This window comes from Gymnoscopelus microlampas (genome assembly GCF_963454915.1).
Source record: "Gymnoscopelus microlampas genome assembly, chromosome: 15".
NCBI classification, from domain to species: domain Eukaryota; kingdom Metazoa; phylum Chordata; class Actinopteri; order Myctophiformes; family Myctophidae; genus Gymnoscopelus; species Gymnoscopelus microlampas.
Genome location: NC_139952.1, coordinates 33,526,366 through 33,814,723, shown reverse-complemented (window position 1 = coordinate 33,814,723; position 288,358 = coordinate 33,526,366). Strand labels below are relative to the sequence as shown.

Below are 288,358 nucleotides of genomic sequence, written 5' to 3'. Positions count from 1 at the left end.
CAAAAGTCTGTCCAACAGTAATCAACATCCTGAAGGGGAAACCTCTGGGGTCTCAGGTGTGACTGGCATAAGTTTAAATCGAAGGGGTGTCAACATAACTATGTGTGTGGCAAACTCTAGTGAGGGTCTTCTTACCCACATTTCCACAATTTGTAAAGAACAAAATACAATAAACTAAAGCCATTTGTTGCAGTTCTGTTTTGACTGTCTTTACATAGGGCATTCTGCAAATGAAACAAACAATTCATTTTTGGGGGCAGTGACAGTGTTACTGTTTTGTGAAAGTGATTTCTGGGTGCAGACTTGAAAAAAAATCTTATTAAGCAATTATTAGTTCAAACAACAAGAAAAAAAGTGTATATATATATATATATATATATATATATATATATATATATATACATATATATATATATATATATATATATATATATATATATATTCTCTTGTACACCCTAGCTAATACAATAGCTCACACACCATAACAAATAAAAACAATAGACACTTTATTTCACAAGTTATTGGTTTTCTTGTTCAAAACACACAAGACAAAAACGTGTTCACTAGAAATGATTGATAGGCTGTAACCTTAAAAGTACAGCATATCAAGCATCTCATTCTGACCCCTATCTTTTTACAGTCTTATACAAATAATATTGTCTCATTAATTGGACACAGAATATACTATTTTCATGTTTACTCAACCAAAAACTCTCTCAGTGAAGAGTATTAGAATCTAAAGAGGAAGTAAGAAGGTGAAAAAACTTCATAGCTACACATCAAACTTATGAGAAGAGTCAAGAGTGAAGTTGAAATTACTACTGCAACTTTGTGAACTGACAAAATGGACAAAAAATAAATCTCTGCGGTCTCAGGCAAAACTGTCATAGTTTAAGGACACCACAATGACTTAAAAATAAGATACAGTAAAAAATAGCATACAGTAACATAAGGCACAAGTCCAATCTACAGTTTGCATGGCATCCGGTCAATAAAAGGAATGATGGCAGTACATTCAAAGCTTTGGCAATTAATGTAAAACAAACCATGACCACATTTAACTGTAAAATGGCTTTGGGAGAGAGAAAGTAGAAATCAAGCATGACATCATACAAATCTGATGACAAAAACCCAGTACATAACCCACCCCAGGTTCAAACTCAACCCCACCTACTGACGACTATATTACAATTAAACTGGGTGCTTAAACAAAAGGCAAACAGCATGCTTGTTTTGCTTTACTTATTAAAATGACTAAACATCAGCATAACAAACAGCAATGTCATTTTCAATGAAAGCATCTTTTAAGCACATTAACAGTATAAAAAGAAAACAAGTTAAACAGAGGTGTTTAACTGATTAAAAAAAATGGATTTTCAGGAATTTTGTATTGGTTGAACCCAGATTAACAGCCCCAATGTGTGGTACCAGTCACCTTGCCAAATGATGTATTTGAATTAGCTTAACTTGCTGACAAGTCACTAGGGCTACAACTATCAATTATCTATTTGTTTTCTTAGCGATTGTTTCATCAATTACTTTTTCGATTAATCTAGAAACATTGTATACATCAATGAATCGACATGAAAAAAACACTAATTCTAAAATGATCCATTCTGTAGATATACAGATATACAGTATATCAAAAGTACTCAAGCCTAGAAAAATAATAATAATAATAATAATAATGGACTGTCCCCCTTGCACGTGAAGGTGATGTGACAACTGAAACGTTTTATTTATCCTAACTAAACAATGATTGTGTTCATATGATAAGCTTACCTTGCATATCACACACACATCATATGCACTCATGTAACTTTAACCAACAAAAATAAAAGAAAGAAAAAAACAACTTCCAAAACCTTTTTTTGTTCAAAATCGATTTCAATTATCTTCTTCAGAACTTTCTACTTCTTCGTGTGGCACAGTTTCCAGTTCCACCTCCTCATCTACTACTTCTTCGTGTACCTCGACCTGCTCAGCAGTCTCAGGCTCCATTTCATCTGCAACTATACTTTTCTTAGGACGCCCCCGCTTTCTTGGGGGCCCAACATCGGTGGTGGTTTGTTTTAGGTGAGCACCCCGTTTTGGTTTTGAATCCACCTTGAGAGGGCGCCCTCTGCCTCGTTGCGGGGATTCGGTGGAGCCCTCCGGAGGATCAACACGGGGGTATTTGCGTGGTCTTCCAAGTGGCTTCCACACTTTTGGTTTCTTCAGCTCCTCAGCTGAAGGCAAAGGATGCTTCCTTGGCCTTCCCCTTTTTTTAAGTGACCCTTTTGAGCCTTTGGGCCTACCTCTGCCTCTGTTAGGTGTCTGAGAAGCTCTTCCTGACGTGCTCTTCCGCATGCTCACTTTGTTGGGAGAGCCCTTTGGCCGACCCCTCTTCCTAGGTGTGCTAGTTCCATTCTCCAGCTCCTTGGGCTTACTCGGCCTACCCCTGCCCCTTTTTGGTGTATCAGAAACTTCTTGACTGGCAGCTGCTTTCCTAGGTGTTCTTTTGTTGGGGGAGCCTTTGGGTCGACCTCTCTTCCTAGGAGGCCCAGCTTCTGACTCCTCTTGACTATGGGCCCGTTTTTCTGATCCTGGTCCTTTTGGACGCCCGCGTCCCCTCCGAGGTGTTAGAGGGTCTTCAACAGGTTTGGGGTTTTTGTTTTTTCTTGGCCTCCCTCTTCTCTTCAGGGGTACTTGGGCTCCACCATTGGACATCTCCACCGCTGACTCCCCCTCACTGCTTCCAGCATCTACTTGTCCTTCCTCTGCCATTGTTATTTCCTCTTCTACACTGTCACCTTCACACAGGCACAGTTTGGCGTCGAAATGTTATGGTTGCACCTGTAAAACCATAGATTGACACAACATGCTAAATGCCTAAAATCATGAACGCTGCATCCGATCTTGAATTGCACATCGAAGAGCCTCCACACAACATAAAAGCCTAAATCAATTTCACTAACACCCATATAGGGTGACGCAAATGGGCTGTTCCCCAGCAAATTAGGCACAAATGGTCTTGTGAGTCATGTGATTGACTGTACTACATACAGTTTGCCTGTAATTGCCATCACAAATTTGTGAAACAGGCCTATTTCTTACAAAAAAAGCCATATCGTGAAATCAACATCCAACAATCATACTCAAATTGGAATTGCATGTTGAGGGGCATCTATAGACAGCACCTCTAAAACCACTTTTGCCAATAGGAGGTGCCACAAAACTCACAGCTGCAATGTCAAACAAACTATTTTGACAACACGTAGGCAACACGAACACGGCCTGGCGAAGATATAATGCATGCCGTTGTGTCACGAGTACATCCACATACGTGAATATAATGAGCTAAATGAGGCAATAAAGTAATGTTATTATTCGAAACAAGGTCACTTTTATATACAGTCAGTCAATAAGAGCATCAACCTGTATGAATGAGGCACCATTAAATAAAGTTTGATATGAAATATTTTCTCATCCTTAATTCTGATATGTAAAGGACCACAGCTTGCTAGTTTGCCAAGTTAGTTGATTAGAACCATGTGGAAAAGTAGGAATATCAATAGTTGTGTGGTGGAAAGTAATTAAGTACATTTACTCAAGTACTGTACTTGAGTACAATTTTAAGGATTTTTTACTTTACTTGAGTATTTCCAATTGTCTGTACTTTTACTCCACTACAAATATTATATTTTTACACCACTACAATTATTTGAAAACTCTAGTTACTAGTAGATTTTTATTATTATTTCAAATGGCTGGGGTTACTGATTAATTTCGATTAATGAATTAAAAAAAAAATTGCTGCACTTTATGGTAAAACTTGCACTGATCTATTGGTCTGTTTAGCATCACCTTGATAAAAAAAACACTATATTCTGTTGCGTAAACTTATGTATTCACCCATTGATTCACACATATATCAAAATCTGTGAAGAAATGACTTCTCAGGTGAAATATTGATGCATGCGATTAATTTCAATTAATTAATTACAAAGCCTCTAATTAATTAGATTGTTTCTTTTAATCGAGTCCCAGCCCTACACTTCAGCCCTATACATTTCGGCCACTTGAAAATAGCCCATCTACAAGCTCACAGTGTAAAATGTCAATTGATTTTTATACATTTGAAAACTTGGAATGGGACATACTGCACAAAATGAGTACTTTTACTTTTGGTACTTTAAGTACATTTTGATGCCAATACCTTTTTACTTTCACTCAAGTACATTTTGAATTCCGGACTTTTACTTGTAATACAGTATTTCTACATTGCAGTATTGATACTTTAGTAAAACATTTGAGTACCTTTTCCACCACTGTATAAAAACAAAAATATCAAAAATGTGCAATAATGTCAAGACTATTTAGGGTGGGCCTGACCGAGAGCCCAGAATGTTGGAGATGTCAGGATAGAGATGGAACCTTAATGCATATACTATGGAGCTGTCCAAAAATACAGGACTATTGGGCTGCTATTGAAGCTAGAGAGGATGACGGGGCTGATTATCCCCTTCTCTCCCAGGCTCTTTGTTCTGGGTGACCCCTCTATTTTACGAACTGTATCTCCCCCCTTAGCTGAGTGGGTTCAAACTGCCCTTATGTTAGGCAGGAGATTGGTAGTCAGGGCATGGAAGGACCCATCTGCACCGGCTCCTTCTCTGTGGTCTACTTCCTTGGGTCAACTGGCCGCATATGAAAGATTGTCTTATAGATTGCTCAACAGGATGGATAAATATGATTTAAAATGGGGATATTATCATTTACACGCTTCAGGTCTTGGGTGACGTTTCCGGCTCGCTATGTGAGCTTCAACAACCTTTTAGGGACTTGGGTTAGTTTTGTCTGGGGTAGGACTGGGGTTGACTGTTGGCAGTAGGCCTCTGTGCACTGTATTTTTATTTTTATTGTTGTTGTTTCCTTTGTTGTTGTCTTTGTATTTTCTTTTTTCTTTTTTTGTCTTGTATTTTGTCTGTTTTGTCCATTCATATGTTGTGTATGGTATGTCTTGTCTTGTTATAATCGTCAGTAATGTAGTTATTGGTTTAAGAATGTCCTTGTAATGTCTATTGTATGTCTTGTCAAAAAAAATGTTTGCATCATCTGTTGAAAGAAATGTATCTGTTTGTTTGTCCACAAAAGAAAATAAAGTACAAATCATAAAAAAAAAAAAGTGCAATCATTTCACATGGTAGGGTATCGTAACTATATCGTGCATGCAACACCGTTTCGATAATTCAATTAAAAAGGAATTTTAAATCCATCCAGCCAGTGTCCTGACAAGAGGGCCTATGCATACGTCGTTTGCTAAAATCAGTGGTGGAATAAGTACTCACATTTCTTACTAAAGTAAAAGTACTTAATAATCCAAATCTGCAAAGTAACTAGTAACTTACAACTATCAAATAATCGTAGTAGAGTAAAAAGCACACTATTTGCCTCTGAAATGTGGTGGAGTTTAGTTAAGTATAAAGTATAACAAAAATGGAAGTACTCCAGTAAAGTAAAAATACCTCAAAATGTTACTTAAGTACAGTACTTGAGTAAATGTACTTAATTACTTTACACCACTGGCTAAAATAGGCTGATTGTTGCATGATGCGAAGGCAACGACCGCCTCTTTTAACAGTCGTAATTAATCTATGTGGACATTTTAACGTGCAGTGACAAACAGCATGGTTTATATTGATATTACATATTATATTATTAGATATATTATGACATATTATATATGAATACAGTCGTAATTAATCTATGCAGACATTTTAACGTGCAGTGACAAACAGCATGGTTTATATATGGCGGTCCAGGTCATAGATACCATCGGGCGGGAATGGAACGAACAAAGAGAATTAAAATACAACATATGGTACATCTCACCTTTAAAACCCCCCTGTAACCCGTTAGCTTGTTTTTTTTAGATTATATCGTTTTACTCCACCGTGCAATATCACGAAGCAAAGTCGATGTTTACGAGGATGTTATTGTTGTAATCAGTTCGCTTCTCCTCAGGCGTCCATGCTGTTTCCAAAGCTCAGAAAGGAAAACTGTCAATGTTGCCAGGTTTAGTGAGAGAAATAAGAAACCAGGTCTATGAATTCAGGCCCAAAAGAAGCGAGCCCTTCGCCCTTTAAACAAAATACATTAGCTAGCCAATCTACAAGCTCACAACACATCGCGATGCGTCACGTTGTGAGCTTGTATATCTATTTTTTTTTTTTAATCTTGAGGGAAAAAGTGCAAAATGTGGAATATTTTTGAAACATGATTCTAACAACACAATCCACAAATCTGTTATGAGTGTCCCTGGAACAAAATATTTCCAGATGGGGGGTCCGCAGACATATACATATTCATTTGGGGGTCCTTCACATGAAAAATGTTTGAGAACCACTGGTTTCAACCACAATAAAAAAAAAGGAAACCTTGGAAACAAGACCAAAAAAATAAGCAACTACCAATACAAGCAACTTCGGTTCAGTTCAGTTCTTTTTATTTTCGGATAAACTTCACAGAAAAATAAGTCGCTTATAATAAGCAGACATGGCAACAATTAACCCCCCCCCCCCCTCTTGCAGACAAGGCGAGTTGAGCGCTTTGCTGCCTCTCTTGGCTGGCATGAGCATTACACCATAATTGATCACATTCAGTTATAGTCTGCTAAAAGCTCAGTTTCACCAAATTCCCTCTCTTCCTTTATAGTTCCCTGTAAAGGTTTTAACATCTACACAGTATACCCCCCTATTTTTTAATTTATTTTCAAACCTTTATTTATGAAGGTAAAATCCTGTTTAGAGACCAAATCTATTTTTCAAAAACATTCTTAAAAACAAAACAGGACGTTAAAAAAATGTACAGGGTAAAAGTCACATGGCAACAGTAATAATAGCACCTGTAGATGACTCAAAACACTCCCCTCGTAATTATAAAATATATCTACTTATTCTCTGCATTCTGGGAGGACGTTGGTTCCTCCTCATGTTTTGTATTGAATTAGTGTGCTTAAGTGTAGTTTTCCTGCAGCGGAGGTGGGGACACATTGGAAACACCCAAATACTACAGTGGTCAACAACATTTTTCAGGCCAAAGACCCCTTAGCTGAGAGAGAGATGAAGCAGGGAGCGCTACTACATATTGTATAAAATTGTGTTGCAGCTTAACCCTGTAGTAACTCTGAGGAGTCGAGGACCCCTGGTTGAGGACCAGGGGCCAGTTGCACCACCTCACACTAAGTTCAAACTTAGCCTAGTTATAGCTTAAATGGCTTTAGATCTACAAGCTCATAGCGCGGCACTATGAGCTTGTAGATCTGCTATTTTTTAATAGCCAAAGAAATCTAAAATGACAGAGACACTTTCCCAGATTGAATGTGTTTAAGCGATAACTAGGCTAAGTTTGAACTTAGTGTGAGGTGGTGCAACTGGCCCCTGTGCCCTATTGTAAGAAAGTATCAGTAATAAAGTTTACAAGAATATTGAAATGGCCGGAAGGACGAATTACATAAGAGTAACAAACCATTAAAAATAAGCAAACTTTAAATTCATACCCCCCGATAATTAAAAACATATCACACCACCATAGAAATTACACAAAAAAAAGAAAATGCTTTATTTCAGGACCATAACGTCTTATTCAAACCATACAAAACCAAAATATGTTCACTAAAAACAGCATGATTTGGAGCATTAAGTTGCATAACTACTGTCTGCAACTTTATTGTGAACATCTGACAAACGGTACATCTGGTGGGGGACATCTCTGGGGCATCAGGTGCAAGTTTAAAGAATACACAACGAATGACCGAATACAAATTAATTTCACATAACGCAATTTCACATGGCAACTGTTCAAATGGGGAATAATGGGAGTACATTCAAACCTTTGGCAATTAACACAAAACAAACCATGAAGACATATTTAACTGTAAAATGGCTTTGGGAGAGAGAAGGTAAAAACTACGGCCCAACCGATGCCAGATTTCTGGGTCCGATGCCGATCCCAATATTGGAGTCCTAGATCACCCATTACCGACATGTTGTAAAAAAAAAAAAAGGAAACTTCTAATGGACATTATATTCGCTCAAGTAAAAAAAAGAAAACGGGAAAAAGCAAGCATGACATCATACAAATCTGATGACAAAAAACAAGTGTATTTAAGTCATAAACCACCCCAGGCTCAATCTCACATAAATACATTGGTTTAATCATGTCTATAGTTCATTCGTTTCAGCTCAACATTTCCCATTAAAAAGAAAACCCATTCCTCTAACAATGAATGACATGACTGAAAACTTTCAAGCAATACTGTGTACCAATGCATGCTCATTTTACTTTTTAAATGATTTCACATCAGCATAGTCAGATGAACTAGCCTACAAGCATAAAAACAGCAATGCAATACACCTAACCTACCCCACAGACAAAACAGGATAGTAATCTATGTTGAAAAGCTACCAGATGTTTTTTGTCCTTTGTCCATGCAGTTAAAATAATTTTCACTACTCCAACAGATGTTTTATTGGTCGAACCCAGATTAAAAAGGCCCAGTGTGGTACCAGTCACCTAGCCAAATTAACTACTTTGAATTCATAGCTTAATCTGCCGACAAGTCACTTCATTAAGTGGGACAATGTATACTTCTTCTCCTGATCAATAACCGTCTTCAGTACATCCTCTATCCTCTTGGGATACAATTTCCCCATCCTTCTCCACAATTTCCCCATCCTTCGCCACAATTTCCCCATCCTTCTCCACAATTTCCCCATCCTTCTCCACAATTTCCCCATCCTTCGCCACAATTTCCCCATCCTTCTCCACAATTTCTCCATCCTTCTCCACAATTTCCCCATCCTTCTCCACAATTTCCCCATCCTTCTCCACAATTTCCCCATCCTTCTCCACCTCCTCATCAACAGCAGAGGAGTGCTTTTCTCCTGCACTCTCAGGCTGCAGCTCATCTGAAATTGTACTTTTTTTAACACCTGGGGGTCGTCCTCTCTTTCTTGGGGGCCCAACATCGGAGGTGCCCGGTGGGGATGAAGCAGCTGGTGGTATGACTTTTCTCACCTTTGGAGGGCGGCCTCTGCTTCGCCGTGGGGTTTGGGTGGTACTCTCTGGAGGATCAGTATATTCTCCATCCTCTTGGGATACAATTTCCCCATCCTTCTCCACCTTCTCATCAACAGCAGAGGAGAGCTTTTCTCCTGCACTCTCAGGCTGCAGCTCATCTGCAATTGTACTTTTTTTAACACCTGGGGGTCGTCCTCTCTTTCTTGGGGACCCAACATCGGCGGTGCCCGGTGGGGATGAAGCAGCTGGTGGTATGTTTTTTCTCACCTTTGGAGAGCGGCCTATGCTTCGCCGTGGGGTTTGGGTGGTACTCTCTGGAGGATCAACACGAGGGTATTTGCGTGGCCTTCCAAGTGGCTTCCACTCTTTTGGTTTCACAGGGTGCTTCCTTGGTATTCCCTTTTTCTTAGTTGTCTGGGAACTACGTTGCAACTTGCGTATGTACGGCCTGTTCGGCCTATACTCTTTGTCTGACTCATCATCGTCACATACCTTATATGAACCTTTGGGTCTACCTCTCTTAGCACCTTTCGACTTGAGTTTGTTTGGACTATACTCTTCGTCTGACTCATCATCCTCACCTATTCCTTCCTCCTCACTGCTCTCGCTAAAGGACTCAACCAACAATCCCTGGTTGGCAGAGCCCTTTGGCCGACCCTTCTTACTAGGTACCTTAGAACGGTTATCCTCCTCCCCAGCTTCCGGCTTATTTGACACATCATCTTCAGATTCAGCTTCAGCGGCAGCAGCTTTCCTAAGTGCCAGTTTGCCTCTTGACCCCTTGGGTCGACCTAACTTCTTTTCCCTCCATTTCCTAGATCCTGGTTCTTTTGCTCTCCCACGCCCCCTTCGAGGTGTTAGAGGGTCTTCTATAGCTTTGAGTTTTTTGGGCCTCCCTCTCCCTCTTCTTTTCTCCAGGACTACTGTGGCTCCATCATTGGAAATATGTGAACCCAACTCTGATAGATTCACATGTGTAACACACACCTGTAGTTGTTTGGACATTTTTGGATTTGCCCTTCCTGTTTTAGGTGGAAAAGGACTGCTGTTGGACATGTCCACCCCTGACTCCCCCTCACTGCTTCCAGCGTCTTGTCCTTCCTCTGCCATTGATATTTCATCTTCCATAATTTACTCTTCACCCAGGCACACTTTGGCTTTGAAATGTTGTTAGGGTTGCACCTGTAAAATCATAAAGATTGGCAAGATTAGTTACATTACCTCAATCAAGTGAGGGATCAATTTTCATCTCGATAGTTTTGTATTTATTTTTGTATATACACAAACTGACAGTCGAAAGACATACACAAAAAAAAGAACTATTTAAGTTAAAGAACTAAGTTAACTTGGGGTTCAACTTTAAAGATGCTACACGACTAAATAGACATTTACCTTTTTGGTTATTATAGTCTGAGGGAAACAAAGAACTTGTCTGTGTGAGGACATTAAACATTTATTTTTGTGCAGATGTTTTCTCAAAATAACAAATAGCCTAAAAAATGTCCACTGTGTCTTTAGCAAAACATAATATGTTTTGGTAGATCTATTATTCCAAATGTATCATGTTAAATGAATGTACATGTTAAAGTGTAAAATAATAATACTTTTTAACATGCATATTATGCAATTAAAATGACATAAAATTCATACCATTTTAAGTTGTTTTGTATAAATAACTACATTTCACATTTTTGCCAACCTGTAAAGCATGCGATGCGTAAAGCATAGAACAACGGAGGGCTCTGTCTAGTTTCTGAAACACAGGAAGTGTAGCGTGTAGCCAACTTAGCCAATTTTAAACATGCTCAAAACTATTAATAGGTGCATGCGAATGCATTGGATTTTTCTAGATGCATTGTTTGCGTAAATACAAATCTTAACATCATTACACGCCGTGGCTGCTATATAAATAGTATAAATATATCCGTGCAGCAATGAATGGCTTATACTGTGCTCGACGTAATAGTACTGTACTGTCTACCCCAAAACCGGGCAGTAGTGAAGCAGTGAAAACGAGTTTAATGTTAATTTAACAAAGGGTGTAAAATTATCTTTAATATAATGTGTATGAAGTCATCCTAACCCACCTTCTGTATTCTTTTGTTGTGATCCGCCAATTTTCCTCCTGTTTAAATTTAAATCGGCAACCGTTTACTGATTTCCGGGTGGCCGTTACATTTATGAAAACCAGACGGAAACTGAGGCAGGTTTTCGGTTCCACTTCCACCCCTTCTTCTTCTTTTTGTTTTACGGCGGTTGGCACCCAGTTTTTGGCGCATTACCGCCACCTTCTGACCCATATTATGGATCAGACAAAATTCTTTAAATACTACTGTATCTAATTCCCTCTCCCAACCCATTCACACACACACACACACACACACACACACACACACACACACACACACACACACACACACACACACACACACACACACACACACACACACACACACACACACACACACACACACACACACACACACACACACACCCACACACACACACACACACACACACACACACACACACACACACACACACACACACACACACACACACACACACACACACACATACATACATACATACATACTGTACATACATACATACATACACACACACACACACACACACACACACACACACACACACACACACACACACACACACACACACACACACACACACACACACACACACACACACACACACACACACACACACACACACACACACACACACACACACATTGTGAATGTATTGCGAATTTGTACTTCCATGTACTGTTATGTACTGTCATGTACTGTTCTCATGTCTTACTAAATAAAGTACATCAATCAATCAAACACACACACACACACACACACACACACACACACACACACACACACACACACACACACACACACACACACACACACACACACACACACACACACACACACACACACACACACACACACACACACACACACACACACACACACACTCACTCACTTACACACTTAACTACTCTATATCCATATATCCTATCATACACTCCTGTTTCCCTTAAGAACTCTAATAATACTCTAATATGTTTCCTTCCTTCCATTCTTAATAGACCCTTTAGGGTAAATTCCTGCACCCCTAAATGCCTCATATGATTCCTCATCGTCTCCCTCTCTGTCCCATACCCTCTACAATTCATAAGAACATGCGCCACTGATTCCTCTTCCAACCCTCACATAACCCAGACTGATGTTTTCCTATCATTTTTAATTACCCATTCAGTGCACTGTGCCCTAACCTTATAGTCTTACCAATACTATCTCCTCTCTTCCCTGTCCACTACTACCACCCTTTTAACTTTGACACGCTTTTGAACATTATAAAGGTGTCTCCCTTTCACCTCGCTTTCACCCATTTTCCTTGCCACATTCTATTAACTTTCTCCCATGATACTACACTCTTAACCTCCGTTTTACTAATACTAACCTTCATCTCTACTGTCCCTTTCTCTAATTCCTTCTTAGCCAACCCATCCGCTATCTCATTCCCCTTCACCCCTACATGTGCTGCCTGGAACCCACACAAATTTTACCTGAGCTCCCTGCTCTACTATTCTTGTGACTGACTGAAGGACTTCATATAACAAACCTTGACGGCTGCTCGAGTAAAATGACCTCAAACTAGCTAGAACTGATACTGAATCTGTACATATAAGTACTTTATTCAATCTAACTGTTTCCACCCACCTTAGTGCAACCAACACCCCCAACATCTCCACTGTATACACCCCTAGACTGTCAGATGTCCTTCTATTAATCCCAACTCCCTTTGATAGTACTGCCACCCCAAACCCTGTCACTCCTGTCTCAGGTTGCTTTGCTCCATCTGTATACACTTGTACAAACTCATTGCACTCATTTAACAAATGTTGGTTAAATACATTTACCAGGTCTACCTGTATTCTCTCTCTCCTCTTTATTTCCTTCAAATGCCAATCTACCTCTGGCCACACATTCTCCATGGCGGCATCACCGGATAATATACTGCTGTTGGACTTAACTTCATACCATCCACCTCAAATTCCTTTGCTATGTTATTCCCCACCCGACCAAAGCTATCCCTCTTACACTTCCCATAATTCCAGCATTCCTGTAATACTTCTTTAGTGGGGTGAGAATCCCTGTGTCCCTGTAAATTTGCCCAATAGTTAGTCATCAACTGTTTCCTTCTCAGTTCCAATGGCATTTCCCCCATTTCTACCTGTAATGCAGACACTGGTGATGATTTAAAAGCCCCACTGGCTGCATACCCTTAATGTCCGTGCCTGAATCACATCCAGCTTCTTTAAAAGAGATATAGCCACTGCCCCATATACTGCCATAATCTATTACAGATCCTAATCAAAGCTACATATAATGTCTTGATGAGCAACTAGCTCCCCATTCCCTAACAGTCAAGCATCTCATCACATATTTATCTGACAAATCAGACCCAATCCTTACCTGTATTTTCCTATCAAACAAAAAAATCTTTATCCAATTAAAAACCCTACCACCAACCCCCATCTTGTACAACTTAATTAACAATCCTTCCTTCCACATCATATTTCATTTTTCAATATCAAAGAACACTACTGACTCTCTGAATTGCCTGTGCTTTTCTTATCTCAGTTTCTAGCCTTACCACTGCATCCATGGTGTTTCTTCCCTTCCTGAAACCCCTTTGGCAGCTTGCCGACATGCCTCTCTTCTCCAACTGTTATGTTAACCTTTCTGTCACCATCCTCTCCATAATTTTGCATAAATTCAAAGTTAGCGCTATTGGCCTATAGCTAGAAGGTTTACATGGGTCTTTACCTGGCTTCCTAATCGGGATCACCACTGCTTCCTTCCATACACTTGGCTACCTTCCCTCCCCCCACACACTATTGTACAATTCTAACAATTTAAATCCACTTCCACCCCTGCACCTAACGCCGTTAAAATAGTGTTGGTTGATTGATTGATTGATTGATTGATTGATTGATTGATTGATTGATTGATTGATTGATTGATTGATTGATTGATTGATTGAATACTTTATTAATAGTTTGCAAAATAGGTACAGTGGTATGAGTTTATACAAAAGGTGCTAAAAGGATAACACAAAAAGGGCTTAATTATTTCTATTGTGGTCCTGTGTATTCAATTCATTGAGACATTTAAAGACAAACATTAGCCTAATATGCAATAATATGCAAAACATCATCTATAGACTAGTAGTTATAAAAAATAAAGAATTGATATGAAGTGAAAAAGTGATATTTTATGGTTAAAACAAAACTTTTGTTTTGTTAAAAGGTTAAAGCTCTATATTGTGATAGTAATCATTGCTATAGAATATTTTGAAGACCAGGTAGGCCAATTGCAAGTTGCTGTAATCCCTCTCTAGCATAATGAGCAGGGGTTAGATGAGTTCTAGGTGTGAGGCCAAGCAGTAGCGTGACCAGTTTGTTTTGAGATATGTGAACCTTTGTGGTGCTATGGTACCATGAGGTGCAAGCATAGTCAAAGTGACATTGGGTGAGCTCCAGCTAGTGTCCTCAATGTATTCCTACTGACCAACAAGGAGATCCTGCTAAAAAATGTTCTTAGGTTGACTTTTTTGATTACTTTAGTTGCCATTTTTTTACTGGAAATATTCTCGTCTAAAATACAACCCAGGAAGGTAATTTCTTCTTTCGTTGTGATAACATTGTCACCGACTTTGACTGTGAAGTCTTTGGCCTTGCAGAGGTTTATTTTGGACCCAAAGAGAATGGATTCAGTTTTTCCCAGGTGTAATGATAGTTTGTTATCAGTGAGCCAGGTTGAGATTTTACCGAGTTCAGAGGTAAGGGCCTTTTCAATCTGCAATTTGTCCTTGCCTTGACTTAACAAAAATACATTGATTCAAGTATTTAGACATTTGATCAGACACTCCCCCTCAACTTCAAACTCATAGCACTGGTACACATGGGTTACATGGAGTAATTGGGGTACCTGGGGTGCTCTGGGTCTCCCCATAGGATCCAACATTAACAGACCTCCTCCAGGTCATTAAGGGGCTGTTCCACTAATCTTCTCTGAGGGACACCTGCTACACCTGCTGGCCAGAGTGGAGTCCCTCTGTTTTATGGAGGTTTTGCCAAGAAAGGGAAGAGGGGAAGAGCCCAGGACCTCCTGGACTCTGTCTCCCCATAGGATCCCCCAATATAACAGAAGTCTGTTCAGTACCACAGGTACCCCATGTACCCCCAGGTACCCCCACCTGGGATTGGAAGCTCAAAACACGTCAATAGCAACAGCAGAATAAGCTCTTTGGCATTGGCAGAGAAGATCTGTCACATTATTTATGGGTAACCCACTACTCAGCTGCGCTGCTCATCCCACAAAAGCATGTTCCTTACAAATGGGGCACCATTTAAAATGGACATAATCAGGCCTTCCAATGGTATAAATGTTATTGGCAAGAAGCATTGTTACAATAGAGAAATAATCGACCAAACTCAAATTTCAGAACTTTTTGAGCTATGTTTATATATATATACAGTATAGGTGTCATATTAAAATTATTCACTGAGACAATCATTAAATCTTTCTTGTACATATGGCTACTGTAGATTTCAAAGGCAGCTGATGCCACTTTCCTGCCCTAAACTAATTTGTTTTGCAGTTGTGCAAGACTTGGTGGGGAACTAATTATAAAATCAATACAACTGTAATAAATACTATTTTAAGATATTGCTTATTTTGTTAAAAGTGACGTGAGATCAATTTCTTACTTCACAGAATAAATTGGATAAACGTATACAAATACTATAATTATAGGTAATTATAAATAATAGTTTTAGAAAAACTATTTGAAAATGATGCACTGTAATTTTATAATTGATACCCCTTGAATTGTATGTACAATAAACGTACTTGTTTTATAAAAATGATAATAACTAAACATTTAAATTGTGGGGAAAAATCTACATTCAGACACCCAGGAATCTTTCATCCTAGCTCTGGACTGCCCCCTTTTGGCGTGATGCTTTGACTGTATTTAGCACAAGTCTAAAAGGACAGTTTATTATACATACTGTAGGCCTACTGCTGACATGTTCAAAAATAACAAGCATGTCACCACTCAGCCAAAGATTATTGGAAGCAATAGTATAAGTTGTGCTATCTTTATGCAGGTAGGCCTATCCACAGGGAAGCCTTGCCTAGCAGCTGGGTAAAATGTATAATTATGAAGTTCGCACCCCTTACTTTCCACAGATTTGCAAACATTTTGAACAATATCATGATGTTCGTAGGGACATAATTATAGTTGTCTAATATTATTGGGAGTCATTTCTGATTGACGTCCGAAATACTAGTGGGTGAAAAAACTGTTTCAGTTGTAGTTTAGAACCATCATAGAACCATCATCTTACATCCGTCCTGTCCCGTGTCTTTTCATGAAGGACAGATCCATTGGTTGTAGGCAAAGGATTGAACCAGAAAGGAGAGGACAAATCTGTCACTGGGAAATGGAATGGGGGCGGGGGGGGGGGGGGGGGGGGGGGGTATGAGGGAAGGCTAGAGTGATGAGGTCAGCCTGAATAACGCAAGAGTGAGTGCAAGGTGAGAAAGAAGCCGTGCAAACGTGCCTGTCTATTTGAAATAGTAAGGCAAGCAGGGAGAGAGAGGGGTAGAAAAAGATAGTGGGGTTGTCAGTTCAAAAGAGGATGAGAGGGAAACTGAGGGGAGAATGACAGATACGGCTGGCTGTAGGAACGGAAAGGAGTGCTTGAGAGACAAGCCTGGCCCCGGAGAGACTGTGCTGCTGAACCCGCTGCCCCGTATCAACCCACCCTACCCCACTCCACTCCCTCCCTGTGTGCTTTGCCATGGTTACCAGACAGGGCTTCCAATGCAGCCAGTTAATGTGTTTTTCAGCGGCAGGGGCGAGCTGGATACTAATGTGTCTCAGTCTGTCTCCTGCACAATCAATGTCAACTGTCCCAGGATGCACAAACACAGACAGGCGCAGAGCCAGGGAACACTGAGCTAGCCTTGCTGGATAATGTCAGGGCAAAGCCTTTGTGAGAGGGCCAAATTGTTTTCATTTATTTGTTAGAAAAGTGTAAGCTTCAGTGATTTGTTAATTGTTTGGGGGGGATGTCAAAAGAACAGGTCTGGGGTTTGAACGGCTTGGACGATACTATATAATAAAGACAAAGCATTTTGACTTATTTTTAATAACAGCCTGATATAACATTTGTATTCATAATATGTTTTGCAGAGTTTAAATGTACATTTCTTATGGAAATCCATACCAATATTGTGTAAAAGCATTTTGTTTAATCATTCATTAGCATATTGAATTGCCACAATACCAACAAGGTAAGCTATATGACACACAACTGGTTATAGTTTAAAAATCATTTTATTTCAATGCTGCAGTTTAGCAGTAGTAGTAGTAGTTGTAAACAAGTTACATAACACCCAAAAGTAAAACAAGACAAAGTGTTCCCCGTGTTAAGACTTTTATTTTCACATTTACAGTAAAGTCTCAGGAGCATAAACCCAGATTTTTTTTCTCATTAAAAATAGGAAAATAATAGGATGCAAAACTAAATTCTCTCTGCAAATAAATGGTTTTAACTAAACATCTCTATTGATGTGTAGTGATAGTGAAGGTGATTTAACAATGATAAGCATGGCTTAATTTATCAACTGGAGAACCTTTATACTGTAGGCACATTTATTGTAGCTACATGGAGATGAAAGAATCCCAGGTGGAATATATGACGGGGTCACAACCCTTGGCTGTCTTCTCATTCAAACATGCTGGTGTTTTTATTTTTTTCACCATAAAGCCAGCCACAAGGCACTGTCCCCTCCAGAGTTAATGATGTTGCAACTGTTTTCTTATGATGCCGTAAGAATTCATTACAGATTAATTCATAATGTCAAAGATCTCACATTGTAAATTCTCAGATACATTTGTATTTTTAAACTCTAGCAATCTCAACAGATAAATTCATACAATTAGACAGTTCACTTGTTGAATACCACCTTGCTAGGAAGGCTTGCACATTAATTCTGTTGATATCAGCAGTGCACCCCTGATGCAAGAAGGAACCATCTGATGCTTATTCTCTGTAGATATGAAGGCAGCAAATTTTGGATGTGATTTGGTCCAGCTACAGTAATTCCAACGGTTGCAAGTGTGTGCAACTTTGTTCCCAAGGACCTCACCTGTGACCTTTCATATCTTCACAGGTTAAGGGTCTCAGGGACAATGAAGCACACCTAGAAACACTTGAAAGGGGGGTAAATAATAAATAATGAAGTTTTTAATTCCTCAATGATAGATAACTTTCATACAAACGTCAGTAAAATATCACATGGAGATATTTTACTATTAACTGTTATGGTTACCACCGTTGTATTGCCCAATGCGGTTGTGGTGTGGCATCTTTGTCTCGAAACATCCCATCCTCAGACGACGACATGAATAGCATGGACTCACAACCTACAAAAAGTAGAGAGAAAGAGTTTAAAATCCGCTGTCATATTATTTATCAACATGGTACTTACAGGTGGCCCTTTCATGTCAGAACTATGAGCAATATGCAGAATCTACCTTTCTGGCTAGCCAGCACCAGTTATTCAGTCTATGCAGCAAAGCTTTCAAACAGAACGCCCCCTGCTGGCAGACAGGGACAACAAAGAATTTCTAGACAGGAAAACAGACTCTTTGACAGATCCTCAAATGTAATGTACAAAGCACATTCTATATATAAATGGGACAAACATACAGTTATCAAGCTTGACTGTGTCTGGCCTGACCAGAGCTTCACAGAACCTAAGGCTGTGACATGATATAGTATTTACACACAAGACGCATTCAATGCGCACATGGGTGAAACAGCCACACACAGCTGTACCAGGGCAGACAATATTGTTCCTAGAGGATTTGTGATCTCATAGGATTATGCAATCACATCCCCATGACAAAGACATTCTGCCTTTAGAGAGAAACATTGAACTATTCTTCCCCAGACAAATTAATGTCACACAAGCCTGACGAAACAGATGCCTCATGGAGAAGATGAGCGAGGGTTTAAACTGCCAGTAGAAAATCAAACAGCTCAGTTTGCATCATGTGTAAGGTGGTACAGAGCCCAGGCGTCTCGTATTCCATTCACCCAGACCACATCTCAAACTTGCCAACCTAATGACTTGAAACATAATTGTGCACGCAGGTGCCTACACTGTAAAATCCTGAGTTTTAATTTAACACATAGAGTGTACTAATGTCAGCAAATGGAATACCGGCCCATTCGGTTACATTTCACAATCCCAAGAGTCATAGATGGATAAATTAACACTGAGGATTTTACTGTGTACACGCATCCAGACAAAACATGCAACTCAACAAATGCGTACTGAGCATAGTCAGCACTGCTTGAGAAATAAGACTCTCTCTCTCCTCTTTGTCTCCTCTGCTTTGAAATATTCTTCCCTGTCCCAGTTTTCGGAGCTCCTCCTTTGCTCTCGAAAGCGAGACATACAGAGAATGGTGGCTGAAAACCAGAGGGTAGAGGCAGAATGAACATAACAAATAAAAATGTTAAAACAACCTCACGTAAGAAAAACTGCATATGTCACACAGAATGAACATGAAGGTGGGCATGGAATGGGGGGGAAAGATGGCGTCTGATAAATGTGGTCAGTCTGACTCCGTGTCTCATCGTTTGCCGGGCTACTTGACTCAATTTCAAACTCACCGTTCCAGCTTTGGCTGGCGTCGAAATGCATCCCCTCACTCATTTAGTTGTGATAGCGTGCACGTTCATCCACACGAGGGCATGCACGGAACACGAGAGCACATGTACACAGATACACAGACACAGACACTCACAGACACACAGGCACACAGACACACACACCAATGCACTCTCACGAGTTATTGATCCAACACCCCCCGCCCCCCCCGGAAAACAATCTGACACTTAATCCAGCGGTTAAAGAAAATACAAGGCATAATAAAACCTATCTTGACCCATCTTCGCTGTCTTCCTTGTTCCTCAGCATCGTAAGCCGCGGCAAACGAAAGGAGCTGCCCGCACTATTCCCTTCTCGTCCCCCCTACCCGCCGCCACCCCCCCCCCCCCTTTTTGTCTCTCCTCTTCTTCTATCCCTCTCTCAGGCGCTGTCCCTGCCTCTGTTTTGTGACTGTCTCCCCCTGCCAAGTCACAGCGCTAATTCTCCAGGCGAGTGGTCCGAGCAGGCGACGACTGTGAGGCAGGTAGGCGAGCGCAAACACGCGCACGCACAAACGCACACATGTGCGCGTTTGTGCGCAAACACATGTACACAGGCGCATGTGTGCGCAAGACACTCACCCGCACGTGCCCGCACGTGCGCGCACATGCATGTGCACGTGCGCGCACATGCACATGCACATGCACACACGCACACACACACACACACACACACACACACACACACACACACACACACACACACACACACACACACACACACACACACACACACACACACACACACAACTGCATTGATTCCATTATCTGGTGCTGTACCAACACCCCCCCACTTCCCCCAACAACCACAGCCAGCAGCGCCTCCATGTATGACCCCCCTCCCCTCATAAATCTGTGTCACCTATATACATCACATACACATACACACACACCCGCACACACACGCACATGTGCGCATGCGCACACACACATGCGTGCACACTCACTCACACACACACACATGCGTGCACACTCTCTCACACACACACACACACACACACACACACACACACACACACACACACACACACACACACACACACACACACACACACACACACACACACACACACACACACACACACACACACACACACACACACACACACACACACACACACAAATAGACACTTATGCAAGCAGCGTGCTGTAGCTCTCTCTGTTTCTCTCTATCGCTCTCCTTTCTTCTTGCCTGCACTCTCTCTATCATTCTGTCCCCGCCTCCCCCTGCTCTGCCTCACCCGCCTTCCCCTCATTTCATCTCTCTCTCTCTCTATCCCTCTCTCTCTTTCTCTCTTACTCTAACCCTTGCATTTCTTCCAGGCGTGACGTCCTGTCTCGCCCATCCTGCAGTCTACTATCATGCATGTCTGTGTGTCTGTCTGTGCCAACGGGAGTGGGTGCACGCCTGTGTGTGTGTGTGTGTGTGTGTGTGTGTGTGTGTGTGTGTGTGTGTGTGTGTGTGTGTGTGTGTGTGTGTGTGTGTGTGTGTGTGTGTGTGTGTGTGTGTGTGTGTGTGTGTGTGTACACAGCTGTGCTAAGGCGATCTGGCAAAGACAGACTAAATGTGCACGCGTACACATGCCCCCCTGCGTATGCACATGTCCTCGTGCACTACCGTGCCCGGGCATCTGGGAAAGTGAGTCAATGTGTGCATGAGACATGAGGAGGGAGAGATGGAGGGAGGAGAGGAAGGCGGAGACAGAGAGCGAGCCGACGGTGCGAAGGACACACACACACACACACACACACACACACACACACACACACACACACACACACACACACACACACACACACACACACACACACACACACACACACACACACACACACACACACACACACAGGCTGTGGATTTCACACAGCATGGGGATCAAAGCCACAGCACGCCTAAAGGTGATTAACCTCCCAGCCATTCTCATCGCAATGACACTAGCACTAGCCTCCTCACAATTAACACAATAGACTTCTATCACCACGTGCATCCATCACATATCAATCTATCTCTCCCTGCGGTGAGGGATAGATTGATATGTCCTGTGGCGGGTGATAATGAATCCATCGAGAATTTGCAATGACATGCAGCAACAGGGAAGAGAGCATCCTATTTCTTAATTTCTGCCTCAGGTTGGCGTATATTTGATACGGAATGTTTATGATGCTTAAATGATGTTTCTCTGAAATCTGTGATTGATTTGAATCATTTTCCAATGACATGCGGCTGTAGGGTAAGCAAATACCTATGACAAAACTAGTATGTTAAAGAAGACAATAGAGAACTGTTTCAAAAAGTGGAAGAGAGAAAAAAAAATCAGTCGATGGCATGAACAAAATAACGGAATGTCAAGGTGAAACGCGCAAACAAATGACTGCACACAGAGGTTTGCAAATAGCGGATGGCAGGCATTTCTATTATCATGGTTGTATTTCTTCCCGAGTTGGAAAGGGCTGGGGAGTCTTTTCTTTGTGTGTGTGAAGAAAAGAGCAGTGCCAGCCAGAGATTGCTGATATATGCTCTTTTTTCCCCTCCTCACTGGAGCACTGCAACGCAATGCGGATACTGACTGTCTGAGCCACTCGCCAGACACACTGGGGGGACTAGGGAGGGAGTAGGGTGGTGGGTGGGGGTGGGGGTGCAGGGAGGAGGAGGACGACGACGAGGAGGCGACAGTGGAGTTCACGTACAGCCCATACTTCAGGACATATTGATACTCAAGACTGATTTATACTTGGTTGCGCATTGTGTCGCTCACCGAAAATAAGCTTTGTGATTGGTGTGCGTTTTTGTTCAAATTCAAAAACTGTAAGCCTGTTGAAATATAAATGAAGGCTTTTAATATCATTATGTAAATACATCATTTATATTTTGAAATGGGTGAACTAAAATGGAATTGGCATAGTCCATGTGCACAGTAAGATGTCAGCTAGGGGTGTGCCGATATATCGTCCCGCGATATATCGCGATACGTTTTCGCGACGATATGTATCGTTTTGGAAAAAAAAAATATCGTTTTGAAAAAAAAATTTTTTTTTTTTTTTTTTTTTTTTTTTTACACCAATCAAAATAATCAGGCATGCAAACAGCCCCGAGGTGAAAAGGGTGACAACATGTTTTTTTTTTTTCGGGTCAGGTGTCACACTATTGCCCTATTTGGATTCAAAACTGCTGAAAAGCTACAAGTTTGCATGTCTGAATAATGCAAAAACAAAATTATTTGTTTGCATTTCCTTTTTTTCTCCCCCATTTATTTTCATAATAAAAAAAGTGCGTATCGTATCGTATCGAAATCGTATCGAAGTTGTGAGCCAAATATCGTATCGTATCGTTTCGTGAAATTAGTGTATCGGCACACCCCTAATGTCAGCGTTACGCAGACAATGAAATTGCCATTATAACCATGTCTGTAACCAATTGTCTGTAACTATGTGTATGGCCACACTGGAAAAGTGCAGAATCACTTCGACCTTATCGATATCTGGCTCTGTAGCGCTTCAAGATTGTTCCACACACCAAATTAAACAGCTGTAGAGAAAGGTTGGTATATTGATGTCTGGATTATCTAGGAACCATAATCAGATTATGGCTTCAAAAGATAATTGTTCATACCTCGTTGTCATTTCATGTCATGTCATGGGGCTTTAACAGTAAAGATAGAACGTAGTACATACCGTAATATAATTTTAATCTCTATGGCTCTTTCCCCAGATGTACCTCATCTAATTAATATTCCACTTACAACGTTTGGCCTTCAATATACCAGAGAATATGCCGACAAGGTTAAGAGAAGAAAGAGCAAAGACGCATATATCTAATACATCTCTATGTGTACAGAGCCATATTGACACAGAAGAACATACATGATATATATATTGGATATTGGATGCAGTGTAGAAAATATTGTTATACAAATATTGACTTGGATCCCCTTTAGCACAATCCCGGTCTCCCTTGTCTCAAAGCATGAAAATTCCTCTCTCTCAATTCACCGTTTACCTGGATCTGTATGGTCAGCCTAAGCAAACCTTCCTAAAACCTAATTTATGCTTTGTCGTACGGCGGTGTCGTGTGTTGTGTGTCGTTGCACACTTCCTGTCCATTTTTGGCTCATACTTTTCCCATTGACCATGTTCACAGCACAAAGTGGCCACCATGTGCATACGGTCAGTGGGATTGGATATATTGGTGGTCATACTGTACTTACCAAATCACTTTGGGTTTTGTGGGTTGACTGAAGATGTGGTGACACCGCAGGGAAAGCTAGAAGGTTGTACAGTTATCTCCAGGCTGTTTATTATGCGAAACCATACAACCAACTACCTCACACTGCAGAGCACTAGAACAGGGTCATCATCGCTGGAGACTCTTCCAACCATTGCAAGATCTTTTGTCTTTTCCCTCTCTCTCTCTCTCTCTCTCTCTCTCTCTCTCTCTCTGTGACAACTCATATCTCTTTCGTCATCAGTTGGATTGTGCAATTAATCCCATGCATGCACGTAATATCAATATAATTACATATATTGCAAATAATGTGCGTGATATACAGTTGAGATCAGTTACCTACCCATGCATCCCCTATGTATTTCTGTGGACTTGTCTCCCTCTTGTGGGCAGAGGCAGAGACATCTCAAAGCCCCACCTCCCCACCCCCACCACTGAGCTGAGGCAAAACCTTTGCTGTCTCCGAGCACAAAGACAAGCACTTTACCTGCGGATGCTTACAACAGACGTTTCTCTGACCTACTTCAACAACACAATAGGAGCACATGAAATCTCCCACATTCTTGATTGCTCAATTGAATTCTACTGACCAGACAAGCCTGACCATCATCATAATAATTCAGAGGCAGACATCTAAACAAGTCCATCGCATTTTCCATTCTCTTTTCATGTCATTTAATTTAACCGAGCCATTAGTAACCTTTTGCCATTGTCACTGGGGGTAAAGTATGTACTGGATCAAACTCTGTGCTTGTTCTACAACGCATGCTGTTTCACAATTCATCATAACCTCGAATCTCTCATTAACACCCCCGTGGAAGCAAATCAACTCTGTTTGACCACAGTCCATCCTCTAATGTCATGACACTGCATGTTTGTAATATAGTTGTTATACTGGGAATGTCATCATATATGTGAATTATATTTTTTTCCCCAAAAATCTTTAAAAAATGGCAAAAACAGCAGATCTACAAGCTCACAACACCTCATGAGGTACTAGGCTGTGAGCTTTTAGATGCGCTATTTTGCTATGAATACAGGTGTGCCTTGAGATTTTTACATGGCCATTGGTGTGACTTGGGCAGAAAAAGTTAGAAAACCAATGATAAACGGTATAACATAAGCAGTAAAATAAATAATAAAGAGTGCCTCACTATTGATGGGGTAAGTTTTAAACACCTGGTTATTAAGGAGGCATACATATACAGTATATATTCCACTACATTGACTATTTGAAGCTACAGTCACGCATGTTTTTGTTTAGGCCCAGCAAAAAGGTTCTTAGTACTGTGTTACTTCAAATGTAATAAATGAATGTACTGAGGGGCATCATGAACACAATAATGACCTTCAGACTGTTATTGTGCAGTGTTATTTTAACCTAACAACATAGCCAACTGAATGAAAGCAGAAAATAAAGTTAAGTAATGAACTGCACTATCATGTCAATCTTCCTCATTATAGACCATAAATAACAAGGCGCAACCAGACTTCTGACGTCCGACTGAGGTTGCGATCTTTTACTCCTGCAAAAAGCAGCAAATTGGCTGTTGTTAGCGGTCATTGGTGGTGTTTTGACACTCCTCCTTTGTGCCTCAAGGACTCATTGATTACTTGATAGCTACTGCACCACTGAGTTGCTAGGCTCCCCATTCAGCTTGGCCAATGCACCAAAAACATAAAACCTTCTGGTATGAGATGACTGAGATCTCACAGAAAAAAAATAATCACTGGCCTTTATCAAAGGATTTATATGGCACTTGGGTTTACTAGACAGCATGCAAGACACTGGCAAGAAATTGGAGATTGCATGCATTAGCTTGGGACTCACTACAATTGAAGCCTGCAGTACTGTATGTAACCTTTAGCCTAAACATCCGAACAGGACGGCACTGACATCTTTATTGACCAGTATGTCAAGAGATGCCATCATTGGTAAGTATATATGAATGTCTACTGTGTTTACCACAGGTCCAGGTTATGACTATAGCAATAAATGTGCTGCTATTGAAGTCCACAATGGTGATAAATATCCACTACACAACCAGTCTCCAGCTGTACTTGCGACTTGACATTCAACTACTGCAAAAGACGAGATGGCCCAAGTGAGTCTCAAAAGCTACAGCACAGTGCGCTTAATAGAGATGTAGCGGATCTTTCTTTTTTGTGTGTGGGGGGGTTCTTTTTATGCTCATTTTGGATGGCTTCCAAATCCAAACCCCATTCACCTCGCCTCTCCGTTTCTCTTTCGCTCACCCTCCGCCATGCTAAAAGCCCACCCTCTGCCTAACCTTCATTCTGGTTTTTTTTTGGCTGTCCTCCCGAATCTCCAAGCGCCTCTTATTTGTCCTTCATCGCCAAACATTTCAGGCCTCAATATCTTTTACAACTTCTATCTTTCTTTTCTTTCCTTTCGACAACCTCTCTGTTCATACCCCCAGAGTTTACCCCCCACCCCACCCGTTCCTTTCATTCCCTTGAATCCCCCCCATCCTTGTTAAATCTCTCTCACCACTGACTCATTCGCAGTCGGATCACGCATGAATGCGGCATGGTTGTGCCAATGCCAGCTCTTTGCCAGTCTGCCTGGGTGTGTTTGTGCCAAATCAAGTCTGGTGGGAAGCCCCCTGCGTTGGATGCCAGGGCAGTGTGTATCAGTCCCAGTTAGTTTAGGGTCAGGTGAAGCTTTGTGAGGATTACAGTTCATCCTCTTCAGTCGGGAAAAACAAATTGGTTGTGTCGAAAGACAGAGCATATCTGGCGACTGGCAAAATCTCAAAGACAATCGATGTCTTTCAAATAACAGGTAGTTCCGACAGTGTCTTGTGATTTGCCAAGAGGCAATTCTACCGAATTATTATGTTAATATCGGGTTTACCATCAAACCTCACTTTGTGTATTAAGAAGTTATCCTTTGCTTCAAACAATCACTGCTCAATAACATTCTTGCATTAATGGTTCCATCAGTTTGATAATTTCCGTAAACAGTAGAACTGTAGAAACTCCTGATATCCGTTATAATAACAATAACACTGTGAAAACCAGCTGGTGAGTCTCAAGGTGACTAAAATGACTTAGATTTGTAATCCTACAAAAATGTGCAAAGAGGCTTTGCTCTCAAGTTAGCCAAAACTGCCAGGCTATTACCCTGGATACCAGTGATAAGAGATATGGTTCCCAGAAAGGTAATTGTTGTTTTCATGCACAGTTCAAATATTAGAAACTATATTCAAATATATATTTTCTCATGTCTGACAGATCATTTCTCAGGGTGCTTACCTACATTTTACAATTATACACACAATAACATTTTGAGGGGAAATTGTCATTCACTATTACCTAACAACAACCCTACTGCTATTGTTATTGAACAAAAAAGGGCTTTAAAGTGCTTCAATTGGCCAGCCAAAAGGGCTATTGTCATATAAGTGATATTGCACTTATCGTATATCTGTAATTCCCCCAAATCATGATGGCCAATTTGACCTTTGAGACAAATAAATAAGTCAGTGTGTCCAAAAACATAGATACTTCACACTACTGTTCAGTAGTTTCCAAAACATTTAGCCAATTCATTTAGAAATGTTTGAGAGTGGCAAAAGTCAGTGTATAATTTTAAGCTTTACAATCGGACATCAAGAGCTGAATATGCAATGTTTTTTGAGATGCTGCTCTGTCAACAGTATCCAAACTTGGGAATGCCAAGTACATACTGTATACACTCAATACACGTAAATTCAATGGAAGAATGTATGGATGAAGGGCTCTATTTTGTGTCTTATAATCGATGTTCCATTCATTAATTGATCCTCTAGACTAGAAATATATGAAAATGAAATGCATTAGTCATTAAAAGAAGATCTAGAACAAGAACAAACAGCAAATAGTTACCAAATAATTTACAATTGTCTTGTGTCAAAGATCGTAATGTGCATTTATGTAATGTTGGTTTTGTGGGGGGGGAAACACACACAATTTCTGGACAAAAGAGCAGTTAGCCATAAGAATCCCCCATATGTGACAAAAGACAGACTGACTGGAGAGAACCACATAATCAAACACATCTTTAAATGTCTTCCACTAATCATTGTCAATCACAAGAACTCTTCTCTGCAATAATTGTGGTAAAAGTTCCTCATGTTCTGCTGTCAAAGCTAAAGAAATGTGATCAGGTGACAGTTCCACCCTTTATACACTGTTGGCGAGTGATGACTCTTTGTGTTTTTTGTGACAGACAGGCACTATAATACCACCCAAACAGAGGGGCACGAACTGAGAGATCTGCCCAGCAACAGCAAATGAATGGGTAAGAAGTGGTTTGAATTCATTGACAAGTGACAACTGTTTCCAGCGAATCAGAAAATCAGACCAACTTAACTGCAAGACAAAATAATACAGGCCCCTATAGGTTTTTGTGGTCACAGGTTTAGTTAACATGCAAACTTAGTCTTTAGTCTTAAAGTAAGTGATTCTAGCAATTGGCTGTCTGTCAAAAAAATACTAATAATAAAAATGAAATCAATTTGCCATTCTCTGACAGTACAATGGAGGCACTGCTCAAAGAGTCAATCTAACTTCAACACAGATAATTCCATCGTAATTCTAATCATTTTTTTATGAGAGAGTGGAGGCTGGAATGCTGGGGTCACATTCAGCATCATGTCCTTTTCATATTGGGTCTGATTCCCTGCATGGGGAGCAGGACTTCAGGCCACCAAAGAGGCTAACGTGTCCCCTCTTCAGCCAGAGGACAATTGGATTCAGAGCCAGGATAAATATCACTACTCACACAGTGTAAATTATTAGCTCTCTTAAGATGGAACGAGATGCCGCCTATTGCAATGTCTCCCAAACCCTCTTCTCTCTCTCTCTTTCTCTCTCGTACCTTATTTACAAAGGCAGAAAATGTTGCCATGGGAACACATTGCCAGGCAACCTCAATGGCTTGGCACAATGCCCAATGGTTGCTAGGGCACCGTTGTCAGTGGCTATTGGGTTGTGCCTGCCAATTTCTGTTGTGAGCTTGTGTGTGTGTGTGTGTGTGTGTGTGTGTGTGTGTGTGTGTGTGTGTGTGTGTGTGTGTGTGTGTGTGTGTGTGTGTGTGTGTGTGTGTGTGTGTGTGTGTGTGTGTGTGTGCGTGTGCGTGTGTGTGTGTGTGTGAGTAATACCGATGAGAAAGAGAGGAAGAAAGCGAGAGAATAAGAATGAAAAAGAGAGAGCATGAGAAAGAAAGTGTGGGTGTGCATGCACACGCAGATGTGGTGTTTCATGTCCATGAAAAAGTATGCTTAAAAAATTGTTTGGCACACAATGTCATGTCCTGATTCCTTATTCAAGTTTGTTTCTTTTATGTATAGGGCCAATATGCAATCATCTTATATAATGTATATACTGTTTTGTTGAATTGCTTTTCTTTCATATTTGTCCAGGTTATTGTCAATTGTGTAGGACATACAGTTTTAGGCACAATACATAGTATTCCAATAATCGAACAAGTCTTTTACGTGCAGCACCAATATGCAATTACGTTAAATAACATACATTATGTCCCTGTGATTTGGCTTTATTCAGTGAGTTGGACTGTATGTTAGGTAAAACATAAAAGACAGCCAGTAGTTTGTTGCTGATATAATTCTTTTTGCATCAATAAAGTTGACTTGGGTAGGTTTTGTGTATGTGCATGCATTTCAAAGAGAGACTCAGAGAGAGCCATAGAGACAGAGATTTGGCAATGACAGACTTGAGTAGGGATGAAGATAAAGTTACTGTAGATGTTGTGCTCTCTTTCATTTTATTACATTCAGTCTTTTTCTTTTGCATCAATGAGGGGGGGGAAACATATTTGCCTGAGAATTTACCTCACAGCCAGTGTCTTGTCGGGAGACTTTTTCCCATAGTTCTGCTCTGACTGGGGAGTTTCCAGGGTAGACCACAGCATTCCTGAAATCAACAGAGCATCGTGCGGTTTATTAGCACATCACAGGATAGGAAATGGAACAACAATAAACACACTTGGCCATAAAAGTTTCAGAATAAATAAAATAAATAAATAAATAAAAAGTCAGCTATCCAGACACAACCTTCTTGGGGGCTTTCATGCAGCCCCTTAGTTTAAAGTTTATGTCATTTTTCCAAATCAAAACACCAAAGTTAAAAGTGGCTAGCATTTAATATTATGTGGGGCATAATTACATCCACAATACAACAAGATAATTACAGCTTAATGGACCAATGCCGGATCAGAGTAAATGAGCGTTCAATGGCGGCAGGGACTGAATAGAAACACAAACACTTGAAGATGGAGGGAGCATCAAACATTGTCTGCAGAGAATGAAATGGATTAACGGGCGGACAAAGAGGGAGATAAGGACGGGAGAATTAATATTAGCATTGTGTCGTCAACAAAGAATGAATGGAGTACGCCGAGTAGACACATGCAGAGTAGAGATGGTTAAAGACAATGGAGATGAATAATACATTAATAACCACAGAATATACAGTACAATCCCACGTCATAAATTAAACATCATCCAGCAAAACAGATGCAATAATTATGACAACGCAACAAGAAGCAATGTACATGGAGACGCGTTTGTGTGTGTAGCTCTGTGCGTCCTCACTGCCGGCACCAAGTGCCCACATCTCTATGTGTGTGTCGGGATTATTTGCACACGTGTACAGTATGTCTATGTGGGGTACCATGTTCCGATCCACAAGCACTTAGGGGAGAGCACGTATCGCCTGCGGTGCCATCTTATCTAACATCACCGGGAGGAAATGCTGCTCCTTCCCACTCCCCTCTACCCCCACCTCTCTCTCTCTCTCTCTCTCTCTCTCTCTCTCTCTCTCTCTCTCTCTTTTCCCACCCCCTTTGAACTGAAGCCACTGCTGGAGATGCAGTCTGATTGAGTGCAGAGTGTCCTAAAAGGAGGTCAGAGGGTAGGACAAACAGTCTGGTGTCATGGCAACTTGATGCCACCAGCTGAAGACTGAGGGGCAGGTGGGGGGCAGTTGAGGGAGTTGAAGGTGGAGTGAAAAGTACTGTCAAGATTTATCATAACATATAACAAAAGTTCCTGAACATTTTTGCTGAGAAAAACATTACAAAAACAAATCCACCACTATTCCTTGAAATAGCCAGATTCTATGTTATTAGAATAGAATGACATTTTACATTCTATGAGTCCATAATACTTGAGATGATCAGTATTTTACTCTGCCTGTTTAAATCTTACATTTTCAACATACCGTATTAATATTTCTACTAGCTGTCCTTAGTGTATCAGATTTTGGCTGGTGTCACTGTAATTATCACATATCATTCTGTTCTTACGTGCTCTTAAGGCATGTATTATTTCAGGCGAAGATCTTGCGATCGGTTGTGTGTGCCTGTCTGCAGCTAATCTCACAAACTACTACGCCAACCAATCAGCATTTATTTCTTGTGCATTCTGTCAGCAGGCCAAGGACCTCAAGTCCTGAATATATTTCAAATTGGTCAGTGATAACTGTCATTATTGTGAATTAATAATCGCAGAGCAAATATCCTTCCAGGTTATGGGAGACACGTCCATAGCGAGGCAATAGACTGGAACTCATGCAGACATGGCCAGGCGGATGTACTATGCAGATGTCTCCTATTGCATCTTCTCAGTCCGCGCAGACCCCAGCAGAGTCCTGTCTGTGTATGCTATGCTAAGTTTAATTTTTATTTAAATGCCATTTTTGCATTCCTCTGTATCCTTTTATGATACCACTATGCCATTCATCACAAGCTGGGCTGAGTCCCATAACTAATAATCTTGTCTCTGTGCTGTTCCACCAAGACATACATGCATTTTGTTTACGTGGCAATTAATGTAAACCTGCTGGACTTGATGAAAACTTTGCAATGAACTGCAGTTCTAAATGTGTTACCATTGCCAGCTCTGCTGTGACTCTCTGCTGTCATCTCACTCCTGAGGTGTTGGATCAATATTGAATCCAGGCTACTCTCTGTGTCATTAGCTTGTCTGATGGTTGAAGAGGGACCTCCCCAAGCCTCACTACCATCAATCTCTAAGATCTGCCTGACTGGAGATAGAGTAGGCTATGCATGCATGTATGAGGCATATACTGTACCGAGGTGTGCAGATTTGTGTATGAGGCATGTGTGTGCATACTGGTGTTTGCACGTGTGTGTGTGTGTGTGTGTGTGTGTGTGTGTGTGTGTGTGTGTGTGTGTGTGTGTGTGTGTGTGTGTGTGTGTGTGTGTGTGTGTGTGTGTGTGTGTGTGTGTGTGTGTGTGTGTGTGTGTGTGTGTGTGTGTGTGTGTGAGTGTGTGTGTGTGTGTGTGTGTGTGCGTGCGTGCGTGTGTGTGTGTGTGTGAGAATACGCACATTAACGTTAGACACAGACAAGGAGCGTGTTCATGACTTGCATACTCTGGTGGGGCAGGGCACGTCTGTACTGTGCAAAATGGCGTATACCTGCCTCATCCCCTGTGTGTGTGTGTGTGTGTGTGTGTGTGTGTGTGTGTGTGTGTGTGTGTGTGTGTGCGTGCGTGCGTGCGTGCGTGCGTGCGTGCGTGCGTGCGTGCGTGCGTGCGTGCGTGCGTGCGTGCGTGCGTGCGTGCGTGCGATACCGGAGGTGCGGACGTGCATCATGTCCATACCAGAACTTTGTGTGTGTAGCAGAGGCATGTGTGTAGTTGCGGTAAACTTGTCTGGTAATAGGTCTGTGTAAAACGTGCGTGGATGTGTCTTGTGTGTGCACATGGGTGTGTGTCCTTGTGTTTGTTCAATGCGGCAGCAGAGGGCGGAGTGGCAGATCAATAGGAAACAAATGAATTCAGATCAATATGAAGCTGGGCGAGGGGAGTGAAGGAGAGAGAAGGAGAGAGATTGAAAGCGAGAGAGTGGGGGTGATGCACCAGAGAGGGGGTGGGGGAGGGGGGGGGGGGCGCATGGCTGACGCGTTACCAGCAGCACACCAGCTAGCTAACTGCACACAGGGGAGAGACCACTCTAATCTACAGCCAAAACTTCAGCGCTCTGAGGTCAGTGACAGTTAAAAAGGGTATTCAAGTGAGGCAGAGAGGAAATGCAGAGAACAAGATAGAGAGAGAGAGAGAGAGAGAGAGAGAGAGAGAGAGAGAGAGAGAGAGAGAGAGAGAGAGAGAGAGAGAGAGAGAGAGAGGGAGAACTAGTGATGCACTACAGATGAGTGATGAGGCTGACATTCCTGCGCTTTTCCACTGTGCTTTTTTTCACTGCTGCACAGAAGCTGTGAAAAGGGGCTGGGAGTTTGCACATGATCTCGCTGTAGTTATATTGAAAAATTCATGCTATTATGTTACTATAATCTTTTGTGGTACTTTATTACTTGTTTATTTTTTCATTTTTGTATTGTTTTGGGAGGGGGGATTGCATTGGCTGTGCTTCATGTTGGAAAAGTGCTACAATTTAAACTTATTAATAATAACTATATAATTCAATTAATATAATACTACAGGAATGCTTAATTATTTAAAAACTTTTTTTACATAAATTATTTTATTTAAACTGTTTTCTCCCCCCGTTCACTGTATGTGTGATGTGATTTCTCCACTCCACTACTAAGAAACAGCTAATTTGGGGATCATCAGGGTGCAGAGGTCACAGCAGTAAGCTGGCCATATTTGACCTCTGTGACCTAAGTGGGGTGACATCTGGCACTGTCTGGGAGAAGTGGTCACAGGGAAGTTGAGAGCATGGTGAACTCTGACTCCAAAACGGCTACTCACAGCCTAAAGAGCACATCTCACTTTTCCTCTCATACAAGCTCCCATATGGGCAAAGTGACCAGTCTTGGTGGCTGTGGACTGTGACGCATCACAGAGACCTTGCGTGTGTCTGCAGTGACCAAGCTCAGACTGTCTATTTACACATTGGTGGAAAAAGTATGTGCGTGTTTTACTTAAGTAAAAGTATCAATACTGCAATGTAGAAATACTCTGTTACAAGTAAAAGGCCTGTGCTCAAAATGTTACTTGAGTAAAAGGACAAAAGTATTGGCATCAAAATATAGTTAAAATACCAAAAGTAAAAGTACTAACATGTTTGAAAATAGCAGATCTACAAGCTCACAACGCGTTGCGATGCGACGCGTTGTGAGCTTGTAGATCGGCTATTTTCAAATAGCCTATGTATAAAATAGGGCTAAAATGGTTAATGTATGTTTCATAATATCATAATTTATATCTGAAAAGCAACTAGTAACTAAAGTTGTCAAATAATTGTACTGGAGTAAAAGTGCTGTATTTGCCTCTGAGATGTAGCGGAGTAGAAGTAAAAGTACTGAAAACTGGAAATACTCAAGTAAAGTAAAAAATACCTCAACATTTTACTTAAGTACAGCACTTGAATACATTTACTTAGTTACTTTACACCACTGCTATTTACACATTGGCATTTGCATCTGAACTATTAGGGAACAGGCTGGACCCATTACAGCAGTGATTCTAAAACCTTTTTAATTTCACGGACCCCCAGCATTAGTCCAAAGGAGACCAAATGAACCAAAATGTAAGGGTCCATTTGGTTCCATGTGTACACTTTCAGAGTTACAGACCCATCAGGGTCCATTTGGTTCTTAACTATCAATCATTTAGCTGGGGAACTCCTGGAACCCCCTCAAGGACCACTGCAGGTCCCTGGACCCCACATTGAGAACCAGTGCCCAACAGGATTGGGCCTGACTCGACTGAAGGGATAATGTTGCATTATTTGGCTAAATTTCTTACTAGTCATTCTCAAGGGTGAGGGGTTGAATTCAGGTTCAAATATGTTGATAATGAAGTACAGTAATTAACCATAGGAAAAAGAAACTGTACAATAGACTTTAAACAAGTAGCACAAAGACTTGATTCAGGTTTCAATGTATGCAATTGGGGTGAGACCTGACCTGAATCAAGGTGTATTATCTGCCAACTTACACTGCATGTCGCCTTTTCTCTTCATATAAATTCATCTGCTGACATATGATCTATTCTATACGAATCTCTACTAGTCTAGACTGTCATACAGAAATCTTGAGCAGCGACAATTGGACTGTATCACATTCCTAGAGTTTTTTTTATATGATTTTGATATATGGATTGTATAGGCAGTGTGATAAACCAAATACGATCCACTCTCCCGGTCCTTTATCTTCATCAGCATGTTTAAGCATCCCTACAGTAGTATTTATCCCATGCACGTGTGTTTACAAGACGCAGTGCATTTACATTCCACTGTCTCAGTTGCATTTAGCAACATCAATAAGATCCATCTAATTCCAGAGAAGTGATTTTCATATATGATAAGAAAAAGTCACATTCAGACTGAGATCATTTTGCCTTGGTGTGTTGGCTTCTTTAAGCAAAGCGTAAACAGGATCACTTGCATTTGTCATATCTGCTCATCACAATATGGCGAAATCAAAGCATTAGGGGTCATCTGGGAGCTGAGACTGAATGGTACTTTGAAGTGAATGTGGTAGAAAACCCTCTCCGCTTCCAACTCAAGGTTCCTGAGCACTTGAGACCGATTTTAATCAGCCTTATAGAGGGTAGTTGACCGGGGTCTCCCTGGGGAGTATACTTGGTCCCCTCCTTTTTCCCCTCTAGTCTACATCAAATCTCTTTGCCGAATGTTTGCCTATTTTCACTGAATATTTGCCTATTATGACATGCCCATAATAGAATTATGTGGTTACACACTGCTGAGGGGTTTGAGTGAAGAGTAATGAATACTGTATACAGCGAATGACTGTGGCCTTCTGAGTTAATATAAAGCTCTCCTCTGGGAAATAGTGTCTGTAACAAAGAACCGGGCAGTCCTTCAGACACATCACGGCCTGTCATTTCACCCTCGTTGAGCTCACACTATCATTTTCACCTTTGGCAATTTCCCTCAGCCAGACAGTGACCATGGGTACAAATTATAGAGAGGGATGCAAATAAATTATTAGTAAATGATGCGTGCGTGCATGCATGCATGCGTGCGTGCATGCGTGCGTGCATGCGTGCGTGCATGCGTGCGTGCGTCAGACAGACAGACAGAGAAAGTGTTAAAATCTTGAGTGTTAATTTAAGGTAGGTATTTAACTTTAAGGTACAGTAGACGCTTAACCTGAAACTATGTTTTAACAACATGTCCCATTCATGCAGATGAGGCCGTACTCGCAATTGCAAGGGAGATGGGAGAGCAACAGCTTAAAACAGGGAGAGAGAGAAAGAGAGATAGAGAGATAGAGAGAGAGAGAGAGAGAGAGAGAGAGAGAGAGAGAGAGAGAAAGAGAGATACCTATGGCACTAAGGTAGAACTTTGGAAAGTCTTTGGAGAGCCTAACTCTGCCATGTCTCTCTCAGCTCATCTTCTCTCTTTTTCTCACTTGTCCTCATTCCCATTTCTCAATCTCCCCTCTTCCTCTGTCTCCCTCTCTTTTCCTCTGTCCCATAGCCCCCCGCCCCCCCCCCCCCCCCCCCCCCCCCCACGCACGCGCACACACAGGCCGTCTATCCCCCTGAGCTGAGTTCAGTTGTATTCCATCTCTGTCTGTGTCGATCTGACCCATCTCTAATGTGCTGTGGCGTGTTTTACCCATGGGTCCCTGCTCGCCGCTGCGGCCACCCTGAAGCCGGGGTCTGGGGAGGCGGAGGGGGCGGGATTGGCGGGAGCTGGCGGGACCGTCTGTGACATCATCACTCAGCGCTATTATTCACGTCTCACCTCCCCTCACTGTCTGAAAAGGTCTGGGGCCGTAGGGATTGGCAGCAGGCAAACCGCAAAAGTCAAGCACACGCACACACAACACACGTGCCAGTAACTATGCGAGCGGGCGTGCTAAACCAGGCTTGTCAATACGCGTCTGTGCGTGGAATTTACTGCGCGCGTACTATGCGTTTGGAAAGCTTGCATGCTCTAAAATAGGAATCGAGTAACTACAGTGGCGTCACGATGTAACGCATTTCCAGTAGATTAAAACAATAATTGTAATAAAGAATTTCATTAAATTAAATGTTCCCCTTGAATTTCTTTTAAGCTGTGTGTACCAACAGCTGGGTGGATTTACTGTACCTGGATCAGGACAATTCACTTAGTGTCAAGTGGGATGTTATACATCACAGAAAAGTACGGTAAATGGATTGTGTTAACTTTCTGGCATTCACGGTATTGTCCACTGTATTATGAGGCACACCCCATCCATCTGGCACCTAAATAGAAAAGCATTTCCAAAAACGATTTGACAAATGTCTGGTTCAAGTACCGTTTCCATTTAAATCACAAAGGTCTCAACAAAAATGCCAACCGTGTACTGTATGGTATAGCTCAAAGAAAACACCACACAAAATCACAATACTGACTTTGCATTTAACATCCTTGAGTAACAGAATTAGGCTATCTTCACTTCACATTAAAAAAGCCAGTTTATTAGGAACCATTTCAGGTAAGGACCTTCAGCAAATCAACAGAATAGAATATAGAATAAACCTAATGGAGGACATGAACTGAAAAAAATCCTAAAAAGAGTTTTTCATTTATCTGCACATGAAAACGGTGTGTAGGTGTCCAGGTGGCCAAACTGTCTTCTCCTACTCACCTGCTGCTAGCTTCCAGGTGCACAGAGCACTTCATTCTGTTTAACCTTCCCATATTCAAGCCAAATGTCAGCCATGACAGGTCACTGACAACTTTCCCCCTTGCATGCATCATGACGCTTTGAATGCCCTACATCTTCATTTGTCTGTCAATTGTTCATACTGTTTGTGTTAGTGTCATATTTTGTGTTGTGCTGTTCATGGGCACTTATGTCAAAGTTCCATTGCTGGAACTGGAATGTACAGATACATGCCTAGAATTCAATCCTGTCAGCACCAACTCTCCTGTGCCTCGATTATAAGGTAAAAAAATCTCAGAAAACATAACAAAACAAAACAAAAAGCTACAAAGTGAAGTGGACTGGCTTGCTGTGGTTATACTTCCTTGTTTCAATTACAAATTATTATCTCATATCATAATTTACTATGGGCTCTCATGTGTTTTGTTTTGTTAGTTTAGTTTAGTTTAGTTTCAGCAGTATGCACGTCAAGACCACAGCAAATATAACCACAAAAAAAAAACGGTAAATACCAGAACCTCAAATGTTTCCCTTAAAATATTGATCGTAAACCTAACCCTATAACAAAACCATGGCATTTTGAAAGAGGATAAGCTATGCAGATTGACCAGAAAGAAAAGCAGACAGTGGGAGAATATATTTTTCATTGCTGTCACTCCCAATATGAGCCAATCAGGACTGGAGACTCTATAAATTCCCTCACTGGGGGATACAGACAGCTTGTATGAAGGCCTCTGAACCCGCTGGGGAACACGCCTTATAAATCATACATGACCAGCAGCACCAGGCGCAATATGCACGGCACGGCACTGCACTACATTAATAACATGCTAGTGCCTTATTCACCAGCACACACTCTCTCACACACACACACACACACACTCACACTCACACACACACACACACACACACACACACACACACACACACACACACACACACACACACACACACACACACACACACACACAGTCTGTATCTGTATTTCTGGCTCTCAATCCCCCCGCCCCCCCCCGCCCCCCCGAACCTAAAGCCCTTCCGGCACTGAACTCCATGTGCCGAAGAGTGAGAAAAAAACGCCAGAGACAGAGAGAGAATGATCGAGGAAGGATCGGTTTATAAAACAGACAGAGGAGACATAATAGCAGCGGAATGACTGCTGGAGTATAAATACTGAAAGGCATAAATATTTCAAGGAGAGAAATGTGAATATAAAACGTGTAAGGACAGAGTGAGGCCCAACGAGTGAACACTCAGAGAGAAAAGCATAAAAAGTAGGACAGAGAAACAGGCGGTGAAAGATAAGACAGAAAAGCTTGGATTTATCAGAACAGAGTATGAGGAAGAAAGGCTGGAGACAGAGAGAGTGACAGAGATGATTGAGAGCGAGAAAGAGAGATAGAGAAAGAGAAAGAGAAGGAGGCAGCGAGACAGGGAGAGAGGCAGAGAGAGAGAGAGAGAAAGAGAGAGAGAGAGAGAGAGAGCAACAGACACAGAGAGAGGAGCGAAAGACAAGGAGAAACAATGAGACATGGGAAAGGGCGAGTTTAATAGAAATAGAACGACGAGACAGAAAGAAAGAGGACAACGTAGCTTGAAAGACAGAGGCACATGAAATGGCAGTACGAAATGGGAAAAGCAAGAGAGATGAACAGACTCACAGAAAGAGACACAGAGGGAGACGCAGGGCGGGAGGGAGGGAGGGAGGGAGGGAGGAAGGGAGGCAGTGCGCGTGCTAAAATAAGAGGCAGACTCTTGTCAGTGCAGTGACCTACTCACGCAGGACTGAGGAATTCTCCCCGTCGACCCGGACACATTCCTCCAGTCCTCAGACGTTAACTCATGCCACGCCGCCATATTGAATTGGACTGCAGTGGCGAAAGCCTCATTTTATACATGGCTGTATGGCCGTGACACTCGCCAAAATTCACGGTTTTAGTTTTAGATTAGGCTCACAGCAGGCTACTCTGTCACCGACTGCAATACGCCCCATGCACCCAATCACATCGCCTAACACACTGTATTAGCACTGTTCAGCCACTACAGGCACAAGTACTGTAGCGTTGTGCTTGTTGATGGGGCTACATATGCCAGCGTTGAAATGAAACTTAATCTAATAGTCGAGCTCCACGTTGCCGACAACATGCTGCTCGACAGCGAGGGCCGTACACAATTCTGAACAAACACATTAAACCAGATCGGGCATATCTGGTACAGCACAGACAGCACTCTGAATCAAGGATCGGTAGATCACAGGTTGTGTGTGCATGTGCACACGCGAAGCACACGCACACTCAGGCTTCTGCACACAACAGTGCAAAAAACACGTTGTGAAAATATCAGGGCAAGAAGGGTTCTATTGTATCGACCCGGGCAGAATGTAGCTCTTATTCTCCTGCTGCTGGACTCCACTGGAGTAGGGCGGCGGGGAGGGGGAGGGGGTGGGGGTGTGTGACATCAACACAAAGACAAAAATGTAATGTGAAGCGGCTCCAAAGCTAGCTGGGAGGCTAGACCACAGGCTGCTCTTTATATCCGCGCTCTCTCACTTTCCAACAATGCCTGGCGATCAGGTCGTGACCAACGGATGACCCTTCCACTTGTTGGTTATTAAGATTAAGTCACTGCTAACTGCATTACACTAAATGGGTGTGGGGTGTGCGTGTGTGCGTGTGTGCGTGTGTGCGTGTGTGCGCGTGTGCGTGTGTGTGTGCGCGTGCGTGTGCGTGTGTGTGTGTGCAGTGGTGGAAAGTAACTAAGTACATTTACTTAAGTACTGTACTTAAGTACAATTTTGAGTTATTGGTACTTTACTTGAGTATTTCCAATTTCCAATACTTTTACTTCTACTCCACTACATCTCAGAGCCAAATATTGTACTTTTACTCCACTACAATTATTTGAAAACTTTGGTTACTAGTTACTTTTCAGATATGAATTATGATATAATGAAACATACATTAACCACTTTAAACATATTTTATACATAGGCTATTTGAAAATAGCCGATCTACAAGCTCACAACGCGTCGCATCGCGACGCGTTGTGTGCGTTGTGTGCTATTTTCAAATGTTTAGTACTTTTACTTTTGGTACTTTAAGTACATTTTGATGCCAATACTTTTGTACTTTTACTCAAGTACATTTTTAATTCTGGACTTTTACTTGTAACAGAGTATTTTTATATTGCAGTATTGGTACTTTTACTTAAGTAAAGAATTGGAGTACTTTTTCCACCACTGCGTGTGCGCGTGCGTGTGCGTGTGCGTGTGCGTGTGCGTGTGCGTGTGTGTGTGTGTGTGGGTGTGGGTGGGGGGATTCAAATAGGCATGCTCACAAAAATGAAAAAACTTTGCTAATACAAAGGAAAGTGCTTGGCTTGGTTCACGGCCAGGGCCCACAGCGACCGCAGGAACTCAGCTCTGAGGTGAATCACAACAGGATGACTCAGGGAGGGAGCAGTAATTGAATTGTTCTGATGCTCGCGTTGATGCTTCGATCGGTCCAAAGACTAAAATGGCTGACCAAGAGTTACTAACTGCTGAGTGTCATGATTAGAAAAAAAGAAAAAGGAAAAAAAAAAGCTGGGCCAGTAAAAGGGGCTTTATCTTACACAAATTCTATGTCTTTTGGGAGGAAATCTGTGATACACAGTAAAATCCTAAGTGTTGATTTACAGTACAAATGGAACCAAATGGACATGCTCAGAGTTAGATTAAAGGTCCTTGCACACTGGAGGTGTGACAAATAAACATTTCAAAAATATGTCGCATCAAACTATTATTTTGGTGATGCTTCATTCATACAGGTTGATGCTTGTATTCACAGTGAAAAATTGGCATTGTTTCGAACAAAATGTTTTACATTGCTCTGTTGCCGCATAATATACACATTCTGTGTGGATGTACAGTACGCATGACACAAGCATAAAATATAAATGTTCCCAGTGTGTTAACACTGTAACACACTTTAAACACTAAGGATTTGCTTGTGTATGATCAAAGACTTACTTTAGTGATCAGCTATGGAATAAAAGACTAAATGCATCCTTACCTTAAAACATGCTGCTTTCATCGGAGAAGTGCTTGTCATTTGTGCCGTTAAATCTGAAAATCAGAGAAAGACATTATACATATCAAGACATACCATATTTGTTGCAATAAAAGTTTCATTTCACTAAATTATTAGGTATGTGCTGATACATCAGTGTATATTTTGGTCGCTAGCATTTCTTCAGTATTTTTTAGAGTAGAATTAGAATTAGAGGAGTAGAATTTGTCCAACTCCTGCCTGTTACGATCAACTTGATGCAGCATAGGCCCATAAAGCCCTGTTTTCTGGTTTTGCATGTATTTTCTCGTTAATCACATGACCATGAAGATTTCACACTATAGAAACAGACACAGCTTTTTATTTGCCAAAGTTTCTAACCAGGTTTTTCAAGCTGCTCTTGAAACTCCAGGAAAAAAAACTCCAGGTATTTCGCGCTGTGATCTCGCGTCTCTCCTTTCAATGTATTATTTTCATATCACGCCATCACAGCCTAGACCAGCGGTTCTCAACGGTGTTTCGGGATCAGGGCCCCACTTGACAATTTCCAAAGCTTTCACGACCCCAACCATCTGACCACTTAACCCATTCAATCCAGGAACGCATCTGTGTCATTTTAAGATTTGGCTATTCAAAAATAGCAGATCTGCAAGCTCGTAGCGCAGCTTGCGGATCTGCTATTTTTGAAAAATCGTGAAGATTTGTGCAAATCTTTGAATATATATTTTTCAAAACAAACATTTGTGACTCAAATCTTTGCTTCTGAGAGGGGGGGGGGGTCTCTGAAACAAAATATTTGACAAATGTCAAATGCCAAATGTTGTCAATTATATGGGAGCCCACTTGCAATATCCTCACACAGGTTGAGAATCACTGGCCGAGACTGTGATACTGGTGCCATTCAGTATGTCAGTTTTCAGAAGGGAAAAAGGCACAGATTCAATCATGCTGTACACAACAGCAGCTTGCATGGGAATTCCTGACGTCTGCACCATCCATTAATGTATTCTGTGGTTGAATGTCATCAATTATGAATGAGAAACACAAGAGATTTGCAGAAGAGTGGAGCTGGCAGAGAAACACTCGACTATAAATCCTTTGCATTTCCACAGAGTATTGTATATGTACTGTAGACAAGGCTACACAACCTGTCCTGAGGTACTATGCTAGGTTTGTACAATTCACAAAATGCTGGGCATATTCTGTGAGAATGTCAATTGATAGAACAGACACTTAAATCCTGATTAGTACTTGGTTGTGTGTCACGTTGCAAACAAAAAAAATAGCAGATCTACAAGCCCACAAAGTGTTACAGTGTGACGCTTTTTGATGTTGCAATGCTCTTGGTGTGCAACACTGGCGCCTTTAAGAGATGTGGTAGAACATGTTATGATAAGTAGGGCATACTGCGTTATATACCGTCATATATACTATACATCATACCGGTACACTAACACTATCATACGAGTTAGTCTCCAGGCTACATTTAGTGGAATTTGATAAGTTGTGCGGAATTACACTTTCACAATTTAGAGGCAATTTCTGAATGAGGCAGCGCAGCGTCAAAAAGAACTGATCCTGATCCATTCATTTCTTGTTCCTCAGTAGTGTAGCATACAGTACATCAGCCATATATACGTACTGTAGCATGCACATAAGTCTCAGGCAGTCAGGAGAGGAGCCATATATGCATGCATGTGGTCATATACTCTATACTAGCCAAGGTCTGTTCCCCTTTAAGGCCCAGGTATTTAGGAGTGCGGTGACCCTGCCTTCGGGTTCATAACCACAAGCAGACCCATATAGTTTCTCCTCCAAGGCCCCCCTCTGATCACGAGCCTGCTGAGCTGCCGCCTCAGTTATGTAAGATTACATAACCACCACAGCCACCAGGTCTGTCAGAGTAATATTTCATAACTTGGGGGTCCCAATACAACCGGGAATTGACCATATTCACACAACAGCCAACCCAACGGGGTGGGGTTTCCCACCCCCCGTGTACGCCGCAAGAGCAAAATGGCCGCTGTGTGAATAAGGTCAATACAAGCCCATTCTCTCAGGACTGTAGCGAAAGTTGCTGAGGTTTGTTAGTGGCGTAGGAAGACAGAAAAAACTCGAATGAAAATTCAAACACAAGCAGGGGGTAATAAAAAGGGCAGCGTGGGGGTGATGGTGGCGGCGGTGCGGGGGTGTGCGAGCAGGGAGGAGGGTGGGGGGAATGGGTTTATCTCCGCTCCTCTTCCTGTGTCTTTAGCTGCAAATCCCAGACGTTTGGCTCACGCAAATTTCGACATCAAAGACTTTCCCCAGCTTTCTTTGGGAGCCACAGCGGAGGTCATGGGGAGGTCAGGTCTGGGACGCTGCTAAACAAAGCTGCCCCCCCCTCCGAGCTTATCACAGAACACAGTGATGTTTTCCACCCGACAAATGACATATCAGTGTGAATTAATCAAATCACTGCATGTGAACTCAGTCAGCACATATCTGGACCCATGTTATAAGACAACCAGGACAGGGAGCAACTGTTATCCAACTGTAACGTCTTCCACCGTGCAATAACGCACGTAAAGACAAACAAACATTATACTGTACATGTTGCACGTAACTTGAAATGGGGTGCACCGAGCAAACATACTACAATGAGCATTATTTGCCTCTTGTCTCTAAATGTCGCTGCTTCAGCAGGTAATACGTGTTAATAAAAACACATTTGTACTGTAAATGGCAAATATCTCCATCTCAGACTTGTTAGTCTATCATAATAGTGAACAATGTGCATGGGTCTGCAGCTGGGTGCTGGGTTTTTTTTCTCTCTCTTTTTGTTTGCAACAAACATATGAACTACTTTTGAGAAATTCACATTCGACAACTTTAATGAAAAGTTATGTACTGTTCCAGCCAGGATGCAGCAATGCAATCTGACAATGTTTCAGAGCTTATCTTTTAAAATACCACATACGTGGCACCCCCCCCCCCCCCCCCCCCCCCCCCACACACACACACACACACACACACACACACGATATGTATATAAAACGGTATAATCACAGACACACACTCTCTAGCATGCACTGTCCTCAGAATGATAACATTGAACAATAGATAAAAAAGTGTGGCAAGAACAAACAGAAGGATACAGCGAGATGGCAGGCCAAGATAACAGTAGGCTGGATAAATAAAGCACAGAATAGGCAGGTAGATAACACAGAGGAGGGAAAAGGGAAAAAGGAACTAGATGCCAGGCGATATCAAGAGGCCGATACCACTGGGGAGAATGAGGTTTAACTCCTTTACTCCTTTACTACTGTCTAAGCTTAAAGGAGACGGACTGCAAAACGGACGAGAGCAGATTTGTGCCATATGTACGACCTCCGACCGAAACTCATTCAACACTGCACCACATTATCCCGGCTGTAATTACAGTACTGTAGCCATAGAGTCATCTAATGTGTGTCCTTCCATTATAATAATACAATACTGGGCCAATTATTTGTACCAAAGACCGCCGACCCCCCCCCCCCCATCCACCCCCACCCCCCAAATCCCCATCCCCTTTACTTCAACTCCGCCGCTTCAAGATACAAAGTAAAATCTCGCTCACATGCACAGGTACGGTACCAAAAACAAAATAAATAAAAATACATACATCGACAAACTTATTCAATCTGGTTCCACCACTTCCTCAACTGTCCTGATGGCATAATCTACATTTACGCCGATGTTTCGCCAACGCCGAACCGTATCTGGAACAACAGTGCGGTGGGCTTCGCCTTTGCAAACGGTCAGACAGGCGGACAGACAGATTTAGGGGGGGGGGGTTACCCGGATGAATGCATGGAAGAAGGGATAGAAGAGGGGAGAAACATGGGAGGAGCAGACAGCCAAAGTGAGACAGAGAGACAGAGACAATTTCCACCTTCCGTCTGCTGAGCCTCAGTGATAAGCTTAAACGAGCCTTAACCTTATTGGCCGTGGACCTTTTTCTGTCTCGGTGCAACGTTGCAAAGTGCAACATTGAATCATCGCATCGCCGTCGATATGAAACGTGAAACGTGACCGCACAGCCCCCCCCCCAGTGCACATGCGCAAACCGAGTGACCTGCCGCCACAACCGGCGCCTGACTCCCTATCACCCCCCCCACACACACACACACACACACACAACACACACACATGGACATAAGCATGTACTGTGCACACATGCATTCACTCTCACGTGCATGTACACATACAGAGGTCCAGACACATATGGGTGTGTGCACGCATGCACGCGCCCACCCGCACACGCACACACACACACACACACACACACACACACACACACACACACACACACACACACACACACACACACACACACACACACACACACACACACACAGCCTCCCATGTCTGGGCCCCTAAAACTGGATGCCCTGAATGGGTGGCCTTTCCAAAGCCCTCATCTAAATGTGAGCAGAGGTAATCCTTCAGGGAGAGGCACACAGCAGAAAACCCAACGGTACAGACTAACTGAAGGGGAAAGAGAGAAACAGGATAGATGAACAGGATGGAGGGGGGGGTGGATTAAGAACCTAGGGAACACATTTTCTCAAACAAAAACGGAAAGAAAGAAAGAAAGAGGGGAAGAAAAAAAGAAATAGAAACGAGTTTCTGAAAGTGCCAGTGCCTGAAATGAAGGCGGGCAGCAGAAAAAGCGGAGAATCTTAGGAAAAGGGCGGCGTGGATGAACATATATGGTTAAAAAAAAAACATGTAACAAATACTCACAGATGAGAGAGGGGTGATCGGAGGAATGGAGAGGAAAAACGGTGGAGGAAAAACGGAAAGAGTTTCTTTTTTTAATTAATTAAATTCAACGCCAGCCACAAAGTGCAAGCCTGGAGCTGGGAGACGAGTCCCAGGAGTCCAATTTCTTCTCATTTGGAACTTTACTCTCTCACTTTTTGCCTTCCCTTTTCCCGCGATTTTGACAATTCCTATCCAGAGCCGCCGTCCCCTCCTTCCTAGTTCTGCTCTCCCTTTACGGTCCCCCTGCTCCACCCCCCCCCCCCCCCCCCCCTCCAGTTTTTTCTTGCCGAGTGCCGGTACTCTCTCTCTCGCTTTCTCTCACTCTCTCTTGCTTCTCTCTCTGTCCATCTCTTGTTTCTCTCTCTCTGTCTCTCCCCAACTCTCTCAATTTACTCTCACTCTCCCATGGAACTCGCACTCCATTTTCCCTCTCTCAATCTTTCTCTTTCTCCACTGTCCACCTTCAACTGTCCACTCAGCAGTCAACCCTCTTCTTCTTCTTCTTCTTCTTGTTCTTCTTCTCCTTCTTCTTCTTCTTCGTCACCCCACCCCCCACCCCCACCCCCTCACTCGTTCCTCTGCTCCGGGCTCAGCATACATTACAGTCAGACAAAGCTTAAAAAGATTTTGTTTTTTAAAAAGTCATCAAAATTACCCGGACCGAGGGCAAGTTAGCGAACAGCGACAGCGATGAGGGGAAAAGCAGACGTGTTTACAGGAAGGCTTGGCAGGCATATGAGCCGTTTGTGGCATGCAGTCTAATGCAGGGACAGTCCAGGGCCTGCGTTTCTCTGGGTTTCTCTCTCTCTCTCTCTCTCTCTTTCAGGGGCGCAGCGTGGAGTAAGGGGGTGAAGTCAGCCGAGTCTTGTGCCTCTGCAAAGTGAAAATGAGAAACAATACCCACAAAACAAGCGGGGTAATCATTTAAGAAAAACATTTTAAAAAAATGTTTTAAAAAGCCCCACGGAGCAACGAAAACGCCAGAGCCTCCATAGCACGCTGTGGTTTCTGGTGAAAGTGCATAGTAAGTCGGAGAGTCCGGAGTATGTGTATGTACGTATGTGTATGTGTATGTGTATGTGTATGTGGGTGAGCTAGCTGAAGAGAGAGAGAGAGAGAGAGAGAGAGAGAGAGAGAAGAGAGAGAGCGAGAGAGAGAGAGAGAGAACCGAGACTGGGGGTGGGGGGGTTCACTCCTCCTCTCTCTCTCTCTCTCTCTCTCTCTCTCTCTCTCTCTCTCTCTCTCTCTCTCTCTCTCTCTCTCTCTCTCTCTCTCTCTCTCTCTCTCTCTCTCTCTCTCTGTCCAAGAGGGAGGGAGAGAGGAGGAGTGTGTCGGTGGGGAGAGAGGAAAGGGGTGGGGGCTTGGAATACATTTTGTGCTTTCAATTTTCTCTCTCTCTCTCTCTTCTACACTCGCTTCATTCCAAGGCTAATACCTTCGCTCTGTGCAAAGGAAAGAAGAGAGGGGAAAAGAGAGATTGAGAGAGAGAGAGGGGGGGGGGGTGAGAGAACCTCTGCGCTTTGTCTCCGGTCCCTGCCATTCTTTTTCCTGGTTTCCTTTCTGCTCCGTCTCTCCTTTATTCAGCTCATTTTCTGCACGTGCACTTGAACTCTAAATCCTGTCTGTTTTCCCCTCCCTTTCTCTCTCTCGCTCGCACTCTCTCACTGCATGTCTGTGTGTCTGTGCGTGTGTGTGTGTGTGTGTGTGTGTGTGTGTGTGTGTGTGTGTGTGTGTGTGTGTGTGTGTGTGTGTGTGTGTGTGTGTGTGTGTGTGTCTGCCTGTCTCTCTCTCTCCTAGGCAGAGGCTTGAAATAGTGCTAGCAGGCAAGCGAGCAAGCGAGAGAGAGAGAGAGAGAGAGAGTGAGAGGGAGGGAAAAGGAGAGGGCGAGGGGGACAAAAAAGGGGAGAGATGAGGGGGGGAGGGGAAGAAGCTTAGAAGGGCTGATACAGAGAGCAGAGGACTGCCGTCTGCATGTGTGTGTGTGTGTGTGTGTGTGTGTGTGTGTGTGTGTGTGTGTGTGTGTGTGTGTGTGTGTGTGTGTGTGTGTGTGTGTGTGTGTGTGTACACACACACACACACGTGTGTACGTGCGCATGCCTGTCTGTACATCTGTAAACACACATCCATCTAAATTTGCCTTGCAGATACTGTTTCGCACACCAGCGGTAAGCCACATACGATGGCAGCCCACATTCTAAAAATGAAACAGGACACTATTTTGAGGCGAGAAAAACAATAATCAAAACAGCAACCAGCTCACTGTAGGCTACTTGCTCAAGTAAAATAAACGGCACTAATTGTCCAATATGCAAGTAAACTCCTTTCTTTTCTAATAACCGAGAAAATACTAGTTTTAATGCATTATGTTTGATGTTATGAAGAATTAAAGCTTTAGAGACAGCCTGTACAGTGCTACTTCCTGTCATAATCTCAAAGCCTGTGTAATGAGCCTACAATAACTAAGGTAGCATCAATATGTCTATATAAAGGATATCCAATTCATTGCATTAGTGATAAATTAAATTACAATTGGGAGATAACAAAGGTCAATTTCACCTCCATATTGTATCAATCTACAGCAATAGGCGTGTGCCGATATATGTATCGTCCCGCGATATATCGCGATACGTTTTCGTGACGATATGTATCGTTTCGGGGAAAAAAAACATTGTTTTTCTTTTTTCCAATAATAATAATGCAAAAACAGAAGTGTTTGTTTGCATTTGCTTTTTTTCCCACCCATATATTTTCATAAGTTTATTTCCCCCCCATATATTTTCATAATAAAAAAGTGCCATATATCGTATCGTATCGATATCGTGAGCCCGATATCGTGTATCGTATCGTGAAATTAGTACCGGCACACCCCTAATATATATACACACACACACACACACACACACACATACATACATACACACACACACACACACACACACACACACACACACACACACACACACACACACACACACACACACACACACACACACTGCACAGAGAAAATGTACAGTGCAGAAACGAAGTGTATATGAACATGAGCTGCCAGCCGTTAATTGAATGGGATCTATACAAGTGCACTTACATTTGCTGGTGCTCAGAGCCAACGTTGATTGTACCAAAATAACCTGGCCGAGTGTTTTGAGGAACAGCCACAGCGCACTGAGGTACTCAGGATCTAGCCTAGTTCCTAGGAAAATGAGACAGGGTTTCGTTACACTAACAAATTAAGTGCTTTTAAACATCACATGAAGTATAAAAGAGGAGTCTGCATACCACAGACCAGGATCAAACAGCATTTGCACATAATTCTTGGTGTTTATTTCAAGCTGCTTGAAGCACCAGATGGGAGGGATTTACCATATCGGGACAGTGACAGGTGGGAAGTTGTCCATCAGATAAAAGTACACTAAAATTGACTTTCAAATTATTTCCTGTGATTGTGTAAATTTTTGGGCCCTCAGTTTATGTGGTGAGCCCCACCATCTGGTACCCCAAGCACGTTTAAAACAAAGGCACATACCATTTGACCCACATCTGACATACTATGGCTTAACTTCTATTTGAACTTCTAACCTTAGCCCATTAATATACAGTAGGCTGCCTGCATCATGCACTAACCTTTAACTATAGCTTTGTACGATCTAACACATTCTCAAAGACAAACATCGACATTTAACAAGCCCCAATGGCTTTTGGAGAGACCAAAGTGCAATGTATTTACATTGCAATTTAGAGTATCAACACCAGCTCTCACACCAGCTCTCACACAATGAATGTGCTTTGAACCACTGCTATAGTATATAACCATGTTCATGTAAAGTCAGTGGTGGAAAGTAACTAGGTACATTTTCTTAAGTACTATACTAAAGTAAAATGTTGAGGTATTTGTACTTTACTTGAATATTTCCAATTTTCAATACTTTTACTTCTACTCCACTACATCTCAGAGGCAAATATTGTACTTTTACTCCACTACAATTATTTGAAAACTTTAGTTACTAGTTACTTTGCAGATATAAATGATGATATTATAAAACATACATTAACCACTTTAGCCCTATTTTATACCTAGGCTATTTGAAAATAGCCGATCTACAAGCTCACAACGTTGTGAGCTTGTAGATCTGCTATTTTCAAATATTTTAGTACTTTTACTTTTGGTACTTTAAGTATATTTTGATGCCAATACTTTTGTACTTTTACTCAAGTACATTTTTAATTACGGACTTTTACTTGTAACAGAGTATTTATATATTGCAGTATTGGTACTTTTACTTAAGTAAAACATTTGAGTACTTTTCCCACCACTGTGTAAAGTATATAACCATACAGAGTGAAAACGCCTCAAACTTTGGTACAGGTAAACAAGGGGCTGGTGTGCAGTGGAGTGGAGGGAGGGGCAGCAGGTCCAGAGCAGGTTGAGCGAGATGTTGCGCTATATCCACCGTCTCTTTGGTTTAGCAGCTGTCTCTCCCTTCATTCTCACATGCTCAGCGATAACCGCGTTTCCAGGAGATATGAGGGCTTCCCTCTGTTATTTTATTTTTTTAATGAAATAAGATAAAGAGCTTCTCAGCCAATACAAACAATTTGTATGACTCCCAAGGACACCATGCACCTAGCCATAAAAAAAACATATGGCAACAGGCATGTTTATGTTCACAGTAGCCTTATCATATGTATTTTATAGATGTTTACATTTACATAAAAGTAAAAGTCAGACTCGATAAAATACATCTATGATCCCAGGCTATGTTCCCAGTTGCCTAGGGAGGGCTGGGGAGTATTTCACCTTTATGTTTCACTCTATTTCAATTTTCCTATTGTTTCTTTTCTATAAACTTGCACACTTGATTTTTGTCAAAATGATGAAAGAGGGCCCGGACGATTGGCGTAACCGTCTGGGCACCAAGGCTGGTAACCCAATCTGACAGTGTGTTGCGGGTTCGACTCCCGAACCCGACGACCTTTGCTGCATGTCACCTCCCCCCCCCATCTCTCTCCCCATTTCCTGTCAGCCTACTTTCCTGTCAAATAAAGGCATAAAAGTCCCAAAAAATACATCTTTGAAATTAGTGGAAATTAGTTCAAGACAGTGCTTACCAATCGTCCACTGTTTTCTGCCGGGGTGCATTCTCGTTGCCTGGGGGCCACTGTAGCCTACTAGAGTTCATGGACTGGCTCCAGTGTTGCCATATTTTGTGAGAGAAATAAGCAACCAGGTCTAGGAAAACAAGCGGAAAAGAAGCAACTTAGACCACAATGAGCACTTTAAAACGGCTATTTGAAAATAGTCTAGCTGGTAGATCTGCTATTTTCAAAAAATCCAACTCCAACACCAATAAAATGTGGGATATTTGGATTTTTTTTTTTTTTAAACATTCTAACAACACAAATGTTCCCTGGCACAAAACATTTTCATGAAAATATTTGAGAACCACTGGTTTAAATAAAATAAAAAAATTGAAGCAAGCCCAAATAAGCAAGTAGGCTACACTTTAGGAAAAACAAAACAAAAAACGCAACCCGCTACCCGCAACTACCAATTTTTACAAGCAACTTTACAGAAAAAGAAGCCCAAAGTCGCTTATAATAAGCCGACATGGCAACACTGTCAAGGAACTGAAGGACTGGCTCCTGGAAAGACCAGAGGAAAATGGACAGGGGAGTTAATAGCTGCCACAAGCGTGCCCTCTGCTGGTGCACAGCTGGAATGACTCACTCCACACAAAATGCGGTACAACATTGGTTCTCAAAGTGGGGTCCGAGGACCCCCAGGCCTACTTGAGGGGGTTCCAGGGGGTCCCCAGCTAAATGATGGACAGGGACCAAATGGACCCTTATGGGTCTGTAACTCTGAGAGTGTACAAATGGAACCAAATGGACATTTGTACACTCTCAGAGTTAAATTAATATTGATTTTACAATATGAAGTGGGGTCCCAGAGACATACATGCCATTAAATGGAGGTCCGTAGCCCTAATGCATGACAAACTGGGGGTCCTTGAAATTAAAATGGTTAAAATCACTGCTAGAGAGCCGTAAAAATCTTCTATTATGGGGGTCCCTCCCTGGGCTTATCTTTTCAAATGGGGGTCCGCGGTCTAATAAGAGTCTATTTGAGGGTCCTTGGCACGAAAAAGTTTGAGAACCACTGCGGTACAACTCTTCCATGTGACGTCACAGCAGCACGCCACGGCCACGGCCACGCACCGTATCATCACTCGACGTGAATAGACACATAGGGCGTGATTAAAACGGGGGGGGGGTAGCGTGGGAATAGCGTGTAAAAGCGTGTAAGAGCAATTATTATACGCCCATGTGGAAGATTATTCAAGATTTGAGTTCCACGATCACGTGTTAATGTTTGGTTGCAATGCTGTCTGTCCCTGTACAATGTTTTCGTCCATCTAATCAGTGGTGTAAAAGTAACTAAGTAGTAGTAGTACATGTACTTAAGTACTGCACTTAAGGACAATTTTGAGGTATTTTTGTTTTACTTTACTGGACTGTATTTCCAGTATTTCCAATTTTCAGTACTTTTACTTCTACTCCACTACATCTCAGAGGCAAATATATACGTTTACTCCACTACAATTATTTGAACATTTTAGTAACTAGCTACTTAGTTAGCAGATCTAAATTATTATATTACAAATACTTTAGCCCTATGCATAGGCAATTTGAAAATAGCCGATCTACAAGCTCACAACTTGTGGCATCATGATGGCTTCTGAGCTTGTAGATCTGCTATTTTCAAACATTTTAGTTCTTTTACTTTTGGTACTTTAAGCAGGCCTACATTTTGATGCCAAATAATAATTGTGTAGTACTTTTACTCAAGTAGGCTAAAAAAAAAATATTCCGGACTTTGTTTTACCTGAAACAGAATATTTTCTACATTGCAGCATTGATACTTTTACTTAAATAAAAAAACATGTGAGTACTTTTTCCACCACTGCAAGCAGCAGCAGCACCAGCAGCATCCTTTCAGTCGGAGCATCGCCCAGCAGGCTACCAACCAACCAGACAGTACCGCAGCATTTCCCCATTAACTGAACAGAAACAAACTCCAACACACGTATTTAAAGTAGGTCTTTGTTGTTATTGAAAAATAAATGCTATGAATGGTCTTCTCTTGACTCTTCTTTGATATCCAGTGAGTCTAGCTAAAATATCCTATTTGTTAAAGGGATACAGACAGTTCACCCCCCAAATGACTTTTTTTCTCCTATTGATTACTCGCCCCATAATGGAGCCTTCAATTCATGGAGATTTCTTTGTTTTTGTCACATTCCTAAAGCCAATGATTTGATGACCGGCGGAGTCTTCGGTGGGAGACTCAAAGATGCTATGGAGGACCAGAGCTAATAGAAAATAAGTCTCTCTTTTTGGGGGGTGAAGTGAACTATCCCTTTAAGACTGCGCAGTGGGGGAGTTGCGCTCATCAAATCTAGTTTGTGGAGTTGGAACGCAGCTGTGTGGCATTTTAAGATTTCTTTGGCCTATTCAAAAAATAGCAGATCTACAAGCTCATAGTGTGGCACCGAGTGCCGGGCTATAAGCTTGTATATCTGCTATTTTAGAAAAATCGTGAATATCTGTGCAATTCTTTGAATATAGCCTATATATATTTTTTAATGTGAACATTTGTAACTAAAATCTTTGCCTCTGGGAATCTATGGAACATATTTTGAGATATTTTTTACATTTTATATTTTTTATATTTTGTAAAAAAAAAAAAAGCATTTAGAAAACATTTATAGAATCGGCCTCGGGTCTTAATGGGTTAATTGCTCGTTTTGTTTGTAATCATATCTCACCTGGCTGGGTTTCCATGGTGTGTGTGTGTTGTTGCAGATGCCAGGTGTGACGGTGAAAGACGTCAACCAGCAGCAGTTTGTCAGAGCTCTGTCGGCATTCCTCAAAAAGTAAGAGCCGTCTCGAGCCGTCCGTCACGTGAATGACTTGCACTTTATTTAGCGCGTGTCTGTCGACTGACTGGACACATATGTATACGTCAATGCACGTGCACGTGCAGCCTGCAGGGATTGTTACGCAAATAGCCTACCTACACACAGGCCTACACTTTATGCAAGATTAAGTCATTTTACAGTTTTGTAGTCGTATGCTTATAGTTAGTAATTTTTACAGTAATAAAGTAAATAATGTGCCATATTTAGCTGCAGGCTTCTTCTTTTTTATAGTTGAAGAATGCAAGATTAGGCTAAGTCATTCCTATTCATTAAATTATTATAGGACACAGTTTTCCTTGCCTGATTTAACTGACTATGGGAAGTGTATTTCCATGAACCCTGTTGTTCATCATATAATATACTGTACTGGGTAACTTTTGAGACAGATTCTTGATTCATCCCATACAGGAAGGGCCTATTCATTTACCACTAAACATACTAGATATATTAAACACAGAGTTGATTGTATAGTGCAGATTGTGGATGTGATTTGATTTCTGATATCTCATCTGGTCTTGCCAGGTCTGGCAAACTAAAGGTTCCGGAATGGATGGACATTGTGAAGCTTGCCAAACATAAGGAGTTGGCCCCCTGTGATGATAACTGGTTCTACACCAGAGTAGGTATGTGTGATACTCATCTAGAAGGGTGGCCTACTGCAGTGGTTCTCAAACTTTTTCATGTCAAGGACCCCCAAAATGATATGTATTGGGCCACGGACCCCCATCTAAAAATATGTTGTTCCAGGGACCCCCAGAAGCAAAGATTTGAGTTACAAATGTTCGCTTTTAAAAGAGATATTCAAAGATTTGCACAAATTTTCAAGATTTTTCAAAAATAGCAGATCTACAAGCACGCCGTGCTATGAGCTTGTATATCTGCTATTTTTGAATAGCCAAAGTATAAAAGTATAAAATTCTGATGCTATATTTACACATTTTTCTGGGTACCCCCTGGAACACCCTTAAGTACCCCTGGGGGTCCCCGGACCGCACTTTGAGAACCAATGGGCCTACAGTGTCCATACAGTGACCATACGTTATACCAAACAAATGAATCAACAACTGTGTGTTTGACTATCTGAAGCGAAACACTTATCCGTTCATTATTAAAATGTAGCCCACCCTTGTTGCCTGTAATATTTGCCTACACAGATTTATTCATGGCAACACGGCACATACATTATGGGTCTGAACTTTGTCAGTAGATGAAGGATTCAAATCTCATTGAGTCCATATTAAAAATGTAGCCTATACTCTGTGTTGGCTGAATAAAAGCAATCACCAAATTACCCGTCAGTTACAGTCTTAACACAATTACATGTTTTTGGCTTGAATCTTTGTAATACTAAGGTGAGATGTCTACTATATAGACTGCTGTTCCGAAAGCAGACACTGTCGCTTGCAGACAATAACTGATTTACACAAGAACTGAAAGTAAGTTATTTGCGGCAAGCAACACCGGTGTATATTTACGCTTTATGTTATATGATTTTTGTATGTACTAGCATCCACAGCCCGTCATCTGTACTTGCGAGGAGGCGTGGGGGCAGGCTCCATGATCAAGATCTATGGCGGGCGCCAGAGGAATGGTGTACGGCCCGCCCACTTTAGCATTGGCTCCAGGAATGTGGCACGGAAGGTTCTCCAGGCTCTTGAGGCCCTCAAGATGGTGGAAAAAGATCCAAACGGGTGAGAGGGATGGAAATAATCTTAAGACATTAGTTAATCAAACTGTCAATTCTCAAAATCTCAAATATTATAATGGTATTTCAGGTTTTGCCTTGCCTTCACCCATTTTCAACATATCTTCATATCATTGATCCTCACTAAATGCTCATTAAAATATGGCACCATTTCTGTTTACTCACTCTGTCTCTCAGAGAAAGCCGTGACAGTTCAGAAACCTTTCTACCACTGACATAATTAGTAGGCAGGTTGCCATGCCCTTGGCTGCCTTGTACTGTAGGTCATCACCAGTGTTTTGAACTGGATGTTTCCGGAATGGAAATGTGTTGTATTGCGTTTTATTCTTTTGACAGATATGTACAAATATATGTTCATATATTATATATTCAATAAAAACGTCAATCAATCAACCAAACAATCAATGTGGGCAGAAACTAGAAGACAGTAAAGCGAACACACAAAGGGGGAGAAGTGAACATTTAGGGTGGTCTGATTTATTTGGAAATGGCATGAAGGAATTCATATCACATGTAATGTATCAAAAGAACTGATCAGTGCAAAACTGTTTTAATAATAACCAGCTAATAAAAGGTAAACACCTAATTCTAATCCCCTTTTTTGCCTTTTAATTTGAACGATTTTGTTTGCTTAGTTTTAAGCCAAATAACTAGTTATTTTCTTAATAAAGTTGTTTTTGTTTTGTAAAGTGACTTTGAGTACCGAGAAAAGCGCTACATAAATTGGATGTATTATTATTACTAGACCATACCCGGTCGACGCATCCGTGGGGGGATATGCGCACATGATCTGGCAACCCGGGAGACAGTTCGTCCCATAGCTGGGCAGCCCCGTAACCATGGCGACAGTGTTTGACACAAAAACGCTAATAAGAAGCTGAGATTTGGTGAAATTGAAAAACGGGCTTCACAGTTAAGTTCAGATGGTAATGGTCAATGGCTGTGTGCAAAATCAGAGCAATTGCTCCAGCCACTGAGGAGAACCGGGTAGCTTCACCTACCTACTCACCACTACGTACCTTACTAGAATTATAGTATGACTAGACCATACCCGGTCGGCGCAGCGCATCCGTGGGGGGATATGCGCACATGATCTGGCAACCCGGGAGGCAGTTCGTCCCATAGCTGGGCAGCCCCGTAACCATGGCGACAGTGTTTGACACAAAAACGCTAATAAGAAGCTGAGATTTGATGAAATCGAAAAACGGGCTTCACAGTTAAGTTCAGATGGTAATGGTCAATGGCTGTGTGCAAAATCAGAGCAATTGGTCCAGCCAGTGAGGAGAACCGGGTAGCTTCACCTCCACCACTACAAACGCACAGAGGTTACTAGAATTATAGTAGGATAGTAGGATAGTAGGATTACAGGACCTGACAGTAATATTAGTACGAATTGAAAAAATATGAGTACTTTTTACTTACAGTCTGTACCCCATTTGTAAACAATGCATTATTGTTTGACAAGTAGGCCACTGTAAGACTAGAAATGTTACTGTATGCACATTGAATAAATTGTTCATTTGTATTTCCAGTGGACGAAGACTCACCTCACAAGGCCAAAGGGATCTGGATAGAATTGCTGGACAGGTGAGTTGTTGCTGGTTAACAACATCACAGGACAGTAACATGTTTCTGTGGTTTATCTGGTTGCTATAACTGTAAATGTGTTTGAAGATACAGATTTAACCCTTACTATCAGGTTATCAGCGAGCAGTAAAGTATTTATAAACACAACATAGCATTAGTCCATAGGTTGATTTCAAGTTGGAGGCTTTATGTTGCCCCATTGCTTGTCATTTCTGCCCTAGCCCATAACCTGCCTTCCCCAACTAGACCAAACTTAGAGTTATAGTGTAGTGCTCCCACTGGTCCCAACAAAGGGAATATATCCAATTACATACTGTGTATTTACAAAAGATCTATAGATTGATGAGAATAGCTTTCAGTCTTAGCAGTACGGGTTCATAAAACCTTTCTTTAATACTGTATGTTTTGTCCAGCTAGAAGGAAAATAACAACACATAAATACATCCCACCGTTTACCTACACCTTGGTGTAAACCATTTGCACACCTGAATGGACACCTCAGGCAACGATGGTTAACAAAAAGGATAAACTGAAATAAGTAGATGGAAAATGTAGCTAAGTTGGTCGGATCCTTACCTAGCCAATACATTCTTAACAAAACAAAAAAAACTACAGTGCCAGACAGTGTTTAATGTATGGTGCACAGTAAAATCCGGTGTTAATTTAACTATGAGACAGAGTCAGAGTATGAACGATAACCTTCTGTAAACAGTGGCACAAACACACGCTGCACAGTCAGCAGCTGTGTCTGAGCACACACATGGAGGCAGAGAGAGCGAGAGCGAGATCTCCGCCTCCGTGGTGCTGGTTCTAAATATATAATTTCAAGACTCTTGATTATTAATTATAAGGAGCCGAGATAGTTATAGGCTACCTGAGGTAATACCACCTAGGCATTGGCTGTCAGTGTTTCTATTGTTCATGAAATGTTTTAAGTGATCCAAACAATATTGTTCACAACTATCCATGTCGTTATAGTTGTGGTGTGGACTGCCATCTACTTCAGTTAGAATGATTTTGAAAATTAAATATTTGTAGTTAGCGCTATAGTTATCATGCTTGGCGTGAACGGTCCTTAACACTGAGGATTTTACCAAATGTAGCAAGCCCTTTTGATTGGTCAATGCTTTCAACATTTGCTAATCACCTTTTCTCTTTCTTTCTCTCTCTGTTGTCTGTTGCGTGTGTATATATTGTATTTGTGTGCAGGTTGCTGCAGCAAGTAAGAAGCAGTGAAGTTTATGCATGAGGACAGCATGCAAAGAAAACATTGGACTTGTGTTCCTGCTATGCCTTATTACTTATACACTCAAATCTGCCTGGCTTTTATAACTCTCCCACCATAATGATATTTGTCTGATTATACTTTGTCTGATTGCTGAGAAATGTGTCTTGCATCACAAGTGCCACAGTTCCACCTACTCAAAGACAAAATAGTATCTAAATACTTTAAGCATGAAACAAAAATAACTCCATAAAACTCCATAAGACTCAATATGTATCTCTTTCAAACAGAATACATTCAACATTCTGTACTTTGGGTTTGTTTCCGAGTTGATGCACTCTAAATTAATTTAGAATTTCAAGCGTATAAGAGCTTCACAATAATTCTACAACATGGAAATCTGGAATCCCTCCTGCAGATATGAGGGTATCTTTCTCATAGTTTAATTAAAGCATCATGTTTATTGCTTTAGTACAAGAAAAGGTAACACCGTAAACACATTCACTGTGACTCATTGTTTTGATTTCTAGTAATGAAAATGGAATGAAGACAAAAGCATGCTTTGGTGGTTGCATTTCAGTCACTTTATTCATTTTTACAATACCCCATTTAAGGTCTTGATTACAGCTGTTTGAGTCATTGTCCAAACCATTGACTGTATATAAAACAGTACAAATGTGATTTTATGAGATGTGAATGAAAGATGCACAATAGAGAGAGGATCAAATAAACTATTATCTGATGTTGAAGTACAAAGTATCATTTTATATAGTTTATATAATAATGTAAATGTGCAAGTGTGTGTCCGAGTTCATCACGTGGATCTCAATTAACTTGATAACTTTTTCTTTTTCTTATTATTTTTAATATATATCAAATTGTTTAACCACTTAAGCATTATTTTATACATTGTCGCACAATGTAGTGAAAATACGTCACGTTGTGCGCTTGTAGATTTTCACTATTTTTTACATTTTTTGCAACTTTTCGCCAATGACCTAGCCAAAATATTATTATTATTAATCGATAATTTTATTAAATTATTACAATCAATTAAATTGATTACCTTTGATTAACTGTTGCACCCCTAGTTCAGTGATGTTATGGAAACCTGATTTATAATTAGTTATATAGCCGAAAATAGCTGATCTACAAGCTCACAACGTGGTGCAACGTGGTGCGACGCGTTGTGATCAGGCTTATGACTAGCTCAGGCTGGATATGGCTGGGGGCAAGGGAAAGGTCAAGAGTTCTTTTCATTTGGTTAGAGAGGTAGTGAAACAATGAGAAGGTCACACATTCGATATCCGCAAGTGTCCATGCATACTGCATAGCCATGCTCCTTTGAAGTGCAGTAGGCTACTTGAACAGGACTGAATATCCCACCTGCTCACTCATCGTTAAGTCAGTCTGGTTAAGAATATCAACTACTGTAAATGCCAAACAAAAATGTAAAGCCTGTCTCAAAAATATTGCAAGTAGAGTGCATTCCTAAAACACATTCTAATAGGGCTACATTCATACAGAAGTAATTTAACGTTTTTGTATATCCAACCTGTGATTTGATGCTGTATCATAGGAGTGATAGTAATATATTTTATACAGAATGAGAGGAGATACATTATAATTAGTTTGAAAGGATCATGGTAGGGGGGCTTTAAATCATCCTAGCACCTATTTTTCAAACGATGCAACTGTCAAATTGGTTGGCAGAGGATGTAACTTATCCTACATGTTTATTACATGCAGGTTTATCTTCTTCTTCTTAAACTCCCCAGCAAATCATCTCCTATTATAACCCATTATCTTGGAATTGCATGTTCAATACCGATACTTCAAGAACAAGACAACACAGGTCCTTAAGCCACCACTTTCAGATGCAGCTTTCAGTATGTCTCTCCATGCATGTGAATGTTATGTAGTAGCCTAGTCTATTGGGGTTTCTGTTTTGAATGAGCAATCCTAATTATAACAGGAATAATCCGCAGCCAAATACCGTACATATTAATTCGGGGGTCCTTGACATGAAAAGGTTTGCGCACCACTGGTTTTAGACCGTTTGAATATGCTTGCTTGTATTGTGAATTTGGGACACAGGTCTTGATTTGAGGCCAGGTTGTGAGGGTGTCAACGAAGGTTTATCAAGAGTCCATCAAGAGACAGCCTGTTCCAGAACAGCACCAACAACACCACACAAAAAGCCCTGAGGGCTTGTTTCCATTGTGGTCCCTAGACTAGGCTTTCTACCAGATTATCCCTTGAAGGTGCATGTCAGGGTTCAATTTTGCTTTACTTGTAACGTGTGACATAGACAAGGTTTTCCGCTTTTTACTTCTTCACTTTAAAATGGCATACTACTCTTTGACTTGTCTGGGCTTGGGTTTCCATGAACACAACTTAATGCGAGAGTAACCGTTGTCCCTTAGCTTATAAGGGAATTAACCTGACCTAAGACAACCATCTAGTGTGCAATGCATTAATCCGTTTTACATTTTGCAACAATATAGCATGTTTAGCATAAACCACTTGTACTTTGAAAAAAAAAAAAAATTCATGGATGTCAAATGCTGGCTCCTCATTTCAGACTGTAGAGCATTAGTTAACACCTACGCTGTGAAGCCAATGAGAGCACATGATGGCCTCGAGTCCTCGACTCGGTTCATAACTCGCCTTGGGAGACCAGACGTGGGGCACAGCAGCACTGACAAGGTTTCCTCTGAAAACATCAGCTTCCTGAGGTTTTGTGTGCAGCACTGAACCTTGGTTCAAGTATCAAAGTATACAGCTGAATGAGTGAACAGGCCTCATCAGTCCAATCAAATTTAGGCATACCCTGGTTTAAATGACAGAACACCTCACATGTCTAGCTGTCTACTGTGGTATTTGCATTGAATCTTCAGTCTTTACATTTTCAACCTCATCTCCGTATAATTGGTCCTCACTAATGCTCATTATAAGATGGCACAATTTCCATCTACTCACTCTGTATCTAATTGCTGGGCAAATGACAATCGATGGGGATTCCAAGCGAATAGAAACTACAGCCTTACTCATCTTGGAAAGTTAGCATGCCAAAATATAAGCCATTGTTCTTGCATTAATAAAAATAGTTAGAAATGATCAAACCTGCCTACCGATGATGTCACAGGTAGGCAGGTTTCTTAACTTTTAACGAGTATTAGTGAGGACCAAATTTATGAAAATGGGTGAAGTGGTCCTTGAATTATATATTGGATGTTAAACATCAAACATTTTGTTCTCATGCCTCACATTGTCCCATGCTCATTGTTAAAATCATACTAGTTGGATGAAGCTATCTACACTCTTGACATGCATTTAGTGTATACAGTATGTATATATTTTTTACAGCAATATTGGCATTGTGTGACCTCATACAATAGTTTGCATGAATAGATGTGTCTTTATTAGATCCTTTACTTCCTTTTTCATCTAAGAATGCCCAAGCAAGGTAGTAAATGTCCTTGGAAGTGTAAATGAAGGGCATTTCTCTGAGTTGCCGTAAAGCAAACCTAAATTATGAATGCAATTTACAAATTTTAACATGTAAAGAGTTTTATTGGGCAAAAAAACAAAAACATAACATAAATAAAAATGTGTAGTAAAAAGTTTCAACAGGTTTAGAAATTTTGTATACAACTATATACAGACAAAAGGTTTCATCATCAGCCGATAAAGTAACAATGCAACGCATGTCACATGAAATTACAAACTCAATTTAAATAAAACAATTCCATATCAATAACATACACTGCATTCCAGATTCAGACGACCACGCCAAACCCCTCCAGTGAAAATATCAGAGGCTGGGTCGTGTACTTGTTACATGCATCTGCCAGCTGTGTTTGCAAAAACAGAAGCCATGTTAAAGAGTTTCGTTCCAAAATTAAGCTATCCATGATGTGATTATTTTACAGAAAATGTGATCCCTGTTCTTCCAAAGCGATTGCTGGCGAAAATATGACAGATGCCATCGGCTATCCTAACAGGCTAGCACCTCATCTCACAAAATGGTTGGTGTTGTGAAATTAAAATCGATTGATGAATGTAGGTTGACTGAGAAACTGTGCTTAGAAAATAATAAAGTTCTTAATGTGAAATATCGAGCAAAGGACTTAATGTCAAACTTAAATGGACATTTAGTGTCACAAAAAAAAACTCTTCAAACGTTGTCTCGTTTCATATAATATACTGTATGTTGTTTTGCCACTGAGGTAGTACACCCATGAGACAACAGATATAGTGGTCAAAGGTGGAAGTAACAATAACGAAGTAGAAAGGAAAAGCAAGGAAAACTAATTTGGGAGGCATTAAATCACTTCGAGTTTCACTACCAAACAAAGCAAGTTATAACTTCCACAAGCATGTTGAATAGCATTTATTATTTCAGTGTACAAAAATACAAATCCTGAAAAAGATTTAAAAGGGAGCAATAAGCCGTGTAACATTACTATATTATCTTTTTACAGCCTGCAGACATCCCTCCCTTATAGACCTTTAAAGAAAAACATTAACAAAACAATTGCATAACTAGTGGGATAAAAACATTTTGTTCACAGCATCTCTCCGCTGTTTCAACTAAAATCAAGACATTACGACTGAGTGACAGGGAAAGACGGAAGGGATGGGGGCAACTTCCATTAAGCAAACTTTTAAAACCCTACATGAAATAGAACTTTTGTGTGAACGGCATCTCCACAATCAAAACAAAATACGACAGACAAGAATGAAACTCCCTGCTCACTTGACTTAACTTCCAAAATGTGGGGAAACGGAAGAAACATAGCTGCACTAAAACTTGTACAAGAGGTGGGCTTGAGTCCAGCGTGTTGCACTTTGTTCTGAAGAAAAAAGCAGTCTCACTTTGTTTGTTCACTATGTACAGCTGATGTCAGCAGAGATGAACACGAGAGATTAAGGTGCAAGAATCAGTCTCATCCCATTCTATTATAACCTATATACAGACACATGTGCTAAGAATTTTCTCTCTTTAAAACAGAGCAGAGTGAGAAATAACTGCAGTTAGGCGTTTCAGCCATCATTTGCAGTGAGTACTAACCATCGTCAGGGTAGAGGCAGGTGACGATGGCCCCCCAGTTCCAGCCGAGGACATTCATTAAGATTGAAAAGCAATGAGTCAAAGGAGATGGCCTGTGACAAAACAAATGTCCCAAAATACTGCAGGATCACTGGATAGCATGCAGCTCCTCGCAGGCCAACATCCCAGTAGTTTCAGCCACTGAATCACATTAATAATCTTTCATACCAAGCCTCGTCATATGGCTTCTATTTGGTTTGTGTGACTGAGGATAGTTACTCTATGGAATTCAACGAAAGAACAGGGCGGGGGGAAAAAAGTATGCCATCGTGCAGCCAGTCTAACAGACCATTTTCTTCAGGGAGTATCAGCGATTGCACCAGAATTTAAAAATAGCCTCTTGTTCTCCAGGCAACGAGGTCTGGTAAATGAACAAATTCTTCAGCCATTCTCACACTTTCACAAATCAAACAGATTTTAAGAACAGAATGTGAATGTAAATCTGCATCAAAGTTGGTCACCCGTCATCAAAATTGGTGACGATTTCCCACCTTGGGACCCCACTCTTATGGCTATGAGACGATGTTCTACTCAAAACAAATCGGATAGCACTCAGTGAGAATGTTTCTTTTAAAATATTTAATAATGTTCAGTAGAAAACATTTCCGCGGAGAACCGTTTCATCTGGAACTAAGGTATACCTAAACATCCTTGCCTCCGAGTGAGTTCCCGTTTATATGTGGAGTGTACAAGGATAACGCACTGACTGGTTCAAGTGCAGCGGCTTACCTACCAGCATGTCGCACCTTCCCGCCTCCGTTAATCTCACATATTCAAGTAATTCAAACAAGATGGCTGTCGTGCGTTATGTCCTAGTTGAGGAAGCGGCGGCACCGCTTCGTGGTGCAGTTGCAGTGCAGCTTGTTGCTCGCATCCTCGATGGGGAACTTGTAGTCATAGGTGAGCTCCTCGCCCCTGTAGACCTTCCTCAGGGCAAGGATGACGATGTGCTTGTGGCCGTCCACACTGATGACCCGTGAGTAGCAGTTGGGCTCGCACGAGTGGTTGATGAAGCGTGCCGCGTTGCCGTGCATTGTGGCGTCCACCACCTCAAAGTCGTCGATGCGGAACATATAGCAGCCAATGCCCTGATTGATGCAGTGAGAACAGCAGTATTCAGTGAGAATCATTTGTTTGACTTTCATGTCCAGTTATATACATATTTTTAGCACTTTTTTAATTGAAATAGATAATTATTTGCATATCATGAACATGCTGTACAAATGCCAAGTATAAGTGATGCCTGCTTAAGCAGATAGAGTAGAACTCTTGTGGTTTTACTCTCTCTAAAGGGATTTCAAATATTTTTTGTGGTTTTACTCTCTAAGGGGATTTAAAATGTTACACTTACAAGTGTTGTTCCTATCTGCTTCCATGGAATACCACTACTTTTGTCTGAGGAGCTAGAAACGTTTCAAAGTCAGTTTACAAGGAGTGCAATGGACGTCGCATAAAGTAGGATAAACTTTCAATTGTCATCACGAAAGTTTCTTGAATTTTAACGGAGCATGTTAATTTAGGCTACATTAATGAGCGAGGGAGGAGAGTGTGTCTTCTGCTGCACTCTGAGCCAGTGCAGCCAGCGCACGCGCTGGCACACACACACACACACGCATGCTTTGATTTGCTTCTGTGTGTGAACGAACGGGTGAGGTGACTTTATAAACTTTATGCGGAAAAATGCGGGGATTGTGAAATCATGCAAGCCCGTGCATATTTTGCGCGGAAATATGCGATTATTGCGGTGAATATGCTCCCTTTTTCAATAATAATCTGTACCATTTGGCTGATTATGCAGTGAATTATGCAATCGCATAATCACATTTATCTGGAGGGTCTAGAGGTTTAAATGTCTTGCTCAAGAAACATGTTGGCATTTGTGGAGCTTAAAACCTGTGAACTTGTGCTATGAGTGTCTCTAGTCAACGCGCTTTGATCATAATTTATAGCCTACACTGTATACTTGGATCTAAAGATGACTAACCTTGCTGTCATAGTATTTCTCCCTCTTATCAGTCAGGACAGCTCGAATGACATTTCCTGCGTACTCGATCACCAGCTCTCCAGCTTCAATGTTCCTCTTGCAGAACAAACCACGTCCATGAATTGCAGATCTAGGATGATTGAACAGAGAGTTGAGGATGGGGGAATTTTGTTTTAAGCATATAGTCCTTGTAAGGAATCAAAAAACAGACATCTTCTGAAGGAGCATGCGGGCAACAATTACTAATGACAATTAATTTATGAGTTGCGATCTTTAGGTTTGGTGGTCTTTACCTGTAGACTCCTACAGCTTCCTTGGATGTTTTCTCCAGGTGTCTGAAGCGCATAGCCATGGGAAGCTCAGTGCTGGTGGCTCGTCTGTGGGGTGGGACATTGAAATGAGCTACATTTTGTGTGTATGTGTGTGTGTACACATATGTATGTATACATGCGACTTGCTTTATTTAACAGATGTAACAGATGCAGAAAGTCAGTCACTGGGCTGGCTTCAAATTAAGGCAGTAAAATGATGACAATTTTCTATTTTAAATTGGGCACCGGCCTACTCAGGAACAATGAGTTGGGAATAATGCAAGTTTGGAATAAAGGCAGTGCATCACCCATTGCACAAGAATACTCTGTGAAGAAGGCTGTGTGCCGTAACATGTAGGTGTATTATATTTTTTATTCTGGCCATGCAGTAGCCAATTAAATAAAGGCTTTTGAATTTTTCCACATGAGTGCCGTGGTCTTTTCCCTTTTTTCGCCATTTAACTGTCTCCCCATTGCACCAAAGAGGACTTTTACACTTTGCCGTACACTCAGACCCCAAATGCAGGAATTGGACATAGTGAAAAAAAAGTTCAGCTTCTTTGCCACGCACATTTTTATATAACTTTGTAATGCTACTGTAGTTTGCGTGCAACACTCTTGAAAACAAAGCATTGCATTGTGGGTTTGCATACCATAGAAAGGGGAGCCGACAGGCCGTTTTTCATGCCAATCAAAACGAGGAGTTTTGTGATTATTATTATATATTTTTTTTAGGGGCATGGCACGCGATCTACCTGCGCTGCCATTGTGATCTACAATGCCCTTATGGACACCCCTGTTATACAGAAATAACAAGAAAATGTTAATGAGCAGACGGACATACCATACAACCCTTTGTGACATGTGTAGAAAACCTGCAAGTTACTCAGCTACATCAACTAAACATCATTGTAATGGCATAGTCTGCTGTATTGTGCTATACTTTTGTGCTTTACTGGATCTTCAAGATTAGGAGGGAAAAAGCAACAAACCTGCTGAATTTCATCATATGCAATTCATCATCTTCTTCATCGCAGGGGGCTGATGTGTCAGGGAGCTCTCTATGCTGGGAGGCCAGGAAGTTGAACATGTCAAAGGTCGACTTCCTGCGTGGGGGGGACAGTTTCAAATATGTACAGTATTTAGAACAGTTTTTTAGTACTGAAGTAGTGAAATTATTCCAAAACCTCAAGGTGACAAAATCATCAAGATCATTACTGGCAATTAATATCCATTTAGAACTAAGATACAGTGAACTTTACCACTAATTTACGTAATATGGTGAGAAGAACCATACCGCGTGTAGACCTCGGCGCGGGCGCAGCCGCTGGGGTTGAGGGGCGGCTCCTCCTCGGTGTACTCATAGCGATGGAAGCGGAAGCGGTGCTGCTTGCAGCTGGCGGCCCCCTGCAGCTGCTCCAGCAGGAAGATGACAGCATCGTGGAGCACGCCCAGCATCCGTGGGCCCGACACCCCCCCGAGAGGCAGGTGCTTCAGGTGGAAGGCCGCCCGCGCTTCCAAGACCCCGTCGATCACAGCTCGCCACGCGACTGAGGGAAGAGAGAGAGGTGAAAGCTGATTCACGTGTGCGTTTATCTACAGTAAAGCCTATTGTAGATGGTGTTTAGCACAATACAGTCAAAATAATGACAGAGTTAATGAGAAGTAAATAATAACAAAATAAAGAGCAGAGTTGGCATGTCAGGGCTTTACAGTGTTTATATCATAATTCTGCATTAAAAGGAAGTAGTACCTTCAATACTGTCGGCCTTTACACTGAATCCATCATCACTTGTGATTTCAAAACGAAGGTGGGGCTGATTCATATATGTCCTTTTATCTTCTTGCTTAGCCAGCAGAGTTTCATCGTCTGAGCTAAAACCTGAATAGAAACAAATAGTTGGTTTTAATGTACGTATATATAGAGACAAGATGTAATATAATTATTTCTAAGTATTTAGGGCAACATCCTAAAACCAGCTTTTATGTAGGGTACAACAGCAGTGGCAACACAGAAAACTGTGGGGAGGAATTAATTGGCATAACAACTAAATTGGGGACATAAAGGGGTGACTTATTTATCACAAAGCAAAGTAAAAATCTAAACTCTAAACTATTTTTTGTCTTACGTGTCCTTGCATCCAAAGAGCACTTGTTTTTTGATACCGACATTCATGACATAGCATTCCTCAGCCAATGTATTGGTGTTTGCTCGGTCTAGTCTTCAACCCAGGGTCTGCCAAATTTTGCAATATGTTTATAATAAAAAGGGAAAACACAAAGGGCGGAACAGAGTTTGCAAGGCAAACACACAAAATCTGCATGCGTCATCAAAAACAGTGGACCTTCAACACGGTTAACTTATCCCAATCATAATGGCATTCTCTCACTCGGCAAACAAGAGAGGACAATCTCTATGGTTAGGATTCGCTTATACAGCCATTTCAACCAATCACAGCGACTTTAGCATGTGTACGCCATTTCTGCCTCTCGCTGGGTCTGTCACTACTCCCCAGCCAGAGCGCATGGCCAGCAAGAGACAGCTGACACTCTATACGCTCCGCAAAGCTAATTTCCCGGCCACAAGCATTTGGAAGGAAAAAGTTTGAGAACTACTGATTTAGATGGCATTTGTAGAATCGGCCTCAGGTCTTAATGCGTTAAAGGATATCACCAACCTGAACAGGGCCCCCATTCAGAGAGGTCTCCATGGCGAGCACTGAGCCAGACATGTGATTTACCCTCCTTGTTACTGGTGTTGATGGGCGGGGCTTGTTCCATGGGCAACCTGAGTAAGCAAAAAAATTAAGAAATTAGATAAAAATAGAAATACAAGAAAAGAACATTCTATTATTACACTTAATTAGGCATTTTGTAATCAAATCAGTCTAATAGAAATAGGAATTTCAATGAATTGTAGTTTTTTGTTATTTTTATCAACTCACTTTATCGGTCCCAACTCTGAGGATGATTTGATTCTTGGCTGCTCAATGTTATCAGGAACATTCCCTTGGTCCAGATCAAGAACATCCTTCATTGTCGGTGCTTTCATTCTCACACGGCTGGCTCTGTGACGAGAAAGCAATGTGGTTTAGGGTGTTTTTACACCTGGTATGTTTCAGCTGTTCAACTGAACTCAGCAGTTTTCCCCATATGTGGTCATGAACTCAAAAGGGACTCTGAAATGAGACAAACTCAGAGCTCCTCAGACAGCCAACTAATTACCTTTACATAATGGTTTTCATTAAAGATGTTACATAATGGTTTTCATTAAAGATGTAATCATCTCAAAGTGAATTCATGGGAAAATGCACTCTTCTCGCAGCAATATAAACACGTTATTTCAATACAGTACAGCGTACAGTGTTATTTGCAATGCAGGAGATAAAAGTCACCCATTCTGTCCTCCTGCAAAGAACTTGGAATTGTTCATCTAAAAACCAAACTACCAAACTTTTAAGACAAAATAAACGTAAGCTCGAAGTAAATGTGTGTGTGTGTGTGTGTGTGGGGGGGGGGGGGGGGGACGGGACAAAATGTAACTCACCTAGCATCGTTAAAGTCATCAAGCTCGAATGGCTTCAGATCAGTCAGGACGTCTTTCCTGCATCTCTTCCTGCCTGGCTGCTCTGACACAGTGAACACTCTCTTCATGCGCACTTGGGAGCGCGACGGCATGGGTGCATCCGTTTTGCATTCACTGACAACACTACTGGGGATTTGCAACGTGGCAACAGGTGACGGTAGGGTCTCTGGCTTCTCGGACACATAGAACACTCTCTTCATACGCACTTGGGAGCGTGACGCCGCGGGTGCATCCATTTTGCATTCACTGACAACACTACTGGGGATTTGCAATGTGGCAACAGGTGACGGCAGGGTCTCTGGCTTCTCGGACACATAGAACACTCTCTTCATACTCACTTGGGAGCGCGACGGCACGGATGCATCCATTTTGCATTCACTGACAACACTACTGGGGATTTGCAATGTGGCAACAGGTGACGGCAGGGTCTCTGGGAGGCGTGTAACCTGGGACGCCAGGATCTCTGGGAGGGGTGTAACCTGGGATGCCAGGATCTCTGGGAGGGGTGTAACCTGGGACGCCAGGATCTCTGGGAGGGGTGTAACCTGGGACGCCAGGATCTCTGGGAGGGGTGTAACCTGGGACGCCAGGATCTCTGGGAGGGGTGTAACCTGGGACTGGGGTGAACTAAGAATTCTGGGGTTCGGTCGTGCAGGAGAGCACAGGATGACTGGATGTGAAATTGGCTCTCGGTGGCTAGCCATGGCTTTTTCTATAATGGCTTGGGCTTCTTGGTTGGTGGGTGAGCCTGGCTGAGAAACGTCCTTAGCCTTGACGGCAAGTGGCCGACCTCCTCTGATCGTAGTGTGGACAATAACTCTCCCATCCGAGGACACTACTTGGTTGCTACTTGGGATGACGTTTTCGGCCAAGGGCCTGGTGTTGGAGTTTGGTTTTAAGATCACACGGGGGACAGGGTGCTGCAGGGCATTACCAGTATGGAGCATCTTGGCAAATTCACTTATTCTGTTATAGTTGGGCGAGTTTGGATTGAGGGGCTGATAGGTGTTGGTCCTGGAGTCTTTGATGAGAATCTGACCTTGTCGGTTTACCAGAAGGACCTGTGGGGAAGGGGATGGAGTGAGGGATTGAGGAGCGACTTGCTTAGGAGCACCTGCCGGGGCACCAATCACCAATTGGTGTGGGTGTCCTTGTTTGCCATCAAGGCAGATGGCGATGGTTCTCCCTCTTGATGCTCCAGGTTGTTGTACAGGTAAAGAGTTTAAGCCATTAATCACAATGGGGGAGGTAACCATCTGTGACACAACGCCTGGTGAAGCAGAGGTAGTAATTACAACTGGTGAAGATTGAGGAGGCAAAGGCAATTCAGTACTTTGGGGCTGAAGTGGAAGACAAGGCTTGGGTGAAATGACTCTCTCATTTGTTGGGAGTGTGCCAATTTGTTTGGGTTTTACAATTATAGTCTTTGTAAGCGCTGTAGTGATCTTTTTGGCTGTAGCCATCTTTTTGGCTGTGGCCTCAGGTGTGAAGTCATGGGCACCCATATTGTATACATATGGTGTGTGGTTTTGTTTGGGTTTTATAATAATAGTCTTGGGTGAAATTACTTTCACATTTGTTGGGGGTGTACCAATTTGTTTGGGTTTTACAATAATAGTCTTTGTTTGTGCTGTAGTGATATTTTTGGCTGTAGCCATTCTTTTGGCTGTAGCCATTCTTTTGGCTGTAGCCATTCTTTTGGCTGTGGCCTCAGGTGTGAAGTCATGGGCACCCATATTGTATACATGTGGTGCGTGGTTTTGTTTGGGCTTTACAATAGTAGCCTTTGTATGAGCGGTTGTCTTTTTGGCTGTGGCCTCCTTTTTTGCTGTTTTCTCAGGTATATAGTCAAGGTCACTCATATCATCTACATATGCAATATCGTCTACATATGGGGGGGTGCGGTTTTGTTTGGGTTTTACAATAATAGCCTTTGTATGCGCCGTTGTCATCTTTTTGACTGTGGCCTCAGGTGTATAGTCAGGATCACCCAGATCATCTACATATGTAATAATATCATCTTCCTGTGGGGGTCTGCGGTTTTGTTTGGGTTTTACTACGATAGCCTTTGTATGCGTTGTAGCCATCGTTTTGTCTGTGGAGTCAGGTGTATAGTCAGGGTCATCCATATCGTCTACATATGCAATATTGTCTACATATGCATCAGTCGAGTCAGTTGAGGAACTGCAGTCATTGGCAAGTTCTTCATTGTTTGTTCCTTGCACAAGTAAACCATCCTCAGAGATAAAATGACCCGTATCTGGATCCAAAAGAAGGTCTTTTTGAGAATCACTTATCTGGGAGCCCTTTTGAACCGTCTCTTGCAATGAAACGTTTGACTCAGGAACTACAGACAGTGCAGACCCCGCCTTAGATTCCCTGGCCATTGTGGACGTTGTGTTGTGGTCTGATGATTTTGTCCCTGTGTACATGGACTCTAGCCTTTTCAGAGCAACAGTCAATTTTTTTGTTGGGGTATTCTGAATTGTTTGCATACTAGCGGCTACATTTCCTCCGACTGACTTCGGAGCATCATCTTCAACTGTCTCACTTCCATCACTTTCTGATCCTCCATCAGCACCATCCAGCTGTGAGATGGAATGTGATGAGGAAGGTTGAAGGAGACCTGTGTTTTCCGAGTCCTTGGACGCCTCGCATACCATCACTGTACGTGAAAATTTTAAATAATGGCCAGCATCATCATCCAGGGATCCATGCTCCTGACCCACCATTTGAATTCCTTCATTTTGTGCCTCAACCTCGCCAACATCCCCGACCTCCCCACTACCAACCTGTGAGCTGCAGTTCAGCGTCACATTTTCGCTGAGTAGGGCCTCATCAAACTCTAGCTTAGCATCTAGCATGGAAGCCACAGCTACCTCTGTGTCTGCATCAAACACAGTATACGGCAGTTCCTGGGCCATGAGATTAGCAACTTCTTCCTCCAAGCTATCAGGAGCAAGGGAGATTCCATTGGTGGAAGCCACTGCTGAATCCTCTGCCTCGGACGACGCTAGGAAGTCCTGTGGAACCTCAGCAGACACCGGCGTGGTGATTTTGAAGAGCTGTCTGCCTTTCGGGGAGCGGGTGATGGCGCCTTGCCGTGGTGAGACCCCCGGGGTGATGCTGGAGGGGGACGCTGGCGGGGAAGACAAGTGAGGGGATGCGGAGTTCCGGCCTTGCCGTGATGGAGGACGTGAGGTTGAAATAAGGTCGGTCAGTCTAGGAGGGGAGCTGAACAAAGAGGCTCTGCTGTGGATGGTGCCGCCTGAGCGGAGAGTCATCGGCATAGAGGGATCGCTGTCCGAGGGGGAGGAGCTACAGCGGCTCCTTGAGGAGAGCCGCCGAGGCCTTCGGTTGTCGTCCAGATCCCTGAGGGTCAGGATGTGGTGTGATCTTGGAGGGCCTGACCCTGATGAAGCAATGAATTAGCATGAACAACAAGTTAATAACTGAATATTTGAACCTCAAAGAGCTGAGACAGTAGACATGTATAATGTATGGCCCCGAATTAGTGTAAAATATTTAAAGTGGATTTGGACTATTATCATACAACTTTGCACATGTTAGGATCTCTATTTTCAAGATACATACATCAGTTAAAGGTTTCAAGTTCTATGAGTACATGGTAATCTTGAAACAATTCCTTACCTGGAGATGGAAGAGGTCTAGATGACCCTCCTGCTGGTCTTCTGGTTTGACTGTAACCAGGTGCTTTGGCTCCATATCTATGGTCCTGTTCTGAGATGGGTGATGGCACACTTGACTTAACCCCCATGGGCGAGATGCTCATCTTTTCTGGAGTCTCCATTTCTGGTAAAGAGAAAAAGTGTTGCCTCGTGGTTAAGGCACATACCACATAATGCCAGTCAATGATGACAGATGTCATAGACTGGAGATCCTGTGAACCTCTCTAAGTTCGGTAATTGTTTCCTCACCACTGTTGTCACTGGGACTGTGTATGGTGGTGTGATTGTCTTCCTTGGCCCACCTTGGATTTTTTTCCTGCCCAGGGAGAGGAGTGCACACCTCCATCACCTTGCAGGTGTACTTGCAGCGCCTGCGTGGGTCCACCGTGCTCCAGTACAAACGAGAGCATCTGACAATTAAGACAGAGGTTTGTGAGGAGAGAGATCAACAGACAGAGACAGAATGATGTAACCGCGTGAACAATAATAGCGTCCCTATTCTGGTGTGAACATTCGGCAAAAACAGAAGATCTACCAGCTCACTCCAACACACGTAGGCTAGCAATGCTTGTACATCGGCTATTTTTTGCAAGATATTTCGTTTAGAGGGGAGAAAGGAGGAGGCTTAGTTTATTGGAGGGAATCCAATAAACAAAGTATTTAAGAGGTTAATGATTATAAGGACTTTTGATTCTATAGTGGTTAAAAATAGTGCAAAATATTTATTTAGGATTTTTTGGTGTACCAGGGATCACAAGGGCTATTTGTCACTTACTGGTAACCGACAGGATACAGCATCCTTCCATGTGACGACAGCTCTGACAAGACACCGAGCTTAAGGATCTGCAGAGAACCTGAATAGAACACAAAGAAACATGTAGTGTTGTCAGGGCAAATACAGAGGGACTGATACCAGTGGTAGAACATAAGCCACGTCAAATGAACTTGATGAACTCCGGGGTCAAACCACACATATTCAAACCAGAGGGCGCCCCTGTAGTAAACGCCTTACCAATGGTCATGTTTATGGACTCTGGCTCCAGGCCTGTAAGGAACTTCTTCCTCAGTGTGATCCCCTCGAAGTCCACATAGACACGCCGAGGAACTTCAAACCCATCCACAGACACCATCTGGCAGTGGGAATTTAATTGGTGAAAATCATAAGGCAGTAAGCTACACAGCAAATGTGTGAAGGGTGGAGTCAGGAACTGACAGTACAGATGTTATTGCGTCAAGAGGGTGCTCTCTCTAGAAAAAACAGGCAGTGCAAATGCTATTTCAAGCTTGTCTGTGTGGTTAAAGGGATGTTTCACTTTCAAACATGTTAATGGTAATTTTCTACTTAGGCTTTTGTGTGCACCCCAGACAGTTCTAAAGTTGCTTGATTCAGAATTTAGATATTTGTTTCATTTTAGATATTTTATTCATTTTATCAGACACGCCTCCTTTCTATATAAACCTATTGCAACTTCAAACATTTTAACAATGTTAGGTTCATTGAAAATACACATAACTGGTTCTGGAGACTGATATTGTCCTTCTAATGCGTGAGGGGGCCGTGTTTTTACTTTTTTCATTGCACACAAAAGCCTGAGTAGACAATAAAATTACCTCAAACATAAGTGAAATATCCTTTAAACTTCAACAATTGTGAGAGAGAGAGAGAGCGAGCGAGAGCGAGAGAGAAAAGGAGAAAAAAAAAAAGAGTATCCAAGGCATACCTTTTTACTGACAAGGTCCCTGTGTTTGTCGCAATACACCTTCCTGTCCAACTGGAAAACACAATTCTCTGCACGAGCACACATGAAGTGGTAGTTACTTTGGCAGGTGGACAGACAGCATCCCACAGTGGCCCCCGACTGGCGGCAGGAGTCACACCGCTAGAGAGGAGGAAGCAGTGACGATGGAAATTATGAGTAACACAACACAACACTCACGATACAATGTGAGTAAATATTGTAAGTGGTTTGATCGATGTAAAAGCCAACTTTATCCTTCAAAAGCATTTTTTTTTTGTTCATTTAGGGTTGTACAGCTCGTCTCTCTCCAAAGTTGGTTGGATGTGGAGCGAGAATACTTTCACACCATACTTAAAAATCTATTTTTTTTCAGCTGCAGTTTATTGCATCCTCACCAGGAGGCGCCCCCTTGAGATAGCACTGTGCACTTGCAAAAGAGCACCATTATCCTCATACACCTCAGCAGACCAGAAGAGGCAATTCACATGGGCCCAGTCGTTCTGACCCAAGTACAGCAGCCTGCCTTCATCCTGTGGAAAATGACGTAAAAACATTTAAGTGTAAACAACTTTCCAGTAGAGTGGTACGCTTAAATAGGAGTTAAAAGGAAAGGCAGAGACTCACATTGGGGGCGTTATCTCCACACTGTTGGCACAGAGTACACTGCCTCTTGTCACCAAAGTCTTTCTTTACACCTGTTGGAGGAGTAAACGATACATTTTAATATTGATAGACTAAATGTAACATCAAATGATATTATTCACTTTATTTACATGGATGGCCCATTATAACTGACAAGCATGTTCTCCTGAGATTATTCTGAATCATCATTAGCTATATTATCCTAATAGTTGAATGAAAATATGAACGGTCATGTTTTTTCTCTTTTCCTATTTCAATGCTCTCATGCTTGTGTGTGTGTGTGTGTGTGTGTGTGTGTGTGTGTGTGTGTGTGTGTGTGTGTGTGTGTGTGTGTGTGTGTGTGTGTGTGTGTGTGTGTGTGTGTGTGTGTGTGTGTGTGTGTGTGTGTGTGTGTCAGAGAGAGGGTTCTGCTTACTAGTGCTAATTTTTTGTTTGTGTGCGTCAGAGATTTTAATAATTAAGTCATTTATTAAAGTATTCTTACAGATGTCAAGGTGCAATCTGTGCCCAAAACACTGTAACAGTGTTAAGGCCATTGTCTGTGGAGAGGTAATCACTGTTCCCATAAGTTTGATACATTCATTGTAACCTCAATTTTGTGCTCATGAATTAAAGAAAAAAAAGAAGAAAAGGTTACCCATCTACAATATTAAAAGACAAAAACTAAACCGATTTATATTGAAAATCTGTATGGGGTTATTTTAAGGCAGGTCTTTAGAAATATAGGGATTCCCGTTTATATAATGTGTTTTTAGCTTATTTTGCATGCTGCAAGCCTTTGGTTTGTTTACTGTTGAGTGGGAAAACAATGATCCCCATAATTCTGAATAAGATTGAAACATTCTCTCAAATATCGGGGTATAGAATTAACTGGGATAAATCAGAAGTGATGCCTGTGTCCAGGTCTTGTGAAAGGTCAGAGGTGTCTAGCTTTCAATTTAGGTGGATTCCGGTGGGAATGAAATACTTGGGTTTAAAGTTAAGTGCTGATCTATCCGACATAATGGAAATGAACCTACTGCCATTACTTCAAGAAATGAAAGATAAGCTGGACAGATGGAAAATAATTAATCTCACTCTATGGGGCAAAATCAATACAATAAAGATGGTGATAGCGCCACAATTTATCTTTCGAATTGGCTAAGTTAGCGAAACACTGGACTGAGGATGATTCCCACCCGGATTGGGTTAAAATAGAAATGTCTGTGGTAGCCCCTTTCAAACCCATACAGGCTCTATCTCAGATTAAAATGGTACAGGGGGGAAAGAACTCCATCTTGAAGCACTCTCAATGGGTTTGGTCGGAGGTGCATAGGTTGATGGGGAAATCTCAATACAAGCAGGGCTACTCTTCTATATGGGACAATCCACGTATCGTGATAGGTAAACATTCTTACTGTTGGGATGCATGGCAGAGGAAGGGTATGTGTGTGATTGATGATTTATATGAAGATACAACTTTTAAATCATATCAGGAGCTGGTGGATCAATTTCAAGTAGGGAGGAGTGAATTTTGGAAATATCTCCAATTAAGGAGTAGTGTGGGAAGTGTGTTCAGGCTTAGCAGGAGTGTAGGGCAATCTAACATGATACAAAATGTTTTTAATTTGCCAAAAATAATGCATAGTGTCTCAATGTTTTACCAAAATATAATGGAATTACAAGGTGCAAAGACTGAGAGTCTTAGGTTAATATGGCAAAGAGATCTAGAATGTGAAATAAGCAAAGAGAAATGGTTGAATATAGTCTCCAAGGTAGGTTGGGCCACTAGAGATATTCGAAGTAAATTTACACACTACAAGATCATACATAGATTTTACTACACTCCTGTGAAGCTTTTTAGGATGGGTCTGGTCGAAGACAAAAGGTGTTGGAAATGTAAAGGGGAAGTTGGAACATTTTTACATGCCTTCTGGGAATGCCCTGTGGTAGTACCTTTTTGGAAAGAGGTTCTGAGGAAAATGGGGGATTGGCTGGGGCAGACATTGCCCGAATCTCCAATGTTCTGTCTTCTTGGAGACAGCACACTCTTGCCACAAGGTGTCAGTAAAGGTCAACATGCATTGATAACTGCAGGACTTATCACTGCATCCAGGCTAATATTAAGAAATTGGAAGAGCTCATGTACACCAGGGCTGGCAGAGTGGACCCAACTTATGACTGAGACCGCTTCTTATGAATACTTGATTGCCAGAAAAAAGAATGTTAAAGGGAAGTTTCATCTAGTGTGGGACTACTTCTTTTTGTACATAAAAGGTTTGCTGCATTGATCATATGTTGAAACAGATCGCAATTGATGTGTAATCAAAAATCACAAAGGGGAGGTAGGGGGTGTTGTCCGCTTAGCCTAGTTGTGTTATGACTGCCTGTGTTAGGAAGTTGTTGTATTTAATTTATTATGGGGCCAGGCTTCCAGCATGGACCCATATTGTTATTGGCATTATTCCGTTTCTTCTTCTTCTTCTTCCGCCGTTTTTGCCAGTTCTGGCTGAACCGTGCAGTCGCTTTTTATGAAACTCGGCCATATGATAGATGGTCATGAAAAACGATCAAAAAATAAATCTCACAATCTTTCGTCAAAAGGTGGCGCTATAGCACTCAGTTGAAAATGACAACTTTGAACAGGTACAACTCATGCCCTGTTTCACCTACAGCCATGAAACTTCGATGCACACATGCGTCTCCTCATGCTGAACAACTTTCACACTCTGACTTTTGACCTCTGACCTTTAGATCTCCCACCATTTTGAATTATATGAAAAACAGTTAAAACCTATCTCCTCCTGGGATTTTTGAGTAATCTGCACGAAACTTTTTACACATGAACTTTGGACCTATACCAAAAAACATTTGCAAAATATCTTCCATAAGTGAAAAAATGAAGCTTTAATGAGCCAATGAATATTGCAGTTTTATGACAATTATTCATCTGCCCCTAACACATACATGCAGACTTACCATTCTTTGAAACTTTGCAGAAATGTAAAGGGCCATTCCAAATATCACTGAAACCAATCTTACTCCAATTGGTCAAACGGGGGCGCTATAGCAATTTTTTGAAAATTGAAACTTTAAACAGGCAAAAGTCATGCCTCGTTTGGCCGACAGCCATTAGACCTGCTTACACATGTGCCTTGACTAATGAGGAACACATCTATCACGTTGACCAGTAAGCACCGCCCTTAGATTGTCCGCAATCTTGAGCAGTTTGAAAAACACTTAAACCCAGGATTTTCCAGCTATTTGCGTGAAACTGTATGATCAGTGTGATCTCTTTTTTCAGAGGTTTGTCTGTTGGTCCAATAGCGTCCCGCTTAAGTGTATGTCTCACAACCTCAAGGTCACAGGTTCAAGCCTCACTTGGTGCAGACTTCATCTAAGTTGCATTTCACACAACATGACTATCAATGAATACATTTGCAATTGTTAAAGATAACATGAAATACTTAATTGAGTGTTTTTCACATACTTCATTGTGAAAATAGCTGATCTACAATCTCACAACTTTTCAGATAGCAATGAGAGTATGTTTTTTCAATGTATAACATACTTCATTGTGAAAATAGCCGATGTACAATCTGACAACTTTTAATGGTTTGTGAGCTTGTAGATCGGCTACTTTCACTAGTTTTGCTTCTGAGGAGATGTACAATTTCTTCATTGGTAAATGGTTTGTGAACGAGTGATCTTTGTGTTAGTGAAACAGGGGCTTGGGTCATGACAGAAGGCAAGAGTTTGTGATCCTCAACAGACAATATCAGCCTGGACAAAGCTATAGCACTATAGGTAGTGTTGCAGCTACCTAAGAGTGCCTCACGATCGCAAGGTTGCCGGTTCAAGCCTCACTTGATGCAGACTCATTTAAGTTGAATTGCAAAAAACATGACTCAATCTATTCCGTTTCCATGTCTCTCTCTCTCTCTTCAATCTATTCCGTTTCTATCTTCAATCTATTCCGTTTCTATCCTCTCTCTCTCTCTCTCTCTCTCTCTCTCTCTCTCTCTCTCTCTCTCTCTCTCTCTCTCTCTCTCTCTCTCTCTCTCTCTCTCTCTCTCTCTCTCTCTCTCTCTCTCTCTCTCTCTCTCTCTCTCTCTCTCTCTCTCTCTCTCTCTCTCTCTCTCTCTCTCTCTCTCTCTCTCTCTCTCTCTCTCTCTCTCTCTCTCTCTCTCTCTCTCTCTCTCTCTCTGCCATAGCTGAGTGGTTAGTGAGCCCGCCTAGGGAGCCAGAGGCTCTGGTTGACCCAGGTACGATTCCAGGCCAGGTCAGCAAATGTGTCGATGAAATGAAATTTGTCCCTGAGCAAGACTCTTAACCCCTAATTGCTCACAGGCCCTCATTGGAAACAAGACCGCAAGGACTTTCATGAACTGACCTGTTAAAAGAATTATCATTTCTCTTTCTCTCTCCTGGCCCCATATTATCGCTGCTTGCAGCTATATTGTTGTTTGTTTTTATGTTTATTTATTTTTAATTTTTTTATTTTATTTTTTTGTATTATCTGTATTGTCTGTACTGTTGTGTTGTTGGTTTTGTCTGTTATGTTTTGTCATGTTTATTTGTTGGAAAAAGAATAAATACTTGAATTACAAAAAAAGAGTGGGAAAACAATGTTGCACATTAAGCAAATTATCTGGGGATGCCCCCAAAATCATTGGGGAGAACCACAGGCCTATGGGGCACTTTGACTTTGTGCTGTCAGTGCACCCAATCTCTCACACACACAGCCACATGGCCATAACAAACTTTAGTAAAATCTATTGAGGAAGGGGGCCTTATATTATTATTGTAAATGGTGCATTTATATGGCACATTCATACACCGATGGCAGGGGAAACCATGCGAGGCACCAACCTGCTCATCGGGAGCAATTAGGGGTTCAGCGTCCTGCTCAAGGACGCTTCGACACTAACTCTGGGGGAGCCCGGGATCGAACTGGCTACCGGCCGCTCTACCAGCCACTCCACCCCTGAGCCACTGCCGCCCCATTATTATTATTATTGTCATCATCATCGTCGTCAAACAATGACAGTTGGCTCACACAGAAACTTCCGTACCATTGCGAGGACTGGCACTTCCATCCTGAGGGGTTCTCTCCTGCCACCGTGCATAACTGTGCTCCTTGGAAGGGGGAAGAACTGCCTCAGGGAGCATGCCACTGAAATAGATACAAAAAGAAACAAACAAACAGGGAGAAGATATTTGAGATTGTCCTGTTCCATGTTTCTCTCTTTCATGCCTGCTTAACTTCTATTAAACAACACTTAGTTAGCACTAGAGCTAAATAGAGCAAAAATGACTTTCAAATATTCCTTTTGAAACGCGCGTGGGTTCGATCCATTCGAACCCATTGAATTTCGAATGTATACTATTTAATTCAAACACAGCAGAAGTCTATTTCTTTCTCTATATGAGCCGGCCGCGGTTGGTGCTGAGAAATGCGCTCTCTTGTGAGATCAAATGAATGATTCATATTTATTATATTCTATAGCAATTTTTGAATATTGTAACTGTCTGAAAAGGTGTCATATAATCCCATGAGGGATGGGCCACAAGGTGGCATGACACTTAAATAAAATTAATTAATTCATTCATATTCTATAGCCTAATTTTTTTAAACAATCTTTACCTCGACATGATACGGGAAATCATAATCAAACCAATGTATTCGTTTTTGGTTTGAATCAAATTAAGGTAGGCTACAAGAGAAATGTGACACGGAGGGAGTTTTACCGTGAGGGACAAGAATCCATGCATAGTTTTTACATTGCGTTTTCGATGGTCGAGTCTCGTTGTAAACCGTCTGCCTTCACTACCAAATGAATCGCCCGTTTCAGCTTGACCCGTTATCATTTTGGGATTAAAGTCCCAGTGGCTGGGACACAAAAGTTAAAAGCTTACCGACTCCGAGGCTACTGTGTGTGTCTGCGGTCGGTGTGAAGTCTCCGTGTTACAGGCAGACAGCGAAGCAGCTGATTTATTTTTTGTTGTAGGACGGTGTGCCGTGGCAAACCCAGCTAATCTACAAGCCCACAACGCGTTGCATCAGCGACGCATTGTGGACTTGTAGATCGGCTTACGTTTGCACACAGCACCATCATACGATTAAGTAAAGCCTTGAGGGGAGACTTCTTCCTGTTCTCCCTACTGCCTCTGACTGACAGCTCTGTTTAAAGTTACATGCTCCCAGATCCTCACGAGAACTTGAAAATTCTAACCTTATTTTTTTTATAGTCGGAGGTTCTTCTATTTTTTATATTCGAAGGAATAATCAAATATGGAATATTCGTTGACAGCCTTAGTTAGCACCCGGTTTTAGCTTGGGCACGTCAAGCAAAAATGCATTGGAGAATGTTGCTTTTTCACCACAGGATTAATTAGCCTTAAATTCCCCATGGTGGAATGACACTTGATCCATTTTATTATTATAAATGTTCCCTTATAAGAAGTGAGAAGCTGCTGCACTAAGGCACTATGCATGTTTTGTTCTGGGAAATTCAAAGTTGCCAATGTGTCTCTAATGTCACTAAGACAAATTTCTACAGCTTTTGTTATACTTAACGAATTATATGATTCTGATCAATGCCATGGCTGTTCTGCTGAATTAAGCACTTGAAACCTAGCAGCGCGAGCTTGTAGATCGGCTATTTTAGGCCAATTAGGCAATTTAGTGTTAGCCTGGCGTAGCTAGACTATATCACTGCGTGGATATGAGTCTGGTGCTTCCATGAGGACGTTTTGTTTCCCAAGGGGCGGGATCAAAACAATGTCCTCGACGCAATTGGTTAGACCTACAACCAACTACCAATTACAGTCGCCCATATTCGAATACTGGGCCCTGATTGGTGCCCCACGTCTTCTGGAACAGGAAATGGATTCTCCAAGGAGCGGTGCCAGACCCAAATCGCAGAGTGCAATTTTTTTTTGCACTCGCAGATTCGTCTGGTCCCAGGCTAATTTAGTGTAGCCGTGGGAAACCTGTCAAATAGCTATAGGGCCCAAGGGAACACGTCAACTAATTATAGGGTTCAAGTGGTTAAATTATTAGAAATACTTACCATGGGAAATCTTTGGAGACTGGCTCCCAAGTTTTCATATTGCGTCTATGGCACCAACTGAAAACCTGCTCCATCGACTGTAATAAATACAACATTTTCAAGTTATGGATTGCAGCTTCAACAGGTTAGATGAACTGGCCATCCGAAGAGCAGCAGAGAGAACATTGTCAACTGCTCTGTACTGCATTTCAATGAGACAGATAGATAGACCTTTATCAATTCAGTCATCATTGTAGCACCGCAGTAAGGATGAAACGAACAACATACAGGTAATGATTAGTGATGGGTTGTTCATGATCGATTCGTTCAAAATAACTAGTTCATTGCCGTGAACATGAACAAACTTGTTCACTTCCTGAAACCGCTACGTTCCCGCTTTCGTTCATGCCCCCCGTCCCCTACCCCCATACACAGGACGGGAGGGGCGGGCTGTTCCCGCGACAGACAGACAGCGGTGCGGTTGAGTTGTTTTCCACTAGACAATAGCGCTAATGAAATGAAATGAAAGTTTTTTTCCCACCACTAGTAGTGATGGAGAAAATGGCAAGTGAAGAGAAGTAGTAACACTAACAACAAAAAGGTTTACAAAATAATATAGAAGACAGTATAAAGATGACTTAACATCAACAGCCATACACAACATCAAGCCTGCAGACATCGTCTGTGGTCTACACATCTGCCTCCATTACAACACCCCACGCATTGTACCACAAATTATAAGATACTGGCTTCATGCAACTACTGTATTGCCTACAGAAAACTGTTGTGTTTGTATGTCAATACAAAACCAGAGACATTGTTATGTTACACTTCCGAGCCTTTCAGATTTTCCACCAGAGTATGAACACATTTTGCAATACGTTATTTTGGGCCATTTCCACATACCTCCCAGGTGTATATTGTATACTGGTGTGGGATATAGACAACAATTTCCCTCATCACATACAGAAAGTTAATGATTGCCATTTGAATTACAATGCAAGAAAAAAAAAATCTATCTATAATTGCACACATATACTACCAATACACCAGTGAATGGGAAACGCAGGTAAACAGTAAACCGTGAGAGAACAGCCACGCTAGAGGGGAAATTGGTGGCAGAGAAAAAAGGTCTAGAACGTTAACTCTTTGCCTGCCATGGACACGCTAACGCGTCAAATTCTGCAAAGGCGCAGCCTGCCATGGACCCGTTAACGCGTCATTATGGATCAAATCTTTCTGTGACCAGGTTATAAAACACGAAAATCTCTGGCAGAGTGGCAGTGGGTGAGTTTATTAATGTATATACTCTGGCAGTGAAAGAGTTAAAAGGATTCAACTTACCTTGAGGTAGTGTTCCATTGCCTGATTGTTCAACCTTTGATCTTCTTCAGGATGACAATCCTCTTCTTTAAGCCACTTTCCGATCACCGTGACAACATCTTCGTGGAATGCTTTCTGAGTGGGGAAGAGGACAAAACAAGACATTCAGTCAAGAAAATGTTGGAGGGCTCAAGTCACTTTTTCAATTTCTAAAAATAAAAGAGGATACTTACAAGTGAATTGTAACAGCCTCCCTTTAGCTTCTCTCTCATTGCGTGTAGATCACAGACAGGCTTCTGTTGGTCCCTGATAGAATCTGTGCTGCTGGCTGCCTTACACTGCAACAAGATTATAATGTTCACATATTGTATGTTAATATTAACACAGTCTATATGTTTTTAAGATGTTTTTTAAGTTGCTTGATTCAATATTTAGATATTTCATCAGATCCGACACATACCCCTTCCATTTAAGCCCATTCAACTGTCCATTTCAACCATGTTACTCATTTAAAATACACATCTAAAGTTCTGGTGAATGATATTGTCCTTCTAAATGCGCAAGTTGTTTTTTCAATCACTTTCATTATGTGTTGGAACAGATAGCTTAATGTTCCCGTGCTACAGTGTCAAACTTTCATGCCATCAAGAAAATACAGGCAAGTTATCAGAATCATTCAACAATTCCAATACTGCAATGATAATCTCACCTGGCAATTTTAATAATCACCAGTAACTACTAAATGGACTCTTACTTCTTTACAGAGGATGATATGCTCTGCCGTGTTTGAGCTAAGGAGCTCTGTCAGCACCGTCTCCAGCCCGGCCTTCAGCCTACCCTGTAGCTCCTCCCTCCAGTGGCTGGGAGCAGCTTGTGATTGACTGCAGGGTGAACACGTGAACACCAAGCCGTTTGGCTGGCTGGACAGCATCTCACACAGCTCATCTGAAAACACACACACACACACGTAATTAACCCAACTGTTCCCCAAATGAGATGCTGATCACTGACAAAATCAAGGTATCTGTCTTTGCTAAAAGAGTTATGTACCGAAGAGAATTATCACTTGGAATGAAGGCCTTCATGTAGAGATTAATACAATTCTGTTTAGAAGATTATTACAATGTGTAAAATGCTTTGAGAGCCACTCACCTGCGAGTCCTTCACATTTGGAATGCACCCAGTGGTTACACTTGGAACACTGCATCATCAGATGGTCCCGGCTGTTGTCTTCATAACACTTCTGGCATACAGTGCAGAAATTCCCTGTGGTAAAATCATGGGTGACGTTGAGTAAAAATGCCAGTCATATGCATCTTTGCCACATTCACAGCACAAGGTTTCAGTGGAATTTTGCAGAGGACTTACCCTCACTCATGTCCTTCAGGTACCTTTATTCAATTAGGCACAGGCAGCTTATATGAACAAGTTTCAGCACCCAACCTTATTCAGACGCTGTAGAGGGCTGTGTGCGGAAATAGGTTCATTTTCATATACCCATGCCTCATTAAATAAAAGGTACCTGGAACATTCTGAACTGTGCACCAAGTAAAGACATGAGTGGAAGAACAAAAAATCATTAAAAGTAAAGTTTTCTTCTTTGCCACCGTCAGCTGTCCTACCTACCTTTTTTGTGCAAAGTAGTACAGGCAGGACAGAGGTCCTGAGGTTCGTGGTTCCAGGCCTTCCCAGGTGTCACACCACAGCTCTTACACCGGACACATGTCATGCACACCTACACATTAAGAGGCATCAGAGTGTGACAGTTAAAGCTTGAACCGAGGGAGAAAAGACATTACCTGAACATGGGCCATCAGAATTATTATTATTTTAATGTGCCACTTCGAAGCACTATCATCTGCACCTACAGTGCATGCACCAGACCTTGTTTGGGCAGTTACCATGTACAATTTCTAAACATGATGCCAATTTGGTCAGTGAAACACACAGCATGCAAGGCAGTGTTATCAATGTATATCTTAATTTCTTGAACTTACCCAAGGCAAAGTACTGTTCATGGGCTTAGGGTACGTTGGTCCTAAACACGAAGGATGGTAGCAATTTTGGCATCTCCTGCACTGTAAAACAGGCTACAACAGAAGAGACATTTAATAGATTAGGGATTTTTACATTTCACATGTATTGTCAAGAAACAGCTGGTTCCCTAGTAGTTTACCCATGCTGAATACTGAACTCTAAGACAATATTATCATGTCAACAATTATCTAATTCAAGAACTCAAACAAAACCACGCTTTTAAACTCCTAGAGTTGAAAATGTTCAACTCTTAGCACCCATAAAAAAAACACCAGACGTGAACGCACAGCGCAGAACAGACGCTCAGCGCCTCGTCTCGCTAATGCAGTTTCCAGCCTAGCGTCAATACGAGGCACTCCCATTAGACAACTATTCAAAACATATGCTCTGTTCTTTGGAGTTTTTAAAGGCCTTAATTAGCAGTTTGTGTATTATGTGTAAATGCGTTTTACTTAAAAGAACTAAAAAACTTGCACATGCACTGTAACTATATGGACCCTTACAGACTCCTTTGGTTACATTTGTGCAGTCATATGTAACTATCACTGTACAAATGCCTGGAGAGGTGGAACCTCATGTTACCTTAAATAAATGTTCTACTGGGAGCTACAGACCAGTGTGCGGACTGCCTTTCTTCAACATTGTACGTATTTTTGTTCAGCACCTTTTTGTGCGTGCTTCCCTCTTGGGACTATTTCTGAGGTGGAGCTGCATACCTTGGTGCTCTTGCTTTTACGGCCACAGACATGGCAGAACTTGCAGCGCCGGCAGCACCAGTTCTCCTTGTTCTCCTCTAAGGGGCGCTCTTCTGGCAGCAGGCAGAAGCTATGGAAGGACTCACAGCAGACCTGGCAGTATATCATCTAAGGGTAGGCAAAACAGGAGCATGAGGAAGATAGATTCAGTCATAAAAATAGTATATCGCATTGCTGTATGGAAATCTAAAGTTTTCAGATACAGTACATATGCGTGGAAAACTAAAAACTATATTATAAGAAACAAATCTCCATATTTGTTGCAATTGAGCCATTAAAAGGATTATGAATCGCCATAGATAAAACACTCTTTTTAAATAATGTTTTACCTCATGATGTCCTTTACTAGCACATAGCAGACAGACTGGTTGGGGTGTAGTAGGGACGGAGGTGAGGATGCTGAGACCACCCATCAGCCAGACATTCTGCACAGCACAGTCTTCCTGTGAGTTAGAGGACACACATATACTGCATGTACCTGTACACTGTATATAAAATGCAGGATAAGCTGTTCATGTATTGTTTTTTTCAGATGGACCATCATCTTTCAGAGTTGAAGAATTCCTGCTGAATCATGTAATAGACTACATAATTTAGAATACATCAAACAAAACCTGAATAGGGAGATATAATATCTTATAATGTCACACCATAAGTTAATTATATGACTAAATTCTCACAAAGGGGTAATGATTAAATGTCATCTACATGTAATTAATGGTAGATGTACGTGTAACTACCAGCCTTACATCAAACAACATTTCAATGTTGCAGACACATTTCCAAATTCTGAATAAAGTCATGAGAGTACTGCTAGAGCTGTGGTGAGCTCCAGTCACTTTGATCATTTTTTGTACAGTGGTCATAAAACTCACGTCTTTTTCTCATCTTGACTTTCCGATAAAATCAAACATTATCTTAAACACAACCACTATATTCTTTGTTGATCGGAGTCTCCTATGGGTCTGTAATATCCTTTCCCCCATTTTACACCATATCTCCTCACCAAAAATAGCTTACCTACATGCTTGTAGATCAGCTATTCTCACAGAATGTTTGCCTATTGTCAACAAATTTGTTTATCATGACTTCCCAGATTAGGGACACTAGGGTTCATGTGGTCTTTAGTCTTTAGTCTTGGTACATGCTCATGTGAAGTTCAATGACATGATCATTATAAAACAAACAATAGGTGCACTCTCTCTCCAGCAACAAAACATTAAGTCTTGATTCTCAGCTGTGGCCAAAAGCCGTTTCTGTTCCTGCTCAATTTTTCTAATCTTACTGTGATGCATGTCATCCATATTTTCAGATTTCGCTCTCCTGATGGATTTGAGCTTTCTGAGAATGGGTCTCACAATCTCCACACAGTAAAATCCTCAGTGTTAATTTAACTGAGAGTGTGGTTTACAACCGGTAAGGGTTTATTTCGTTGAATTTGTACACTGGGTAATTTGCTTCAATTTACACTTAAGGTGAGCAGTCATAAACCAAGTATAAAGCCAGATTGTTTTGTGTACAAATATGGCATCAATGTGATTTAATTTGTACACATCAGATAACCTAATCAGAAACAGCTTTATTGTCAAATCACAGGTTTACAGGTATAAAAGTGGATGAAATAAAAATAATTGTGCGTGCGCCATCATTTTGTAGTTTCGGTTAGAAGAGTGGTGATAGAGGTAGAGTAAGACAGGACAGAAACAGATAAAAGAATTATGAAGGTTTGTGTACCAAAGTATTGTTCCTGGTAGCAATAAATATATTTTTAATTGCAAGAGAGTACAGTATGAGAGATTGCTTTCTTCTCATTTCATTCTCAGAAATGAACTTGATTAATTTGATTAGATTTTACTAGTAAAGTAAAATGTGTACCCAAAATGCTGTCAAAACATAATTCATTATTTCCAACATAATTCTTGTCGGGGAAAGAGGAAGGAAAAAGGCAATGAGAAAACAAAAACCCAAATTACTGAAACACCGAGTCACACGGGACTAGTATTAAAGAAAAACAAAACAAAAAAATTACTGAGATGCCGATTCACACGTGACTAGCATTATCAGATTAACTCTGTTTGCCGAAATATGGTAGATAATTTGCCCTGGAATATTACTTTACAAATTCCTGACCTGGCCAATTAAACATGGGATTAAGATCACAGATGACGTCCGCAATTATTACACATTACCAGAGGTCCCCCAGGTCATACTAGTCCAGTGTGAACTGTGAATAGGGTTAAAGTGTTGTGCATGGTAGACATTACTCAACTACATTCACCTTTGGCTCTCAGTGTGAAAATGTCAACCATGCACAGCGTACAAACAAGTGTAAAACTGAAATGCAGCCCCACACATGCAAAACTCACCTTGAAGTCTACACGGATCTTGTGCCTCTTCTGCAAAAGGCCCTTTTGGGGGAATCCATTAGTAAACCCTGCCAGGGTGCTCTGCGATGCATAATCAGCAGGATTCTGCGGACGAATGAGATAGGGTGAGTCAGTTCTGGGTTCGTGTTGCGGCACTGTGTCTTTATCAAAGCTCTTCTCTTCTTCATCGTCCAATTCCGCCTTCTGCTGCTCCTGCTGCATGCCCTTTTGATGTCCCTCTGTATTCTGGTCAACAGTCTCGAGGAGTGCTTGCAAAACTGCATGCACTTCCATGTCTATGTTAAGAGTCTGTCTCTGTGTCAGGACCTCTGTGTCAAGTGTCTGCTGCATGCCCTTTTGATGTCCCTCTGTATTCTGGTCAACAGTCTCGAGGAGTGCTTGCAAAACTGCATGCACTTCCATGTCTATGTTAAGAGTCTGTCTCTGTGTCAGGACCTCTGTGTCAAGTGTCTGTGTCACCGGCTCTGGGTGCACAGGTGGCTTAAAAAATGCTGGCACTAGAGGCTCAGGCAGTCGCTTCAAACTCACATGCAAATATCGCTGTGCTACAGTCTGAGCCACAGGCAGAACTGCCTGCATTACAGGATCGGGAGTTTGAGGTGGAAAATGGCGTATGGACTCATTGGCTTGTGGAAGTGAAGAAGATACAAATGTCTTTGCTTTGCCTTGTGGAGTTGGAGGAGTTACAGACTCTTTGCCTTGTGGAGGTGAATGACAAATAGACGTGATGGCTTGTACAGAAGACAGAGGTACAGACGTGTTGGGTTCTGGAGGTGAATGACAGATACACTTGTTGGCTTGTAGAGAAGTACCAGGTTCAGAATTGTTGGCTTGCGGAGGTGAACAAGTTCCAGGCCCAAGTTGTGGAACAGTGTGGTTTACAGACTTGTGTTCTGAAGTTGAATTAGTGACAGTCTTATTGACTTGTGGAGGAGAATGAGGTACAGGCATGTTGACATTGTCGGGTTGTAGGGGTGAAAGACTGATGGACTCGTTAGCTATTAGAGCTGAATTATTTGCAGAGTCAGGTTGTGGGTGAGTAACAGACTTAGAATGTGGAACTGAATCGATTCTAAACTCAAGCTGTGGAGCTGAATCAGTTCTAGACTCAGGTAGTGGAGGTGGACAAGTAACAGACTCGGGTTGCGTAACCGAATAAGTTCTAGACTCAGGTTGTGGAGCTAAATCAGTTCTAGACTCAGGTTTTGGGGGTGGAGGAGTTACAAACTGGGGTTCTGGGAGTGAATGAGTACAATTAAGTACAGACTCATTGGTCCTTGGAGGTGAGCTGGTTAAAGAATTGTTGGGTTGTGTATCTGAACGACTTAGAGATGCATTGACTTTTGAAGCAGGAGTTCTAGACTCAGGTTGCAGAGATGGATACGGTACAGAATCCGGTTCTGGGAGTGAAGGAATTATAGACTTGTTTGCTTGTACAGGTGAATGACTTACAACCTTGTTGGCTTTCGGAGATACAACAGTTGTAATTTCATTGAGTTCTGAAGGTGAAACGGATACAAACTTGTTCAACTGCAGAGCTGACTGCACTATAGACTGGGGCAGACGGTGCAAACGCAGGTGCATAACTGGCGGTAGAAAAGGTTTGGATATTGTTGGAGAGGACTGTGTTCCCGAATCTGATGACTGCAGAGCACCTGGCTTTGTTTCAGGCTTGTTGGCTTGCAGAGGTAAACAAGTTGCAGGCCCAAATTGTGGAACTGAGCGAGTTGAAGACTTGTGTTCTAAAGTTGAATGAGAGCGAGGGGGAGAACAAGATATAGGTGTGCTGACATTGTCGGGTTCTGGAGGTGAACATGAGATAGATTCCTTTGCTAGTGGAGCTGAATGGTTTGCAGAGTCAGGTTGTGGAGGGGGATGAGTAACAGACTGAGGTTGTGGAACTGATTCAGTTCTAGAATCCGATTGTGGAGCTAAATCAATTCTAGACTCCGGTAGTAGAGGTGGGTGGGTAAAAGACTTGGGCTGTGGAGCTGAATCACTTCCAGACTTGGGTTTTGTAGCCGAATCAGTTCTAGACTCGGGTTGTGGAGGTGGAGGAGCTAAAGACTTGGGTAGTGGGGGTGGATGAGTAACAGACTTGGGTTTTGGAGCTGAATCAATTCTAGATTCCAATCGTGGAGCTAAATCAATTCTAGACTCAGGTAGTAGAGGTGGATGGGTAAAAGACGTAGGCTGTGGAGCTGAATCATTTACAGTCTTGGGTTTTGGAGTTGAAGGAGTTCTAGACTCTGGTTGTGGAGCTGAATCAATTCTAGACTCAGGTAGTGGAGGTGGATGAGTAACAGACTTGGGCGGTGGAGCTGAATCAGTTACAGTCTTGGGTTTTGCAGTTGAATCAGCTCTAGACTCGGGTTGTGGAGGTGGCTGAGTGAAAGACTTTGGTAGTTGGGGGGGGTGAGTAACAGACTTGGGTTTTGGAGCTGAATCAGCTCTAGACTCCGGTAGTGGGGGTGGATGGTTAACAGACTTGGGCTGTGGAGCTGAATCACTTACAGACTTGGGTTTTGGAGCTGATTCAATTCTAGATTCCGATTGTGGAGCTAAATCTATTCTACACTCAGGTAGTAGAGGTGGGTGGGTAAAAGACTTGGGCTGTGGAGCTGAATCACTTTCAGACTTGGATTTTGTAGCCGAATCAGTTCTAGACACATGTTGTGGAGGTGGATGACCAAAACACTTGGGTAGTGGGGGTCGATGAGTAACAGACTTGGGCTGTGGAGCTGAATCAGTTACAGACTTGGGTTTTGAAACTGAATCAGTTGGAGACGTTAAAGATTTGTTTGGTTGTGGAGATGAACTTAGTGATGGGTGTGTGATGGGCTTCACCAGTTGCAGAGGAAGCGGTGTTTGACACTGTGATAACAATGGCGAACTCATCTCTAATACCGACTGTGTTCTAACATGTGATGAATTAGGTGCACATAGTTGCATTTCAGGTTTGGGCGGCTTTGAATGTAGCCGTGTTCTAGAATGTGGTGACTGCAGAGGGCATGGGTCTGCACATTGCGGTAACTGCTGCAGGTGTGACGGCAGAGACGACTGTACTATCGAGTCAGGCAGACGGTATAAATGTATTTGTAGACGCTGCATCTGTGGCAGCTTCAACTGCTGCAAGGGGCTTCTGGGTGGGTTGGATCCCTTCATGGGCTCCGTCCCTTCTGTCTCCACCTGTTCCTGTGGAGGAGGGGACTCTGCCTAAGCCAAAGAGCAGCAAGGTAGGTTCCAGAGATATGTTGCAGTAATACTAGTGTGACATGCAGAAAGCGGCGATCGGCAGCAGCAAAAGGTAAAGTGGGGAAAAAAGAGGTGGACTATCAACATGATACGATTGAGAATTATTCATAACTTAGAAACAAAGAAGGGAGTGCGGCAGTGATATAACAAATCAAATTCCTATCAGGACTTAGATACATATGGAAAAGCAGGGCTACGTGGGATGGAGGGGCGGGGGTCAAAATACCACACATATTCCCACCTGGCTTACTTTCTCTGTCAAATCCAAACGTATTTAAGATTGACCAGACACCCATTTCCATGACATGGTGTCATTAGGCCAAGAATTAACTTGTAGCATTGCTAGTGAGCTAGTTCTTATTCCACAAGCACCCAGATGTTCCATGTGTATCTACAGCCACTGACAATAAATGAATAGAGGGAAGTTTACGACTAACCTAATGGCTACTTCATTAATGAATGATTAGAAATTAAAGATAATAATAAAGTTTGTGAAGAAAGATTTGAACAGAGATTCCAATGACTGCAATCGACTCAAGAATTAATTCATGGTAATATGCGTTGTTGCCTTTTTTCCATTTGCTTATTTAAAGGAAACTTTAAACGTGACTGCTCGATGACGCGAAAATACACATTTGATGTCGTAGGCGTACACTTCCAAAAGGAGAAATATACATAAGGTATTTCCCCCCCCAGAGTATATACAGTATGATCTCCTCACATCAGAACAATGGAATTTAGGTTCACAATTGGTGATATTTCCCTGTAAGAGAATCAACTACAACAGTATTTTTCAATGAAATGTAGTTGAATGAGGTTTGTAACATAATCTGCAGAGGCATTAGTGGTTCATTTCCATCACTACTTCTTTCTGATTCACTAACTCATCTCTTCTTTCTTATAGGCCAGGCCCGTACATACTGTAGATGCTAACTCAAAATAATAGCACAAGGAGTAGTTATATTAGAACCAGTGATGAAGGAGAGTAATCTATTAATCTATTCCTCAGTAATTAGTTAGTAAGTGGTTGTGTATGTTTAAAATAAAAACATAATTTAAGAATTATTCAATCTCCTCAGGCTTGATGGGGAAAAAATAAACAGTTCACAAACCTAATACCTATAGCATTAAACATGCCGTGTAAATTTTTCAGTGTGGATACCGTCTTCTTCAAAGGAAAAGAGACAACACACTATGGCTGGGCGGTATGGACAAAATCAAATATCAAAATTATTTCTGAAAACTGTTGAAAGTATAAAATATGCCATATCAAGATATATTACGATATCTAGTCTCATATCACAAGATTGTTATAATAATCGATATATTGCCCAGCCCTAATAGCAAGAAAAAAGAATTGCATTTTACCATGAACACAGCTTAAGTTATGCATGGTCAATGAGAAAAGCACAAAGGTTGGTATTAAAATGAGTTTAAGGCCCTTTATGTGAAGCCATATAAGCTACAATTAGAATGCTTGGTAAGAAAAGTGTAATTAGAATAATTTATAATGACGGAGGTTAAGTTAGGGTTAGGTTCAAGCATGGGCCAATTACTATTTGCAAACAATTCTTCTTGTATTATTCTTGAAGGGATTTACTGCTTCAAGACAATTCATAGTGCCACTGCCAGGCAATAACAGGACGCTAAGCCTTCGGTCACTCACTGATTACCTACTGTATCCAAGTAGACTAAAGCCACCCTTTAAAAGTATTTTACAAATACTATTTGACCCATGTCTGACTAGATGATACCAAGCAGGCAGTGCAACAGAAAACTGTACTATCTGTTGTTACCTTAGTAGACCTAAATCTGCTGGGTCCTTTGGGGCCAGGTCGCCGAGGCTTCATCGGCTCAATAGGAATGCCAGCTGGAACTGATACATCTTGAGGGACAGTACCTGCAAAAAAGAGAGACAAAAAAGGGGGAAAAAGCTAATGAAATTGACCAATGCTATATGTACTTGAATGCTATTTAAGTAATAATTCACAAGAAGCAGTGCTATACGATGAGATATTGTCACGGGTGTGCTGTGGTTGTGGGCACACGGTCACAGGCTGGTTGGCCACCGTTATATTTATTTATTATATTTATGATCAGAAAGAAAATAAGTGAAAAGGACACAATCGCTTTCCAGCTTTCACACCAACGAACAATGTCAATTGAGTTTGAGTGCCCGGTGAATCTGGAGGCACTGCTACTGGGAATCAAATCCAGGACTGTGGAGGTGGGCAAGTGTTTGTCCTCTATGCCACCCGGACACTTAGTTTTAGTTTAGTTTATTTCGATACTCTTTTTTTTTTCTCCAGTGAGACATTACAAGAATATTTTTTCTTTTAACCTGATCGAAAAGGTATAGGCAGAAGCTTGTAGCTTATTCATGCCTACCCTTATCACATTTCGTTACATTTTAACAAAAAAAGAATAATGTGAAGAACCTAACCAAAATCCACTAAGTACATAAGTAGATCCCTAGTCTATCAATCCTACATTTGATCACAATTTGGTCAATACATCCATCAATCATTCCATTCGGTATTTGTCCAGAATAAACTGTTTGCATTCAATTTATACTTATGCTTAATAGTCTCAGGCAATCCATTCCACAACTTCATACCACAAACAGAAATACACATGCTTTTCAAAGTAGTACCAACACTTAGTTGTTTTAAGTTTAGTTCCCCTCTCAACTCATACCTACGTTCCCTATCCTCAGTTATGTCTTTTAATTATAATGGCAAAAAACATACTTACCGTCAATAGCAAAAAATAGATCTAAAAGCTCACAATGCATTGCAATTGTGAGCTTGTAAATCTGCTATTCACAGAATGTCTATTTTTACCTACTACAGTACCTATTTTCAACCAATATAAGTCAATTCTAGCCTATAATGACTAATAAACCAAGAATAGGGATGCTAGGGTCCATGTAGTTAAACTACCTTGGCTGCTTGGAGCCTCAGCAGCAGGCTTTTCAGGGACATCTTCAGCACTTTCCGTCTCAGACTCGGACTTGAGCAGGTTGCTATAGCAGCGTGGTGTGATGTTCCGCCTGGACTGTCTACGGGTGATAGAGGTTACGGTGGACAACCCCTCCCCTGCCTCTCCTCCTTGCCCCAGCTCTCCTTCCTCATCGGTTGACGTGGTACGTGAATGCTGCCGATGCCGCCTCCTCCTCTTTTTCATGATCTCCTTTCTCCTTTCTGAGGGACGAGAAGTCCATGATTAGAAGAAGATGTTATAACATTTGGGTTATATCAGGGTGTTAGTATTTGGATATGATGTAAACACAGTTGGTTTGCTTTCATTTTATCAGTGAGAAAGACTGTCCAATTAGAATATAATAGAATATATTTTCTAAGTTTGAATGAGCAGAACCTTTTTTTTGTAAGACGGAGATTCTTTAGAAAAAGTTTATCTAGTTTGGGTGTGGTATCTGAAAAACATTTAAAGCAGAGAATTACAACCTCATGATTTCAAAATTGCCACGGTATTGCAATTTCTATATACTTCTAAGCCCAAAAGCGAATTGATATTTTTTGCAGTATAAAAGCAAAAACATGAATCTTATTCACCAGTTAATCACGGACGCATACGTTTCAGCAGCACTCACCTTTTCCCTTCTCCATCCGCAAGCACTTTTTATATCTGGTGGTAGAAGACATGAGTGATTTAAAATTTTACCCAATCTCTATGGGAAGTTGCATATAGATCTAATCTATTCATTCATGTATAAATTGTAGTAGCGATGCATCAACTACCAAGAGCTTCATCAGCTTTCCATTGATTTGATATAATGAATACTATAATTATAATTTTATTGGAAAGAAATAAAAAGGTATTACTGTTTTCATCATTGCATGTGGAATACTCATCACGAAAACAGAAATATACACTTTTGTAAGTTAAAAACGCTCAGTGTTAACACTTAAAAGTGACTAGTGTATTTCATATAGGCTAAGGAGAATGAGATGCTAATGCAAAGGATTTGCTCAGCTTTCTGAATAAAATGAAAGAAAACTATGCTCTTTCAAGAAAAAGAAAAAAAAACATGTAAAGCACAGAAGACCACATTGTGTTGATTACCTGTGGCCAGAGGATAAAAGTTAAAGGGGTAGTTACGTTTTTTTGTATATTTGGTGATTTTCAGGGTCAAAGAAGACAAAACTGGCACTAGGGTTACTGAGAAATGTCCGCTGGTAGCTTGTTAGCATTTTGTTAACAATGCTACTGGAAACGAATGGGGTCTGCTAGCTACAGAGCTACCCCTTTAAATCTTCTCCTGGCAGATTAGTAGTGAATTAAGTCTTATGGAACAACATACATGCAACACTGTCGCTTGGTGTTGCGCCCTCCGAACTTGGGCTTATCCAGACAGTTTCCGCACTTTCCACAGTCGAGGTCGACAAGGCATCGCTGGCAGCTACCACACCTCCTTCTTTTTGTCCACGATCCTGTCTGTACCGTCTTTTTCTTCCTCCATAGCCGTACGGGATCCTTAGGGACCACCCACTGGGTCGTGTCCTGGTCTGAGACGTCACCACCATCATCATCATCATCATCATCATCATCATCTTCAACATCTGTAGGACATATGATAGAGAGCAAGAGAGAGGTGAAGAGAGGAATGGTAGAAGGGAGGGAGAGAGCAAGAGAAGTAAATATGAGAGGCAGAGAGGAGAAAAGGAGAGGGAGAAAGAAGATGACAGAGAGAAAGTCACAGACAGACAGGACAGAAGAGGGATGGATGAAAAGGAAAGAGTGAGAGCAAGTGAGCATAAAAAGGGGAAAGGAGGAGGGAGAGAAAGTAATGGTAGAGAGAGTGAGAGAATGTTGAGAGATTAAGAAGGCACCTATCAAGGAAAACCACAACTATAACTATTTTAACTGCAGTTAAATCTACCAGAGTTAAATTAACACTATAAATTTGACTGTGAATTGAAAAAAAATTAAATCAATGTTAGTTTCCAAACTGTGGAAGGGGATCAAACCTGGGAACATCTAGTTACAGGACAGAAAATGAGAGTGTAGGCTACCTTCTGCGTCTGGTGAAGGGTTGATGCCCTCTCTCTCATGGAGTGGCAGTGCACTGAGCCTGGGAATGTCATCAGGCACCATGGCCCGAGGCTGACCTAACGCCACTGCGGCCGCCCGACATACGTGCTTAATCCGAGGACCACACAGCGATTGCTCCTGCACTCACACACAAACACGCACACACACACACACACACACACACACTCAGCATGTGGTCAACAGATACTACACAGCTGAACGTAAACATAGTGAATGACGCAAACCATCCGAATTCTGAAATGCATTACCTGAGGACTCGGTTGTTTGGCCGGCCGAACTCTCCTTCTCCACCTCCTTCCAACTGCCTGCACTCCCAATTCTCTGGACCCAAGCTTGTGGAATGAAATCGTTAAAAGGGTTACAGAGCTACCCCTAAATTTGAACTTCATCTAAAGAAGTTGTGTTGTGCTCTTATCAGATTACACTGTAAGATTCAGAGAGTTAATTTAACTGTGAGTGAAGAAATAATAAAAGACTCTCCGAGTTAAAATACACTCCAGATTTTGCAGTGTACTATTAAACATCACTCAACCATTCTGGCCACTCACCTGTGATGACTTGTGTTGTTTCTGTTGATCTATCTTGATAAGCTGGACCTTGGCTCTCTTCAGCAGGTGGAGCATCCTCTTGTTCGCTCCAGTGAGGCCAACTCTCTGACTTGGAACACTCAACTCCAACCCGACTCTACCACCCTCCTCAGTAATGGACTCCCCCACATCTGGCCCTGGTGACGCAAATACAGCAAACCTCTTAAAGAGCCATCAGACCAGTGATGAACATTAATGCATTTTCACAACACAAAGTAAGTAAGTAAGTACAAAAGTGATTTGTAATAACAATGTTGGTATAACGAAGACATTCACTGACAATGTTACATTTTTACATGCATGATTTTCAACTCTGATCCAATTTTTACTTTCATCTATAGCCGGAGGTGGTTCTGTTTTGTGGCGTCATGTGCGTGGTACCATGAGCTATGACTGGTCTACCTTTGATGGGAAAGACAAACCCTGTTCTAGGTGAATCATAAATTAGCTAAAAAGTGAACCAAGTGATTGTTCCAATTCCAAACACAAAACACCCAAGTAACAAGACAGAATAAATTATACTCTTAAGCATATAAATAAAAGTTTTAAGTCAAAACTGTTTCTAGGACAAGAGACATAAGGATGGATTGTATTCACCTTTATTTTCCACACCGGCTGCTCCCTCTTGCACAATCTCACTTGACACCGAACCAGCAACAGGGCTCCTCACCAGCACTGCCAGCTTCCTCACAACACCGGGTGAGTCCATCTCCTCCATGGTCAGCTTGGACCTTCGTCTCTTCCTCCTGACTGGAGGGGCCAAACTGACGTCTTGGTAATAATCACCCTGAACTCCATCAGGCTGGTCTTTCTTCTTTTCTGCCAGTTTAGATGTCAGGTTCCTGAGTTTCTTATAGACCTCCAGGTGGCTTGAGCCTGGACTGAGCTTTGATGTTGTCTTTGAATGCAACGAGCTGCCATCGCCATCGTTGCTCGACTCCTGACCTATACTCTGGGTGCCATCTTTACCTTCGTTCTTCAACCACATTGATACGTTTCCCTTTGGAAACTTAAAGGCTATCATTTCCTTATCCAGGTACCTCTTGGGGGCCTTGATGATGCGGGAAGACCTGCCGCTTATCACAGGTGTGGAGGAGCTCTGCGGCCCGATCTCTGACCCCGCGACAAGGCTCTGACCTGGCAACTGCTGCTGCTCTCCTTCCTGCACATGCACAGCTGGAATGAACTCTGGCACATAGGCGTAAAAGACGCGCTTGGTTTTGGTGCGCTGCTTTTGGGGCATTTGGGGAATCATTTGGGGAATCATTTGGGGAGTCATTTTTGGAGGCTTCCTCCTGATCCCAAATACTACTTTCCGTCTTCTCTTGAGGGCTTCCTGGCCGCGTTGGGGACCAGCCTCAGCTCCAACATTAAGGAAGGTGCCTGTGTCTCTGGACACCTTTCTGTACAGCTGCTTGTTCATAGACCCTGGAGACAGAGCGACTCCCTGAGAGGCACCTCTGGTGTCTTCATGTTGAGACCCCCTCCTGCTTCTCCCGGACCTCTTCAGTTGGACTTGGTTGGCATCCAAATCTCCCGACACCTCACCTGGAGCTTTGACACTGGTCTTTCCTCTACCTTTGACAACTGTGGTCAGGGTGCACACCAGCTTACCCTGTTTGGAGACGCTGGCTGAGGTAGAGCTTGTAGCCATTTGGTCTGTTGTCTTGACAGAGCCCTTTTTTTTTGTACTTGGAGCTCCTGAGTCCTGTTGCCTGAGCCCTTTTCCTGGACCCTCTTGGACATCCTGGTCCTGCTTGGGGACCCTCTGGACAATTTTGCCAACAATTGGTGATTTAGAGCTGCTTCTCTGGATTATTTTCCCAATCAAAGGCTTAGTTCCTTGCGAGAGGTCTGGAGCTGGGGGGGGCTTTGTTTGGTTGGATGATGATAACTGATGAGCACTGCCTAAATTCCTTTGAGGACGAAGTGTTGTGGTCCCAAATCCGGTGAGATCTTCCTCCTAAGGAAAGTACAACAAATGCAGATAAATGTCAATGCTGCTATAGTCTATATAATATTTAGAATTACTACTTATGTACGATTGCACAGAACAGCCTTGTAGATTAGACACAGCCATTTATAAAATAAGACAACCTGGTGGACCTCATTTTAATGATATTCTAACCCTACAACCATTTCTCTTTTCTCTCCTGCTGAGGGCGGCCCAGCTAGAATAAAGTCGATTCTATATGCCATTGCCATCATGAGACCACTGACTGCCCTGTCTATCAAGTATATACTGGTAATAATGTGTGGTTACAAGGTCATAATGAGGCACTCTGGTTTCTGTGTATGTGTGAGGGGGCATGGGATGAACACTACTGCACACAACAAAATAGTCACATACTCATAGATGTGATTACAAGTTACAATTAAACAGCATGTTTCACACTCTCAGATCTAAATTAACACTGAGCTTTGTTTCCCCTATTTGCATTCAGCAGCGGCAGGGTTAAAAGACTTCAAATCAATACCACGATTTCAAACCTTTGCCTCATTACGATTAATTAACGATTATTTTATGTGCTTTTTACCCTGCCCTCATAGTTCTCTAAAAAAGGTCTTTACTGTAAATCAGTCTTATCAGTGGTGGGGGGGGGTTCAGGGGTTCCCCAGCCAACGTAGTTAAAGGTAGGGTAAGTGATATATATATATATATATATATATATATATATATATATTTTTTTTTTTTGTTAAAAAGGTTAAAGTACAATATTCTGATAGTAATCATTGCTACAGAGCGCTTCTTCGGTCACAGGGGTCTCTCCAGTTCTTTAGTAAACAGAATATAGTACATTTTCAGGTAGGTGACAAAATTTAAGCCAATCAAGAGAATAAAGAAAGAAGCCCAAGTTTAATAAAGAGCTGGAGACATGGGAGATTCCTTTTACTGAACATACACTCTATAGCAATGAGTACTATTAGAATATAGAGCTATTTAACACTTATTTTAACCAAAGTAAATGGTAAATGTTGCATTTATATAGCGCTTCTATCCGAAGCGCTTTACATTGATTGTGCCATTAACCCATTCATACACACATTCATACACCGATGGCGGAGGAAACCATGCAAGGCACCAACCTGCTCATCGGGAGCAATTAGGGATTCAGCGTCTTGCTCAAGGACACTTCAACACTAACTCTAGGGGAGCGCCCCAGCCCGGGATCGAACTGGGAACCTTGCGGTTTTCCAGTTCACTCTACCCGGCCACTCTACCCCTGAGCCACTGCCGCCCCAGTAAATCACTTACCCTACCTTTAACATAGCATCACAATCATTTTTACCACTTTATCCATTTACATGTTGGCTATTCAAAAATAGCAGATCTACAAGCTTAGCTCAGCGCGTCACTTTGCGAAAATATTTGAAAAACTTCGAAGATGTTTGGAAGGTTTTGAATAATTTAGATTTTCTTTTTACATCAATCTTCTCTTCTGGGGGTCCCTGGCACAAAACCTTTTCAGATAGGGGTCTGCGGCCAAATACATATTAATTTGGGGGTCCTTTACATGAAAAGGTTTGGGAAACACTGCTGTAAATATTACAGGCTCGCTATTTTTGCACACCACCATTGTATAACGAAGTATAATACAACGGTTACGGTTGACAACAGGTTAGCAACCAGTGCATGGATCAGTGTCGATTGACAACATCATCACACGCTTTACTATTGTGATTGGTTAGGGGATGAGCCAGATGAACCAATTGCTCCCTCTTTGTCAACAACCATTAAATAATCCACCATTCAATTAACTTTGTGTCAAAAAAAAAAAGTCTGGTTTATATTAAAGGAGTACAAAAAATTACTTATTTTCTTTCAATTACACACCCCCTGAAGCATTGAATTCATGGACATTTTTTAGTTTTTGTCGCATTCCTAGGCCAATAATTTGATTACCGGCAGAAAGATCCTAATGTATCCGGTAGGAGACTCAAAGGAGTCTCTTTGAGTCTCCTACCGGAAATACACCCGGTCATCAAATTATTGGCTTAGGAATGCGTAAAAAATAAAGAAATCTCCATGAATTCAAGGCTTCATGGGGTGTGTAATTGATAGAAAATTAGTAATTCTTTGGGTGAGACCCTGCCTACTGCATCTGGCAATTTACACACACACAGTTTCTGTATCTGCACTAGACCGGAACTACAAACAGCAAAGCAAGTTGGTCCCAGATTAATCCACAATGGGGGGAGGGGGGGGGCATCGTCCATCACAATGTTTTGGTGTGCCCATCGTAATGTCAAATTTGAGCAGATATCTGCAAACCCTAATCTGCCAGCACAAGGGCTACATTCGTGCTGTGTTAAGTGTGGGTTGTTCATCCATGATTTCAAACGCATACATCCTGAAATGTAATGATACAACAGTCATCACACTAGGCCTGGGCAATATTGGCAATATCACTTTCAAAAACAGTTATATATTTTTGACAGAATACCTCGGAATCTTTAGAATGATGATATTTTGGAGACCTTGAAGATATTGAGAAACGATCAGTGATAGTGATGACTATGTAGGTAGGCATTCAGTGTTCATTTCATTCAACTAGAACAATCTAATCTAAAGTTCAGAAATTCATATCACTTTACTGTTGGGCAGGCCAATAAAAGACTGCTTAAGCTACATCAGAATATTGCTAATCAGATACAGGCAGCACTACTGGAAACAAAAGAATAAAATAGAAAATAATGTATATAAAATAGATCTTATGCATTATAAGGCCTGGCAAACCCTGCAAATATAGTAAAAACCTCAGCAGAATATCTCATTTGATCGTCTCTAATCTCATCACAACATAATTGGCTTTGGGTCTGCTGTCTGCCCTGTACAGCTGTGGTAATGCATGGGCCCTCTCATCTCTTACTACAGTGTTGCATCAGTATAATACAGAGAACATGCATATAAAAGAATCTTAGATTTAGATCTACAATCAAGAGAATCAGATTCAGACCTGCTGATTATTTATTTGTATAATGTTACAGATACACATTCAGCCAACACTGATATTAGTGCAATTAGAAACAACAAACTCACTGCCAAACTCTAGTGAATCTCTATTCAAGCAGCAGATAGCCAAGACATAGCAAATTACTCCCACATCAACAGTCAAAAGGCAGTCATATTGTAAGCATGTTTTCACTCCATCTCACTCACATCCATTTCAAAGTGTGACTGACTAAACACCTCCAACAAAACCATGTAGCAGTGCTCCAAATCAGGTGAATGTATGTTACAGCTACCACAATCTGTAGGTTTAATATCAGCCTCTGACAATAAAACAGTCCAGGCTGAAGGATTCAAATGTCATGTCACACACATACCCCTCTTGTTATCATTATGGGGGCACCCAACTAAATATCAATCCCCAATGTAGCCTACTTGCTGCTGTTTATAAACAAACCTTAAGTAAAACCAAAAAGAATGTTACAGGCCTGGTGCCTTTCACTGTGGTTTCAGTTTAAGATATAAATGTTGCGTTATTTATTCAAGCTCATAGAGGGTATTGATGCCCACAATGCATCTACAATACAGGAACAAACCAAGGCCATAAACACTTGAATGCAAACATAATCCATGTGCACACAACTGTAAACATAGTTCCAACCAACGCAATTACTATTTTGGGTTACATGCCTATATTTGTGCCAAGGACTATACACAGAGCTATTGAAAGACTAGATGAAATTCTATTACAGCATATTGCTTGCAGCATGATGACATTTCTGGTAAACAGAAACACATACTCTGAATCCTGGAAAAGCCATAATTCAGAGTACGTTTAAAATTACGTTTAAGTTGACTTTGTTCAGTGTGTATATGGCTCAATTTAAACTTGCCCACACTGGAACGTCTTGAAAACGTTTGTTTATGACTCAATGCTGCATGGGAAGCCATATCAGCACATCGAGCAGTCAGCTGACAGGTGCAACGTAGATGGTACGTTAACCATCTATCGACATGATGATGGTGGCAGCGCGTTTACCACGATGACATTAAAGGGAACCCAACAATTGGCAGCCACTGTTGTGAGAACATGTCATTGCAGAGCATTGTAAAAGATTTGCACACAACACAAACTCGTATCCAAGACAGCTAACGTTAACTACCGCCAAATCTTCCGCCCCAAGTGTCATGCAAACAAATACTCCTCCAGAAACAGTGACAAACTTTCTCTGGTAAACTAGCAGCAGTAACGTCAAATGTATGTGTCTAGAATAACTTGTGTTACAGGGGGATTTACATGGGGCAAACCCTGCTGGTGGCTATTTGGGTGTATACTTACATACGCATTATGTGCAACCACTATAGTGGTATAATACGTATGTAAGTATACTCAAAAAAGCCCATATCGTGCAGGCCAGGGTGGATAAACAAGCCAAGTTTACCTATCCCTACAAAATGACTAAAAACATGTTGAAATGTCTTTTGTGCACGGTATGGGTGAAGAAAACCAATATTGCCATATTGGTTTGCTGACAAAGCGACGTTGCTTCCTCACCTCCTCGCTCCCGCTGGAGTCGAAGCCCACCTCTCTCTGGCTCCTATGCTTATCGGCCATGCCGAGGAGGCGTAGCAGTGACGGGTCTTCGCTCAACGCGAGGCTGATGTCTATGGGCCTCGGCCCTCCGCCTTCTGCCTCTCCCTCTGTGGACATTAACCTTCCGCGTCGCGAACGTTTCTCCGCCCGCAGCCGACAGCGAGATATACCCGGCCATGGTGGCCGTCCGGGGAAACGAGCCTTGAAATGTGGGTCGTGGGCTCTACCCGCGACATTAGCGGGAGGTGATAATCCGCCTCCCGATGCCGCCATTATTCACTCTGTCTGCAACAACAGCGATGGTGCGTCGGTCGTTTTCCAGCCTGCCTGCCTGCTGCTGCGCTATGAGGCAAGATGGAAAGCTCTTAAGGCGCGAGATAGAGGGAAGTACTGTTGCATCATGGGAACTGAAGTTTTGTATCTATTATACATTTTATTCTCAATGCATATCACCTGACCTGGATGGATTCAAGTTATTTCTTTTCATTAATAAACAGTAAACACATCATCCATGGCAAGTGTTTTACTCAGCCAACATATTTAATGGTCTCAAAGTTAGGAAAACAAAACAAATGATAAGACAATTTTGACAAGTTTATGATGAATTCGACCAGTTTAATTTTAATGCAACCATTTTCATTTTCGGAAGGAAATAATTAAGATTCTCAGGTTATACAAATGAAATTCTGCAGTGCAGAATTTAATCCATTCTTATCAGCGATTTATTTTGGATATAGTAAGTGTTATGAGCACCTACTGTAGGTAATAGGTAAAATGGTACACTTTAAACCTCCATCTCCCTAATTCATTAAACAAAACAGTACAGTTTAATGCAAAACACTCCCTCACTTGAAGGCACATTAGCCATCAGTTCTCTGCAAATAATATAAAAAGGCAAAGGAGCTTAGATGTAATATGGAAAGCAAACAGGAGCCATGCCCTAAAGCTCTCATGAATTTGCAAAACAAAATTTTAAATACACCAATATTGTTTTGTAACTTTCCAGGACCAAAATACTGATTCAGTCAGGTGAGCTGCATAATTCAAAACTCCTCACTCAAGTCTCTGCATTAAATCCCACCTATACCAACATTAATACTTGACTGACATTTCTTTAACTTTGGAGAAGTTCTTGAAACAGTCTTTTATCTTCCTTGGTCTTCTGGTGAGCATGTACAGTAGTTTGTTTGCTCTGAGGGACAAAACTCTTTACACAGGTGGGGCAGTGGTGTCACTCAAAGCTGTGAGCCTTGGCCATGTGTGCTTTGATCCATGCACAGGTGAGCCTTGCGAGGGTGAGGGGAAGGCCCATGTCTCTCCTTCCTATGGTCCCGGAGGGCTGCAACAGATGGGAACACGTCATCACAATCATCCTCGGGACATGGGATCTCGAGCTCTTCTTGCTTCTGCTGCTCCTCAGAAGGGAGCTCACATTGCGTTGCTCTATTACCCTCCTCATCTGCTCCTTCTTCAGGTTCCTTGATTTTCTGATCGGTGCCTGTCACTTTCTCGTCTGTGTTCTTAGGTGGGCGGCCGCGTTTTCTGGGTGGGGGATTGATGTGACAGGTCTTGTCTCCAGCCAAGCCAATCTTAGGGGGCCGTCCACGTTTAGGTAGATAGGTCTCGTCGCCAGCTAAGCACTTCTTGCGGGGACGGCCACGTTTTCTGCGAGGGACACAACAGGTCTCATCGTCAGCGAAGTTCTCCTGATGCTCCACAAGTGCTTTCTCCGTCAGGAACCTAATGTTGCATTTGCAGCAACGGTAGGCCTTGCCTTCCTCCACCTTCTGTAGGTGCATTGTAGTGCGGTGTCTGCGACGCCCAGTAATACTGCGGAATACCATGTTACAGTCTTGGCAGACATACTGCCGCAATCTGCATTCCAGTCGCCGGTGTGACATCACCTTTAGATGACACAGAAAGACACAAACATATGACACAAGGAACCAGAGAGGGTGACTGTCAATGTCACATATATTTTTTAGCAGACTCAATCTCAATCAAAGCCTCAATCTCAAAAGAGATTTTTCAGAATAACCCAGGTGTGCTATAACAAAATGCATTTTATGACAGGGTCATAAAATGTCCCCTGTCATAATCTGGGGACATTTCTGAATCTGAATCCAAATAATTGGATTCAGATTTTCATAAAATTTAGATTTCATACATACAAAAATCTTCCTACAAACACAAACACAATACTATTCAATTGTGAACAAACACATTTTTAGATCAACTCTGAAATGATCTTTCCTCAGTCTGTCAACTCATGCAATTAATCAAAGCTAATTGGCTTTGTGTGGCAGCGTTGTGCTCTCACCTCAGAGAAGGTGTGGAAGGTTGACTGGCAGTAGGAACAGCGAAATGGTTTATCTTCTGTACGGTGAGAGGCAGAGTGCTCAGACAGCTTGTCAGACGTTGAAAACCTCTTGTCACACGCATAGCATGTGAACACTGTATCAGTCTGTAGAAAGGAAAGGAAAACACAAACTTTAAATAAGGAAACTGAACTTTAATTTATACTTCATCGCACTTGCTTGAGCGACACCATCGTGCAACAAAGTATAAATTAGGCTTAAGCTTAAAGACATCACATCACTCCTATCCTAATGATTTTATAAGTTTGCTTCCGTTTCTTTTCTTCTGACTCGTATGTTGGTCAAAGTAATAGACTTGCGCACACCAGCGTTGAGGTGCTGTAGATATAAATATTAAGAAGGAGGCTGCACAGCTCGTAGCCACGATGCAAAAAATGTATTTATTTAAAATATACAGGAAACCAACGTTTTGATAGGATAGTCTTCCTCAGGGGTTTGACCCTCACCCTGAGGATGACTGCATTTTGGCCACAAGCTGTGTTTCTTTTTTTAAAGATTAGTTTTTGGGGCTTTTATGCCTTTATTTATAGAACAGTAGACTGACAGGAAATGGGGAGAGAGATAGGGAGTGACACGCAGCAAAGGCCGTCGGGATCGAGACTCGAACTCGCGACACACTGTCAGTCTGGCATTGCAGCCTAGGGTGCCTGGACCGCCTCGCTGCGGCCCAGGCCACGAGCTGTGTTTCTAATTAGTTTTTAAATTGTATTCACATAGTTATGTTGTGTGATTGAAATATTTAACTTGCCCAAATAGACTGGCCACACTTCCTTATGGGGATACGGTCGTCGGTATGTGCTTCACTGGGTGCAATAACCCCTAGTTTTTTATATTTTCCATTTCCACACCTTTTGTAGAAACAGCTTGTACTCTTCTTTGTGGCTCTTTTTCATGTGCCTCTCCCTCGCCTTGGGGTCACTGAAGGTGATGAAACACTGGAAGCACTGCAGACTATCATGTGGATCTGTGAACAAAATAATACACACAGATATACTGTAGCGGATGGAAACTAATAGACATTTTCACACTAGACAACATAAACATTCTAAATGGGTCCACATTTATTTCCTGTTGCAGTGATTGTGATATTAGCAGCGGACAGGAAATTTCCTTCCTCTTCTGCTCCTTCTTTAGGTTCCTTGATTTTCTGATCGGTGCCTGTCACTTTCTCGTCTGTGTTCGGTGCTAGGTCTCGTCGCCAGCTAAGCCAATCTTAAGGGGACGGCCAGGTTTTCTGCGAGGGACACAACAGGTCTCAGGAAATAAATGTGGTCCAAAGTTGTTTCCTAGCTATGCAATACCACTGTCAAGGTCAAGGAAAAGGAAATGGGGCAGCAGGCTGCTGGACTAATGCATCTGCATTCCACAACATTTAACTCGCCCCCTGTATTGTTTCAAGCCATTTCTATTCAAAAGCAGGAGTTGTAATCCTGAAAGAAAAAGGTACTATGCACATAGTGCTAGGTGAGTGCTTACAGGTCTGCTGAGCAGGAGTCACAGGCTTTGACTTATCGTTACATACTGGCTTCACAGGCTCAGACACAACGTTATATTCTGGGGTCACCGGGTCCGTCATAACATTATATTCTGGTGTCACAGGCTCCTGTTGTAGTAGATGTAGCTTGTACTCTTCCTTGTGGTTCTTTTTCATGTGTCTCTCCCATGCCTTGGTGTCACTGAAGGTGATGAAACACTGGAGGCACTGCAGACTATCATGTGGATCTGTGAACAAAATAATATACAAGCTTATAGCTTATTACAGCTAATAGACATTTTCACACTAGACAACATAAACATTCTAAATGGGTCCACGTTTATTTCCTGTTGCAATGTTTGTGATATCAGTAGCTAACAGGAAATAACTTAAGTTGTTCCCTACAATCCCTAGCAATGCAATTCCACTGACAAGGTCAAGGAAAAGGGGCAGAAATGTATTCACATTTCACATCATTTAACTCGCCCCCTGTATTGTTTCAAGCCAATTCTGTTCAAAGCAGGAGTTGTAATCCTGAAACAAAAATGTACATACAATATGTACATGCTGCTAGGTGAGTGAGTGCTTACATGTCTGCTGGGCAGGAGTCACAGGCTCCGACTTAACGTCATATACTGGCATCACCGGGTCCGTCATAACATTATATTCTAGTGTCACCGGGTCCGTCATAACGTTATATTCTGGTGTCACCGGGTCCGTCGCAACGTTATATTCTGGTGTGACAGGCTCCAACATAACGTCATATCCTGGCATCAGAGGCTCCAACTTAACGTTGTACTCTGCCATCACAGGCTCCGACTTTACGTTAAATAACGTTACTGGCGTAGTGTCCGGTGAGGTGGATATCTTTTGGTGGACATCACTCCCAACAACAACTTGCTCTATCTCCAGCAGTTCCATGCTGGTCATATCAGGGATGGCTCAACAGAGAAGAGAGCTGTAATTTAAGAAAACAATGCAGGCTATGAACAAATATGGTTTTCTTCTGCTAATAAGGTAATGTGTCCACAGTCCAGAAATTACTTGCAGAACAAAAAGGCTGTGTATCTGGCTGACACTGTACAGCCAATCCACTGTTGCTCATCTGTACATAATACAGTATATCCACTATATGCCCATATTACTGGTGATTATAGATTCTACATGATACTTATGCTTACATTTTAAATGTATTATTACATGATACTTAATGCCTATATTTTAAATCTACTATGACATGATACTTAAGCCTAGCCTATCTTAAATGTATATTTATTTGGTTCATACATCATTGCTATTGTCAGTCATGCAAGCCAGGCTAAACTTGGAATGTTCTTATTTTTAATTATTGTTGTACTTTTTTGTGTCCCTCCATGTATCTATGTTTCATGCCTACTGCGGTGCTGCTATGATAACCTTGGGATCAACACAGGTCTCTCTATCTCAGTGGTTCTCAACCTGTGGGTCAGGTACCCCCAGGGGGGTCCCCACATGATTTTGGGAGAGTCCCCAGATGACAGTGAAGTGACAATTTAAGGACTCAACAACAAAAAAAGAAAGAAATTAAAAAAAGACCATTACTGCATCAAAAGTAATCAACAAACTATACTATAAAAAGTAAAAACTAGTCAAACATTGGCCAAATTGTCAAATAATATAAGAAAGTGGCAAAACAAAACATTGAAAACAGCAGATCTACAAGTGAGCTTGTAGATCTGCTATTTTCACAATATTTATCTGTGGAACCTGCCTGGTCAAACTAAATGTAATGCCTCAACTCCTATAATTCCAAGTGCTTATCCAGGTGAGGGGACGGGACGACCCCAGTTCAAATATGATTATTTTGTGGGGTCACGGTCTGAAAAAATTGAGAACCACTGCTCTATCTAATGTAACGTTGTCCGCATACGATCATTAGGATATGATAGATAGCTATTTGTGCTAGTAAAAATACTAGGCTATTAGCCTATTACATAATCATAGGTTCATTTGTATTACTATTAATTCATGGCAACAACCAATTATAAGTATGTAAACGTAAAAATATAAGGGTTCAATTAATCAATAACGTTTTGTACTGTTACAATTACATAATGGCTAACTGTTAGCTCCATAGAATGGAAAAAAGGGTCCACACCAGTGTTGCCAGATTGTGTGAGAGAAATAAGCAACCAACCAGGTCTAAGAAAACGAGCCCAAAAAAAACTACTTAGGCCACATGAGCACTTTAAACCTATATTCACATTCGTTGCTAATGTGAATGTGTCGGGACTCGTGATGCAACGCTTTGTGAGCTTGTAGATCTGCTATATTTAAAATATATACAGCATCATCTTTTAAAAATTCTAAAACAAATGCTTCCTGTGGCACAAAACATTTTCATGAAAATATTTGACAATTTGAGGTTTAAATAATAATTATAATATTTGGAAGCAAGCCTAAATATTACACTTTAGAAACAAGCCCCACAAACGCAACCCGCAACTACCAATTTTTACAAGCAACTTTACAGAAAAATAAACCCAAACTCGCTTATAATAAGCCGACATGGCAACGCAGGTCCACACTCCACAAAGAAGTGGATCTGGCCCATGAGCTACCGTGACATTATTGTGGGTTCTACAGTTGCAAAAACATAAATAAACAGCATATATTATAATGCATTGTGCTATTTTTTTAGGTCGCAGAGCAATAAATCACCACGCATTTTGAGCTACAAATCACATGAAATAATGTAATCAATTCCAAAACACATCATCAGTTGCTTACCATTTATTGAAGCATCCATCCACCGGATGAAGCCGCTGTCGACGTTTTACCCGAGTCACGTGACCGAGGAAAGATTGGGTGCATTCGTTTATGTTTATGAATGGGCACCCGGGCGGGAATTTTACTGTCGATTTTAAACAGGCAGTCCAGAATAACCAGTGGTGGGAAATGTACTCACATGTTTTTCTTAGGTAAAAGTAACAATACTGCAATGTAAAAAAAATGTATTTGAGTAAAAGTACAAAAGTATTGGTATCATGTGTGTACTTAAAGTACCAAAAGTAGAAAGTATGCTGATCATTATGCAGATCGCAGAATGTCTCATTTCACAAGTTTTCAAATGTATAAGAAAATATCAAATCTACAAGCTCGCTTGTAGATTTGATTAATTAATGCGGATTTTGATTAATTAATTAATTAATTAATGCTGATACCCCCCCCCCCCCCCCTGTCCTTGTACATATCTTTTCCCCCCCTTTTTTTATTTTTTTTGTTGTACATAGTGTTTTTTTGCTGTTTTTCTGTAATGATAATTCGAACTGTGGTGCCATGTCTATGAATTGAATACCAAGGCCCTCATTGGAAACAAGTCCGCAAGGACATTTATGAACGGACCTGTTAGACATAGTATTTTAAATGTAACTGTGCTGTTTTACATTTTTTGCCTAATAAAATATTCAATCAATCAATCAAAATTGGACATACTCCAGTAAAGTAAAAAATACCTCAAAATTGTACTACGTAGGCCTACAGCAGGCTACTTGAGTAAATTTATAGTGTCTTTCCACCACTGGCAGAGGCTTAAACCGAGTGCACCCATTGACGACTCTAGTGTGAAGTGTTGATTGATTGATTGATTGACTGATTGAATACTTTATTAACAGTTTGCAAAGACAAACAGGGTAGTACAGTACAGTTCAATTCAAGGTCTGTTAAGAGGATTTTAAACCCAAGAAAGCACAATGCCGTGTTTCAATTGGGGTCCTTTGCACTCAATTCATCGAAAAAAAGTGTGAATCCGTGAATGATCCACATCCTTTTTAATTTCAATTTGAACCCGCATACCTTTCGTTCAGTTGATTTTCAATTTGATGAGATTTGTATCCACATTTGTATCAACTTGTAGCAATTGTAGAAATATTAGATTAAAAAATAATGTGTATTTGGTCCCCCATTTTTAAGCCTACAATAAATGTAAATATATAAAATACCATATTAAATATTATATTAAAAAAGGGAGCCATGGCACTCAGACATACAGTTACTGTAAATACTGTAAAATCCAATAAAACGTCTAAATCCAATTAATATGGCAGTATAGGCCAGGCCTACAATTCAATAGCTACTACAGCCGATGGTTTGTAGGTCTGCATGATGATATCGGAGTCCAACCATCTACGTTGAGACATGTAGGCTACAGTTGGCTATACTAGGCTATAAGGTCAGTAGGTCACCCCTTGTGACCATATTTACATTTTCATGGTTACTGTTTTATATTTTGAAATTTCACTGTAGGACAAGTTGAGATGCAGCATCTCCTTTTCGAGGAGGTCCTCAAAGCACAACACAAAACAAGAAAACAATCCAAAAACAGAACGAAACATATCAAGGACAAAGGCTCTTCCATCATCTCAAACCCCACTACATCAGTATACTAGTATCCTTAGAAATTCTTTAAATTTAAATAAAACAAAATAAGACATATACATCAATGCAATTAAACAAACATGATGCCAATATAGAATAATCTTAAAAATAAAATAGATAACTATAAATAGCCTACAATCAGAAAAAGGAACAGCTAGGTGTAAGGTGTACCAGCAAATAAGTCTTATTAAAAGAAGAAATTGATCTAAGTGACATGGGCCAATTAGTTGCTCAAGTCTGACTTTCTTTGAATTTAAAAGCACTTTTGCTGGCCCTCATAGCTGAAAATAAAGCATTATGTAAAATGCAAGGGGGAAAACGGAATATCTGTCTATCGCATAGGTCTACTAACGCCTTTGCTTTCTGTAATCCCGAGATTACTTGCCTCAATCTGGACAGCTACCCTGGCTGGGACCATCCATCACGACAGGAGCCGGCATCAGTGCACAAAAGTGGAAAAGATTACAAAATCTCTGTTTCGGCTGGGGCCCGAAAGGCGGAGATACAGGCCAGTGTGTTGCAGCGACTGATGGAGAGGGGTATCCTGGAACCGTCAGAAAAAGCAGCAGCGGTAAGTACATCTGGGGGTGCAGCTGATTGCCCGGAAAAAAGCAAAAGACAACCCTCCCTTATTTCAGTTCTCAAGCTATAGAACAAAGAGTGTTATAGGCTACACCACCACAGCTGCAGCCTATCTATATCCTATGACTAGGCCTACTCCTCGCATTCCAAGCTGCTTATCTATATAGATAACACAATTAGCAATGAATGCAATACAAAATTATATAATTTCACCTATGGAGAAAATAAATGTTGCAGAAGAAAGAAGAAAAGAGGTCGCACAGCTCGTAGCCATGATGCAATAACTTTTTTTTCTTTCTCCAGGGGGACCCTGAACTCTCTCCCTGTGTGTGTGTGTGTACTTCTATTCCAGGGGCAAATATTGTACTTTTTATTATACTACATTTATTTGACAGCTTTAGTTATTTTGCAGATTCAGATCATTAATACAAATGTTACATTATTACATCTAATTATGTACTTTATAAAAGCTACCCAACAGTAAAACGATCTCCATTTTAACCAGCCACAATATATAGGCTAATGAACACTAGGCATTCTTCATGATAGCCTATTTGTACTTTTGCTATTTATGTTTTGATGCTAATACTTTTGTACTTTCTCTTAAGATTGTGTATCAATGAGGCCAAAGTATTTTTTACACAGTGGTAATGTTAGCATCTGCATAGTTCTTCCACTGCTGAGTTGAACGATTAATATACATATTTTCAGTACAATCTTCCGACACATTCTAAAACCCATAGACTAATTGTAGGCTCCAAGCTCAACCCACTGTTGGTGAAAATACAAATGTCTTTGATAAAGTATAAACAAACCAAAACAATTATAGCCTAAAAATAGATTAAGTATATTATATACATATGATATAATGTTATAGTCAAATAGATCACGAAGAGAATAACAAAGAATCCAAACTTTAACCATACTTCAACAAAAGGAAGAAAATGCCAGTAGCTCAAGATGAAGGGTCGTTTTAATCATCATTTGAGAGTATTAACACAATGTATGTACAACAGGTGAAATCTAAACCTAAGGTAAGGTTCATAGAACTTTATTTGTGAGTTCAGACAAGGCAGATACAGGAGCACAAAACATCACGATGAGGTGTCACACAATGCTTCTTGTTTTAAATAATTATTGGGGTGTATAAGGTCATGAGGCTTAAGAACAAGGCCAGGGGGTGGCGAAATAACGCATTTAAGCCCGAGCCTGTTGTTTCTGCGCCTGGAAGTCAGCAATTCGGCTTTCCATCACAGGTCTGAAGTGCCTGATCAATCCCTGGAGAGGAAAAGAAAGAGTGAAATGAGAGCTCCAAGCTTAAAATAATCATTTTGTCCATAGCATTTTGATTTATTGTCATCTTTTAAATTGTAATATCCCCTATGCCAGTGTATGAAAGTTGACCTTTTTGGTATTAGTCTGCATTTTCATGTTTTATATTGAAGCACGTTTTTCATTAATGTATCATAAATAGTTAGCCTGCTTTCTCTTTAGCTGAGGGAGTCCATTATTCTGGCGAGGGTCGCACAACTAAGTTATGCATGGCCTGGGCTACAATATTTTAATTGTTTGCTTCAGTAAAACTAGTGTCCATGGAAACTGTACTTACTTGCACGGGCCATGCAGCGCCGTCACCCAGGGCACAGATAGTGTGGCCTTCGATCTGCTTACTGATCTCCCAGATCATGTCGATCTCTGCCGGCCGTGCGTCGCCTCGCACAAAACGCCACATCATGTTGTTCATCCAGTCCACTCCTGTAAACGGTCAACAGAAGAAAGAGAGACATTTTGAGATTTGTCAGTGTCCCCCATTAATCTGTTGGTATTAGGATACCAAACATGATAACAACCAGCCATCACAATCATGTAAAATCCAGACTCCTCTGTATTTGTATAGCAGCAACTAAACGGGGATGAATATAAAACCAAATCTAAAATATTGCAATACCGCTGCATAACTGTTGAGAGGAAATAGCACAATGACTCCTTACCCTCCCTGCAAGGTGTGCACTGTCCACAGCTCTCATGTTTGTAGAACTCAATCAGGCGTGCAATAGCTTTGATAATGTCCGTCTGCAATGACAAAGCGGCCATACTGCTGTAAATATGTACCAATTGGAAGGAGCAGGTAAAAATGTTTAATAGCTGTACATGAATTTGGCGTGGGAGTGTGGGTGCAGAACATCTCTACACTCAGTAACGTAAACACATACTGTCAACAGGATATCATTTAATGTAGCATGATTGTCTACAGGTGGCAAACTCACAGATTTGTCCATGACAATGAGAGCAGCTGTGCCCAGGCCGGTCTGGGCTTGTAAGAGGCCATCAAAGTCCATGAGCACTTCTTCACACACATTCTTGGGAATAAGGGGTGTGGAAGATCCACCCGGGATCACGCACAGCAGGTTGTCCCAGCCGCCACGCACTCCACCTGAGACAGTAACATACATTTTAACCAAAGGTAAACAATCAAAATTACATTTTCTATTCAGCTGATATTTGGTTTGTTAAAGAGGAGGATGGTGCTGCCATTAAAAAAAAAATATATATATATATATATATATATATAACCTGTCCACTAGCTGTTGTCAACCAGGTTTTGGAAATGTACATGCAATCTATTAGTATCTATAGCATTTTCAAAAACACAAGTGATTTCAACACAACATGAATTTCTGAAGCTGGTTTCTTCCAGTAATACCATGTTAGATTGCATCAATCTCAACACAGCCATTGTAACATTTTATGTACCGCAATGCCTCTCGATGAGGTCTCTCAAAGGGACAGACATCTCCTCCTCCACTGTGCAGGGGTGGTTAACGTGGCCAGAGATGTTGAAGAGTTTTGTGCCAGAGTTCCTTTCTCTGCCAAATCCCAGGAACCAGGAGCCTCCGCGACGACAAATGGTCGGCGCCACGGCAACGGTTTCCACATTGGCAACAGTTGTTGGGCAACCAAAAACACCTTTAATACAGAAACATGGCAGGGGTTATTATTAGATATAGGCACAAAGATTGAAATGGCAATAGTGATTGTGCTGTATTTCAAAGTGACTTTCTCTCCTGTTTGAATTAATACAGTGGTTTTCTAAATGTGAGGTGAGAGAGGTGAGGTGAAAGGGACAGCTGGCAACAACGGTTGCGATGTTTGGTATTATCTTTATAATATCAATTACAAATCCAACGTACACACAATGGAACGAGGAGCAGTTCTTATTTTCCTTCTCATTTATTACCACTCTCCTACAGACCACTCTTTTATCTGTAACTTGGTTTAACTGTGCATGTGTACATTAAAATGTGTCAGTGGCAAGACTTAAGGTGGCATAGCAAATTTCTTCTTGATCAGTAGAACCGGACTCATTGTTAGTTCCTTGGTGAAACAACCACCCCTTATCCATACAAGCATTGAGGAAGTAGTATGTAGCGACTACTTCTTAATATTTCTTTCTCCCAATATTTGAAACCCTTTAGAAGTAGGTGCTATGAGGCTGAGCTTCGGCAGGAACTGTGTGACGCGTTTCCAAACAAAACCAGAAAACATATTGCTTTTAAGGTGATTTATTAATACAAAATAATAATGTTCAAAAATGTTGTACTGAAGATTAGGTGAATGAAACTGAAGACAAAAACTCCAAATGCCCTAAACGTATAAAACGGTTAACAGAAAATATTGAGCCTAGCTCACCCCCATTCTCTCACTGAATGCCCAGCAGCCTGAGACACACAGCTGAAATAAACTAAAGGTAATGAGCAGACACACAGCAGGCGCTAATCACTCAATTACTATAGGAAGTGGGACATCAAAACAAGGCGTGGGAAAAACCAAACAAAAATAAGATCAAACAAAATATACATTTTGGCTCCTACATAGTAGTTGAAATAGTTAGGTAGAGAGGCTGTCTAAGTATCAGATGTCTAGGTATCAGAAGGTACCCGGTTCGCCCGCTGACCTTGGTCTATGTGTTCACATTTCTGTGTTGTCACTTTTGTTGAATCCTACTGACACTGCCAGTGAGGAGCCCCCACCGGGAGGACGTAGAACCTTCGTCCTACTCCTCCTGCCCAACACTCGCTGCCAACAGGTGCCGCCCCAGCCCGTAGGATAACGTGCAGTGACAATTATCACCCTCCTATTTGTGTACTATTATATTTATTATTAAATAGGGAATCACAATACCAATGATTGTAGCTTAATAATAGTGATGTTCTTCTCAGCAGGGACAGTTATAATAAACCGATAAAAAAAAAGTCTATCAACTTTGCTCAACCTTCCATGAACTCACCCACGTCAGCAGGAAATGGGGGCTTCAGGCGGGGCTTTCCCTGCTTGCCCTCCAAGGACTCGATGAGAGCAGTCTCCTCTCCGCAGATGTAGGCTCCGGCACCACGCACCACAAATACATCGTAGTCAAAGCCAGAGCCGCAGGCATTCCTGCCAATCAGCCCAGCAGCATAGGCCTCATTGATAGCAATCTAAGGAAAGAGCGAGGGGCAAAAAGTTATTTTTTCCATGTCCCATTTTGATATACAAGGTTTCCGCCCGACAGCAACTACATGGAAATGTAAACTTTTCTTACTTGCAGGTTGGACGACTCGTTGTAGAACTCTCCTCTGATATAGATGTAGGCAGCACGGGCCCCCATGGCCCTGCCGGCAACCAGGCAGCCCTCCACCAGCTTGTGAGGGTCGTTACGCATGATCTCTCTGTCCTTACAGGTGCCAGGCTCTCCCTCATCGGCATTCACCACCAAATACTTAGGCCTGAACAACGGATGGTAAAAGGGTTGGGGGAAAAAAATCACTACTGGCATTCACAGGCATTCATTTCCATCCCTAGTTGAATTCATAAAAAAACATCAAAGGAAATGACTAAAAACATTGTTAGAACTGCACAATTAATAACGGCAGAATACTCTTCATATTCTTTCCTTGGATACCACTTTCTAATACTGGTTTGTCAGTCCTACCAGGCGGTTAACTGCATTCACATTGTGTCCTTCAGGGGACGGCAAGGAAGTTTAGGCCAATCTTCTTTAAGCCAGTAGATGGTGGGCCAGAACATAATCAATGGCTAATTTAAGAAGTAGAACTTGCGACAGGCGGCCTATATACACTAAATTGCTATAGAGGTAATAACGATTTGTGTGGTATAAAGGTATACTGATAAAACTGTGTGTGCAATAAAAATGTGCAGGTGCAGACAGAAATACACCACATCCATAATGCTATGGAGACCAACTCCAGCTTTAATGGCAGTGCCTTGGTCAAGGGCAATTGCCAATTGCAGAAGTATTAGTCTGGGAGGCATTGCCTCGGAGTTTGGACAGCGGGGGCGCGGCCACTGCGTTGTGATTCAAATCAACAGCCAATGAAGAATAGGGGGCGGGATCCACATGCAGTGGGTGTTGCATCTAAATAGGATCGACGGGAAGCAATTTCCCCTTGAGAAATTTCGACCGCCATTGTTGTGTACTGCTGTTTGCCTCTCGTCGGACTTTTTAGACGAGTTGCAACCGGTAAGAGGCGTGTCCGCTCAGATTCAGAGCGTGACGTACATCCCGCCCACAAATACAGGGGGTTTGGCCCAGAAGTTCCTCGCCGAGCCGGCGAAAACTTCTGGGAACTCAGATTACAGAAGTATGTACATGGCATGCATATCTTTTGGTGTGGGAGGAAACCCACGCAATCACATACTCCTTCTATTGGAACTGAGACAAACAAGAGCTCTCTCAAAGTTCAAGGTCTCTCTTTAGATGTGGAAAGAAACAGTGTTTTCTTTTAAAGGCATGATGACTGCTCACTCTGCTTGCAGGTATGCTGCATCGCACCCCACCCTACCCCACAGGACCCAGTACGGCCCTCCAAGCCCCAAAGCCAGCAAAACACTCAACCTGCTGGCCAAGAGAAAGTCATCCAAAAATCCTCAAAAATTCTGAAAAGTTAAGTTGACAACAGAGAATATATAGAATGGAAATAGAACTATATATTCATCCTACCAGGTTTCAACAAAGCCATTGTGACTTATCTGCCCACAGCCTATCTATTGATTGCATGAGGAGTTCAGCACCACAGTACACCCTGCTGACAATTTGTTGTTGTCTGTGCCTGTCATCCAACAATAAATGCACAAAATCTCTGTCAGTATGTCCGTCTGTAGTTCACGTATCTCGAGAACCATCTGTGCCCGGCGTTGAGTTGGTTGGATACGCAGTTATCCAAAACCGCTAATCCGACCAATACGCCAATTTAATCTATATATATCTATATATATATATATAGAGAGAGGGGTAGGTATGGAGATCCAGTTGTCCAGAACCACCGATCTGACCAATATGTCTAATTATGGGTAAGCCTATATATAGGCCCGACTGACTATAAAATCGGTGTGCGTATCGCAGAGGAGCCGAGAGAGTGATGTGCCGAGCGGGAAGTCGCCGGATCAGCGGATCTCCAAAAAATATATATATCATCAATAGGACTACTGGCCTAGACTCCATATTTGGCCATGCCTGAAACAAAACTCCATATTATGACCATGAAAGGGACGGACAGACAGGTACGACGGGTACTCTGACAATGGGTACAATGGTATTGCATAACTAGGTGGGACATGCTATTCCAACCATTATTGAAGTTGCAGTGTGCTCTATTGACACCAACGTTGGTGTCTATGCCGGTAGAGTGTACTTCTGTGGCTTCATGCGCTTGGTGAGCAACTTCATTGAAATTAATAGGTGGGGGCGGGGCCGTCCTTTCTCTAAATTAAAACTGATTCCAACATGGATCGTTCCCGACTTGCATCGTTTCCGTGTGGCCGTAGGCCGGTGCCGTTCGTCTAGTATTGTAAATTATTGATTAAAATGTAGATCCCCATATATGGGCATGAGATCTCCATATATGGGCATATTACGTTTGTGACCTCTACCCACCACAATAATTGCACAACAGCACCCTGATGTGTGTTTATTAATTTTCATGGCTGACCTGCCATCACTGGGCTTGTTCATGAAACTCCACTTCATGCCAGTAGGAAAACCAGCTCCGCCTCTGCCACGGAGGCCAGACCCCTTGATCTCGTTGAGGATCCAGTCCACCCCCTTAAGCAGGATCTCCTTGGTCTTGTACCAGTCTCCTCGTTTCATTGCTCCCTTCAGCCTGAAAAAAACGAGAGGGGATGAGAGGGGTGTCTTGGCCAATTAACATGCGACAGACCAAGACGCAAAGTCACATATTCAAATGTTTGTCTTAATGTACCTCTTTACTGAGGTGAGTGCATACTTGCGCTTGGAACTTTTACTATATATGCAATGAGTGTAATATAATTTTATACAATAATGTACAATATTAAAGATATAGGGAGATCTCCATTTATTGTCATTTTTCAAATATAGAGGCTTTACTCTTTTTCCTGTGCTTCATCAAATACAGACATTACACTTTAGATTAAAAAGAAAACACCACATGAAAATGTATCAGCTGTGTTACCTCCAGTCATGACGACCATAAAGGTTTGTGAAAATCCTGTCCTGGTCTGCCAGAGGGCCATATGTTGTCTTCTTGGGTGCATCCTTCAGAAAACAGAGAATTTGAAGACGAGTCAGATTTATTGGAATCATTCATAATGTGGATTTATTACTAAGTGAAAACAGTCTAGGCTATACCACTGTTTTTCATCCAGTGGTCCATGACCATGACATAATTACAGGTGGCTGTTTTAAATATGGAAAAAAGAAAAGTAAGTTAAGTTTTAAAAGCAGCAGCTTCAAATAACTTTTTTCAAATGACTTTTTTCTAAGTTGCATGACATTGGCATGCAACTTAGAATAAATCTGGCTTTAACCCATGTAAGGCGGGAACCCCTATTTGTAACAATACCTTTCAAGACGGGAACCCGATTTGGGGTTGTTGTTGCTATGTATATAGCAACATACATTTTTCATAATTTTTGAATAAATATTTGAAATTTTTCAGAAAACTTAGGTCAGGATTTAGAAGGCGTTTTTAGAATCGGCCTCAGGTCTAAATGGATTAAGATCAGTAATGTTAAATATTAATACAAACGTTTTAATAAAATAAAAATGACTGTGTTATGCCATCTTACAAACGAAATAAATTGTTGTGGGATGGTGGGGTGGTCTTTGAGGAAGTATGCTAGTGGCCCAGGTGCATAGCTCAAAAAAGGTTGAGAACCACTGGTATGGGTTATTTTCAGTCATGTACAGTACCTGAGTTGCTGTACTGTTGAATCTTGTGATTGCAGTCACCCCGGCTTGACTGACAGCAGCTGGGACGCGGACCACCGCGCTCACAACTGCCCGAGATGCACGCGCCCGAGTTAACGACAGCATCCTCTGCAGAAAGACAAAGAACATACAATGACAACTGTTGCCACGCATTTGATTATAGGCATGTCTTAAGTAGCTATATAAATACAAAGAACATACAATGACAACTGTTGCCACAGATTTGATTAGCAATAGTAGCAATATTGTATCTTAATAGGAGTCTGTTTTAAAAATTGATCCAAGGCTATCACCACACCAACACAAATATAATAACACAACGACTGCAACTGAGAAGTAGTGTACAATTTAGGCATTTATAGACGCTCTTAATCCAGAGCCATTACAGTAAGCAAGGACAACACAAGGCAATACATCAAATGCATAGCAATAGTAATCTAGGATCATAGGTAAACCAAGAACCTATGAATCAGACTAACAGTAGAATATCCATTATACACACTGCAGATGTCAGGTCAACAATGACCTGGCCCATGTCTACATAACATTCTAACATTCCACCAAATGTACAATTTAATACCAAACTATATATGCTGGATATTCTAAAAGGAACGATTGCATGTTCAAAGCATTGTTTGGTGTGACTTGAGACAGAATAACCTCAGGAGTAAACTGCAGAAAGCTTCAAGTAACCTACGTTACATATCAGCTGTTATGTCAGAGATGACTTCACTGTCCACAGCAAACGTCAGCAAAGCTCGCTATTGACTTGATCATGTTGTGTTGTATTATCACACAGTATAGTATGAAAAGCAAATGACATGGCATGTCTGGGCCGTAGGCACCATACTTTAACAGTACAGCAACAACTAATAGTACACAGTCCGATATGACCTCCATGCTCACAGAATGCTAACGTCGCTAGTTAGCGGCTAACACACAAGAGCCACAGATTAGACACAGAAATCACATTACATGTAAGCGTCCATGACATTTCATCCAGTTCATAGTGTTGCTTTTACGAGTGAATGTTTTGATTTGCACCCAAAAGTCTTACCTTCGCTTAGTTCTGACTTCTTCTTCTACTTCTACAGCAGCTCTCAGCTCTGCCTCTGCTCTGTCCCGAGCTAATAGTCCCTGTTGCCAAATTCTGCGAGAGAAATAAGCAGCCAGGTGTATGAAAACAAGCCTACACGAGCACTTTAAACCTTAGCTCTGGTTCAGAGCGCTCTGAACCAGAGCTATTTAAACCTGTACATTAGCTATTTGAAAATGTTGCCAATAGCCAATGTACAGATTTGGAAAACAAAATTTGTAAAATTTGTAAAAACGGATTGGAAAATAGCCGCTGTATAAGCTCACAACGCGTCGCGAATACGATCTTGAAATGAAAAAGTTAAATGTTTGGAATATGTTTGAGATTTTTTTTCAGACGCGGAGAAATACATTTATTTTGGGAGTCCTTGACATGCATGCAAATGTTTGAGAAGGTTTAAACAATTGTTTAAACGACAAAAATTGGAAGCAAGCCCAGTTAACTACACTTGAAAAACAAGCCCCAAAAAAACGCAACCCGCGCAACGACTACCAATATTTACAAGCAACATTACAGGAAAACAAGTCCAAAGTCGCTTATAATAAGCAGACATGGCAACACTGCGGTAACGTTACAAAACGTAGAACGGAAACAGTAGCTGACTGTCCGTCTGCCCAACCGGATGCAGACAATCGTCAACAAACAAACCGTGTCGCTTACAAAATACCTTTATGAGGCAATATTGTATATATATAATTAATACATGAATTAATACAAAATACATTAAATAATGAATCATTAAAATACAATTCTATTCATTAAATATAAATATAACTAAATTACATTTCAGACATCCATGGGCAAGAAACATTTGCGGAAAATAACCGCGTGGGTGCGCTGTTGCACTCTTTAGATTACACAAACTTGAGAGAACCACACATAACAGCCCTTGATCATTCACCAGTGGTCGAAAAGTACTCACATTTTCTACTTAAGTAAAAGTATCAATACTGCAACGTAGAAATACTCTGTTACAAGTAAAAGTCCTGAATTAAAAATGTACTTGAGTAAAAGTACAACGGTATTGGTATCAAAATGTACTTAAAGTACAATTTTAAAGTACTCATTATGCCGAATGTACAGTGGCCCCAACTGCAGTACCTATGAATGGCCAGCATGTCCAATGCGCTTCAATGCAACCACTGGGTAACTTCTGGGGGCTTGAGAATGGCTCATTTCACAAGTTTTCAAATGTATGAAATGTCAAAAAATCCGACCGAAATGTATAGAATTTCAATCGGATTTTTAGAACACTTCAGCCCTATACAGTATAGGGCTGAAGTGGTTACAGGCTATGTTTTCAAAATCTACCAAGTAACTAATAACTAAAGTTTTCAAATGAATGTAGTGGAGTTTAGTAAATGTACTTGTTACTTTACGCCACTGTCATTCACGGTTCATTTTGAAAGAAGAAAGGCTGTACTAATCATTGGTGCCTAATTTCTAATTAATTTCTGTGCAGTAGGCCTACGTGGTTGCCCTGGTAGAGTTAGTAAAACATTGGAAACATTTTAAATTGCTGTAACTTGTTTACAAGACAAAATCTTATTTCTTCGTTCTAACTTAGAAGATAAAAAAATGACCATTCTAGCATTGGCCTCATGACACATGTTTGTGTGTGTGTGTGTGTGTGTGTGTGTGTGTGTGTGTGTGTGTGTGTGTGTGTGTGTGTGTGTGTGTGTGTGTGTGTATGTGTGCGTTTGTGTGTGGGTGGGCGCGCGCGGGTGCGTGCGTATGTTCACGAGCAGTTATTGGTCCTTCAAATCAGCATCATAGAGAAATAAGGGGCAAAAAGCAGTACATTTACACTTACTTTAGCCTTCAATAAAATATGTGAACTTGAGAAGTTGAAACATGAAAATGGTAAAGCACAAATTATGAACAGTTTATGTGTGTATTAGATAAAAACCAATAGCCTTCAACACATGTTTATAGTCCATTCACAGTGATATTTGCATTTATTCAGAGAAACAATATTTCATAGGCTATGATGGAGGGAAAACCTAAAATTACCTGAGATTATCAGTCTGTATTTGAATAATTGAATCTACTACAAATCCATGAAAAGACTATACTAAAAACACAAAAAGGTTTGAAACAGTGATGAGAGACCTTTCGGTTGCTTGGCTCAGTCAATATAGTCTTATTACACAAATGTTTATCAGTCTACAGGTGATAATCTCATTCTGATGTTTCCATCTGATTTTGTGAAGAACATACAGATCTTTGGCATTGTGTGGCAGCCAGCAAACACAATGTAGTGAAATTCCATCTTTTGAGTGAACAACCTAAAAAACTCATATGAACTCAGATTACATTTAATAATTTAATAATAATAATGTGCATTACATAATGACATTTTCTTTTTATTGCTTTAGGTCTTAGAATGTTGTTAAATAAATTGTATGTAAAGCATCATTTGCCTTGCTGCATCCCAAAAGGTATAAGAGCTAGCTTTGTTTGTAAACCATGTCTTTGTGCTCATAGATTATCTGAACCTTGCAAGCATTACACCACTGCAGCTTATCTGTACCTATCATTGAACTATCATTTTAAAAAGTTATTTAATGCTTTGTGATTAAATGTTCCAGCGTGTCCTCTTGCTTGCTACCTCTATGAGCTCTTGCATGTGGCTCCAAAAAGCTATTTATTTCAGAAAATAAGAAAACAATAACCTACATAACTTCTCAATGACACTTTTTTCAGTCAAAACATTAAAGACCATGTTAACTTTCAGTCCATAAAAAGAATCATAGGGGCCTTTGCAAAGTAAAATTGACCATTATGTCCATCATACATGAGTTAAGCCTATATTTAAACTCAGCAGTAGAAACATGTCTGAAAACAAGAAACCATAACAAAAAACGGATTTTCGACGCATTGCCTTTTATCCGCTGAAAATCTGTTATTTGCGGCACGGCGTACAATTAAATATGCATAGGCATTCAAAATGTGACAAAATGAATTTGACAACTCAAGTTCAGGAGTCTACATCTCCCAGACACCTGTTTGCAATAACCACAGCATAAATACAGTACCTGTCTGCCCCCCCACCCCCCACCCATACCATTCTACCCAGTCCCTGTCGCACTACCCTTCACTCTCTACCCTGTCCTTCTTGCTCTCTATACCTCACTCTCTCCCCCGTTCCTCTCACCCTCATCCCTCTCTCTCTAGGAACACAGGTGGGGTCAGAAAGGAGCCGCAGTGACTGCCCACAACAGAGACTTCACCCTGAGTCTCGTACTTCCCTGGGTTCCTCACCTCACCTACATTTGCATTCCATTCACATATCAGTAAATCATTTAAATCATCAGTAGAGGTGTGAACTTTTACTAGTGAACAACATTGATGCCTAATTTATGCTCTGTCGTGCAACAAAGTATAAATCAGGCTTAAGACATCCACCAAAAACTAAATTTTTGGGTGTTTAGGTGTCGTGCTAAACAGAGCTGGTTCTGATACTACCGTTGCTATAGGCTATGTCATTAGTGAAGCAACTGTAGAAAGCAGTATTTTTATGCTAAAAGTTACACATATTTGAACATCTTTGCTATGGCGCTCAGAGCATTAACAAAAGAAAAGCAAAGGACTTTAATGACTGTCGGCAATGCACATCAGCATATTCTCTTTTTAATGAAAAGAACATGATAAAGAACCCAGTGCAGAGAAGAGGGATTCCCTTGCAGTGGACACAGCCTTGGAAACTGTTTACAAGGTGTTCTCCACTGTTCTGTCTGTCCATCCTCATTGATGGATGAGGAGGGTGGGGGGGACAATGCTGGATTTGCGTCGTGCTGGACACCGGTCCAGGCGGTCCACAGCCACACTCTCAAATGCCCTTCGTATCAACGGATGCTCCTCCAGAACCTCATTGAAGCTGTCCACGCTCAGGGAGTACAGGCGGCAGTAGGTTTCTGCTCTCACACTGGCTGTTCGCCTTCCTTGGGTTAGCAGGCATATCTCTGTGCCACAGAGAGAAGACAGTCACTATATGGAAGGAGATCTACTGTATACATGGTATACAGAGCAATCTGCCAGGGGAACCGTAATATTTTAGGCTCAACTGACCTATGTACATAGGACTTATATAGTATATGTAGTGAATGAAGACTTTGAAGGAATTGAATGAACATGTTTTGAGAGGCCACAGTCACATTGATCTTTGACCTTTGACCACCTACTTCTATGTCGAAGTGGATGTTTGTGCCAAATGTGATGACATTCCCTCAAAGGGTTCTTGAGATACCGGTGTCATGTTTACAACGATGGTACAATTGTACTTACGGATGGACAACATGGAAACATAATGCCTCCAGTTACGGCTGTTGTTGGAGGCAAAAATGTAAACGGACTACTTACCCCCAAAGTAGGATCCATCGCTGAGCTTTAGATCCACTGCGCCACGCGTCATGACAGTCACACAGCCATGTTGGATAAAGTACATTTTACGGCCCAGGGTTCCTTCTCGTATGATTACATCCAAAGGTTGAAAGACTTCAAACTGCAGCTTGGTGAGAATCACTGTCACAAAATGAGGGTCGGTGTTGGCAAACAGTGGCATGTTGGCCACCAGCCCACGGCAGTTGAAGCTGACTATCTCCTAAAGATGAGAAAGGGAAGACAAGATGCATTTAGAAGAAATGTCAGGTTAGAAATCTTCATCCATCCAGAAAATGTTGACTTAACACTGTACCACCACTGTCTTCTACTGCTGGCCAGTGAACAGCTATATAGCAGTAAGCATGTCATCTTTACAAACCATACACATACATGTACACACACACACACACACACACACACACACACACACACACACACACACACACACACACACACACACACACACACACACACACACACACACACACAGCTGGTCTAGTCTGGTCTTTAAAGGTTTTACGTTAAAACAGACACAGGTCTGCTTCCCTAACACCTAAGCTAATGACACATGACACATCACCTGTATTGTCTTATTTCACCTGGCCAGGGGTTGCCTCTGATGTAGCAAGTTTTACTCAAATCCAGTGTCTTTACAATCTAGCCAAGCAAGAGCTGGGAAACTAAATGAAACCTCTGCTGTACATGAGTTTTGGCTAATGAAAAGCTAGCAGTGTGATATTACAGCTTGAAGATTACAAAAGTGGCAGAACAGTTACACAAATCAAATTATCTTTATTTTGTTCTGTCAACCAAGAAAACAAATGACAATGCGAGATGGTGGTCTTTCACCCCAACTAGACTGTGTCTAATGGAGACAAGGCATTCGTCTGTCATTTTATAATGTGTGCAGCATAATGTAACCACTAGAAGGAGAGTGGTGTGTGTGTGTGTGTGTGTGTGTGTGTGTGTGTGTGTGTGTGTGTGTGTGTGCGTGCGTGCGTGCGTGCGTGCGTGCGTGCGTGCGTGCGTGCGTGCGAGTGTGCGTGCGTGTGTGCGAGTGTGCGTGCGTGTGTGCGTGCGTGCGTGACATTTGCATGACATTTGAAACCATAGCTTTAAAGGGTAAAAGACCTCTTTCAGTGGGTCGCTGAGCTCTCCAAGGATACTGTCCTCATCAAACATTTTGCCTTGGAAGCGGTGCTCATAGTAGTCATGAATCCTCTGTCTCATGTCAGCTGGCAGCTTGTGGAATGACATGTACTGCTCCACCTGCTTATACTGAAAACAATTGTGTGTAACACATGGTTAATGCTTAATTTATATGTAGTTGCGCACTGGTGATCTATATGTAAGTATAATTAAGGCTCAACTGACTTATGTACTGTACAGTGTATATTAACAAAATATGCAATTTCAGATTAATAAAACAGTGCTCACATTCTGATAACCAATAACTTAGGTTACTTTCAGTTCTTTCAGAAAATGCTACACTTTGTTTTCAAGGTCAGGTGTTCTGCAGCAATGTCTGGCAGGGTATTGTAATTGGTCCAGTCTGTTGGTTTGTGAGTAAGTGGGTTTGTTCGTTAGCAAGAGATAACTTTGAGAACGTATGGGCAGATTATTATGAAACTTGGAGAGAATGCTTTGCAGGCTCCCCCCAAAGAGATGATTAACCTTTTGTAATGATCAAAGGCGTCCAAGTGTGCTACTCAAAGACAGAGAGACTTAGAAATGATTTTGCAGGGATCTAACCCGTACTTTATGGCTCCCAGATTGCTGCTCTATCTCCTGTACCATTGGTGCATTCGTGTGCATTTGTTTAATTAACTCTTGTATAACACACATGGTGTTAACATGTAGCATTTTTTAGTGTGAACTAATTATTCCCTGGCACTGTTTTGTTTTTAAATGTTCATTCTATTTACAACTTAATTATTTTCCATGTTAAGTGGATTACAGAATTAATTTGTAATGGGCATTAGGGAGCAGTGATCCAAAACAAGGTAAGGCCATTTGCCTATATCCCTGTTGTAAAGGGTCAAACCAAGGCCATCAAAGCACATTAGATAATATATAGTATATTCCCCAGGAATTTGACATCCTGCGCATAAGGTACAAACACAACAGATCTATACAATTAAAGCTATAATGCAAAAAACAACCCTGGGCCTTTAGCACATTTTAGCCCATGTGACAATGCTGGTAAGGTACAGTACTGTTAAAGCAACTGAACTGGTAAAGCAGCATGTATAGGTCCAAATGTTTGGAATATGTACCTGGATCATTGTTGTGTCATTCATTGGCATATTTTATGGTATTTGATTATATATGTTTTGTTACCTCTGCTTACAAAACAGGTCAAAAGGAATGGCAAAAATCCATGAAATATGGTGGCAATGATCATGAAGACTGCCCAGAAGTGATATTGAAAGGGTTGAAAAGGTCAAAGGTCAAGGTCATAAGGGCAAGGTCAACAATGTTATTTTTTATTGTGAAGCTAAAGGAAGCATCCCTCATGTATCAGCAGCAAACATCTATGCAATTCTGTTAGTTGCTATAAAACCTATTACAAAATGAATACCTTATCCTGGTACTGACGACGTGATGCATCCAAGGATTGGACCAGGGTTGTAGCATGACCAAGGAACATGGCATAACAGGTGGCCCCCACAATCATACTAACTATGGTTACCCAAACATCACTCAATCCTTCCGGGGCTTGGGCACCGTATCCTATACACAGCATGTGGCTCATGGCCATGAACAGGGCATAGGAATACTGGATGTGCCATGTGGAGTTCTGAAAAACACAAGTAAAAGAAGGGAAGTGAGATGACTGGCAGAAAAAAGGAAAGAGATGAACATGTGAGATTCAAAATGTAAAATGACAAAAAAGAGTTAGATAAGGTTAATAAAAATGGAGGAAAAAAATGAGGAAAAATAAAATATTAAGTACGGTTTCACTGAATGAAAAGCACTTGGTTTTCTTGGCAACTGGGAATAAAAAAGATCCTCACATAGTTCAACCTCTCGTGTGTCCAGGCTTCAGGTTCATAGTGATGTCACTGACACCCTACTCACCACCATGTTGTTCTTTGCGACCCAGCAGTCCGGAGGGAAGTCCTGCAGCATGGGTACCATGAAGGCCATACAGCCATCCCAGTGACACAGCAGCAGCATCATGCCAATCAGGTTGACTATACGCACCACTGCACTGGCCAGGTCATAGGTCATATGGAAAATCTGACCGAGACATGCAGGACAAATGAGACGTCAGTCTGGGATTAAGTCGAGTGGCAAATTACTTTGCTTGTTTAGAATAATCAATCTTATGCACTCTCTAAATCTCTATTTTTATCTCCCTCCCTCCTCCCCATCTGTCATTCTTCCTCTTTCTGTGTGAGTATACTGTGTGTGCTTGTGCTGTAATCGTCCTGTGCTGTGCTTTGCTCTGCAATCCGCGATGTCTTTTATTTATTGTTTGTTACATAACAAATCACTATTCTGCCATCAAGTTTAATACGGCCATTCTTTACTATAATCTGTTCTACTCCAATCAAACTCCTCAATACATCTCCTCCCACTAGTGGAAATAGAGGATAATAATTACATTGTTCTTAGGTTATTCTTTTGGATTACTGTGATTTGTAATGATATTTGTAAGGTGCAATTCATTCATTTGTACTGTAATGTAACATGTTATTTGTACTGCAATTTAAATGCTGTCCTTGGTAATTTACCAGTTTTCCATTATAATTAAAAAAGAATAACTTTTTCTCTCTCTCTCCATTCTCTCTCTCTCTCTCTCTCTCTCTCTCTCTCTCTCTCTCTCTCTCTCTCTCTCTCTCGCCCTGCTCACCTCCTCCCATTGGTGGATGTAGCGGATGAGACGGGAGAGTCGCAGGAGCCGCAGCAGGCTGAGGATCTTGGTGAAGCGCACAATGCGGAGGGCGCGGGCCGTGCGGTACACGTCAGTGGCATCCAGCCGAGACTCAAGGTCCACAATGAGGAAGATATAGTCGACGGGGATGGAGGAGATGAAGTCTACCAGGAACCAGGTGCGCAGGTATTCCCGGCGGATCAACTTGGGGTCCAGGATGATGTGGCTGCTGTCCTCCTCGAGCACGCCTGTACGGAAGTTGAACACCAGGTCCATCAGGAAAAGTGTGTCGGAGATGACATTGAAGGAGATCCACGGCAGGGTGTTCTGGTCCTCAAAGAAGGTGATACCCCACGGCAGGATTATAAGGTTGCACATCATCAGCAGGAGCATCACTAAGTCCCAGTAGAACCTACACAGCAAAAGGGTTGGAGGTTGGCAGGGGCATCATTTGGGGTCCCAGGGGATGGCAATTGCCACCCCCTAGCGTTTGTGTCGTACCTCAAATTCAGTTATTTTATGCATATTTTCTCCACCCCAGAACATTTTTCTTGCAAATTAATCTGATTTTAGATCGGCACTGAGTGCATCTTAGTCCTCTGCATCCATCTACATGTACATGACACACGTTATAGACGTTGTGTGCTCTTGTCTGCAACCGTACTGGACTCAGAGTGGTGGTAGGCAACTATGAAGTCACAGCCAGAGAGGCAGTCACATATTTAGGTTGCATATTAGACAGCAAATTATCGAGAGAGAACATTAAAAGTCACAGCAAAAGTAAATCAAAAAGTTACATTTCTTGAGTCTCGACTCAGGTAGATCAAAGAGCCCTGAAAATACTATCATCAGCACCAGTACAATGTCATTGTGGTATTCTAGCACCCCAAATCTTCAAAACAAAGCTACAGACCACTCAAAACAAAATGACCCAAGTATCTAGTCAACTATTTTGTGAAGGTCAGGGACACCCATAGGCATAACACCAGATGGAGCTCTACAGACTTTGTACGATGCCAATTTAACAGATGTAAGGGCAAGAGCACATTCTTATACTCAGCAGCTGTCATGTGAAATGGGCTCCTAAAAGTCTTAAATCCATGGTCTCAAAGGACAATTTAAAATCTTCACACAAAAGAAGGCTGAGTGATAGCAGGACCTATTCATAACTATATGCCCTAATTGTAACATCATCTAGAATAGATATATCACTTTTACTGTATATTACTGGTGTGTATTGAACCATCTATGAAAGGACCACGGTGTGTTTATCCTTTTGACTATTGTATGCACATGTTTTTTTACTTGCACATGCAAAATTATGCCAATAAAGAAGAAGTGTGTGTGTGTGTGTGTGTGTGTGTGTGTGTGTGTGTGTGTGTGTGTGTGTGTGTGTGTGTGTGTGTGTGTGTGTGTGTGTGTGTGTGTGTGTGTGTGTGTGTGTGTGTGTGTGTGTGTGTGTGTGTGTGTGTGTGTATGTGTGTGTGTGTGTGTGTGTGTGTGTCATCATGGCAAAATGTTGTCCTGGTGAAACCTATTGTAGTGGAACTACCACAGAAATCCTTTGCAGTAGGCTACTTCTGTCGGTCTATCTGTCTGTCTCACTGTCTGTCTATCTGTGTGGTCATATTCTGTCAACACAATAGTGTCACAACCACACACAATAGAGTCATGAAACTACTACAGGTATAGTAGTTGAGATTTGAGAATGAGATCACAATGAAAGCCATGGTGTCCGTGGTTCTGAAATCTTAGGTTGTGTACATGTGCACTGTCGTGCCCAATGTTTGCTGTGCAGGCAGGCATTCATGTATTGTAGTGTAATTTAGTTCCCCTTTGTCTGTTTTAACTAATCAAACGACATTAAATGAAATTTAAATACATTTAATTAAAGGTAGGATACGTGATATTTTTCGGTTAAAACAAAATGTGTTTTGTTAAAAGGTTAAAGCTCTATATTCTGATATTGCTAGAGTGTTTGCTCAGTAACAGGAGTCACCCTGTCTCTCCAGCTCTTTAATAAAATGTCAGCCAATCAGGAGAGAGTACCCATTTATCAGCTTAATCTTTAGTGTTCCAGTTCCAGTTCCTAGTGTTGTTGATATTATATCTTTTTGACTGTCTGACAATCTGTGTGGACATATTCTGTCAACACGATAGTGTCACAACCACGCACAATGGAGTCATGAAACTTTACAGGTAAGCCAAGTTCAAAGATAGGTGTGGTCTGAGGGTGCATGAAGTAGGTGGAGTAGGATGTAGGGAAGGGGACATCACAGCTGATGAGATCCCATCACAAGATCTGTAGTTCTTTTTTTTAAAGTATTATTTTGGTGAGACAGAAAAGAGAGTACATATTGAAGTTGGCTTTTTTGACCCTTAGTGTTCCCATTACTATTATCAATTTGTGTGTAATATATAATTGTTATAACATAAGCAAGCCTGTGAATCCCACTTAACTGCGTTATTATTGCAAGTAGTGGCATCCAGGTAGTATGCAAGTCTAGCACCTGGTTTCAAAACGTAATCACTTAAGCCCTTTAAAAGAATAAATCTAAAATAGCTTAACTACAAGCTGACAACATGTGTTACAAGATGTTGTGAACTTGTAGATCTGCAATTCTTTTACAATTTGGGGAAAGTGTGTTAAATATTTTTGGCTATAATGACATGCCCAAAATAGGATTGCCAGAGTTAAAGTGCTTAAAAGGCTGAATCAAGAGTGCAAAATAGAAACACTATAAGACTCTGTCCCGTTTATCCCTAGTGGAAGTCATAGTCGAAATCTAAGACGACCCCGGTGCTTCTCAATGTGTGTACGACTCCAGAGGAGGAGGACAGAAGGTATAGGATTACAATTTAGGTCAAACCTGGCAAGGGAGATAGTGGCCATCACTTAGCACGGGCCTCAGGCGTTAATTACATCTAACATTTAACCCAGGTCTTCATACTAGAGCCACACTATAACAGCACTTCATCATTTTCTGTAATACGTGACAATAGAAAGATACCAAGTGCATGTCTGTGATTCCTTTCCAACTGTGGTCACCCACATCATTTTAAGGCACTTTTGGGTTACTACTGAATTCCGCTTGTTTTATTGAGTGACTTCTCCAATGGGCATACGTATATATTATTCACTGTTGGTCAAGCACTGCCCAATTATTTAAGGGTGAAGTAAACAGGAATGAACGGCATACAATCATTGGACATTACACTATTAAGGTACGCCTGTAACCAAGCTCTTAAGAGTCCATCCAATCAGAAGTCCAGTGTGTTGTCCAACCAACAACCCATTTCCAAATGACCCTAACCCTGTCGCTGTTACCAGAGGAACTCTTGTCATTAAAAATGTAGACCCCTTAAGTCCTGGTGTCCCAAGCTAGAGTGTCTCAGAAAGACCAGAGATTACTGCCACAGCCACAACCCCTGATGTATATTGTAATAGATACACGCTCTAGAGTTTTCTGAAATATAAAATATAGTTATACATACATACGTATAGTATTACATAGAGGTTAAAATGGTAGCGTTCAAAGGGATAAGGATCCTATAAGGATCTTCATGAAGATGTTCACAGTCTCTAATGTCTGGATATAGATAGACACCATAGGTACCCTGGTTCAGGTTGAGAGAAATGACTGCAAAGCAGAAGGCCCGCAACATTCCAGGTTAAATAAAAGTCTTAAGGTCAACAATGTCATGAAAGTAAGGAAATAGCCAGCACACAATGAACGCGTTTCAACCTAATAGATCTTCCTCAGCGTTGTGACAACGCTGAGGAAGACCTATTAGTTTGAAACGTGTCCGTGAAACGGACATGTGCTGGCTATTTCCTTACTACCCTACCCTGGTTCAGGTTGCCTTATAGACTCAAACATTACAGCTAGGCAGTCACTTGAGGGATTCCCTGTCTCTCTCTGTGTCAGTTTCTCTCTCTCCCTCTGTGTTACACATGGACACCATATGAACATGCTTTTCTTCAAATTACCCTCAAACTCAATCCCTACCAAAGGTTATAAGCAGGATTGTGGTACAGAACATACTATTGCGGTTTACCCCCTTTTCTCTCCAATGTAATTGTTATCCCAATTAATTCTTCCCCACACACATTTGTGTATTGCTACTACTATTGTATCCTACATAGAGCCTCCGTCCTACTCCTCCCGCCCAACGCTCCTTGCTAACAGGTGCTGCCCCGGCCCTTAGGAGAAGGCCTATACGTGCAGTGATAAATATCCCTCTCCCCGCCCGGCTTCCCTACCCCAAACATGGGCCAATTGTGTTTGTATAGAGTAGACGCCGATAAGTCCGGATGCATCGCGGTGGATTCGAATCCCCAGCCTCCACAGTGGTGGTCAGGCACTTTACCACTGCACCACCCGAGTGCCCATCATACTATATTATTCTGATGATACAGCTCTAATATCTCTGTTAAAGAGGTGGTGCCATGGTTTTGCACTTGTTCTGTTTTTCATGTGTCTATGAGGTTGATAGAACTTCATTAACATTCATTTTTATGGTGTTTTATATCTTCTCTATTTTGAGTTTCTTCTTGGAGGCTGAAACCTTGAGGGTCAAACATGCCAATTAGTCAGGGGATATTAAAAAAAGTCTTGGAATAAATTCCTTACCAAAAAAAATCTTCACCAATGTGTTTGTAAAGGTGTCTAGCCACACATCTCACAAAGACTGAAATGCAGTATCCCTAGGAGAATTTTTGACAGCTCCTTAAAGGTGGGCTACCCACCATAACCTTGGTTAAAAAAAAATCCCCCCCAAAATTTAATTCTGTTTTAAGTAGCATGTGAGATGTCAAACTAGGGTGTTTTTATGATTCTGAATCCATTGCAAACATTTGTTTTGCACCAAAACCACTCCTTGGGCTAAAAACGGCCCAATCTCAATGGGCTTTTTACACAAAAAGTATACATGGCTATGGCCGTTTTTAGGCCAAGGAGTGGTTTTGGTGCAAAACAAATGATTGCAATGGATTCAGAATCATAAAAACACCCTAGTTGGACCCCTCACATGCTACTTAAAACAGAATTAAATTTTGATATTTTTTTTAAATTCTTTTTTTAACCAAGGTTATGGTGGGTACCCCAACTTTAAGGAGCTGTCAAAAATTCTCCTAGGAATACTGCATTTCAGTCTTTGTGAGATGTGTTACTAGACACCTTTACAAACACATTGGGGAAGATTTTTTTTGGTAAGGAATTTATTACAAGATTGGAAAATATTATGCTAATATATATACTATATATATATAATACTGAATAGAAAAACAGCACTTTAATGACACAGTAAAAAGATACCCTGCCCCTCATTATCATAACACAACAGGTGTGGGCATGAGGAGGAGGAGGGACTAGGACAGGTGGGTGGTGCTAAGGTGGTGGAGGAGGTGCTAAGGTGAGAACCAGGTATACTTAATGAACTGGAGGCGTGTCCACATAAAAACATAATTCTGTAAACTTTTTTTGAAAAAAATCTTCCTCCTAGTATAACCATAATACCTGATGATTATGTTTTAGGGGGGGGGGGGTCACTGAAAATCACGGCACCCGTCTTTAAGTAACTCAGGCAACCCTGAGCTGCACCAACATGGTGTGGACAAAGTGGTTGAATGGAGGGATTGTTTGAAGCAGGCCCCAAAATTACAATGGAGCTGTCCGTGGTGCTGAACTCTTAGGTTGTGTGCATGTGTGCACTGTGACTGTCGTGCACAATGTTTGCTTTGCAGGCAGGCATGTATTGTAGTGTAATTTAGTTCCCCATTGTTTGTTTTAAACTAATCAAAATATCTAAATAGCATTTAATTTAAGGTAGGGTAAGGGATATATTTTGTGTTCCAGTTCCAATTTTGTCTGCTCATTTATTTGTGTCATCACTTCCAATTCCACTTGTTTAATCTGTATCCTGTCTGAGTTCTCTATCCTGATTGGATCAAATTGGTATCCTGACCGGAAAATGCATTTTCTGTTTAGTAGAGAGCTGGAGAGACATGGAGACTCCACTCTATAGCAATGAGTACTATCATAATAGAGCTACTTAACACTTATTTTAACCAAAGAAAAGAACTTACCCTACCTTTAACTTGTATAGCCTCCGTGTTTTGCGATGAAGTCTCAAATGCTTTGAATTTTTGTAAGAAAAATCGAGTAAGTCTTGTAAGCCCCACAGTTACAGCCTTGTGTTTGTTGTAAATAAATGTAACTTCAAGCTTTAATGTTGTTTTTAGCACAATATTGCAACATTATAGTGCTTTTCTGAACCTGGCTTGTCCACCACGCATGACTGTACACTGTATACAGTAGTGGTGGTGGTACCAATGGTGGAACAAATTAAAGCCCGGACCTGATTCAGAGCGCATGATCCCTCCCACCTTCACCCCCAGTATGGGCAGCAAAGTGGATGGGGTGAAGGGTGGGCAGGCGCCCAGAGGGCACCCAGCAGCACTAGAATGTCGGAGCCAGAGCCGTATAAGAGAGTTATGACACTAGCGTTGACTCCCATTGTAAGAATGGAATGCGGAAGTACTCTGTCTATCTCAATGACAAGGACTTCAGCTGCTGAAAATAATCTTTTTTAAATCGCGCACATTTTGCAGAAAAGGCCTTTTCTTCGCATAGCCACGCACGTTTTTGCCAGACCCATAGAGAGAGAGTTATGACACGCTTTGATCTTGCCGCTATGGGCTATAGTTCCAAATTGGAACTTCTTCATTGAGCTTTTCCGCATTCCATTCTTACAATGAGAGAGTCGACGATAGTGTCGTCACTCTCATATTAGATCAAGCTTGTTTTTGCCAACTGATGTAAAAGTGAAACGCCTACATTTGAAGGGCATGCCCTTATTTAGCAAAGAAACGCCTATTGTTTAACGAATGATTGTTAGACTAACAGTCCCCAGACAAAAAAAAAACGCTCAGAAAGCGTAAAAATGTGATATTAAGCATTATTTCCTGGCAAACCCATTGTTACAAGCCACTAAAGACAGCGGGTGCCATTGCATATAGTGCAGAACAGCAAGGCATTTTAATAAAGATCAGCAAAAACATGCTTTTTCCACTCATCCACTTAAAAGAGAACTCAATAAAAGGAAAAGTAGGCCTGCAGTAATCTCCACCTCAGCTGTCTCTGTATTTATGATATAATAAAGTAAGATTTAATGGAATTATGGGGGTGCAATAATCCCTACATGGATTTATCCCTTCTTTCCGGTATAGGCCTAGGCCTGAAAAAGTTTAAATGTGATGCCATCTATTATTAGAAGCTGAGCCAACTAGACCTAAGAAATCTTCCATAAACTGTGTTGCCAAAAGTGATGAGTGTTCTGATAAATCCTCCTAAAAGCAAAGTAAACTACTAGAGCAAGCAATTATTGGGCACAAAAATGTAACACAAAGGGGCTGTCATGAAATGCTGGGTTCAATGTATTTCTTTGCTATTGCTTTAGAGGGTGAGAGACATGCAGGCACCAAGGGTACTGCTAATCCTGATGATCTAGTCCTCTATATTGTACACTCACTCACTGTATCACTAATCAAATCCTTTCATCGCCTTATCATGTTCTTTATGAGCATGACAACAGCTGCTACTCTTGGAACCATCTGAGCTGACTAGAGTTATCATTTTCTAACTGTTCCACTGATTGTTGGAGTAGGACTGGATCTCTTTTGTGCAAGGTTTATGGAGAGTTAACTCACCAGGCCCTGGCACTAACACTAACACTAACACTAACACTAACACTAACACTGGATAATCTCATTAACCCCCCACCTCTAGCATTGTCATCCACTTGTTTCTTACTGCTGTCAGTGTGTATGATATCGTGGTGTAAAGGAAAGTTTCTTCACAAACCAACTGATGAAGAGGGAGCAGGGGTTAGTCAAATCTCTTGGTTACCTGAAGTCACTATATGGGTGGATAATCCATACTCCAAATGACTTAACCCGAGCCTGCTCCATTTCTACTCCCTTTTGGCTCCCAAACAGGCGCAATGAGAATTTGTTAACTCCTGGCTGCAGCATAGCGCCAAACTGTCTCTGGAAGAATGTGGACCGGTCGTCTGGGATCTCTTCTTCCTCCGCCGGTGGCAGATAACCACCCACAGCAGCCTCACTGCCGTTAACCCCGGCATTGGTGCTGGTCATGTCCGATTCGACCGACGACAGCACCCCGTCGGGGTCTGCCGTGTATTCTTCGTTGTGCGTCTGGACCAAGTTCAACAGCGTCTTGGTCACATCCCCGCCTGCCTTCTGTGAGGCCTGGGATCCAGACCTCCATCCCGTGAAGCGGAGGTTGCTCCAGCTACGTTTATTGCCAGGACTCCCCTTGGCCCCTTTCTGTCTGTCTGTATTTCTTGAGGGACTGGCCATTTGGAGATAATATAGCCTGCCTGGCTTGCACCTTTGGCGGAGCAAAGCGACAGTAGTATAGCCTACTTTCCAGTTCAACTTGATTGAGGCTACTTGATTACTGGTAGGCTATTGCATTTAGGCTATGCTCCTCAGGATTAGTGCAAACATACATTCCATGTTGTCCGGCTGCAATATTCCAAAAGTTCCAACTTCATCCATGCGTTAAATATAATAAAGTAAAATATCTAAAGACAAATCCTTTATATCCGTTTTCTTCCAGTTAAAGTAAGTTTGCCAAGTAGAAGCTCTCGTTGCTGAGACACAGAGGGATAGCCTATCTCTGCGCTCTCGTTGCGCGGCGCCGGACTGAGCGTCTCCAGATGGATCACGCGACCCATGAGAGCAGATAAATTGACAGAGGACTCAGAAGGATAATCGGCTTGTTGGCATGATAACTGCATCCACTCACCTCTCGCCACCATTACTCAACTGGGGGATTCCCTCGTCTTTAAAGCCACACTCGTCTACTCTCTAAGATTGATGTGCGCAGGTCAGATTGCACTGGCCACTTAGTTGGCTGCTAGGCCCATGCAGGGAAACGAGAACAACACCTGTCCTGCAGGTGTGGCAATGGTATTAATGAAGTCTAAATTCATCATTGTGTGTGCTATGACTTTTATTTACAAATTAAAACAATGTCGCTAAAATATAAAATATTAATCAAACTAAGATGATGTGCAGCTGGCTGTAGGCTATAAGCAATATAGCCTTATACTCTAAGCCATAGTGTGTGTGTGTGTGTGTGTGTGTGTGTGTGTGTGTGTGTGTGTGTGTGTGTGTGCGCGTGCGTGCGTGCGTGTGAGAGAGAGAGTGTGTGCAGTGTGTGTGCAGTGTGTCCCCAGTGTTGTTATATTAATTGACCCTAATTGACCCAAACGGTCAGGTTTCAGTATTGACCTAGAGACTGAAGTGCAGGTGTCGTCTTCGCTTGTAGCTACAACAACAATGAGCAACACTACAACTGGTTAATTTGAGATGGTAAATTGATGAGTTTGTCTTAGGTGTGATTAGTGTGAGTTTATAATGGCCAATTCTAGTCTAATGCTGCAAGGTGATTTGCCAAAATGTATATATTTCTTTTGCCAATTAAACACATCTGTTTAGAAAAAATATATATATAAAGGCCTGAATGTTTTCACACATATTTTTTAAGGGTGTTCCTCATGGGTCCATATAAGGTCCAGGCTGTTCCTACTTAAATGACTTTGTCAAACCTTTAAATGGCAGTCATTTTCACCTCTGGCTTTCTATGTAGGCCTATTTCACACCCTCTGCCTTGGCCTTTTTTGTACTGTGCCTTGTACCTTTATACTTTATGTAGGCCTATATGTGTTACTGTTCTTTTTTTATTTTATTTTATACTTATTATTTGTTCAATGCGACTGCAACATATAGAACCCATATTTTGTTCTCTAAAACACTTTTAATATTATAACAAATGAGTCAAGTAAAAAATAGTTTTAGTCTTAGCCTTAAATAGGTATACTTTGCACCTTTTCTACCTGTTTTGTACCTCTGTTTTTGTATCTCTGTTCTGTTTTCCTCGTGTAATTTAATGTAATCTATCTATTGTTGATTGTTTTTATGTTTTTTTTGTGGGGCCTGCGGATGAAAATTATCATAGCTAAATCCGGTGTATTTACATTACATTGATAGGTATTGTTCATTAATATTCTTACGGTGTCTCGTCTACTGTAAATAAACAAATAAAGTAAAGTAAAGAATCTTGCACATAATATCCCACACTCCTTTATACCTAGTGTAAACTTGATGTGACAATAAAGCTGAAGTTGAGAAAGCACACACTGATCTTAAACTAATTTTAAAAAATGTATTTAAAAAAAGTTAATGCTAAAAAAAGAAAAGAAAAAAAGGTTAAAGCAGTTTATAGATATTTGGGGATAATGGTATCCAATCCATCACTGTCCTCTTGGACTGCTGGACAGCCTTCTCGCTCTGAAAGTATATCACCTACATATCGTTGCTGTCAGGCAGAAACCTTGTATCTCCATATTTCACATTCTTATGTTGAACACTTTGCGATGCAATGCATTGTGACCTTGTAGATCGGCTATTTTCACTATAATATGTTTAAAAAAATAATAATGATAAAAAAGGAACGGTATTGGACATACAAGGTATAAAAGTCATCTACACATAGAAAGCCATCATTCCTCACTTCTCTTTTTCCCAGTCTAATTTTTCAGGTTCCCCATGTGGTCAGACTGAGTTCCTTTTTTAAAGTGAAAGATGTGTCTGTCCGTCCGTCCGTCCCCCCCCCTATAAAAACCATCCCACAAGTTTACTTCAGACCATTATGGCTTAATGGTGAAAAGGCCACTGCTTAATGATTAAGCAGTGCAGTTAGTTACCTGACACTTAAATTGGTGGTGTTACAGTCTTCAAAGAGCAACAATTCACCTCAGCTTTGCTATTGTCAGTGTCCTGAATTGGATCTTAGCGTATACATTTATTATGCATTTATGGTTGCATTTAATAGTTTTTAGTCTTTAATAGCGCAAGCTTATGTTGATAAAACAAAACCAAATCTGTTTCTGTTCCTTCAGGAGTTGGGATTGAATGCTTCTTAAATTAATTTGGGACAGTAAAAAGCCAATGGTTAAGATGAAAACACTTAAACTGGCAAAAATGTACAAAATTATTTTTATGAAGCTCAAATACAGACAATAGAAACATGGCTAAATGAGGAGACATGGAAAATGGAGGTCTATAGAACTGTCTGAATGTAAAGAGATGGAGAAACTCCTCCCATTCCTTACAAAGATCCCACAACAAAATATAGAAAATGTATGGCTTAGAAGTACATTCATAGTTTGGAACCAAAGGGGACTGAGGATATTTGGGCAACTTATAGATAATAACAAAGAGATTTTATAATGTTGATTTTTTTTTAATATTTGCAAGTCAGAAGCTATATTGAGAACAGCACTACAGAAGAAAACTATTTTCATCGATTTTCATCCCATGACACAGTTCCTGGTTAAAATGTATAAGCGTGTGAGTGTCAAGCACCAAATCTCAGCATTATATAACATCTTGGAAAGGCAGAACAAACCAGAAGAATTGAGAGAACAAATAAGATGGCAAGAAGAACTAGATTTAACCTTATCTGAAATTGAATGGGAAAATATAAGTCTATCTTTACATAAGACAACAGCATCTCAGTTCTGGCAAGAATATGCATGGAAGTGCCTAATGAAATTCGTTTTAACACCAGTTAAGTTATCAAAATGTAAAAAATTACAAATCTGTAACATCAAAATGTTGGAGAGACTGTGGAGAAAACTATGCCAACTACAGCCATATCTTCTAGTTTTGTCCTGTCTTGAAAAAGTACTGGGATAATATCAGTAGGTTTTTGACACAGGTTCTGAAAAAATAAAATGAACGTAAACATCAGCCACAAATATATTCTGTTGGGAAAAAGGGAATAGACAGAACAGAAGACAAGTACCTTATTAAAGATTAAGCCCTCAAACTTATAACAAAAAACTTCAAAAGGCTTCAGAAACTAAGCTCAAGGGTAGAGAAATGGAGGGAGCTAAAAATCAGAGGAAATCTTAGTAGTAGAAATTTGTGGTGTAAATGGGAGAGCAATATGGAAAGGGTGGGGGGACCATGTTGTAAGGTATGATGATATAAGCTTCTCAGCTTAACTAAAAGTACAGTATGGCTGCTATTGGAAATAAACTAGGAAGAGTCAACAACCAAAGAGGCAGAGCACTTTTATTTTTAACTCTGTATCGTTTCATTATCATTTTGAATGATCCGTTACTAGTTGGTCTACGCTTTTATGAACTCAACTCACAACAAGTTACATCGTACCCTAGTTTTTTATTTCTTTTACTTACGTATTGTAAATGGGTCAATCGATGAACTGTGTTTGTGCTGGGATAGATGATGGTGATCAGCAACCGAACAAGTGAGAAAAAGAGCTGTAAAGAATATGAAGTTGAACATGGGTTAGGTTTTGTGCTTCTGTATGTTGCTTTTTCTTTTTCTCTTTTTCTCTATTTCTCTTCCTTTCTATTGATGTACATTTTGCGGTAATGTTTTTGCCTTGTTTTTTGGTTTTGTTTTGTCTTCTCTGTTCTGATGTTGTTTCGTGTTGTTTTGGTAGTCGTCATGACTGCATCAAAATCTGTTTCTGTTCTGCATTGAGTGCACATAGAGAAGTGGGAAAAGGGGAGTAGACCACATCCATGCATGAAGAAGACAGAAAGAGGAGGGGGAGTGTGTGTGTGTGTGTGTGTGTGTGTGTTTGTGTGTGTGTGTGTGTGTGTGTGTGTGTGTGTGTGTGTGTGTGTGTGTGTGTGTGTGTGTGTGTGTGTGTGTGTGTGTGTGTGTGTGTGTGTGTGTGTGTGTGTGTGTGTGTGTGTGTGCGCGCGCGCGCGTGTGTGTGTGAGAGAGAGAGAGAGACACAGAGAGAGATGCGTCATTGTCACATCACTGCCACCACAGAGGAATGTTACTGTACCAGTTGATAATAGTTAATAATAGAGTAGTTATCATTACAAGTTACAATAGGTTAAAGAATGAGAGCACATTCCACTGATTATTGCATTGTTGCATTGGTACAACTGTTAAAATCTTGTGACTGATTTGAAAAAAAATATTATTTAAATAAAGCTCAGATGGGCTTGACTCCCACTGATATTTTAAACCTTTTAACTCCCAGTGTGCTGGTTCACAGATATTATTTTACTTTTGTAAAACACTTTGTAAAACATAAATAAAAATGTACTTAAAAGTACAAAAGTGTTGGAATCAAAATGTCCTTAATGTACTAAAAGTGAAAGTACTCGTTATGCAGAAATGTCCCATTTCAAGTATTCAAAATGCATAAGAATCTTTTGAAAATAGCAGATCTACAAGCTCACAAGTTGTGATGCGACGCGTTGTGAGCTTGCACAATTTTCAAATAGCCGAAGTATATACCTGTATAGGGCTGAAGTGGTTAATGTATGTTTGTAATAATAATAAAAATGTACTAGTAAATAGAGTTTTCAAGTATTTGTAATGGAGTAAAAGTATAATATTTGCCTCTGAGATGTAATGGAGTAAAAGTAAAAGTATTGAAAATTGGAAATACTCCAGTAAAGTAAAAAATATCTCAAAATTGTACTTAAGTACAGTGCTTGAGCACACGTACTTAGTTACTTTACACCACTGCTGTTAGTTAATAATCACATGAACCCTAGCATTCCTATTCTGGATACGTCATAATAGGTGAACATTGGCTGATCTACAAGCTGACAATGCGTTCCGTTGTGAGCATTGTCAGCTTGTAGATCTATTCTTGCTGAAGAGACTTGGTGTAGAGGGAAAAGTACCCCTGGGGGACATTGGTCAACTGAAGTATATAGGTTTAAGTGGTTCAAGTCAAAGAACGCAAGTATATGCCATATTATTTCCTCTTCTTCCAAGGTGACTTCTTCATTTTGGTTTAGGATTTTCCCCTCCCCTTTCGCCAATTTGAAAGTTAGCCTTCAGTATATATGCTCTATAACACCATTAGTAGTCACAGAAGAGACATCTTTGTCAAATATCCATTTGGCAAAAGGTAGGTACAGAATCAACTGGATTCAGTGCAACAAATATTATTATTATTAATAATAATAATGTACAATTGATGAAGGTATAACCTTCTTCAAATAGACTGAAAACCATGAATCATAAATTAAGACAATGAATAAGAATCCTTTTCTTTTTGCATTGAATGTTCTGTTGAGAGGTGCACTCCCCTCAAGCTGTGTATTGAGGATTTGCCGTTCAAATTTTCTTCATTCTTCCAGATGGCACAGATCAGGTGTATTTTTAGTTTTCATTCTGGTGGATTAACACAACTTATATGACTTACTGCACAGTAAATCATCCATACACTTCTTTTGTTACAGGTCAAATTGTTCTAATCCGCTTTATCCTTTTGCTTTCTAAATAATGAACAAATAAGGATTGGACACAGTCTCAGTGATGGAGAGAAAAAGTGTATCATTGGCAGAAAGCACACCGTCCTCAAATGTTTGGACAGGAACAATATTCCATGCAGCATGGTGAGTGTTATCTATCTACAGTATCTATCTATCTATCTATCTATCTATCTATCTATCTATCTATCTATCTATCTATCTATCTATCTATCTATCTATCTATCTATCTGTCTATCTATCTATCTGTCTATCTGTCTATCTGTCTGTCTGTCTGTCTGTCTGTCTGTCTGTCTGTCTGTCTGTCTGCCTGTCTGTCTGTCTGTCTGTCTGTCTGTCTGTCTGTCTGTCTGTCTGTCTATCTATCTATTTTTTTATTTATTTTTGGTCTATAATGTCATGCCCAAAATAGGTTTGCCAGGGTTAAAGTGGTTATTGGTTGGCTATATAATGTTGTGAATGAATGGGAATGTTTTTCAGGATGAGGTCCCCCACATCGCAGTGCTGGGCTCTGGTGGGGGGGAGAGGGCCATGGTGGGGCTTCTGGGCTCACTCTGCCAGATGGCAAAAGAAGACCTTCTGGATGGGGTGCTATACCTCAGTGGAGTGTCAGGCTCCACATGGTAAGACGTGTCTATATATTTTTTACTGTGTATAGAGTCAGCTGCACATAAAAAAGAAAGAAAGAAAGAAAGAAAGATGTACATGTACATTTTCCACCTTTCTCCATATAGGTGCATGGCTGCTCTTTATGATGAACCAAACTGGTCTACCAACACTGAGGAAGTGAAAAAGAAAGTGTTTGCCAGGCTTGCCAATGACAGCGTCAGCAAAGCCGAGAAAGTAGATCAGCTGAAGAAATATTTCCACCAAAAGGATCATTTCTCTTTGACAGATGTCTGGGCTGCTCTGGTCCTGCCTGACGTTGTAAAGAGAGTAAGCACAATTGTATGTTTTCAAGTTGAATAGAGATTTGTTTATAGTTCTGCCTTATCAAGCAGAGAGACAGGAAATAGAGGGATGCAGTGGATTACAGTTTCTGATGTTACAAGTTTGTCTGCATTGTGAACCACCACATGTCACAGTTACTGTTTGAGGCACCTTTTTTTCCAAGTTGCCTGGCACAAAAACATTATAAAAATAAAAAATAAATAAAAGGATGCATGTTTCTCCTCAGATAGATGAGCGAATCCTTTCCAGCTATCAACATGGACTCAGCAACAACCCATATCCTCTTTTCAATGTCATTGACCAAGACAGCAAATATGAAAAGTTAACAACAAAAGGTACTAATGTGCATACTTTGGAATATTTGTCAGATGTTGTTGAAATGAAAGAATAGCCCTTTGAGATGTACTGTAGCATCTCATTTTTTAGGGTATCCTATAAATATCATTGCCTGTATGCGTGCGTGCATGTGTGCAAGAGACAGAGATTAATTTAGAATGCAATGTATTTTGCAAAATTCATGTCTCATCAACGTATCAGTACATGAGACAAGTAGTAGTAATGGTTACATAATGGCACACTTGCCTGATATATCAACTAGTTCATGGCAGATTCAAAATGTCAACTTAAAACAACTCAGACCAGATAATTTTCATCAGTGCATTTGTTAAACAGATTCCTTCTTTGAGCTAAGCCCTCATGAAGCTGGATACTCATTAGCTGGTGCTTTTGTGGAGACCGCCAGCTTTGGTTGCCGGTTCAGTAAGCATACACTAATTAAGAAGCAACCAGAACTGGACATGGCATACATTCAAGGTAAAGCAACCTCTATGACCTATGATATTATGGACATTATTGTTTATATAAATATAAATATAAATGGGAGAAAAGGAGGAAGACCGCTTGTTCTGTGGCTAAACTATTTGGGATTTAATTAATGGCACCGTTGCTACTCTATCCAATCTGATCACTTGGCTTTAGTAGCCTGTTGTGCACAATATTTAATGTACAAAAATGCTTTATAATAGTGTGGTTTTCTAATGTAGTTATCATTGTGTGACAGGACTGTGCGGCAGTGCCCTGGCAGACAGGGAAGTGATACTGAAGGAACTACTCGATTGCCTTCAACGTATGTCAGATCTACAGTACTTGCATGAAATGACAAAATGTATACAAGTTGTGAGACTTTTAAAGCTAAGCTAATATTGGTAATATTTTCTTCCAAAATGGATAAATATTTGGACAAGAACTCTGTGTGGGCTAATATTTTCTTTTACTCCAGGCTCTAAAATGAACAAACATATAATACATTTTAACACACCCACAACAATATACATATTATATTAAAAAAATAATATATACATAATTCAAAGCTGTAACATCATAACCCCAAGCTATGCAAAGTTAATTGAAGCAGGTTAGATTTCAGTGAAGCCTTTATGCAAAATCAGTTAACAATATTCACCACAGGCCATCAATAATTTTGATCACCTCTTCTCTATTTATATTGCCTCCCATGTTTCTGAAATGGTTTACAGGACAACATGACAATAATGGTGTTCATGTCATTGTAGACACGACGGACATGAGGGAACAAGGCGGAGTGTGTGTTCTACGTCATGTGATGAATCTGCATCTCCACGTGTCAAGTGACAGAGACTGGATCCCTATGGCACATTCCTTGAATGACCTGCTGGAAGGTAGAGTAGACCATTTAACACTTATTTGAACAAATAAGGATTACTTACACCCCCTTTATTCATTCACCTTAATCATATTGCACCCATTTACTTTTTTCTTTCTACATCTCTTCCAATAGCTTGTGTTATTCGTCTTCCTACTGTTATTGTACTGGCACCTCTAGTTTACATTATCGTTCTGTCATCACAGATTGATCTCTATGGATCTGACACCTGTTCACTATTTGATGCTTGCACAGTGTGGACAGTCTATTGCCCTTCTTCAACTGAGAGTAAGCCTGTGTATTACGTCATTTCACAGGAAAGAAGAATATACATGGGGAAGAGATGGTGATCAGTGAAAGCCATTGGCTCAATTCAGGGCCAAAGCTGAGAATGCAACTTGCCCTGCAACACGCATTAAACGTTTGCCATTCCTTCTTCCAATGGTTTGAGGAACCGGCAAATGGTAGTAACCACTTCACTCTGCCTGCTATACTGTTCACAACATAGTCAATGAAATGGTCTTTTGGGACACAATCTCAGTATGAATGATTCTGAATTAATTAATCTTAGTACATGCATCACGTTCCCAACGCTGTTAATGGCATTTGTTCTTTAGAACACTGGAAGGCTTTTGTGAAGGCCATCGAGAAAGTCATGGAGGCGATGATGAAGGAACAGTGGATTTGGGGAACAAATTATAATTTCCTGCACAGCATGACAGGTAATTGTCAAGTTCACATACAGTATAAGCAGAAACTTGGGTGTCTCACCCCAAATAAGCAAAACAGACACCATTTCTTCAATGTATTTATTTATTTTAAAAACCGCTGAAATTGGAGAGGATATTAGGTTGGCTTTATTCATAGAGGCGGGACAGGAATGAAAATACCCTGATGAAATTGAAGACTAGAGCAGGAGCGCCTGGAGCGGGTACATGTAGGTGCAGAAAATGAAATAACCCTTACTGTTTCTGTTTCTCTTAGATGTGGATGTTGACCAGAGCATTCAGAAAGATTCTACACGACACTTTGAGGATGCTGGTTTGCTTCTGAACTCTCCATACTTTAGTGCCCTGAGGTCTGAGAGAAAAATAGATATCATCATCTCCCTTGACTTCAGTGAAGGTGACCCTATGAAGGTACAATACATCCTCTTAAACCAATAGAATTCATTTAATTGATATTCATGTATACTTTTAACACTGCGTGTTAATACATGTATACTTTTAACACTGACATCTGAAAAATTCATACTAAGGATGTCTGTAGGTCTTTGTGAATTGTTAAAGTTGAAGTGGATATAGGCTTTACATTATCTTTATTTCAAAATGTGTGTAATGGTACTGTTCTTGTGGCTCAGTGGGTTATCTGTGTATCATGGTCCAAATCTGACATATGAACTGTGTTATAGTAATGTCCTCTCTCTCCCTCCTCTTCCTTGGCTATAAAAGTGCCAGTTGTCTGACAGCATGTTGTCCATCCATCTATCCTTTGTTTAATTGGAAAGTTCCATTTTGTGATTTTCAAACCTGGTTGAAACTCACTATTTTGTTTTACAAATGTATACAAGTTATGAAAAAGTTAATCCTGATGAAAGGAGATACAAATCTGAACCAACCATTCAAAGCTCTTTACTATGCCACGTGTCATCATCAGCATTCCTTACATTCACACAGACGGTGTCAGAGGCAGAAGTCAAGTGCAAGAAACAGAGCATCCCCTTCCCGGCTGTTCAGACCAGCAGTGACGACATTAATACTCCAAATGATTTCTATGTGTTCAAGAACCCTGCTGGGAAAGCCCCCACTGTGATCCATATGCCTTTGTTCAACTTTCAGAACTGTGGTATGTTTTGTGGCGCAAATGGCTTGCATGCCCCTATCTCTGAAAACACATGCACCCTCTCTGGCTTATGAACAAATCCTCTCAGAAGTCTCAGAAACCTTTTTTTCAACTGTCTGTGGCTCTGCTGTCTATTGTCTGTCTTCTTCAAAGTATATTTTACTTTCTTTACTAAACAAATTCTGGTCTAACAGTCCCCCAGTCGCCTCATTGAACGATTCAATTTCTCACTTATTTCTCATTGGTACTGTAACCGAAAGAAAGATTTTCTTTCCATACTATAAAGCATATAAATTAGGCTAACGTATAAATTAGACTTAATTTGCTACATTTGTGTGTTACCAGGCACAAATCTGGACTTCTGGCGGAAGAAGTATCACACATTCCAAGGTCCTTACAGCCCAGAGATGATCAGTGAATTGATGGTGAAGGCTGCAGAGAACGTCTCACACAACAAGAAGAACCTGTTGGAGCAGATTGAATCTGTCATCAGAGAGAAACGTGTGTCAAGTTAACCTATACTCTTCTGAATAGCATTGGTCATGTCTCTAAAGGAGACAAAGCTTTGTAGTTTATTCTAGACTGAATCCTGGTCAATGGTGTCTGTGTTTTGTGGTCTAATAAGCTCACATTTGTTTGTTTCTGTTTTGTGAAAGATTTATAAAATGTTTCTTCTTTGTTTCTGCAAATACATTTAACAAAGTGTTTCCTCTAATATGGATTAAGTCCTCTTTTAATCAACGTACATTATTCATTATTCACTATAAGGGACCAGAGTTGGTCGGCAAGAGAGTCACCAGGAGCCTTGTGTAGTTTTCTTAAAATGACTTCTTTGTCTTTTATTTCCCCCCCAAAAAGACACAGCATTAATTCTAGGCTCAAAACAAAAGCGGTACAACAGTACTGAACTTACATCAAAACTGAGCTAACCAAAGAGACACATGAGGGGAACATATATAGTGGGTGATCAGACCACTCTTAACACAAAGGGGAAGACAAAGAATAACATTTAAACAGACTACAAATAGCTACAACATAATCCACTACAACACTAACTCATATTAAATAAAGAAATGACATACAACTGAAATACCGAAATACATTTCTTCACAATTGTAGTAATACATTTAAACCCCTCCCCATATGCACAGGGGACATGGTGCAGTCCAATTACTAATCAGCTCCATATAAGCACCTGTGAAGCAGTTGGTTATTTCATCTAAACTTCATCACTCCTCTGAACTGATAACTCAAACTCAACAAAATAAACTTAAATAAAAATTAAATAACTCCTGATAAATCAACTTGGCTTTGACCAAATTTAACTTAATGGATGTACACTTCAGTCATTAAAGGTAGGGTAAGTGATTTGCTTTGGTTAAAATAAGTGTTAAATAGCTCTATATTCGGATAGTACTCATTTCTATAGAGTGTTTGTTCAGTATTAGGAGTCTCCTTGTCTCTCCACCTATTTATTAAACAGAAAATGCATTTTCGTTTCAGTTTCAGTTTCATTTCCAATTTTATCCAACCAGGACAGGGAACTCAATCAGGATACAGATTAAACAAGTGAAATTGGAAGTGATGACACTAAGAAATGAGCAGGCAAAATTGGAACTGGAACACTATACAAATTAAGCTTAAAAATGGGTACTTTCTCCTGATTGGCTGAGATTTTGACACCTACCGAAAAATGTATTTTCTGTTCATAGAGCTGGAGAGACGGGGAGACTCCTGTTACTGAACAAGCACTCTATAGCAATGATTACTATCAGAATATATTTCAACCTTTTAACAAAATAATTTTTGTTTTGACCAAAAAATATCACTTACCCTACCTTTAACTTTATCACCAAACTTGCAATAAACAGTGTCATAATAAACCAAAAAAGACAAGTGTCCACCATGTTTTAACAACTTTGTGTGGCTGCTGGTGTGGCCATCACATGTGGCCATCACATTCACTTAAACATACTCAAACGTAGGACATTTATCATAATTGATAGACCTACCAAATTGAATGCTTTGATAATGTATTTATTACTCTCAAATGTGACAATAATAAATAAACAAAAAGTATGAAGTTATCAAGAATTTTAACAAAATCTCAAATGATCAATCAAACGATTACAATAAAAAAAAAAACACATTAAATAGAGTATAAACTAAATTGCAAATGGCCATGATGGGTCCAAAATGGCCCATCAAGTAGTAGTAGACAAACTGGATACTGTAGGTATATACAGATTACAGATGCAGGGCTCTGGAATGCAGCCAGTGCAGCCAACTAGTGTAAATTCAGCTAATTGCATCCGTGGAGAATTCAAGTTCAGCAGGAAACAATATCCAGGGTTCGGCTGATGCCGGCATTCCTAAGCTTGTTTCTCTGCAGCAGGTGGAGCTTGTTTCTCTGCAGCAGGTGGAGCTTGTTTCTCTGCAGCAGGTGGAGCTTGTTTCTCTGCAGCAGGTGGAGCTTGTTTCTCTGCAGCAGGTGGAGCTTCTTTGACTGGACATTTCCTAAAAAAATTAAAATAAAATCATGTCCTGGTTTGGCAACTGGGGAGTCTCATTCCCATGTGTGTGTGTGTGTGTGTGTGTGTGTGTGTGTGTGTGTGTGTGTGTGTGTGTGTGTGTGTGTGTGTGTGTGTGTGTGTGTGTGTGTGTGTGTGTGTGTGTAATAATAATAATAATTGCTATTGTAATTTGATTTAAAAAAAACATTTATAAAATAGAAAAAGTGCTCCTCGGAGCTAGGTCTCTGCCAGGTCAGGTAGGTTAGTGGGCCAGCAATGTTCGGAATTCGCCAATCAGGCTGGAATGTGAAAAATCGGACGGATCGGTTTTGATCACTTGACTAAAGAGATAATATGTACCGATTTGCGTGACGTTTGGACAACATTTGTAGGAGTAATATTAAAAAGGTTTTTCAAAAATCTGCCTGCTAGTGGCACTATAATAGGGCAATGTTGAAAGGGTGGCATTTGTTCCTCAACGTAGTGCAAATGTGCGTGCAAAGTTTCACCGCAATCGGACGCTGCGTTCATGATGTGCGGCATTTTGTTAAAAACGGGCCACTCCTGCAAATATGTCAATAGCCAATCAGGATGGAATATGAAAAATCTAACAGATTTGTCTTGATCACATGACTATAGAGGTCATGTGTACCAATTTGCGTGAAATTTGGATAAAATCTGAAGGAGTAATATCCAAACATGTGTTTTACATAAGTTGGCCTCCTGGTGGCGCTATAAAAGGCAGATGTATTTTGCAGGACAAAGGTTTTTCCTTGGCCTCTGGGGAGTGCACATACAAAGTTTTACACAGATTGGTGCAGTTATAGGTAAAACACGAATCGGCCTGTTATAGCGCCATCATGAGGCTGATTTAAAATAATTCAAATGGCATCCTTGGCCTAGTGAAAATGTGCATGCAAAATTTCACGGAAATTGCATGCTGTGTTCATGATTTGAGGCCTTTTGTTCAAAATGGAGCAGTCCTGCAAACTTTGAAAGCCATTCTTAGCCAATAAGGATGGAATATCAAAAGTCTGAAAGATCCGTTTGGTTTAATGACTATAGATGAGATACCGTGTACCGATTTGCGTGATGTTTGGACAAAATCTGTAGGAGAACTGTCAATAAATGTGTTTAGCAAAAAGCGGCCTCCTGGTGGCACTATAACAGGCCCATGTGAAACATTTGGGGCAGAGGTTCTGCTCTGGCATCCAGGGAGTGTGTGTGCACAGTTTCGCTGCGATCAAGCCAACAGTGCCGGAGATTAGCTGTCCACAGACAGAAGGACACACGGACACACGGACGGACGGACAAAACATACTCTCTTGCCATGCCTTTAGGCCTGGCGAAGACAATAACCTGTTGTGACTTACTCTGCGACTGTCCCAGCTTTCACAAAGTCACACACTTTACTTGGTTCTTCGTACAGCTTTTTCAGTGTTTGGACCTCTGCTGTCCATGCTTCTCTCTCTGTCTTCTCTGTAGCTATTTGAGAAAGAGAGAGAGACAGACACACACAAAACATTTTGAGAAAGACATCAAAGTGCGATTCGAGTTGAGCCCCCACGGCACATAAATCGGCGTCCCTGTGTGTGTGTGTGTGTGTGTGTGTGTGTGTGTGTGTGTGTGTGTGTGTGCGTGTGCGTGTGCGTGTGCGTGTGTGTGTGTGTGAGAGAGAGTGATATTTTTTCACCACATGAGGGCACTGATGGTAAGCAGTCACACTATAATGGTTACACACGTACCTTCAGTGTCAGTGCTGTCCTTCTGTACAGCTGCTAACTCTTCATTCTTCTTCGTCTAACACAGGGAGGAGGAGGAACAGAAAACAAGTAAATATGCTGTAGATCTATGTGCTGTAGTAGTGAACTATGAATAGTGGTAGGCCTAATAACTAGCCTTCAGTTTACTTTTATTTTATTTTATCAGACGGGGTGAGAGATCATGTTTTGCATGGTATTGTATTTCAGGTTACCTATTTATTTACATACATTCATTCCCTACAAGTAGGCCTACTGTATATAGGATTGTTCAAACGCACAAGGTCCAAAACAAGATGCCGCCATAACAGGTTTGTTTCATCGAATCATGACGTCACAACAGCGCCCCCTGGTGCTTGTGAGAAGTCATTCCAAAGCTCCGGTCAATTCTCTGATTGGCTGACGTCGAAGTCAATTGACTTGAGCACGTTGACGTCTTCTCCCTAGCCCTTATTCTTTACACACTTCTGAGCTGCTCGTGTGTAAAAGTAGAGCCTCCGATCCCCAGACAGACTGGCTTTCTGCCGTCAGTGGCCTAGCTGAGGCCTAGCTTCTGGAAGTGTGAGAAGCTTTGTTTTTACAACGCTTGATTGTCTTCGACACTTTGTGTGTAGGCTACTTTTACGGTAAGGAAGAACTGGTACTTCCTTCTGTGTTGTTATCTTAGCCTGATAGCTATCACTAACCTACAGGTCTGTTAGCCTAGCCTTAGCCTGGGAGGCTACTGCTGCCGCAGATCGCCATTTTGTTAGCCTTAGCCTGACAGGGTATTTTTAACCTACTTGCCTGTGGCCTAGCTTTAGCCTGGTAGGCTACTGCCACTCCTATCGGCGAACCTTTCCCACCGGATCGCTGTAACTTGGCGCCTCAGAGCCGCGTCTGTATATCGCGGGGAGTGCCCAGATTGCAGCAAGTTTATCAACATGAGGTAAGGACAAAGTCTGCAAACACTGCGCTAGGCTGGGGGATAAATGCAGCAGATTCCATTGCCAATGGACGTCCCAGAGGTGAACTTGGACATTGGAGAAAGCCTTCCTCTATCGGTCAGCCAGCCAGCTGATACCTACCAGGCTGGCTGATGATGAAGACAAGGAGATGGGTGTTGTGGAGGTTTCCGATTTCTGAGCTCCTCGGCCCCTTTGCCTGGGTGACACCACAGTGGGAGGTCAATTGGTGCACTGATTCATGAAGGGAGTTAGACGCCTTCACCTAGTGACCAAGGCTTTGGTTCCTTCATGGGATTTGGCTTTGGTGCTGGAAGCCTTTTCTAAGCTTCCTTTGGAGCCCTTAGACAGGGTGAACTTGAAGATGCTGTGACCAAAAATGTGCGTGACGGCAGGAACTCTTGGTGCACTCGGAGTACATGAGGTTTGCCGAGGACTTTAGTAAGTGGTGCTTAAGCCTAATCCGGCTTTCACACCTAAGAATGCAATCATGGAATGTGTACCGGCTGAGCTGGAGGCTTTTTGGCCTTGTATGTACAAGGAGACTCAACTGTTTGTCTTGTGGGCATTACCTCACAGGGGTAGAGTAGGTCTGTTCCAGCATCTCCCATTGGATTGTGGAGACTATTGCGATAGCGTACACCACCTTGGGCCGGGAGCCACCTGCAGGACTCCAGGCAAATTCCACTAGGGGAGTGGCAACGTCATGGGCCCTTTTCAAGTTGTGCTTCGCCTCTGACTTTTGCACGCTTTTACAGACTGGACATGACTGTGCCTTTGTTGGCACACTCTGTTCTTAGTGTGAGCGGAAAGCAAGTCGGCCTTCTGTCAACTATTGCTTGCCTTTGGGTGTTGGAGGGGATTGTGTTTTTTATTGGCACGGTCATCATAGTCGGGTCTCTTTTCTCTACATGTAAAGTGTCTTGAGACAACTTGTTGTGATTTGACACTTTAATAAAATTGAATTGAATTGAATTGATAGTGGGACTCTCGCTAGGATGCTTCCGGGATGGGACCGGTCCTCCTTGCACACGAGGATTCTGGGACCTCCGTGGCTGGCAAGCAGCCTGACTTCTGAGGGGATTTTACGTCACTCACGAATTGCCTTCCTTAATTGCTCTCACGAGCAGGAAGTGTGTTGTTCAGAATGAGGGCTGAGGCGTTGCCACCGGTCTACAGGGGGAGGTGGCGTCAACGTGGCCAAGTCAATTGACTTCAATGCCAGCCAATCAGAGAATTGCCTTGATTTGAAATTACTTCTCACGAGCGCCAGGGGCTGTTTACCAAATGTGAGTGACGTCGCTCATGATTTGCAAAACCAGGGTTACATTAGTAACTTTAAGATATCAGTGGCCCTCATCTGAAGAGTGGCGGGCTGATCTGTGAACAGTTGATCTGGAATTAAATTTGTATTTATTGTTGCCATTCATAAAGTGTTTCTGCAGATTATCAGATGTACCAAAAACAACAGAAAAGTGCGCTCCTCTGAGCGCAGATCTCCACCAGGCGGGGTTGGTAACCCCAAAATTTGGAAGGCAGTCACAGCAAATTGGAGTTGCGTCATGAACCAAGGAATCGAGGGAAATGTTTTTGGATTGTACGGCCTACGGTTCAAGAGTTTTAGGCCGAAAAATGAAGCGGCCTGTTATTGCGCCACCATGAGGCCGATTTGAACAATTTGTGGCCTATTGCAGGGAGTGTGCATACTAAGTTTCACGCCGATCGGTCCAAAAGTGCCGGAGATGAGCTGTTCACACTTCACAGGCCCACACAAACACACACGGATGGATGGATGGACAGGGGCGAAAACATGGTCTCCAAGAACACATACAGTAGAGGAATATTATTAGAGCAATGTTGGGTTATTTAATGTCCTGGGTTCATGGTCAACACAACATTTCCAGTGACCATGAACCAAATGAAACTTGTTCAATTCACATTTGCTGCATAGGTAAAAATCTGCCCCGGCTTATTATGTTTGGCCCATAAACACTCAACATCCTGTCTGAGGTTAACATTCAGTGCTAAATAAAAGGAACATATTTTACACGTCTTTTTACACATTCCCACCCATTTCTACAGAAATTAAATCAAATGTGGTTTATTGTTTGGTAATGTGTTCTGCACCCGTGAACATAAATACATATTCTCACCTTCTCCACTTGACAGGCATTATTCTCATTTTTCTTCTGATCTCTCTCTAAGGTTCTAGTGGACACGTCGGCATCCTGGTCCTTCACTACAGTTTTCTGGTTATCCAACTGCTGCTGCAACAATTGATGCAGGAATTTCCTGTCCTCCAGCGTAGCATCAAGTTTCTCGACCCTATGTCCCAGTTCCTGGAGCCCTGGTGACATCATGATAAGCACTCTTTGCTGGCCGAAGATAATCACAATGAGCCCCATGCAAAGCAGGGCGGCCAGGCCGCTGATCAACATGACCAGTTTCATCGTCATTACAGTTCAGACTCCCTCTGTAGACAGTCTTGTATTAGTCAACTATTGGTTTTCTCTTCTCTCTCCACTGCTGTGGATCGTCGTCAAATAATTCACTGCTCTCTCTTATTTCCCACGATCACTGCAGACGTTGCTTCTTCAAATCTTCATGCTCACCTACAGTAACACCATTATTCTCTTGAGTATCATTATGCCATGACGAGCCTCTGCTATCCTATAATTTTACTAGCCGTAGTCCTGCTATCGCACTCTTTACAACCTTGTTCCGTGTTTCTTCCTCTTTATGGCTGAGGGGCTTGAGTGAAATGACTCACAGAGAACAGTCTGAAGTGTGTGATCCGATTCACCTTCTGACAGCTTGTTTCCCCCTCCCTCTTTCATTTCAAAGGGGTGGTGATGTTGTTCTTTATAGCCTATAACACGTTTAACTGGTCTGAGCAACTTATGTGTACCGCTTACCGAAGTTCCATTTAGCCATAAAATTATGGCTTGGCTTCAAATACCAGTTCAAGGCAAGTTCATTTGTGTAGCACCTTTCAACAACAAGGCAATTCAAAATGCTTTGCATTACATTTACATTACAAGAGCATTATGTCTGAATACGATTAAAAGTAGTTCTTAAAAATGCTTTACCAGCTCAGTGGCCTTGTGGTTAGAGTGCACCCTGAGGCAGGTGGTTCAATCTCTGGCCGAGTCATAACAAAGACTATAAAAATGACACCAAATGCCTACTTGCTTGACACCCTGTATCAAGGGTGTGATTGGGGTAATTCCCTAAAACATTTGCTACTAGTATCATGTCCAGGGGGTGTACTCACACTAAGGAAACAGGAGATATCGGCCACATGGCTGGTTCCCAAGGCTACTTACTACCTACCTCAGTAAAAGTTAGGTAGTCAACTATTGCAGGTCAACTATTACCAACCTCAGTTAAAGAGCATTGAACATTGCCCATACAATATACATTTTTTTTGATCCATTCTTGTTTTTGAGAGACATCATGACAAAAGTTTTTTGAGGCCTCAATTTCTAGGAACAATTCAATAGTCCCTTTTGTAGGGACATGTCTTTACTGCCCCAAACCAACCAATGCCAATGTTCTATAGGGCAGTGTTTCCCAAACCCGGAATTCTGGACCCATTTTTGGGTCACGGGCCCATTGTTATGGGTCTCGAGTAAATGTCCCCTTTCTTTTCGCTTCCTACATACACACACAAAACATTTTTCAAAAGTATTTCAGAAATGTTAAGAAAATCAAAAAAATGCCATTAAAAATGTACATTGAAAGGAGTAGTGAAAATAGCACACAGCTCTCAATGCCATGTTATTAGTTTGGGTCCCAGGAAGTCATCAAATTTCTCTCTTGGTTCTTGTCAAGGGTAGACTATCATGTTTCAAAAGCATTTCATCCTGAAAAGCAAAATGTATTAAATTCTATATTTAACAGCAATTCCGTTGTGACATAAAGATCTTTTAACTGTCCTCAACATGTGTGTGTCTCTGAGTGTAGATTTGCATACAGTCACCAAAGCACCCATTTCATGGTGATGTTTGCCGGGTTAATTAGTATGCACCACCCAACCTGGCTATACCTGAAATACCTGATCATAGTCAGTCGCAGAGAGCATGAGTAGGGAGAAACTCAACTCCATCCTGGTTTAACCCCTCCCATCCACTCTATGGTGAGCTGCAGAAGAGGGTGAGCACCTTCAGCCACAGGCTCACTCTCCCGCAGATGAAAACGGAGCGGTACAACCCTCCAACCCTGTCCCTGTCCATCTGTGTCTGATTTTGCTTGTCTTGTAGATTATGTATTTTTATCACATTATGCCGCTTTAACGCCTCAATTTCCCTTCGGGTTTAATAAAGTATATCTCATCTCATTACACCAACAGTCACTATTTCACATATAACAGAAATAGGTCTACTCCTACATTAAGAATGTTATTATAAAATGGAAAATCAGATGAAAGCCAAACACTGTAAATGAAATAGTGTTCATTTACCTCTGAGAGTGTAATGGTCCAGGAATTAGCTATGTAGAGGCTAGTTTTATTTGATTTTGTTTGCAATCTGCTAGCCTGATGCCAAGAACATAGCTGTGCTGCAGAACAACAGAATATCTCTCAACATTGATTGAACTGTACAAAATAAAATATGAAAAATACACATTTGAGTGGGAGACATCTATAATGTGATGAACAAAACAGAATGTTGATCAAGTTATTAAATTGTCTATTCAATCTTTTGTTGTCATTTCATTGCAATTTGACATTGCAATTAGTGCTAATGAAAACAACCTGTGGCTAATCGGATAGGATGGACTAGCAGTCTGGGTGTCCCATACATAGATATAGAAACCTACAGCAGATACCTCATTGGCCTCTGCAGTTCATTGGAGCGACCTGTATCGCGGCCGCCATTTTGGAGAAGGCAAGCTTCCTGAGTCTGACTACTGGCCAATCACAGCACGTCTTTATTTTAAAAATATCCCGATATATTTTTATACAACTAGATTTGGCCAAGTCCCGGAGAAGACACGCTGTGATTGGCCAGTAATCAGCAAGCTTGGCTTCTCCAAAATGGCGCCCGAGATACAAATGCCTCAGAGCCGGAGGCGTCTACCTTTATGGGACTATAGACCATATTCACATGGCGGCTGTGTTGGCATTTTACAGTGAAGAAACGGGGTGGCATTTCATTAACTTATGTGATGTGATGTTGGATTTTACTCGGTCGAAGGGACCTGTTCAGGGTAGGACCGTTGGACTGGTGTGTACAGGCCACATACCGTACATGTCTGCCTCTCCCATTTTACTTTTGAGGCATTTAGGTGATGCTCTTACCCAGGGTGAATCACAATGGGTGAGCTCTGAGCTGCCATGGGTTCAATATCTTGTTGACAGGACACATGGCCATCAATGGACACATTGTTGCAGGGATCAAATCTGCGACCTTTAGGATACTGGTCTGTTTAACCAGTTGCTGCCATAGAACTCAACTGAAGTCAGAAGTTGAAACAAGCTTATTCTATTGTTATAGAGAAGTTGGGCACGGGAAAGTTGGTGCAACAGACAGTATTGTGAAATCATTGTGCCTTAATAATATGAATCACCAGACACAATACAATAACGCAACATGAGCACACTGACATCTCTCTGCCATTGCACTGCGGTGAATTCTCATTAAATAGAACCTATCAGATAGATTTCATATCTTCAGTCCAGGCACCAATCACAATGAGTACATTATCCAGCAGACACGGCTTTGTACTTTTACACTTTTGTACTTTTGTAAAGTGATTGATTGCAATGAGATAGCAGAGGCTCTTTGATCATTCTGCATTGAAAGACACCCACACCTATGTATTATTTTTGTGGGTGGTGGCTTTGCAGTAAGAATAAATGCAAACTCGTTAATCAAAGCTGTTGCATATTTTATCAGAGTGGCACCAGAGTTGAAGCACAAGCTTTTGGCAAAAATCCCATTAGGCTTCTGTCACACTCAGTAGAAGCAAAGCTATAGATAATATATAGACAGGCTAGGGGAGTCATTTGCAACTGTATGCTCTGTGACAGAAAAAAAAAGTATTACACTAGACCCCCAATATTTATGAAATATTAAAATATATATAAATATATTTAACTACCACTGTCAGCACAGCCTGCTGAATCATTTTTACATTCTATCCTTATTCAGCTCCAGTGAACAAGTTAATCTGATCCAAATTGCTGCTATTATAGTTCATTAAGTGTTAAAGGGAACTTTCACCCTTAACAGAATTGTATTTTGTGGCAGAATGTTTTTGTAATGCTTTATTGTTGGAAATCCAATAAGCTGAAGTCACTGTAGGAAGAAATGTATTTAGTAACAAATTGAAAACAATTCCATCAGTGAAGCTTTAAATCATGCTATTAAAAAGTAGACACATTAAATGTCCTTCTGATAATGTCACTGAGATGGAAATTCAAATGATTAACTTATTAGCTTATGACAAAGGATAATTTGATTTCATGAATTCCATGCCCTCTATCACACTTATCAAAGACTTACAGTAACATGTTTTATTGCTGTGCCCTGTGCTGGTGTTTACCAGCTTCTGTGAAACGTCATTCATTGCCAGCAAGAAGCCGATTGGTTCTTTGGTAAAGACTCAGTAGAATTTAAGTGTTGGTCTCCAGAATCCATGCACGCCTGTTGTCCAGCTCTGGTAAGGATAACTTAGATGTTCAGATACATAAATGATTTAAAAGTTTAACAGCTCCCTGACTCTGATTTCAATTTCTTCACTGTTTCATTTACCTATCAAACACTGTCAAAATAATTACCCCTGTTTACATGTTTTTGTCCTATTAGGAGCTAGCTATCCATTGTCAGCCATGGGGATGCTTGTGATCATTGTTGCGGTTCTGCTCCTGAGTGGTAAGTGTAAAACATTATGGTCATTTTTTGTCTTATAACTCATTAAAGTGACGATGAAGTTGTTGAACATTTACTGTAGAAACTTGGATTGTATAGCTACCTCAGCATGATATCCAAATATGTCCAAATATTGTTGATCATCTTCATCTGTTGCTTATGTGCTCTAAAGCAACAACCTGGAAGGACAATTTAAAATTACAGCTAGGTATTTAGCAAATGCTCTTATCCAGAGCGACTTACAAAGTTCAAGAGGAATAAACAGCTCAAACTCAGGTCATCAAACAAACAAAAACGTCTAGTGATATAAATAAAATAAATTATAAGACATAACAAATCTAGTCATGGTGTAAGTGTGTGTGTGTGTGTGTGTGTGTGTGTGTGTGTGTGTGTGTGTGTGTGTGTGTGTGTGTGTGTGTGTGTGTGTGTGTGTGTGTGTGTGTGTGTGTGTGTATATATATATATATATATAATATATTATATATATATATATATATATATATATATATATACATATTATAACTAATATTATTATAGTATATAATATATATATTATAACTTTGTTTGTGTTTGTTTATATGCTAAAAATGTCACTCACAAAGCACAGAAGCAACAGACAGGTTTAAAGATGATTGACAATTTTTTGACTTGGCTATGTCATGCCCAGGTAGCTACAACCAAAGGTTCTACCAAAGTTCAACATTACTTTAAGGTAATTTACAATAAAACGTATAATCTTAACCTAGACAAATGCATATTTTCAGGACCCAGCGCAGCTGGTCCAGCTACTGTGCCTTCCACCACAGGCACCTGCTGGGCCATGGGTGATCCCCACTACCGCACCTTTGATGGTCACTACTACAACTTCATGGGCAACTGTACCTATACCATGGCCATGAACTGCCATGTGGATGGGAACCACCCATCCTTTAAGGTGGAAGCTCAGAACATGAACCGGCGTGTCAACTCACAGGTCACTGAAGTGGGAATGGTCACAGTCCAATTGTACGGAATCACCATCAACATAGTACACATGGAGTTTGGTCTTGTCCGGGTAAGTCAGTCAATGTATATTGGCACAAAAGTTTATTGTTCCATGTTTTGTGGTATTGTTGATTAAATGTTTTTAGACCTTTTGCTGATATGCCTATACTGTGCAACATACAGCAGGAGCTTAAATGACTAGACTAATGGAATAACAAACAAACAATAATAAGAGATACATGGTACAAAGACAGCACTTTGACAAAAAGATGTAAAAGTATTCCTATCCCTGAACTGACTGTGTATGAGAAATGTTAAAAAAAGAATAACAGCCAGAGTGAAAGTTAGGTTTCATAGTAGCAGTAGCAGCATTACGAATGAAACACAAGTTTCAGAGTCAAACAAGTTAAGAGCCATGAAGATGAAAAAAAAAAGCTTAGATGCTGGCCTAGATATCGGCACTGGACTTTACAGTGAATATGATGAATGAATACATGCATGTTAATAATGTTAATACTGACTATTATGTACTGTACAAACCACACTGTGGCTATATTTGCGATGCATTCTAATGTAAAATTGTCAGCAGTGACATACAGTACATGTAATAAGTACATATTTACATATTTCAGGTGAATTACCAGGTATGGAATCTCCCCATGAACCTGGCAAACGGAAAGGTGAAACTCTCTCAGAGTGGCTTCTCTGTTGTCCTCAAAACAGATTTTGGTCTTACTGTGCAGTATGACTGGCAGCAGTACCTGGTCATCACTGTGCCAACCAGCTTTGCTGGCAAGGTGTGTGGCATGTGTGGCAACTTCAACAACAAACAAGATGACGATATGACCACCCCTACTGGCTCTGTGGCCAGCAATGTGGTGGCGCTGGGTAGGAGCTGGAGGGTTCCCGGCCTGCCAGGCGATGCCTACTGCAAAGACGAATGCAGCGGACAGTGTGAAAACTGCAAGGCCACGGAACTCGAACAGATCGAATACAAGATCATCTGCACCGCCATTGCGCAAATGAAAGATCAGTACTTCCCAGACTGTCACCCTCTCATCGACTCCAAGGTGTTCCAGAGCAGCTGTATGTTTGACCTGTGCAGAGGAGCGACGATGAAGTCGTACTTCTGTGACACTCTACAGGTCTACTCTGACACTTGCCAGAGGACAGGCGTCAAGGGTCAAAACTGGAGGAAGGCTGCCAAATGCCGTGAGTAATCCAAAGGCAAACATAAGCTATTTGGTCACAGTTTATCAAAATTATATATTGTAGATCAAAGCAAAGTGAACATCTCAATAGTGTTTTGATAGATATGGATCATTAGGAAGGTTGATAAAGTTACTGTATATACTATTTATCCTTACAGCTCCACCAAAGTGCCCAGAGAACAGCCACTATGAGTTCTGTGGAAGTGCCTGCACCGCCAGCTGTGAAGACCCAGACGCACCCACCAAATGCAAACAAAGCTGTGTGGAAACCTGTACCTGCAACAATGGCTATGTGCTTAGTGGCACCAAGTGCGTCCCCAAGGTACAGTGTGGCTGCATGTACAAAGGCCACTATGTGGAGGCAGGCGCCACCTTCTGGGGTGATGAGAGCTGCACCAAACGCTACATATGCTCTGCTGGTGGAAGTTTGTCCGTAGAGGCAGGCGGCTGTCCCCTCCGGCAGCAGTGTCAGGTGGTGAAGGGTATCAGAGGCTGCCACCCAGTGAACTGGGCCACATGCATGGTATCCGGTGACCCTCATTTTGTGACCTTTGATGGGCAGCGCTACAATTTCCAGGGCACCTGTGCGTATGAGCTAGCTGGGGTCTCATCCAATCAAACCAGCCCAGAGTGGTTCAGTGTTGTGCTGCAGACGGATGGCCGTGACAAGAAGGCCGGATCGGCCATCCAGATGTTGGAGGTCAAAGTGCTTGGGTACACCATCGTCATCAGCAAGGAGCACCCTGGGTTTGTGATGGTAACTGCTTTTCGATCAGTAATATCTATCTATCTACAGTATCTATCTATCACGCAAATTGTTCTCTATATATGTGTCAATCATCTTCTGTTTCACTTCTCCTTTAGGTCAACAATGAGCTTTCAAATCTCCCTTTGACTATAGGCAGAGATAAACTCCAGGTGTACAAGAGTGGCTGGTTTGCTGTCATTCAGACTGACTTTGGAGTCAAAGTGTCTTATGACTGGAAAAGTGTAGCCTTTGCCACCGTCCCTGGCACATACAAGGGTGCAATGCAAGGCATGTGTGGCAACTACAATCTCAACCCCAAAGACGACATGCAGATGAGTGATGGGAAACAAGCGTCCACTCCCTGGGCGCTTGGCGAGAGCTGGAAGGTTACTGCGCTCCATGGCTGTGTTGATGGCTGCCAAGGGCCTTGTCCCGGCTGCAATGATGCTCAGAAAGAGCTGTTTGCCACCGACAAGTATTGCGGTCTCATCAGCAGCCCTGCTGGCCCTTTCCGTGACTGCCATGCCATAGTTGACCCTGCAGGTTTCCTCAAAGACTGCGTGTATGATGTCTGTCTTTACCAGGGAGGCGGGAACATGCAGTGCAAGACTCTGACCGCCTACACAGCAGCCTGTCAGCTGAAAGGTGCTAAAGTATATGCCTGGAGGTCGGCTCACTTCTGTGGTAAGGGCATTTCCTGTCTGGTCTCTAAACCTCTTTTCTAATTTGTTAAAGCTATATTTATCACCATATAATGCAGTACAATACAGTAATGGTTGTGTGAAGCGTTTAGAGTTGGTCACTTTATTTGTGTCAATTATATATTGTATGTCTTGCACTGTTCATTTGTCCTGAATGTAAGGTCCAGTTGCCTCTGCTCCACTGTGTGTAAATGTAATATTGAACTCATTTGTTTGTGAATCGTTGCATCGACTGACTTGTCTTGGTTGTCTTCATTGACTGTACTTTGCAATTGAAGTGATTGTGTTATACTTATAGATGCACAGTGTCCATCAAATGGCCATTATGAGCTTTGTACCAGTGGCTGTTCGGGATCATGCCAGAACAACTCCAGCCCATCTGTCTGCAGAGCTCATTGTATGGAAGGGTGTGTCTGCAATGAGGGCTTTGTCCTCAGTGGAGATGAATGTGTCCCTTCTGGCCAGTGTGGTTGTGTTCATATGGGCAAATACTATAAGCATGGACAGGTCTTTTATCCCAATGAGAACTGCCAACAAGAATGCACCTGCGATGGAAAGGTAAAAATGAAAAGAATTCAGTGTGTATGTGGTTGTCTAAAATGTTTTTCTTTCTCTCTTTCCATTTTTGTTTCCAACAAAGCCACACACACACACACGCACGCACGCACGCACACACGCACACGCACACACACACACACACACACACACACAAGATAAAGTACAGTACAGTACAGTACAGCTCTCTAGAAAAGAGTACTGGAGAAAGTGTTCACCTCTTGTGAACCCACCACGGGGGGACACGTCAATCACACATTGGCTGACACCTCATATCAACAGAAACATACAATAGTAAAGACTATGATGAAATGTAAAAGGTACCATCAGAAAGAGGGAAGAACAGAGAAACCAACCATGCTGCCAGTAAAATAAAAACAAAAACATAAAAATAAAAAGGCAATGAATTGTTCTCTCGCAATCTTTGGTCCAAGCCCACGATGACTCCCCAATTCATATCTGTTATTCCCATTCTCAAAACAATTAAGACAAATTCAAATTATGGGATTTAAGATATAGACCGTTGCACAAATTCTTGTCAGTCCCAAGAAACTTGAAGCTATGTACTGTATATACTCAATGTGTTGAGTATATACATTCCCTCAGAACGTTATTGCACAGTATATTAGAACCAAATGAACATGATGTACTGTCAGGTACACATTAACCGTGTTTGTGTGTGTGCCAACTTCTACTATATTTAGGCACTATTGTTTGACTACTGCCATTCAAGTTCTTGTACAGTGGGTTTAGAATTTATGTACATACTGTTGTACAGTATGTAATGGAATTATATGTTTTGCATGGGTATGTTATTATTATTTTAACTTTGGTTTGTCAGATGCCCCATTATCGGCTGGGATTTCCTTGTTGCTTAGATACAAATAAAAAGAAAGTTTTTTAGTGCATCATTATGTGTAAGAAAAATAATCCAAACATATAATTCATTTTAGGTGGAGTGTAAGAAGGCTTCTTGTGGACCCTACGAGAAGTGCGAAGTGAAGAACGGTGTCCGATCATGTCAGCCTTTCGGACATGGAACCTGCAGCATCTCTGGTGACCCTCATTACAACACCTTTGACAATGGCACCTACAATTTCCAAGGCACCTGCACCTACACCGCAGCTCAAGCTTGCCATCTGGAGGGCACACGTCTCAACCCCTTCTCTGTGGTGGTGGAGAACGAGAAGTGGGACGCCTTGTCTGCAAATCCCAAAGTCTCTGTGGCAAAACTTGTGGCTGTTGAAGTTTATGGACACATATTGATCCTACGCAGGAACCAAATTGGAATGATCATGGTATGACACACTTTGCCACAGTCTTAAACTAGAAAAAGTGCTCCTCGGAGCACAGGTCTCCGCCAGGTCAGGTAGGCTATTGTGGCCTCCTGGTGGCGCTATAATAGGCCGCGTGAAAAGGCTGCCATTTCTTCTTAGGTCTTGCACGACAATTGGACGCTGACTGCATTCATGATTTGAGGCATTTTGTTAAAAACATGTTTTGCTAAATTAGACCTGTTGGTGGCGCTATAACAGGCCAATGTTAAAAGTGTGGCATTTGTTCCTCAACATAGTGTGAATGTGCGTGCAAAGTTTGAGCGCAATTGGACGGTGCGTTCATGATTTGCGGAATTTTGTTCAAAACAAGCCAATAATGCAAACTTAAGATGTCAATCTTAGCCAATCAGTATGGCATATGAAAAAAATCAAACACATCCGTCGTGATCACATGACTATAGAGATCATGTGTACCGATTTGCGTGAAATTTGGATACAATTGGAAGGAGTAGTATAAAACCAGTAAGACTCCCTAATCGGGAGATAAGCGACCGTAGGTCACATGTATACAGAAGAGGGCTGTAACGGCGATTGGTTCCTAGTTGTGTGGGCAATGGATAGTTTTGTTTGGTGGTCTAAATGTGGGGTTAGCTGTGACATGGTGGCGTTAGCCCCCGAGTTAGGGCATTTTATGTGAGCTGCAGTGGCAGGGGGTCCTCCACTGGGGGCGCCACCACTTTTGCATCCGTTCTGGAGCACCAGGAGTGGGTGGTCCCCGGGAATGCCCCGTGAGCAGCCCCGTTGGGGTGGTCATTTGGTAATTTGTCCACATGTGCTCATTTTTTACACTTGGGGGTCCCCGAGGCAGCTGGGGGTCCCTGGAGCTCCGGGGGTCCTTGGAGGGTGTAGTTTGGCAGGTAAGGAGTGTGTGTGCAAAATGTGGCATGGATCGGGGCAATGGGTGCGGAGATATGAGCAGGGCAAAAGTGTGACGTGTGTGACGGAGTGACGGAGTGACGGACGGACACCTGGAGCAGCTTTCTGTAGTAAGTGCGACCTACGGTCGCAATAATGTGTTTTACATAAGTCGGCCTCCTGGTGGTGCTATAAAAGGCAGATGTGAAAAATGCAGGGCAAAGGTTTTTCCTTGACCTCTAGGGAGTGCGCATACAAAGTTTTACACAGATCGGTGCAATTATAGGTAAAAACACGAACCGGCCTGTTATAGCGCCACCATGAGGCTGATTTGAAAATGTTCAAATGGTAGTTCTTCCTCGGCCTAATGGGAATGAGCGTGCAACGTTTCACGGAAATTGCATGCTTTGTTCATGATTTGAGGCATTTTGTTCAAAACGGAGCACTCCTGCAAACTTTGGAAGACATTTTTAGCCAATCAGGATGGAATATGAGAAATCTGAAAGACCTATTTTGTTTAATGACTACAGAGATACTGTGTACCGATTGGCGTGATTTTTGGACAAAATCTGTAGGAGTGCTGTCAAAAAATATGTTTTGCACAAATCGGCCTCCTGGTGGCGCTATAAAAGGCCCATGAGAAAAATTTGGGGCAAAGGTTCTGAATTGGCATCCAGGGAGTGCGTGTGCACAGTTTCGCTGCGATCAAGACAACGGTGTCGGAGATTAGCTGGTCACAGACGGACGGACACACGGACACACGGACGGACACACGGATGGACGGACGGGGTGGAAAACATACTCTCTCGCCATGCCTTTCAGCCTGGCGGAGACAATTATGGCTTCATTTCATCAGTTGTTGGAAATCTTTAATGTCTCAGTTTTTCTGATAAAGCACCAATGCTCTTTTACAGCATCAAACTCATAAACAGACATTATACATGAGTCATTCCACGAATTCGGTACACTTTGCACTTTTTTTTTGTGAAAAATCGATGGAAACGAATTACTTTTTTGAATAGCCCACACCATTAAGGACATATTCAACATGCAGAAAAACATATTTTCCCATCTCAGGCATTAAATTAATATTTTTATATGGAATAATATATGTAACAGGGTTGAAATTCATAACGGGGTTGAGTGGAACGGGGTTGAGATTTTTTACTCAAGATGGCCATAACTCTACCTGTGATGATTAAGAGGAGACCACATGGCATGCATGACATTAGTCAATCACATATATTGCTGAAATGACAAAGACAATTTAAAATAATACTAGTTTTCTATCTTTATTTCATGTAACGTGGTTGAGTTGTTATGCTTTACGACCACGCTTTGAAAGTATAAATGACCCTAAATAGCTGTATAAGAAGTTCGAAATGTTCCTCTTTCTGCAGCATCTTGCTCAGAAGACTTGTAGAATGCCATCACATGTTGTTGATGCCACTAAAGGGTCAGTTTATACTTTTTACAGAGAGGAGAATGACTTGTGTAACGGGGTTGAGTGTGACTGTGGGACAGAGCTATATAACGTGATTTTAATGATAAATCAACTATTTATTAAAAAACGAAACATGACTAGCAATAGAGTACATTGCTGGTTTCATGTGAATAATATAAGTTATGGATTATTCTACACTTTTAGTAGTCATATCTGAAGGCCAATCTCTCTATCGGCCATTGGGGACATGAAAAATGGGCAAATTTAGGCGGTGTCTACTGTAGAAAAGGCAGATAATTTCAGATATAAAGATAAAATATATAATATTTTTACACAATAGTAAAGGGAACATGTCAATTGATTCTAAAAAGCTTTTAAAATTTGATTTTGGTGACCCATGGATACAATACACTTAAAAAGGTCAGAGGGGACTGCAAAGTGTACCGAATTCGTGGAATGACTCACATATTGATACCTGGGGGCTGGGAGCAACCCTGTACAACTGCAGACTGCAGTGTACTGTTTGAGAGTTTGAGGGTTAAGTACCTTGCACAAAGGCACTGTAATAGTAGCATTTAAACCATTGAGCTGAGCTTAAGTCTGAATGACTTAAAAAATTCAACTGACAATCTTAAGTATTCAGAAAAGCATTACATTGTGTTCTGATGGTATAATCAAATTTCTTCATTATTTTGTCCAGGTAAATGGTGTCCAATCTCCCATCCCATTGAACCTCAACAAAGGTGCCATCCGAGTTTACCAGGAAAGTACGCACTATGTCATCATAACTGACTTTGGCCTGAGAGTGACATATGACATGATCTACCGTGTCACTGTCACTGTACCTGGCAACTACAGGGGCAAGACCTGTGGTCTGTGTGGCAACTTCAATGGCAACAAAGCAGATGAGTTCCAGCTGCCTGATGGGAAATTAATGCCAAATGATACCAAAGACATTCTGACCTTTGGGGCAGCCTGGAGGGTGTCCGTTCCTGGAGTGGTTTGTGAAGATGGCTGCAGTGGAGACGTCTGCCCCAAGTGTGAGGACTCCAGGAAAGCTGCATTGGAGGCAGATTGTGCAATTGTTACCAGCCCTACAGGTCCCTTTACTGCCTGCCATGGCATAATAGACCCAGTATCTTACTACCAAGATTGTGTCTATGATCTTTGCATGGCCGAGGGAGATCGCGCCATGCTCTGCCATAGCATTGCTGCATACATGACAGATTGCCAAAACTTTGGTGCGAAGATCCAAAACTGGAGAAGTCCTACTTTATGCCGTAAGTGTTCTGTTCCTGTCAGACAGGGACAGCTAACAATCTATTGTATAGATAAATATCTACCTCTCTATGTATTTGTATCAAAACAACAATAATCTTGCATTCTTGAAGTTAATTTGATAGATTTATTTTCCTTCTTTTTATAAAAAATAATATCATTTGTCCATAGCTTTAAACTGCTCTGCAAATAGCCACTATGAGACCTGTGCACAGCCCTGCACCACTCCATGCCCTGGTTTGTCTGATGTAGTCTCATGTCCCACCACCTGCGCTGAAGGCTGCAGCTGCAATCAGGGCTACTACTACAATGGAACAGGCTGTGTTAGCATTGATCAGTGTAGCTGTTACAATGATGGACACACTTACAAGGTGAGCTTTACGTGTGTGTGTGTGTGTGTGTGTGTGTGTGTGTGTGTGTGTGTGTGTGTGTGTGTGTGTGTGCGCGCACGTGTGTCAAATACATATTGATTGTGAATATGGCATTGGATAATTAATAATGATTGAATAATGATTAATGATCTTCAGTGATGAAGTATGTAATCATTAGTTTTGTGTCCTGTGTAGATTGGAGAGTCTGTGATCTCAGACAACTGCCACAGAATCCACACCTGCCACACTTCAGGAGTGGTTCTGTCCCAGAACATGTCATGTCATAGCGATGAGACATGTCAAATCAAGAATGGCGTAATGGCCTGCCACCTTAAGCAGTGTTCTCTGACAGAAAATGGTACACTCACTGATTTCAATGGTGACTCTGGCAACCTTGAATATTCAGGGACCTACGAGCTGGTTACAGATTGCCACCAAGCCGTAACGCCAGAGTGGTTCAGGGTGGCGGTGAGACTGCAGAAGTCTGGCACCTCCATGATCAACAAAATTATGGTGGTGTATGTGTCCTTTGATGGCGTGATGATAACCATTAGCAATAAACATGACGTTTCGGTGAGTAGCTTGGTTAGCTGGAAGTTTAGATAGCTGTCCCTGCTTTTGTTCTTATGCTCTCAAACAAAAGGGTGATACCTGAAATTCTGGGCCCCCGACAACATAACACAAGACTATTATTTATTGAAGAATTTAGGTTACATCTATACATTTCAAGGGCCCCTGTCAGCCCAGGTCTTATTAATAATTAGCAATATTAGTAATATTCCTGACCTAATGCAGAATAAAAAAGTATTTATAACTGCAAAATGTTGTTACGGTGAAATTGTTCAAATTGCCAATGTGCCTGTTATTAAAGTATTTGTTACACATTTGCAGGTAAATGGAAAACAACTGAATCAGACCTTTTTCTCTACAAACGACACATCGTTACTGATCTCAGACAACACAGTAACAATTAATAGTGAACCAGGACTTCAGCTGTCCTTCAGTCCTGCCAATCAACTCACAGTATCCGTGAGAGAAAAAGCAGCTGGATTTGTATGTGGAGCTTGTGGGAAACCTACTGCAGTACCAACTGCAGGACAGCACCTGCAATTCTTTCTTGAAGGCCTGCACCCCCGCTTGGCAAATATGGACATGGGAAAATGGAAGGCTCGTGATTCGTGACTTCCCTTAATGGTGAGACGCGTCATTATGTCTCCAGTGGCATATGTTTATTGTGGCAACACATTCCTGTGCATGTCCCTGTTCGTGAAGCCATCTGTTTACTTTGTCTATGAGTTTAGTCAGTCAGCAAGCTATTTCTGTTTGTTTTTAATGAATGACCATATAGCTTTTTGACTGTGGCGATATCCTCAACACACAACATTTCAGTTATCTAACTACAGTATAATTTGACTAACCTCTGTGGCCATGGTGTCTCGGTGTCTCGGTGTGTGCCCGTTTCTCACTGTCTGGAACACTTGATCTGATTTTGCACACAGCCATTGCCCATTACCATCTGAACTTAACTGCCAAGCCCGTTTCTCAATTTCATCAAATCTCAGCTTTTTATTAGCCATTATGTGTCAAACAATGGGAGAGAACGTTGCCAGGTTTCGCGGGTTTCGCGCGAGAAACAAGCAGCAAGGTCTGTACTTTCGCCTGCGCCCTTCACCGGGGCTTGGGTGCTCATATCGCCCTACGGGTATGGTCTAGTAGAAATAAATACTTATCTCTCCTTTTTTCCCAGTTTGATTCCAACATTGCTACCAACTGATCTACTGCATTAACAAGGATCCTCCAGCACCACAAGACATCTCCTTTGATTATATATTCATATATAATCATATACTGTATGTATATTCATTGAACAATGTAGGCCTATGAATCCCTGTACCTGCCGGATGATTTTTCTTTCTCAATATCATTAAAAATGTGCAATAATATAATAATATCTACCAAGAGTTACATCATGTGTGATATTCTGTGACATGGAATATTCTACTGAACAAATGGTTCTTTGACTCATAATCATTGGGAAGCTCTTAATATTGATCAGAATCAACTTTGTCACATCACAGGTTTACAGGTGTGTAAAGAAGTGGGTGAAATTAGTTTTTGTGGGAGCTCCATTGTTTTTGTTATAGTCAAAAAGAGAAAATAAGAGGGGAGGGAGAGCAATAAGAGAAAGAAAATATTTCTACATATACTGTATATACAGTACACATAGTATATCCAGCTGGTACAGGTATGTACTGTACATGAGGTTTGACATAAGGTGCATGAACATAGCAGCAGGTACATGGTATCAGGCATTAAGGTGCAAAAAGAGTATCAGCACGTTGTAGATGAGATCAAGATGCAAAGAGTATCAGCAAATTGTCAGGTTCAACCACATAGTCCACAAAGGGCTGTAACTTCCGTACAGTCCACACAGGGCTACGCTTTGATTGTTCCTCCCAGCCTTGTACACCCCTGTCCCACAAGCATAATCCACACTCACTAATGTCCTACTAATTACAATAATAACTAGAAAAAGTGCTCCTCGGAGCACAGGTCTCCGCCAGGTCAGGTATGGTTATTGTGGGCCAGCAATGATCGGAATCGGAAGATAATGTGTACTGATTTGCGTGATGTTTGGACAAAACTTGTAGGAGTAATATAAATCTTTTTGTGGAAAAATGCCTCCTGGTGGCCCTATAATAGGGCAATGTCAAAAGTGTGGCATTCGTTCCTCAACGTAGTGCGAATGTACGTGCAAAGTTTCACCGCAATCGGACATTGCGTTCATGATTTGCGTCAATTTGTTCAAAACGGGCCAATCCTGCAAACTTAAGATGTCAATCTTAGGACACTGTGTACCGATTTGTGTGATGTTTGGACAAAATCAGTAGGAGTACTGTCAAGAAAATACCAGCCTCCTGGTAGTGCTATAACAGGCCCATGTGAAGAATTTGGTCAGAGGTTCTGTCTGCTCTGGCATCCAGTGAGTGTGGGTGCACAGTTTCGCTGCGATCAAGCCAACGGTGCCGAAGATTAGCTGTTCACAGACGGACGGACGGACGGACGGACGGAGGGACAGGGTGCAAAACATATATAAGAATAAGAATATATGCACCCACACATAACTGAGAATATTCTGTAAGACTGGGTACTGTATGTGTTATCAAAGCCATTCCTTAGCTATTCCTTCTGTCCATGCAAAGTTGCAGTGGCTGATATAGAACCAAGTCCTCCCTAGGTTTGTTCACCTTTACCTGGACTCTCTGTCAGTAACCAACTATGGACTCTAAACATTCCATCACTATGACATTCTATTACATCAGTTCTACCCTCCACTGGTGTGAATATTGGACCACTGTAAAAGATTATGCCACCATAGCGTTCATGATTATTTTTCATTTTAATCCATGGCCGTCACACACCGTCACACTGGCACGCATTTACCTGCGTGTGTGTGAATGTAACATTACTGCACCTTTACTATGTGTGTCCTTCTTCATGTGGACACAATCAATGCAGTTCTTGCTTAATTGAGGACTTGTCTACAAGCGTGTGGCTGCAGGGGCATCCTGGAAACAGGAGTGGGAGTCAGCCTATATATAGATATATAGATATCTCCATAAATGGGCATAAAAGGGACACAGGTAGACAGACAGAAACAGACATCTCTATATATGGGCACAAAAGGGATACAGACAGAAGGGTACAATGGGTACTGACAAACCCCCAACACTATGACTCAGACATATCAGTCGTATCAGCAGTGCGACGTAAGTGTTTTCAACTTTTGAGATCTTTCCTTTTCATGCTGGTGCTGTTCTATTTTCTGACAAGGGCATTTAAGGGAGAAATGTGAAATGTGTGCATATAGGAACGTCAGACATCCAAGCATACAATGCCAGATTAAGGACACACCGCGCAAATCGACGTTGTTGATATGCAAGGCTACAGTTTGTGTTGTGTGTGACTTCAGACCACAGTTCTGGTCAGCCTTTTATATGGTAAGAAGTGCCTTTAAGCGTTAACTTTCTCCCAGGGACAGCCATTGTCTATTTCTGGCAGGAGGGACGTAAATAGATAAAGACAGAGATAGTCAGACTCAACTTTGAGAAACAAAGACTAAAGCTTAGCAGAATCTTATTAAACATAAATATTAATCCAGGTGGACAACCATGGCTTCGGGAGGGCAATCCAACAATGATGATCTTGCCACTGCCATTCTGAAAAAGAAGCAAAGGCCCAACAGACTGATTGTTGATGAATCTGTCAATGAGGACAATAGTGTGATCTCCCTCTCTCAGACCAAGATGGATGAGCTTAAGCTGTTCCGTGGAGACACAGTGCTGATGAAGGGGAAAAAGAGAAGAGAGACTGTGTGCATTGTTCTCTCTGACGCCTGTTCCGATGAAAAGGTCCGTATGAACAGGGTTGTCCGCAACAATTTGAGGGTCCGTCTGGGTGACGTTGTGAACATTCAGCCATGTCCCGATGTGAAATACGGAGAAAGAATCCATGTTCTCCCAATAGATGACACAGTAGAGGGGATTACTGGAAACCTGTTTGAGGTCTACCTCAAGCCATACTTCCTAGAGGCTTTCAGGCCCATCCGCAAAGGTGACATCTTCCTGGTCAGGGGAGGCATGCGTGCTGTGGAGTTCAAGGTGGTAGAGACTGATCCATCCCCCTACTGCATCGTTGCTCCTGACACGGTTATCCACTGTGAGGGGGAGCCCATCAGGAGAGAGGATGAGGAGGAGTCTCTGAATGAGGTTGGCTATGATAACCTTGGCGGAGTGAGGAAGCAGTTGGCTCAGATCAAAGAGATGGTGGAGCTGCCTCTTAGACACCCTGCACTGTTCAAGGCAATTGGAGTCAAGCCACCACGTGGTATCCTGCTGTATGGACCCCCTGGAACAGGAAAGACCCTGATTGCTAGAGCTGTGGCAAATGAAACTGGAGCCTTCTTCTTCCTTATTAATGGTCCCGAGATAATGAGTAAGATGGCTGGAGAAAGTGAGAGTAATTTGAGAAAGGCCTTTGAGGAATCTGAGAAGAATGCCCCAGCCATCATCTTCATTGATGAGATTGATGCCATCGCTCCAAAGAGAGAAAAGACTCATGGAGAGGTGGAAAGGCGTATTGTGTCTCAACTCCTCACCCTGATGGACGGTCTGAAGCAGAGAACTCATGTCATTGTCATGGCTGCCACCAACAGACCCAACAGCATTGACACAGCTCTTAGGCGATTTGGGCGTTTTGATAAGGAGGTGGACATTGGCATCCCTGATGCAACAGGCAGACTGGAAATCCTCCAGATTCACACCAAGAACATGAAGCTGGATGATGATGTTGACCTTGAACAGGTTGCCAATGGGACCCATGGACATGTGGGTGCAGATATGGCTGCTCTCTGCTCTGAGGCGGCTCTGCAGGCCATCCGAAAGAAGATGGACCTGATTGACCTGGAGGATGAGACCATTGATGCCGAAGTCTTGAACTCACTGGCTGTCACCATGGATGACTTCAAGTGGGCCCTGAGTCAGAGCAACCCATCAGCACTGAGGGAGACAGTGGTCGAGGTTCCCAACATCACCTGGGAGGACATTGGAGGTCTTGCCGATGTCAAGAGGGAGCTGCAGGAACTGGTGCAGTATCCAGTGGAACACCCAGACAAGTTCCTGAAGTTTGGCATGACCCCATCAAAGGGTGTGCTGTTCTATGGGCCCCCTGGTTGTGGTAAGACCCTCCTGGCCAAGGCCATTGCCAATGAATGCCAGGCTAACTTCATCTCCATCAAAGGACCTGAGCTGCTCACTATGTGGTTCGGGGAGTCAGAGGCCAACGTCAGAGAGATCTTTGACAAGGCTCGCCAGGCAGCCCCTTGTGTCCTATTCTTCGATGAGCTGGACTCAATAGCCAAGTCCCGTGGTTCCAACATAGGAGATGGTGGTGGAGCCGGTGACCGTGTTATCAACCAGATCCTGACCGAGATGGACGGCATGTCCAGCAAGAAAAACGTTTTCATCATTGGAGCCACCAACAGACCTGACATCATCGACTCTGCCATTCTAAGACCTGGCCGTCTGGACCAGCTCATCTACATCCCCCTGCCTGACGAAAAGAGTAGGATTAATATACTCAAGGCCAACCTTCGCAAAAGCCCCATCAGCAAGGATGTGGATCTTGACTTCCTGGCCAAGATGACCAATGGCTTTTCTGGAGCTGATCTCACAGAGATCGGCCAGCGAGCGTGTAAGCTGGCCATCAGAGAGAGCATTGAGAAAGAGATCCGCAGAGAGCGCGAGAGGCAGACCAACCCATTAGCTATGGAAGTAGAGGGGGACGACCCTGTGCCCGAGATCAGGAAGGACCACTTTGAGGAGGCCATGCAATTCGCTCGTCGCTCCGTCAGTGACAATGACATCCGCAAATATGAAATGTTCTCACAGACGCTGCAGCAGAGCCGTGGCTTCGGCTCCTTTAGGTTTCCCTCCAATACCACAGGGGGCAGCGCTCCGAGCCAGGGGTCAGGAGGCACTGGTGATGGCCAGGTTTTCAATGAAGATAATGATGATGACCTTTACGGATAAGCATATAGCCTACTGCCCCTCAATGATGAGAAGACTAGATTCCACATTTATAGGACTTTGTGCTTTCAAGTTTTCTTTTCCCCTGGGTGGAGAAACCATGAAACCTTTTGGGTTGCCCTGGCTTTGATGTTGGTTGGGGCAGGACGGATTTGGAAATAGAATTACACAAACAAATTAAGAAAAAAAAAGAAAAAGGGGCGCAATGACGGCATAACCTGAAATTATGAATAAAGAAATGTGAAGAATATCTCAAAAAGAAAACCATGTCACTTTGAAAAAAACATTCGGGGACTACTGCAAGTGCACATGAAATTTGGCGCTGATCAATCCGGTGGTTTGTGAAATTAGCCACGGACAGCCTTATAGGTGCCGCAATAATAGCCTTATAGGTGATGCCGCAATAAAAAAAAAACAGCATTAAGAAATACAGAATTTAAAACAGAAACAGCAACAACAGCAAGTCATAGACAACTTACCCATTCGTTATCTCATGTTGAGTGGCCTCATTTCATTATATCACAACCCTACATGAATGATTTTAGCAAAGAGATTCTCTGATAGACTTTTTATTTCTTTAATATTTTTTTATTTTTTGTCATTGTTGCTTTATTCCAATAGGACAGTGAAAAATGGGACAAGAAAGGTGGCAGACAGAGGGGGGTGATATGCAAGTAAACTGCAGCGGGTCGGGTCAGTTGCAGAAAGGACTGTATGCTATGTGTTTTTACTCGGCATGGTGCCCTTTCCCTTTTTTTTCCTTCTTTATTTTAATGGACAAGTTAGCATATTAGAAAAAGAAAAGGATGTGTATGTCCATGCATTCATCTTCAGTAGCCTTGACTACTGTAACAGTGTCCTTACAAATACCAAGAAAGTGGAACATATCACTCAAGTTCTTAGATATTTACACTGGCTCCCTGTATGTCAAGGAATTGATTTCAGCCTTCATACCATCCACCTGAGGTCCACAGGTCCAGTCTCTAGTTCCATGGTCCCTTGCACTAGTGCTCCCTCTCCAGTCTCTCTGGTCCCGTACCCCAGAGCAGTGTAACAATAACAGACAAAAACAACAGTAACAACAATTACACAAACTAAATGATCAAATACAAACAATATGGGGTCTAATAACGACTTAGCTCCCATGTGGAGCTTGGACTTCATGACCAGGCTATGGGTACTGATGTCATATAGCACTTACAGTAGTAGCCTACCATTAAATAAATAAATACATAGCATATAGCATGTACTATTATCTTGGTCACCCATCAACAAGCTCACAACACATCGTACCACGACACGTTATTTTATCTTTGGCATTTATCTTTCTTTTTTCAACCTATAATGAAATGCCCAAAATTGGGACCACACATTTTAAGTTGGTTAACAGATACACCAGACAAGACCTAAACATGTCAAAGTATATTCAAATGATTTCAGATAAGCACTGGAACTTAATTACTCTTGAGCGATGGTGAACTGCAGGTCCCCATATTCCCCATACATATTTCGTAAATGTGAATGAAGAACCTTAGGGTGCATCTAATTCCCACCAAAGAACGTTCGGTTGTATTGTAACCTTTGTTCTCTGAGTGAAGAGACTATCGCTCCGCCCAATTATTTCATATGTGGGGTCATTCCACATACATATACAATATGTTGGGTGGATAGATAGTCTCAATACGATAGACAACACATCTGCACAAAATAAGTTTCACAGCTAAAGACAACAGATGAAGTAATAACAGATGAAGTATGTCATCCATATACAGTACATGTGATATTTAACAGTAGAAAGGGTTCCATTGCAAATAAAGATGGTTTTGAATGTGAGACACAGTATCTCTATAGTCATGTAACTTTTGAACTGTAGGTCATACAATCAACATCCCTGGATTCTGTGGCATTTCGTCCTTGGCCTAGTGGGGATGTGCGTGCAGTTTCAAGGCAATCGGGCGCTGCATTCATGATTTGAGGCATTTTATACAAAACGGGCCACTCCTGTAAACTTTAGAAGCCAATCTTAGCCAATAAGGATGGAATATGAAATATCTGACAGAACTGTCTGTCTTGATCACATGACTATAGAGATAATGTCTACCCATTTGCCTGATGTTTGGACAAAATCTGTAAGAATAATTGGTTTTGCAAAAATCTGCCTCCTGGTGGCACTATAACAGACCGATATGAAACATATGGGGGCAGAGGTTCTGCCCTGACCTCCGTGCCTTCGGCCTTACGGAGACAAAACTAGCCGGCTCATTGTGTAAAAAAACTGTGTTTTTACCAATTACCCGAATGCCCCCGCCCCCCAGTTAAAAATCACTATAACAATAGAAAGCAATAAATGAAAAAATATATACACTCATCTTTTAATGATATCATTACAAACTAACTAACCCTTGTTGTAAAAAAAAACAAAGTTGTCCTTTAACATGCACAAAACTGGATGCCTTTCCTGCTAGAGTGTAACATTGGGCATCTTACATCCTGAATGCAAAACCACAGATAACTACAAACCATAGATGTTGAGGAGGACCGTGGGTGAGAGAGTTGACTTGGCAGCAGGCAGAGTTATTTTATTTTTAGATTATTTGTTAAGCATTTCTGCTTTATTTTCGATCATGGTCAGCAGGTGTTCCCTGTTTTTCCTTTAATCTTTCTCAGAGTAAGGTTCAGCCCGATAATTCCCATTGACTTCCATGATAAACTTCAATCAGAATCACTTTTATTGTCTCACTGGTTTACAGATGTAAAGAAGTGAAAGTGAAATTAGTTTCAAGTGAAATATTTTAAGAAAATAGCCAGCTAAAACTAGAATAGACTGTAACACTATACTTTTTGGGGGAGGAATTTAATTCGCTTTTATTCAATGGCGATAGTGGACTAGGGAGAGAGAGAGAGACAGGGAATCGAACCATGGACTCGTTGATCAGCATTGCCCCAATGTGATATGCATCTTAACCACAATTGGGTCACCCCCAACACTGTCAATCCTAGCAACCATTTCCCTCATAAAACCCTCTTCATGACGAAAATGTATTTACAGTAAAGAACATTTCATACAACAGGTGTAGTAGACATGTGCTTCAAAATAATACTAAAATAGGCAAAGATTAAACATGAATAACATAAACCACCCCCACGGAAATCACATTTCATTTGATTTCAGCAGCTGAAATCAAATTAAATGCGATCTCCGTGACCTGGGTGGTTTACCAGGCTAATATTTCCTGGCCATGTAGCCTATTGGTATTGAAAAACACAATATTTTGGTTAAAAAGATGGTTGATTATAAACACCTAAATGTAGTGTATGGAAAATAATGTTTTGATGAAGATATCCATTCATTCTCTGTTGGAGCTGTGGGCGGAAAGCAGCACATAATAGTAATAGTAAAAGTTCCAGGAAATGATCACTAGTAGAAAAGTTCCAGGAAGTGAGGTACCAGGAACAGCTATGAAAGTTCTAGGAAGTGAGGCTATGGGGGTTCCATTTTGGGTGTGTGAACCATGGTGTGAACTAGTGTTTGGTGTGGTTTGACAATGAGACTCTTTAAACTAAAGCCTACAAATCCAAATCAGAACTCTAAACTCTTGAATATTGTGGCATATAAACTTTAAGACCCGAATAAGGGAAGCTTAGTCGAAATTTAGCAGATATTCTGATGGTGGATATTATGAACTGAAACAGATTGGGAACAAAGGAATCTCCTGGAGCCTCCTGACATAGAGGTTGGGTGAGAGGAATATTCTTTTTATTTTTATGCAATGTATTCTTTTTGGACTTTAAGGATTACTAGATTTTTGGACAGACAGAAGATGTTCAGTTTTTGTTGGATATTACTGGATTACTTTGGAATGAAATTAAAGGAACATTACTTTAATGAGCAGACGGGACAAAATATATGGGTTTGATATTTTTCTGTTTATTTGTAAATTTGAAGTGAATGCACTTATTGATTATTTGAATTGAATAATGTATTTGTTTGGTTAATTTGGGGTTATGTAAAGAATTACTGACACAGGTACAGGACCTTTATTTGTTTAATATAACTCATTGTTATACGGTCTATGGAGGCCCCTCAACACATGATTCCAATTTGGGTTGATTGGATGTGGGGTTCATGATGGTGTTTTTGAAACCAATTACTGGCAAACCATATGGAATATCAAACTCTGTTTGACAGTCATTGTCACATGACTTACAAGATCATTTGTACCTAATTTGGTGAAAGAAACCATGTTTCTGCAACAGTGACATTTGTAGCACTGGTTTTGGGGTCCGAGGACCCCAGGTGTCCTTGAAGGGGTTCCATGGGGTCCCCAGCTAAATGATGGATAGTTAAGAACCAAATGGGTTCCATTCATACACTTTCCGAGTTAAATGAACTGTAGATTTGGGTAGATGTGGGTCCCAGAGGTAAAATAAAGGATCAAATGGGTGGTCCTTGAAAAAAAGTTGAGAATCACTGATTGTGGTGCCTCCTATATGGGTGTAATTGAAATCACTTTTGGCTATGTGTTTCCCTCACTGTGTGATTCAAATTTGTTGTAGATCAGACAGCTATGGGTGGGTATAATTTGTGCCATTTTCTGTAAAGTCATGTTTCTGTACAATAATCTGAGTTTTTGCTGCAGTTTGGTGATACGAGTTTCAAGTCTATATTTATCTGCTGTGATGTCCCTGAGCCTCAAATTGAACATGCAAATAATACCAAGATCCCCAGACACTCCAGAGCACTGGCCACATGCACTGTATTTTAGTCATTAGGCGACCCAGGGTAGAGGGGGGTAAATGTTGCCTTAGCAAAAACACCATACAATCCACCTCTGCAATTCTGCTTTATTTTTAAATTGTTGTACAAAATCCATCAAATATGACACAAATGTCATTTGCATGATTCTAATACTATAGTTAATGCAAAGAATTAGGAACTGATTCATGGTTAGACTAAAATTATCATAGCTGATTATACTGCTGCTGCTCTTGATCACTTGCTCGATAGATGATCTGAAAAAGAGAGACAAATATTTGTATTTTGAAGTGATTACCAGTGATGATCCAATTTCTAAGCCTCTTGAAAAGCAATGCATAAAATCATCAACACTCCGGTCAGGTAAAAACAAATGTCATGTATCCAGCACGTGGCAGGGATGAGATGTAGCTTTAACTCCTACGCTGAAACAAAAAATGAATAATCCTACACATTGAACAGTGTATTGCTGCCTCTTAGCACAAAAATCCTAATGTGTAAGACTTGTCTGAATCTTATACATTGAGAACATGGAATAAAATAAGATGCAGAATTTGTATTTATCATATTTCTCTGAAATGTGTCCTTTGACACTAGTTCTGCCATGAATCCTCCAGAGACTTCCTTGGAGTGCTACATAACATGAATGTGGGTTTTACTATTTAAAGACATTTCAGATGTCATACACGTGTAAGTCACAGAAAACTTCATCATCACAAACATCAACATCAACAGCCTAAAGACACTGGCACTCTTAGGTATTGTCTTGAATATGTTATGTAAATCCAATTTATCCGTTATTTCAAAGAGGATAAAACAAACTGTCTGGAGGAACCTACTGTACTTAGCAGGTAGGGAAATCTTGTGCAACGAAGGCTGCCATATGCTCTTGCATCGTCTCAACAGCAAATTCGACGAAGTCTCCGGATTGGATGTTTCCACAGGCCCCACAGACCATCCCCACCATGCTGTCATTCACAGTCACTGTGACCTGTTGAGAGCGACTGTACGACAGCCGGAAGCTTGAACTCTTCTCAATAACGATGGACTTCCCAATCGCCTTCACAGATAAGTTGTTTCTCAGGCTTGGGAGGATCACCTTTCTACCATTGACCTGAGTACAGCAATGAAGAAAATATTTATCACCATAAATGATTTATTATTTATCACCAATATCACCATTACTGTACATTTATATATATGGTAGGAAATTATATCAGTCATAAAACTGTGCTTATGTTCGATACCCACCCAGGTGTCATGTGTGTCAGTGACTGTGACAATCATGTCATTGAGGAACACGTAAACAGCCAAAACGGACTTCTGGCCCATCTCTGTGCATTCCTGCAGACTGACCACCACTCTGAACCAGTCCTGCCCTGTCGAGTATTCACAGGACGCGATGATCTCATAGGCCCCCATGACTGTGATGGAACCGGCTTCCCCGTTGAAAGGGGTGAAGAGGCCTCCATTCATCACGCACTGCTTAGGATAGCAGCCTCGTACAAGATTCTTAATTTCACAGCTCTCTGCGGCCCCGCATCTCATTTTTTCACACTGCACTAGGCCACCAGCAGTGCATGTGCATTTCTGCTGACAGTCATCTGTCACCATAGACTCACCGGGCTGCAAAGGGAGCAAAAAGCACAATGAATCAGAATCAAAATTACATCTTTATTGACATCTTTATTGTCAGGTGTATCTACAAGTTTCCTAGGGCGTTGTGGGCATCACTTCCTGTCAATTTCATCAGGTATCAGGGATCAAATTGACAGGAAGTGATGCCCACAACGCCCTAGGAAACTTGTGGATAGTAGTGGGTGAAATGATTTCATTTGTGCGCACTCTATCCTTTTGTAGTATTCTGTTAAGAAGAGAGAGGATAGAGGTAGTTTGAGAGCAGAAGAGAAAGAGAAAACAGGCTGGAAACAGCTTTTAGAAACATTAGCATCATATGCAGGTGTGTAACAAGCCGCCATGAGGCGGGATAAAAAAAAAAAAAAAATATATATATATATATATATATATATATATATATATATATATATATATATATATATATATATATATATATATATATATATATATATATATATATATATATATATATATATATATATTTATAGCAGCAGGTACAGTGTTCTTAAGGTGTTGTTCAATAGAGTTTGTGCAACAGGAAGTTTTATATAAAAAACAAAACCACATATTTCACATCACTTCAGGTGGAACCACGCCAGACAGAATCGATATAAGGAAGTGTGAATGTAATGTACTTGAGGGAAGATAATCCATCATAGAGAGACTAGACTGATTTAAGGGAAGTATTCCAGCCTGGCGACTGGCGGTGCTCATGCCTTGTTCAACAGTCCGATGGTATGTAGCCAATATAGGTTATGTGAGAATAAACAATAGTTCTTTGGTAATACTACAATACAAACCTAGTTTCAAAGTGGCAATCATAGGTTTATGTATGATTTTGTAGTTCATCATGAACATCAGATCATGTGTGCTGATATTAAATAAATACACACTTACTCTACAGTAGTAGTACTTAGACAGCACTTAAACAGTTTTTGTTTTATTATTTGCATTTATATCTGCAAATGTGTAGTTGGTTATTCATATGTAGTGCTTGCAAGTAATGCTTGCGTAATGCATACTGTACAGTACACAGTAAAATCCTCAGTATTCATTTATTTGTAATTTTGAGTGTACAAATGGAACCAAATGGACTCATAAAGGTAAATTAACACTCATGATTTAAACTAGATTAATACTTTAGGCTTTACTCACCATATAGGTACGTCCCTGGAAGTAACAGCTACAACGGTTGTGGCTAACACAGCCCGTCCCATTGTTGAAGTAGTTTCCGTCATTACAGGCACAGCCCTCAGCACAGGTGTGTGCGCAGGTGATGATGTCTATAAGACCAGGGCACGGTTTGTCACAGGTCTCCGCACACACCTGATAATGGCTGTTGGCTGGACAGGATAAAGCTGCAAAAAATATCACATTTACAGTTCAGGTATTTCTCTGACAGTCTTTTCTCCATATTACAGTGAGGGCAACCATAGCGCTTAAATAGGAAATGTAATTAAAATGTATTTCTGTAACTTACGACAGAAATGTTCGTTCCTCCACTTGTTCACTTTCACCCCAAAAGTCTGACAGTCTGTCATGTAGGCCGAGATGCTTTGACAGAGAATATTGCGATCTCCATTAGCCTGGCAGACATCATAAACACAATCTCTGTAGTAAGGCATGGCATCTATTATACTGTGGCAGGCAGCAAAGGGACCAGAAGCATCTGTGATCATTTTACAGTCTTGTTCAAAGACAGCCTTTCGATTGCTGTCACACTTGGGGCAGATGTCTCCGCTGCAGCCATCTTCACAAACCACTCCAGGCACGGACACTTTCCAGGCTGCGCCAAAGTTCAGAATGTCTTTGGCATTGTTTGGTATTACTGTCCCATCAGGCAGCTGGAACTCATCTGCTTTGTTGCCGTTGAAGTTGCCACACAGACCGCAGGTCTTGCCCCTGTAGCTGCCAGGTACAGTGACAGTGACGCGGTGGAGCATGTCATATGTCACTCTTAGGCCGAAGTCAGTCAGGATGACGTAGTACGTGCCTTCCTGGTAAACTTTGATGGCACCTTTGTTGAGGCTCATTGGGATGGGAGATTGGACACCATTTACCTGGACAAAATGATAAAGCAATTTGATACCCCTAGAAAATGTAGCCATCAGAATACCATGTAATACTTTTTGGAATGGTAATTTTACTGCAACAAACTCATACACATTACATGCTTGTTTGAACTGTTGAGTGAACTGAGCTGTGTCTGAATTGCTTTAAAAAGTAAACTGACAATCAGAAAAAATACATAAATTAAAGATTTTCAACAATTGAAATCAAATGAGAACATAATCATTTGAATTAGTCAGTGGCAAAGTGTGACATACCATGATCAATCCAAATTGGTTCTTGCGTAGGATCAAGACGTATTCATAAGCTTCAACAGACACAAGTTTTGCCACTGAGACTTTGGGGTTTGCAGATGTGGCATACGTCCACTTCTCGTTCTCCACCACCACAGAGAAGCGGTTGAGATGTGTGTCCTCCAGATGGCAAGCTTTAGCTGCTGTGTAGGTGCAGGTGCCTTGGAAGTCATATGTGCCATTGTCAAATGTGTTGTAATGAGGGTCACCAGAGATGGTGCAGATTCCATTTTCCAAATGCTGACATGATCGGACACCGTTCTTCACTTCACACCTCTCGTCGGATCCACAGGTGTCCTTTTTGCAATGTACCTGGAAATTAACGGGGGGGGGGGGACAGTATACATTATAATACATTAGCAAATTACAAATGAGACATTGGATGTATCAATTTTACTTCAATATACTGTGTGTGTGTGTGTGTGTGTATATATATATATATATATCACATTGCACCTGTCTGTTGGCTGGGTTACATGTGCACCTTTCGGTACATCGCTCATTGGCCCAGAAGGAGTGGCCGGCCTCTACATAGCGGCCATGATAATTACAGCCACACTGGGCTTTGGGAACACATTTGGTGCCACTGAGCAGGTAACCCTCATCGCAAGTGCAGGTTTCCACACAGCTCTGTTTGCATTTAGAGGGCGCGTCTGGGGCATCGCAGGTGGCAGGGCAGGCTTCGCCACAGAACTCATAGTGGCTGTTCTCAGGGCACGAGGGTTCAGCTGTTTGAGGAAGACAATGATGTTATTTGAGCTGAATTCAGTTAGTCTTGTTTGGTGGCTTTCACTCCTCAGTCCACACTAAGCAAATGTTAAGCAGCATGACACACAGATTGAGTTTATTTGCAGCTTTTGAATTTGGTCTAATAATAAAGAACTACACTTAAAAAAGGTGAAAATGTTTAACCACTTAAACCCCAGCATCCGTAGTCTGGGGAAAACCTTCACAGAAAATGGCAGATCTACAATGTAGTTGTGATCTCTTATCAGCTATTTTCAGTGAAGGTATTTAGTATAGAGTGACAACAGAAAATGTAAGTGGTCTATGTGTATAAACAATTTAAAAGCTATTTAATAGCCTACCAGAAAGGACTTTAAATGCTAAACTTAAAACAGTGCATATTTATGTAAGCTATATTATAAAGTGCACCGATTATCAGAAAGGCACTGAGAAGCCAGGAACACAGAAGGCTTTAGTAGAATTTAGCTATAATTTATATGAATTACTTACGGCAAAATGCAATTCGCCTCCAATTGTGAATTTTGACCCCTGCCCTCTGGCAGGTATCAGAATACACCTGCAAGGTGTCACACAGGAACTCCTTTAGCCCCTCGCCCATGCACACGTCATACAGACAATTCTCGTGGTAAACTTTTGGCTCAATAACGGCGTTGCAGCTTCTGAACGGACCATCCATGATGTGGGTGAGTAACGCGCAGAATGCCCGGTCAGCCAAGTGCCCGAAATAGCCCTGGTTTGCACAGCTCTCACACTTGCCAGTGCATTCGTCACTGCAGTGGGCATCCTCTGCCATATGGGGGACTCTCCAGCTCTTACCGAAGGCTACAGTGCTGCTGGCCACGGAGCCAGAGGGAGTTGTCATATCGTCCTCGTCTTTGCTGTTAAAATTTCCACACAGGCCACACACCTTGCCAGCAAAGCTGCCTGGCACGTTGATGACAAGGTGCTGTTTCCAGTCATACTGCACTGTCAGACCAAAATCTGTCTCCATGATGACTGACAGGCCACTCTGGAACAGTCTAACCTTGCCATTGTCCATGATGATCGGGAGGTTCCATAATGTGTAGTCCATCTAACACAAACAAGCAGACATACAGGTATCGTGAAATCAATCACACTCTAACACATTTAATAATTTAATTTATGAAATAAGTATTCTTGTAAATAGAGTTACAGTAAATTCAGTGATTACTCTACTATACTATTACTAGTTCAGCGGAATCATCAAGCTAGGAAGCTACTACCCCCTGGGTAGTTTGTAAAAATGTAATGAAAACATTAAAAACACTTACTCTGACAAGGCCAAATTCTGAGCGCACAATGGTGATAGTGTAGCCATAGACCTTAATGATCACTTCGCCAACGACTGCAGCCTTTGATCCAGCATGGTTTTCATTCTTGGCCACAACCTCGAAGGCGGGGTGGTTCTTATCAACATGGCAGTTCTTGGCCATTGTGTAGGTGCAGGTTCCCATTAAGTTGAAATAATGGCCATCAAATGTGCGATAGTGAGGATCGCCCATAACCCAACAGGTACCTGCTTTTATAACGGGGGGCTTTTTCACACAGATTCGGGTGGTACCTGTCATTTTGCAATCTTCATCTTTTTGGCACTTAATGGTTCTGCAATTAATCTCTGGAATTGAGAGTAGAAGGGGGAGAACAAAATAAACATTGCATAACATGGAAAGTCAAACACTGCACAATAAAGTATAGATACAATATTATCACTTTATGGTGATACATCTTAACGTGCTTCACATGCTCTGATGGATGTGTGTGCCATCAACAAATAATAAAACAGCAATCTGTCAATTCAGCATAATGTGTAGGATGTACCATTTTGACTATTGCTATGCATTTCAAGTGAGATTGCTTTGGATTGTCACATACCATTAGCAGCTGCAGCAGACCCATAACCGTTGGCGACAGCAGTGCCAAAACTGTAGGCCCCAAATGGAGACTTATGGTGAGCTATCTGGTTGAAGCCTGCCGTTGTAGACAACACAGTAAAGGAGTACTCACTCCCATCCACTTTACTCCATTTGGTATTTGAAGGCAGGGGACTGTTGTCTAATTTGATGCCATCAAGATCGTTGGAACGTGCCACAAGTATGACTAGATTGTTGAAGCCTTCCTGCCCATCCAGGGCATAGGATACGCTGAACTGGTTTGTGGGCAGGATGTTCATTAGGAAGGGATCAAAATAGTTTTCTGTTTCCTCAGGCCCCCCATTGAACTCAAACAAGACCTGGATCCCCTTGTCAGATGTTAGATATATAGTAGATGGCCAATTGGATTTAATTTCATATGTTTGCCCGGCATGCATTTGGAAAGTTTGAGCCTTATTGCCCCCGACATTCTTTGTGACGGTAGTGTCTTCGGAAGCCTGAACATAAACACTATCATATCCCTGGGTATTCGGTATCCCCCAATCACTATAAATTGCATTATAATGATAATGCAGGGGAGCAATGATGAATTCATTGCCCCAGCTTTTCACTGGAAGAAGCTGCTCATAGACATGGTTGCAGGCGGTGAACTTCTCAGCACAGGTGTGGCCTGACAAGACGGCAACAGGAAGGTCTGAGATGACCTTGCTACCACTTAGATCATACTGACTCTGAATCTGAACACTCTCAAATGGTTCTAGCTTAATGCTCAGTTTGCTTCCTGAACTGTAGTGTTTCCCTTGAAATGTCACAGAGCCTCTCAGAAAAATCAAAATAGAGTTGCGATGCTGGTGGTTAGTGATGGCAAACTCTTTGTAGGTGCCCTGCAGGTAACTGGGAGGGGTGAACACATAGTACTCAGTGCCCCATTCATTAACAGGGTAGAGCACAGAGGTGTCAGCAGTGCCTTCTTTGTAGTTGAGCGAGACCACGGTGACCTCCTGGCTGGCCTTGATGAGGACAGTCTGCTGAGACGTTTTGCTGCCTCTCATTTCTACTTCGTCAGGTAGCAGGAAGATCACGCCCTTACCGGGTTCAACGCTCTTCTTGAAGATCTTACCCAGGGCCGTTACTGTGACATCGGTGGTGCCGTGTGAGGTAGGTGGAGCTGTGACTTCAATCTGGAAACGGGCATGCTTAACCTCATCATTGAAGTTTTGCATGAACGTTGTCGCAAACTCTCTGCCAGCTGGCACTGCAGAGCAGAGACCTAAAGAAATCATCAATTAATAGTTATGTATAGGAGACTTCGCCCAACATTCAAAAGGTTACACTGCAGATAAACATTAGCTATTATCAGTTTCTGATTCAAAGAGATGTTTATAATTGTTGTAGTCATTAAAACAATTTAGTATGGGTGATCCAACTTATAACCTTGGTAGTGTTTGTGCCATGCTCTGCACATTGAGCTACAGTATACAAGGGATATAACCCCTCACTTTGGCAATGTGGGTATTTTGTCCTAAAAAGGTATCCCAACTTACCAGTGAGCAGCAAAGCAGCAAAACAGTGTACTGGTCCCTTCATCATCACCCCTACAACAAAGACGACAATAGCATAATGCATAAGATCTGGATTCACCGTATACCTAATTATACTATAGGTATAGGAGGAACGGTAACGCACACCAAAAGTAGTTCAGTCAGATAACTCACGAATAGATTGAGACCAATAATAGCTTGAGAACATTAAATTAAATTAAATTAAAAATAAAATGTAAATACAAGTGTGAATATTATATTTGATCTTGGCATTCAGGCTCTGCTATAACGCAGTACTCCCTGCTCAGCACATCATGCAACAATTTAAGAGCAGGAAGATATACATCTATAACAAACCCCCCAGGGGAAAACAGAACCCTTAGGGAAAGCAGAGCCCACTGGTGGTGCTGGGGTGGTGGTGGAAGCAAGCTAACCCTAACCCTAAGCACTGACAGCAAGAGGATGTGCATGGAATGAGATGAGCTTAAGTAGACCACCAATTTGGTCAGCTGCTTGACACGTCACATACAGTACATCGACCACATAGTGCTGCACATGCGTATAACCTCTCGAGTGTATCTGCCTGAACTAGCTCGCAGGCACAGCATCGTTGGTGAGGTGCTGACCTTCGGGAAGAAACTTTAAAAGAAGAAAAAAGTGTTGCACACTAGCTCCATATGCAGTGATTTATTTGATTAACGATTCAGCCTGTTGGCCTTCCTCAGACAAACAATTGAAGCAACTCATGGCACCAATTGATATAACTTCCCTTTTGTTTCAGGGATTAACAGCTACAGATGACTCAAAGTAACTGCTGTGTAAATTGGAATAAGGGCACAGGGAGCAAAATATGTTGCTGCTTACCCCTAGTTTGAGAAATGCTGTGATTTGCAGTACAATACTTTGAGACAGGGGTCTTCAACAGGGGGTCCGGGACCCCTAGGGGGTCCTCAGAGTTACTACAGGGGGTCCGCCAAATTTTTGTGTGATATGATTTCTTTTTTCGCATTAACCACTTGAACCCTAGCATCCCTATTCTGAGGAGAACTCTTGCCAAAAATAGCAGATCTACAAGCTGACAACGCCTCGCTTGTAGATCTGCTATTTTTGGCAAAGGGGTATAGGTGTAGAGGGAAAAAAGAGCAGACCAAGTAAAAAAAGTTAATCTGAAATACAATAATGGCTGTTGCCTTTGATTAATTGCTACACTCTCAAACATTATTAATAATCAAAACCTTTTTAAATGCATTCTCGGAAATATGTCAAAATTCAGGAAAGTAAAAATGACTAAGGTTTACACTTATCTGTAAAATGTGTGAATTAAACTTACCTGAGCAAGGAAACCATGAAATCTGAACAAAGGACTTGTAGACCGATAGCCTTTTATTTGGTTTGGTGACCGGGTGGAGGCCAATCAGGGCACAGGACAGGTGTCACGTGAGGGTGCCAGCCAGCTAACATACATATCACCTGTCACCTGTCACCATTTTTTTATCAATGTATCAATACTGCAATGTAAACACTTGGTTAAAGGGTAAGACCACTTTGGTAGAGGTTTGGGTTGTGTAGTTACCTTGCCATGATGTAACTCCAAAGGTGGGCAAGAAATAAAAAATAATTGCTCCATCGATTAGAAATTGATAATTCAAAATATGCTCCTCATTGACTTACATTGTACGGTTAAACTGCTCTCAAAGTCACTCTTTTAGCACAAAAACGAACGCAAACAAAGTTGATTCAGACAATATAGAACATCACCAAACCCAGTACTGTTTTGTTTTTTAATAAAAATGTCAACTTCCTGTTGATTTTGCCATTTTTAATAAGTAGAAAACCCGAACTGGATCGGCGGATCCGGATCCAGATCTTCAAATAGTAAAATCAACAGGAAGTTGACATTTTTATTAAAAAAACAAACAGTACTGGGTTTGGTGATGCTCTATATTGTCTGAATCAAATACGTTTGGGTTCATTTACGTGCTAAAAGAGTGACTTTGAGAGCAGGTTTACCGTACAATGTAAGTCAATGAGGAGCATATTTTGAATTATCAATTTCTAATCAATGGAGCAATGGTCTTACCCTTTAAGTAAAGAAATTAAAAATGTACTTGAACAAAAGTACAAAAGTATTGGTATCAAAATGTACTTAAAGTACCAAAAGTAGAAAGTAGTCATTATATAGAATGTCCCATTTCACAAGTTTTCAAAGGTATAAAATCTTTTGAAAATAGCAGCAAGCTCACAATACGTCACATCGCATTGTGAGCTTGTAGATCGGCTATTTTCAAATGGCCGAAATGTTTATAGGGCTGAAGTGGGTAATGTATGTTTTAAAAATCTACAAAGTAACTAGTAACTGAAGTTGTCAAATAATTGTAGTGGAGTAAAAGTACAATATTTGCCTCTGAGGTGTATAGTGGAGTAGAAGTAAAAGTACTGAAAATTGGAAATACTCCAGTAAAGTAAAAGTACCTCAAAATTGTACTTAAGTACAGTACTTGAGTAAAAGTATTTAGTTACTTTCCACCACTGCCTGTCACATGGCAAACTCTCCGGTCTGGATATTTGACCGTTCATAGTGTCTGTATGAGCACTCATAACATTTGGTTATATTTCTCATGTTTCCAGAGTAAAGTCTAATTTTTACAGAGAGTATAAATTAGACTTTTGTATTACAACAGTTCTTGTCAGCAAGCGACAGTCATGCAATGGGTATAAATGAAGCTTAACTTGAAATGTTATGTTGATTGTGTAGATAATAATACAGAGTGAAACGTGCAGAAGATTTTATTACAATAATGCTTGTTTGATGGGACCAAAAGAAATGACAAAAAAGGAATGGTAGGGGGAAAGAATAGCTTTGGCACAATAGTCTCCATCCAAAATATAAATCATTATTACTAAAACTGAATGGTGTGGAGAGGCAATTAGAAAAGGGAAACTGTATCTATGGTATTAAATGGTAAAACATAATTTGGTGAGAGTAAAGCATCTAACAACATAACCATTGAAAAGGGAGCATAAGCCAAACAAACATGACTCACTGTTTATCAGTTGGAGATGGAATTTGTGATAACATAGAGTTTTTGGGTGGTGTATAACTGTATCTTGAATTACGCCCTAACTAAAACACAAAACACTCACATGTATAGATGAATGGACTATTAATGTTCTTATTATGATAAGTCACAATTTTGTAGGGAACATAGATGATTATCTAAAAGGAACATGTAATCAGTCAGGATCTCGCTCTCTGTACAATACTTGGAGCAAAGATAATTACATCAGAATTGTTTGAACTTCAGGGAGGGAAACCTGCGTGACATTTTACTGGGTGCATCATTTGTTTAATTTGCATATGAAAAGTCCATTATGTCAAAGAGCCTTTCATACAACAATGAATGTTCACACGATCAGTTTGGTGACTAGAAACTAAACCAATAACGGTACTTGGCTAAAAAATCTATGAAAAAGAAAAGCCTAAAGCCTAAAGCCCTGATTTATGCTTTGACAATGAAGTATTGTGTCACATGTTATTCGACAACAAACAACATATTTTCAACTGCAAAACGTGTCCATGCGACATGCACACGTCTACCCATTCATCAGTTGAAAGTATACGTGAGGTGGCTTAGAATTTGTGAGCACAATCACACATAATGTTCTGAAGCCACTTTACACCACTTTCATCCGTGTCAGTGTTGGTGAGAACTTTTCTTTTAGAAAGAGGAGAAAGAAAATAAACTGGAGAGACTTTTGAGATAAACAGACTTTGTTTTGGGGAATACACACACAGACACAGATACACTGCAACCAGTAATCAAATTACTAACAGAGTTGAGAATGACAAGTAGAATTTGAAAAACACTATTGCTAACCAATTGCCCTCCTATCCCTGTCCCTTTTCCAAGCATAGCATTGTACACCCACCCATTCATTGTCCAGATCTGTGTGTGTGTGTGTGTGTGTGTGTGTGTGTGTGTGTGTGTGTGTGTGTGTGTGTGTGTGTGTGTGTGTGTGTGTGTGTGTGTGTGTGTGTGTGTGTGTGTGTGTGTGTGTGTGTGTGTGTGTGTGTGTGTGTGTGTGTGTGTGTGTGTGTGTGTGTGTGTGTGTGTGTGTGTGTGCGTGCTCTGTGCATGTGTGTGCGTGTGTGCTTGTGTTTGTGGAGCATGTGTGGTTGCTGTGTAGCTTGTTGGGGTACCTCTGCCCTGGGCCAGTTAGCCTGGTTCCCCTACTAGTAAGCCTCAGCCCTCCCCCTTTTATAATTTGAGTAGTTCTTGAGCTACAGCTAACACATTCCTTTTAACAATTCAATCTCATCCTAACTATATCTATATACTGTTCCAGTGTTTTAATGGTGTTTATCAGATAAAGTCATTCAATATTTTTGTGGCAACATGTCTCTGTCTATAACCGTGGGGACTCTGGGAAGTCATGTTGTGTAACTAGATACATTTGTGGGGCGCAATTAGGTGTCATAGTGGAAATATCACCTGTTACTGTTACACAGAGTTAAAAACAAAGTAACGGTAATATTAAGTCATATTTTAAACAAAAAGTTATTTGTTAAAAAGTTAAAGAGCTATATTCGGATGGTAATTATTATAGAATGTAGAGTAGGTTGTTCAGTAACAGGGGTCTCCCCATCTCTCCAACTTTTAGGTGGGTTGCCCAATTTCATCCAATCAGGAGAGAGTACTAATTTATCTGCTTCAATTTCATAGTGCTCCAGATCCAATTTTGTCCTTTATCCTGTATGAGGTCTCTCTCTTGATTGGACAACATTGGTATCCCTATCCCGACCTGAAAATTCTGTTTACTAAAGAACTTGAGAGACAGGGATACCCGTGTTACTGAACAAACACTCTATAATTGATTGATTATCATTATCAGAATATAGAGCTACACTTATTTTAACAAACAAACAAAGAAAACACTTCGCCTTTTAAAGGAGTTGAAAAATAAAAATAGAATTAACCAAATCACAGAGGACAATACTCAGTGGCAGGACACATTGAGGAGAAGTGGTTTGAGATCATCCTCTTCAATTGTCCAGGCGTATTGTGAGAGCTTTGATCTTGAGGGAGCATTGAAGATAATTTCATGTGTTTGTTACACAAACACTAAAGGCAGATTTTACAAGTTCAGAATGAACCGGAAGCCTATGACAGTAGAGTAAAAGTTTGGTCGGGTGCTTTGGTCCGGCCAACACGTTATACAGGATGGTGAATGTCTAATAAGGGAGTATACCACGTCTCTGTGCCAGAGACGTGCCAACGTCAGAATGAATGCAGTAATTAATTTAAGGGCAGAATGATAAACTGAATCTAAGGGTTTGAAAGTGGAAGCAGTAGCATATCTGTAGATTATACCAGCATTATCTAGGACTAATAGAAAGACTCCCTCAACTATAATTGGCCTACAATTCAAAGGGAAACAGGATCATGTTTCTGTACAAGAATTGAGTTTTTGCTGCATTTTAGTGATAAGCTTTTGATATGATTATATTGTAGCTGTTCATTATTATAATTGGCTTTATATTGTAGCTATGTGCATGTCGTCAGACTGGGTAATATTTTAGCCACTAAAACCAGGGCAGAGGGGGGAAATAATAACTCAGTGAAAAGACAATATGATCCACCATTGCCATTTTTCTTTATTATTTTTGATATTGTTAAAAAATGATCAAATATGACACAAATGTCAAATATTATAGTTCATGGAAAGAACTAATTCATAGTTAGGCAAAATGCATTGTAGCTGATTATACTGCTGCTCTTGATGACTTGCTCGATTGATGATCTGACATGTTCACAATCCGCTGAAAAAGACAGAAATCAAAGCATCACTTTAAAAGACATATATTTGTATTAATAAAAGTTTATTTTTCATTTTTAAGCCTCTTGAAAAACTATCAATCTTAAAAAGAGATGCATAAAATCCTCTCCACGCGCCACCTACACACTCCACCAATCGTGGTAGGCCTTTCAAGTAGGCCTGTGTAGCACGTGACGCAGGGACGAGATGTAAATTGCAACAAACTTTAAAGGACGACTTCACCCATTTTCAACCTATCTTCATATAATAGATCCTAGCCAACGCTCCTGATAAAATGGTGCCATTTTCTTCTACTCGGTCTGTGTCTCATAGGAGGGCTGTGGACAGTTCAGAAACCTGCCTACCAGTGACATCATCGTTAGGCAGTTTTTTTTTCTATTTACACAAGAACATGGCACACTAACTGCCAAGGAATAGAAAGCCTACAGTTTCTATTAGCTTGGATTCCCTATCGATGAGGTCACTGGTAGTTCTGCCTTGAATCCTCCAGACCTATTTTAATTTTCTTGGCGTGCTACTGTGCTACATGAATGGTTGTTTAATGTTTGAAGACATTTCAGATAGTGTCATACACGTGTTTAAAACATTATTGTGGATAAAACAAAATTAGGATCATTTGCAAAAGCTGTTTGGAGGAACCTACTTAGCAGGTAGGGAAATCTTGTGCAACGAAGGCTGCCATGCGCTCTTGCATCGTCTCAACAGCAAGTTCCACAAAGTCTCCGGATTGGATGTTTCCACAGGCCCCACAGACCTTCCCCACCATGCTGTCATTCACAGTCACTGTGACCTGTTGAGAGCGACTGTACGACAGCCGGAAGCTTGAACTCTTCTCAATAACGATGGACTTCCCAATCGCCTTCACAGATAAGTTGTTTCTCAGGCTTGGGAGGGTCACCTTTCTACCATTGACCTGAGTACAGCAATGAAGAAAATATCTAATGTGATGTTGTTGTGCAGCTTAATGAGATCCATTGTCTTACAGTTTACCTTGTACTGCATTAGAGAAGCATTTTAAAACACATTGCATGCAGTCATGATTCAAGTAAAAAAAGCCATGGGTTTCCGAGGCTATGATTCAAGATACTCGAAGAAATCTGGTATTGCTGGGATGATAGTCTGCTACTCTAATGTTCTGATGAAATCATGTGGCCATATCCTGTTGCATGATTGCTCCTTGACTGCACGGTCTAACTTCATGCTGTATGTGTATATTATGTACACACACACACACACACACACACACACACACACACACACACACACACACACACACACACACACACACACACACACACACACACACACACACACACACACACACACACACACACACACACACACACACACACACACACACACACACACACACATACACACATGCTCCATTGTTAATACACTCTTAATCTTATACTGTCTATGTACAGTATATTCTGCACCAATGTCAGCAACATACAGTACATCACCATCACTGTACATTGTGCTAGGAAAATAAAGTACTGTATTTATGATACTTTTGATATCAGTGCTTATGTTCGATACCCACCCAGGTGCCATGTTTGTCAGTGACTGTGACAATCATGTCATTGAGGAACACGTAAACAGCCAAAACGGACTTCTGGCCCATCTCTGTGCATTCCTGCAGACTGACCACCACTCTGAACCAGTCCTGCCCTGTCGAGTATTCACAGGACGCGATGATCTCATAGGCCCCCATGACTGTGATGGAACCGGCTTCCCCGTTGAAAGGGATGAAGAGGCCTCCATTCATCACGCACTGCTTAGGATAGCAGCCTCGTACAAGATTCTTAACTTCACAGCTCTCTGCGGCCCCGCATTTCATTTTTTCACACTGCACTTGGCCACCAGCAGTGCATGTGCATTTCTGCTGACAGTCATATGTCACCATAGACTCGCCGGTCTGCAAAGGGAGCAAAAAGCACAATGAATCAGAATCAAAATTACATCTTTATTGACATCTTTATTGTCAGGTGTATATAAGTGGGTGAAATGGTATGGACATGATGATTGGATCATTAGCATAATATGCAGGTGTGTACATGTTCTTTTAGAAACCTTAGCATCATAATGTATGCAGGTGTGTACATAACAAGCCACCATGAGGCGGGATAAAAATAAAACAAATATAGTAGCAGACAGTGTTCTTAAGGTGCTGCTCAATAGAGTTTGTGCAACAGGAAGTTTTATATAAAAAACAAAACCACATATTTCACATCACCTGAGGTGGAACCACGGCAGACAGAATCCATACAAGGAAGTGTGAATGTAATGTACTTGAGGCAAGATAATCCAGCATAGGGAGACTAGACTGATTTAAGGGAAGTATTCCAGCCTGGCGGCTGGCGGTGCTCATGCCTTGTCTTGTTGATGGTATGTAGCCAATATAGGTTATGTGAGAATAAACAATAGTTCTTTGGTAATACTGCAATACAAACCGTTTCAAAGTGGCAATCATAGCTAGGTTTATGTATGATTTTGTAGTTCATCAGGTACATCAGATCATGTGTGCTGATATTAAATACACTCTTACTCTACAGTAGTAGTACATATGTTTTTGTTTTATTTGCATTTATATCTGCCAAATTGTAGTTGGTTATTCATATATGTAGTGCTTGCAAACTAATGCTTGCGTTATGAATACTGTACAGTACACACCACAGTAAAATCCTCAGTATTAATTTATGTGTAATTTTGAGCGTGCAAATGGAACCAAATGGACTCATAAAGGTAAATTAACACTCATGATTTAAGCCAGATTTATATTTCAGGGTTTACTCACCATATAGGTACGTCCCTGGAAGTAACAGCTACAACGGTTGAGGCTAACACAGCCCGTCCCATTGAAGTAGTTTCCGTCATTGCAGGCACAGCCCTCAGCACAGGTGTGTGCGCAGGTGATGATGTCTATAAGACCAGGGCACGGTTTGTCACAGGTTTCCGCACACGCTTGATAATGGCTGTTGGCTGGACAGGATAAAGCTGCAAAAAATATCACATTTACATTTCAAGTATTATGTCTAAGTATTAAGTCTTATCACCATATTACAAATGGGGACAACCATAGCGTTTAAATAGAAAATGTAATTTTATTTTTTTCATCTGTTACTGTTCTCTCACTGTTTATAAAATAAATTGTGTATCTGTAACTTACGGCAGAAATGTTCGTTCCTCCACTTGTTCACTTTCACCCCAAAAGTCTGACAGTCTGTCATGTAGGCCGAGATGCTTTGACAGAGAATATTGCGCGCTCCATTAGCCTGGCAGACATCATAAACACAATCTCTGTAGTAAGGCATGGCATCTATTATACTGTGGCAGGCAGCAAAGGGGCCAGAAGCATCTGTGATCATTTTACAGTCTTGTTCAAAGACAGCCTTTTGATTGCTGTCACACTTCGGGCAGATGTCTCCGCTGCAGCCATCTTCACAAACCACTCCAGGCACGGACACTTTCCAGGCTGCGCCAAAGTTCAGAATGTCTTTGGCATTGTTTGGTATTACTGTCCCATCAGGCAGCTGGAACTCATCTGCTTTGTTGCCGTTGAAGTTGCCACACAGACCGCAGGTCTTGCCCCTGTAGCTGCCAGGTACAGTGACAGTGACGCGGTGGAGCATGTCATATGTCACTCTTAGTCCGAAGTCAGTCAGGATGACGTAGTACGTGCCTTCCTGGTAAACTTTGATGGCACCTTTGTTGAGGTTCAATGGGATGGGAGATGGGACACCATTTACCTGGACAAAATGATAAAAAAAAATTGATACTCCTAGAAAATGTAGCCATCAGAATACCATGTAATACTTTTTGGAATGGTACTTTTACTGCAACAAACTCATACACATTACATGCATTGTTTGAACTGTTGAGTTGAACTGAGCTGTGTCTGAATTGCTTTAAAAAGTAAACTGACAGTTAGCTCTATCAGAAGAAAACTGATAAATTAGATATTTTCAACAACTGAAATCAAATGAGAACATAATACTTTTAATTAGTCAGTGGCAAAGTGTGACATACCATGATCAATCCAAATTGGTTCTTGCGTAGGATCAAGACGTATTCATAAGCTTCAACAGACACAAGTTTTGCCACTGAGACTTTGGGGTTTGCAGATGTGGCGTAGGTCCACTTCTCGTTCTCCACCACCACAGAGAAGCGGTTGAGATGTGTGTCCTCCAGATGGCAAGCTTGAGCTGCAGTGTAGGTGCAGGTGCCTTGGAAGTCATATGTGCCATTGTCAAAGGTGTTGTAATGAGGATCACCAGAGATGGTGCAGATTCCATTTTCCAAATGCTGACATGATCGGACAGCTAAACCACCAACATTCAGTTGAGCAGTTTTGTAATGTCAGGAATGGAAACAAATACAAGGATAGTTACATGATCAATAATTTAACCTTTTACAGTAGAAAGGCTTTCAGAGCATTAAAAAATACACTGTGCTCTTTTTGCTAAATGCTAGACATTTACAATGTACATTTATAGGCCAATATTAAACTTGAAGTAGGTCAATGCAGTGTACATTTACAGCTTCCTCCACTGGTGATGTCATCATCATTGTGCAGTTCCATTCTAGTATTGTACCTGTAGTCACCTTTTCAAAACTTCTCCTTGTAAGTCATTTCCATATAATTATATGAAAAAAGAAACCTCATCTGTTGCCCGATACCTTTACAACAATGTAGTATGTGTGTGACTGCAGTGAACATCTTTGTGCCATCATGCACTGCACATTAAAGGAACTATGACAAAGTGGGTATTTTGTCATGAGGCTAAAATCTTACCAGTGAGCAGCAAAGCAGCAAAACAGTGTACTGGTCCTTTCATCATCATTCCTAGAAAAAAGAGAACAATAGAAAAATGTGGAGAGCGCGTAATGCGCACGGTCCGGATACACACACACATCATGACATTTATACTGAAATATACTGGCACCTTTTCTACACACAAAATTGAAGCAAATCATGCTACTAATAGAACTTGGTGGATCTTTTGAGATAATGACTGATCACTTTGAGACAGTATTTTTGAAATAGAGTGCTTCAGTTTTTGTTTCAGGGATTAACAGGCAGAGATGACTCTCAAAATGCAGCTGTTTAAATTAGAATAAAGGCACAAGGAGCAAAATATGGTGCTTACCAGTGGTGGAATAAGTACTCCTATTATTTATTTATTTAAGTATCAATACCACAATCCCAGGGACATCCCAGCACATTATAAACTCTATACAAAGTATAAAATAGGGCTTAATTGGTTAATGAATGTTTTGTAATAATAATCTAAATTTACAAAGTAACTTTCATCTAAAGTTTTAAATGCTGTGTGATTTGCAATACTGTACCTTAAGACATGGCATGCCAAATTGAACCCCGAAGCTGTTGTATTGGATTACTTATTAAGCATATTAAGCATTATTAATAATCAACAGCTTTTCAAATGCATTCTTGGAAATATGTGTCAAGTTTCTGAAGACTTGCAGGAAAGTAAAGATGACTGTTTACACTTATTCGTAACATTTGTACACTTACCTGAGCAAGGAAACCAGGAATCTGAACAAGGGACTTGTAGATTGATAGCCTTTTATTTGGTTTAGTGATAGGATAGAGGCCAATCAGGGTACAGGTGTCACATGGTGGTGCCCAGCTCACATATAAGTCACATGTGACATGGAAAACTCTCCATTCTGGATATTTGACAGTTCAGTGTCTGTATGAGCACTCACAATATTTGGTTATAATTATCAGGTCACCAGTGCAAATGTTTCCAGAGTAAAACAATGAATGTTCAGTTGTTCACACGATCAGTAATATTTGGTGACTAAACAACTAGCATTGGAGTAGTACAATTCATTAACCTTGTTTCTGGAGCCTTGTGTCCCCTGTGTGCGCTTCACGTCTCTGAATCTTGGTGCCATATGGCAGGCAGCATGATGACAGTCGGCCAAGCTTCTTTCCTCAAAATGGCACCACTTACTCAGTTATGTCGCCGTGGAAAAGACATCAACCATTTGGAGTTGTGCTACAGTGTGTGTGTGTGTGTGTGTGTGTGTGTGTGTGTGTGTGTGTGTGTGTGTGTGTGTGTGTGTGTGTGTGTGTGTGTGTGTGTGTGTGTGTGCTGCAGTGGACAACTTGCACGACAGCATGACCAGATTGTGTGTGTGTGTGTGTGTGTGTGTGTGTGTGTGTGTGTGTGTGTGTGTGTGTGTGTGTGTGTGTGTGTGTGTGTGTGTGTGTGTGTGTGTGTGTGTGTGTGTGTGTGTGTGTTCGTGCGTGCGTGCGTGCGTGCGTGCGTGCGTGCGTGCGTGCGTGCGTGCGTGCGTGCGTGCGTGCGTGCGTGCGTGTGTGTGTGACATAGGAACATAGGGAAACATTGGAACAGGAATTATCAGATCAAAGAGGCATAGACAAGATTGAAAATGATAGTTTTTTCTCTTTTCATTACAGTGGAAGCAAGCCCTTTCACAGCTCTGTGTGGGGCAATACGGTAGGTAACCAGAAGAGTGGGCACTTGAGAACTCTGGGCACCATTGTTTTTATTCATATTTATTTAATATTTACATTTATTTCATAAATGGTGGGCCAAATACATTTGTTATGATATATGGTGTGGTGAAGCCACCCTGCTCTATTGCTGTCTAGGGGAAAATACAGGCAAGTGAGACAAGTCCAAAGGAACACAAACACGTATGTATAACGGAAAAGTTGTAATTAATGGCAATACTTGGGGTTACAAATACTAAACAGGGAAAGAAAAATGGAAAATAAAACTTCAAGGTGGCCATGGCCAAAACAGCAAACCAAAACAGCACACAGCTTGATAAAGTTATATTAAGCAGAATAAGCAAACAGCAATTCATGTAGGGAACATTGTAGACATGGCAAACAAGTAGAGAATGGCAAGGGCAAAAAGAGGAGTGAAACTTCAACCAGGTTTACGGTATTATGCAGGCTGGGGAAGGCTGATTGCCAATGACATTCAGGTGCTGTCACTCCACCTACAATGTAATGTTATGTAACACCTATTTTAACAAAGAAATATAATTTACAAGTATACCATGAAATACTTAAAACTCATCCATCAAACAGTCAATTAACCATTTCAAATGCGAATACACACCTGTTGCAGATCCCCAGAGTATCCCGGGTGAGCCCCCAAATATGTTATGACTGCTATTGCTGTCTATGGGAAAGACAGGGGAGTAACACAAAGACAAACATGTAGAACAAAAAAGTTGTATTTATTGGCAATAATATGTGACAAATACTAAACAGGTAAAGAAAAGGGGAAGAATAAAACTCCAAGGTGGCCAAGGCCAAAACAACAAACCGCCATCTGCACCAAATCCAAACAAATAGAATCTAATCTTCCTGGCTAAATCATAGGGGGAAAGGGGATCAAAAGAAAAGGCAGTGCAGCTCTACCAGAAGCTTCCTTTCTCTATACTTTAAAGCACACTCACAGCATGATAACGATATCTTAAGCACACAACCATAAAATATGGCACACAGCCTACAGACATTATTAACAGGTAGAGAATGGCAAGGGCAAAAATAACTGTACAATAATATGATGATCACAGGAAAACCACTGCCAAAGTGCTACACTGCATCAGTCAGTCAGAGGCACCAGCTGCTTTAGGTGACTTTTTGTCTCCGCCAGGCCGAAGGCATGGCGAGAGAGTATGTTTTACTGGTGTATCCGTGTGTCATCCTGTCATTTTGTGTACAGCTAATCTCCGGCACCGTTGGCTTGTTCGCAGCGAAACTGTGCACACACACTCCCTGGATGCCAGAGCAGAACCTCTGCACCAAATGTTTCACATGGGCCTTTAATAACGCCACCAGGAGGCCGATTTGTGCAAAAAATATTACTCCTACAGATTTTATCCAAACATCATGCAAATCAGTACACAGTATCTCTATAGTCATGTGATCAACACGGATCTGTCCGATTTTCCATATTCCATCCTGATTGGCTAAGGTTGGCTTCCAAAGTTTGCAGGATTGGTCCGTTTTCAACAAAATGCCTCAAATCATGAACGCAGCTTGCGATTTCCGTGACATTTCACATGTACATTCCCACTAGGCCAAATCAGCCTCATGGTGGCGCTATAACAGGCCGATTTGCGTTTTTAACTATAACTGCACCAATCTGTGTGAAACTTTGCACGCACACCCTCTAGAGGCCAAGGAAAAACATTTGCCCTGCATTTTTCACATTTGCCTTTAATAGCGCCACCAGGAGGCTGACTTATGTAAAACACATTTTTGATATTAAGCCTTCAGATTTTATCCAAATTTCACGCAAATCGGTACACATCATCTCTATAGTCATGTGATCAAGATGGATATGTGTGATTTTTCATATTCCATCCTGATTGGCTAACATTGACATCTAAAGTTTGCAGGAGTGACCCGTTTTGAACAAAATGCCGCAAATCATGAACGCAGCGTCCGATTACGGTGAAACTTTGCACGCACATTTGCACTACGTTGAGGAGCAAATGCCACCCTTTTAGCATTGCCCTATTATAGCGCCACCAGGAGGCCAAATTTTTCTAAACTTTTTTTATATAACTCCTACAAATTTAGTCCAACCATCACGCAAATCGGTACACATTATCTCTATAGTCAAGCGATCAAGACTGTTCTGTCAGATTTTTCATATTCCATCCTGATTGGCGAATTCCGAACATTACTGGCCCACAATAACCTACCTGACCTGGCGGAGACCTTTACTCCAAGGAGCACTTTTTGTAGTTTTGCCTTGATTTTTAGAGCCACTACGTTTTTAGCCTCAGAACGGAATGTAGGCTATAATACTTCCTTAGATCAGACATAAGAAAAAAATATCTGTACTTGAGTGTGTCTTTCATTTCAATATCAACCTGTTATAATTTGTGCCTAATTCAAGGAATATATATTCAAGAATATGATATTATGATATCATATTGATTTCTAATATGATATTAGAAAGTTTAGAATATTTGGCGGTCCCGTTTTCATTTTTCACAAGATCGGTGGTTGTTGCAATTACCTGCACCACATACTTCACCATATGTTTCTCTGTGACAAAATAAACCCACAAAAATGTAACATGTAGCCTACGAGTTGTTTGACCCGGCGAAGACTAGTGAAAATAGCAGATCTACAAGCTCACAATGCAGTGCGAAGCCAACCTACAAGAGGGCTTGTAGATTGGCTATTTTCACAACTAATTCTTGTGAAAGATTTATTTAGGGGAGGGAAAATCTTTTGAAATAATATGTATTTTTATGTAGGATAACTAAGTAAGAAAAGGGGATAATGTACTCGACCCATAAAAATTGGTCCACGACTCAAAGGATGGGCCCCGACCCACTGTTTGGGAAACAGTCTTACACGGTGTCAGCTACTTCCGGTCGCCTTCCCGTCTGTTCAGGTCTAGCTCTATGGTTTCAGGTTGTGTGAGCATTGAAAGAGAAGCAACAACAACAAAAAGAAGAAAAGAAATAACGAATTTCCCGAGTTTCAACTGCTGGAATACCACTATACCGCGGACGGGAAACAACCCTCTATGAACCAATCGATAATACTATGAGAAGATGGCCTGCTAGTAAGTCCATTGACTGCTTGATTGTTTTGTTGTTGTTAGCTATGCAGCTAACTTGGCTAACTAAGGGATAATGGAACAGGGCACTGTAGCTGTACTACAGCTACAGCTGCTGTAATGAGCAATGTTACGGGCTTATAAGTGACAACTTTCCCGATGTAAAGCTGTAGTTTGATCTAGAAGTGTCTAAAAACCCTGACTTGCAATATTTACATTAGCCTTGAATCGAGTCGAGCAGCTACCGTTAGCTAGCTCCCAACAACTGGCAGAGCATCCAGCCAGCGTGGCTGCAGTGGTCAGCAGAACTGTGCTGCATCTGCAGATTAAATCATCTCGTTTGACTGTCGACAACACTGGTTTAATCAGCCATTTTTTGTGCATACAGGCCGGCCAGTAACGTTGTTGGTGAGATCGTAAAAGGCAACAGGGTCCTGGAGTCCGCCGGGCGGCGCCTGGACGGGACACCAACACCAGTGGAAAAACCAGTCGGGGCGGTTTCAGAATGGCCACAGCTGGAACAGAGCCCCAGGGGCCGCCGAGCTCCATTGGTAGTGAGTAGATCAACTCATATAATTTCATTAGTTACACTAGCATAAAAGGAAAGCTCAATCTTGTACACACATGCTATTTCTCGCTTTGATCAGGAGCCCATTGCCTTTAAGAGGAAGAGCTAAGTCTTAATTTATCTACTTGGACCTTGAAGACCGTCCTGTGTAGATAGATGATCACAGTAATTAGGAAAGTCATGTCCTTGTATGAACTCAGTCCAATATAATAAGCATAATATGCTACTTTTCTAATCCCACCAATGCCACCGTAAAGACCTACAGAGTCTGTTATGGAGGAGACTCTCTTCTCACAGAGGTACTGATTGTGCTGTGTCTGCATGCTTGTATGATTGTCTCAACTGCACTCTCCACTCACATTTGGATATTATGGAAACCATTCCTTTTCAGGCTGGATTTGTAGAGTATAAATTGAAATTAGCATTTATTTTATTTTATGTTTGTTCATGCTTTGAGTGAGTTTTGCGATTTGTCTGGTGAGGACACTGCCATGCCGTGTGAACTTCCTGTTGTTGCTTGCACATTTCCACTCATTTACATTTTTACAATTCTTTCTGCAGACTCAACAGCAACAAGAAAGATTGCATCTGTGGAGGTAAGGAAAGAGAAGCTGTAATTTGCAGATGAAACATAAAACTTGTCAACCTCAAATCTTCCTCTTTACAACATCACTTTTTACAAGTTTGTGTCTCCCCCCATGATTCTTTCATTTCTGCCAACAGGGGCCAGGCCCAAGTTCAGCTCAGACAATGAAAAAGACAATTGGTCATCGTGGAATTGATCCCACAGGGGAAACCACCTACAAGAAGGTGAGTGTTGATGAGTGATCAGTAAGACCTAATTTATGCCTTTTCACAAATGCATCATTTTTGTCAATCAGTGTTTGGTCAAAGCATAAACTATGCTTAAATGAGACACCATTGCATTTCACCCACGAGTCCCTTTGCTTCCTGAAGTGCTATTGGGAGCTATGGGCCCATACTACGTGTGGATATATTGACACGAAACAATGTTTTCAAGTTTGTGCATGAAACACTGAAGACAGATTATATAGATATAAATGGAAAAAGAGACAAGTAAACTACGTAACATTAAAGAAGGGCATAATCTATGCCAGCCTTGCCAGGGTTGGTAAACTCTACACTGGTGATGATTTTGAGAAGAAAACAAATAATCCTCAACCATTATTTTATTCTGTATCCGTACAGCTGAGCCGTCCTCATGCCACTCTTTCCTTACAGCTGCTGTAATCTGCTGCACCAGCAAATTGAACGTAAGCGAACAATAGTAGACAGTGATCGGTAGTTTAACCCCTGATGTGCGGACTCCACAAGCTCCAGTCTGTCCCACACACTGCTCGATCCACTCAGTTGTTGTCAAAATTATAATTTCACAAGTTACACAGAACTCGCGTCATAACATAATATCACTTTTATCGCTCTTGTTCACTAGATATGGATAGACAAAACCATGTTTTAAAGTTAAACACTAAACACACATTTTATGCTGATTCCTCTCTGGCTGCAACACACAAACACACACACATGAGATGGCAGCATTGGTACACTATACATTTACATGTATACGTCACGATAGCCTACGCATTTATTTCACAAAACACTGACCAAAAAGATGAGTGGCAATATCAACGGATTTAAAACAGCACACATATCTCGCCCATTTCTCATGGAAAAAGACGGAGAATGGACACGTGTGTGTGTGTGTGTGTGTGTGTGTGTGTGTGTGTGTGTGTGTGTGTGTGTGTGTGTGTGTGTGTGTGTGTGTGTGTGTGTGTGTGTGTGTGTGTGTGTGTGTGTGTGTGTGTGTGTGTGTGTGTGTGTGTGAGAGTAATGATTGCTGTGCAATCTTCTTAAAGTTAAAGAGTGAACGTAAAATGTATTGTAGTAGAGCAGAGACTGAGACGCACAAGAACAAAACATTTGTGTCTCAGTCAGTTGTGTGTGCATTAATGTTATTGTTTGTACACATGCATGATTGTGCGCTCACAACCAATTCGTCCCGCATTAAAACCCATTAAGACCTGAGGCCGATTCTCCAAATGCCTTCTAAATCAGTAGCTCTCACACTTTCAAGATTAAAAAAAAATGTTCAAAAATAGCAGCACGAAGTGACGTGCTGTGAGCTTGTATATCTGCTATTTGTGAATAGCCAACGCAAAAAATCTAAAATGACACAGATGCTTTCCCGGTTTTAATGGGTTACGTTATATTTTACGCAGGCCCGGCCTATGACCTAAAAGTAGTTTGACACCACTGACCTATACAATGCAAAAATGTAAAATTCACAGAAAGGGTTAGAATTTTTTTTCCTGATTCCTGGAATTTGTACAAATTCTGCTGATAGATCTAGATCTAACTGTTCCCTTGCTATGTGTTTGTTTGTATGATACTGCCTCAGATAACATATTTACACATTACAGGCCAGGCCTGTAATACGTCTTGTTGGGCTGTGTGTCGTTATAGGTTGTTTTGCTGATTAGACAGTGTTGTCATGGTTAAAGTCATCTGATTCATTCTGACATTCCTTGGCGGAGAGCACAGCAAGGAATTGCAGACTACTTAATTTGAAGCGGGGGAATTTAACTGACCCACTCTCCATTCTCTGTGGTCATGGTGGTGTTTTTTGTTTGGTTTTTCCTCACCTGCTTTTTGTCCCCCCTGTCCTGAAGACAACCTCATCTGCCCTGAAAGGTGCCATCCAGCTTGGCATAACTCACACAGTGGGGAGCTTGAGCCAGAAGCCTGAGAGAGATGTACTGATGCAAGACTTTGAAGTAGTGGAGAGTATATTTTTCCCCAGGTGTGTGTTCCATATTTACTTAATATCTCTGTCTGAATTTCGTTCTTGTTGACTATTTAGGTTAAAGCCTGACATCCATGCTAACTTGTTATCGTAGTTACTTTGTGGCACATCCTTGTTCTCCTTGCACTCTTAATTCCTTCATCACTTGCTTTAATTTTTTTGATAAGCGTTGGCATGGCACTTCCTCCAACCTTGCACGTTGTATGTCGCACTGCATAAAAGGGTCTTGCTAAATGTGGGTGCATCTTTAACATAAAAAAGATGTCCATGGCTGGTTTAATATGTGTCCAGCTATATTTACAGTGCTGCATTTATCATTTAGATGTATTTTGTTTAACTATCCCCACATGGTGGCTCATTGCTGTGTCTAAACTCTAAACATATCCTTTCAGTGAAGGCAGTAACCTGACACCAGCCCACCACTACAGTGACTTCAGGTTCAAGACGTATGCTCCAATTGCCTTTCGCTACTTCAGGGACATGTTTGGCATCCGGCCAGATGACTACCTGGTAACACAACCTTCTGCCTGTCATTCACAACAGAATAAACGTATCACAAAAGAAGAAAGTAGATCAGTGAAACAGTGAAGGAAGTGGGTGATTACTGTGTCCTACAGTAACTATGCAATACCAATTGAAATAGAGAGAATACAAAAACAGCGGTCTTAGCAGCAGTTAGACTTGAGTGAAAAAAGGCAGTTAGACTTGAGTGAAAAAAGGGAAGTGTGAAAAATATCTGCAGACCCGCATTCCATTATGTTGTTATTCAAGCCTTCAGAGCTCAACAGTGAGTATCCAAAACTGAATAGAGCGTTTTGAAGTTAAACATTTTTATTTAAGAAAAATATGTTTTATTAGTGATACCATTTGATCTCGATAAAAAAACAACACTGAACTCTTAATTTTACAGCTGCGCAACCATGATTTCCTTTTCTGACATGTTGCATTTTATAAATATACATTAATATTTGAATAGTATGAAACACTGTAAATAGGAAATGCACACAAACACTGAACTATCGTAAAGTTGATGTTTTCGTAAAGGAAAAATTTGCAAAGCTTCACTGCATCAAATAATAATGTATGTTGTCTTGTACCTTGTGTTTTATTTTTGTTTTTTGTTTTAACAATTATTAGTCTTTGTCCGAATCAAATTTATGGTCACAATTCATCTTGTAGTTGATTGCCGTGGTTCCAGGATTAAAACTTCATATAAGGATTTTCTCAAATGTGTTATCTGTGGAGTAAATAAATGGGAAAATTACTTATGGAAATTGTGCTATTAAGAAAGTGGGCAGTCCCCATTGTTAACAACACCTCTTAACTTTTTGTTACAGTATTCACTTTGCAATGAGCCTCTGATAGAGCTGTCAAATCCAGGGGCCAGTGGATCAGTGTTCTACGTCACCAGTGACGACGAGTTCGTCCTTAAGACAGTGCAGCACAAGGAGGCGGAGTTTTTGCAGAAATTGCTTCCTGGTTACTTCATGGTAAGAGATTAGCGGAAGCAGAACTTTAGATACTCTTTAGATTCTAAAAGATCATTTATGCTAACGCAAAGTACGGCGGGGGAGACCGGCGGGGGGTGGAGACGTCCGTGCTATGCAGACAAAATGTACAGCTAAGCTCTGAGGCTTAGTGCGGCGGACACGTAGAATTTACGGACGGCCCTGCCCACCATCCGTCTCCCCTCTGAAGTTGAACTTTGCGGGAGGATATATGGGCCTGAAAGCAAAATGTGTGAACGGATGTTATTTGGAATTTATATTGTGTCATGTCGTCCACCTTGTTCTTAAATACAGTCTTCTTTTGTTATGGTGATCTCTTACTTATGCTTTGAATGATGCACCGCCCCCATCTGTCCTTTTTCCCTGCACTAGAATCTGAACCAGAACAAACGGAACTTATTACCGAAGTTCTATGGGCTCTACTGTGTCCAGGCAGGGGGTAAGAACATTCGAATCGCAGTCATGAACAATCTCCTCCCCCGCGCTGTACGAATGCACCTCAAATTTGACCTGAAGGGCTCCACCTATAAGCGCAGAGCTTCAGCCAAGGAGAGAGACAAGGCAATTCCCACGTTCAAGGACCTGGACTTCATTCAGGACACGCCCGACGGCCTTTTAATGGAAGCTGACAAATACAATGCCCTCAGCAAGACCATACAAAGAGACTGTTTGGTGAGAGAATGCAGATAACGAGTCTGCCTGCATAGGCAAGACTTGAAACAGGTTGCTATTGTATTCCTTAGAAAACTGTTACGAAGCTAAAAGTAAAAAAGACACAATTTTCATGTTTGATTAAACTATTATTGATTAAAACTTGAATGTTGGAGAAATTACACATGGGTAGAATTGGTTAGGTACCTGTGATCAACTCTTAGGCTGATAACATGGCTGATCTTAGCTGACCAATAAGTACAAGCTAAAGTGCCACCGCTCACTGATCTGGCAACCTCACTGTGGAAGGAACTCAAACATGGAAGGAATGTCAAACATGGCCATCACAGATGTTGTGTTGGTCAAATGCTATATTATGGTCTTTATCACTAAAGAAAGGTCTTTTAACAGGGGGGAGCGACACTATGCCTGCGTACTCGCTCGCCTCTCATTGAAAATGAATTATAAGGCATTCACTCCCCTTGTGAAAAGAAAATGTAGTGGGGGTCCCTGCTTCAACTCTCTCAGCTAATCTGTCCTTGGCCTGAAAAATGAGATCATACTGCTTGTGTGCTTCTATTTCCATCCAGGTGCTGCAGAGCTTTAAGATAATGGACTACAGCCTGCTGGTGGGGATCCACAATGTGGACCAGGCTTGTCGGGAGCAAGCCAGTGAGGAGGCCGTGGCAGGGGCTGCTGACCAAAGGAGACCACAAGGCCAGAAAGCCTTGTACACTACAGCCATAGAGGCCATCCAGGGCGAGGCCAGGGGAAAGGCATCCCTGGATTCAGAGGACCAGTGAGTGGTCTTGATATTTTAATCATCTTAGAAACTGCAATATTGCAGTAACTGCTTATTCGTTCTTATCAATACCAGGGACATGACTCAAAGAACAAAACGTTTGCTAAATATTAAAACATGTGGCTGTGTTTGTTTATAGATAACTTCATACGTTTTTTTTTTGCATGTAATATGTTGTTTTGCCTGCTATGAAAATTGCACAGGTTAAATCTTGCAATAAATTATGATGTTGACACATGCAGATACAATCAAGTAGAAGTAGTAAGAACACACAACACATCTGTGCTGGCTGTTGGAATGTTCTAGTGCACCACCGTTTCAGTGCATTGCCTTTTTTATTTGATTATTTTGCACTTCACTTAATTACGTTGTGGTGTGAATTGTAATAATTGTGTCCCCACTCCTTTATGGTCTTTGGGGGCTTTTTTTTCTTTCTTTGTTTTCCTAAAACCTATATTTGCACTTAATCATGTTGTGTTATAAATGGTATTATTATTTGTGCAGAATGGGAGGTATACCAGCAAGAAACTCTAAGGGTGAGCGGCTGCTGTTGTACATTGGCATCATTGACATCTTGCAGTCCTATAGGTAAGAACTATTTGCATATGTTTTGGGCTGCGTTTGCCATTAAGTAGAACAGGATATTTTGACTCATGCCGGTAAGTGACCCAGGCTCCATGTTTTCTGTTTAGATTGGCGAAGAAGATTGAACATTCTTGGAAAGCGTTCGTCCATGATGGGGTATGGCAGTGTGAATTTTCACTCCGTTTTCAAATGTAGTCAGTCGTAGTCTGATGGATTCGTAAGACACAAAATTCATGTAAACCTGCCATCCCTTTCCTTCTAGGATTCTGTATCAGTGCACAGACCAAGCTTCTATGCAGAGCGCTTTCAGAAGTTCATGTGCAATACAGTCTTCAAGAAAATCCCATGTAAGTATGTACAAGAATTTGCACACGAGCACCCATACATATCCTCTGCTTGGGCATTTCTCAGTCACTGTTTTTTTGCCTCTCCAGTGAAGACCTCCCCATCTAAGAAGTGTCGTGCAGGGGTCCTTGTGGGTCCGAAAAAGACCAACGCAGTAAGCTCTGGACCCCTCCTATCAACCCAAGCAAGTACCAGCAGCAGTCAGCAGTATGTACTGCACTCCATCAGCACTGAAGCAGAGACAGATACAGAAGGAGACAGTGGTAAGAACTGAAGAGTACACTACACTAACATAAATAAAACCAGACTGCCATCAATGGTATAAAAAATATCTTCCAGTGTGTGTGATATTTCCATTTTTCACCGGGTTTCTACCTGTCCTCTCCACGCAGGCATGCATTCAGGTCGCCCTGACCTCCTTCCTAAGACATTGGACCACGGTGATGTCACCAGCAACACCTCTGGGTATTCCCCAGCAAATCAGACTCCTCCTCTTTCCCTGGAGGCCCTCGGGCCAATGAGAGTCGACGTGCACAAGTCATCCATCACTGACCCAGAACACAGCACCGTCACCAGGTAAGAGGGAGTGTTTCATTTCAAAATGTGTTATCCATCATTTTGAGTGGGAAGGGGAGATTGGTACATGGCATAAATAGACCAACATTGTGAAAATAGGCAAATATTCTGTGAACGCTATTAATGTCCAAAAATGTATATAGGGTTTAAGTCCTTTACCTACAATATTGTAAAGCTTTTACAAGCCATATACTTCATATTTTACTATGAAATATTATTAAAAGATCACACCCTGTGTGAAGTGAGTGGTGCCTTTGATGAGCCCCGTATTGATGTTGTCGTCAATGTTTGTGGACAGACATACATACATACATACATACATACATACATACGGACACACGGACAAAGTCATGTATAGGAGTGGTTGCCTTCGGCACCACTCAAAAAATATATATAGTGCCATTTTCAAAAAATGAACAGGTATTCAGTGTTGCACAGTATGTGAGTTCAAGTCACTCACACTGTTATTGTGTCATGCTTTTCAGTGCTGATGATGGGAACCTCGAAGAAAGCCTTGGTGCCGATGCAATCTCACTCAATGACATAATTCCTCACGCAAACAAATGTCATGTAAGTTTTCTTCAACTTTTTCATTTCCATGATAATGTTAAAGGTAGGGTAAGTGGTTTTCTTACAGGTAAATAGCTCTTTATTCGGATAGTACTCATTGCTATAGAGTGTTTGTTCAGTAACGGGAGTCTCCATGTCTCTCCAGCTCTTTATTTAACAGAAAATGCATTTCAGGTCAGGTCAATTTTATTCAATCAGGATAGAGAACTCAGACAGGATACAGATTACCGGTAAGCAACTGAAATTGGAAGTGATGACACAAAGAAATGAGCAGACAAAACTGGAACTGGAACACTATCAAAATGTAGATGATAAATGGGTACTCTCTCCTGATTGGCTGAAATGTTGTCACCTGCCCGAAAATGTATGTTACTGACTCTATAGCAATTATTACTATCACAATATAGTGCTTTAACTTTATAACAATTTTGTGGTTTGTTTTAACCAAAAAATATCACGTGCGCTACCTTTTTAATTATAGTTTTTTTTAATTCATTGCAGAATGCATATCTGACCAGCTTTGTGGATTTTATTTTCAGGTCTAGGGGTCATTTAGAGAAGTGGACTCAGAGAGGACAAATGGTAAATAAAGTCACAGAAGTTGATGGATTGTTGATACCATTCTTGGTATGGCCAAGACGATGCCGGAGTATTATAAGAAAATAAGAGACATTAAATACTGTATACCAGTGGTTCTCAACCTGTGGGTCGGGGCCCCCAGGGGGGACCCCCACATGATTTTTTTGGGGGGTCCCCAGATGACAGTGAAGTCACACTTTAAGGACTTTTAAGACCTTTTTAATACCTCAAGAAATAAAATGAAAAGACCATTACTGCATCAAAAGTAATCAACAAACTATACTATAAAAACGGGTCAGACATTGGCCAAATTGTCAAATATATGATGATGGAAGAAAGAGGCAAACAGTTTGTAAATAGCCGAGGTGTTACGAGCTTGTAGATCTGCCATTTTCACAATATGTATCTGTGGAAGCGAGTCAAACTAAATGTAATGCCTCTAATCCTACAATTCTAAGTGCTTGTCAGGGTTGAAGGTCCCCTGTTCAAATAGGATTATTTTGGGGGTCGCAGCCTGAAAAGTTTGAGAACCACTGTTGTATACTGTAAGGGAACAATAGTTAGCATTTCCATTATGCTGTTTTGGGGATCACTTTTCCAAATTGATTTCTCATTTGAAATTCCCAAACCGGGATCAATTACAAGTATGGGGATGTTTTTGCTTTCTTACTCAATTAGACAACTCTTTGATTAGTAGTAGACTAACATTTATGCTGTGGGTATGTAACACTAGGCTATTCATCTCAGAGTACCAGTTCCTAGTGCCCAAGGAACACAATGGTAAATGTAGTTTGCAGACTTCTCTTTTATTGGAAAAATCAGACCAAGCAAGCCTGCTTCATTGTAGCAAGTGGTCCTGGGTAGACATGAGGTGACTTTGGATCTAGCCTACTTCCTGTGAACAGTTTCCATTCTTACTCTTCCTATGCAACTTGTACTATTATCAGATACTGCTATGTTTTTGACACAATTCCACATTATCAGGAAAACTTTTCTGAACAAAATTGTATGAGAAATAGCTTTTTCACTACTGGCAGTCCATAGATATAAAATAGTATAGATAGCACTAGATAAGTGCCCTACTTACATGTTCACAGCTACCTACTTTTCTTGGGAACTCGAAGACGCTTATTGCTATGGATACCATTCAGTTCATGGCATCATTGAACAAATGTGACACAGAGGCCACCATGGATTGATTACTCCCGCATCTGTGTCTGATACGCACAGGGTTGCTATGAATGGAAATATCCATTCTATACTTTTGTATTTCTATGAGGGAATCGTATTAGCCTTCCCTCTCTCTGGGCTTACTGTGAATGCTAATTTACGATAATGCTGGAAAGACCGAAAATGTATAGCTTGCATTTGATATTTTACAGGCTTAATTAAGTATTTTTGAGACATTGTATAGCACCAAATGAAAACTTTTGTACTTTTCCTAATTTTAAAGAGACTGTGAAGCAAAAGTGTTAGTTCTCAACTCAGTCAGGCTATGGTTGTGCATGGAAGTGTGATTCATTTCTATATACTGTAAGATCTGATTAGAGTCAAGTGTGACCAAAGAACCATCCTCTGGAGAGCTGACCACAAGGGAGGTGATAGTAGTCTACTGTTATCCAAAACTATTTTGAACATATTGCCTTGTCTTTTATTAGCAAAAACAGGTAATGGGTAATGGTATGCCTTGTCCTTAAGGGTTGGAAGACAATGCAGCGAGCTGTAGGGTAAACAATCAAAAAGTGTGAACTTTTAGGATAAAAATGTCATTCATTAGTTAGGCATATCCCAGACATGCTGTGTTTAAAATTAAAGCTACAATCCAGACTTATTTTAATGAATAAAACTGTATTTGAACCATTCTGTATGGCAGAGGTTGGAGATGGTCTCAACTCTTCCACTGAGAAAATGTAATGCTGGTGTTGTTTAGAACACCATCTGGTTGACCATGTCAAAGTTATTTGAAACAGATGGCTTATTGGATTGGACACTAGATGCGCCGGCATCTCTATTGTCGTTTGGACATAAGTTTCAATATTATCTCTGTCCATCGGGAGAGAGAACGGACATTAAACTTTCGGATTGTAGCTTTAAAGTTGCATTCCATAACATTTATGTCCTACCCCAGGATTTGAACCTGGGTCTCCCCAGACCAGAATTTTACCACTCATCCGAGGGATATTATGTACATGAGCTTGAGGCAGTACTTCTTGTCAACTAGTTGGTGTCCTACTTAACACCAGGGTCTACATTTCCCAACCACTGCAGATGTGCTAGTTATATTGTATTAACATACTCTACCATACAGATTGGTTAATATACATTTTTAATTAATTAAAATAAGTTTCAGTTGAGGCTTTAATATTGTATTTATGTAACTTATCTATTACTGCTACTATTGTAATTTTGTAAAGCACAAAAGATAGGCCTATGCACTCCATTTTCTTGGCAGGTAGTATAAACAAGTCAAACCAGTCCTTTTAAACACTGATGAGATGTTTACCTATGCAATACAATTCTTAGTTTGCACCTCCCGAATAATGTCTTAATTAATGGACTGTGCAATAAATTAGATTTAGTGATTTTTACAACTATGCTCAAACAAAGCCTTAAGTTTCATCTGGCAACATTCAAAATGAGCCTTAGTTGCCCAATTGTTAAATACATCCTGTAAATGGTATGTAGCGGTTATTTTATACTGTTGGTTTTATATGAGACTTGCCAAACAATGCATTGTCCCACTATCAAGCAGAAAACAAACTATATTTTGTAAATGCACAAGTCAGAAGCAAATACAACACACTCAGCGTATGAACCAAGTATGTAAATAGTGATATTTATTGTCGTATATTTCAATATTCCATATTGTGTCGTCTGTGGTCTACAAGAAATGTATGTTGTATGGAGAAATTTGTTTGAAAGAACTTTGATTGGGATATTGCATTGCTCTGGAAAGATGGACCTGTCACTAATACTTAAAACTTATAACTATTGATATTGTGTGTTCTATGAAATCTAACTGTACTTTCTTTATATTATATCATATGTTTTTGTTGTCTTTCTTTGATATAACAGATATAAATGTGTATATAGGAATCACAGCAGTGCCTTTTTATTGGGTATGAGTTACCAGTTTTTCTTTTTCTTGATCTTTGGGAACTGGAAGGTGTTGTTCATACTGCTGAACCTGGATTTTATTAAAGAAAATGGACCAAAAAAAAGTGCTTGTAATTTTGTGTTGCCTGCATGCATTGTATGAGGACACAATTTATCATACAATTTGTTTTGCTATTGATTATCAATATATATATATACGTACACCATTTATCATAATTAAAAAAAAAGGTATACATTTTCTTTATGAGATTTCTAGGGTTAAATTCCGACCAATCACGTCTCGTGTTGTTAAACCCTGATCTTTCCTCTTGCCCAATAGACAGTGAGGTTATAAGATTACGACAGAGAGCAACAAGAAGTTTTCAAAATGGGGCTTGAAAGTACCATGGTCTGGTAAGGATAATACAAAAGCCTTTTTAATTGTGCATCTGTTGATAAGTGAGCTCTGGCAATGTTCGAGACATAGAATATCCTCGCTGTTTGGGATACTTTGAGAGGAAATGGCCTTTAGGATCGCTTGATAAAACGGACCATGACAGATTAGCCGCTTCAGCTGGGCTCCATGGACTGGCTGAGTCATGGTAGCTAGGAACGACATGTCAGCTATTGTTGTACTGAAATGATCAAACATCGCATACACACAGAGTTCTGTTTAATGATGATTTAGACCTTGGTCAGTTGACAGTTCCTTTTTGATTTGACTGTTGAGGAGACCGCCCGACACATCGGTTGACATAATAAATGTCATCTCTTGCTAACGTTTGCCGTTAGCATTAGCGGTCCGGTGTTCATGCTATATTAATGCTACTGTAAGGGGATTTATCCTTGTTTGAGATCTGTGTTGTAATGTTAATTTTGGGCATTACCTCACACTGTAAGGAATAAGGGGGAGCAGACAAATATATCTGTTCCTCCTCATTCCTTACACTGTGAGGCAATGCCCAAAACATTCTCATTATTACACAGATCTCAAACAAAGATACGTCCCATTACATGACATTGTGTATAAAAAGAAAATATGTTTCCCTTCTCTTTGGAGATTGAGGAAGGACATTGGGCGTTTCATTAATCCGTCTAAATATTTGCCTAGTTTTTAGGCTATAAAACATTTGTATTACTTTTGATTGTGTCGTTCGTTCAATGTCAACTATTAGTCCATCGTTATCAGAACAGATGGCTTCCATTCACTGCAATACTAGACATAAGGTGACCCAATTTAACCAGTGGTGTAAAGTAACTAAGTACGTGCACTAACGTACGGTACTTTTTGATTGATTGATTACTTAAGTACAATTTCGAGTTTTTTTTTTTACTTTACTGGCGTATTTTCAATTTTCAGTACTTTTACTTCTACACCACTACATCTCGGGCAAATATTGTACTTTTACTCCACTAAAATTATTTGAAAACTAGTTATTACTAGCTACTTTGCAGATATAAATTATTATATTATAAAACATACATAAGCCACTTCAGCCCTATTTTATACATAGGCTATTTGAAAATGGTCGATCTACAAGCTCAAGTGTCACATCGCGACTCTCGTGAGCTTGTAGATCTGCTATTTTCAAACATTTTAGTATTTACTTTTGAAACTTTTAAGTATATTTTGATGCCAATACTTTTGTACTTTTTACGCAAGTAACACATTTGAACACAGGCCTTTTACTTGTAACAGAGTATTTTGTGTGTGTGTGTGTGTGTGTGTGTATATATATTATGTATGTACAGTATGTATGTATGTATGTATGTATGTATGTATATTTATTATTATTTTACTTAAGTGAAATATGCGAGTATTTCTTCCACCACTGAATTTTAACTATTGTGAACGGACTTGTTCAAACTGTCCCAAGTGACGTTAACTGCTTGACGATTAGTATTTGTCTTTGGCCTTCAGTGTGGACAACAGTGAGTACATGAGGAATGGAGACTTTCTGCCGACAAGACTACAGGCTCAGCAAGACGCTGTCAACATTGTCTGCCACTCCAAAACTCGCAGCAACCCAGAGAACAATGTGGGCCTCATCACTATGGCAAAGTGAGCTTTTCTGTTGTGCCTCACAATTTGTATTGATTCAAAATCAATTCAAATTATCTGTTGATAGCTGAGAATCAGTTTTAATGGACTGCAAGTTGACTGGATAAAAGCCTCACATATATGCATACAATATCTGTGCTAATGCAACTTTGTTGGATTCTTATGCAGTAACTGTGAGGTCCTGACCACACTGACTCCAGATACTGGTCGCATTCTCTCCAAACTACACGCTGTCACGCCCCGTGGGAAGATCTCCTTTTGCACAGGCATCAGGGTGGCTCATGTAAGTGACGTGATGAATTCATTTAAGTTGTTTATATTACATATTAAAATGATGTCGCTTGCCAAAAATAACCGATTTTCTGCAAGCGACCGTTGTAAGACACAGTATAAATTGGGCTTTAGAAGACTGGTAGATCTATGTTTTCATGATGGCTTTTATAGATGGTTATTATTTTGCTTTGCGTAGCTCGCCCTCAAGCACAGACAAGGAAAAAACCATAAGATGAGAATCATCGCCTTTGTGGGAAGCCCTGTGGAGGATAACGAGAAGGATGTGAGTGTGCGTCATGTCTGCCAGATAGCAAACCGTAATTATATTAGCATTGGCTATTCATATTGAGATGTTGCACATTTAGGAAAAAATTAAGAAATGTCCAATGCCAAGATTGTCATGGCAATGACGACTCTCTCTATTTTTAACACTCTACCTCTTTGTCTCTATTTCTGTCTCAATCTTCCACCTACACAGCTTGTTAAATTGGCAAAGCGCTTGAAAAAGGAGAAGGTCAATGTGGATATTATCAACTTTGGAGAAGAGGTGAGAATGATTTTATTTCTCTTAAATGTTTACCACACCAGATTACATTTATTTGACTGAGAACTCTCTGTTTCTGTATTTAAATCTTAGCCAACCATCACATAATCCTCTCCATCTTCTTTTTTCCCAATTCTTATTTAGGAAATGAACACAGAGAAGCTTACTGCCTTCATTAATACTCTAAATGGCAAGGAGGGAACAGGCTCCCACCTGGTCACTGTCCCACCCGGGCCCAGCCTTGCCGATGCCCTGCTCTCGTCACCCATCTTGGCCGGTGAGGGAGGCTCAATGATGGGCCTGGGTGCCAGTGACTTTGAGTTTGGTGTGGACCCCAGTGCCGATCCAGAGCTGGCCCTGGTAAGATGGATGTACCAAAATATTTATAGAATCTAATTGGAATTCACACACAAATCCTGGTGATGTGCATTGAAGTACTTGGGGCCCAGACCTGCAGATATATCATTGGTTTATTGTTTTTCTGCTGATTAAAAGATACAAACAATTATCATCAAGTAAGTTCTAGAAAGTGCTACGGCAAACAATGGAAAGATGCTTGCATTCTTCTCCAATTCTATATATGTTTAAATAAAGAATGCAATTATAGCACACGCTGCGTATTGGTCCAGATAACGGCTAAAGAGAAGAATTCTGCAGGCGATATTAGTTTTTCCTTCCCGATAACCATAACTTGCATATTGGTCGATACTGTAAATTGTGTAATTTAAAAAAAAATCTAGCACACGTGGTTCTCAAAGTGGGGTCCTTACAGGGTCTGTAACTCTGAGAGTGTACACATGGAACCAAATGGACCTGTGAGGGTAACTCAGAGTTATGGTGGTCCTTGAAATTAAATGGTTTGAGAACCACGGGTCTGGGAATAAATCAAAATTCCATTAATGTGCAGCTACAAGTTAGTAAACTAATGATGTAAATAGTACAGTAAGGGTATAAAACAGTCGTGCAACATCAACTGAAACATTCAAAATATTACTGCAAATGAAATATCATCGCGGTAAATGACGTGGTATCGCCGATAGCGATACCAGCATTTTAGGCAGTTTCGGCTTTTCCGATACTGGTATTGGTATCCGAACAACTCTAGGTACGTTGTCCTCTGCCTTCAGTTTGCCCTTTGTGTGTGTCCTTCAGGCCTTACGTGTGTCCATGGAGGAGCAAAGACAGAGACAGGAGGAAGAGGCCCGCAGAGCAGCCGCTGCCTCTGCTGCTGAGGCAGGCATGCCCACACCCACTGCAGACGGTAAGATTGTGTGACATGCCTGTTCAGATTTGTGATCAGATATTCCCACGCTCAGAAGACTGGCATTTGGTGCAAGACAGAGCCTTCTCTTCTGTATTTGATTATTTTGGTGTCAGGGCCTACACTAGATGCGCTTTGAAGAAAGAACAGTAAAGATAATGAATTACTTATGCGGCCGGTGTTCCCACTTAAAGTGGTGACCTATTGAATTCTGTGGCTGTTTCTGACCTTAATAGTCTTCTCTTGGTTTCAAAGAAATTCATTTTCTAAAATAAATCACTGTTGGGGATTCGTAATTCAGCATGACATCTATCACCTCACTAAAACAATTCTGAGGAAAACTTTAGCTTTTTAGTCAATAGCCAGACACTAGCGACAGACTTCAAACCTTTTGTAACCCTGACGTGTATTTAAAACCATCTATCATATAAGCTTATATTTATAAAAATAATAAAAATCGTAAAATCGCTGTTCACTGAATCAAAAAAAGCCTAGTTTCATGCAAATCCAATGATAACAGCATAAACGGACAAATGGAATGGGCTGAAAATGTACCCCCTGTCCAACTCCGTTTAGCAGAGGTACATTTGAGATGACATTTTAAATAGATGGATGGATAGATACTTTTTAGATATTATGGTAAAGCCGTATGGTAAAGATAATATTATGGTTTTAGTCTGTGATTCCAACCATTTTTGTCATTGTCCTTGTTTCTACCAGAATCAGACGAGGCCTTGTTGAAGATGTCTGTGTCTCAACCAGACACCGGCGCTGCAGTGCTGCCTGACTTCAGCAGCATGACAGAGGAGGAGCAGATAGCCTATGCCATGCAGATGTCTCTTGCAGGAGGAGGTAAACCACAGTCATACACACTGTGCTCTGTCATTTACAGACCAACACGATGTCCCATTGTATACATTGATATATCTTTCTTCCCACTTGTAATCTGCCATCAGAGTATGGAGACATGGACACAGGAGCTCCTATGGACACTGCAGAATCTACCAAGGTACAATATGGGTCATCGTGGTCTACACTGCAACAGCACTTTGCCCTGGGTTTTTATTTTTCACTATACAACTGTTGGGTCTGGGCTTGTAATTTGATTGGCTGAGAGGCATTCTCATGCCTACAAAGCCAAGGTATTTTCAGAGAATAAAAGTGTTAAAAGCACCGTTTAATAGACTAGACGACTAGCCTTATGCTGTGCATCCTAATTTTAATTCAGGAAGGGGGTGAGGTTCTGCTGCCTTCCCTATCACTCCTGTTTCATTGAGATAATTCCCACAATCCACATGGCAGATGACAAATTAAAACGGTTAACTTAAGCGATCTCACATGGCAGTTATCACGTGTCCTTCAACGAGTGCATCCAGAGACAGTCGGTGTATGAACTTATAAATATCATTATCATAAAATGTATTTCACAATTGTTCTGCGCTATCAGCATATTATATAATTTCCATTTGCTCATTCATGGTGGAATAAAGAGAGGACCAGATGAGGGAAATAGCAGTCGAATCTCTGGCACCGTTGGACCGATCGGCGTTAATCTTTGCACACACACCCCTAGTAGGTCAAGGAAGAACATCCAACCCAAATGTTTCAAATTGGCCTCATGGTGGTGCTATAACGTAGCCCACTTATCATTTTGGCCTATAACTCTTGAACCATACAATAAAAAAAATTGATCATGACGCAACTCCACATATAGGTTCCGGCCATTTGTGCCAGACTACATTTTGTGCCATTTTGCGTTTACTTCAAAACACACTTTTTGCTACTACTCCTACAGATTTTGTCCAAAATTCACACAAATTGTTACACATTATCTCTGGGGTCATGTGATCAAGATGTATCAGTCTCCATTCCATTGACTATGACTGCTTTCCAAAGTTTGGAGGCCCTGGGTAGGCAACCTGGCATGGGGGAGACCTGCGCTCCTAGGAGTGCACTTTTCTAGTTGAAAAGGGGTTTGGCCAATTAAGGATTATTATTATATTACTGCAGTCTGTTGTTTATAATTGCAAACCAAATTTCTGCGGCTGTTTATACTGTTATGATGCTATTGACAGAATTTTTTGTATTTTACGGTGTAGCTCTCTATGAGCGTTCTGTGTGTCGGGAGCTAATCTCCCAGCCACTGGACCAATCCGTGCCATAATGTGTATGCATATATTGTATAATATATTTATTTAACTTAAATGGTAATGGTAGTCAAGAGGGCTCTGATTGGGCTGAAACCTCCAAATTTGGAGTCATAAGTCATAGATGACTGATGTCACAGGCTGGCCACATGAGTCTGAGATCTGCATTGGAGCAATGCTGGATGTGGATCCTGAGATACACGTGATCTTTTATTTTTTTCTGAAGCTAATAACATTGTAAAACGAATTTCATGTCAAATAACTGACAACGTTCATACTTTAAGTAGCCGGGACAAACCGGGATAATGCACAGTGAATTGGTCATCACTGCAAAATAAACCCCTTCAGGGTGATGCACGCTGTACATTATGCCTTGTCTAATGTCCTATTCTTGTCTGGTGTTATAAATTGCCAGGAGGAGGATGACTATGATGTGATGCAGGATCCAGAGTTCCTTCAGAGTGTCTTGGAGAACCTGCCAGGCGTGGACCCCAACAACGAGGCCATTCGCAACGCCATGGGCTCCCTGGCCTCCCAGACAGGAAACAAGCCAGATGGCAAAAAGGATGAGGAGAAAAAGAAATGAGGAAGCAAGGACAAAAACATACAGGACTGAGACATGGACGTGACATGAACAGTTGGCAGACTAAAGCCCGATTCATACTTCGTCGTGCGACGGCGCAGCGAGAATAGCAGGCCTACAAGCTCACAACACGTTGCGGATGCGACGCGTTGTGCTATTCTCGGCCGCTCTCGGCCCATTGTGTGCGACAGAGCATAAATTAGGCTTTAATGCAGGATTATGTTAATATAAGAAAAGATTGATTGACCTACCGTTTGATGTCCCTGCATGACCATACTGACAGACTGACATTAAACATCAAATATATTTGGCAGACATTTAAAAGCACCAACATGAAAGAATGACTATTATTCACAGTGAAAATGTTGACCACCTATTACAATTGAATGCGTTTCATTGGTATTACTGTAAGATATAACTTGGGCTTATTCTCAAAATGCCTTTTGCTTTCTTTATCCTACCTTTTTGGATAAATTACTGGTGGACTGACTGACATACTTTAAAATTGGTTTGTATGGTGATGACAGGTTTCTGAAACAACCAGTTAGCCATAATCCTGTCATGTCTTTTTGTTTTCTTTTGCAATAAAAAATGGTATATGGAAATTGCTGTGTGCTTAATTCATTCATTCATCACATTTTATACAGAATTGTTTTCCAGGATTTAAGTTTCTGATTACCAACCTACAACCTTCCCATGGTGTTTATGTGGAGCACAAATAGCAAAAATGTTTTTGCCATGGTCATTCATTTATAAATAAATTAGAATGTTGATACCTAATATAAATTCAATATAGATTGGATTTTGTAAAACAAACATACGTGTCATTAAGTACAAAATATGATGGCTATTGATTTGCCTCTGCTACTGAGGACGCGATAGGATGGCGTGTGGGTCACGTGACGGGAAGCACAGCGTTCAGCTGAAAACGAGCTAGGATAGTCGGATATCGCGTATCCAGGTAAACAATCAAAAATACACCTAATATAAATCAAAGATCCCCGTCCCACCGACACTCTGTTTTGACATCGTCGAGCCTGCGATCATATTTCATTGATATTGTTGCCACATCATCCCCTACGGGGCCGTTCTAGGTTGCATTTTAATGGCGAACGCTAGCCTAGTTAGCTAAATGACCCCTCTATGGCTTGGCTGGAGCTCAGCGGCCAGCTAGCCACACAGAGCCGTGAAGGAGCACCAGCACAGAATAGCACATATCGCAGCTAGCCCAGGATACGCTATCATCGGGCTCGCATTGTTAGTCAAACGGCCGTCATTGGAGTGCAATGAAATGCATTTGGGGATTAACATGTAATGAGAACAGGAAGGATATTAACGTTGAACGTCTCTGTTCCCAGAGAAAGAGGTTTTGTGCTGGGCGAGAGGAACGCTAACCCGTCGCTAGCGCTACTAGCTGGCTAGCTAACGTTGTTGCCGTAATAATGGCTCAACTGTTAGCTTCGCTAGGTAGCCACATAACATGCTAACCTGCTGTATGTGTATGTGTCAGACGTCGCTGGAGTGCTGCATGTTATGTAGCAATACATTATTTACACCTAAACAGGTCGTAACACATTTTATGCATATTTTTATCGTCATATTTTGAAATGTTATTGTTTGTGAGCTAGATTGATAGGTATCAGTGATGAATAACAATGGGATAGCAATTGTACTAGTATAATTTACCCTATTTTATTGTGTTTGTTTGTGCAGGATTTGCTCCCGGCATGGGGGACATGAAGACCCCAGATTTTGACGACCTGTTGGCAGCATTTGACATCCCTGACATCGATGCCAAAGAGGCCATCCAGTCGGCCCCTGACGAGGCAGAGGGGCCCCACGGACCCACCGGTGGTGCTCTGGGGAAGTCAGACAGTGGGGTGGGTGTAGGGCCATCCATGAGACCACCTAGCCCCCCAGATCCCCAGGCTGACGCCCCTATTGTCAGTGTCATCGTGAAGAACAAAGTACGCATTGAAACAGTGGATGGAGAGGATGGGGATGCAGATCAGGACCCCATAGATGTAATAGCTGGGGTGGACGTGGGTCCGCGGCTTGGTGCCTGTGCTCCTGGCATAGCAGAATCTGAAGCGCTCAACCACAATGGTTTTGGAGCGTCTGGCGTCTCCACACCCTTACCAATGAGCCAGGCGCAATCAAATGGAGCGCCATGGTCAGTGAATACCCCCAAAGCTTCTCCCGAGGGTGGAGCCGGTGGGGCTGGAGCTGCTAAGTCTCATAAGCAGGGAGCCAACATATTTAACAGACTCAAGCCTCTTATGGCACAGGGGTCAGGAGACCCTGTTGGCCGGGCTAGGAAGATGCAGCTTTTACAGCAGCAACACCAGCAACAGCAGGACGCAGGCCAAGAGAGGGCCGATGGGGTGAAAGCCTCGTTGCCTTCCTCTTCCTCCTTATCGGCCGCGTCCTCTCCTCTTGCCCCGGGTGGCTCTGGGGGACTGGCCTCGCCTTTCTTCCCACCTTCCAAGCCTCTGCTCTCTGCGCCACCCTCTGCTCTCTCGTCACACCCACTGCACTCCTCCCAGCCCTTTAACGGAGCCCCTAAAGCTGCCCCTGCTGGATTTCAACCCCGTGAGTCTGAAGAGGATGATTCTGACCCAGATTTGGGGGGTCCTCTGGTGATTCAGGAGAGTCCCGACTCTCCCACCCGCACACCACCACAGCTGACCCGTCGCTTCAAGTCTCCCAGCTCAGACACTGTTTCCGCCCAGCCCTTGTCCTCTGTGGCGGCTCAACCTAAGCCAGGGGACACACCTGCAGGGGCCAGTCTAACGTCATCCACCCCACAGTCTGGCTCCACAGAGAGTTCACAGCAGGAAGAAAGGCACCCAGAGCATGTCATTGAGGAGAGAGACTCACCAGAGAGTCCTGAGCCAGAGATGCCCAAATCGGCTGCTCCAGTCACAGCCAAGAGGTGTTCTAGTCCCGCGGTAGCCTCCACTCCACCTCCGTCAGACCTACGGGAGCCCAAGGAGGAGGAAGAGGAGATGGAAGTGGGGAACGGCATAGATCGACTTGTCGATGGCAAAGCAGACACGGGGAAGGGAGAAGGCACGAGAACAGCGGAGGAAAAGATGGAGATCGACGATGGTAAGCTAAAACCACCATCCACTGAAGGAGGAGGAGGAGGCGGGACTGGAAGTGCCGCCCCAACACCCCCTGCTGGGACTCCATCCCGGCCACTGAAAGTGCGAATAAAGACCATCAAAACCTCCACAGGTGGAATCACCAGAACTGTCACTAGGGTAGCGCCTAAAGGTGGTGCAGCAGGGAAAAACACACCTAAAACACAAACTGGGGGACGCAAAGTCTTGGCTAACAAGGCCCGCAAAATGGAGTCTTCTCCAGGTACTGCAACATCACAGCAGCAGAAGGTAAAGGCTCTCAATGCTCTGCCCGTGTCTACATTAGCAGCTAGTAGCGTAATGCTAGCCGCTGCTACGAAGGTCCAGAACAAAATGGCTGCCTCTGACAAGGCTAAAGTCTCCGCCACTGCTGTCAGCATTACCAAATCTGCTGCCCTGCCTGCAACTCCCCCCGTGGCCTCCTCTCCCAAGTTCTCTGTAGCAGCCAGTGGGATAAGCGTGCGCACTGCCACCACGAAGACAGCTAACGGAGGCAGCAGTGGCACCATCATATCTGGTGCCCTCCAATCCAACAAGCCTGCCTCCATCGTCAACAGCACAGGTGCTGTGATCTCCCGCAGCCAGTCCAGCCTGGTGGAGGCCTTCAACAAAATCCTCAACAGCAAGAATCTGCTGCCCAGCTATAAGCCTGACCTCTCCGCTCCCCCGCCCCCGGAGTGGGGGCTTCCACTGCCTGCCGCCGGCTATCGCTGTCTGGAGTGTGGCGACGCATTCGCCCTGGAGCGCAGCCTGGCACGGCACTACGACAGGCGGTCGCTCCGCATTGAGGTGACCTGCAACCACTGCGCCAAGAGGCTGGCCTTCTTCAACAAGTGTAGTCTGCTCTTGCACGCCAGAGAGCATAAGGAGCGTGGCCTGGTCATGCAATGCTCTCACCTGGTTATGAGGCCGGTCACCGTGGAGCAGATGATCGGACAACAGGACGCAACGGCCATCGGTGGTAAGGATGCAATATAGAGAGTTTGTTCATCATGCGTTTGCATAAAACCATCCCACAGAAATCAAAACTTTGCTGCATTGCATGTTCTCATACGTTGTGTGGAAGAAAGACCATATTCCATCATTTGATAATGGTGACCTTTTGCTGCTGACATTTCACAGAAAACACAGTTATATTATTAATCATTCATAACATCTGTTGTAACAAGAAAAAAAAATCATCCATCGTTCATTGTATTATTCATCTCCATTGACCATCTCCCATATATTTTCCTTTTCTCACATCCATCCCCTACTCTAAAGTGGGCATGCTCTCTTCAACCTCCTCTCCTCCAGTCTCCTCCCCCTCCACTACATCTGGAGTTCCCACGATCTCCTCCAGCTCCAGTCCCATGAAGGAGACCCCCTCTCCAGCAGCAGCAACCCAGCCCAGACCGGTCCGCCGTGCGCCCCAGGGCCCCCAGGCACTGATGCCCCTGCCCTGCAAGAAGGTTGAGGTTCTACAATACAACAACTTTAAATGTCCGGAGTGCCAAGCCCAGTTCTCTGGCAAGGCTGAGCTGGTTACCCACTTCCAGCAGATCAGAGCTGCCCCCAACTCAGTGAGTCTTGGTGATGAGAGCACTGTATGTGTCCCATTTACGGATTTTTGTTTGTTTGACAAATATTAGATGCCCTGAATTCATGTTGAGATAGATCAGTAGTAGTAGTCTAGTTATAATGCATATTCTGTAGATGTTTATTATGATAAGAGCACAGTAAACTCTTGTTTTAACCCATTGAAACCTGGAACTTTGTCATTTTTAGATTTGAGCTAAAAAAGCATTATTTTACACTTTGGGCTATTCAAAAATAGCAGATATACAAGCTCATACGAGCTTGTAGATCTGCTATTTTTGAAAAATCGTGAAAATGTGTGCAAATCTTTGAATATATATATTTTTAAAGAGAACATTTTTTACTCAAATCTTTGCTTCTGGGGGGTCCCTGGAACAAAACATTTTGATGGGGGTCCACGGCCAAAAACATATAATGTTGGGGGTCCTTGACATGAAAAAGATTGAGCACCACTGATATAGAAACATACGTTTTTCAGAAAACTGTTGGGATTTAGGAGACATGTAGAATCGGCTTCAGGTCTCAATGGGTTAATACACAATAATATAGGCATCAAAATAGTGTGCTTCAAATGTGTCATACTTGTCGAATTTCTGTACATTTTGTGTGGGTTGACCTTTTGCTGTTTTAATTACAGACATGTACTCAGTGCTCCCCACCCATGATGCTGCCCAACTCATGCGCCGTGTCGGCCCACCAGAGGATCCACAAGCACCGGGCGCCCTATGTCTGTCCCGAGTGTGGGGGCGTTGCCCGGCAAGCCAGCTTCCAGACACACTTGGAGGAAGCCTGTTTGCACTTTGCCCGGCGCATCGGTTACAGGTTTGCGTGGCCACAAATGATTGTCATTGAGCTATACATTTGATGTAATATTTTGTTGAATTTTGTATAAAGCCATAATGTGAATTTATGGCAAAAGGTGGTCTTACCGGGCAACACATTGAAGTTCTCTGTTGTATAATGACGATAATGTTGATAAGCAACATAACGTTTTTGGTTAAAGTTGTTCCTAATCACTACTATTGTATTTTACCCTGGCTACAGGTGTTGACAACTCTTCAAGTTGTGCCAGCAACACCTGTGATCATTTGTCCTCTGATCGATAAAGTATTGTTTCATTGAATGTATAGCTTGGTGAAGTTAAATTCCAAGAGGATTTTGTATTTTGACTAAACGTTTCATAATGCACTCTGTCCAGATGCTCGAGCTGCCAGGTTGTATTCGGAGGGCTGAATTCTATCAAATCCCACATCCAGACAGCCCACTGTGAGGTCTTCCATAAGTGCCCCAGCTGCCCCATGGCCTTCAAATCTGCCCCCAGTGCCCAGGGCCACATCAGCACCCAACACCCCACCCTCACTGGTGGACAGGCCAAGTATGTTATTACACATGATGAGATTACACTTTATGTACACATAAATACATACCTGCCAACGTGTACGCATTTTGCATAGCAGGCCCGCATTTTCACGCCAAAGTACGCAGGTACGATGCGTCCCTGTAAAGTATGCAAAATGACAAGCTGACGGCGCAATGTTCACTGCGTCTGTATCTCTCTCTCTGTCACTCGCTCTCTCTGCTCTGTACGGTGCTATGTCCTGTGTGTAGCTGCTGTATGCCGTCCATAGAGGCCGTTCCATTAGCGGGATGGATAGCAGCTTGTACTCAAATTCATTGGCTACTGCCAAGCTACCGTCCCATTGCGGGACGGATAGCTTCCACTCTATCGGCTACTTCCTCGCAGAGGCTGCATGCTACTGATGAAATCAGTTTTATATTGGATTAAGTAATACTTATCAACATAATATCACGCGAGTGTGGTGCTCAAAACATTTTCCCAATGTTGGCAGGTCTGTAAATATCTGGTGGCCAAAAATACATGCTTTCCCTGAATTCATATATTACTCTGTAGATGCACGTCACCTACCAAATAAATTGATTGTGGCTACCAAAAATAAGACACAGTGACACTTCTCAATTGTCAATTTAGCCAGAATTGTGGCCATGAAATGAATCCATCGAATGGTAATTTACTCTTTCATTCTTTTTGCAGAATGATCTACAAGTGCGTTATGTGTGATACAGTTTTTACCCAGAAACCATTGCTGTACATGCACTTTGACACTCACTTGGCCAAGCAGAAAGTGCACGTCTTCAAGTGTCCTGATTGCACCAAGCTCTACGCTCAGAAAGGTTCCATGATGGAGCACATTAAGGTTTGTTTTCTGACTGGAAAAAGTCAGTCATCAGTTTGCATAGGTCCTGGGAATCATTAAAAATGCTTACCTTTTGGGAGTACCTGTAGATGTTTTTGTAGTAAAAATAATAAGTAGTAAAGACTACTAGACTGTCCACACTATTATTTGCAAGTGATCAGATTGGATTTGTGTATTCATCGTTGACGTATCTGCATTGGTTGCTGTGGTAATGACATAGGAGAGAGTAATGCTTAATTTATACTTGATGGTGTTTGACAAAAAAGGCAAATCTAAAAGCTCGCAACTTGTCGCATCTGTAGTTTCGGTGAGCAATACCGTTTTATGACAAAGTATAAATCAGGCTTCTGCCTACATACAAACATTCCATACATGTCATTCACCCACTTTTCACTGCTTTTGTGCAATTTTCCATTGTCCTTGACCTTGACCTTTAGTGTGAGGCCATGCAAATACTACTCATACTACAATTAATTGAGCATCGTTCTGCTGTGTTCTTACAGTTCTAGTTCCTAAAATCACATTTCTCCCCGTATGCTCAGACTGCACACAGGGGCCTGTCGCTCAAACCAGAGGCTCAGCAGGATGCCTCTGCGCCCACCCCTGCCAACCCGTCCACTCCTTCCGCCCCGGCCAAGTCCAAACCCACCGGGAAGACGGACAACTCTGACGGAGAGGACTGGGGGCGGGACCAGGAGGAGGATGAAGAAGAGGACGATGAGGAAGAGGAGGAAGACGATGACGCGGACGAGGACTACGAGGCTCCAGGAAATGTGGCCCCGGCCTCAGCGGAGGGCAGCACTCACCCCACCAAGGCCTCCGAGTGGACCTGCCCCCAGTGTCAGACCACCTTCACTGACAACGACGACTATCTCAGCCACGTCAAGATGGAGCACGGCAAGGTGTCACATGCTCCCTCACTCTTCACAGATGCACACAGCTAATTTGAAATGTTCATATATATTGTTTTTTTACAATGATAAAAAAAAAGAAAATGTGCTTGTCAAAGTGGTATGTAGAATAGGCCAACACACCAGCGACATGCCACAAGTTATATTTGGCTGGTGTTCATCTCTCATCCTAATTATGGCCCAAGCCTTTGATGTATAACATTAAAATGTCTTTTTCTCTCCTCTCCATTGTGTGTTTGTGCGTTTACCATCCAGTTCCCTTGTCGTATTTGTGGAGGTACCTTCAGCACTTCGTCCAGCCTGAGGCGCCACGAGCGTGTCATTCACGAAGGCAACAAGAGAGTCTTCCATTGCCAGTGAGTCAAAATGGCATTCACTGAATTATGTTTTCCATAGCTTATTGTTAGAAAGACTCCTAGTGTGAGAAGGACCAGGGTTAAAATCTGACTGCTATCTTGTTTTGCATGTCTCTCAACGACCATGGTGAAATGGCACATTTCCAACGACCAAGGTCGAACCAAAGTGCTGCATAAGAACAAATAAAAAAGCAAACAAACAAGAACATGAGAACATTAAAACAAAGATTTATTTATAAGCAAATGTATAAGCAAACAAATAAAACATGACACATTTTAGATTTTAACCATTATTTTATACTTTGGCTATTCAAAAATAGCAGATATACAAGGTCGTAGATCTGCTATTTTCTTTTTGAAAAATCGTGAAAATTGGTCTTTGAATATGTATTTTTTTAAAGCGAACATTTTAAGTAAAATCTTTGCTTCTGGGGATTCTACAAATGTCTTTTAAATCCCAACAGTTTCTTAAAAAAACATGTTTCTATATCAGTGGTTCAATTTGAGTTCAAAATGAAAATCAAAGATTTGCACACATGTTCACGTTTTTTCAAAAAGAATGTAATTCTACAAGCTCGTAGCACCGGCACTCTGTGCCCACTCTTCCTGTATCCATAGACTTTGGTTAAATATTCAACAACAACCCTTGCTTTGCTGGCTGTGTTATTGTACAGGTGTGACCATTGCCACAGAAAGTCTTCCCAGTTCAACAGAGCTAAAGTTAGCTCACCTGCATCATGTTTTGGCTAACAAACAAAAGACAATCATTTGTTTTGCATGTTAAAGGTGATACACCACAGCTTTGATTTCTCAATGTTATGCCAATTCTAATACGAACACCTACCTAATTTGAACACCTATGAACACGAGTTCCTTCACCACTCAAAAATGTATTATATCAGAGGAAATGATATACTATGTTGTAAAAATTGTCGTACCATACATCAAAAAACATAACTTTAAGGATCATACCAGTGTTTTGCATGTTAACTTGAGGCTTGAAATGTGTGTGAAATAGGTAAAAACAATTTTAATGCTGTTGAAAGCATGGATTTATTTGAAAAGTCTAGCTGAAAATAGTCTGTGGAGAAAAAGTTGTTTTACAAATGTATTCAAACTGACAAAATGACAAAATTGTGTAGTAGGTGTAGGTAGAGACCGGCTGAAACAGTGAGGTTAATTACCATTAAATCTCATGAAATACCTGGGAAGCCATAGATCTATGTATAGTTTACTGCATGGCTTAACCTCAGATGACTACTGGTACTGGCACCTGTGATTAACAATCAAGCGTAACAAATCTTTTTGTAATTTTACAGATATTGCACAGAGGGCAAGCGGACCTTCAGCAGTCGATTCCTATTGGACAAACACATTCGACTCCATCATAGAACCACTGACGGACAGGTCAGTTAAAGTATCTTATGATATAAACCAGTGGTTCTCAACTGGTAACTTGCACCAGCTGGCTTTTATTGTAGCTGTCTAGAATGAATGCCAGACCTTGGACACCGTGTGAAATGAAAATATCTACCTCATAGAATAAATAAACAAACTGTAGCAGTCCTCAGGCCTGCAGAGGAGACGCTAAAGTCGTTTTGAACTATGGTCCTGGGCACCCTAGACTTACGCTGTTCTATGTTGTTTAGATTGCATTGAACTACTCTGGCTTCCGATATATACTGGAAAACTCATGGAAAATGACAAAATAATCGAAATGTCCTGGAAAATGTGTTGCTATGTACTGTACTGTATGTGTATAACAACTAGGTTTTCATTAGGTAGGAATCGTTCAGGGTAAAAAAAATGTCTAGCCAGTGGCTGTGTGTCTGTGGTCTGGGTCAAAAAAGATCTAGACTGTGGCTATTTGTTTGGAGCTGCCCGCACTGCTGCGTGTTTGAACCAATCAGCGGCTGCTAGGGGCGGGATCATCCAATCACCTGCCAAGTACAGTAGCTTGAAAAAAAAAGGGACCGCCCCTTCATCGATTGTGCTACCGAGGTCCCAGATGGAAGTAGCCTGTGAAACAAATGTGACGCAAGCTTCTTCCATCTGGCAGGGTCAGGGTTAATTTGTTTGTATAACACCACAAATAGTTGGATGCCTTCAACATACCCACCCCCCTGTAACGCATGACAATACACTGACTACTCTAGTTTGTTCGCAAAGGTAACTGAAATATGAGTCCACTTCTCATTACACTTGTAATCACACCTTGATAGTAACTAGTTTCAATCAATATTTAGTCATTGATTATCTTAGTAGCTTTTTTCTCATTGAATCTTCAGCTTGCCACTTGTGTCAATGAAAGCAGGAGCAGCAGAAAGGGCCTTCCTTTTACCGGTCAATGATAATCGCATCCTTTCAACTTTTTTCTTCTGGGTCTTCCAAATCCTAGTAGCACTGCAACTAACAATTGTTTTCCTAATTGATTGAATTGGTTGGTTGATTAATCAATTATTAATGGCTCATACATTTAATATACAACAATATATATTGTAATATATTATAATATAGCAATTACTATTCCAAATATTTGTATTGATTATTGATCGGTAATTTTACCTCATTGTAGTATAGGCCTACAGTATGTTACAATGTAGTATTATCAACTATAAACATATGATAATGACTTGATATTGGTATGTTGTAGGTGCGGGTTGCATAAAGTACTGGAAAATGCATCTCTTGAAAAGGAGTGGGAACCCTGCTAATGTCCCAGGATGAGATAATCTGTCTGTTGACCTCTAGATTGAAAAGCACTAGTACTTTGTGCCCTCAGTACCCGAATTATGAACCACAGCAAAAACTAGGCTCATTATGGTTTTCATCACACTTAAAATACCAGTTCCTAATTTCAAAACGTTTGACTTTGTGTGCCTCTTATTTTCCCTGTCTCTTGACCTCCCTCAGGGTGCTCCCCAGACTAGAAAGCGTTCGGCCCCGGGAGGCGATGGTCCTGGCAGCTCGTCAGAACATGACGGGGAGGCCGGCCCGCCCGGAAGCCGGGCGGGTGGAGAGGAAGAGGAGCACGGCGGGGAGGACGGTGTGGAGGACGGGGGTGGTGGTGGTCCTGCCAAGAGAACCCGAGGTGCCCTGGCGCCACCGGCTCCCACGGAGCCGGACGAGGAGGACAACACGTTCCGCTGCGTGCCATGCGGTTTCGCCACCGAGGACGGCGCAGAGTTCCAGCGGCACATCCCGCAGCACCGCGCCGACACCGCCTCCTTCCAGTGCCTGCAGTGCGGTGTGTGCTTTGCGTCAGCCGGCTCGCTCGGCCGCCATCGTTTCATCGCGCACCGTGTGCGCGACACCCAGGGCGACGGTGCTGACCGCGGCGGCGGAGGGGTCCCTACCTCCCCCGGTAGCTCGCCTGCCTCCCCTGCCACCCAGGGGGGCGAGGACGGGGAGGGCAACCTGAACTGCAAGGTGTGTGGCCGGCGCTTCGACAAGGCCTCGGACCTAAACACCCACTTCAGGACCCACGGCATGGCCTTCATCACAGCCCACAAGACGGACAAACCACAGTAGAGTGAAGGGGAGGCAGTGGGGAGGGGGGGCGAGGGGGGGTTATAGGGGACAGATGGGACAGGCAGGGTTCTTCTACACTTCACCATCCCTGAAGAGGCTGAAGTCACTCAGAATGATGAATGTCGACAGAGCTGCTCTTTTCTGCAGTTTAGTTAGTTTTTTTGTTTTTTAACGCCACCATAAGCTTGGTCTTACTCTATAGCACTTCTCTTGTGTTTGCATGTTCGATCACTGCACGCCTAACCGGACACATTGGCGGTAAGGCGAACAACACCCACGCCCCCGGAGCAAACCGATTAATGTTGACCATATTGTCTTAGACCCTCCCCCATCATCAACATGACTACTCTCACTTCCCATCAACCGTAGCTGCCCGCCTGTCGCTCCCACGTAACATGTTACTTCCTTCAATGTATTTCCTACTGTACTCTTAATGCCCGCCGTGCCGCTTTATTTGTACCTCACCGCTCAGTCCCGAGTCCTCGTCCCTAACTGTCATGGCTCCCTCTACCGCCCCCATTGTATGAAGAAGCACTCCCATGGCTGGCTCAGTATCATCAACCTGGTCCTGTGTCTCTGTATGAAGGCTGATCGCTACCGTTTTCAAGCCAGCATCTATGTACTACTCCGCCTCCACCCCCAAGAGAAAGCTGACATGTAGGTATAGAGAGAAAAAAGGGAGTCTTGAAAGAATTTTCAGACGTTTTGATTTCTAAATGACAATGATATTGTAATATTTATTTATACAAACCACATAACTGCTGTCTGTATTCATGCAAGTCGGTTTTGCGTCGGCTTCCTCAAGCCTGAGTTATGCGTAGTTGCGTGCGAGTGTCCCATCGCGACACCAGCGCACAACTAGGTATAAGTCACCCATAACCCCCACAGACATGGTCGTAGAAGCAACAACGAGAGATGACACGTGACGTGAAGGCATTTCAGCTGGAAACGACAAGGTTACTCCCATTACTGTAACCTGTGTTTGCGTAAATGGCGTGCGATGTTAAACGTTTAAGCTAGAACGAGAGAGGCAAGGCTTCCCTTCTGGTAGTAATGTGCTGAGTGTCAGAATGTAAATACATATAATTACACTAAAAAATATGGAGAAAAAAAACTGTTTTAGTTACTTGCTATGAAAATGTGAATACGTATAGTATTTGTACTTGTACCGTTTCCCCCCTTTTTTTCCTCAAAATGATTTGAAGCTAAAAAAAAAACAATCCCACCCCCCCAGAGGTAGCTATACATTGTAATTAAAAAGCAGATAGGAGAGTGTATGTGTGTGAGGGGGAGGGGTTATGTCGTCTTTAACAATGTGTAATAATACAAACGATTATCTCTATAAATTTGTTCTTTTTTTATCTACAGAAACACAATCACGCTCGCCGTACTCACTTTTCTTTTGTATGATTCCAAACAACCTTCATAACCACACGTGAAGGAGATCTGTGGATGGAATTTCTTTTTTTCCCCGTTTGTATCTTTTTATATGTCACAATATCATATTTATATAGCAAAATAGTGGAAGATCATGTCATTTTCTTTCTCCATGGTTGTGGTCTGCTTGCTGAAATGCCATACACTTTTGTGCCGTTTCAAAATAAATGTGTGAAAGAAGACAGACTCGTGCTTGAGTCAACCTTTTCCAGTTTGCATAGAGGGAAAATAGCTGTGAAATTCTGTGATTAGATTTGATTTACATTAACTATGGAAGAAATATTTTGATTATTCCTGTTTACAGGCGTGAAAGTAATGGGGCATTGGAAACCGGTTCTATTTTGTCAGTCTCAATGTGTTTATATAAAATGTGAGCGGATTTCCCTAGGGAATACAGTAATACAGAAGATTCTAAATACTATTTTTGCATGGTGCCCTTTTGCGTCTCCCTGGGTTTCTCAAAATTTGTGTACACCTTCAAGCTCCACCTCCTTGCGCTCAGTAGCCTCCTGAACTTGGGGTTGGAGCTCAGAGCAACTCAGTGGATGGTGGACTTCAATCAGTAGCTCATAGACCAGTGTTCCCAGCAGGGCTCCGATACAGGTGGCCACAATGGGCACCCACCACCACCCATCTCCAGCCCTGGAAAGAGTGTTGGATGAGTTCAGGAATTAAATTGCATTCTTTAGAGTAATTCATTACTAGCATTAGAGAACATAAAAGATACAATGCAAATTATTTATTGTGTTAATGTCTAAATACTTAGGGCACTTTGTAACAGTGACTTTTAACTGAGAGGGTCAATCTCTTGAATGTAAAGCAAGAGAATAGTCTATTATACATGATACAATCACTGGCTAAAGAGACAATCAAAATTCAAGTCTTGTGACGTTGAAATTTGAAAATACCTTTCTAGTAAGTAATAACCATAATCCACCATGACTATTCTATAATCCACACCATGGCCAAAGCAAAAGGGGTTACTATTGCAGAGAATAATCACTAACCTAAACACGTCAACTCCCCAGCCAGCAATATATGTGAACACACGAGGCCCGAGGTCCCTGGCAGGGTTGATGGCGTAGCCACTGTTGGATCCCATAGAGACACCGATGGCCAAAACCACTGCTCCCACCAGGACCGGTTCTAGACCAGGAGGACACGGGGAGTTGTTGTGGTCCCCCAGAGCCAGGACACACACCAGCAGAACAGCGGTACCTATGACCTGCATGAAATTACATCATACAACAGTTCACATCTCATACTAATTAGCAATATAATAATCAGTCCTGGGTGGCTAGTTCCTACCTACCACTGAGGAGACTAGGGTTTTGTCCAATTTTCACATTCGCGAACCGCATTTTGTCACTTACCCAATATATTCTATAGGACTTGTGTGAAAATCTGTTTGTTTTAGGAATATAGACAATTCTAAATCAATATTTGAAAGTAGAATAAAATCTATATTGTGTTATTTCTCCTGAATAATTCCCCAAACTGAGCCATCCGTACTGCCAACCCACAGAACATACACAATAAAATCCTGTGTTCATTTAAGAGCAACCTACCTCTGGTATTTATTTACATATAAAAGAGATAACCATCCATGCAGAAAGGAGACACTGCCTGTAGATGGCATGGAGGCTGGGATGCTAAGTCTTCTGAGCCACATGTGCCCCCTGCTGGCCTGGAATTGAAAGTTGTATGTCCTGTGTTTCTCTTGCTTTGCCTCCCTCCCAGCTTTCCAGCATTGACTTTTTCACTAAAGAAAAATAGCTATAAAGGGGAATGGACGAGGGGAAAATAACATTATGGCGCTCGGACCTGGTCCATGATGCCTCCCCATGCACTGAGGTAGTCAGCAGGATAGGTGGAGAAAATGCCAGCTGTTGATGTGGGACCGCTCACAGTCAGCTCACCGCCACTGTATGACTGGATGGCATCTGTTAAAGCAAATACACATTCCCAACCACAAACATAACCACATATGCATGCATATATCGTTGTTGTCGAGCATAAACCTTTTATCTCCATATTGTAACTTTTTTTCCCACAAATGAATGCCGTACTTGATACAGCGTCACACAAAAGTATAAAAAGCAGCAGATCTGCAAGCTCGAAAAGCGGGAACGAAGCGGCGCGTTTTGAGCTTGTCGATCTGCTACTTTTGCTGTTTCTGAACTTAAATCCTAAAAAGTAACAGTTTTGAACATAAAGTATAAGGTTTCCACCCGACAGAGACGATATGCAATGCAGACACATGCACACATACAGTACAGACACAATAACTCTATGGTCCACAATGCAGACCAGACTTTGAATTCTACATTTATGCTCCTGCTGCTGTTGTTGGAGGGGGTTCTGATATAGTTTTACTTGATCTTGGTTCAAGGTTCCAATTATTTCACAGGTAGAGAGGCATTTCTACAATATACTTGGTGTCTCATTCCTCTAGGTGTATTCCTGTGTATAGATAGTAAACTATTCATTCATGATAGCTCACCATAGTACTGCAGGCCAATGGTGGCTGCAGCCAGGAAAGCTCCAAGGATTTGGAAAAAGACGTAGAAGGGCAGCTTTATCCATGGATGTCTGCCCAAAAAGCAGAGGCTCAGAGATACGGCAGGGTTCAGATGAGCGCCTTGGAGAGAATTAAATGAAGACTTTTGTCCCAAAGCGACGGTGACACCTGGTTTCACTAAGTAATTAACAGCCCACAATAACAGTTTCTGTAAATTAGTTTCCCATATACAATCATGCAGAGAGACCAACCTTTTAGGTGTACAATCTCACAAGATTATTATTTTGAGAATAAAGAAACGACTAACAAATCAACTAACAAAGAACAAACTGAATCAACTATCCTAGACAGGAAAATGGAAAAAAGTAGCACATGCACAACATTTTGAAAATTACAGTAACATTGTACATATTGTGTACTGTATATCATGGTTGCTAAATTATTCTTCGATCATATTCTGTACATTCTCATACTATAGTATGCTGCTAAATTACTAATTAAATGTCCTGTGCTCTAATGAGGCGGTTTTGAGTACAGCTCAGGGAGGAGCAGCCTGGACAGATTTTAGTATCTTCTATAATCTGGTTGAAATCTGTCTATCTTTCTTTTTATCACGTCCAGCCAACGTCCAGCCAACACCCCGGGTCGAAATGGGCTGAAACTTTTCATAGTTGTGTGTTATAATCTATCTGAGGAAGGTCATGGGCACCTTTATGAAATGGACAATACTTTAATATTTAACTTTTCAAAAATCTAATGTCTGTCTGTCAATTTGTCGGTCGTTTAATCACGGCCACACCCCAAGTTGGATTGGGCTGAAACTTTCCACAGCTATGTGTTATGATCCGGGGAAGGTCACAGGCACCTTTTTGAAATGTTTTATACCTTAATATCTAACTTTTTTTAAAACATTAATTTTAAACTGAAAGTCAAGGGAAAGGTAGTGTGGGCTGAAACTTTGCCCAAATATGGAGATGCCTGACATCACAGTACTGATGTCACAGGTGCCTGGACTCCTAATACTTTGAAATTTGAAATAGGCTATTTCACCCCAGCAATAACATTGTCTGTTTGTCTGGACAATGGACATACCCAAATACGAATATTATATCTAAACTCTCCCAAGTTGAGCTGCACGCCTGTACTGACGTCATAGAATGAACGCAGCGTACTCTGACAACAGGTACTGACATCATAGTACTGACGTCATAGCATTGACGTCATAGGCTGGCCCTACTGTTCCAACATGTACACAAACTTAGACTACTTTGTGACATTTTACCTGCGCAATAATGCGGGCAACACTAGCTATCCTGCTAGCAGATTTAATTTTACTTCATACAAACAAAGAACCCCAGTACACACACACACACACACACACACACACACACACACACACACACACACACACACACACACACACACACACACACACACACACTCACACGTCATAGCCCCTTCCCCTTGTAAAGATCTGTTTACAACACATCACTTCTTACCTGACACCCCCCGTGACACAAAGATCCCAAATGTTACTCCCAGAGCGAAGCCTAGATTGATTGACAGGTACTGCCCATTCTTCTCCTGACTTGTTGTCACCTGAGCAACGGCACCACATCCAAACAGCTACAATTGTAAAGAACAATGACAATAGATGCATCAGTAGAAAAGAAGATACTGTATCTAACATCTTAACCATCTACATTCACTCAGGCTATTCTGAAATGTAACGTAATGTAATGGCCCCTGGAAGCAATTAATCCATTGAAGTCAATAAAGACAAAACAACTGCACAAAGAAAAGACAGAAATGTGACAATCTCAATTATGATCATTATCTCTTTTGGAACCTCTTCACTCCCCTTCCCTCATTGTGTGTCTCCACATTTCTTGCTGTTTGGGATCAAAGTCCTTGGTTAGCCATTGTGAATGTCCACTAATTGCACCAAAACAAGACAGTGAGGCGCTGTATACTATATTTGTATAAGTTCAATTCAAAAAGAAATCACAGAACACCAAATATTTCACTGCATGAAGAACAATGCTAAACTATGAATTGACTACATAGAAATTAGCTTAGGATGCATAACATTGAAGTTCACTCTGAAATCAAATGATAATCTCCAGAACACTATACATCTCTTCCACTGATTCCTCTCATTGTACTTTGACAATCTGATAAGATAACGTATGCGTATCACAATACACACACACGCACACACATGTGTGATGAAACTGACTCGTCATAGTATGATCAAAGACATCTACCAGCCACATTATCACCGCTCCTTTAGTAAAGTTAAATCAATGATGTCAGACAAGTACTCACAATTAAGATGTAGACACCAAGGCATTCAGCCAGGCACTCTCTGACCAGTTGGTTTGTGATCTGACATTTCTTAAGGAGGTGTTCCATCCCCATGGTGTCTTGAGTTTGGCCAATTTTCAGAGCCGTACTGCCTGTGAGGTCTGCAAACCCAGTCAGCAATTCAAACTCTGGCGCATTGAGTAGGGCTTGCCCTTTCATACTCAGGTTATGGACTATGTCATGCGCTTTATGACATGGTTGAGATGGTGTGCCTGTGCACGTTAAAGGAGAATAGTTTACTTTGTATGCTGGCACCTCAATCACAACACATACCGGTAGATAGAGCACTACTTTGCTGGTGGCATGTTAAGAATTACTTCCGAATGGCCATTTTTATTTCTTCCATAGGTGAATCAGATGTTGTCTTACCTTCTGAGGTTCAAGCTACCGCTTGTTCCTAATGTAGAACGCTCTAACTTAGAAAGTGTCTCACTATGACAGAAACAAATGTGTGTTTTTAATCTTCTAATCTAACAGGTGTGCTTTTGTCCCAGCAGTGTTATCATTCACATGTAAACAAAATAAGAATGAGATGGTACTTGATTGCTCTGATCCAGATCTACAATATTATCAAGTTCCAAGTTCCAAATGGCAACAAAACTGATCAAGAAGTCTATTGGTACTGGCACTGAGTTGTCTAAACGACCAACATTGCATGATCTCACCGCTGACTCAAACAGTTATTTTAAATTAAGATAATGGGGGACATGTTTAATAGTCCTGAGAATTATTTACTTGGTTAATGGTGCATACTGTTAAATGAGGCCACCAGAACAAGCATCAACAATGGAATAAATTCTGCACATGCCGTTATAGCATTTTACTTGATCAGTAAATGCTCAGTGGAAATGTATCATGTACTCAGAAACGGGAATTCACCTTCAGTGGTGGCCTTTGCCATTTGGAGGCCTGTTCCGGAGTCTGAAGTGCCCCCCTCCCCTTCTCCACAGAATACTCTTATAAATAGCAACAAACAACTGCATATGAATTGAAATGTCTCACTTTACTATCTACATTTTTGATTTACAAACACTCTCCACCAAAGGTACATCGTACATGAATGACTTGAGACTTAAGGTTAGGGTTATGGGACAACCTATGATATGAGTAGAGAGAACGAAGCAACCAGGTGCTCACCAGAGACGTAAAAGTCAAAAGAGTTTAAATAGTAAAAGGTTCTCCTGGATCAAACGGGATAATACATCAGATAAAAAATGGGAGTTAAAAGAGCTTATGGTCATAATTTGTGTCTACTCTGTCTGTGTCTCAGGAGAGCTGTGGACAGTTCAGAAACCTGCCTACCAGTGACATCATCGATCGGGAATCCAAGCTAATAGAAACTGCAGGCTTTAAAAAAAACTGCAGGCTTTCTCTTCCTTGAAAGTTAACATGCTATAATAGAAGCCATTGTTCTCGCATTATTCGAAAATTAAATAAAGAATGTGAAATCTTGGTTGAAATGTCCATTGTATTTCTGCTGTAAATGGATAGACTTAGCTAAGTTTGATTATATTACTTACACCTGGGGCCTATTTCACAAAAGCAGAATTAGGGGTTAAGCCTGGATTTAACACCTATCCTGGCTTAATTTAGCCAGGATTAGCGATGAATCGGTTTCATGAAAGCTGAATTATCTTGCCAGATTAGTTTAGCCAGAGCATTCTGGATAAGTTTATCCATGACTCGATTTCACGAAAGAAAATTTACGCAATCCTACTTTAGCTGTGAAGTTACCCGGGTAGGGACCAGGCTAACAGCCAAGCTTACTTAATCCAGTGCCTTGTTCTTCAAGTTTTTCCACAGTTAATTCAACACATGTGTTTGAATGTGGACTAATTTTAATGACCCTGCATTCAAATAAGATGAAATAAATACAATAAGATATAATAAATTTAACTATATTACTGAAATAGAGTGTGACCATGAATCATAATTGTTTCACAATGACTCATGTAATATGTCATTGTCACTCTGTTAACACGATAGTTCATATTGTTGTTAGATGTTTGATAATATATTACAGATGTGTTTTTATGTTATAAAAAATCCCACGGGTCTACTATCGCTTTCGCCTTTATCATAAAGGTTGCTGGACAATATATAGAGGATGAAATGCATAATTTATTAAATAATATAAAGGTAATATCAAATACATTGTAAAAAAATAAGTTGGGCTTTGCTGGTCAGTCCAAAAGAACACTTCAAAGCACTAGAAGACAATTTGGTAGCACTTTACAATAATGACCGTTATAAAGCAGTTATAAACGTTTATAAGTAGTTTGTAGACTATTAACAAATCATTAACAACCTGTTTGTTGACATTCGTAAATGATAACTAAAACCTTTATAACTACAGTTACAAATCATTTATAAAGTATTAGTAAGTAGTGAACTATTCATTAATAAGCCATTTATTACAGATATACATCTGTAAAAGATTATTAAATCATTTGTAACGACCCATTCTAAAGCATCTATAAACGTTTATAAGCAGTTTGTAGACTATTAACAAATCATTAACAACCTGTTTATTGACATTCGTAAATGATTACTAAAACCTTTATAACTACGGTTACAAATCATCTATAAAGGTATTTTATGACTATTCATGAATAAGACATGTATAATATATCTGTAAATGATTATTAAATCATTTGTAACTGATGTTACATAATATATACAAGCTATTGGTAGCTTGTTCATGTTTAACATATGCTTTGTTAAACATTCCTAAAGTATCTATATATCCTTAATACATGTTATCATGTGCCCTATAGTAAAGTGAAGACAGTTCATCATTTACAACTGTCTGTTAATGTGTTTGTTCATGTTTAACATGCTTTGTAAAACATTCCTAAAATATCTAAGACTATGCATTATTATACTCTACCAGGAAGGCTGTACTTGTCAGCCATCTGTTAGCTCAATGGGTTGAGACGCAGTATTCATGATCCAGAGGCCATGAGTTCAAATCCCACTGATGTCATTCCTATGATTCTTTCCTTTGCAAACTGGCTTCCAGAAGATCAACTGAAAACTACCAGGAAGGCTATATTTGTCATCCAACTGTTAGCTCAATGGGTTGAGACGCAGTATACATGATCCAGAGGCCATGAGTTCAAATCCCATTGATGTCTTTCTATGATTCTTTCCTTTGCAGACTGGCTTCCAGAAGATCAACTGAAAACTACCAGGAAGGCTGTACTTGTCAGCCATCTGTTAGCTCAATGGGTTGAGACGCAGTATTCATGATCCAGAGGCCATGAGTTCAAATCCCATTGATGTCTTTCCTATGATTCTTTCCTTGAGTGGGTTCGATTCCCACTCCGAGTCATGTGTCCCCGGTAACTTGGGGCAACGGATAAATTGACTGATATTCTTCGTGATGCTTCCCTTTGCAGAATAACTTCTAGAAAAACAAGTTAAAAGCACCAGGAAAATACAAAAGAGCAAGTCAAAACCACGAAGAGACCTGTTTGGCATGGCGGAGAGATGGAGTAGTGGTCTAAAGGTTGGACTCTCAGCACAGAGGTTCCATGTTCAAATCCCAGTCGTCACATACTTCAGTGTTGTTGTACTTTGACATTTTCAAGGCCAAAATACAAAAGAGCAAGTCAAAACCACGAAGAGACCTGTTTGGCATGGTGGAGAGATGGAGTAGTGGTCTAAAGGTTGGACTCTCAGCACAGAGGTTCCATGTTCAAATCCCAGTTGTCACATACTTCAGTTTCAAACCCGCACGAAGAGACCTGTTCGGCATGGCGGAGAGATGGAATAGTGGTCTAAATTGGACTCTCAGCACAGAGATTCCGTGTTCAAATCCCAGTCGTCACATACTTCAGTGTTGTTGTACTTTGACATTTTCAAGGCCAAAATACAAAAGAGCAAGTCAAAACCACAAAGAGACCTGTTTGGCATGGCGGAGAGATGGAGTAGTGGTCTAAAGGTTGGACTCTCAGCACAGAGGTTCCATGTTCAAATCCCACTAAGGATATCAGTCAATTTATCCATCACTAAGGATATCAGTCAATTTATCCGTTGCCCCAAGTTACCGGGGACACTTCACTCGAGTGGGAATCGAACCCACTCAAGTCAAGCCAAGTCATGTTATTGGACAGACGCTCTACCAGTTGAGCTATGCTGTTGGCTGAGATTTACAGGTTTCCTGGTGGGTTTAACTTGTTTTTCTAGAAGTTAGTCTGCAAAGGGAAGCATCACTAAGGATATCAGTCAATTTATCCGCTGCCCCAAGTTACCGGGGACACTTGACTCGAGTGGGAATCGAACCCACTCAAGTCAAGTCAAGTCAAGTCATGTCATTGGACAGACGCTCTACCAGTTGAGCTATGCTGTTGGCTGAGAGTTACAGGTTTCCTGGTGGTTTTAACTTGTTTTTCTAGAAGTTAGTCTGCAAAGGGAAGCATCACTAAGGATATCAGTCAATTTATCCGCTGCCCCAAGTTACCGGGGACACTTGACTCGAGTGGGAATCGAACCCACTCAAGTCAAGTCAAGTCATGTCATTGGACAGACGCTCTACCAGTTGAGCTATGCTGTTGGCTGAGAGTTACAGGTTTCCTGGTGGTTTTAACTTGTTTTTCTAGAAGTTAGTCTGCAAAGGGAAGCATCACTAAGGATATCAGTCAATTTATCCGTTGCCCCAAGTTACCGGGGATGAACTGGACACCATATTCTCAGTAGCCTACTGTACACTATTTAATGGGAAACTGCAACTCAGTAACTGTTGTTTACACACAAACATTGACTGTATTGACCTCAGAGATGACTTCTGTGTACTTATACTGTATATTATTCAACTCATCATGAGCAGAGCTTTCATTAGAGCCTAATAAGAAGGCTCTGTGACGATTTTGAAAGAAAAACCTTTTGGAGCTCATAATTGGCAGTCATCTTGCATTTGAAGGTCAACAATAGGTCAAATCATTATATAAACACCAAATATGTATTCCTTGACCAAAATAAGCTCTGAAACCATGTATTGTGCATCTTTGTAGGTCAAACCATTAAAAAGTTCATTTTCACGGTCGCCATTTTGGATTTTGGTCTCTCAAAAATTTTCCCCACCCCTTTTAAAAATACACCCCGGCTAAATTTGTTTAATAACCCTCCTAGATGACAAATCCATTGAGAAACGGACCTTCGCTCTCCACGGTCACGGAAGTGCCACAGATGACCCAACTAGTATGCAACCATCTTTCACATGAACAGCTTTGCATAAAAAGTGCATTCAGGTATTATGAATCAATGAATTGAGTGCTAACATTTAATGTAAACATACACAGCAGGACAAAGGTGAAACAGTAAGCACAGCGCTGCAGGGAATCGAACCCTGTTCCCAGTAGAAACCAGGCGTACCGACTACCAGCGCTTGTTTGCCATGTTGACACCATATTGCATACTTGCATTAAAATGAATGAAAAGATATGAATAACCATGTTTATGAATCATTACAATTGTCTAATGGACTGTTGTTAGTTTTAAGCCCAAGCTGCAGGTTACAGACAGCCCAGCACACAATTGTACAATCCCAGGTCGATCTAAAAACGAATGTTAAATGATTTAGTGGCGTTTCTGTGGAAAATAAAGGGCACTTTACCTGGATGATGATGATGATGCTGCAGCATAATAATAACTGTCAAGTTCTTTCACAGTTCAGCTCCAAACCCAAGACAAGGACACAACTCAGTCTTAAACTCAATCAACTCCTTTATTTTTTCCAACTCTTACATTTCATTTTGGTTGGTTTCTTTTCATTGATTGGTCAATCATAGTCAGGTTGTAAACCTTAAAAGACAGAGAGAAAACAAGGTTTAACAACATTGCCGTTTTACAACAAATTAGGGTATTTATTAAACAACTTAGGGTTTTCAAATAATAAATGTTTTAAAACAATAAATGCTTTAAAACAATAAATGCTTTAAAACAATTAAACCTTAGACCAAACAAAAAGTGTCTTTAACCAATCAATGTCTTAAACAAGTTATTAAAGTAAATCATTTGAATTAAACATGTTAAACAAATTAAACATTTAAAATGAATAACCATCTTAAGTCCTTTAAATGGAATAAAGACACATTTTAGGATAAATAGTAGACCCACAAGCTTGTAGATCGGCTATTTTTCACTTAGCATTTTAAGCATTTGTTAAACATGGCAAATTCATGAATTCCACATTTTAGTAGTCTTAACTCAAATAAACCATAACATGGTAATTTCATGAATATTCTACATTTTAGTAGTTTTAAATCATAAACAGAATTTTAACCTTTTTAACTTTGTATTATCCTTTCGTATTTCATACTTTTCTTTCCAAACACAAAAAGAGGACAATGCTGCAATGTGTCCTTAATTTAACTTAACCAGTTAAACATGAACACATTTTCAAACACATAAGCAGTATTGCAAAACAAAGTAAATAAAACCAGTTCACCAACCATTGGCATCTTTGGGCTGAACTTCTTTGGTAGAACTTGGAGTTCCTTCTCTCTGAAGTGTGTTTGTATAATGATTGAGCACCTCCACTCCTTTTCAGGTGCTTCCCATCAGGTAATGAGTGGCCATTTTGCTGGTGCATTTTGGGAAATGTAGTGTAGAGCAGGGGTGTAGTTTTGACTATACATGGGCCAGTAGGAAGAGGATTGCCAGTATAGGCTCTCAGCATTAGGTCAAGGCTCCCTTTCTGAGTCTTGACTTAACAATAACCGTCCGTTTAGTTTTCAACAAACCGCTGTACCCATTCTTCAAGGCCTCCGTGTAACATCTAGTAATGTGAATGTGAATAAACAAGCTTAGTTATAGAAAAGCTCAGCAGTCAGCAGTCAGCAGTCAGCGCTCAGCAGTCAACAGGGCAGCAGCAGCACACACATCAAACAGTGAGGTGGGAGGAGAACAGTGAGGTGGGAGGAGAACAGTGGAGGAGAACAGTGAGGTGGGAGGAGTGCAGTTCAGGAAGTGACCTCACCTAATTGTCATTGTTACCTTGGTTACATAAAAGTTCAGATAGGTGTGATTTCTTTTGCCATAACCACCTAGTTTTACTGTGTGGAAACACCGGGGAGCTAAACCGCTCCCCGGCCCCACTGTACTGCATCCCCGTAAACCGGGGGTAACAGAGTACATCGATGAGTATGTGCTTCAGTGCCTAGGCGGGACTTGAACCTGCTTTGGCCTTTTACAAGGTCGCCTAGGTATCCACGTCAGAACTCGCTTGCCTATGGCACCTCCACACATTTCCACATGTTTCTTTAATGCTTTTAAGTGTGGTGTTTAAAACATGCTTCAGATTAAAGAACAACCACTGTAACTTCCACTGTCCCTTCACTTCCTTAATTACTGTCTTTTTTGTGATGAATCTATTCTATTTGGCTGTTCTAGCCGATTAAAAAAATGTTTTCTAAATCCTAACGCTTTAAAAAAAAAAAAAAAAAAAATATATATATATATATATATATATATATATATATATATATATATATATATATATATATATATATATATATATATATATATATATATATATATATATATATATATATATAAATAAAGATTTGCACAGATCGTCACAATTTTACAAAAATAGCAGATCTACTCTGAGCTCGTGGCGCGGCACTCGGTGCCGCGCTATGAGCTTGTAGATCTGCTATTTTTGAATAGCCTGAAGAACTGTAAAAATGAAAGAGATGTCTTCAGTCTTCATGGGTTAAACAAAAGCTCAGTGGTTCACTCAGTAATGGTGCCCGCCTATGATACGGGAGGTTGCAAGTTCAAGTCCAGGTTCTGACAATGTATCAAGGTGTACCCAACATCTTGCCAAATTTGGAACACTCTTTTTTTTCCCTCCAAGTAAAATCTTTCTTATGGGGGGTCCTGACACTACATCTTTTGACATGGGTGTCCACGGCCATATATATATATATCAATTTGGGGGTCCTTGTGATGAAGGCTTGAACCTGTGACTAAAGAGACAGCCATAGCTGAATGGGTAGAGTGGCTACCTGGTAAGCAGAAAGTCACAGGTTCAAGTCCCACCCCAGTAACATGTCTGAGTGTCATTTCCTTCGAGAAGGTGTGCGGAAAGGGACATCAGATGCAGCTGCACTGTTACAGATGGCTTTGAACTATACAGTACATTAAAAGACTAACATGTTGATGTTGTATAAAGTAAATGTTTACACCTAGTAGCCTTAGTTAACTTAGTTACTATGTATAAATAATAATAAACTTTATTTATAAAGCACCTTTTTAAACAATGTTACAAAGTGCTTAACAACATAAAATCAAACAGTGCACCGAAGATCATAGATAATTACAACAATAAAAAATAACACATAACAGTGTCAGTGAGTATAGATGCACCAAATTTCTACTGTTTAGGAGGTTAAGAAAGCCTTTCTATAAAAATTAGTCTTTAATTTCGATTTAAAAATGGTGATGGAACTAGCAACCCTGAGGTCCAATGGGAGGCTGTCCCAGAGTGTAGGGGCCCTGACGGCAAAGGCCCGATCACCCTTGGTCACCAACCTAGACATGGGAAGATCTAGTAGGGCTGCATCGGAGGACCTTAGGCGGCGGACAGGCACATGGGGTTGTAGCAGGTCAGTTAAATATTGTGTGCCAGGCCATTAAGAGCTTTAAAAGTTAACAATAAAATCTTAAAATCTATTCTGTATAAAGTAAGTTTGAATCAGGCATAAATCCATTTAAATAAAGTGAATTCCAGTGGTGGAAAAAGTACTCAAATGTTTTACTTAAGTAAAAGTATCAATACTGCAATTTAGAAGTTTACTTGAGTAAAAGTGCAAAAGTATTGGTATGAAAATGTGCTTAAAGTACCAAAAGTAAAAGTACTAAAATGTTTGAAAATAGCAGATCTACAAGATCACAACGCGTCGCGGGTCTGTGAGCTTGTAGATCTGCTATTTTCAAATAGCCTAGGTATAAAATAGGGCTAAAGTGGTTAATTTATGTTTTATAAAGTAATAAATACTTTATACCTGCAAAGTAACTAAAGTTTTCAAATAATTGTAGTTTGCCTCTGAGATGTAGTAGAGTACAAGTAAAAGTATAGACAATTGGAAGTACCTCACATTTACTTAGTTATTTTACACCACTGGTGAATTCAGAGTTTCATTCATAACATGAATGCGTCCCGAGTCACAAAAGCCAACAGGGACAAAAGTACAGGGGGTGGCAGTCCCCTCTAACCTAGTGTACTTAACATAAAATTACTGCACGTGGAAAGGACCCCATCATAGCATGTAAAAGAACTGAACATTTTGAACACAGAATAGACTTTATGTCTTAACAAGTGTCTCAGGACATGGTGATGGAAGGTGCAGTGCATTTCTTGCAGGTGATGGGAGAGGATTGGTGAACTGAAGATTAGAAAAAATTGAAATGCATGCAGTAATGTATTAATTTTAACCTGTACCTCCCCCCCTCCTATGACATTTTAACACTGCCCCCCCCCCCCCATAACAATGTAACCAATCAAGTGCTAATAAACTAGGGAAATGTAAATGCAACGCAAACCATGAGCAGGGCGCCACAGGGAATCGAACCCTGTCCTAGTAAAACCAGGAGAACCAGACCAGCGCCATTTTTTGTTTTTTTTGCGTTTGTTTTTTTACGCGAACGGCGCATTTTATGACGCGAATGGCGCACCGCAAGTGACCTCCCTAACCCTAACCAGCAGCAACAAAGAATTTAAAAGTTCCTACCTTCCAGCCATCTTCACTGCACACGCTGCAGCAACAGCATCATAGTTCCTACCTTTCTGCCATCTTCACTGCACACGCTGCAGCAACAGCATCATAGTTCCTACCATCTTCACTGCACACGCTGCAGCAACAGCCATAGATATAGAAACCTAGATCATCACAGCGGATCATCAGTTTCCATCTGCATCTTCCTCGGTCACTCCAGACACCTGCATGTCCTCAAGATGTCTTCTTCTGGTCAACTTCGGATTCTGGAAAGAAAGAAAAAACAGTTCAGTTGTGTAGGCCATTGTTTTCCTTTTGTTTTTTGCGTTGGTGCATTTCATGACGCGAATGGCGCAACACAAGTGACCTCCCTAACCCTAACCAGCAGCAGCAAAGAATTCAAAAAAGTTCCTACCTTCCAGCCATCTTCACTGCACACGCTGCAGCAACAGCAGCATAATAGTTCCTACCTTTCTGCCATCTTCACTGCACACGCTGCAGCAACAGCATCATAGTTCCTACCTTTCTGCCATCTTCACTGCACACGCTGCAGCAACAGCCATAGATATAGAAACCTAGATCGTCACAGCGGATCATCCGTTTCCATCTGCATCTTCCTCTGTCACTCCAGCCACCTGCAAGTCCTCAATATGTCTTCTGGTCAACTTCAGATTCTGTAAAGAAAGACAAAACAGTTCAGTTGTGTAGGCCATTGTTTTCCTTTTGTTTTTTGCGTTGGTGCATTTCATGACGCGAATGGCGCAACACAAGTGACCTCCCTAACCCTAACCAGCAGCAGCAAAGAATTCAAAAAAGTTCCTACCTTCCAGCCATCTTCACTGCACACGCTGCAGCAACAGCAGCATAATAGTTCCTACCTTTCTGCCATCTTCACTGCACACGCTGCAGCAACAGCATCATAGTTCCTACCTTTCTGCCATCTTCACTGCACACGCTGCAGCAACAGCCATAGATATAGAAACCTAGATCGTCACAGCGGATCATCCGTTTCCATCTGCATCTTCCTCTGTCACTCCAGCCACCTGCAAGTCCTCAAGATGTCTTCTGGTCAACTTCAGATTCTGGAAAGAAAGACAAAACAGTTCAGTTGTGTAGGCCATTGTTTCTCAAAGTAGGGTCCGGGGACCCCCAAGGGGTTCCAGGGGGTCCCCAGCAAAATGGCTTAATACAGCATCACAATCATTTTAACCACTTTAACCTTTTATACTTTGGCTATTCAAAAATAGCAGTTCTACAAGCTCATAGATTAACTCAAAGCTTTGCTTCTGGGGGTCCCTGGAACCAAATATATGAGGGGGGGGGGGCAAATACATATCATAATATCATTTTGTGAGTCCTTCACATGAAAACGTTTGAGAAGCACAGGTGTAGGGCTACATTTTGGAAGCCTTCACTACCATGCTTATGGTCTTTCAGACATCAGAAATTCACAACTAAAGACAGCTAGTGGTTCTCAAACATTTACATGTCAAGGACCCACAAATTCAATTATATTTGGCCACAGACCCCATCTGAAAACACGTGCCAGGGACCAACGTACAAGATTTGCATTGTAAATATTTACACACACACACCACACACCACACACCACACACACACACACACACACACACACACTACTCTGGAATTGTTTGGAATACAACACAAATCTTGTAGCCTTATGGGTTCCCTGTCAGATGAGAGTCCTTGATATGGAAACGTTTTGAAAACAACTGATTGGGTTGGTTTTAGTAGTTGTAGTTTAGTTGTAGGCTATGGTTTAGTTTAGGCTACAAACCCAATTCTTAAACAATAATGTTAAATATTCAGGCAAAAATTGTCATATCATTCAAACAGTTTGTATTTACCTGCAGCAGAGGGGACAGGTTCCATTCTGAAGTGATCCACCCTGGCATCTCGCACCTGCCTTCTATTTATATCTAATAAGCACTGCTCACATCCAGTCTGGAGTGAATGGATCCCAGTTTGATTTCAATCAACACTAATTGTTGATTGAAGATCTGATGAAGATGGTGTGTGTGTGTGTGTGTGTGTGTGTGTGTGTGTGTGTGTGTGTGTGTGTGTGTGTGTGTGTGTGTGTGTGTGTGTGTGTGTGTGTGTGTGTGTGTGTGTGCGCGTGTGCGCGTGTGCGCGCGTGCGTGCGTGCGTGTGTGCGCGACTGTGTGTGTATGTTCTTCATATGATTAGTGAGTGGTAGGTGTGTGTGTGTGTGTGTGTGTGTGTGTGTGTGTGTGTGTGTGTGTGTGTGTGTGTGTGTGTGTGTGTGTGTGTGTGTGTGTGTGTGTGTGTGTGTGTGTGTGTGCGCGACTGTGTGTGTATGTTCTTCATGTGATTAGTGAGTGGTAGGTGTGTGTGTGTGTGTGTGTGTGTGTGTGTGTGTGTGTGTGTGTGTGTGTGTGTGTGTGTGCGTGTGTGCGCGTGTGCGCGTGTGCGCGCGTGCGTGCGTGCGTGCGTGTGTGCGCGACTGTGTGTGTATGTTCTTCATATGATTAGTGAGTGGTAGGTGTGTGTGTGTGTGTGTGTGTGTGTGTGTGTGTGTGTGTGTGTGTGTGTGTGTGTGTGTGTGTGTGTGTGTGTGTGTGTGTGTGTGTGTGTGTGTGTGTGTGTGCGACTGTGTGTGTATGTTCTTCATGTGATTAGTGAGTGGTAGGTGTGTGTGTGTGTGTGTGTGTGTGTGTGTGTGTGTGTGTGTGTGTGTGTGTGTGTGTGTGTGTGTGTGTGTGTGTGTGTGTGGTGTGTGTGTGTGTGTGTGTGTGTGTGTGTGTGTGTGTGTGTGTGTGTGTTCATGTGATTAGTGGAAGGTAACTGGGGTCTTCAACGTACGTTTTTCAAGGACCACAAGGACCCCTGTGTTCGTGAGCGCCACCTGCTGCTGGCAGCGTTCCAATATTTAACCATGGGTAGCAATATTCAATAAATCACAAGTGTGAAGAAACAAGCTTAGTTAGAGAAGAACAGTGGGCAGCAGACAGCAGCACCCCAGAAACACACACGTTTTGTCGCATTCTTAAGCCAATAATTTGATGACCAGCGGATATATGCTAATGTCTCTGGTAGGAGACTCAAAGGAGACTCTTCGTGTCTCCTACCGGAGCTGCCGTCAGTCTTCAAATTATTGGTTTAGGAATGCGACAAAACAAAAAAATCTCTATGAATTCAAGTCTCCGTGGGGTGGGTAATTAATAGGAAAAAAATAATTTTGGGGGTGAACTATCCGACCTAACTGTACAATTAACAGTACATCAATGAGTATTGACTTCAGTGCCTAGGCTGGACTTGAACCTGTGGCCCTGTTAAAAGAGACCACAGCGGCGCCTACCGACTATCCGCTGACCTACAGCACCTCCACACATTCACACATGTTTCTTTTAGTATTTTTAAGTGTAGTTCCTGGATGTTAGTTTTCAAAACATGCTTCAGAGTAAAGGAGCAGGAAGATTTGAATTTGGGGCCCCCTGGCATAAAATCTGTTCAGATGAGGGTTCTGCAAAATACATATCAAATTTTGGGGTCCTTGATATGATGGAGTGTGTAAACCACTGTATTGGTCAAAGGAGTAGCCATAGCTGAATGGGTAGAGACCCTGCCTATGAAACAGAAAATCCAGGGTTCAAATCCTGAGCTAGGCAATGTGATTGTGTCCATGAGAAAGACACTGAGCTCCTAGCTGCTCCTCTGTGTGTAGCAACTGAATTTGTAGCTGGGTAAGACTGAATTTGCCCTGTGGGATCTTATCATTAGGGGGGTGATGTTGCAATGGTCCATTTTATTCCCCCTAACTGCACAGTGCAGGAGCTTTGAGAGTCTGTTTGCCTCCCTCATCATGTTTTCTATTAATATGTTGGATTCATGTTAAAGGGATAGTTCACCCCCCAAAAAATGGCTTTTTATAACGATTAGTCACCCCATGGAGACTTGAATTCATGGATATGTTTTTGTTTGTCGCATTCCTAAGCCAATAATTTGATGACCGGCAGCGGTTCCGGTAGGAGACACAAAGAGTCTCCTTTGTATCTCCAACCGAGGCGGCAGCGGTTCCGGTAGGAGACACAAAGAGTCTCTTTTGTGTCTCCTACCGGGACCGCTACCGGTCATGAAATACTTTAAGGAAAACTACCTTGCTTACTGTGAGTCGCTCTGGATTAAGAGCATCTGCTAAATGCCTAAACTGTAAATTATAGAGAAATAGGAGCAGAACCATGTACAGAGCAAAAGATGGTCTGTCTTGTCATTACAATGACAGTGTAATGGTTCAGTTCTTTTCACCCTAAATGCACAGGACATTTTATGTCTGTTTACATTTATAATGTTATTTTCAGTGATGGAGACAAACAGACATTCACTGTACTTTAGCACATTTTGTAAAACTTGACTCTGACTTAGTATAGTCAGAATTCAGTCAGTATTTTTACAATTTAGTATAGTCTGCCTTGATCTCCAGACCAAAGAGACATCTGTAAGTGAATGGATAGAGTGACTGCCTAATGAGCTGAAGGTTACAGTTTCAAGGTCCGACCACCAGTGGTGGAAACAGTACTCAATTGTTTTACTTAAGTAAAAGTATCAATACTGCATTGTAGCAATACTCTGTTACAAGTAAAAGTCCAGAATTCAAAATGTACTTAAGTAAAAGTACAAACGCATTGGTATCAAAATGTACTTAGAGTACCAAAAGTAGAAAGTACTCATTATGCAGAATGTCCCATTTTGCAAAGTTTTCAAATGTACAAAACGCATTAAAATCTTTCGAAAATAGCTGATCTGAAAGCTCACAATGTGTCGCATTGTGACTCATTGTGAGCTTGTAGAGCTGCTATTTTCGGTGAATGTAAAAAAAGCACATTTTCGGTGAATGTAAAAAATAATTACATTAACCCTCTGAACCCCAGAATTGGGATATCTGGGGGTTCAGAGGGTTAATGTATATATTTTTTTTTACTTTGGTGGCCCCCCTGTAGTCAGTCTGAGGACCCCCTAGGGATCCCAGACCCCTTGCTGATGCCCTATAAGTAAAAGATCATACTTCTTCCACCACTGATGTTAATGTAGAGAAACCTCCCAGTACAAAGTCACATGGACACACAAGGAGCCGTTTTGATTATCATTTATTCTGTGCATCGGTTCACTTTCTGCTCAAACACATTGTGACTGCAGTGTCAAATGAAACGCTACAGCACCAAGGCCAGCAAGGTCGAATGGATCAATGTCTGAGCAAGACAGTATAGCTTAAATCTGAGACTGAAAAAAAAAGAAACATTAAAGACCATGTGAAAAGAAAACGTGTGTTTGATGTGGATAAGTCATGTGGCTAGCTATAACATATCCCAGGGAAGTGACACAGGAGACTGTGGTCCTAACGTGGACCGGGCCAGATTCTTAACCCCCCCCCCCCCCCAGAACAACAGAGGAAACAATGTGATTTCTTCAACCTTTAAATAAGTCAATAAGCAAAATACACAGGTATGGCACTCCTGGTTTACTAGGATGTGGGGGCTCTCAACCCACAATAAATATTTAATAAAAAGGTCTTAAAATTCATTACATTTGTACTTAAAACATTTGCTAATACTCTGCCCTCCTCTGAGACACACAGTAGACATAAATGGTGGCATTTTTTATGAGCATTACTGTTGATCAATTATATGAAAATACACTAAAAAGGACATTTATGTCACTATGGAATGGAACATGCCCACTGCATCTTTATAACAAGAATGTCTTTTTTTCCCCAGCGGCTCCTCGTCAATTTGATCGCAAGTTGACTGAATTGCTATACAGGGATGCATTGCAGAAGTGGCTGCGTTATGCACCTGAGAGGAATGGCGGGGCTGTAAAGCAGCTGTTCTCAACCTTGGTTTCTTTAGATTTTTTTTTTTTTGGAAATAGACGATCTACAAGCTCCCAACATATTTTTCGAATATTCACCTATAATGGCATAATTATAATCAAGTTTGGGGTCCCCAAATTGTTTTCCTGTAAAGTGGGGTCTTTGTATAAAAAGGTTGAGAACCACTGCAGTAAAGCATACTTAATGGACCATTTCAGCATTTTTCAACCTTCCTCTGTATGTGTCATTTAAGCCTAAAAGAATCACCATGATGCTGCCTCACTAACCAAGGCTAGCAGCTAGTTAGCTTAGTTAGCATTGAACTTCTTCATAAACAGCACTACAACAATACAGTAAGTACGTTTAAAACATTAACAACATTCTCACAAGTTAAGGTACTGATTATGGTGCTGACTACAGTTAATGACTATGGTGCTGAGTATGGTACTGACTATGGTGCTGACTATGCTTAATGACTATGGTCAATGACTATGGTACTAGATACAGTAGATAGATAGATGGATGGAAAGATAGATAGAGCTTCACTTCTTGACCACACATACGTAAATACTAGAAAAGTGTGCTCTTCTGTGCACATGTCTCTACCAGGCCAGGTTGCCTATCCTATAATTTGGAAATTCACACGGACGGAAAGGGTTGAAAACATAGTCTCCGGCCTTCGTAGGCGCAGACAAAAAGTCTTGAGTTTTAATCTAGTGAGTCTTTAGTTTTAGTCAACCTGGGATGTCTACATGACAGACAAAGTGTTGTGCTTGAAGTGTAATACCTATTTTGAACCTCTTACATCCTGTTAAATAACACTCATATTATAAAAATAAACTGAATTTAATTGAGCAATAATAAAAACTTATACAAAAAAACTGGTGTTTTCAAGCTCATGCTATTTTATTTGCTTTTATGAAAAATCGTTTTGAAATTTTCCAATTTATAAATTCCAAGGTGAAACAATGCAAAGGGTCACCTTTGCCTCCCAAAAACAGCCTTTTGCATTGATTAGAGTTTCTGGGACAACTAAACGCCATTTTCCACAGTCCTGTGGGAACCAATTCCTGGGTCGAGGTCACTTCTAGGTTCTTCTGACTCTGACTGGGGCAGGTGCCTCTCAGGCAGGTGCCACTGAATGATGATGACATAGATCCAGGAAGCCAGGACGGCTCCCACCATGGGAGCCACGATGGGCACCCAGAACCAGTAGTTGTAAGCCCTGGAGGGTGGAATAGAGGGATAGGGCTTTGTGAGATGTACTGCACAATGTACTGTATTGCATCGTATTGCAATATTTGTTCTATTTATTTGCAATATTTATCATCTTTGTCTTGATTTTTTTTTAAAGAAGCTTACGATTAAATGCCATAAACAATGTGCTATATTACTTACTATATTGTCACTGTCAGGCACAAATCATGTCATCTCCATAGTGAAAATACAATACAACGTGATTTTTTGGGGGGGAAATTTTCGCCTAGAATGACACACCAAAAGGAATTCTGTAGAAACACCAGGTTGAAAGTGGTTATGTTTGTCTGTCAATTTCTATAAATATTTAACCAATGAATATTATTAACAAGAGCTTGTGACTAAACAATAACTAGACTGGCTCCATTGGAACCATTTTTTTCTGTTTCCTGAAAAGTAATGGTTTTGGACAAACAAACTTTCACCCGACAACGAAGATACTATACCAGCAATCATGCCAGGAGGAAACATTAGTCAGATTACTCTCTTCAATTTGTGGTGCAAATCAATGGCTTTACTCACGTGAACACCTCTGTGCCCCAGCCTGCACATAGGGTGAGTAGGCGCGGCCCCAGGTCTCTGGCTGGGTTGATCCCACCCCCACAGTTGGAAGACATGGACATAGAGATGCCCAGTAAACCGACCGCGACCAGTGGAGGTACCAGGTTGTGTGGGACAGGATCGTTCTGAGTATCCACCAATGGCAGGTAGCACATCATTATCATCCCTGTACCCACTGTCTGTATGGTAGAGGACACTGGTTAATTCTCTGTTACAGATAAGAGTACGAAGTATTATGGTAACAGGAATATTTGCTGCAAAGATCATATTGTACATAGTATTTTACATTGCCCTCCTTGCCCAGATCATTGATCTTTTTTGATATTATACTGTTTAGGGTGTTTACCTATGATCCTTGCTTTGCTTACTGTAAATCGCTCTGGTTAAAATGCATGGGTTTCCGAGGCTAGCTAAATGGCTAAATTGTAAATTGCCTGCTTTATGTTTAGGAAATAAATGCTTCAAATCAAATGCAAATTCACCGATAATGTAGTCTATATCTGAAGTATACTGTGTGGAAATTAACTACAATAAGCTGTTATTTTTCATCATGAAATAATCATGTGAATACAGACATAGACCTCACCACAAGCCTTAATTGACTTCACTAATGAATTCACCTCGCATCGACAATGAAGGTTGTCGATGCAGATGCAGGGAAGATACAGTATCCCTAATATGTTGTTGACTAATTGCATGTCATACCCAATAGTAGTAGCACATAAGGCAAAGTTATATTCTGTGTAGCACGACCGTGTCGTCTGACAAAAATAAACTGTAAAATGTTGAATTGTTTCAGTTGAAATTATGTCACTTTTGAGTATAAATTAAACAGATGGGTGTGGTATGTATTTTCTCATACTTATTCCAATCATCTTTTACCTGGTCAAGGAAACTGCTCCCCAGAGTCAGGAACTCAGATGGATAGGTGGCAAAAATAGAGGCTGTTTCATTTGCTCCGTACACAGTCAGGATGCCACTGCTGTAGTCCATAATCGCATCTAAACAGACAAAGAAAGACCCACCTGTGTTTAATGTAATAAACCAGCAATTCCCAACTTGTTATTGATATTTGGCTTCTTTTAAATAATCGGCATCATGGTATGGTGCTTCCTACGGTGCTTCCCTGTCTTCTATGGTGCTTCCAATGGTGCTTCCCTGTCTTCTATGGTGCTTGCTAAGGTGCTTCCCTGTCTTCTATAGTGCTTCCTATGGTGCTTCCCTGTCTTCTATGGTGCTTGCTAAGGTGCTTCCCTGTCTTCTATAGTGCTTCCTATGGTGCTTCCCCGTCTTCTATGGTGCTTCCTATGATGCTTCCCTGTCTTCTATGGTGCTTCCTATGGTGCTTCCCCGTCATCTATGGTACTTCGGTGGGCCATTAGGATATTGCAAGTGGGCCCCCAAATTATTGGCAAAACACTAAGGTTTTATAGATCTCGAGAACCGTCTGATATTATAGACTATAAGTAATAATGTGTGATGCAATATGTACCGTATAAAAGAGAGAAAATGGAGATGAAATCTTAGATCAGTTTTAAGTACAATTTACAGTATACTATGTACAAGTTCACAATGCGTCATCATGAGCTCGCGTACATATGCAATTGTCAAGGGCACGACACCATCATACAATGGAGCATAAATGATGCTTTACCGTAGTACATGAAGAAAACCACAGCAGACGCTATATAGGCCCCCAAGACCTGAGAGAGACAGTAGGGCAGAAGTTTGGCCCAGGGCATTTGGCCCATCACACAGCTACACAGAGACACAGCTGGATTCAAATGGGCCCCTGTAGGAACGTGGAGAGATGGACACAAATGTAAACAAAAATGTTTTTTACACTGTCAGAGTTCAATTAAAACACTGTGCATACTTATCATGCTTCAATCATTTTTACTGTGTACCGAAGATGTACGTCATAATGTGTAGGCTCCATACATATTTTCCTGAGTTTGGGACCTTCACCTTATTCCCATCTCTTTATTAAACAGCAATAAAAATGTTGTCAAATTTACCAGAAATGTTCCTGCTGATGTACATGGCAACCATGATCCCAACTGAGAAGGCCATGTTGACGGACAGGTACTGGCCCTTCATACCCTGTGTCGTTCTAACCTGGGCTGATGCTGAAAGGCCAAATATCTTGAGGACAGAGGAAGAATGAGGAGAAAGTAATAATATTATTATTCATAATACTTTTTTTTTGTAACCATGCATATTTTACACATGCACGCATGCACGCACACACCAGAGACACTAGTACTCAATACATCAACATGATAGACAGGAAAACAGACCAATTCTTGTTAAATTATAACTAAGAAAACACATTCAATCAAACTTCTGTAAAAGAGAGTCGTCATCTCGGTAGACGTTAAAAGAGTGAATTCTTCTCCGAAAAAGGTCTTTGCTGAAACCTTTTACAGATAGTGTTGACATGGGATTCGAAACAGTTTGTTATCAAGAGCATTATCCAAGTGTGTGTAGGTATTCACATGGTCAATGTCAACACATTTTATAACGGTAAGTAGTGGTCTAGATTTTGACTTTGTGAAATCAGTGTTCACATTATTTTGACACAGTAAGGTGGAGGAAAGCAGCAAGCCTCATCACACCAAGCCACAAAGTCTTTCTAAGCCACAAAGTCATCCACCACAGGCCCATAATCCTGTTCCTCCTCTCCAAGAATGCTAACAGCAAACTTTAAAATGTGTCTTTTCTTATAGTTGCTGTGACACTCATTAGTGTACAAGCTGTAAACAAAAGGGGAGAATCAGCAACCTTGAGGGGAACCTGTAGATGAGTAGAGCCAGTTTAAGAGAGAACCGTTAACTCTCACACAGTATGACCTATCAGTTAAAAAGTCTATTATTCATCCAATCAGGTTAGTAATGAGTTTAAAATGACAGATTAACCTCTCAACAAGCAGGAATGGATGGTATTGAATGCCAAAGAGAAATCAATGAATAAGAGTCTGGCATGCGTCTTGTGGCCCTCCCAAATGCTAGTACAGAAAATGTTACAATAACAACATGCATCCTCCATATCTCTACCCGGCCTGTACACAAATTTTAACAGATCAGCTCATTCACCGATCTGCATTCCTCATTCTTGATAAGATTTTCAAATCACTTCATAAATGAAGAAGCTACTGGCCTGAAATCATTTAATGCCGTAGGGGTTTTACTGTTGGCTACTGGGACAATAATGGATTGCCTCTAAAGCTTGGGGATCTTCTGAAGAGACTGTGTCAAAACATGCTGAAAAATGCTAGAGATAGATGGTCTGCACATGGTATCAGGTTGTGAGATCTTAGTATGTCAGAAAAGGTTTGCCACTCTCTTCACATCAATAGCAAATGCTGAAGAAGCTGCTGTATTTTCTCTTATCTCATGAAACAGTGCAGTGAAATCAATAAAATCCTACTGTACCCTGGAGGGCAAAATAACTGTCCTCAGTACAGGCATGGCCTTTTATTTGTATTCTGCATCCTCAGCACAGACCTATACACAGGCAGAAGGTGCAGTTATGATCGGAGGAACCCAGTGCAAGTCCCGCCTTACACTTTTACATCCCTTTAATGGAGCCATAACATAGATCTTAAGTTTTGCTGCAACATGTTCGGCAGTGAAACATAGCATATATGCTACCAAAATGTACTGCCAGCCCAGAACATATTGATATTATTATATCTTAGTCCACTGCTCTCAAAGTTCATTTGGAATGCATGTTAAAATACTTCTAAGTATGCAGTTGTACAATTCATTACCACACAAGGTACCACATGCAGTATACAATAGTATATTATGCAGAAGGAAATGGCAAAAAATAAAATTAAAATAAAATGGTATATATACTCACTATAAGGATGAATGTGCCCAAACATTCACTCAAGCACTGCCGAACTAGGATGTTCTTAATTTTCAGTCTCTTCTTTAGTTGGTCCATGCTTGCTGGTCACTATGTATCCAAAACTGCTCTGGTTCAGCTATCACTGCCTGTGATTCTGCCTGTGATTCTATGCCACTGGATGGATCCCTGTATACCCTCTGTCACTGACAACCAGAAATTGCAATACAGTACGTCACCATCAACAATCCAGTACAATTCTGCTACAGTAAAAGACAAATCTCCTGGAGAAGTTACATTGAAGGTCACCAAGCTCAACTTTCAAGAATTGTACTGAAATGGAAATAGCACCAGCATATTGGTGATAATTATTTCCACAGTCTGAAAATGGTTCTTTTCCCCTTCCAGTCCTGCCAGTTATAAAACTGAAGTTTTATAAGCACGCACATCCACTCAGGTGATCAGGTGCAGGACAAACAGAAGATCAGCATCAAAATAAGAGTCCACACACTGTTATTATCTCCCACTGTTTCACCACAGGATCTTCATCATTGCTTCACCATGCTTCCCTGTAACCAAATGTCAAGGCCATTTAACCACATGAACCAAGATGTGGTTTTCCTGTGGGTCTCTGTTGATGACATAAGTCTTTCCCAATCAACAAAGGTACAGCAGATCTGAGACCCTTCACAAAATATGAAAACTAGTGACAAAGTTTCAGCAAACGCCCAAGGTTCTTCAACAAAAATGTGAATGTTTATATCTCATGTTCAATACAGACGTATTGACAACCAGGAATTAATTAACACACATTACCACTGACAACCAGGAATGAATTAACACACATTAACACTGAAGTAAATATATTATCTTTTATTTTGCCATTCATACACTCACATTTATATAACCCTACACACCATCTGCAGGACATTACAAAAATAAGCTTTTAATTGAGAAGTGTTTGTGTCTCACCCTGCCAGAAAAATAACTAGACAACGGGATTGGCAGCCTCTTCTCTAGGTGGTTTAATGGAAAGAGCAGTGCCATCTTAGAACTTAATATACTGTATCATATTAAAGCAAACCATGTATTTTGGCAATCAAACCTCTTTCAGTGGCATACAATCAGAGAGTGAGAAAGAGAGTATGTGAGAGAGTGGTCATTGAAAATAAAAGGTCTCACATCTGCTATAAAATACCAACACTAAAACTCAAAAATATCTTCATGTTCCACGCAGTCTGGAGCATGTTTCATGTAGGCTACAAGTTACTTGAAACCTCCAAAGAACTTTGAGAAAAATGACCCATCATCCCGCATGTCAGAAAAAGGGTTTTCACCACCTGGAGAAAATAAAAAGAGAAAAATAATAATAGTTAGAAAACTCTCTTTTAATGAAACATTATGTAAGGAACAATAATTTTAATGCAGGCATTATGGCATGTAATGTTTTACTGTAGGTATTTAGGTAAGAAATGCCATTTTACAGCAGAAATATAACTTTACAGTAGGCATATAGTGCACACTCCTTTCCAGTTACGACCGATAATGCATTTCTGGAGCTGTTGATAATATTTAGGAACAAGAATATTCAAATACTGATGAATTGGCTGATACTCACACATTTAGTTTTAGCAAGGGTCCCTCAAATTTGGTAAAATCAAAGAGTTGTGACAAAGATAAGTAGTTAGCTACGTGGCTAACTAAATGAGCAAATTGCCATGAAACTAACATAGGAGTCGGAGCATGCATTGCTGTACTATGCTAATGACACTTTATAAAGCCCCTTAAGTGCTTCTGCATTATATCTATATATATTATATGCAATATCAGACAACATTCCATTACTGATATATCTGGAATAAGCCAGTATCAGCTGACCAATGTATCCGTCTGGTTCTACTTAAATTGTCAACATTATGAACAAATGATAGTAAAGCGTAGAAGAGCCACCAGCATTGCTAAATGGACCCCAGGTAAGATTGTAGCATGTACAGTATATTCTAGAATTGTTTTTGATTGATTTATTAACCTGTAGAATAAAGTCTAAATCATTTGACAATGTTTGTATTTGATGTGGCTCTTGTGACATCAGTGTTATTGTCCTGCCTGTTGAATGTGCTATACCACTGAGAGACCACTAGGTGGAGCACAATCACATTGATTGTTGATACTACAGCCATGTTCTGCATTACATCATGTCATGTCACAAGCTTTGAACCGTTTTTGCTACTGTAGCTGTCTTTTTCTGTCTGATCCATTCTGTGTGACAACATGGCATGCTGATTAATTGGTTCTTAACCAGTTATTCTATTTCAGATTGAGGATTATTTTTAATGCCAGGTATATTTTCAAATACAAGGAATTTGTCTAATTCCATTACACTAACTTTATAGAAACGTCTAAATTATGTACAACTCTTGACTCAAGACATAATTACAAGCGACAACAAAGGCAATTGTACACTATATAGACACAATATATCAATATAAATGGCAACAGTATGTACTGATCTGGAAACTGTTATAAAATTCTAAAAAGTATTCATCAGGAAAATGTTCTGATGATGGATCTTTTGAAGAGTCATGGACTCAAAGTGCAATGTTGGCGACCTAAATGCAGCCAGTAGTGATCAACTAACCTGGAACAAGAGGACCAATGTGATCATGTGATTGTTTCAGGCTCCCAGGGCCTCCTGAACGTGTAACTGTGGTTTCCTCGTTCCCCTGGCCGTCTCTGACTGTCCGCCTTTCCTCTACAGTCTGACGCACGCACACACACACACACACACACACACACACACACACACACACACACACACACACACACACACACACACACACACACACACACACACACACACACACACACACACACACACACACACACACACACACACACACACACACACACACACACACACACACAGTATGAATCACATCAAGATATCTACAGTATCACTGTGTCCTGTGATTTAATGTTTGTTTTCTTCTGCTGATAGTGGATTTAAATAATTGTATCACTTTTATTACAAATCAAGTAGCCTGATGGAAAAAAAGACGGATAAATCGAAGTGAATTAGGGTTAATAGATCGATCTTCGTTTTTTGTAATTATATAGGCAAAAAGCAATGATTGATAGAAATCAACCAACTGTGATTAGTTGTATGCATTATGTAATATGTATAGAAAAGGTATGATGCTTAAGTATTGATGCATATAATCAGATTAAGCTCACAGACTATACCGTTTTTGCCTGCCCCCTCCCACCCCATACACCTACAGTACCACCACGATGGACCACATGTCCATCGCGGTCATGGCTTTAAGGGACCTTCTTTGTCTTTATTGTGTTTTTATCCTTGATTATTTTAAAAGCACTACCGTACATAGTACTGCAGGGCAGATTTTATGTATTTTAAACGATCAAATAAAGTCAATCAATATGTTAAAAAAAGATAGATATCTTGTACTGGTACAATTATAACATGACATGGCCTGTCTCACCCCATCAGGTTTCACCACCTTGGTGACGCTGACAGATTGGAAGAAGGAACGAACCCTCGGCTGATTTGGTGACTCAGCAGGGGGCGGGGTCAGAATCTGATCCAGGACCTGATCCAGACCTCCCGAGGACACAGCAGAATCCAGATCTGCACAGGAGAAGGAACTGAGCTGCAACCGGGAACCAGTACGAGCAAAATGTGTTTCTCGCCACAGGGGGTTAATGTTAGATATCGTCGCTGTCGGGTGGTCCAAAACGGTTACTTTTCAGGAAATGGCAAAAAATAACCTGTATTCCAAATGCATCCAATGTAGTTATTATTTAGTTTTTATTTAACAAGCTATTCTTAACACTTTACTTTGGTTCAATATTGATAAAATTCACACTTAATCAATTTCACTTCCAAAATATTTTTAAAATTAAATAGAGCTTGTAGATCTCCTATTCTTGCAAAACACTTTTGTATGACAAAGTAGGGCATTAACTTCGTAAACAACATACAAAGTTGAAATATGGAGATTTTCTGCCCGACAGCAACGATACACAAGTACCAGCGTAAGCTCTACTACCTGTGTCTTCCCTTCTCTCAGTCTCTGGACCTCTCTGTGGTCGCCCTCTCCAAATGTCTGAATCTCTGAACTGAGGAGAGAAATGTTTCTAATAAGGAAATCCTCATTATACACTATCCCACTTATTACAAGGTTACTTATGAACAAGATAAATAATGTGACACAAAATATGAATTCAAAATGTATTTACAAGCTTCCATAGCAACATAAACAGAGGCAGACAAGAATGGCTTGATTGACCAATAAGCAATAACTATTGATTATTCAAAAAAGTTACGTAATAAAAAGGACAACATGAAAATCAACTCAGCGTGTGTCTCCAATGTTGTTACAAGGAGAGGTTACAGTCTGGATTACCTTTGGGGTCCAGTCGTGGAATGGGGACCTGGGTAGGTGTGGAGCCACAGAGGGAGGGGTGCCATCACTTCTTGGCTCTCCCGATGGGGGTCCTTCTTGGAGGGGACATTTCAACATAAAATCTCTCAGAGCATTCCCACTGGATTCTCCATGATTGCCGCCAGGCCTGTCCTGTGGTGGTGGGGGTGGCATGATACTGGGCCCACCTTGCACATGACAAAAGGAAAACATCAGATTTTTAAAAATAAATTACAGGGATGACTTGAGACATTAGTGTCTAATGTTCTATTTCCACTTGCACTCACTTTAGATTCACATGCTATGTAATGAATAAACTAAAATGGGCAACGGTTCCCTTTTAAGCAAAACAACAGGTCTCATAGAGAAGGAATATAATGTGTAATTTACTGAACTAGACAATAAGTTGTTTTAGACTGAGTGGTAAAGGGACTAAGCTTTAATACCAAAGCTTCCAGGCCCAGCCTGTCCTTCCCAACGACCCAGCTGGGAAAAGATTTCCTCCATCTCCCTGAAAACCTGGCCGAACACAGGTGACTCTTGGATTCTGATTCCACTGGGTCCAAAGCTGAAGCCAAACCTAAACGCATCATCCAAGGGATCTTGCTGATCTCCCTGATAGTCATTGTAGTAGAATCCACCCTCGTCGTCTTCATCGTCGTCATCATCATGAGTCATGGCATCAAAGAAGGGGTCCCTGTTGAATGAAGTGTATGGATACATGAAATGCGTGCCCACGAAATTCCAAGCAACAAGTGGAAATTCTACGTTACCATTCCAGGGTATCTAGAACTAGATATTCGTAGGACTGAATCTTGCTGAACATACTAGAATGGAGAATCCAGAGTAGCTAACATGTATAAACAGGCCAAACAGGTCCATAGTTAGAAGGAGTCCCCCCCCCCTTCTAACGCTATGGACCAGAGCTACCATGTACCTGTCAAACTACTTCAATAATGAAAAAGACACACACACACACACACACACACACACACACACACACACACACACACACACACACACACACACACACACACACACACACACACAGGAACACCACCAGAGGGAGCTCCACTGATCTCGTTCAACTCAGATTCGGCACAAACATGGGGTTAAATCATAGACTGTAAAAGGGTTAAATTCGTTCTACTGCTATGTCACCAAAATGTGGACTGCCCAACCAACAGTCATCCAAAAGTGTGAATCCTCACCCTCCTTCAAAACTGCCATAAAGAGCACATGTCTGCAATCTGTAACTGGTCCTAGAAAAGTCCTCTAAGCTTAACACCAGACATGTCCCCCCACTGTTTACTGTACATATACGTTTATTGCTACTAGGGTTGATGTCTTGTTTATTATTGTATAATATTGCATGTCTTTAAATGTCTTGATGAATTGAATACACAGGACCACAATGGAAACAAGCCCTTTGTGTGTTATTATTTTAGCATCATTGTATAATCTGTACTATTTGCTAACTGTTAATAAAGTAATCAATCAAACCCACAGACATGCACCTAGCTGCTAGCTAGCTTGCTAGCGCCTGTCTTCGTTACTATTATGAATTAACTTCACCTTCGGCAATCCCCACGATGGTGGCCGCCAGGAACCCCGAAGAATCCACGAAATAAGTCAAAAACGCTCATTTAAATGTCAGCTGTTGTGTATAAAAGTCAGTTCATCCTCAGTTGTGTTGATGCCCAGGCAGGAAGGACGCTTTCAGAATGTCAACAACGCCGTAAACTGTTCTGGATGTCTCTGGAAGTGACGCAATCAGTCGCAATACTAGTTTTACCGTAACGATCACAAACAAGGCACGTCAGAAAGTAATCCCGGCCTCCCATATATTATAACTCTATGCGGCCTCCCCATAGAGTTATAATATTATTAATATATCGGGCCTCCCCCTTGTGAAATCTGTGAAGTACGATCATGACAGTGGTGGAAGAAGTTTACTTGAGTAAAAGTATCAATACCGCCATGTAGAAATACTAATTTACTTAAGTAAAAGTACAAAAGTATTGGCATCAAAATGTACTTAAAGTACCAAAGGTAAAAGTAACTAGCCTACTCATTATGCAGAATGTCCCATTTCAAGTTTTCAAAATGTATAAAAAATATTTTGAAAATACTAATAGCAGATCTACAAGCTCACAACGCCTGCATTGTGAGCTTGTAGATCTGCTATTCAATGGCCGAAATTTATATAGGGATTGAAGTGGTTAAACTGGTTAGTGTGTTTTGTAATAATCTAAATCTATAAAGTAACTACTAGTAAAATAATGTTAATAATTGTAGTGGAGTAAAAGCACAATATTTGTCTTTTAGATGTAGTGGAGTAGAAGTAAAAGTACAGAAAAAAATAACTTTTCCATTATATTCTATTTTTTTATGTACGTGTGTGTGTGTGTGTGTGTGTGTATATATATATATATTTATTTATCTTCTTATATTAATATTGCCTAGAGGATGACTCTTCAGGGGTCTGCCATGACATGAATAGTCACACCAGACAGGGTTTCCAGTCCCAGGGGCCACTTTGTCGAGTCGCACCGTTGCGCCAATTCGTACCAAACTTGGCACAAACACCATTCAGTGGTCTGTCAAGAGAATAGGCACACCAGGGGCCACGTTGTACAACCCAACTTACCGGGGCCCCCAGGGACCACGGAAGCCCTCAGGGGCTACACGGTGCACCGTTGCTCCAATCTGCATCAAACTTGGCACACTGTCCAGGGTTCTGCCATGATGAGAATACTCACACCAGGGGCCACGTTGTGCAACCCAACTTACTGTGTCAAGGGCCACACCAATCCGCACCAAACTTGAGCGCACTGTTCAGAGCTCTGGCACGAGAATAGTGGTACCCGAAACCTAAATTGCACACATATGGGGTGCTACAGAAGTGTTACAGCAGTGTTTAACACTTCAAATGGCCATATCTCGTGACCATTGCTCTAATCAACCCCAGTATAAGACTAGATTTGAAGGCAAGCAGGGGTAACAAATATATCATAAGATTCCCAGTCACCGAAAATGTACTAAACATAGCACCATATTATCCCACACAAGGACAGATGAATGTACATTTTTCCAGGAAAGGCAGTCCAATGCAAGTTCAGTCCAAGAGCTGACCAGAGGAATGAGGAATCCCTAAGAAACCTCAGTCAATATCAAAGTGCATGAGTCAAGCATCAGAAAGAGACTGCACAAATGTCATGACGAATGGGCGTCAGGAAAGAATAAAGCTCTGATGAAAAACAATACAGTATACCATAAATGCACAGCTGAATGGATGAAGTATGCCCAACAGCACTTGGGTGAAGAATGGCAGTACTTGGACAGATTAAAGGTTGAATTATTTTGTCATGACAGGCAGGTGTCATGTTTGACTAAAAGCTGCCTTGGTTTACTAAGTTGGTTTAGCTCATGAATGGCCTACATCTCTTATGGTTGCAGTCTGTAAACCAATCAGACCTTCAGATAAGGCACTGGTCTCTTAATTGTTCTTAAAATAAAATCTAAATCTGGTGAAGCCGGTGCATTTAGTCACTCAGACCTTCAGACAGTAAACATAAAGCATTTATGTGCATTTATTTTCTGTACGAGAAGCTTTTCTTTTTGCTTGAATTTGATCATCTTTAACACTCAAAAGTATAGTAATTGGGATTAGGTTTCCTTAAAACCGATTAGAAATATAATGGTTTTCATGAAGTGTACTTACTTTTTTCACAGCATTGTTTTTCTTTGTTAAATCACACCCTGCCTATGTTCACTCTGAGGACCAGCAGCACTGGTGTGTGCGGGTATACATCTATAAGAATAGACATGGACTTGATGGAATGCTTTGTATTGCCAGTTTCAGATTAAACATTTGAAGTGTGAATACAAAGATGTGTGATGAAGTAAAATGTTTAGCCAGGCTGATATAGCCTCAGCAGATACAGAAATGTACTTTCTGCCGGGTAAAATCATCAATCAGATTATTCTAAACCCAAACCTAGTTCTGAATGACAGTGTAAAATGACAAAGAACAAACAAAATGCAACTGTATGGAGAAACACCGTTTTAAGTTTTATTTGGTACTGCTGGTCCTCCAGAGTCAACTATTAAGATATCACAGCCCTTTGACGCACACCTACAACCAAACACCCTCTTTCTTATTTTCTAGGTGGGCATGCTTACATGCACACAATTAGATTTTAATACAATACTCTGATTCCAACATCATGATAGTCTGATTACTAAACTGCCACGGTGGCATGATTATGGATTCTAATAAAAACGTGACAAGTGGTGAAGACAAAAAAATAAATTTGTGAATCTCAATGAATACCATCCTGAGTAAACTAACCCATCTATCAAATAAATCCTAGCTGGGTTATTAGGAAAAAATAAATAAAATAAACCTATCACCCCTTAATTTTGTTCACAGTAACTGAAGTATTGTGTGCATGTAAACATCCAGTGATGCGAAATGTAGCACAGGCCGAGAATTGGACAGCGTTCTCCTGAATACATCGTTCCACTGTTACAGCAAGTTGAAAAAGATATATGTAGACTATTAAAATTGAATTTCACATTTCAATATGTCAAATGAATCAAAGGCCAACTAGCAGAATGACAGCCCACATTACAAGTGTAGGGCATCACTGTCAAACTGACTTTGAAAGAAATGCCGCCATATTTACAAGCCACAGGATACAAAAATAAAGTTTCTTAAAAAAAAAAAAAGACATTCACATCCAAAATGATGAAAATGTCTTTTTCCTGTTTATTTACTTAATATTTATATATTTTTTACAAAATAAAAAACATATGAAACAAAAAAAAAGCTAACAAGTCTGCGAGGATTTGAGAAGGGAAGGGGGGCATCAAACAAACAAGGACTACAGTACTTGTGTTTATATATATAGTATATATATATGTACAAGACAAGTTTATCCATTTAAATTCTTTTTTTAAACGCACAGTACAAAAAAAAAGTCACTGACAGAAAAACCCAAAACAAAACAGTACAATTCTGTCCGTCTGAAATCACTGCTTCCATTATAAGTGGAGAACGAGGGAGGGGCCTTGTGTAGAGGGGGGGGGGGGGTGCTTAGAAAAACAAAGTCACTCATACGCGTTAGGTTAGAAGGCAGACGGGGTGTGTGTAGGTCTTGATCACTCTCACCATCTCTTCCAGAATTGGTGGGAATTTATGCATTAACATTTATATTCCACAGTTATTGTACATTATTGAGTTAATGGAAAATAAGTTTGTACACTATGTCTCATATTCTGTGGTGAGAAGACAAAAGAAACAGCACACACAGCCTCCTGGGAGTACAACCACGTGCTCAGACACACAAAACACCCACCAACAAACACATTCTCCTCACATTCCAAGCCAGCACGCGCGCTTATACACACGCACACACAAACTCACTCGCAGACATGCACACATACATATAATATTCTATATTTGGTAAAAAATAAACTTCACTGCCAATTGGGAGAATAACTTTTGAAGCTTAAAACAATGTCTAAAAGAAATCTGAAAAACAAAAGAAAAATTGGTTGGATATTGTGTGTTGGGGTTATTTTCATATACAGTAAGTAGTGGGGAGTAAAGTGTGAAAAATACAAACCCGGCCTGCCACCCCCGCTCTACCTTCAGATATTTCTTCGTTTGTCCCCATCATAAAAAAACAAACAAAAAAAGAACCCAAAAAAGGGGTGAAAAGGGTACCAACCAAAAAGCAAACATTCATTCTTTTAGAAAACATCTCTATGTTACATACATCTGAAATTAAGGGGGTTTTGAACATGATACAAATTTCCCAACACTCAATATTTCAGCTCTTTTACGGTGCATCACTACTACAACCATATAACCATTTAGCTCCAGCTCCCCTCTCTTAAGACTGCCCCTGACCCTCCTGCCCGTCCCGGTGCTTCTTTCGGCACAGCGCCACCTCTGGCAGGGGGCAGGAAAGAACTGCAGGTGTTATGAGCCGAGAGAGCATGGAGGGAATCTCTATAGCAGAGAGCGAGAGAGAGAAAAAGGAAGAGAGAGAATGACACAGAGACCATTTGTGGGAGGGGGGGCGGGGCAGAATGGGCCCCCTCCGTGGCCCCAGTTTCTGTCAAGACTTTGGAACACCAGGGGGCCCAGACGGTGGATACTAGTTGGTCCCCCAGCTATAACTGTTGTATGCAGTCTTGTTGATCTGAGACTTCTGTTGAAGGGAGGCGTTCTGGCTGCGCTGTCCAGTGCCGCTCTGTGGATAGAGAGGATCGTAAGCATTTCATCCCATCATTAACAACTTAAAGGATGCACCAATTGGGAAATTCTGGGTCGATACAGATGTTAAAATAACAATTTGACCGATAGCCAGCAGCAATTTTCTTTTGTTGCCATTCATTCACCCTTTTATGCCAAGGAAACAAAAAAAAATCTTCATTATAAGAAATAATTGTTAGTATTGCTGCCCTTCTTCACACTATGTTTTAATGCGCACAAATTCAACCATGTAGCTTTATCAAACACCACATTATCGGCCGCTGTCATCGTGAATGTCATCTTATTTGGCGATACACAGATGGCAGTCAAGGCAAGTAACAGCCAATAATTATATTTGTTCGATAAACGGCCTAGTTGACCTGTCTGCACACTCACAATCACACACATTTCCTGTTAACAGGCAAAGAAACAAACGGTAAAATGTTTCAGGATCACCCTACCTGTCCATCCTGTTGAAGGTGGTGGTGCAGGATTTGAGAGTGAGGCTGCTGATGCGGTGCCAGGATGTGCATGAATGGGGCCGGGGCGTAGCCAGCGGCAGTGGGGGGGTTGATGGGTCCACCACTGCCCAGGGCCGAGGGCAGGCTGAAGGATGCTGCCGGCGTACCAGCATGGAAACCCTGCTTCTCAAACGACTGCAGAAACAAAGATACAATCTTTTTTTTAACTAGATCGACTGCACTCAAGAGTGCAATATCAAAATCCTATTAAGTAAATATGCGAACTGAATACTCGTAAGCCAAGTGTCTATCAACAGTGGACAAAAATAATGGATTCTCACACTAAATGCGAAAAACAATCGACACACTTAAAAGTATAAACTTACAAATTAATGCAGTATTAAAGAGCAAGAGCTCATTCTTTCAAACTTCACTACCATTTCACAATCAGAACAGTCCTGTCAGTGACTTGTCATACTGACCTGAGTCTTTGTGTAAACAGACCCTGAAATGTCTGGTACCCCTGTGTTGCTTGATGTCACAGAGACTCCTGCAGGGGACACAGAGGAGACAAACTTAGCCTGACAAATCTGGAAGCCGATCTTCTTTCAGAAAAACACTTTAAAGGAAAAGCCCTATGGGCATTCAGCCAGTGATTCAGTAACATGATCACTGCCCAAGGGAATATTCTCTCATTTGGATTAGCGTGGCTGCTACAATACACTGTAGTCTGTCATACAAATAAGCGTTCAAAGGGAATTCTACACATTGAGTTTTAGGGTGTTTTCATGTTGCCATACATTTTCACAATTATGATTTTTACCAAGAGTGACGAAAACACAATCCTTGACTTAGCCATGTAACTTAGGTGGACAAATAAGCCAATGAAACATTCATATGATGCCCATCAACATGTCTTGCAACGATCCGAGGAAATGCAGTTATGAGATTCAAATTCCATTAATCCTGGTGGCAAAAAAAAATAAAAAAAATATTAAAATTTAAAAAAAGATGTTTGTATTACTCTTTCAGAATGACAGGGTCCCCACACATTTTTAGCAATGAATTTCCAAAACTTTTCCAAAACTTTTCCAGAATATTTAGCCCAATTTCCAGGCCTATATAACAATCATTCGGCGCAATAATGTGTCTCTTACTCCTATGTAGAATGCCCAAAGATAGGCAGTGTAGCAAAAATAAAGTTTGAGACATACATTAGGCTGCCGTCACACAGCCCGTTCGGCGAAAAACTACTTATGTTACATATTTCGTGCAATATTATTCATGTTTATGAAAATGTTTTGTTTTAACAAACTCAATAGCCAAAAACAATGCATAGCCAAATATTTTTCCAGGACCCTTGATAAATTCCAGGACCTTTGATGATGTTTGATCAATTTCAAACCTTTTCCAGTACTGGATTTTTTTATTTTTTATTTCAAAATATTTCCAGGAATTTCATGACCGTGGGGACCCTGGAATGAATACCAACCTAAACACCCATTTTGGTGAAATTACCCTTTATGCATAACAAATTAAAAAGGAAAGGGGTGAGGGGACAGGATGAGATGATTTAGAGGGTAAAGAAAAAGGAGATGGAGGGGAAAAAGAAAGTTTAGCAGTTTATCAAGTCCAGTCAGCCACAGTAGTCAAGGCACAAGACTATCTGGTGGTTACTGCCATAGTTGTTCTGACGCAGAGATCGCCCGTCTTGCCATGGAGATGCAGAACAGGGTCCCGGTGTGAAGAATAGGAGGACACTCAAAAACACACACGTTTGGATACTTCAATGAGCCTGGAATACCTTGTATGAAATAAAAATCCCACGGTGCCAAGTTCACTGAAATTAAACAAAACTAATGTTCATAAACAGATGATTGAACGTTGAGTTAGGCAAAGTGAAAGTTAGACGGCTCAAAGCCTACAGTCTTTCATAAAAGTCTGACACATTCATTATTGGTTATGGATTGCCACCGTCACCATGTGGAGATAGGGACAACAATTGGTATTTCCTCCTCTAACAATACAAATGAAACTGGCATACATAACTGGGTAAGTGTGGGTTATAATTGTACTAAAAATGTAAAATATTAGAGAGCGATAACACCATCTGCTTTCTTTTTGTCACTGCCCGTCCAACATGGTGGTCCTTCCCTCAAAGACACTGGTAAATCTAACATCTAAAAACTCCAAAACAGGCTTCTCTTCTATTCCAAAAACCAACAGAAGCATGTAAACGGACGACCAAACCCTCATCTACAGCAGGCAACATTGTTTCAACTCAGACAAACATTTGCCACTCCTAACAAATGGGCCAGCGGTTAGGCGCATCAACTCAAAGTTCCGGACCAAGTCCATTCAGTTGAATAGCCACAAAATCCTCAAGCAGTTCGTACAATCACCTTTTTGGAACACAGGATTGTGGGCAAGTACTTTATTGGCTTTATTTTTGTGCCTTTTTCACCTTGCGACCTACTTCATCCTCAGGAGAGTGGGGTAGGTACCTCTGAGAACAGCGATGGGAACATGGTGGAAAACAAGCAGCAGAGAGGGAAAAGCATGAACCACAGCTGCTCATCACCAGTTTGAAGCCAATAGGGAACCCCTGTGCTGACTTTCAACTCCCTCCATTAGTGACACTTGTGACACGTTAATGTATGCATTTACCTTGCTTACTGTTAAGTCACTCTGGATAAAGAGCGTCTGCTAAATGCATAAATTGTAGTGTTTCCTTGATCTGTTCAGCAGTGGTGATCCGCTACAGCAAAAAAGAAACTGTTGTACTGCCAGTGATATGAATTCAGTGTAATTTGAATACTCCTAAATTTATTATAAAATCTCTAGATGCATCAAAGTGCAGTCGGACCATAACTGTAACCATAATTGGGACATGCGTGGACCCAAAGTTAATTGACCCTAAACCCACCCCTGCTGCATGAAATCAAAAGAGAAACACTGTATATTTGTCACACATTACTAAACACAGATTGGACACCAGCAATCACTTATGTTACCAACACAATTGATCAGAATATACAAGGCACGTCTACCGCAACTGAGGCTATGACCTATACTTGTATAAGGCCCTGGTGATGAGTAGCTCTGGAGTAAGGGAGCTTTAACACACAATGGCAGGCTGGGCTTGAAAACAAAATGGAGGCAGGCTGCAGTAGACTGTCCAGCATACATAAACAGAGCAGCAGTTCTCGCTTCAAATCAGCGATGAAGGAGCGGGGACGAAGAGGGAAAATAGGCGATGTGGAAGGACGGCTGATGACACAAGGAGGATGGGAGGTGGGTGGAATGGAAGTTTCATTTTTTCTCTCGCTTTTCATTTGGCGGCACTCACCGACTCCAGGCCCGGTGACAGAGCTGGCTGGCTTGTTTTGTGCGGAAGCGGCAGCGGCCACGGCAGAGCCGTATCCGCCCTTACAGAAATCCCCACTCCCCGAAGCCTGGCCCACATCCTCATAGCCTGCAACAGTCAGACACACAGCCGCAGCCCACAGCGTTAGACACACCAGGCGGGGGGAGGGGGGAAGGGAGCGCAGACTCTGCTCTTAATAGTCGCTTAGTTCTAACCTTTGTGGAGCACCAGGTGAGTGTTGTTTCAGGGTCAGGTTACAGTAGAAATCACAGCAAACTGAAATAATGCCTGTGATTACATAAGACATTCTGGTACCGTTTTTGTCCCAAGTGGTAAACGGCATTCACCTGGTACTGTATTATCTGCAAAACTATTTGAGCGAGGTCTGAGGGGATGGGGTGGGTACGGGTGAGGTTCAGGCAGGGTGTGTACGTGTCCGCAATGGGGGCGGGGGTGGAGGCTGAGCGAGATGGCAGGTGAGCTTGGTGCAGGGGGTGGTGGGGGTAGGTAATGGCAGAAAGCAGCAGACTGTGCAATTTTGTACAAATAAAAAGGCACTATGATTGTAGGTGCACAAAACTCAACATGGTTTGAGAGTAAATTCAGTGTGAATGAAACTAATGTAAGTACAGGATAAGTCAACATTTCATGATGGGGGGCTTGACCTGGAGAAAGGTACATAAAGAAAAAGGTCAGTGTGGAGAAGTGTGAGCTAGCAGCACTCATGGTGTCTAAGGGGGCAGTGTCGAAGATGATGGGGCCGTAGGGGACAGTATCGAGTATGGCGGTGAGTGTTGGAGATAGGGGAGGATTGATGGTGAAGCGTTAGAGGCCAACTCCTCTTGCTGAAATGAAGAAAGCAAGCAATGGAAGACAACAGAAGACCAACCACCCTAACCCCATCTGTTATTTATAAAGTGAGGTCGCCAGGCAACATTGTTGTACGTCCTGCTTTTTTTTCCTCCCGTTTATTTTCCATTGGCAATCCTACAAACCAAGACCAGCCTAGGGAGTTGTTGAAACATACAATTTAGTTTTTGCCCACATTCCTTGTACAGAGTATTTCCTGCTGTTCACAGGCAACAACAATGGCTGCGCAAGATGCATACAAGTTAGCCATGGTCCGTCAGTGAAACTGGACAGAAATGAAAGCGAGCATTAACAGAAACCCATATCGACTTGCAAGCAGCTGCATTCTTAACTTTCAGAATCAGAGGCACGAGAATCGATGCAGGGGACAGGTTTCAAAAGTTGAATCTGAACAACCTATGAACACATGCGGACAAGCATTTTGCTTACGTTAATAGATATTAGTGATGTACAAAAGAAAAGAAAAACAAAAAATCCATTCAAGAGGTTGATACACAATCGACAACAGTCAGTAATACTAAGCAGGTGTAAGTCAACTAAACGGGCATGACCACTGAAGGCATGCCGTTTCCGTGGAGAGCGCCTGGTGTATTGCTCGGTGCCTCACCAGTGCTGTAGCCATGGGAACCGTAGCCACTGGCCTGTTGGAAGGGCGTGGCCGATGCATTCACGCCAACATTCACGCCATGCTGCTTTGACGAGGTAGGAGCCACCTGAATGTAGGAGACAACATGAACAGGAAGTAGTTAAGAGGCTGTGTCCACAGCCTGATGAAAGCCCCCCAGTCACAGGAAACACATGTGCACCTGCTGGGCCTGGTATACAACTCATAGCATATCATCATTACAACAACCTCAAAAAAAGGAATTGGCCAAACATTTCAACCGCAAACGAGGGCAAATGCATTTTATTATTTATTTATTTATTGTTTCAAGTACAAAAAGAAAGAAAAGAAAGTCAATAAATCCATTTTGGATAACTGATTTTCATTCATTTCCTGAATTTGTAAAAAATACATTTAATTGCATTCCTGAACACCAAAGTACAATCACAGATGTGACAAAATGGTTAAATAAACATTCCGTAGTGCTTCTTCCTCTCAGTTTAGCAGGGCATTCCTCACCGGGAACACAGCAGGTCCGTACTGGAAGGTGTTGGGTAGGCCTGGCATGCCGGTGTAGTAGGGCAGGCTGGTGTAGCTGTACCCTGGGGGCAGGGCCGGGTTGAGGAACGGCTGCTGCGCGGTGTGGTGCGTCTGGGTCTGGTTCTGCTGCGTCTGGGCCAGTGTGGTGGCCGGAGCCGGAGATGATGCGTCACCACGGCCGAACTTTGACAGGTCACCTGTGGAAATGGGAAGATGTTTGAGAGAAGAGGAGGAAACAGTGAAAATTGTGTAAAGCCAAATTTATACTCCGTCGCGTGATGGTGTCACACGCCGAAAACAGACGAGAATAGTAGACCAAGCTTGTGGATCGGCTATTCTGGGAGCAAGAGATCATCGGGTGAAGTATGAATCGAGGTTAGGAGGAGATTCCATTCATTGTGGAGGATTTTACATCCTGGGGCAAAGCACAGCACTACAACTGCCAGAGCTTGGTTTGTCCTGGTACTGGTAGAATATTACACCACTATCTGTGCCGGGATTTGGAGCTTTGATTTCACCTGAGGCCACTCTAGCAACGTGTGCACTCATCAGGTGACAGACACAATCGTCAACCGGATGGACGTTTGGATGGATGCTACGTAATGTTACTTTTGGTTACGTAAACCCCCGGAGCAGACTGCCAGGTAATGAGCTCACCAGAATAAGGGTTGCTGGTCAGGCTGCCATCTCTGCCAGTCAGTGCCGTTGCAGGAGTTGCAAATGGAATGCTGTAGTAATCCTGACAGTGGAGGGAGGGAGAAAAAAAAAGTAGTAATTTCGTCATAGGAAAAAATAGGCAATTGGCTAAAATGGCATCATTCTATCCATAAATCAAAAAGCACGTTAGTACTTTTATTAGGCTAAACTCACCAGTGGTATTCTGGTCTGTAGCATCTGTAGGTCGTCATAGCCATACACCTGAGGCTGAGAGAGACAAAAGGTTACTTTAAAATGTACCACTGCTACACTAGTCATAAGACCAGAGATAACAGCATGCTTGGGGATCAGAGCTGTCCAACTGCACTAGTTGGACAATTATGCTTTGCAGCGCAAGGAACTGATATGTAAAACAGCACAAATCGTAAAGTGAAGTTGTTTTTTATGTCTGTAGCTGTCTCAACATCCTGCAATAAAATTGTTTGTCCTGACTAAGTCATTAGGAAACACTGGATTCATCCGAGTGAGTCATACTAGTCCATTTGTCTGTCCATTCAATTAATGAATTCCATAGTTGCCACTTCTAATCCTCACAATAATTATAGGATCAAATGGAGGATAAACTAACATTGTAGAAGTGAGGTCCAGGAAAAGGACCGAGTCCCCCCTGTGCATGGTGTAGTGTGCGACTCACAGGGTAGGCGTGCAGTAGTCCAGGTGCCATGATGTACGGGTTGGGCAACAGAGGGGGCACTCCAGGGGGAAGGTTTGGTGGTGCTTTCCCTGTATGCAGAAGTAGAAAAAAAAAGACAAAACATTATATTCAATTCAACAAAGAAAAAGGTACAGCAAATTAAAGGTACAACTAGTCTCTAATGTCTGTCGGCTAACAAGTACATTAAGATGTTTAGTATTTTTGCCATTTTAAGATCAATAAATCATGCAGATTGAAAACCTACCCTCCCACCTCCCTCACATGTTGATCTGTAGGGGAGAAAATAAACATCCACATAACATATCTAACCTGAGGACACTGCTGAACTGCGCGATGAGGTCGACGAGGCCATGACCGACGTGGAATTTGACCCAGCTGCGATGGCCATTGGGGGACCCATTGAGGCCGTGTTGAGGCCCATGGCCAAGGTGCTGGCGGCGACCAGCCCTGAGGGGGTCAAGATAGTGGAGGAGCCCATGGACGAGGCTTGGGGTGCCCCAAGGGAGACCTGCACCACCGCAGCCGCTGACGAAGGGGGTACCGACGAAGAGGCCACGGCTGAGACGGAGGAGGGGTAGGAGGAGGGATGCAAGCTGGAGTCACCGTCTACGCCAGGGTGCTGCAGAGAGGATGTCGTTCAGACAAATTATATTAGATGTCCATTAGGGGTCGAACGGATAAGTTATCCGTTATCTGATGCATCCGCTATCGCAGGAAATGCAGTTTTCAGACTGTTGCTTTTAAGAGATGGAGGCAAATATCCTCATCACATACACAGACAAAATATGAGATGTTCTATTATTCAGGAGCCTGGAGTTAACATTATCCAATCAATTAATTCCTCCTATGACAGCATTTCATCCAACAGTTTATCCTGCAATAGTGAGTAGCAGATGCAAGCAACCCCATGCCTACGCTCACCCTGGAGGAGGTTCTTCCCTAAGCTTTTTAACTCCTTTCAGCCTGACATCCCTATTCTGGGCATGACAATAGAGGCACACATTGAGAAAATAATCATTCTTATCCCCCTAAGATTTTCTAACATTTTCAAAAAATGTAATAGTGAAAATAACAATCCACAAGCTCACAATGCATTGCATGAGCCTGTAAAACAGCTATATTCGCTATTCATAGTACAACAAAGTATGCAGGGCTTAAGTGGTTAATCCAGGTGGGAAATGCCCCAGCACATACTGTACACACACACGTACATACAACCACTCACCACCATTAAGCTTGAACTAGATGCTCGGCCTGAAGATTGAGCGAGGCTGTTCTGTTGTGTTGCGAGAGAACTATGGAAGGAAGACAGAATCAGAGCAGTTAAGGCCAATTTATACTTTGTGAACGAGCTCAACATAAATTACATATTTACAACTGGAAAAAAAAGTGATGATGTGAGTCATGTCTTTATTTTGCTTAATTTAGCTAAATATAAATTGTGTTTAATTTGATGAATCACTATAGAAAATAAATATCTGAATATGCTAGTGAATTGAAATTACGTATTTGAGCTGTCTTACTTGTTATGCTGGGGTGGGGGGATAGTACTTGGGGGCAGGTCTTCACTGTGCCCCAAAGCACTGTGGGACGTCTGATTGGATGTTGGCAACAAAGAGGCGGGACTTGAGCCGCTGTCCGCCAAAGCTCCCATGCTTGAAACTGATGCCGCTGTAACCGAATCAGAGGCCGACACTGCAGAACCTGCTGCAGCTAAGAGGAAATCAAAGAGGTCATTTCTGTGATATAGCCCAACCCACAATCAGACTGAGAAACACACTAAGAGGAAATAAAATGGATGCTTTCTAGGATTAATTCCAATCCAGAGAAATACCTAGTCATCAGACAGGGAAAGAGGACGTTTCTGGGATAATAGTTCCAATTCAGAAAAATACCTAATCTGACTTGTTTTCACCAACAACTTATACAAAACAAAGAGCAAATCAAAGTCACATTTTAGGAAATTACTTACATGCCTATTATGGGCATGTCATAATAGTTATTCCACATTCTGCAAAAAATAGCCATAGCAATGTTGAACTTGTAGATCAGCTATTTTGGCCAAGAGACTTGGTGTAGAGGGAAAAGAGGAAGAGGTCAAGTACAGACCCCTGAGGGACCCCGGCCAAGTAAGTATATAGGGTTCAAGTGGTAAATGGAAATAAAGCACATTAAGACACTTACCTTCCACAGATTGCACCGTCTGCATTGAACTGAAACCATTCTGTAAAAACAAAAATGAAGGTGAATTCACTTGTTTCTATTGAAACATGCAACTGAGAAATATTTAAGGGGGTGTGGGGTTCTTGGCAACAGAATCATTAATATCATTGGTTCATGTACGCAGCATTGCAACTCTGTGTGAGGCATACAACCACTCATGCTTTATAACAGCCCTGACCCAGTAAAAATAAGACCTAGAAAGATACATCGTGAAGCATAGGAATATCTAGACTGAGTGAACAAAATTAATAGCGCACACACTTGACTAAAGCCCTTTGCATCTCCTCTAGGGTGCATGGGCCGTTGACAAATGTCCTCCATTTCACTCGGTTGCACACTCACACACATTATATAAAACAGCACAACATGAATTGAAATAATCTGTAATACATTATTAATTTCACCCATTGATTCAACTTCAATTATGAAGATTGCACAGTTTAAAGGATTATGGAGACAACGGAGAGACTGCCTCTAAGAGGATGCAACTCAATATTATGACAGTTGTCATAATAGATTAGGGTAGGCAGAGAGAAAAATATTTATTGATTGATCAAGCACAAAGAAAAACCAGGATAACGGTCAAATAGGCAATCTCTCCACAGTTAATCCCCTCACAACTCTGGCCCAAACCCAAAACTGAAAACATTCTAATTAATCACTAGCTGGAGCACTCATCCAATGTCATTTTGACTATGCATGCACCTCATAGTACTCTTGCATCTCAAAGGCACTAAAATCAACACTACAGTACAGACCTCTCAAAACAAGCGAATCAGACTACTAGGACTCACTTAATCTCTGCTCACTATGCTAGGGTGGGATGGCTCAGGGTAGATGACAGAGTACAGCAACTTGCAATGGGCCTGGTTTTCAAGATACTGGGACCAGTGCCCGTGTACCTGTCAAACTACTTCAAAAGAGTGAGAAACGCACAACAGGCACAACACCAGAGGGAGCTCCACTGATCTCATTCTCCCCAGATTCGGCACAAACATGGAGATTCTTTCTATTATGCCACCAAAATGTGGAATGCCCTACCACCAGCCATCAAAAAGTGAGACTCCCTACCCTCATTCAAAACCGCCATAAAAGAGCACCTGTCTGCAATTTGCAACTGGACCTAGACAAGTCTTCTAGCTTGCCAGAAGAAATTACCCCCCACTGTTTGTCCTGTAAATATACTTTTATCACTCCTAATATTGATGATTTCTAGTATAGTAGTGTATGTCTTTATACGTCTTGATGAATTGAATACATAGGACCACAATGGAAACAAGCCCTCAGGGCTTTTTGCGTCATCCTTTTAGCATTATAGTATAACTGTAACTGTACTTTTTGTAAAAGTAAATATTCAATCAATCAAAATCTCATCCATAAAGACTATGACCTCACCTTGGGCTGCATGTCCTTCTGGGGAGAGGATGAGACTGAGGGAGGGTAACGTCTGGACTGGGAGGTTCTCTGCTCATACAGGTCCATCTGACTGGGGTTGGGGAGAGCAGCAGTCGACTCACTGGAGGTTGTAACAGCATAATGAACAGTGGGTGCAAAAAGTGACCCCAAAAGAGTTACCCTTTCTGGCTTCATTAGTGCCAAACTGAAGTTAAAAAGTAATTTAGAACTACACTGTACCAAAAAAGCTATCAATATAGCTTCTATATCATTTCAGCTACTACTGAGACCATTACTGAGACTAAGCAAGCGTGGTGTTTCGCCTAAAACTGAATTGTTGTCACTTTCTTACACAATCTCTCAATTTAATTACACCCGGTGTGATGCGCTATTGAGTCGTACAAACCTGCTAGGACTGGTGTACATGGTGTTCTGAACCTGGTTGGCTGGCGCGGTGGTGGCGGGGGTGGAGTCATATTCTGGCAGCACTGGTTCCGACCCAAACTGCAACGCCCCAAACTGGAGATTGAGGCCAGAGATGTCTGATGAGCCTGGCATCTCTACTGCCATCGCTGGAATCTGTACACATTAAAAGGAAAAGGATGTTAAGAGATCTTTTCAGCAGTGGTTCCAACATTGTTTAGGAAGATGCAATGTGGGAACATCAACACTGGCACATTACAGAGAAATAAATAAAAAGCTGGGAATAAAATGCATCATCATCTGCGTTTAAGTCCGGAGACTCCTGTCCAGGACAGGCTTCAGACGCGCCTCAGTGCAGGAGACTTGGCTCAGATCTGAACCCATTTGATTTGGCATCAGGAACCCGTATGCCCTTGCTGACGTCGACCCCAGGCAGGGTTCAAACCCACGACCTTCCACATGAAACGCATATGCTCCAACCGCTACACCAGGACGGCCCTTTGGTTCTTTTTTGCATCTGTATGCATTTTATCCCTGACAAGCACAACATGTCTAACGTCAGGCTCTAACGGTGGGCAGAATGTGAAGTAAGCGCAGATGGAAACTGCCAGAGCAAGTTAACATCGCAGCCTAAAAAAAGATTATACAAGCCAGATGTTTGGATTGGGTTTACAAACCATCTAAAATGACATTGTTTAGATGGAAATTTTACAGTTTGTTTCTACCAGTATTTCATTTCCTGATTTTGTATCTTCCGTCTATATCAGTTGAGCATTTGCTTATCTTCTAATAAATTAAGACAGACACCCAAGCTCAAGTGAAGTCGACACTTAGCAAACAGCATGCATTTCTGCTAATTGCCATTTTTCCCCTATGCCATATCAAAAAATATTGTAAAGGCATCAGACAAAACATTTGAATACATGATGTGATGATGACGATACCTTTGTAGTAATGGAAGTTCTCTTCTTCTGCTGTTTTAGTTTGTGCTGCTGTAGTGGTAGAGGGCTGGAGCCCTGCGTGTCTGACGGACCCGGCGAAACTTGCTGACCCAAAGTAGGGGCCGCCACCATTTTGGGGAGGGATGAGGCAGGTGGGGGGGCTACGTGGGGTGAGGTGGAGGTCTGTTGGGGCAAAGACGAA

The 288,358-nt window shown here is 41.4% G+C and overlaps 18 protein-coding genes across 33 annotated transcripts in view; 7 read left to right on the top strand and 11 right to left on the bottom strand.

Moving 5' to 3' along the window:
- Positions 1-489: 489 nt before the first annotated feature.
- LOC311061478 (uncharacterized protein) lies at positions 490-6,027 on the bottom strand. Its single transcript, XM_084080136.1, has 2 exons — positions 5,872-6,027; positions 490-2,835 (listed from the first exon to the last, which is right to left on the bottom strand). Exon 2 carries the CDS (start codon positions 2,764-2,766, stop codon positions 1,888-1,890), a length of 879 nt encoding a protein of 292 aa, XP_083936262.1. The 5' UTR covers positions 2,767-2,835; positions 5,872-6,027; the 3' UTR covers positions 490-1,887.
- A 1,548-nt stretch (positions 6,028-7,575) lies between these two features.
- LOC311061281 (uncharacterized protein) lies at positions 7,576-11,243 on the bottom strand. Of its 2 annotated transcripts, XM_084079837.1 has the most exons (3): positions 11,148-11,243; positions 8,905-10,242; positions 7,576-8,715 (listed from the first exon to the last, which is right to left on the bottom strand). In XM_084079837.1, the coding sequence occupies exons 2-3, from the start codon at positions 10,186-10,188 to the stop codon at positions 8,641-8,643; spliced, it is 1,359 nt and encodes a 452-aa protein (XP_083935963.1). In that variant the 5' UTR covers positions 10,189-10,242; positions 11,148-11,243; the 3' UTR covers positions 7,576-8,640. The 2 variants fall into 2 exon arrangements, with proteins under 2 accessions (XP_083935963.1, XP_083935962.1); XM_084079836.1 differs by having other exon boundaries at positions 7,576-10,242.
- Positions 11,244-54,424: 43,181 nt separating this feature from the next.
- LOC311062204 (small ribosomal subunit protein eS19) lies at positions 54,425-59,068 on the top strand (the record flags this gene model as incomplete). The annotated part of the gene is made up of 5 exons (XM_084081072.1): positions 54,425-54,495; positions 55,063-55,163; positions 56,048-56,231; positions 57,778-57,832; positions 59,042-59,068. The coding sequence occupies 5 exons, from the start codon at positions 54,425-54,427 to the stop codon at positions 59,066-59,068; spliced, it is 438 nt and encodes a 145-aa protein (XP_083937198.1).
- A 4,370-nt stretch (positions 59,069-63,438) lies between these two features.
- kmt2ba (lysine (K)-specific methyltransferase 2Ba) lies at positions 63,439-105,505 on the bottom strand. 3 transcript variants are annotated; one of them, XM_084080207.1, is made up of 36 exons: positions 105,085-105,505; positions 99,176-100,541; positions 98,540-98,715; positions 98,240-98,323; positions 97,952-98,108; positions 97,240-97,498; positions 96,529-96,563; positions 95,858-96,118; positions 94,712-94,815; positions 89,640-92,876; positions 87,603-87,716; positions 87,235-87,381; positions 86,479-86,571; positions 86,108-86,216; positions 85,634-85,747; positions 85,236-85,426; positions 84,715-84,819; positions 84,503-84,616; positions 83,180-83,256; positions 81,179-81,279; positions 76,107-76,177; positions 75,878-76,012; positions 75,465-75,623; positions 74,756-74,873; positions 74,519-74,597; positions 73,993-74,153; positions 73,706-73,867; positions 70,016-73,466; positions 69,414-69,536; positions 69,147-69,256; positions 68,222-68,350; positions 67,766-68,018; positions 67,461-67,574; positions 66,451-66,534; positions 66,158-66,287; positions 63,439-65,261 (listed from the first exon to the last, which is right to left on the bottom strand). In XM_084080207.1, the coding sequence occupies exons 1-36, from the start codon at positions 105,394-105,396 to the stop codon at positions 64,986-64,988; spliced, it is 12,711 nt and encodes a 4,236-aa protein (XP_083936333.1). In that variant the 5' UTR covers positions 105,397-105,505; the 3' UTR covers positions 63,439-64,985. The 3 variants fall into 3 exon arrangements, with proteins under 3 accessions (XP_083936333.1, XP_083936334.1, XP_083936335.1); XM_084080208.1 differs by having other exon boundaries at positions 89,640-92,855; XM_084080209.1 differs by having other exon boundaries at positions 89,640-89,744.
- Positions 105,506-105,684: 179 nt separating this feature from the next.
- Positions 105,685-111,799, bottom strand: LOC311061885 (uncharacterized protein). The gene is made up of 6 exons (XM_084080584.1): positions 111,745-111,799; positions 109,566-109,933; positions 108,978-109,223; positions 108,350-108,465; positions 107,444-107,587; positions 105,685-107,027 (listed from the first exon to the last, which is right to left on the bottom strand). The coding sequence occupies exons 2-6, from the start codon at positions 109,903-109,905 to the stop codon at positions 106,359-106,361; spliced, it is 1,515 nt and encodes a 504-aa protein (XP_083936710.1). The 5' UTR covers positions 109,906-109,933; positions 111,745-111,799; the 3' UTR covers positions 105,685-106,358.
- A 3,129-nt stretch (positions 111,800-114,928) lies between these two features.
- Positions 114,929-123,375, bottom strand: ndufv1 (NADH:ubiquinone oxidoreductase core subunit V1). Its single transcript, XM_084080266.1, has 11 exons — positions 123,279-123,375; positions 122,204-122,329; positions 121,464-121,546; positions 120,963-121,133; positions 118,556-118,739; positions 118,262-118,451; positions 116,728-116,940; positions 116,241-116,407; positions 115,965-116,046; positions 115,583-115,728; positions 114,929-115,251 (listed from the first exon to the last, which is right to left on the bottom strand). The coding sequence occupies exons 2-11, from the start codon at positions 122,324-122,326 to the stop codon at positions 115,171-115,173; spliced, it is 1,440 nt and encodes a 479-aa protein (XP_083936392.1). The 5' UTR covers positions 122,327-122,329; positions 123,279-123,375; the 3' UTR covers positions 114,929-115,170.
- A 3,689-nt stretch (positions 123,376-127,064) lies between these two features.
- Positions 127,065-139,639, bottom strand: hcn3 (hyperpolarization activated cyclic nucleotide-gated potassium channel 3; the record flags this gene model as incomplete). The annotated part of the gene is made up of 7 exons (XM_084080443.1): positions 139,491-139,639; positions 131,560-131,992; positions 130,782-130,943; positions 130,282-130,500; positions 128,832-128,978; positions 127,680-127,920; positions 127,065-127,282 (listed from the first exon to the last, which is right to left on the bottom strand). Exons 1-7 carry the CDS (start codon positions 139,613-139,615, stop codon positions 127,065-127,067), a joined length of 1,545 nt encoding a protein of 514 aa, XP_083936569.1. The 5' UTR covers positions 139,616-139,639.
- Positions 139,640-145,552: 5,913 nt separating this feature from the next.
- On the top strand, positions 145,553-151,091 carry LOC311062156 (cytosolic phospholipase A2 gamma-like). 3 transcript variants are annotated; one of them, XM_084080989.1, is made up of 14 exons: positions 145,553-145,589; positions 145,761-145,835; positions 145,980-146,079; positions 146,434-146,576; positions 146,688-146,889; positions 147,131-147,239; positions 147,577-147,717; positions 147,965-148,030; positions 148,476-148,601; positions 148,903-149,049; positions 149,203-149,307; positions 149,570-149,724; positions 150,262-150,430; positions 150,773-151,091. In XM_084080989.1, exons 2-14 carry the CDS (start codon positions 145,822-145,824, stop codon positions 150,940-150,942), a joined length of 1,647 nt encoding a protein of 548 aa, XP_083937115.1. In that variant the 5' UTR covers positions 145,553-145,589; positions 145,761-145,821; the 3' UTR covers positions 150,943-151,091. The 3 variants fall into 3 exon arrangements, with proteins under 3 accessions (XP_083937115.1, XP_083937116.1, XP_083937117.1); XM_084080990.1 differs by lacking the exon at positions 145,553-145,589 and having other exon boundaries at positions 145,745-145,835; positions 150,242-150,430; positions 150,773-150,910; XM_084080991.1 differs by lacking the exons at positions 145,553-145,589; positions 150,262-150,430 and having other exon boundaries at positions 145,745-145,835; positions 150,773-150,956.
- Positions 151,092-151,232: 141 nt separating this feature from the next.
- LOC311062157 (uncharacterized protein) lies at positions 151,233-158,655 on the bottom strand. Its single transcript, XM_084080992.1, has 4 exons — positions 157,798-158,655; positions 154,686-154,740; positions 154,314-154,425; positions 151,233-152,944 (listed from the first exon to the last, which is right to left on the bottom strand). Exons 1-4 carry the CDS (start codon positions 158,098-158,100, stop codon positions 152,800-152,802), a joined length of 615 nt encoding a protein of 204 aa, XP_083937118.1. The 5' UTR covers positions 158,101-158,655; the 3' UTR covers positions 151,233-152,799.
- A 5,363-nt stretch (positions 158,656-164,018) lies between these two features.
- On the top strand, positions 164,019-173,879 carry LOC311062211 (IgGFc-binding protein-like). Its single transcript, XM_084081080.1, has 10 exons — positions 164,019-164,715; positions 164,873-165,471; positions 165,579-166,146; positions 166,462-166,721; positions 167,672-168,016; positions 171,055-171,634; positions 171,804-172,003; positions 172,199-172,576; positions 172,895-173,197; positions 173,751-173,879. The coding sequence occupies exons 1-9, from the start codon at positions 164,163-164,165 to the stop codon at positions 173,183-173,185; spliced, it is 3,774 nt and encodes a 1,257-aa protein (XP_083937206.1). The 5' UTR covers positions 164,019-164,162; the 3' UTR covers positions 173,186-173,197; positions 173,751-173,879.
- A 2,296-nt stretch (positions 173,880-176,175) lies between these two features.
- On the top strand, positions 176,176-178,593 carry LOC311062442 (transitional endoplasmic reticulum ATPase-like; the record flags this gene model as incomplete). Its single annotated transcript, XM_084081488.1, has 1 exon — positions 176,176-178,593. The coding sequence occupies one exon, from the start codon at positions 176,176-176,178 to the stop codon at positions 178,591-178,593; it is 2,418 nt and encodes an 805-aa protein (XP_083937614.1).
- Positions 178,594-206,792: 28,199 nt separating this feature from the next.
- Positions 206,793-219,189, top strand: LOC311062182 (phosphatidylinositol 4-phosphate 5-kinase type-1 alpha-like). Of its 2 annotated transcripts, XM_084081042.1 has the most exons (16): positions 206,793-206,973; positions 207,356-207,521; positions 208,097-208,131; positions 208,259-208,345; positions 210,226-210,356; positions 210,752-210,869; positions 211,697-211,849; positions 212,240-212,539; positions 213,109-213,317; positions 213,825-213,908; positions 214,013-214,061; positions 214,168-214,252; positions 214,340-214,513; positions 214,643-214,826; positions 215,312-215,396; positions 215,936-219,189. In XM_084081042.1, exons 2-16 carry the CDS (start codon positions 207,473-207,475, stop codon positions 215,939-215,941), a joined length of 1,749 nt encoding a protein of 582 aa, XP_083937168.1. In that variant the 5' UTR covers positions 206,793-206,973; positions 207,356-207,472; the 3' UTR covers positions 215,942-219,189. The 2 variants fall into 2 exon arrangements, with proteins under 2 accessions (XP_083937168.1, XP_083937169.1); XM_084081043.1 differs by lacking the exons at positions 206,793-206,973; positions 207,356-207,521 and adding an exon at positions 208,778-208,809 and having other exon boundaries at positions 208,105-208,131.
- Positions 219,190-219,402: 213 nt separating this feature from the next.
- On the top strand, positions 219,403-226,546 carry LOC311061369 (26S proteasome non-ATPase regulatory subunit 4). 2 transcript variants are annotated; one of them, XM_084079976.1, is made up of 10 exons: positions 219,403-219,485; positions 220,993-221,133; positions 221,302-221,416; positions 221,603-221,689; positions 221,885-221,953; positions 222,095-222,310; positions 223,103-223,211; positions 223,932-224,063; positions 224,168-224,220; positions 225,774-226,546. In XM_084079976.1, exons 1-10 carry the CDS (start codon positions 219,460-219,462, stop codon positions 225,942-225,944), a joined length of 1,119 nt encoding a protein of 372 aa, XP_083936102.1. In that variant the 5' UTR covers positions 219,403-219,459; the 3' UTR covers positions 225,945-226,546. The 2 variants fall into 2 exon arrangements, with proteins under 2 accessions (XP_083936102.1, XP_083936101.1); XM_084079975.1 differs by having other exon boundaries at positions 221,603-221,695.
- A 316-nt stretch (positions 226,547-226,862) lies between these two features.
- znf687b (zinc finger protein 687b) lies at positions 226,863-239,298 on the top strand. Of its 2 annotated transcripts, none has more exons than XM_084079546.1 (10): positions 226,863-226,902; positions 227,655-230,048; positions 230,384-230,649; positions 231,303-231,487; positions 231,864-232,040; positions 232,719-232,881; positions 233,424-233,783; positions 234,048-234,148; positions 235,468-235,555; positions 237,062-239,298. In XM_084079546.1, the coding sequence occupies exons 2-10, from the start codon at positions 227,669-227,671 to the stop codon at positions 237,677-237,679; spliced, it is 4,338 nt and encodes a 1,445-aa protein (XP_083935672.1). In that variant the 5' UTR covers positions 226,863-226,902; positions 227,655-227,668; the 3' UTR covers positions 237,680-239,298. The 2 variants fall into 2 exon arrangements, with proteins under 2 accessions (XP_083935672.1, XP_083935671.1); XM_084079545.1 differs by having other exon boundaries at positions 230,351-230,649.
- A 276-nt stretch (positions 239,299-239,574) lies between these two features.
- On the bottom strand, positions 239,575-244,052 carry aqp10b (aquaporin 10b; the record flags this gene model as incomplete). Its single annotated transcript, XM_084080442.1, has 6 exons — positions 239,575-239,758; positions 240,124-240,341; positions 240,941-241,059; positions 241,620-241,757; positions 243,137-243,263; positions 243,966-244,052. The coding sequence occupies 6 exons, from the start codon at positions 244,050-244,052 to the stop codon at positions 239,575-239,577; spliced, it is 873 nt and encodes a 290-aa protein (XP_083936568.1).
- Positions 244,053-260,225: 16,173 nt separating this feature from the next.
- Positions 260,226-265,642, bottom strand: LOC311061989 (aquaporin-10-like). The gene is made up of 6 exons (XM_084080734.1): positions 265,260-265,642; positions 263,414-263,540; positions 263,050-263,187; positions 262,278-262,396; positions 261,357-261,574; positions 260,226-260,802 (listed from the first exon to the last, which is right to left on the bottom strand). The coding sequence occupies exons 1-6, from the start codon at positions 265,344-265,346 to the stop codon at positions 260,610-260,612; spliced, it is 882 nt and encodes a 293-aa protein (XP_083936860.1). The 5' UTR covers positions 265,347-265,642; the 3' UTR covers positions 260,226-260,609.
- A 463-nt stretch (positions 265,643-266,105) lies between these two features.
- hax1 (HCLS1 associated protein X-1) lies at positions 266,106-271,430 on the bottom strand. Of its 2 annotated transcripts, none has more exons than XM_084080086.1 (7): positions 271,268-271,430; positions 270,139-270,389; positions 269,675-269,880; positions 269,318-269,387; positions 268,751-268,896; positions 267,886-268,006; positions 266,106-266,587 (listed from the first exon to the last, which is right to left on the bottom strand). In XM_084080086.1, exons 1-7 carry the CDS (start codon positions 271,336-271,338, stop codon positions 266,514-266,516), a joined length of 939 nt encoding a protein of 312 aa, XP_083936212.1. In that variant the 5' UTR covers positions 271,339-271,430; the 3' UTR covers positions 266,106-266,513. The 2 variants fall into 2 exon arrangements, with proteins under 2 accessions (XP_083936212.1, XP_083936213.1); XM_084080087.1 differs by having other exon boundaries at positions 267,886-267,999.
- Positions 271,431-273,745: 2,315 nt separating this feature from the next.
- ubap2l (ubiquitin associated protein 2-like) overlaps positions 273,746-288,358 on the bottom strand; it is a 34,285-nt gene continuing 19,672 nt past the window's right edge. For 3 of the 7 annotated variants that reach the window (XM_084081185.1, XM_084081184.1, XM_084081187.1), the window contains 16 exons: positions 288,160-288,358; positions 287,199-287,371; positions 286,793-286,913; positions 285,359-285,398; positions 284,698-284,887; positions 284,400-284,469; positions 283,484-283,793; positions 283,154-283,242; positions 282,673-282,726; positions 282,460-282,541; positions 281,782-281,999; positions 281,266-281,371; positions 279,771-279,896; positions 276,904-276,971; positions 276,422-276,616; positions 273,746-275,958 (listed from right to left, as the gene is read on the bottom strand). The exon at positions 288,160-288,358 is cut by the window's right edge and continues 124 nt beyond it. In XM_084081185.1, coding sequence (XP_083937311.1) covers positions 275,863-275,958; positions 276,422-276,616; positions 276,904-276,971; positions 279,771-279,896; positions 281,266-281,371; positions 281,782-281,999; positions 282,460-282,541; positions 282,673-282,726; positions 283,154-283,242; positions 283,484-283,793; positions 284,400-284,469; positions 284,698-284,887; positions 285,359-285,398; positions 286,793-286,913; positions 287,199-287,371; positions 288,160-288,358 — 2,137 coding nt within the window. In that variant the 3' untranslated portion in view covers positions 273,746-275,862. The remainder of the gene's footprint in view (positions 275,959-276,421; positions 276,617-276,903; positions 276,972-279,770; positions 279,897-281,265; positions 281,372-281,781; positions 282,000-282,459; positions 282,542-282,672; positions 282,727-283,153; positions 283,243-283,483; positions 283,794-284,399; positions 284,470-284,697; positions 284,888-285,358; positions 285,399-286,792; positions 286,914-287,198; positions 287,372-288,159) is intronic. The other 4 variants (XM_084081186.1, XM_084081188.1, XM_084081189.1 and 1 more) reach the window with 2 other exon arrangements.

Coding starts and splice junctions, on each gene's coding strand:
- kmt2ba (XM_084080207.1), bottom strand. CDS start 105,396: ATGGCGGCATCGGGAGGCGGATTATCACCTCCCGCTAATGTCGCGGGT. Junction 100,542..105,084: donor ACTCCAGCGGGAGCGAGGAG/GTGAGGAAGCAA, acceptor TACTTTCCTTAG/GAGGAAGATCTCACCGGATT. Junction 66,535..67,460: donor CATATGATGAAATTCAGCAG/GTTTGTTGCTTT, acceptor CCCACCCCACAG/ACGAGCCACCAGCACTGAGC.
- ndufv1 (XM_084080266.1), bottom strand. CDS start 122,326: ATGCTGTCGTTAACTCGGGCGCGTGCATCTCGGGCAGTTGTGAGCGCG. Junction 121,547..122,203: donor TCAACAGTACAGCAACTCAG/GTACTGTACATG, acceptor TGTTTTCTGAAG/GATGCACCCAAGAAGACAAC. Junction 118,452..118,555: donor ACGAGTCGTCCAACCTGCAA/GTAAGAAAAGTT, acceptor CTCTTTCCTTAG/ATTGCTATCAATGAGGCCTA.
- LOC311061989 (XM_084080734.1), bottom strand. CDS start 265,346: ATGGACCAACTAAAGAAGAGACTGAAAATTAAGAACATCCTAGTTCGG. Junction 263,541..265,259: donor TGGGCACATTCATCCTTATA/GTGAGTATATAT, acceptor TCTGTCCTCAAG/ATATTTGGCCTTTCAGCATC. Junction 263,188..263,413: donor CATCAGCAGGAACATTTCTG/GTAAATTTGACA, acceptor ACGTTCCTACAG/GGGCCCATTTGAATCCAGCT.
- LOC311062182 (XM_084081042.1), top strand. CDS start 207,473: ATGGCCACAGCTGGAACAGAGCCCCAGGGGCCGCCGAGCTCCATTGGT. Junction 208,346..210,225: donor GGGAAACCACCTACAAGAAG/GTGAGTGTTGAT, acceptor CCTGTCCTGAAG/ACAACCTCATCTGCCCTGAA. Junction 212,540..213,108: donor CCATACAAAGAGACTGTTTG/GTGAGAGAATGC, acceptor ATTTCCATCCAG/GTGCTGCAGAGCTTTAAGAT.
- LOC311062157 (XM_084080992.1), bottom strand. CDS start 158,100: ATGACGATGAAACTGGTCATGTTGATCAGCGGCCTGGCCGCCCTGCTT. Junction 154,741..157,797: donor ATGCCTGTCAAGTGGAGAAG/GTGAGAATATGT, acceptor TCCCTGTGTTAG/ACGAAGAAGAATGAAGAGTT. Junction 154,426..154,685: donor GGACAGCACTGACACTGAAG/GTACGTGTGTAA, acceptor TTTCTCAAATAG/CTACAGAGAAGACAGAGAGA.
- LOC311061281 (XM_084079836.1), bottom strand. CDS start 10,188: ATGGAAGATGAAATATCAATGGCAGAGGAAGGACAAGACGCTGGAAGC.
- LOC311062211 (XM_084081080.1), top strand. CDS start 164,163: ATGAACCTGGCAAACGGAAAGGTGAAACTCTCTCAGAGTGGCTTCTCT. Junction 165,472..165,578: donor AGCACCCTGGGTTTGTGATG/GTAACTGCTTTT, acceptor CTTCTCCTTTAG/GTCAACAATGAGCTTTCAAA. Junction 168,017..171,054: donor ACCAAATTGGAATGATCATG/GTATGACACACT, acceptor TATTTTGTCCAG/GTAAATGGTGTCCAATCTCC.
- LOC311062156 (XM_084080989.1), top strand. Junction 148,031..148,475: donor ACTACTCGATTGCCTTCAAC/GTATGTCAGATC, acceptor ATGTCATTGTAG/ACACGACGGACATGAGGGAA. Junction 149,050..149,202: donor GTTTGAGGAACCGGCAAATG/GTAGTAACCACT, acceptor TTTGTTCTTTAG/AACACTGGAAGGCTTTTGTG.
- LOC311061885 (XM_084080584.1), bottom strand. CDS start 109,905: ATGACCAGCATGGAACTGCTGGAGATAGAGCAAGTTGTTGTTGGGAGT. Junction 109,224..109,565: donor GACTCCTGCCCAGCAGACAT/GTAAGCACTCAC, acceptor TTTTGTTCACAG/ATCCACATGATAGTCTGCAG. Junction 107,028..107,443: donor CCTTCCACACCTTCTCTGAG/GTGAGAGCACAA, acceptor TGTCATCTAAAG/GTGATGTCACACCGGCGACT.
- LOC311061478 (XM_084080136.1), bottom strand. CDS start 2,766: ATGGCAGAGGAAGGACAAGTAGATGCTGGAAGCAGTGAGGGGGAGTCA.
- hax1 (XM_084080086.1), bottom strand. CDS start 271,338: ATGAGCGTTTTTGACTTATTTCGTGGATTCTTCGGGGTTCCTGGCGGC. Junction 268,897..269,317: donor TGAGAGAAGGGAAGACACAG/GTAGTAGAGCTT, acceptor TCTCCTGTGCAG/ATCTGGATTCTGCTGTGTCC. Junction 268,007..268,750: donor AGGTGGTGAAACCTGATGGG/GTGAGACAGGCC, acceptor TGCGTGCGTCAG/ACTGTAGAGGAAAGGCGGAC.
- LOC311061369 (XM_084079975.1), top strand. CDS start 219,460: ATGGGGCTTGAAAGTACCATGGTCTG. Junction 219,486..220,992: donor CTTGAAAGTACCATGGTCTG/GTAAGGATAATA, acceptor TTTGGCCTTCAG/TGTGGACAACAGTGAGTACA. Junction 224,221..225,773: donor ACACTGCAGAATCTACCAAG/GTACAATATGGG, acceptor ATAAATTGCCAG/GAGGAGGATGACTATGATGT.
- znf687b (XM_084079545.1), top strand. CDS start 227,669: ATGGGGGACATGAAGACCCCAGATTTTGACGACCTGTTGGCAGCATTT. Junction 233,784..234,047: donor TCAAGATGGAGCACGGCAAG/GTGTCACATGCT, acceptor TTTACCATCCAG/TTCCCTTGTCGTATTTGTGG. Junction 234,149..235,467: donor AAGAGAGTCTTCCATTGCCA/GTGAGTCAAAAT, acceptor GTAATTTTACAG/ATATTGCACAGAGGGCAAGC.